We start from the raw sequence: 285,224 nt of genomic DNA on the forward strand, positions 1-285,224 counted from the left end.
TGGACTTTTAACCAATCACAGTAGAGTGGGCGTGCCCGTGGGTGGAATAAATTAAAACAGACCGATTTGGCAGGAAGCACAACTCAAAGTGCGGGTTAGTGTTTGTATAGGTCCCCTTTAAAGGTACATATTATGCTCATTTTTCGACCCTTTGTATTGAGTTGTGGTCTCTTAATATACATACACTGTGTGTGTTTGATTTTAGATACTTCGTTGGCCACTATATCATCGAATATTAGCATAATTAGCATATTTAGATGAGTCCTTGTATTATAGAAATAGTTGGTTGTTGTTATTGTTTACTGTGTATGTACCCTGCGATTGGCTGGCGACCAGTCCAGGGTGTACCCCACCTCCCACCCAAAGTCTGCTGGGATAGGCTCCATAGAGATGATCAGAGGCATAAAAAACAGATAAATATTTGTGGATGACTCCACACCAAAATGTACGCATCGCAGCTCCTCACATACTCATTCACATTTAATACAGAAAATAAAATCCAAAGAACAAAATATACCCACCAATTTGAACAGAAGCACGCGTTTTAACCTTCAACAGAATAATTTCAAGTTTATTTCATTTTTGTTTCACATGGAGCCCATACAGTAAGAATACAGCAGAATTCTGGAGTCTTGGATATTTTTCTTCTCTGTCTTATCATTATCATAAATACTAATATGTATACATCATACACAATAAACACAGCACTATCCAAAGGTGTAGAGTATCACAAGACGTCATTCACCACTAACAACAGAGTATATTTCATTTCAGCATATTTATAAGAGCTACAGAGAGAATAAAATTGTGTATGGGGATGGGAGAAAAAGGACGAACCGAAGAGTGAATCCAAGGCTGAGCGTTGTACCAAAAATACCGGAAATGGACAAGAGTTAATTCAGATGCTGTCTGTGGAAGCAAAACTACAAACGATAACACATCTCTGACCATTTTCCAACACAACTGTCAGGGGTGGGTGCATTATCCGGAGTATTTATTGCCTAAATTGTGCTTTAGATGGATCTTAACATGCTGTTGTTTTTCACCTATGGAGTTTTGTCACCATCCCGAAGCTTCTTAAATATGTTAAAGGGATACTTGAGGAAGAAGATGCATGCAGTAGAAAGCAAGAAAGAAGGATTTAAGATGCAGCTGGCATTTTTTTGTTCAGACTGCTTTCAAACGTTTACCAGGGACAAGGTCTTAAACGTAGTCATAGTTCAAGTTTATGTAAGGAGTGTGGGGGTGGGGGGGGGGACTACTGTATATGACTGTGTCTTACAACTTTCTGAACCACGGAAACAGGACAAGATTCACTGACAAAACCTGGCCGATACCCACAAATAAACACGCACTTCTAAAATGGACACTCACCGCCCTGATTAATAACGTTCAAAGCACACAACAGCAGTTTGTGTATAACAGCACAGGAAATATAATCAAGCTCACTAAAGTCATCTTCAACTGGAGGGTCAGGAATATTTTGCACATTTTCTTGACAATGATGGAAAAAAAAAAAAAAAAAACACCCACAAAGACAAATAAAGTTGAAACCACTTACTGCTATTGCTATATATATCACCTTTTATACACATCTTTCTCTTTCATATTCTTTTTAATATAATTAGCCTTTCCCCCTGGCTCTCACTCCTGTTGCTAATGCTGAGCACATCAAAAAATAACAATAAAATAGACTTGTTGCGATGAATAAATAAAAAAAAAAAAAGACATTGGTGTGATTGGGAGAGGAGTTCTAGGGCAAAGGCCAAACTATGTGCTCTGAGACAGAACCAAAGTAAATCCAATTGAATAACTCTGTGCTCAACATTTGTTGTATAACAACTCATATGGAGTGCACAATTATTCAACCGAGTACATAGAATCATACTGTATATATTAGCATGTCGATATTTACACAGCACAGACAATACATTCTCTCAAGTTAAATATTACTACAATGTTTTGTTCCACCCCCCCCCCCCCCCCCCCCGCCTCAATAAATGTAAGTCTTTTTCCATTACAAGATTTCTCTTAAATGTTCGTCAATGTATGTTTTGGTATTTGTATTCAAGTTTTTCTCGTATAACCAAACAGACAATCCTCTGTTGTCTTCTACAGTTAAATACATCACGAGAATAAACATCATATTACAGCAAAGATCCCACTCCCATTTAGCCCCCCCTCCACCCACCCAACCCCCAACGCCCGGTCCACCGTGTCCCCTACCTTCCCTCCCGCCACTTGCCAAACTCACAAGTACACAAACAGACTAACAGACGAGTGCAGAAATGCAGGCGGTGGTTGAGCGCCGGAATCACAAGGTCACCCTGGGAGGAAGAGGATGAAAGAACACGCATAAATCATCTGTGAAGTATACAGAAAGCAGATAAGGGGCAGACGGGAGCGCATTTATGATCACAGGCTATCAATCGCAAACAACCGTTAAATGTTTTATGATCTGTTATGAAACAGAATTATGTATTTTTTCATTTGTCAGGTCAACTGTGTAACTTTGATATTGTCGCACTAATATTGGAAATGAGGGAGGAGAAAAAAACAAGAAGTCAGAGGTAAGAAACTACTGCTCATGAATATGCAAATATGAATAGAAAAAATGTGACTTTTTCCCCTTTTTTTAATAGCTGGTAATTGACTGAAACGGATATTATGTGTTACGATGTTGATTCTAGCTTTTGAATGTCTGTGGTTTGTTTTGACTTCCCACATGTTATGAAGAGTAAGTGAATCACTGAGGTCACATTCAAGGTCAAACTCTTTTTACCGCAAGGAGGGGGAGGTGGTTGCATTTTATTGTACTGTTTTGGGTCAAAGAAATGATTGCAGAGGAATTAATTAACCTTATCAATGCAATATCGAATATAATATTGAATTGGATCCAATTAGAGCCGTTATTCTCAAGGGGTCCACGGGTCTTAATCTTACACTTTTATTCTGAAAGGTATTTTCACTGTATGGTCGCTGTTTATTGGTTGACTATGGCCAATTATTATTGGGACTATTATTAGTCCAAAACAAGACAAGTCATATGTAGTATTGTGGTCACTAGGCAACAGTAATGTTACATGGAAAAGACATTACACTACCTCAGATATAACAGTGCATTCAAAGCGTACTGTCTCTTTAAATAATCATTCATTAAATATAAAATAGAGTATTTCAGATATTTGAGAGGAGTGGAGTGTGGAGAGACTCTTCATCCGCTAATCGCTAGCGCCTCTATGGGATTTTCAATGTAAATTAGCAAAGAGCTAGTGCATTTTTTGAATGTGTTTCATTTATATTGAATGTCACTGACATTTTATTACTGTATGTTCAGTTTTATACTGTAAAGGCTCTGAAAAAATGGTACTAAAGTTAGTTGTGAACCTGTTATTTGTCAGCGGAGCTAGCAAGTGGAGAGAGTTTGGGGCTAAAAAAGTGTTATACATGAAATGTTGATTGTGCTAGCACACTGTGTTATTTTACACTACCTCAAATTCAAACTGTACTGTCTCTTTAAATAATCATTCATTAAATATAAGATGGAGTGGAGTGTGACTCTTCATCCGCTAATCGCTAGCGCCTCTATGGGATTTTCAATGTAAATTAGCATAGAGCTAGTGCATTTGTTGAATGTGTTTCATTTATATTGAATGTCATGGACATTTTATTTCTGTATATTAAGTTTTATGCTGTAAAGGCTCTGAAAAAATGGTACTAAACTTAGTTGTGAACCTGTTATTTGTCAGCGGAGCTAGCAAGTGGAGAGAGTTTGTGGCTAAAAAAAAGGTGTTATACTGTGTTATTTTACACTACCTCAAATTCATGTCTCTTTAAATAATCATTTATTAAATATAAGATGGAGTGGAGTGTGACGCTTAATCCGCTAATCGCTAGCGCCTCTATGGGATTCTCAATGTAAATTAGCATAGAGCTAGTGCATTTGTTGAATGTGTTTCATTTATATTGAATGTCACTGACATTTTATTTCTGTATATTCAGTTTTATACTGTAAAGGCTCTGAAAAATGGTACTAAAGTTAGTTGTGAACCTGTTATTTGTCAGCGGAGCTAGCAAGTGGAGAGTTTGTGGCTAAAAAAGTGTTATACATGAAATGTTGATTGTGCTAGCACTCTGTGTTATTTTACACTACCTCAAATTCAAACTGTACTGTCTCTTTAAATAATCATTCATTAAATATAAGATAGAGTATTTCAGATATTTGAGAGGAGTGGAGTGTGGAGAGACTCTTCATCCGCTAATCGCTAGCGCCTCTATGGGATTCTCAATGTAAATTAGCATAGAGCTAGTGCATTTGTTGAGTGTGTTTCATTTATATTGAATGTCACTGACATTTTATTTCTGTATATTCAGTTTTATACTGTAAAGGCTCTGAAAAAATGGTACTAAAGTTAGTTGTGAACCTGTTATTTGTCAACGGAGCTAGCAAGTGGAGAGAGTTTGGGGCTAAAAAAGTGTTATACATGAAATGTTCATTGTGCTAGCACTCTGTGTTATTTTACACTACCTCAAATTCAAAGCGTACTGTCTCTTTAAATAATCATTCATTAAATATAAGATGGAGTGGAGTGTGACTCTTCATCCGCTAATCGCTAGCGCCTCTATGGGATTTCCAATGTAAATTAGCATAGAGCGAATGCATTTGTTGAATGTGTTTCATTTATATTGAATGTCACTGACATTTTATTTCTGTATGTTCAGTTTTATACTGTAAAGGCTCTGAAAAAATGGTACTAAAGTTAGTTGTGAACCTGTTATTTGTCAGCGGAGCTAGCAAGTGGAGAGAGTTTGGGGCTAAAAAAGTGTTATACATGAAATGTTCATTGTGCTAGCACTCTGTGTTATTTTACACTACCTCAAATTCAAAGCGTACTGTCTCTTTAAATAATCATTCATTAAATATAAGATGGAGTGGAGTGTGACTCTTCATCCGCTAATCGCTAGCGCCTCTATGGGATTTCCAATGTAAATTAGCATAGAGCGAATGCATTTGTTGAATGTGTTTCATTTATATTGAATGTCACTGACATTTTATTTCTGTATATTCAGTTTTATACTGTAAAGGCTCTGAAAAAATGGTACTAAAGTTAGTTGTGAACCTGTTATTTGTCAGCGGAGCTAGCAAGTAGAGAGAGTTTGTGTGTTATACATGAAATGTTCATTGTGCTAGCACATTGTGTTATTTTACACTACCTCAAATTCAAAGCGTACTGTCTCTTTAAATAATCATTCATTAAATATAAGATAGAGTATTTCAGACATTTGAGTGGAGTGGAGTGTGGAGGGACTCTTCATCCGCTAATTGCTAGCGCCTCTATGGGATTTTCAATGTAAATTAGCATAGAGCTAGTGCATTTGTTGAATGTGTTTCATGTTCAAATGTTGATTGTGCTAGCACACTGTGTTATTTTACACTACCTCAAATTCAAAGCGTACTGTCTCTTTAAATAATCATTCATTAAATATAAGATTATAGATATATAAGATCTATAAGATAAATATAAGATTAAGAGTATATTTCAGTGGAGTGGAGTGTGGACAGACTCTCCATCCAATTCCATAAACTGCCGTTTTGAGCGATGTCCCACAGCACAATGACGTGATGATCCCTCTCTGTTGTCACTCACCCTCCTGCAGCTGTGTTGTCACCGCACAGGCTCACATTTGATTGGAGTAGGAAGTGGGCTGCTGTTCATAGCCCTGGCTGTAGCCTCCATCCTCATTGTAGCCTCCCTGCTGGCCGTATTCTGGCTGGTAGCCTCCCTGGGAGCCGGCATACGGGTCCTGCTGACCGTAGCCACCCTGCGCAAAGGAATCGGGAGCGGGCTGCTTTTCCTGCGATGGCATGTATGTACCGGCGAAGGCGGCCATCCAGCCTGTCTCCTTGAAGACGAACCACAGGTTTCCTATCCACAGGATCAGGTTGCAGAAGCCGAAAGCCTGCGGAGGAGTGGAAATGCAGCACAACCATGCTACTATATTTCTGTAGTGAATATAAAATGCATATTTGAAAGAAGATGGTCATCATAGGAATTACTTGCACAAGTGAAAACCAGAAGATGACCCACTGAACCTACCACAGAGGTGTTGAGGCCAGATACTTTGGGGTCGTAGACCTCACGGCAGCGATTCTCGCGTTCGTCACATGCCGTGATGAGCGTGATGACGCTCTCCGGATCAGTGGCCGTCTTGACGTCGGACAGACCTTTGGCCCACGCACACGATGACACCAGCCACATGAAGGCGAACACTGCGGTCACTACAAAGTCCTGCCAATCAATCGAGATCATGTTTAAGATGAGACTATGCCTTCTGAGACGTCGCTCGGCAGCAGGAAGACTCACAATCTGGGCGCCTTTGTTGTTTTCGCGGTACTTCTCCAAGATGAAACAGTACACAGAGAGGGCTGCCATGGAGTAGAGGAAGGAAAAGACACCGATGGTGACAAAGAACTCCGCCGAGGAGGAGTAGTCGCCGACCAGGAATAGACGCTCGGGGTTCCCTCCCTTACAGGTGGGGGCATCAAAGTAAACCTGATGGAGCCTGGGTGAAGACACAAATAGCAAGTTGCGTAAGATTATTTCTTATTACGGGGAAGCCCGTTATCCTCAAACGTCCCTCAGTATCTTTCTTTGCTAAGTTAATAAATTCAATAAAAAAAACATAGCACATTGTTTGAGGAGATTTATGCCACAAAATATGAATATTACCAGCAACGATACTGTGGTTAAAGTAAACAAAATAAGCCTGCAAGGTTGAGGGATTTTCTCCGGCAGTCAACAATCCATTGTTTTTTTCTCTAAGCTTCATGCTAAGCTGCACTCGGCAACAGACAAGCACATAAGAATGGAAGAAACTGAATATAAATACATTAGCCCCATGCAACTTTGCGGTTCAAATCACTTCATCAGTTTTTCAAAAATGTAATATATGTATAATAATATAATATATAACAAAAACATCAAATAACGGCAAATAAAATTTGTAAATAAAGTTGTAGCTTACACTTTTCCTGACACAGAGCAAATCTGTTTAGCATGTAAGGGCATTTAGATAAACAATACTATCTGCCCCAATGGCTGGACGGGACAAAAAAAAAAAGTAATATTCATGCTGTTTCATGGCTTATTATTATTACTTTGCATACTATAGATAAGGCATTCAGAACACACATTCAAATATATAAATAATATACAGTACTTTACATTGGTCACTAGGTATCAGTAAAGTTACTGAAATATTCGATGAGACACACACACCAGACTCGATTGCTGGAACAACAGCTTTTTATTGCAGGTTTTAGTACTTGGTTACCGGTACATAATTCACCCCGGAACCATTGATAGGGGAGTGGTTGCCACCCGGAGGGGTGGGCGCGAGGGACAGGGATTTTCATTCATTTTCTACCATTGATCCTCACAAGGGTCGTGGGGGGTGCTGGGGCCTATCCCAGCTGTCTTCAGGCGAGAGGCGGGGGACACCCTGGACTGGTCGCCAGCCAATCACAGGGCACATATAGACAAACAACCATTCACACTCACATTCATACCTATGGACAATTTGGAGTCGCTAATTAACCTAGCATGTTTTTGGAATGTGGGAGGAAACCGGAGTACCCGGAGAAAACCCACGCATGCACGGGGAGAACATGCAAACTCCACACAGAGATGGCCGAAGGTGGAATTGAACTCGGGTCTCCTAGCTGTGAGACCTGCGCGCTAACCACCCGTGCGCCTTGCAGCCTAAAGGGGACTTATTATGCTCATTTTTCGTTCCTTTGTATTGAGTTGTGGACTCCTATAGAGCAGCTACACACAATAACCAGAACAGAAAGCTTTCTAGATCTTCCAGAATTAGCACCTATTCCAGCAGTACTTTTTGGATTTCAAACACGCCCCACTACGCTGTGGTTGGTCACACTCCCAAGTGCTTCTGTGTTGTGTCACATTCATACCTATGGACAATTTGGAGTGGCCAATTAACCTAGCATGTTTTTGGAATGTGGGAGGAAACCGGAGTACCCGGAGAAAACCCACGCATGCACGGTGAGAACATGCAAACTCCACACAGAGATGGAATTGAACTCGGGTCTTATTTGCAAAATCACAAGAATAAAAAAAAAATACCATACCTGAATGGATATTCAAATTCTACTTCGATGCCGAGGTCACTCTCTGACCGGTTTTTACACTCCACGCTCATCTTGAACATGCCGGAGTAACTGCCGCATGTTGAGAAGGCAAAGATCGCAAAGATCTGCAAGAGAAAGCGGGAAAGGAAAACCACATTAATATTTTTTCTCACGGTTAGACTACTTTTTCGCCAGATCGTTCTCCATAGCATGGAGCAGACCCGAAGCGCCACCAAACTATGGCAACCTGCTAATAAATGCAGCGCGATTGCCACTTTGCATGACTGTTGTCATGGTTACCGCTATAGTCCACATATTTTGCTTTTGTGCTTTTTTTTTAATGACTTCAGTTACAGTGTATTTTACGTTTATACAGATTAGCATTATGTGTCAAAAAGGGACATGCATGAAGATGCACTCATACACAAACACACACACAAACACACACATAAGAGATTATGAGGCTGACTATTTTTACCACAGCCTCTCTACACCGCAAGCCAGATCCGATTGGATGGAAAATCCAGCTATTAATCTGACTGAGGTGCTCTACCATCTGTCACCAAATACTCAACAATAAAACCAGCCACAACACACACACAACACACACACACACACACAAAACACAACATAACAATATCCGGGGTCACTTTAAGCAGTTGTTTCCTCCCATTTCAAAGTGGGCTGTTGTTGGAGAGATAATGAATTTCTTAGGTATACTAGGAACTTGAAAACCATAAAAAATATAATGTCTGTTGTCCAAAATGATGTGGTGGATAAATGCATCATTTTTCAGCAACAACTTCAGACGTTCATTTATTTATTGCAAGACCGCAGAAAGCACATCTTTGATGCAGTGAATAAATAATAAATAATAAATAATAATGTGGAGAATAAATATATTACATCAAATATGAACGATGTACAGCGTAAACTGTCATTTGTACAAATAATTTAAATGTCGTTGCCTGGCGCCCGTGTAGTAATAAATAATAAATAATAAATAATAAATAATAAATAATAAATAATAAATAATAAATAATAAATAATAAATAATAAATAATAAATAATAAATAATAAATAATAAATAATAAATAATAAATAATAAATAATAAATAATAAATAATGTAGAGAATAAATAGATTACATCAAATATGAACAACAATGTACAGCGTGAACTGTAATTTGTACAAATAATTTAAATAATTTAGAATAATAAATAATAATGTAGAGAATAAATAGATTACATCAAATATGAACAATGTACAGCATAAACTGTAATTTGTACAAATAATTTAAATAATTTAGACTAAATAACAATAATTTAAAGTTTTGGTTATGCGTGTGGGCCGGTAGAGGGGCTTATTTGGCATTGAGCAGTCTGATGGCCAGGGGCAAGTAGCTGTCTCTAAACCTGGTTGTTCTTCTGAATCTGAAAGTAATTTAAAGGCTTTTTTATCAGAGCTTTATGAATTAGACCTTTTAAAAACAGCAGAAACCGACCTCTGAGATAATAAAAAAAAACCCTCACGGAACAACACAAAAAGATTATGACTGCAACATGTAATACTTTAAATCTATCGTGGCAGAGTAAGGTTATGTTATGCACGAGTGGATGGGATCGCCATGATGTGATATTACGTCGAGCAGTTCAACCTTGTTACAGTAATGGCGAGAGTCATAGCGGGTGAAGTTGAACGTAAAAAGGCAGCAATCCAAGAGCTTAACGTTTATGGTGATGAATGAGTGCAAGGAGGAGTGATGGAGGAGGGCGCCAGGATGAGAGAAGCGATGGTGTTTGGTGCCATGGTAACGCTACTGGCAGCACCACACACAGCGAGGAGGCTGGTTTCTATCCGTGCTGGCATGCTGGACGGGTGTCAGCTCTACTGTGGTGAGAAGACACGCAGTCGCCCTCCTACTCCCCAAGACTCAAACCCAAACCATCTGCCTGCTACTGCTTTTATCACACTTTAGCTTCCTTTTTGCAAAAATGGAAGTCAATCACAGACAAAAATCAATAAGGCTTGTGTTCTACTGAGCAGAATAATGCTCTCCATGGTGGACATCATGTCACAACGTAGCTGAGAATGAGCACACGGCCTCTGCTGGTTGTAGTCAATTAGTGCACAACATTAATGAGGCCTCGCTTGCCTCAATTAATAACTCCACCATAAGGAAGACACTGCTGAAGAAAAAGAACATTAAGGCTCATTTCAATTTTGCCAGAAATCATCTAGATGATCCCCAGGACCTGTGGTCCAATACCCTGTGGTCTCATCTGGTGTAAAAAGAACGCTTTTTCTTTTCAGACTATCACCAATAGTAAAATATGGTGGTGGTAGTGTGATAGTCTGGGGCTGATCGCCTGATTTGACATCGCTGGACACAAACAAAAGTGTATGTGACACCATCACATGACCTTGATGATATTGAACCGCGAATCAGAGCCGAAGTTGACATTCTGCGGCGGGACAGGGGAACGATTTGGCAAGCGCAACTGTGCATCCAGCAGTTACTCCTAAATTGACAAAAACTTACCACAGTGCAAATAGCGTGAAACAAAAAGTTAATCTAAGTATCACAGCGCAGAAGAACAAAAATTATAATTTTAAAAACTTTTCCTTCAATTTGAAACTTTCAGTTTTTGTTTTTACCTACCAGAAAACAGGTCTGTTTTCAGTCGTGCATGCAATTATTCAATTATCCATACATGCCGATTATCCTCATTAGGGTCGCAGGGGGTATGCTGGAGCCTATCCCAGCTGACTTCGGGCGAGAGGCAGGGTACACCCCGAACTGGTCACCAGCCAATCACAGGGCACATATAGACAAACAACCATTCACACTCACATTCATACCTATGGACAATTTGGAGTGGCCAATTAACCTAGCATGTTTTTGGAATGTGGGTGGAAACCGGAGTACCCGGAGAAAACCCACGCATGCACAGGGAGAACATGCAAACCTCACACAGAGATGCCCGTGCAGGGAATTGAACCCGGGTCTCCTAGCTTTGTGGCCTGTATGCTAACCGCTCGGTCACCGAGCAATTTCAAGTGTAAAATGTGATCACTACTTATGAATGATAATGTAAGATAATGGATGAACAGATGGAATCAGAGTCACAGGCTAGCCCAGGGGTCAGCAACCCATGGCTCCAGAGCCGCATGTGGCACTTCAGCCTCTTTGTTGTGGCTCCCTTTGCAATGCTCAAGTATTTAACACATGAACTTGTAGGGGCCAGAGTAAACATGTTTGTCAACAAATGTGAACAAAGTTCATGTTTAATTTACACACATATTTATGTACATTTATCTTTTATATTAGCAAGATCCGACACTAGCAAGAGTACTCCATCAATTCCGCTTTTTCTCCTCTGAACTTTGATATCCCTTCTTCAGGCATCAGGTATGAACTTTATACATCGGTATAAAGTTTATAAGATATTGTTTTTGAATTATGTTTTTCGGCTCCAGTCTATTTTCCTTTAGTGAGCAAGGAGGTAAAATGGCTCTTTTGATAGGAAAGGTTGCCGACCCCCTCGTCTAGCCTTTAGCCTGGTCGTCAGGTTAGCAAGTCAACCATGATTGCGTCTCTGTTTCTGTGCTCTGAAACAATATATTAACTTTGAGGCCCCTATTTTGTGTGTGTGTGTGTGTGTGTGTGTGTGTGTGTATCTTGATACACACACAGTAGGTGTAGAGGTGCAACAAAAAATTCACGGTTCGGTTGAGTACATTTTTGGTACAAAATATAAGTCGCAACCCTCGTGAGGATAACAATGGCAACTGAAACCAGACAGGGAGGGTTCTGGTGCTGAGTCAAATCTAATCACTTTTATTGAAATTGTTGATCCGAAATCAAAGCAGAAAGTCAAAGTTAAGCTAGCAGAAGGGTTTGGAGGGGGAGGAGAAAATTTGACACTTTTTTTTTTGCCATTTGCGGGTGGTCTTGTAGCATAACAATTTGCATCACACGTATACCATTCAAGATTAATTTAAAATTTAAGTAGGCTCAGGTGCAGCAAACGAAAATAACAACAAAGCAAAGGAATAACTAGAAAGCCACAGATAACCGCCCCTTTAAATGCTTGCTAGGTCAGTGTAAAATCAGTTTGAAACCCGCCATAAAACAAAGTGTGTCGTCGAGCTTCACATCAGCTTTATTTGGGAACTCAATGTCTTCTTACATCCGTCAAACCACTGCTTTGTCAGCACAATTCCCCCCTCCGGAGACAGGAAGAGGGTGGGTAGGTGGGCAACGCTACATGAGTCACACATACAGGATGCTGTTGCACAGAACTGCCTTGAGAAGCATGTGTGCAAAAGTAGCATTTTCACACTTAAATGGCGACAACCTCAGGCTACATTTTATCCAATACATTTTTACACTAATGTAAACTACTGCTTTGTATTTATTTTATATCAAAACATATAATATCTTGCGATAATAGAACTGTAAAATAAAAAGCCACCCAAGACGGGGGTCTGGTTTTTTTCCCTACCGTTCAAAAGACACTGTACAGTGCTGCTTATGCATGCCCATATTAATCCACAAAGAGCAGCAGCTCCTCCTCTGGTCTGACACATGATTCATGCACCCTGGCTCCTGTGTGAGGATTCTGATTGGTGCTTGGCTCCAAGTGACCCGGGGAGGCAGCGCTGAGCTGCTGGCACACTCGCACAGCTCCAGGGAAGGACTACGGAGTCATGCAGAGCACTCGTGCCTCAGACTGTGAAGCTGCAGAGCCTAATAAAGTGCGGGACTCTGTCAGCACCACAAGGGTTGTGTGCACATCTTCAATCATCAATTAGAAGATGCGTTTCTATTTCTAATTTGGGTAAATCTAACCTTTGTATATTTTTAGATTGTTTCGCTGCATTTTTAAGGATATTATTTTCATTTCTTGTACTTGTAGAGCGAAAATAATGACATTTTGTTCGATTGTAAACAGAAAATCTAATTGATGCCAATCTTAGCTTTGATATTCACTGTCTGTGTGATGCCCCACTTGCAAACAAACATCCACTTTCAACCCTGAAGGCTCTTCCGTGAGCGTGCTGCTGTTCAAGCCGATGCATCCGGAGAGGCGAAAACACAACCTTTGACATGTGGATTTCACTAACACCTTGTGAAGGACGCCGCACAACCACAGCTGTGCTTGTTAATTGTCCCCCTTAAGAATAAAAATGGCTTCCTTCACCTACGTGCAATATCCTCAGAGAAGTCAACGCTGTAGTTTACTACTTCATGTGGTGCACAAGCGACACAGGAAATGAAATGAAGTGCACTATAACACAGAGGTCGTGTCCTCTGAGAAGACACTATGCCAGTGATTTTCAACAACTGTGCCACGAGGAATTATTCAATGTCACTTTTTTTAATTAACATGTATTAATAATTTTCTGCAAATATTATTTCATTGTCGCGGGTCTCAAACATGCAGCCTGCGGGCCAAATGTGGTACGCAGGACACTATTTTGAGGCCCCCGCCTTGATATGAAAGTTTAATGTTAGTGCGGCCCCGCGCAAGTTTGATATGGATGCTGTATGGTATCATGTACCCAGAAAAAATTATTACGTTTGATTAATGTTCATGTTAAAGGTTAAATAACTGTTAATAGTTATCCTCCCTATCCGTGTGGAAGTGGTAAGTTTTTGGCTATTTAAATTTTAAGGAAATAACTTGAAGGCTACCGTTTAGGTCGCTAGCCCTCTAGTTTGCGAGTTAGCATGTGTCTCAAGACCCTGCAGTTGCGCAATATGTTGTAAATAAAAAGAGTATAAATGTGACTATAGTCGTGTTTTGTCATGTCTACAGGGCTCTAATAATGCTTTGTTCATTTTAATCTGAAAAAAATAATTTGTCTACCCACCAACTATATGTGGTTTCTTAAGTTTTTATTATTTGCCGTTTTATTATTATTATTATATTTATTTATTTATTACTGATTGATTTTCTTTATTCTTGATTTGTTTATTTATTTTTCATCTCATTTTGTGTAGAATAATAAAATCGAAAAAAAAAAAATCAAAGCAAAGTTTATTCATTTTTTTGTTTTTTTTTGGAAAACCTGATGCAGCCCAGTCTCGCCCAGACCCTAGCTCCAGTGGCCCCCAAGTAAATTGAGTTTGAGACCCCTGGTGTAAAGACTGGCAGAGCAATGTAATATTCGTCCGTGTGGCAACACGTAGCTGATTGCCTCGTTCCTCTAATAAACTTAGTGATGCACGTGAGAGGTAGTGGTGACATGTTGTAACATTGTTAGTTAAATTAGTATGCGGATCAAAAGGGTCTGCTGTGGCGAGTCCGTAATCGGGAAAAAACTGAAGGAAGCAAATAATGTTGGTTATTGGCGTGCCGCAAAATTTTTCCAACGTAAAAAAAAAACGTGCCGTGGCTCAAAGAAAGTTGAAAAACACTGCACTATGCTATGTTCCTCATTGGATGGCCTGCATGGTAGAAAGACACAAGTCTGCCTCAAAGGTACAGTGGTCACCTTTGCAACATTTCCTTATTATTTCCTTATTTTTAATGTGATGGGAAAATCTCAATGAATACTATGAAGTGCTGTTTTCAATGCCAGCCTTGTCTCAGAATCATTCATTCATTCATTCATTCATTCTCTAAATGCATGTTCAATAGACAAACCACTTAACAATGACTCAACAGCGCCACTGCTGGTTGTGCTGCAACCAAGTAGTGCAACCCATTTTCCATGAATGCTTCACATCTCAATTAAATGATATTAGACAGGACTTACCCATTGGAGGACTTTTATAAATCCCAATGGCTGCTTGATTATTGTGAACTGTCCTTGGGCCACCAACTGTTAAACACACACATATATAAAAAAATTAAAAAAAATCAGAAATTGTCACATTGAAAAATGATTCCACCTTCAATAATAAAAGAAGAACCCAATTACTTCAGGATCACATTATTATTATTATTGTATTGTATCTTCTATACTAATCATGTTCACTGTGGTCGCGGGGGTATGCTGGAGCCTATCCCAGCCGCCGTTTTGCAAGAGGCGGTGTACACCCCGGCACCGGTCCCCAGTCAATCATAGGGCACATAATGTACACTAAATTATCCATAGGTATGAATAGGAGTGGGAATGTTTATCTATAAGTGCCCTGTGATTGGCTGGCGACCGGTCCAAGGTCTACTCTGCTTCCCGCATGCTGGGATAGGCTCCAGCATGTATAGATGGATGGTAAAAAAAAAATGTTTGTGTGTGAGAGACACATACACAAAGCTGATTAACAGCAGCCATCTGTAGCATGTGTTTACAAACATGCTAAATATTCAGCACGCAATATATGTCATATTTATATAGGCGGATGGGGGGTGGGGGGGTAGTTGCATTTGTGCGCAGGTGAATGCGACACCGCAGAATAGGCGCAGCGTCAATAAATGGCCGCGCAGAGAAGAAGCAAGCAATCATGGCTATTTCTCCGTCCGTGGCTGAGGAGGGGGTCACACCATGGCGATCACATCCACGAAGCACGACACAGTGGGAATCGTGATGGATGACAGATATCACTTCGGAAAATTATCTGTATTAATAAAAACAGCCGTCAGTGGCTGTGGAAATGCTGCTTATTCAGAGGGGCCTGTACTGCGGGTATATATGCAGCACCACGCAAGGGGCCTCCACGGAAAATGAATCCTGCTTGTTGTCGTAGCAACAGCAGGCTAATTGAGTCGTGAGAAATCTGTGGTTCATCATTTCCATCCAATGTTAGCAAATGATATCCTATGAACGCCATGCTAATAGTCATGGCTGCGGTTAATCTCTGGGCATCCTTCACACATTCGCAAAGAGTCGTCGGGCCGCTCCTCCATCATGTCCTGTACTGCAGCATCACACGAGAAAATAATCTCATTTGCATCGCGCTGTCGTGTGATTTTTAATTTTTTTTACATAGTGGAATAAAACGCACCATTGCTAAAGCAAGCATCCCCGACGCTTGCTTGAACTGATATCTTTTCATTGAAACATTCGTGTGTCGATATGACTAAAAAAAATCTATAATAAAGAACGTCAAAATGGAGCATTAAATGAAATAAATCCGCTCATCTGTAAACGATACAAAATAATAAATTATATGATTTGCTGTGAAAGCCTTACCTGGTTTACGACATCCATCTTGGCCGCTTACTCGCTGATAAGAGGATCAGAGGGGCGGAGGGGGTGGAGACGTTTCATCTGAACAGCTCAGGGGGAGGAAGACGCCCAGGAGGAACAGCCGGGGACTGCGTCACAAGCGTAGTAACGTCACATGACGCTTCGGAATTATTGACCAATCACAAGGGAGCAGAGAGCTACCCTCTCCCCACCCCCCACCCCCCGGGGTTAAAATCAAGCTAGGATAGCATGGAGACGGTTAACGCTTTAGTAGACTCATCCTGCGATATAAAATGGTGAATGTGGTAAAAATAAGGACCTGGCAGACATTTCAATAACATTGTTTACTCTGAAAAGGAGAAATGGAAGCCAGATGTTCGTTCTCCATCTGTTGGCACAATAATAAAACATTACATCATTCAATCTTTTCTATTAAGCCGCCACTGTGGGATTAAATGTTCATAACGCACATTATCACATTAAAAAAAAATGAAAGAAAACTCATTTCTTTATTTGAGTATGCCAGACACAAACCCCCTCGAAATTGTTGCTATTAATTTGAATAAACAAATGCAATAATTTGCTAATGCTATGACTGAAAGTGGATTGAGTCGGGAGTCCACAGATCTAGTCCAAAGATTGCCAAAGATTAATAAACAGCATATTAACATAACAGTATGGAAAGTGGCTATTCAAGAGTACAAAATGAGAAGCCGACGCAAAAACTGCATAGTAATCATTATAAAACATGTATAAGTTATAGGGCGGCACGGCGGTCTAGTGGTTAGCGCGCAGACCTCACAGCTAGGGGACCAGGGTTCAATCTCTGTGTGGAGTTTGCATGTTCTCCCCGTGCATGCGTGGGTTTTCTCCGGGTACTCCGGTTTCCTCCCACATTCCAAAAAAACATGCTAGGTTAATTGGCGACTCCAAATTGTCCATAGGTATGAATGTGAGTGTGAATGGTTGTTTGTCTATATGTGCCCTGTGATTGGCTGGCCACCAGTCCAGGGTGTACCCCGCCTCTCGGGATAGGCTCCAGCACCCCCCTGCGACCCTCGTGAGGAAAGAGCGGTAGAAAAATGAATGAATGAATGTATAAGTTATAATGTCCATAAAGGTCTTTGTTGGGTCCACACACTCTAATCAATAACCGATAGAAACATTAAAAATGATTTTTTTATAATGACACAAAGTACCTCATATTCTCATGTGATATTTCTCATGTCAGTAAGAAATCACACAGTTCATTTCATCAGCCAGTTCATCCTCAAAGCGGGAAATTCGATGGCTGGCTCCCCGAGAGATCAGGTCAGCGGCAGCGCTCTCCATGTCATCCAGGCTCATGTGACAAGCTTCAGCGATCTCCCGCTTGGCAAAATTCACAAACTTTGGGTCCTTGGCGTAGATTCCCAGACCCTCGGAGATCAGGATCTGACATTAGGAAAGAAAAGACAGAGTAGAACAGCATGATTTTATACTTAGTCAAATTATTTTTCTGTCTAATATCTGTGATTATACACATGAAATAAATGCGTCATAGTCTTTGCAGTGCAGATTTGCATCTTTTAAAAGGCTAAAACTCCATTTTAGTTGTGAAGTTTCATGAGGAATCGCACAATTTCAATCCATCACAGAAGATACCGCACCAAAAAAACAGTAAATACCAGTAATACCAGTACTGTCGCCGATTGACACTCACCGACTCCACCAGACTGTCCGCGCTGCCTTTGTCCACAAAGCCCTGGTTGACCGGTGGCACCCTCAAGCTGCCGGCCCTGTTCTGACCCGAGTACCAGCTGGGATGTCTTCCTGCAGGAAGACTGGCTGAGCCATCGCTCCACAGTGGCTGGGTAGTCCCTGTGGCTCCATCCACCAGGATCATCGGCGTGTAGATCAGTTTTCCCCGGCGTCCTGAGGCGCTGATCAATCCGGGAGCAGGAGTGTTGCCGGCTGCCGTTGTGTTGGCCCAAGAGACGGATGACAAGGAGGACACGCTACTGCGCCGGGAGTCCAGGCTTGGCTGGGTCTGATACAGCAGACACAGACCAGTGAAACAAGGTAATACGCGACTCTGAGAGGGTGTGCGTTCCGTCTGTTTACCTGGAGGCGAGATCTGGATGGGGATGTGTTGCCTCTATAGTTTCCTGGGACGGGAATGTCGTCCCCACTGCTCTGTGGCCTCAGACACTGGAAGTTGAAGGCGGGCTTGCGTCCTAAAAGTGTAAGCAAATACTTACGATAGTAGCAATAAGAAATTTGTCCTATAAACAGTACATAGACAAAATGCTGCGTTCTCAGAGCAATTAACTAATAATAATCATCATCATCATCATAAAAATATTATATTAATAATATTATAATGAATATACAATATTAATAATAATATAGTATATATATTATTATTGATTTTAATAATAATAATAATGATTATTATTATTTATAATATTTATTTATTTATTTTTATTATCATTATCATTATATTATTATTATTATTATTAGTTAAGTGCTCAATAGTAATAATAATAATAATATTAGTATTATTAATTAGTATTATTATTATTAGTTAAGTGCTTAATAGTAATAATAATAATACATTACATAATATTACATATAATACATTATATTACATATAATAATATATTGTATTATATTATTATTATTATTGTTATTATTAGTTAAGTGATTAATAGTAATAATAATAATATACAATATATTAATAATATTAAAATTCTAATATTATTATTATTATTGTTATTAATAAAAAATAATGATCTTACATTATATTAATAACAATAACAATATTATTATTATCATTATTATTATTATTATTAAGTTAAGTGCTCTGAGAACACAGCATTTCGTCTATGTACAGTTTATAGAACAAAGATTATTAATATTATTATTATTATAAAGATTCAGGATTGAAATGAAAGCAGGGGGATAAAGGAAGCCCAAACTTCTAATCTAATTAATTCTCATACTTTTCATAACTGACATAAGACTGGCATGATGACCAGAGAGCTACGTTCCAATCATAAACTGTATACGTTTCCTAAAATATTGTGACAGGTCAATAACACTCAATAGGTTATTACTTAGGCCTATAAATATTTGTTTTTAATTGTGCAATAAATATTTTACAATAAAAATAATATTTGGAAAAAGGAATATTTTTAATGACCTCTCATGGCCCACCTGCAGTACCACCACAGCCCACCAGGGGGCCGCGGCCCACACTTTGGGAACCACTGGCCTATAGTATTACTATATGCGGTCCAACTACTTGAGGAGAAATGTAGATGATTCACCTTTTGGTATGGAAGGAAGGAGCCTTCTCCGAACAAACTGCGCACCACCGCTCTCATCCCCGTTGTAACCATTCCCGTTGTAACCATTCCCAGTGTAACCTCCGCTCCCAGTGCTGCTGTTGCCATTTGTGGAGAGGACGCTCCGGTTTTCGTTGTAAGCCGAGTATCTGTTGCCAGTGTATTCGTTTGTTGGGTAGGGGCTCACGGAAACGCTCTCCCCATTCATGGTGGCGCTTCCGTTGTAACCGTTACTGAAGCCGTTGGTATTGCGAGGGTCACATGGCATCTCGGCAACGCCGCTGGATTGATCGACGCTCTGGTTATTGTAAACTGGTTCAGGTGGTAAAGGAGAAGGGGCCTCGGGATAAGAATACCTAGAAGATAACGATATGTATTAATGCAAAAACAAGATGGCTACATTTTAGCGCTTCTTGTTCCTTACTGGTCGACAGATGCAAGACTTGCAGCATCTCCCTCATTGCTGTAAAACTGCTCAGCTACTGGAGCTGGAGTTGGAGTTGACTCAGGTGCTACAAACTCAGGTTCAACTGGAATATCTGGAGGAGGAGGGGGATGCAGGTCGCTGATGGATTCCGCCCTGTTCCAAAGCAAACACAGGAGTTATTTTAGAAGCTACAAACAAAACCCGGACATGAAACCGAACCAAACCTGATGGGCGGGGCCATGGACCGTACTGGCTGCTCTGTGACAACGCTCACGCCTGTCAGCTCTGATCCGGGTCTTTGGGCTTCCTGTAGGCCCACCACCTGCTCGGTGATCACGTCCACTTTGGGGTCTGGTTCAACAACGACAGCGGTTTGTTGCACCAGCACTTCCAGGGGCGGCATCGGTGTCGTGGCAGGTGTGGTGGGGGCCGAGGTTCCGTGCTCACTGTCGAATATCTCGTCGCCTGTCATCTCTCCATCTAGACCCTCTTCCTCTTCCAGGTCGCACGCCATAGCAAGGCGCATCTCCGGAGCCAGATCCTGAAGTGTCCGCAGTCCTTGCTAATAACAAAGTACATAAAGAATTGTTAACTTTCTGACAAAAAAAAAAAAAAACATCTTATCAGAGCGTAGAAACAAAACGATACATGCAGGGAACAAACTGTTTTGAAGGGAGTACAGTTCATATAGTCCATTTCAGCAAGCAGGTGGTAGAACAAACTACTGACATGCAAGCAAAATGGCCAAGAAATTTAGTACAGTTTAATAGTTGATGCGTTCCTGATAGTGTGGAGGAAAATGTATTCACACTTTCCATGAAGTTGAAGTGCAAAACCCTTTTTCTTGAGGTTTGCCTGGATCACAATGGACATTAGGGGATGATGAAAAATATGAATTCATGTAGAATGTTACAATTTTCTAATGTCATATGATGTATACAAATTGTATACAAATACAAATAATTACACTTGGTAATTACAGTTAGGCTGATTCGACAATTTCCTTAAAGGGGAGTTTTCATTCATTCATTCATTTTCTGCTACTTATCCTCACAAGGGTTGTGGGGGTGCTGGAGCCTATCCCAGCTGTCTTCAGGCGAGAGGCGGGGTACACCCTGGACTGGTCGCCAGCCAATCACAGGGCACATATAGACAAACAACCATTCACACTCACATTCATACCTATGGACAATTTGGAGTCGCCAATTAACCTAGCATGTTTTTGGAATGTGGGAGGAAACCGGAGTACCCGGAGAAAACCCACGCATGCACGGGGAGAACATGCAAACTCCACACAGAGATGCCCGAGGGTGGGATTGAACCCAGGTCTCCTAGCTGTGAGGTCTGCGCGCTAACCACCGTGCCGCACAATGGACATTAGGGGATGATGAAAAATATGAATTCATGTAGAATGTTACAATTTTGTGATGTAATATGATTTATACAAATTGTATACAAATAATTACACTTGGCAAAGTTAGGCTGATTCGACAATTTCCTTAAAGGGGAGTTTTCATTCATTCATTCATTCATTCATTCATTTTCTACTACTTATCCTCACAAGGGTTGTGGGGGTGCTGGAGCCTATCCCAGCTGTCTTCAGGCGAGAGGCGGGGTACACCCTGGACTGGTCGCCAGCCAATCACAGGGCACATATACACAAACAACCATTCACACTCACATTCATACCTATGGACAATTTGGAGTCGCCAATTAACCTAGCATGTTTTTTGGGAATGTGGGAGGAAACCGGAGTACCCAGAGAAAACCCACGCATGCAAACTCCACACAGAGATGGTCGAGGGTGGAATTGAACTCGGGTCTCCAAGCTGTGAGGCCTGCGCGCTAACCACTCGACGGCCGTGCAGCCTTAAGGGGACCTATTGTGCAAATTTTTCATCCCTTTGTATTGAGTTGTGGACTCCTATAGAGCAGCTACACACAATAACCAGGACAGAAAGCTTTCTAGATCTTCCAGAATCTGCACCTATTCCAGCAGTATTTCTTGGGATTTCAAACACGCCCCACTCTGCTGTGGTTGGTCACACGCCCAAGTGCTTCGGTGTCGTTTTCTACAGCATCGCTAACGTGTAATATGGTCTTTACATGATTTTTGCAGGACTACCAGTGTTTAAAAAAACTCGGGTAGACCCATTGATTGTTGTGGGAAATGGCGATTAGCAACCCAACTTGTATGCACACTCTATAATGCTACACAGACAAATGCTTTTTGTTCCATGACTTACACAAAATAAACACAGTTAGAACACTGATAAATTGTTACTTACTGCTTGCACTTCTGACTCTTTGACACAACAAAGTAACGTTGGAAAGGCGTAAGGCTTCAGTAAAAGTTTGTTGGCTAGTCCAGCTGCATAGTGGCCCATGTTGTTGACACATTAAAATACATTTCTTTTGCTGGTAGGGAATCAGGAACTCCAACCACTTGTGCCTGATGGTGGCGTCTTCAGGAATTGTAAACAAATGTGGCTTTCCCTTGCTAACAACGTCAACAGAGAAGCAGAGCTTGGGGGAGGGGCAGAGATTGTACTGTATCTCGCCTACAGCCACGCCCATAAAGAATCCCACTACTCTGTGACATCACAAAATAATAGTTTTACCGCGCCCTCTGAAACCCAGCGTTTTGAGCCATCCCAAACTTATTTCAGGGCTCACTTCCAAATGCAAAAACCTCATTATTGAAACTTTGGCATAGTTTAACATGGGAATACGACATTCTAATTACATTTATAGGTGGAAAAAGCATAATATGTTTAATATAGCTGTGCATTTTTTTGGACACACAATTATTCATAGTTCTACTGAAACAGTCTGGTTACCTGAAGAGAAGCAGCCTTGTCCTTCTTTTTAGACTTTCTTTCCCTCTCTTTTCTCTTGCGGTATTTCTTGAAATAGTCCTGAATCAAGAAGCTGGCATAAAACTTGCCACAAGTCACCTCATCCCCTAAGAAAGCAACGGAGAGTTTGAGGAAAAGAAACATACAGTAAATACTTTTGTAGTATTGTAAAGCTTGAACGCACCTCTAGGGGGAGGAATAATTTCATCTATGAGCTTAGGCTTGGTCCGCTTCCAGAGTTTCTTGATGATGAGCTTCAGTTCTTCATTCTGCTGATCGATCGGCCCTGAAAGGAACAAAAATGTTCAATTTCCATGCATGTTTATGTGTGAGAGATAGTGTTGAAAAAAAGGTATAACCTTCAGTCTTGATCTTAAGGGAAGTTCGCACCAGAGCAAACAAGGTCGCGTTGAAGGTGACCGTCCCATCAGGATGCAGTGGAACATTCATAGAAACCAACCTCTGGGAGGAGTAGTACACAGAGGCACATTTGTATTCATATCCGTGTACACTGTATTACATGCAAAAACTTACTTTGCAAGCAACACGGTGAGGACACATTTTTCCAAAACCTAAAGGTGGCTGTATTCTCCGCAGCAATGTGATGACATCGATGTGCTTAATGCGGCCGCTGGGAGAAAACAAAAAAAACATACAGTGAGGACAAAAAACTGCATTTTGACAGCATGTGACACAAGTGAAAAGAAAAAGAGTTATTACGTGGCTTCTGGATCATAATCCGACCAAACTCTCTTAAACTCGTCCAGGTGGTGGGTACCAAGTACCGTCCAGTCTCTTGTCAGGTACTCAAAGTTGTCCATGATGACAGCAATGAACAAATTGATAATCTGGACAGAGTGAAAAAGCATGGACAACATAAAACTGATGTTGTTTCATCTGCGATGTGAATTAATTTTCCAATGTCAGATCTAGTCCAACTGCATATTATCTAATATATATATAATATATTATATATTATATTAGAGATTCGGTTCTGCTTTGTGTATTAATTAACTCTACAAATGCAGGAAAGAGCTTGAAATAATGAAATGAATAATGAAATAATGAAATTAAGGCCTTAAAAACCTCCACTGGCTTCCCATTCCCCAACGCATTGACTTCAAAATTCTTCTCATCACCTACAAAGCCCTCCACGATCTGACCCCCACCCCCCATATCTCACAGACCTGCTCCATCCACACAATCCCCCGCGTCCCCTTCGCTCCTCAGACTCAAATCTCCTGGCACTCCCCTGTAAGACCAAGCTCCAAACCTGGGGTGACAGAGCCTTCTCTCCATCGCTGCCCCCACCCTCTGGAACTCTTTGCCCCATTCACTCCGTGCTTGCCCTGACCTTCCCACCTTCAAAAAACAACTAAAAACCCACCTCTTTAAATCTGTTTTTAAGGTCTAACTTTTTATATCTGACTGTTGTGCCCCCCCCCCCGCTTTTACTCATGTTTTAACTGTGTATTAACCAATGAATGTTGTATTTTGGTGTGTCTTCTATTCTGTTTACTTGCTTTTATTCAACTCCATTCTTCTGTAAAGTGTCTTTGAGTATTTTGAAAAGCGCTATACAAATAAAATTTATTATTATTATTATTATTATTATTAAGTGAACGCTACGGTATCCCGTTTGGCCTCACTCACCAAGTAAGCACAGAGCATGAAGAAGCTGATGAAGTAGATGTAGGACAAGTTGCTGCCGCAGGAGAACTCTTCACCGGGCTCCGTGTCTGACTCGGGGTCGCAGCGTCTGCCGGGCAGGGCGGCCAACATGATCTCCTGCCACTGCTCTCCGGTGGCACACCTACGAGGAGAACGTGGAGTTTTCTGTTATTTGCCAATTACAGGGGCGGAGTCCAATGAAAAGAAACGTTAGCACAATAAAATCACCTGAATAGCACCAAAACAGCCATGAAGAAAGTCTGAAAATTGCAGTTTCTGTTAATATGTGTGTTGTCATCAATGGCCACTTTCCCAAATGTCTACCAGGAAGTAAGCAGAGTGATAATCAACTGTTGTTCCGGCTGTTACTTCATCAAATTATGGAATAATTGTACAGACTTTACCTGCATGCCGATCACGGCGTAGATGAAAAAGATCATTGCGATGAGCAGACCAACGTAAGGTAAAGCCTGAATGTACAAGAAGTATTTTTATACCGCCAAAATGTCCCATTATATTTTCTACTCACCTGGAGGGACTTAACAAAAGTCCACAGGAGGGTTCGGATGCCTTCTCCTTTGCTGAGCAGTTTGACCAATCGCAGCACTCGAAACAAACGGAAGAAAGTGATGGAAACCTTTCCGCTTTCACCTTTTCCCTGCAGCAGCCCAAAGACAACAAAGACAGTGTGCAACAACGCTCGAACATCCGAACGTCAAAGACAAGTCTTAGAAAAAACGAAGAGTTTATCGACATCTCACCTCACTATGGCCTCCCCCTCCCTGGGGTGACATCCGCATTGATTGACATAAGAAAGGAAGCGACATAAAGACATGGATCAGTGAACAAAACATTGAACCGACAAACAACAACATTGAACTCATGCTTTGCTTGCTTGTTTTCAGCCCGTGGGCGCAGTTGCTTCACAAAACAAGGGCTTGAATGAAGTGAGACTTCTTGTCAATTATATAGTCTGTCTCGTGTTGCCTCGTGAGGAGCAATGCAAGGTAACATAGTAGACGTTAGGAGGTAAAAAGATGACCGCAAAGACAAATTCCACTGCCCCGATGTGGGAATATTTTGCCCCCCCACACCAAATGAGCAAGATGAGCCTACAGTCAACACTCACTGAGATGTTTGGTTGACAATGTATCTAGAAACATTGCAAAAGAAATGCTGTTCTTTAATACAGTTGGAAAAGCCAGAAGTATGAGAAATGCTGCAAACGTTTCACAGACAGTGTGAATTGCCTGTGAGACAAAATATGTCACAAACAGCAATTCCATATGCCAAATTCAATGCTCTGCTCCATTATTATTATTATTATTATTATTATTAATTTGTATATATGTATGTATATAGAAATATTGCAAAAGAAATGCTGTTCTTTAATACAGTTGGAAAAGCCAGCAGAATGAGAAATGCTGCAAATGTTTCACAGACAGTGTGAATTGCCTGTGAGACAAAATATGTCACAAACAGCAATTCCATATGCCAAATTCAATGCTCTGCTCCATTATTATTATTATTAGTTTGTATATATGTATGTATATAGAAACATTGCAAAAGAAATGCTGTTCTTTAATACAGTTGGAAAAGACAGCAGTATGAGAAATGCTGCAAACGTTTCACAGACAGTGTGAATTGCCTGTGAGACAAAAATATGTCACAAACAGCAATTCCACATGTCACATTCAATGCTCTGCTACATTATTATTATTATTATTATTATTATTATTATTATTATTATTATTATTATTATTATTATTATTATTATTATTATTATTATTATTATTATAAAGATTCGGGATTGAAATGAAAGCAGGGGGATAAAGGAAGCCCAAACTTCTAATCTAATTAATTCTCATACTTTTCATAACTGCATCCAAGACTGGCATGATGACTAGAGAGCTACGTTCCAATCATAAACTGTATTTCCTAAAATATTTCCTAAGTTTCCTAAAATATTGTGACAGGTCAATAACACTCAATAGGTTATTACTTAGGCCTATAAATATTTGTTTTTAATCGTGTAATAAATATTTTCCCAGATGTTATTCCAGTACTGCCCAGTCTCAGCCTTGAGTGGCTCTGTTACGGTCTTGCTACTGTGCCAGGGACAGTTGACCTTATCTGGGTTGTTTGAGAACATTATGTTTATTCTCTTGGTCGGAACTTATAGTGTATAAGCCATAAAACATTTAGCAATCAGAGGAGCTAAAAATGATAAATTATACACTTCTAGTCCAACTTGGGGGTTGTATGCCGAGCGACCACGTGAAAGAATAACACTCTCGGAAATGTGAGTGAACAGACTTACACTAAACTCAGAGACTGCGATGTCCAACACGCTCCCCACTACAATTAAGGCATCGAAGGAATTCCATGGATCAATAAAATAGTGCTGCAGATGAAGAAAAAAAAACAAAAAACAGTGAGTGTCAGGAAGTTTTCATCTTCATAGTCAACAACGGGTGAAACCTCACGTGAGCCCGAAGAGCCAGCAACTTGATGATCATCTCAATGGTGAACACCACAGTGAAGATCATGTTGAGGATGTCCATAACGGAGGTGAAAAGTTTGGACTGCTCGTAATGCTGAGTGACAATATAAAACCTCCAGTTAGGACAACGTTTCTGTATTTTATGAATATATGTGGACTGGACAAGAGTACCTGCACTGCCAGGGTGAGCGTGTTGCCCAGAATAAGCACAAACATGACATACTCAAACTGGCTGGAATTTATTATCCTCCAGAATTTGAGCTGGGATGGGTTTTTGGGAATGTAAATTTTTATAGGTTGAGCTTTCAAGGCGTAGTAGACGCACTGGCGCTGTCAACGAGAGCCAACAGGTTGACGTGTAAGCAAAAACAGAAAACATGACGATTGTTCAGGTTTGTGCCACAACTGACCTGGTTTTTGTTGAGTTCACAGTTTTTGAATTCAGCCTCTCCTTGTTCTCGGAAGGTGATGATGACAAAACCCACAAAAATGTTCATCATAAAAAAGGCAATAATGATAATATAGATGATGAAAAAGATGGAGATTTCCACTCGGTAGTTGTAAATGGGCCCGTGGTTTATGGCATTGGCATCCACCGCCCGGTAAAGGAGCCTTTATACAAAGCAGGAAATCAGAATGGAAAGAATGAACAAAACACTAGCTTGAAGTCGTTAGACTTACTGTGGCCATCCTTCGAATGTGGACACGGTGAACAAAGCCAGCATGCCCATCAGCACATTGTCAAAGTTGAAGTCGCTGTTTTCCCAGATCCTTTCTCTCACCATCGGATGGTTCATATCCCCGTCTTTATAGACCACAAATGAGCCCCTGAAATGACGCATTGTTGTGAATATTTTAACAACAGCTGGTGCTAAGACAAGGTGCCTTAGCATTTTACATCAGATATCCCCATAAAATGTATACATTTCTTGAATACTATTGAGTAGAACTAAGTCTTTCAACGCAATTGCCATTGAGTCGCTGATATTGACTGTTTTTGCTGAACCACCGTGGTTTTTATACAATGTCACACTTTTGGATGGACTTCTATTGGCTGACTGATTGACATAAAATTAGATATCGGTTCATATCAGTATCATTTTTTCTGCCAATAATGATACAGCATGCAAATTGTACGTAATATCACACCTCAGAAAGAATCATTGCCAGTACTATTGAGACTATTTTTCATTCATTTTCTACCCCTTATCCTCATGAGGGTAACAAGGGTGCTGGGGCCTATATCAGGTGGGGTACACGCCGGACTGGTCGCCAGCCAATCACAGGGCACATATAGACAAACAACCATTCACACTCACATTCATACCTATGGACAATTTGGAGTCGCCAATTAACCTAGCATGTTTTTGGAATGTGGGAGGAAACCGGAGTACCCGGAAGAAAACCCACGCATGCACGGGGAGAACATGCAAACTCCACACAGAGATGGCCGAGGGTGGAATTGAACCCTGGTCTCCTAGCTGTGAGGTCTGCGCGCTAACCACTCGACCGCCGTGCAGCCCAAAGGGGACCTATTATGCTCATTTTTCATCCCTTTGTATTGAGTTGTGGACTCCTATAGAGCAGCTACACACAATAACCAGAACAGAAAGCTTTCTAGTTCTTCCAGAAGCCGTGCCGCTCCCGTATTATAATAAATAATAATATTAATATGTGGAGAATAAATAGATGACATCAAATATGAACAACAATGTAGAGCGTAAACAGTAAATTGCACAAATAATTTTGGATAAATAATAATAATAATAATAATTTAAAGTTTTGCGTGTGGGCAGGTTTTACCCAGATGTTGAAAAATCTTTCCCTAGCTAGGTCGATGCTAATGCTAGCAGAGAACTCAACTTAACTCAACACGGTCATCACATCAATAACATATATCAATAACCTAGCATGTTTTTAGCATGTGGGAGGAAACCGAAGTACCCGGAGAAAACCCACGCATGCACGGGGAGAACATGCAAACTCCACACAAAGATGGCTGAGGGTGGAATTGAACTCGGGTCTCCTAGCTGTGAGGCCTGTGCGTTAACCACTCTAACCACTATTTTTCATGATTTTTTAAATCGCTTTTATTTGTAAAATGCAGTTAAATAAGCATGATATTTTAATACACAGTTCTCCCCGTGCATGTGTGGGTTTTCTCCGGGTACTTTGGTTTCCTCCCACATGCTAAAAAAACATGCAAAAACATGCTAGGTTAATTGGCGACTCCAAATTGTCCATAGGTATGAATGTGAGTGTGAATGGTTGTTTGTCTATATGTGCCCTGTGATTGGCATATAATAGGCCTACACTTGCCCTGCCCATAATGTACCAACATTAAACCTCTATACAAAGGATCGGTTCTGTCACTATGCGGGGACTAAACAAAAGAAAACTAACTTGCACTCATCAGGAGTGTGCTTGGCTTCATCTGTGCAGCTATAGAACCTGCCCTGAAACATCAAACACAAAACAACAAATAAGTTTTTTTTTTTACTTACAGCAAAAACAAACGTATTCAAATGAGAGAATAGACCTTAAAAAGCTGCACCCCGATGCAGGCGAACATGAACTGAAGTAGTGTTGTGACGATCAAGATGTTGCCGATGGTGCGTATGGCAACAAAGACACACTGCACCACATTCTTTGAAAAGACAAGGTACATTAGGTACATACTTTGGCACAATTGGAATCAACAACAGGAGACAACATTGAGTATTTATTTATATGTTGTGTTTTGCCATATAGAGGTATTCATAATTAATACACCCTTACAACAAAACAAGCTTTCTTACTTTCAGTCCTTTGGCTCTGTTGATGGCTCGTAGAGGTCTGAGCACACGAAGCACTCTGAGAATCTTAACCACAGAGATAGCGCTCGAGCTAAATAGGGTGAGATTAGAAACATTCAAGTAACAAGCGGGGTGAGTCTGGACATTTCGAGCTTTTCAATGAATGGCCGATTTACTTACTGAAGAAAGAAAGAAGTGAGCGACACACTGACCACGAGCAAGTCCAGAAGGTTGAAGGCATTTCTGCAGAAGGAACCAGTGTGCAGAAAAGCTCCATACACGGTCATCTTGGACATTATAGGACATGGAAAGAGGTGAGAAACTCTTCTTGCTGTTATCCATAAAATGCTTCAAAAGGCTGTGTTTAATGATTCTGTATTTCTAACCGATGGTGTCATACAGTAAACCTCGGATATATCGGACTCGGATATATCGGAAATTCGCTCACAACGGACAGATAAAAAAGAACCGATTTTTCTGTAATGCATTTCCAATAAAAATTCATTGCATATATCGGATTTTGGGCGGCACGGTGGTCTAGGGGTTAGCGCGCAGACCTCACAGCTAGGAGACCAGGGTTCAATCCCACCCTCGGGCATCTCTGTGTGGAGTTTGCATGTTCTCCCCGTGCATGCGTGGGTTTTCTCCGGGTACTCCGGTTTCCTCCCACATTCCAAAAAACATGCTAGGTTAATTGGCGACTCCAAATTGTCCATAGGTATGAATGTGAGTGTGAATGGTTGTTTGTCTATATGTGCCCTGTGATTGGCTGGCGACCAGTCCGGGGTGTACCCCGCCTTACGCCCGAAGACAGCTGGGATAGGCTCCAGCACCCCCCGCGACCCTCGTGAGGAAAAAGCGGTAGAAAATGAATGAATGAATATCGGATTTTTTTATAACGGATTTCGCCTATTTCGGACAAAATCTCCAGTCCCGTTCCAATGCATTTCCATGAAATTTCCCTGGCATATATCGGATGGCCGCATCGTTATGCTAATCTTGTTGATGTCACTGGCTATTGTCTTTCTCCTGGCTCCAGATTTAGGACAAATATAAAAGTGAGTGACGTCAATAATACTAGCACAGCAGTGAATGAGATCTTAACCTCACTATTGGAAATAACGTAGGCCTGACGGGCGTAACAGGGCCTAGCTTAATTATTATATTGGATTTTTTATAACGGATTTCGCCTATTTCGGACAAAATCTCCAGTCCCGTTCCAGTGCATTTCCATTAAATTTCCCTCGCATATATCGGATGGCCGCATCGTGGCGCTCCGATTCGCCGAATCGTGACAGGCCGCTATACGACGTCATTTGCAGCGTTTGCAGCGTTGCCTGCGCGTCCAGGTACATTGGAAACATAGTCAAGGAAGTGCCTTTTTTATAACGGATAAAATCCGATTTACGCATATACCGGATATAAATCCGATATATGCGTAAAACGGACATTTTCCGGTATACGCATATAACGGATTTCGCTTATATCGGACAAAACCAGTGGGAACAATTGAATCCGATATATCCGAGGTTTACTGTACTAACGCAATGGACGTCCAATTTAGCGACGAGAGCGAATGTGACGCAGCACTTACCTTGAGTACAATCTCCACGGTAAAAACTGAAGTGAAAACGTAGTCTGCATAACCCAGCACCTGAGAAAGACAAAGTCGGCATCAGCTGGGATGAGTGAGAGGATGAGAATGTAATGATGTTTGCTTACAATGTTTCTGAATGAGTGAGATTTGATAGGATCCTCAGCAGCCAGGGAGATGCTGCTCAGGATGATAAAGATGAGGATGAAATTGGTGAAGTAGGGGTGATGGATGAGGTTGTGACAGGCCACTCGCAAGCTAGGAAATGAAAGGAGATCAGAAGATCACATGAGAAAGGAGACGCGATGATTCTTGTGTTGTGTGTGATTTAGACTCACCAGTTTTTTTTGCCGAGAATAAAGAAGGAGCTTCCATCCGGGATGGGAACAATCTTTTCTTTGGGTCCAGAGAACTCGGGCTTTAATGGGGCAACTCCTACAATTACAATGCAGGATTTGTTAGGTCAATTAAGACCTAAAACAGGTCATAGGTCACAAACACTGTCCTCATTGTCACAGACAGGATGACAAATCTAACCTTAGAGCTCTGAAACCAAAAAAGGAGCCCTGATAAGAAACGGGGACTTATATGACCTTTGACCTAGCTTTGACCTAGCTTCTTTAAGTCAGATATTTTCATCAATTACACTCTTCTAGCAAAGAGAAATCATTCCTGGGGGTTTGAAAAAGACTGGTGATTGGCTGACTGGTAGCCAGCCAATCACAGGGCACATATAATAATAATAATAATAATAATAATAATAATAATAATAATAATAATAATAATAATAATAATAATAATAATAATAATAATAATAATAATAATAATAATAATAATAATAATAATAATAATAATAATAATAATAATAATAATAATAATACATTTTATTTATATAGCGCTTTTCAAAGTACTCAAAGTGACGAAAAAAGAAATAAAAAATAGAGTTGAGTAAAAAATGAGTAAAAGATGCATTAAAATACAATATCCATACATTCACCTCGTACTTTGGTACGCGACAAAAATAAAATTAAAAAAAAACAAAAAACTAAACTAAAACTATATTAGGAAAGCAGGAAGTGAACAAATGTAACAGTTACTGATTGTGTTTTATATATCACTGACAGTTACTATGGTACCCATTATGTCATTGTATGGTCATATCACCTTGTACTTCGTTACGAGGTACAAAATAAAAAAAAAACAAAAAAAAAAACCCTTACTTAATACTTAAACTGTATTATGGAAAGCAGGAAGTGAACAAATGTAACAGTGACTGATTGTAAAAGTACCAGATGGAGGGGTAGGATTTAATAAGCTTTGCTTCTTCCTACTCCTTTTGGACATGTGGAACTGGGAACTGATTATGGGATGCATTCAATTGTAATCTGATGCATGTTCAAATGAAATATAACCATTCCCATTACCATTCAGAGCTAAAAACAAAACTAAAAGCAGGGCGGGGGCACAGCAGTCAGGTATAAAAAGTTAAGACTGATTTAAACAGGTGGGTTTTTAGAAGGTGGGAAGGTCAACAAACCATTCACATTCACATTCATACATGAATATGAATGGACAACTAGCATGTTTTTGGAATGTAGGAGGAAACCAGAGTACCTGTAGAACATGCAAACTCCACGCAGAGATGCCCGATGGGGGAATCGAACCAGTGTCTCCTAGCTGTGAGGTCTGCACACCAACGACTCCAACACCGTGCAGCCCGCTTGATGTAACTATCATAGGGTAATTATACTGTGTGCTACGTATCTATCCACACTTCTGATAGAATACTGGTAACGGGTATGGATTTCATATACTTAATTTCTGAAGGTTTGGTCAGGAACAATATTACAACACAGCTCCATATCTGTTCACCTACCTTTGAATTCATGAACTGTGCCAGGAACCCACATAAACTTGCTTGAAATCGTAGCAACCACTTACCCTCCAGGCCCTCAATGGCCCTCAGCTCCTCATTCTCTTGCCAGTCGTCGTCCTCGTTCTGCATGGCATGACACAAGGAAACAGCGGTCATAGCCACTTAATTCCGCATTCATGTCCAAAGTGAAGTCATTTATGCTTTATGATTACCCCTGCGTCCTCGTCTTCTTTCTCTTCATCGTCATCCCACTCTTCTTCGTCATCTTTTTTCTCTCTGAAAAGTCCAAAACAAGCATCGATCGTCTGAATGTGTTTTAATACTTTCCTATGAATAGCGGATCGTGAACAATGAGGTTTCAAACCTACTCTACTTTTTTTTCTCCGCCACCTCCAGCCAAGTTGTCAACAGCGATAGCCAAGAAGACATTGAGCAGGATGTCTGATCGCACGGGAAATTAAGTCAATTTTGCGCCTTTTTGTACTTTGTACTACTACAGTATTTGTACGCTTTCTGTACGGTATAGCGGGAAAGGATACAGTTACCACAGACAAACAGGATGACAAAGTAAATGCACACCACCATATTGGGGAAGACGGGTCCTCCATAGGCCATGATGCCATCATACATCACAGCGTTCCAGTCCTCTCCAGTGAGAATCTAAAGAAACCGAGGAGGACAATTTAATCCCAATCAAACATAGAAGAGGAGTGCATCGTGTCGCTGCATGAATTCACCTGAAAGCAAGTGAGCAGAGCCTGAGGGAAGGAGTCAAAAGTGCTCCTCTTCATTTGTGTCTCATCAAAGTTGAATTTGCCTCCAAAGAGCTGCATGCCCAGCAGGGCGAAGATGATGAGGAAGAGGAACAGCAGCAGCAGAAGGGAGCAGATAGCTTTCATGGAGTTGAGCAGAGAGTTGACCAAGTCGGACAAAGCAGCCCAATGCCTGGGAAAGAACATGTGAAGATGATACATCCATTGGATTCCATGGAATCTTGTCGAGTTGCGTGTGAGCGTGAGGGATCACCGAGTCATCTTGAAGATTCTGAGCAGTCGGATGCAACGGAGCACGGAGATGCCGATAGGCGGGATGAAATCTGACTCCACGAGCAGTGTCTCCAGGATGCCTCCACACACCACAAAGCAATCAAAACGATTGAAGAGAGCCATGAAGTAGATCTGCAGCCCAAAGGCGTACATCTTCATCAGCATCTCCAGAGTGAAAAGTAACAGCAGGATCTTATTGGCTCGCTCTGAGGAAACAAGACAGTACGTTCACAAAAATGTTTCTGCAGTGCTTTACAGTTTGAAAAATCCAAGGGGCGGAGGATGGAGGATGGATTTCTACCTTGCATTTCTGTGAGCCACTTGGGCTGCCCGTAATGCTCCGAAGCACTCGCCACCGTGTTGAGAAACACCAGAAGAAGAACCAACCAGTAGAAGTTAGTGGTCTTGACAGCCACGCGGCAGTTCTTCCTGAACGTGTGGTTCAACTGGCACAACTGGTCACTGAAGAGAAGATGGAACATTAGGTTTTTTTACGTGGCATCTCCACCAGATTTAATATTATATATAGTTTTAATATTATTGTAACCTTTATACTGTAAAAGTAAAACAACAAAAATGGTTATGGTTATGAGCAAAATAAGTAGGTTGTGTCAAGATCTTACCAGAAGCTATTTGCCATCATCTTGGCCCTGGAAAACAAATAATATATGTGATTAGGGTAATGGTATTGGGTAATGGTATTTTGGAGATGCAGGTTACATTGGAATCCATCACAAGTTACAAGTGACAGTTCCACATGGACAAGGAGTCGGAAAAAGCAAAGCTTATTTCATTCTACCCACTTTCCATTTCACGTCAATAACTCATTTATTTGTGCACTTCCTGTGTTCAACATGTACCGTTTATTGTTTGTGTTCTTCGCTCAATCATTTGATTCCGTACACTGATATCCATCCGTTTTCTATACTGCTTATCATCAGGGTCACGGCCGTGCTGGAGCCTATCCTAGCTAGCTGTCTTCGGGCGAGAGGCGGGGTACACCCTGGACTGGTCGCCAGCCAATCACAGGGCACATATAGACAAACAACCATTCACACTCACATTCATACCTATGGACAATTTGGAGTCACCAATTAGCCTAGCATGTTTTTGGAATGTGGGAGGAACCCACAGTACCCGGAGAACATGCAAACTCCACACAGAGATGGCCGAGGGTGGAATTGAACTCGGGTCTCCTAGCTGTGAGGCTTGCGCGCTAACCACTCGACTGCCTTGTAGCCTAAATTATGCTCATTTTTCGTCCCTTTGTATTGAGTTGTGGACTCCTATAGAGCAGCTACACACAATAACCAGAACAGAAAGTTTTCTAGATCTTCCAGAATCTGCACCTATTCCAGCAGTACTGCTTGGATTTCAAACACGCCCCACTACGATGTGGTTGGTCACACTGCAATAATGCTAAAGGATAATGATGCATTTGCATTTGCATGAAAGCTGATGTTACTGTGCTGTACTGTACTGTAATTTGACTGCACATTAAAATAATGTATATTTCATTACATGAAACAAAGAATCAACATTTGATTTGATATCTTACATAAGAGATGCACAGCAGCCGTTGTCGTCATCAAGGTATGCGATATCATCATCCGAGTCGGACTCTATGAGAAGGTAGAGGCTGTTAGAGAAGAAGAAGAACACCAAAAGAATGCGGAGTGACATCGGACGTACGTACCTCCATCCTCACTGTGTTTGTACCAGCCAAACTTCTTCATCATCTTTTTCTTGGCAATAGCAGCTCCTTGGGGGGGGGGGGGGGGGGGATGAACAAACACAAGCACGTCACTTATACCCCTTTCATCAAGTCTGTAAACGTGCGCTTTAATAAACTTACGTTTGTTTCCTTCTTCATCCACATCCTCGGCTTCTATGAGCCAGTCCATGTAACCGATCATGTCCTCTTCCATCTGCTTACTCTCCTGCGCCTTCTGTAGTTCACCGCGAGCCACTGCCTTTTCTCTTTCCTTGGAGAACTCTCTGAGCACACCCGGATAAACAAAGAGTAAAGATTGAATTCTGACTTGCAGTGGGATAAATATTACCCCAATCGACCTACCCGCTCAGTACACCCAATACAAGATTGATGATGAAAAATGAACCAAAGATGACGAGAGAAACAAAATAGATCCAAGGAATCTCATATCCAATGGCGTCGTTCATCTTTCCGGACAGAAAGAGAGAATGTGAGAATTGTTGAAGAGAAAATACGGTGAAAGAGGTTGACTGAGGACGGTGTATTTGTTACCCAGTACAGCACATCGGTCCATCCCTCCATCGTAATGCACTGGAACACAGCCAACATGGCAAAGAAGATGTTGTCGAAATTTGTGATGCCACCGTTGGGACCCTCCCACTTGCCCCTGCACTCGGTGCCATTGCCATCGCAGAAGCGCCCGTTCCCTGCGAACGCACAAGGTGATGGGTCGTCTTCAATCATGAGACCTGAAAAAAAAAAAAAACATACAATGAGTCGACATGTCTGTATAATATTTTTACACGTGTTACAAAACACACCTGTGCTCGTAGCGTAACACGTCTTGTGCATCCGGCCGATGAAAAGTTCCAAACCGATGATGGCGTAGATGATGATGACGAACATGACCAGCATGCCGATGTGAAGGAGCGGGACCATGGCTTTCATGATGGAGTTCAACACAATTTGCAGACCTGATCGTTGAAAACAAAATTTTAGCTCGCTGCGTGATGAAACAAGTGAAAATGCAATATTCAAAGAAACAAACTTGGAACTCCGGATACAAGTCGGAGGGGTCGCAACACCCTGAACGCTCTGAGAGCTTTGACGTCCAGGCCTCCAGGTTTTCCTGCGGCATGATGGGCCTCTCCTGGCTTGTGGTCTGTCATGGCCTCTGCTATGACACTGAAAAGCCTGCACAGACAGATAGTATGTATATACTGTATACTTATATAACTGGATACTTCTTAACAGATTTATATTTATGGGTGAAAAGAGCACATGAAGACCCACCCGACGATGACGATAATAAAATCAAGCAAGTTCCATCCACTGCGTATGTAGGCGCTGGGGTGCATGACCAAGCCGTAGGCAAGAATTTTAGTGAACGTCTCGATGGTGAAAATAACGAGAAAGACATACTCCACTTGTTCCTGAGAGCAGAAGAAAACATGTAGAGATTGCCAGGAAATATGATATTACAGAAGAATACAGTACATGAAATATATTGTTAGGTACTGGCTATGGTGGCGTTCTAACCCCTTAACCTACTGCCTAACATATGCTTAAGCCCGTAACCCAATCCTTTTTGTGAAACCTTCAGCTTAAAGCGTCTTAGAAGTGCTACCACTTGGCTTAATGCTGCAGACTAACAGGCCAGGTGAAACGGGTTGATATACAGATAGAGGACTGGTGTTCACAATAAAGGAAAAACAAAAAAAAAAGCAGAAATTAAATTCAACTCAGTCATTTTATCCGATTTATTCATTTATCCTATTTAATCCTATTTTATTTACTTGGTATCAACGTGATACCAAGTAAATACAGGGCTAGTATCACTGATATCGATACTTTTTAAAATTTAACTTTGATGCATCATCAATCTGAATCTAAATCAGAATTAATTCTTATGACCTTTTTTGTGATTTGCCTTTTAGGTGATTAATCAGCTAAAATTCAGGAAATAATTTGCCCAGAGTTTAAGTAGGGGTGTCAATCGATTTAACTATTCGATCGAAATTAATCACATTTTAAAGTCCACAGTTAACTCACGATTAATCACATTTGTGTAAATAGTTAACTCACAATTAATCACATTTAATCGCAGATAGAAATATGTTTTTAGCTATATTAAGTAGGGGAAATCTCTTTGTGGTAAATGATTTGATGTGCAACTACAACAACATTTTCGGTAAAAGGACACCAATTTTGGAACCGTGGGTCATTATTTAAAACAATGCAGTCATTAAGTATATTTTTGCACTACTTTTGTCTTTATTATTAGCATATCAGCGCTTAAACTCGCCCACAAACATTCAGCAAATACAAAATGTGAGCGAGTGAGACCTCTCACACTGACACAAACACGTTTTTGTTTATTTGTGTCAGCTCAAAATAAGATTTGTTTATTTACGATGCTGGTTTTCCTATTTAGGAACATTCAGAAATTATTATTGTTAAGGATTTGCCAAAATGCAACTTTCCTTCATGAAATGTAGAAATGAAAATACCTAAAACACAGGACAAAAGTCATTAAAATATTTCATCAAAATTGCAAACTCAATGTAATTAGATTTCTCTTTTAAAACACATTAAAATACATAGAAATTCATCATTATATTACAGTAAATATTATTTCATTACAATACTACAATTACAATTAAATGTAAATTCCCAAGTTTTTGAATGTTGAATGTGAACTGCGATTTGTCCTACTTTTTGGCGGTCATTGAACGCACCATCAACATTCTCCGATGCACAGAATGCACTATGTGGGAATGCATAAAAGTAAGATTTGATGACTTTGAGTGCTAGTGTGCATAATTGCGGTAGTTTGATGCTAAATTGCTAAAGCTAGCACAACACAGGATTTCACATTGACGACCCGTCAATAGCAGCTGTAGCTCCAAAGTTTCCCTGAGGTCCAAACGCAACATTTCCCTTCTAATGCAATTACTCTTGATCACGTAGCATAATGGTTCTAACCATCACCACAGGTCCCACACTGAAAGACCCATTCATTTTCTATGCCACTTATCCTCACTGGGGTATGCAGGAGCCTATCCCAGATGTCTTTGGCTGAGAGGCGGCGTACACCCTGGACCCAACCGGAGGAGAACTCACCAGTTTGTGATTAGTAGCATTGGAGTCGTCATCAGGGTACGGCTTGGTCACACCCATGGCCACACAGTTTGCAAAGATGGCAAGAAGAATGAAGATATCAAATGGCGTAAAGGTGCTAGTTAAGGCCTCATATATAAATATATATACATTTAAGACATGTCACATGTGAAACTGTCCACAAGACCACACGCTGAAGGATATTTCCACTCCACTAGAGCCAGCGCTGCCATGCGTATGGGGTTGCTGAGGGTGAGGCAGCAGAGGGCACGAGGGGCTCTGAGGGCAGACTTGTTGGCCTGCATAGCCTTCTTGGCCCCCCCTCCTCTTTTTCTGGCCGAGCCGGTTGACCCCAGGGTGTCGGACTTGCCTCCATCCCCCCCTGGAGGGGCATCTGCCACGGACGGAAACAATGGAATCAAGAAGGTTAAAAGCATAAAAAGTGATTGCGGTGCAAGTAAGCATATACATAAACTATACATCCATCCATCTTATATATACTGCTTATTCAACTAAGGTAGCGGGGGTATGCTGGAGCCTATCCCAGCTGACTTCAGGCTGGATCCTTCACACTCACATTCATATCTATGCATGCATATTTACACAAAATCAAGTACTCTTCACTATAGTATTTGGGGAATAATGTGGCTGCAGGCCAGCATTCAGTCCTGGTGCCTTCCGATAAGACCAGATGTGACCTAGTTGGAGAACCAGGTACACCTACTCAGAAGGCCCTGGACTGTGTGCCAGAACAAATATATCAACCTATGTAAAAAAAAATATATATATATATATCAGTATATCTAAAGCTATTCAATTGATGCAGTATATTCACAAATGGAGTACTGTGTGCATAACTTTATTTAAGTCGTCTTACCTTTCTTCGCCCCTTCCATGTCTGCTGTTCAACACCACAAGATGTATCCGAGAAGAACCACCATTAATTCCTCTAGGTTTGTGTGATACCTAAATAGGTCACACGGAGACAGAAATCTAGAACTTTGGAGAGCTACAGAGGTCCAGTCCGCCTGCAGCGTCTCATCGCACGTCCACACAGAGTTCCGAGATGCATCCGCAACCCGTCTCGTCTCCTGCATGAAGGAATCCAATTCAAGATGGTTTCTTTTGATTTCAGATGAGTCTTATTGGAAGGTATAATTGCTTTCATCCGTACTGGGACTTAGGACCAGGTATGACCGTGTCTCCACACCCGCTGGCTGTGGCCAACCGTTGGGATTAAACCAGTTGAGCCGTTTAGAGGGATGACAGTGTGGAAATCTTCAAGGGGGAAGCAAAGCCGGTGAGGAGGAACCTATTAATTTGGATCAGTTTTTGTCTAAATTGTGGTCAAATATAGGATTAAAAAAAACTAATAAGCAGTCTCAAGTTGAGGGATGTTTTTCCAAGTTTGAAGCCAGATTTGTGACCATAGAAATAGTGGATGCAGTACTCTTACGAGAAGACAGGAGGTGCACTTTCACTAGTTATCCGTCGATTTGGCCAAGGACAACAAAAAAAAAAGTCTTTTAAAGAACATTTGATGTCTTTATTTTTTTTAACCACTCATACAAATATATCCAATCAATATAATAAACATGTCAATCACGTGATCATCTTGTTAAATTATCTTTTTGCGCCTTTTGAAGACCAAGATTTTTCTTAAAGTGCTTTGTGTTTGATAGCTATTGCATCGGCTACAGCAATATACATCGGCAATCAGGTCAAATTTGCAACATTTCCTCTGGTCTGTTGTAGCAAACAATGCAAAACTTTACAAATGAATATTATTTCTTTAAATGGTAAATCTTCATCTGAAAAAAAGTAGATAAGAATATATTTCATAATATGAAACTAGCTGATGGCCTGACTTTTCGGAATGATCTCATCTTGATCATGCCGACACTGCATATTCTAAAAACAAACAAACCGTAGTCACACAAAAATATTCACTTATTAGTGACTAACATTCACAGTCATTTTCCCCCTGAGGTAAATAAATACACAGTGCAACAATTCCACACCAAAGTAGAAGACCCCTTCTCCATCTCACCATGTTTGGTACCTGCTGCCAAGTTCAAGTGCTTCCTTGCTAGATTCGAGTCCTCGTGTCAACATCTATCCTTTGTTGGGTCTACTGAAACTGACCCTTGGCTGCTGACTGATGACCATCATGCTTTGGCGGCAACTGACTGGGATCTTCTGCAAAGGGAACGGCTGAAGGAAAAGGGGAAACAAGCAGGGTTTGATTGTGAATCTAATCTTTGAGAGGGTCTCTAAAAATACACAAAATGCAGTTTTTAAATGAAACTTTATGATTCAAGAAGAAAAAAAAATCCAAACCCACGTGACCCTTTGTGAAAAGTAACGCGGCATTTCATTAAAAGAACATCATACCAACAGTAAAACATAGACCCCCAGACCCCCAGACATAAACCCCCAGACATGTGAAGGTCTGGGGGTGTTTTGCTGCTTCAGGACCTGGAAGATTAAAAATAAAACCACAAATTCTGCTAGCTACGAAAAAAGGAGAAGGACAATGTCCGACCATCTGTTTGTGACCTCAAGCTGGAACCAACTTGGGTTCTGCAGCAGGATAACGATGTAAAACACACCAGGAAGTCCACCTCTGAATGGCTGAGAAAAATACTTTGGAGTGGCCTAGTTGAAGTCCTGACCTGAAACCTATTGAGAAGTTGTGGCATGACCCCTGGCTCAAGCTGGAAAACCATCCGATGAGGCTGAATTCCAACAATTCTGCAAAGATTCCTACACAGTGCTTGTAAGAGTGTGGCCCAACCCATCACTTTTTAACACAGGGCCATGTAGCTTCCATTTTTTTCTCCGTTAATAATAAATTGTTTAATTTAAAAACTGCATTTTGTGTTCAGTTGTGTTGTCATTGACTAATATTTAAATTTCTTTAATGATCTGAAACATTTAAGTGTGACAAATCTGCCAAAAAAATGAGACATCAGGAAAGGGGTGAATACATTTTCAAATCACTGTAAATCAGGGGTCTCAAACACGCGGCCCGCGGGCCAAATGTGGCCCGTAGGACACTAGTTTGAGGCCCCCGCCTTGATATGAAAGTTTAATGTTAGTGCGGCCCGCGCAAGTTTGATATGGATGCTGTATGGTATCATGTACCCAGAAAAAATTATTACGTTTGATTAATGTTCATGTTAAAGGTTAAATAACTGTTAATAGTTATCCTCCCTATCCGTGTGGAAGTGGTAAGTTTTTGGCTATTTAATTTTAAAGGAAATAACTTGAAGGCCACCGTTTAGGTCGCTAGCTCTCTAGTTTGCGAGTTAGCATGTGTCTCAAGACCCTGCAGTTGCGCAATATGTTGTAAATAAAAAGAGTATAAATGTGACTATAGTCGTGTTTTGTCTACCCACCAACTATATGTGGTTTCTTAAGTTTTTATTATTTGCCGTTTTATTATTATTATTATTATATTTATTTATTTATTTATTACTGATTGATTGATTTTCTTTATTCTTAATTTGTTTATTTATTTTTCATCTTATTTTGTGTTGAAAAATAAAAAGTAAGATATTTGAGAAAAGTGGAATATTTTATCAGAGCTTACAATAATCCAGTGGAAGTTGCAAGATATCATCTCTAAAATGAGCTATTTATGTTATCATCACTATATCTGTCCAAACAAATGTACATTTAATTGCATCGGGTGTTAAAGTTAACAAATAAAGTGTCTGACAGGGGAAGCTGGTTATGATCATCAGAATTGAAAGCATAACTTGACATACACTACTCTGTGTTGCAAACACTAATCAGACTGAATGGAGTACAATGTTGTTTCCTTTGCGAAACATGTAAACAACTCACGATTCTGAAACTGTTGCGCTGTGTATCTTGTTAGCAGGATTCCGAAACCTTCAATGAGGGCAAGCAAAACCCCTCCCATCATGGCAGAACCCATCATGGTTAAAGGTCCACCTGGACAAAAACAAATACAAACACAAAATCCATTCAATGGCAACAAATAACTGAATATGGTGACACAAACAGGGCCGGCAGTGTCAATGGTAAGGTCAACTTGGCTGTGACCTATTTGAGTTTTATCTCACTGCGTGCAGCCAGTATGGCCCCTGTCATAGCACCACTACTTATAGAGTTCCACGGATCCTCTTTTCCTCTGAGGCGAACTAAACCACAGTCAATTGTGGAGAACATGCCTCCCCATACCGCAAAGCTGCCTGCAAAATTAATCAGGGAGAAAAAAAACAAACAATCAGTACCATGGACAACTCAGTCTTGTGTGAGCTTATAAGACTTTCTCACCTCCGATCTGTGGAGCTCTTATCCTTACTGCTTTTCCACTACCCTTCAGCCTGTGTGCAACACCCTGAAATTTGACAGTATTGTCTTTCTTGACATAAAAAATACAAAGTGAAGGGGGAAAGCATTAGGAGATGTACTTACAGCCGGGGCATTTCGAAAGCCCTTGATAGCCTGGAACACCCCTCCTCCAATTGCACCCATGGTGAAGGCACCCCCGCAGTCATCCACTATCCTCCAGGGGCTAACATGAGCAACAATAAACAACAGGATAATTGCATTCGAATGGTATATAACCTTTATTATTGATGACTGACAATGGTATGCTCAGGATTTGCTTTATATACTGATATTATCAAATGCCCCACTGTGGGACAAATTGAGGATCTTGGAAAATAAGAGTCAACACATTCGTTATTAAAAGCGTGAACTTTAAATTGTGTCAAACAAAAGTCAAACTCAACAGCTATCAAATCCTGCCAGACAATGTCATGTATATTAGCTTTAACCTTTATTCAGATACGAATTAACCGGCACAATAAACGAATTGTATGTTAGCAAAGTTGCCAACCGGTAGCTTGCGTGAGCGCTCACCGACCACAGTTTGAGCTTTTAATTTGCCAATCTCTTAACTAACTGAGCTCACCAACCGACTGGCCGTCCTCGGTGTTAATTTATAGGACAGCTTCGATAAAAACACAGAACAGCAAAACGCGTAATAATTGACTGAATGGTTTAACATACAGATATCAAAGTACTCTCTTACCAAGGTTCACGAGCGTATTCCTCCATATTTGTTGTTGCCAAGAAATGTGTGACGTCACTGGCATTATCATCTCGTCCTCTGCCGCGCGATCTTCCTCATTATTTCGACTGCATTGAGGGGCGATTTGACATGCCGCTTTGAAGATGCCATCTAGTGGTCTGGAGTATATAGCAATCATTCAAACTAGGGTCTCAAATAATATTTTAATGTTATATATGGTAATTTATATTTAATTGGAAAAAAATAACTTTGTTTAATTTGTGTGTGTGTGCGTGTCTTTTAAAGTTTTTTTTTAAATAACTAGAAAGTCATACCTCATGGAGCCATTGAAAGGCTACTACGTCATCAATGTGCGCAGCCTGTGCCGCTGCATCGTATCCGAAATTTCTGCACCAAAGAGGCGATTATCTTAATAAGGTGAAACTTCTTTATTATTCATTCATATCATTTTTGGTATTACAAATATTCACGCATTATTTGATGGAACTTTCAGCTACCAGCTTGAGGAAAGCTTCGACGTGAGCCCTCTGCCATTGTTGAATTCGTGTTTACCTCTCTGTTGTAGTACTGTTAAACTGAATTTGCAGTTTAGTAGTTTGCCTAATTGTTACTGTTTTCTTATTTGTTAAATTTGACAAATTAATCTGCAGTCAAAATGTGAGAACACAAACAGCTGAGATGAAATTAGTTCCGTTCACACACTTGTTTTAAATACTTGGCCTTTGGCGCACAATGTTATGATTATTGTTAGTTTTTGGGGCTTTTGATCAAACTATAACACTACCGGATGTGTCAAATAACACTTTAGTGAAATAACGTAAACATCTAAATTGTTAACATGCATAAATGTTTGCTCCCTGTTGCAGAATGCCTCTTCCTCCGGCATTACTGGCCCGCTTGGCCAAGAGAGGGATTGTGAAACCGTCAGAGCAAGGTTGGGAGGGGGAAAAAAAAACCCAGAAACGTCCCAGCCTGAATTCAGTTTTTTTAATTCTTGTGCCATATGACATTTTTTTTCTCCAGGGGCAGATGAAGAGATTATTGCTGAAGATTATGATGACAACAATGTAGATTATGAAGCCACCAGGATAGAAAATCTGCCACCCAACTGGTATAAAGTCTTTGACCCTGCTTGGTATGTGTACTTGATTCCAGCAATACACTGACATTGTTGACGTTTGATCATTTTTCCCTTCACAAAAATGTTACTTTTAGGATTTAAAAGTGGATAAACAGGTTAGGCAGACATCTTTAACTGTCAGACAGCGGACTATAGTTCAACTGCATTTTACAATAACAAATTGCAGGTGTAAATACACATTCTCTCTGTTCTCTGTAGTGGTCTTCCTTATTACTGGAATGTGGAGACAGATTTGGTAGCCTGGCTATCCCCAAATGACCCATCTGCTCAGATAACAAAAGCTGCAAAGAAACAAAAAGGTCAGGAAAAAAAAAATATTTAAGATTTTGGGAGTTCTTTTTCTTACCAATGTCTTGAATGGATGTTCAGCAGAGGGAGATGACAGAGGCGAGCGTCAATTTGAGAAGTCCGATAGAGAGCGGGACAGAGACAGAGAGCGGTACAGAGACAGAGACCGGGAGAGGGACCGAGATCGCGAGAGGGACGATAGAAGGGACCGAGACAGAAGGAAGCAAAGGCGAGAAGACACAGCACCTTATAATAAGGGCAAAAGAGGTAAAGATTTTTCCAGGTTTTCTTTATTTTTTTTTTAAGTGCCTGCCCTCTTTGCTTGCCTCTTACTTGCTTGTCTTCTATGCAATTCCAGGCAGAAAAGACGATGAACTGGATCCAATGGATCCAAGTGCATATTCTGATGCTCCAAAGTACAGTATCCCATGAATTCTCGCTCCTGTTGTCTCCGAGTGAATGTAATCCCAGTTGACCATAAACATTTTCTCTTTTTTACAGGGGCTCATGGTCAAGTGGTCTTCCCAAACGCAACGAAGCCAAGACAGGAGCCGATACCACAGCGGCTGGGCCTCTGTTCCAGCAGCGACCGTACCCCAGTCCAGGAGCTGTACTGCGGGCTAATGCTGCTAATCAAATTCCTAAAGAGTAACATCAAGTCCCGGCTGTACTTGGATGTCATTTTACTTTACTGGTAACTCATAAGTTCATAAGAACATTTGTCTGAGGTTTGTAATAAGCTCCAATTGTATCTGACCTTGCAATACCACTTTGTTCCTAAGGAGAGGGGCTAGTTGGTGTGGAATATGATGTGCTTGGATTAGAAACTAGACAAAAATATGTAAATATGTTTTGATATGATGTAAAGGAGTGGATACCTTGTCACTAGGATCATCATAGACATGGTATGCTAATAAATTCAAAAAGAACTTTGTGACTGAGTGTTTTCAAACCAATTGGTTTAACAACTGATGACATTATTTTCATTCAGTGCAACCACAAAGGAGAATGAGCCTGTTCCAAACAATTATTTTCTTGTAATGTATGCATGATTTTATTACAAACATTACAAAACAATATATTTTGGCATTGAAATAAAACACTTCAAGTGGGATAAAAACTACTTAAATTCAGCAGTGGTCTGCCGCGCCCAAATAGTGACAAATGCAGTCATAATCCAAAGTAAACACTTTCTTTTCGTATCTTTCAAGCTGAACCATTGCTTTGCACTTGTTCTTGTCCCGCTGCAGAATACGACCCACCTGTACACACATTTAGATATGAAGTTGAGGCACTGCATCATTAAAACACATTCAAATGGGTGGAAAATGAAGATGAGTCCTTGCTCACCTGTCCTCGGTGTTCACCAAGTACAACCATTATGGCATCATAATCTCCTTTTGGGACAATAGTTTCCAGCTTGTTCTGCTCCACATCTGTCACGGGACAAAAACATGCATTTAAATACACTAAGTAAAAATTAACATTAACTGTCAGTAAACACCATTTTTTAACCATCCTGTCCAGCATCATTTTAATGTATATACATTAATGTATACTCTATTCCAAATGGTATGACTAGTTGAAAAATTACAATAATTTACATGTTGCATTGTTGGATATTAAAGCGGTTCCAAGTAGTGCTTCAAAATAAAAATCTTTTGAATTTAAAATTGATTGCAAACGGCCATTATAGGAATATAGGCTGTTCATCAGCTGATCAAAAGCCAAAATCTTAGCAAAAATTTCTGTCATGTATTCACACTTTACCCTGGGGGGGGGGGCTGATTGTGTCATACAAAATACAAAGAAATACTATACGTTGATATATGCGCTCACCGTCTAACAGTCTTCCGTCTTCGGTTCGACAAATGCACGTATACGGGGTCAAGACATCCTCCACGCGCATCTGGAAGAAAATGATTGTACATGTCGATGATCATAATGCTAATATGTTAATACTCGTAGTAGCGGTTACTGGTCAGTAATGTAGAATGACGAAGTCTGAACAAAAATATAAAACTTTTGGTTGAAGACAGCTGGGATAGGTTCCAGCGACCCTCGTGAGGATAAGCGGTAGAAAATGAATGAATGGTTATGATTCAAACATTCTAGAAGTGAAGTCATTCATTCATTCATTTTCTACCGCTTTTTCCTCACGAGGGTGCTGGAGCCTATCCCAGCTGTCTTCAGGCGAGAGGCGGGGTACACCCTGGACTGGTGGCCAGCCAATCACAGGGCACATATAGACAAACAACCATTCACACTCACATTCATACCTATGGACAATTTGGAGTCTCCAATTAACCTAGCATGTTTTTTGGAATGTGGGAGGAAACCGGAGTACCCGGAGAAAACCCACGCATGCACGGGGAGAACATGCAAACTCCACACAGAGATGGCCGAGGGTGGAATTGAACCCTGGTCTCCTGGTGTTAGTGAGCATTTCCCCTTTGCGGAGCTAATCCATACACCTCATCGGTGTGTTGCAGACGCTGATTCGACAGCAGGATTATTGAACGGGTGTCAATGCTATCTTGGAGGTAAAGGTCTGGTTCGGTTTGCACGTGGTCTGTGATTGTGAGGCCGGTTGGATGTACTACCAAATTCTCGAAAATGACTTAGACAGTAAACCTCGGATATATCGGACTCGGATATATCGGAAATTCGCTCACGACGGACAGATAAAAAAGAACCGATTTTTCTGTAATGCATTTCCAATAAAAATTCATTGCATATATCGGATTTTTTATAACGGATTTCGCCTATTTCGGACAAAATCTCCAGTCCCGTTCCAATGCATTTCCATGAAATTTCCCTGGCATATATCGGATGGCCGCATCGTTATGCTAATCTTGTTGATGTCACTGGCTATTGTCTTTCTCCTGGCTCCAGATTTAGGACAAATATAAAAGTGAGTGACGTCAATAATACTAGCACAGCAGTGAATGAGATCTTAACCTCACTATTGGAAATAACGTAGGCCTGACGGGCGTAACAGGGCCTAGCTTAATTAACAATTTGTTATGCTCAGAGTCCAATAAAGTTAAATTCTCATTACCTTACGTCTCTTTTCATTGCCCAGTCCAGGTACATTGGAAACATAGTCAAGGAAGTGCCTTTTTATAACGGATAAAATCCGATTTACGCATATACCGGATATATAATCCGATATATGCGTAAAATGGACATTTTCCGGTATACGCATATAACGGATTTCGCTTATATCAGACAAAACCAGTGGGAACAATTGAATCCGATATATCCGAGGTTTACTGTAGTAGTGAAATGAACATTCAGAGACCCAGCTATAATGCAAGGTGGATGGATTATATTGGCAAAAGAGAAGTGCTCAGCAACACAGATCAGACATATTTGTGAACAATGTTTGCAAGAAACAGGCCTTTTGTGTACATAAAAAAAATCCCATCTTTGAGTACAACTCATGAAAGATGGGAGCGTTTCATTTTAGTGTGAAACTGGAGCTGATCATTTCATATCCATACCTTTGAGTTGTAGTACCGGCCACCTTTGAAAGCTTTGTCTATAAAACGAACTTTCAAGTCTCGCTGTAGCCAAGAGGGCGGAGCCTTAGCCGGCTTTGCTTCTTTCTCTGGAGGCTTCTCACTGGACAAACATCAAATATGCTTCATTAAAAAGAGGAAGAGAAAACAATGTTGTGTATGCGTTCAAGGCCTCATACCGGTCTTTACTTGATTCTCTGTGTTTCCTTTTCCTGTTATCTTTGTCTCCGTCTCTCTCTGAAGACTTGTGTTTCACGTTGTCTATGTGTCGCCGTTCTTTTTCCTCCTGTTGGCGTCGCTCGTTGTCCTCTTTTACCTTCTGTTTATGTGCTCTACTCAGACGACCTGTTGGACAACCGTTACCATACCGTGTCAGTTGGATATTACAGGTCAGGGCTCTACGTTAAAAACAAAAATGACTTGCCCATGGGGAATTCTTAAGGTGAGAACTACTTGCCCGAACTTGCCCCATGTAAAATGAAAAGACCGCCATAATGATATCATCTAATTTTTGTGGCATCACGTGAGAATCTCAAATAAAGATGAAATGATTATCATTTCTTGTGGTTGTTTTCCTACATAGATCATGACGTTGCATGGAAATCTGCATTGTCAAGAGACTTCTAGGCACTTTTATAAGTTGTGCACCACAATGAAACATTACTGAATAGACACATTTGTGTACTAGTAAAGTGTTTTTAATCCTGAAAAAAAAATGCTCAACGGTCAAACAATAATTTGTGAAGCAAAGGTGAGAAAAATACACAGAGAAATGGAAGCGCTAGATTTTGTAGCTTGTGCAAAATCATCACTTGGTATTGGATCTAATCGGCGGTGTTTCATTGTGAACGCTTCAAATTGTCACAGCAATGTGATTCACTCACCTGTGCTATCATTTAATTTGCTGCCGCTAATAAAATACTTGTTTAGGAGGCACCGTTTCATCACTTTTTGCTGTTTTCCTTCACAAGTTGTTGAAGAATTAGACCATGTTGGCAGGGACGCCATGATAGATGTTTTCGTAGTCAAACGATCGCTGATTGGTTGATCGCGAACAAGAACGGGTGTGGGTAAAACGCGGACTGTGGACCGCGGTCTAAATAAACGATTCTGATTGGTCCATTTCAAGATTTGCAAGGATTGGTTTGCAAATTACCACCGGAATTACCGACGGGAATATCACTGATTGGATTTACTTGCCTGAATTTTGTTTTAAATTGCCCCGGGCCATCGGTACATCGTTATTGTCAAGCCCTGCAGATGTTGTATTTTTATACAATTGACGCTTGTTAATATAACTGCCCCACATATAGTAATAAAATTGTCATTAAATTTATTATTAGAAATACGCGATGATGTAGCTGGTAAATTGCACCATTATTTTACGTTATAAATAAAATAGCTAAACATTTTTATTGCTGCGCCATCTAACCAAAATCCTACATTGTCCCACTTACTTAGGTCTTTGCTGTATCTGTCATATTCCTTTTGTCTAACCAGTTTAACAGCATACTGGTGGACGGACACCACATCACCGCCGATGGCCATCTTCACCAAAACACGGGCGTTGTCTGTGTCCAAAGCTTCGATCTGCGGCAAAGTTAAACCAGAGGGCAGAAAAGGTAAAAATGGGTGGTTGTGTGGTTTCTTCCTTCGTTTTCAACTCTCATAATCAACATGGAAGCAAACACTCCTTTACCTTTCCATAACGCTCTTTATGCGCCCCTGACTCCACCAGCACGCAACCTCCACGACCTAACACGAGCGGCTCCTCTTCCTCCTTGTCACGCACCTCGCCCGGTTTGGGCGGACGCCGAGTTTTGCTGGGCTCCAGATCCCGTATTGCTGAGCGATCCGCGCCGAGACCCAAACCTATAACCCGGGGCTTGTATTCATATGGCTTCACATCTCTACGACAGGAAAAGTGTAAAAAGACACATTCATTACTGTTGGATACAACAGGATGGGACAGCATTTTTATCATAATTCAATTACCCGCCCCCGCCACAAACACATGGGTGGTGACATATGTCACCTGTAGTCATTCATTTTCAATGGAACCTGCGTGATAGGGCGATTATTGCATTGATTATTGAGTCTCTGTCCAGCCAATCATGTTTAATTTTATGCTTGTGTACGTCATTGTGCACACGCTGGCTTGTGAATTGCGATGCGACCCCAGAAAGATGAAATTGTTTTTTATATTTCAAGGCTGTTACCCAGATAACAACAAATCGGCGGGAGTTTTATTGACAGACCGATGAGCGGACAGGATGTTCGGTTCGCGCAGGTAAACATACTAGCTAAGTTTACATTAATTTACACAGATATTTATGTAAATTTACCTTCAATATTAGCAAGATCCACTATTAGTATTCAATCATTCATTTTCTACCACTTTTCCTCACGAGGGTCGCGGGGGGTGCTGGAGCCCATCCCAGCCGTCCTCGGGCGAGAGGCGGGGCACATCCCGGACCGGTCGCCAGCCAATCACAGGGCACACACAGACAAACAACCACTCACACTCACATTCATACCAACGGACAATTTGGAGTGGCCAATTAACCTAGCATGTTTTTGGAATGTGGGAGGAAACCGGAGTACCCGGAGAAAACCCACGCATGCACGGGGAGAACATGCAAACTCCACACAGAGATGGCCGAGGGTGGGGATTGAATCCCGGTCTCCTAGCTGTGAGGTCTGCACGCTAACCACGAGACCGCCGTGCCGCCAGTATTCTATCAACTCCATTTTTTCTCCTCTGAACTACATTGACACACCAAAATTCCGTCCATATCTGGTAAATTTATACACATATAGACGTATAAGGTAATGTAACCATATGGTGATTTCTTTACGACCGTAACAATAATTATCATCATTGCAGTACATTCAGAGAGTGAAGATTGCTTTTATCAATTTCTTAAATTTCAATAAATTCATTGCTGCAGCCCTACATTAAGAGTACTGCAGTATATGTGACATTCAGACTCCTGAATGGATGATCTTAAACACAGCACTCCTCCCACTCATTCTCCACGACTGCACTACCCCCTCACTTAACATTACGACCCCTTTTAAGCACCGGACGTTAATTTTTCTAGTAAATTTTACAGAAGACAGCATTAATTTAACTTCTAATCAAGGTACGTCAGAACCAGAGAGGTGATTACTTACTGTTTAAAGGTGCGCCCTATGCCTTCCCCTTTTTTCCAGCCCATCCCCTTCAGCATAGCGAGTCCGTAGCCTTCGACGGGAACTTTCTTGTAATCATCTTCTGTGGACTGTAATATATGCACAGACAAACAACTGTAAAAGTCAGCATTCAATGAAAGTTAAGTGCACTTCTTGTTCTATCAACTGATTGAATTATGCACCAACCAGCCACAAAATTAGGTACACCTGTACAATCCAATTAACCAGAGAGGTATTCACTTGACAATAATGTGTTGGGTAAAACTATTAGAAATGCCTCTTACTGCAGTGTGATACAGTGCAGTGCAAAGTATGACAATAAGAGCAATATTTTCTGTTTGCTGATATTTTTTATAACATATTTTACTTACAGGTTCAGGCCGTAGTTCCACATTTATATGGTCCCCATCCTCAAAGCCATCAGGCACCTTGTTCTGTGCCAACAACGGAATGGTGAGGTGAAGAGTAGCCTCCGACTGCATCTCTTCAAGCTTCCTCCTCGAATCTTCAAAATAGTAAACATAATGTAGGGACATGATCACCTCCAAATGTCATGTTAAAGTACACACACACCTTCAATGAGCTCTTTGACAGCCTGAGCCTCGACTGAGTTATTCGTTTCATTTGAGTCTTGGGTCTTGTCTCCGCTTCCATGGCCATTTAATTGAATCGGTCCGGTTTTGCTTCCACTTTCATCGTCCTGGTCTTCTTGGTGAGGTAGGCGCCAGCGGTTCTTCAGGATCAGAGGGATGATGCGTTCCTTTGGCGCTTCAGATGGTTTTGTGCTACATAACAGAAGAATTAGCAAGACATGCGTTACCGCTGTTTTTCAAGCAACACATTAGATTTTACACATACTGACTAGAAACAATACATTAATACTAAATCAGAACTGACGTAAAATCCACGTTGACTCGAGTAGTACTCAAACAAAAACATGGTTAGCATTAGCACACGAAGCCTACCTCTGTAATTCATTTCTGGATATCCCGGTTAAATAATCTTTCTCTTCGTCCTGAGTATCGACGTCGCCAGTCGAAGGTTTAAACTTGCTTAACGTTTTGGCAAAACCAAAAGAAACCGAGGTGGTCTTCTTCTCTCCTCGGACCTCAGAAGATGAGGGGGAACGCGTACCATCTCCGTACGACGCCATTGTTATCTGGTGACGTCAGAAAAGAGAACTGCATCATGGTAGTTGTAGTTTTTTGTAGTTTCTTAAACTAGCACAGTTCACTTCTCATGGTTAACCATTCATAACTATTTCCATTTATGAAATTCAAGTTGTAGGACTAATTTTGAACAATAAATAAGCCCACGTGTATTACAAATTAAAAGATCGGTTTATTTTAAGTAGTATGTGATGCTTTAATTTAATTTAATTTATTTTGTGAAATTTATTTATTAAGTTTTTATTTTTATTTATTATTTTATTTTAATTTATTAAGTGAAACAAAATGAATAAACATGTTACGTTGCCCCTGTGGCCATCAGTCTTTCGAGATAAACAGATAAACAAACAAAAATAAATACTGTCTATGCAATCAGAGAAAAAATTGAGGTTATGACATGGAAATAAAATAACATATTTTTAAAAAATAGTTATAATTTGTCCACACCATTACTGATGAACAATCAGCACACACTCGCACACACATATACTGCATATTAGTAACTTTAAAATAGTCTAAATATACCAATATTTATTGGCTACGTTCTTTAAGTAATTACAGTGAATAAATAAAAGTGTTTTTATGCTAATCATGTTCCTCGGTATTGTTCGTTGCTTTTCATGACTTACATAATTCAGTTGTTTTCGCCTTTAATTGTTTGTGTTAGGAGTGATGCTGCTGCAGGTGGGCTACTGCACGAGACAAAAGGGGCGGTGCTTTTAACTCCTTATTCCCTCCCTTCCGCCCCTCAACTTCCCTTTGACCTTCTTATTTGCCTTGTCTTTGTGTGTGTGTGTGTGTGTTTTTTTTTTGTCCACTAAATCTCCTCTAAGAAACACCATCCAGAGTGTCTACATCTACAGATTAGCTCCTCCACGTTATCTAACCTCTAACAATGGACGCTGCGTGTCCTGAACGCACCACGCCTGCAGTTCAATGACACCTCTACTACTCGGTTAAATCGATTGTGAAGACATTTACCTTTCAGTTTCTTTTTTTTTTCTTTTTTATTAAAACAACGACCGGTTTAAAATGTAGCCCTGTGGACCTGCCAGAGGAAACAATATAAAGGATAAAGCGAGCATGGAGGTAAGGATTTCTTCAAATGAAAGTGTACTACATGACGGCTCAGAAGTTAAAAAGAGCATGTCGGCCATTTATCCATAGATATTTATAAGCAGCTTGCCAGATTGTATGAGTGTGTGCGTGTGTGAGCATGTCAATGCGCACCCCTCCTCCTCCGTCCGTCTCTCTCTCTCTTTCTCTCTCTCTCTCTCTATCTCTCTCTCGCCAACATCTCTGAGAGATTCACTAGTGTCCAAATATCCCGTCAGCCTGTGCATCCTCTGACTTTCTCTGAGATACGGTGGCACTCATCCCTGCAGACTGCACGCTGCTTCCTGTCACTCAATAGACCGATTCTTTTAAAGGGGAACCACTATAAATAAATATTGATAAAACACAGGATTAAACGTCCACCGGGTCAATGTATATAGACGCGTTCAAACGGATCCTCTTTGAAAGGCTGAACTGCTTGAAAAGAATGTGTGTGTGTCAGCGCCAAGGCAGGTCAGTACACCCCTTCTGTTGTGTGTGGTGTGTGTAATCTAAACCATCTAAACCATGTGCATGCGTTGAATGGGTAAACATACCTGAAGTCGTGGGGTGGGTGTGAGTGGGCTTGTCATGGTGGATGGATTGCTGATGGCGGAGAAGAGTCACGTGGGGTGATGAGAAGTTGTGTCACGGCAGGTGATGCACATGTCAAAAGTTGGTTTGCTGGCTTTTTTTGTTGTTGTTGTTGAAGTAAATAAATCAATTGTTGCATTTCCTGTTTGGGGGGGGTGTACACAAATGCCTCAAGGTGTGTGTGTTTTTTTTGTTTGTTTTTTTTTTGCTTTTATTTAGGGTGTGTCCCTGTATTGATGGATGAGTATGCATGGCCCTGACTTTACAGCGCTCTTTTGCTCTTTCGTAGCAGTCAAGGTTGCTGTGATGAATTTGTCAAGAAGAGCAATATGTGAGTTTTTATACCAAAAACCTGCTTTTGTCTTCGATACACAAGTTTGTATCATCGCGCAGTGCATGTTTTTTTAATGCATGTAAACACGGAGCATGACTGTGCTCTCAATGCCAAAAAAAAGAGAGGAGGTTGAAAACGAGGTGTACTTATCCTACGTCGTAGTAATGCACCCGGGAGTTGTTGATTGTCTAATTATGTACCTCCTATGTCTTTCAGCCTTATGCATATTCATGCTGCTGTTTTTAAGGTGAGGCAAAAAACAGGGTGTTTGCACATATGTGTGTGTGTGTGTGTGTGCAAGGCAGTTTACCCTTGATAGGGCAGGGCTACGCAGGCACATTCTCCCATCTGTGATCTAAACCTTTGCTCCCAGCCACTGCATTTACATTCTACACTTGTAGTCTGCTCTATTCTTAGTCCCCCGAACACTTCATAAAACCACAACAGCAACATTCCTTTGCTCGTCTCCGAAAAAACACCCATAAGGTGAGATTCAATTTGGATTAGATTGTTAAATGGTTTGCATCTGACCGAGTGAATAAATACATCAATAAGAAATCGATGATACCGATGTGGAGTTAGAATTTACACACGGCCGTATTTGAACTGTCAAGACGGCCATGAATCCATGTATCCTTGATTCAGATGACAAGATGGAATCAATATCAGGTGGTGAGACAGGCAGCATGGAGGAGGCAAGGGGTCACCTTCAGCCATCCCTTCTGAATCAGCACTATCTGGTTTACACTTGTAAGAAGTCCATGTGTAGGTCACAAAAGTTTAACATCATGAAATGGTCATGATTTGTCAACTCAACTTGTGTTTTTTTTTTCCTTGTTAATAACTTCATATAATATACAGTAAACCTCGGATATATCGGACTCGGATATATCGGAAATTCGCTCACAACGGACAGATAAAAAAGAACCGATTTTTCTGTAATGCATTTCCAATAAAAATTCATTGCATATATCGGATTTTTTATAACGGATTTCGCCTATTTGGGACAAAATCTCCAGTCCCGTTCCAATGCATTTCCATTAAATTTCCCTCGCATATATCGGATGGCCGCATCGTGGCGCTCCGATTCGCCGAATCGTGACAATCACCGCTATACGACGTCATTTGCAGCGTTTGCAGCGTTGCCTGCGCGTCCAGGTACATTGGAAACATAGTCAAGGAAGTGCCTTTTTATAACGGATAAAATCCGATTTACGCATATACCGGATATAAATCCGATATATGCGTAAAACGGACATTTTCCGGTATCCGCATATAACGGATTTCGCTTATATCGGACAAAACCAGTGGGAACAATTGAATCCGATATATCCGAGGTTTACTGTATAAGCAATTATTTACAGAAGGTAACCACACCTTTTTTTTTTTAAATGTGTTGATTCCACAATGACTGACTCTCAGTTGCTTAATTAAACTGCCCGTGCTTCCCGATGAGAGCTCATTTCTGGTCACACTGTGTGGCATAATGCGTCATGGCAGACTGAGTGAGAGGACCTGTTGTCTCAGCGGTATTCCTCACAAGAGTGGGATGTACACAGCACAACAGCATTGACCTTGATCCTTAAATATCAAGTGTCCCCTAAGGGAGCATCACACTGACCCTGTTCTCATGTCACGTGCGTGACTTTGCTCAAGGAGTCACGTATACTGTACCTGCTCAAGGAGCAACCTGTCTTAGTCAAATTAATACCACCAGATAATACTTTTTCATGTGAGCTGCTACAATAACATTATTACTGTAGCTTGGTTAATATGCAAGTCAGTTTCGTAAATAAAACACTCCTGGCTTTAGCGTCAAAATAAGTGTTTCCTATTGATGTCTGTTGTTAGCTAGCTCATATTAAGTTGTTTTCTTGTACTAGAAAAAGTGCACTCACTAAATGTACTGAGAAAAAAGGTCAGTAAGGATAATTCATAATGCCGCCTACGGAGAACATACTAACTCCTTATTTCTAAAATCACAAATACTTCAACTTGCTGATATAGTTCATCTTCAAACAGCTAAAATAATGCATAAGGCTAAAAATAACCAATTAGCTAAAAATGTCATCCAATACTTCGCTACAAGAGAGGAGAAATATGATCTCAGGGAAGAAGTACATTTGAAACACTTCTATGCTAGGACTACGTTATGCTAGCCATAGCATTTCAGTATGTGGAATCAAACTATGGAATGGATTGAGTAAGGAAATCAAACAATGCACAACGATGAGCCAATTCAAGAAACAATACAAGCAGTTGATGTTTGCTAAATACAAGGATGAAGAGTCTTGAACCAGTCATGATGTGCTATATATATCACTATATTGACACGCACTATGGTACCCATTATGGCATTGGATGCTCATATCACCTCCTACTTCGGTACGGGGTACATTATTAAAATAAAATAAAAAAAAAACTTAAACTGTATTATGGAAAGCAGGAAGTGAACAAATGTAACAGTTACTGATTGTAAAAGTACCAGATGGAGGGGTAGGATTTAATAAGCTTTGCTTCTTCCTACTCCTTTTGGACATGTGGAACTGGGAACTGATTATGTGATGCATTCAATTGTAATCTGATGCATGTTCAAATGAAATAAAACCATTACCATTACCATAGAATGCATAGAAAACGGAAAGAAATACATGTTCATGTTTCACATAAAGATTGTGAATGATGGTTAAAATTGCCCAAAAGTGCAGTTCCCCTTTAAATTCTTAAAGGATCAAAAGTTTTTTTTTGTTGCCATCATTACATTTGTCCAAACATTTTGTTGTATCAGATATAAAAATCAACAACAAACTGTTTCCTGTGAGTTTACATGACAAATAATACTATTTACTAATAATACTTTAATAATTTCTTCCCATGGGCGGCACGGTGGTCTAGGGGTTAGCGCACAGACCTCACAGCTAGGAGACCAGGGTTCAATTACACCCTCGGGCATCTCTGTGTGGAGTTTGCATGTTCTCCCCGTGCATGCGTGGGTTTTCTCCGGGTACTCCGGTTTCCTCCCACATTCCAAAAACATGCTAGGTTAATTGGCGACTCCAAATTGTCCATAGGTATGAATGTGAGTGTGAATGGTTGTTTGTCTATATGTGCCCTGTGATTGGCTGGCGACCAGTCCAGGGTGTACCCCGCCTCACGCCCAAAGACAGCTGGGATAGGCTCCAGCACCCCCCGCGACCCTCGTGAGGAAAAAGCGGTAGAAAATGAATGAATGAATTTATTCCCATGAACAAAGGATATTTCAGCATTTTAGTCTAATAAAAACTGAACCAGGACATGTTTAGAGTTTTGGCCCTAAGTCTGGGAAATGTTCTCATTTTAGAAAAATTCTGAATACTTCAAGTGTCCATGTACAGTGTGCAAATAACTCACCGGCTTAGATTTTAGACTGGCGTGCAGAGGACGGCACTTTTTTTCATTCCATGTATTCTTATCAGCTTTTGCCTGTACTGAGATGGTATTGAGTGTGTAAGCACGCTCCCATGTTTCCCCATGTCGCTCTGTATGCGAGGAGATATGTTGTGTATGTTTTTTAAGCCACGGGCATTTAATCTTTTATTTTTAAATCGGTCACTGCTGTTCATTTTGTGCGTGGCACTCGTGTGCCCTAGATTTGGAAGTGAGTGAGCAGGACGGAGCTTTAGTTCACCCCGTGTGGCTTTCTCAGTTTGGTGGGAATATTGCAAAGGGAGAGGTCAGGTACGCAGATGCCCTAAACGATGGCCGAGTCAGGTGTGAGGATGTACTGTCCGTCGCTCTATTAGTAGTTCAGATGATCTTAAGGTCACTGCTTATTTAAGATGCTTTACTTGGATGACCTCCAATGTCAGCCATGGGAGGATGCCGTGGGAAGAAGCAGTGTGTTTCACTTCATGTCACAGTGAAAGAGACGTAAAAACTGGTTGAATGGTGTGGTACTTCCTGATTCCTACTTTCCATTCTGTTCTATCCTCATAAACACAATGGGCTCTAATTTCTTAAGTTCTGTCAACAACAACAGCAGCGACAATACTTACGATGTCCGCTCTTATTGGGATGGCTGTGTCTTCCAGCACAAGACGTGTGCTCCAGTCCTCAGGTAAAAAAATGCTGATGGCAAACGAGCCTCTTATTGAGCGAAATTGAGAGTTAGGTATCCACTTTTCTGTCTGTGAATGATGTTGTGGCGAGGTGTCTAGTTACTTAGTTAATATAGATGCTAATATTAATGTGTTATAATGCACAGAAAAAGGAAAAAAATATGTGTTCATGTATGGGCAAAATTCTCCAAAAAGTGCAGTTCTCCTTTTAAAGGGACCGTATTATGCTTTTTCACTTGTCTGACCTGTAAATGTACAGTAAACCTCGGATATATCGGACTCGGATATATCGGAAATTCGCTCACAACGGACAGATAAAAAAGAACCGATTTTTCTGTAATGCATTTCCAATAAAAATTCATTGCATATATCGGATTTTTTATAACGGATTTCGCCTATTTCGGACAAAATCTCCAGTCCCGTTCCAATGCATTTCCATTAAATTTCCCTGGCATATATCGGATGGCCGCATCGTGGCGCTCCGATTCGCCGAATCGTGACAGGCCGCTATACGACGTCATTTGCAGCGTTTGCAGCGTTGCCTGCGCGTCCAGGTACATTGGAAACATAGTCAAGGAAGTGCCTTTTTATAACGGATAAAATCTGATTTACGCATATACCGGATATAAATCCGAAACATATGCGTAAAACGGACATTTTCCGGTATACGCATATAACGGATTTCGCTTATATCGGACAAAACCAGTGGGAACAATTGAATCTGATATATCCGAGGTTTACTGTAGTTAAAATGTAGTATTCCTGTATTAAACAATGCCAAAGTTTCTCATAAAGAGGTTTGTGCATTTGGAAGTGAGCCCTGAAAAAAGTTTGGAATGGCTCAGATTCAGAGGGCGTGGTAAAACTGCCCCCTTTGTGATGTCACAGAGGAGTGGCCTTCCTTATATGGTCGTGGCTATAAGCCAGATAAGCTCTCTCCCCTCCCCCAAGTCATGGAGCAAAAAAAGCTCTTCTCTGTGTAGCATTATAGAGTGTGCATACAGGGAGCGGGGTTGCTATTTGACGTTTCCCACCACAATTAGTGGCTCGACCTGGGTTTTTTTTTAAACACTGCCAGTCCAGCAAAACACATTATACGTTACCAATGTTGTAGAAAACCTAACGCTAAAATGCTAAAGCTACTTACATTAAAAAAAGACAGTTTTCGCGGGAAATACAGGTGAATAGGTGCAGATTCTGGAAGAACTAGAAATCTTTCTGTACTTGTTATTGTGTGTAGCTGCTCTATAGGAGTTCACAACTCGAAAAAATGAGCATAATAGGTCCCCTTTAAAATCCAACCGTGCAAAAAATGTAATTCTCGCAATCGTTCAACTGGTCTTAAAGTTTTGAGCAGGTTCACCAATATTAGAAACGGCAATAGCCGGTAATCTAAGGTCGCCATAGCAACAACAGAGCTCCTGTTCTCCAGTCAGTTACCTCTTCTCCCTATAGATGCCAGATGTGCTAACGAGCGGTGCCTACACATACACAATAGTGATAAACAGACGGCTATTTTTACTGCTAAGTGTGCCTGCGTACTGTATACAGTAGATTAAAAAAATATTGCAACTAAGAAAAAAAAAATAAATCCCCATCCTTTAATTTTCTATACCGCTTATCCTCACTAGGGTCGCGGGGGTACGATGGAGCCTATCCCAGCTGTCTTTCACAATAGGCTGGGTACACCATAGACTGGTACAACAAAATATAAATAAATTACAAGCCAGTTATTGTGTTGAATCAGTTTGTGGTTTCAGCTCTGTTGTGTTACGCGAGCAGTGCACCGAATGACTTGCATTATTTTGGCTCGCTTTGTCTTCCGCCTATTAGATAATGTTTTATGTTTCTAACAATATGTTATTGTTTTATGTATTCATTTGCATGTAATTGCTTTCATGATGACTCAGTGAATATGTCAATTATCCAGATGCGTGTTCCCTTTCAATGAGGATGCACTTAAATGTGTACTGATGACGGTTTTTACTGTGTGTACCTTTTGAATGTGCAGTAACCGTGGTCCGGAATAATTATGTAAGCATTGCTCATACTGACTTTGGTCTGGCTTATTCAGACATGTTGGGTTGGTCGTTGGTCGTGAGTGCACCCATCCAGAGAGACAAAAAGGTCTGTTTTTTGTTTAACAAACATGTACTGTGTACATATATTTATACTGTTATTCTGTATATTTTGTATTTTTCATTCTTTTTTTAATAGATGTGTCTGCACCTACTATACCAAAACAAATTCCCAGTATGTGTTTGATCATACCTGTCATTCATTCATTCATTCATTCATTTTCTACCGCTTTTCCTCACGAGGGTCGCGGGGGTGCTGGAGCCTATCCCAGCTGTCTTCGGGCATAAGACGGGGTACACCCTGGACTGGTCGCCAGCCAATCACAGGGCACATATAGACAAACAACCATTCACACTCACATTCATACCTATGGACAATTTGGAGTCGCCAATTAACCTAGCATGTTTTTGGAATGTGGGAGGAAACCGGAGTACCCGGAGAAAACCCACACATGCACGGGGAGAACATGCAAACTCCACACAGAGATGGCCGAGGGTGGAATTGAACCCTGGTCTCCTAGCTGTGAGGTCTGCGTGAATATATAATGACATAATTTCTAAATATTCTATTATCATTATCATAACCATTCATTAATTTTCTACCGCTTAGCCTCATGAGGGTGGTTGGGGGTGCTGGAGCCTATCCCAGCTGTCTTCAGGCTGGTGGCCAGCCAATCACAGGGCACATATAGACAAACAACCATTCACACTCACATTCATACCTATGGACAATTTGGAATCTCCAATTAACCTAGCATGTTTTTGGAATGTGGGAGGAAACCGGAGTACCCGGAGAAAACCCACGCATGCACGGGGAGAACATGCAAACTCCACACAGAGATGCCCGAGGGTGGGATTGAACCCTGGTCTCCTAGCTGTGAGGTCTGCGCACTAACCCCTAGACCTCATACCTGTCAATAAACCCTTTTCTGATTCTGATTCTGGTTCTGATTCTGGTCACATTCGAGCTGTCAATATTTGCCAAAATTCCCATTTAAGAAAGATACGATTTTGCTATTGGTATTTGCCTTGAACTTCAAAAGAAAGGGCATAAAATATCAAATAAGCTTACATAAATTCATCGAGCATTCTAGCTTAGCTAACTGAACACTCATTTCATTATCGTAGAAAACATTTAGAGCGGAAGCACAATACCGACAACAGCGTGGCCCATCCCAGCCAAACAAACAACACAGGGAGCACATATTTATTCCATCAACATACGCTCCTCATATTAGGCTGAATCTAGACTTATATTGACCGCTGATGTCAAAAGCCGCTTGTGTTGCAAGTTTTATGGAAACAGTCGAACAGACACTGTTTTGCGGTCAAAGGCGATTGTGTCAGAGCGCTATCAACAAGAAGAGGCGGCTCTGATTGGGATGCTGGGCATGCTATGTGGATAGACAGGAGTGTGGGGGAAATCGCTGAAACTGACAGGCTTTGCTAGGCAACCTCACTCGTGTCATTGATGCAAGAGGAGCATCACAATATGTTGAGCTGATAAAAAATTTTGAGGATTGTCTTCCAAGTGCGGGAGATGTTTTCATGTCATGGATTCAATGTGATTCATTGTGACAAAGTATTTTGTACACTAGCGTAACAATCCAGCAATAGGTACATATTATTATGCTAATTCCCATCCCTCTGTATTGAATTGTGGACTCCTATAGAGCAGCTACACACAATAATCCTCATTCATTCATTTTCTACCGCTTTTTCCTCACGAGGGTCGCGGGGGTGCTGGAGCCTATCCCAGCTGTCTTTGGGCGAGAGGCAGGGTTCACCCTGGACTGGTCGCCAGCCAATCACAGGGCACATATGTATAGACAAACAACCATTCACACTCACATTCATACCTATGGACAATTTGGATTCGCTGATTAACCTAGCATGTTTTTGGAATGTGGGAAGAAACCGGAGTACCCGGAGAAAACCCACGCATGCAAGGGGAGAACATGCAAACTCCACACAGAGGGTGGAATCGAACCCCGGTCTCCCAGCTGTGAGGTCTGTGCACACACAATAATAATAATAATACATTTATTTACCTCAGAGAGGTAAGGGGGGGGCAAGGTTATGGATGGACTTGTAGGTGAACAGAAGACGATTAATGGAGCGCAGATGGAAGTAAGCTGATCTACAATAAATCACATAGAAAGCTTTCTAGATCTTCCAGAATCTGCACCTACTCCAGCAGTATTTCCATGGATTTCTAAAAAAACGGTCTGTTTATTTCTTAATTTATTCCTCCAGGCACACTTATCTTGTCCAGCTTGGACCCAGACGCACCCGTATAAGGAAGTCTGGCTCACTGTGACATCAAACGATCTGAAACCGAGCGTTCAGAGCCATCGTAAACTTCTTCCAGGGCTCACTTCCAAATGAGTAAAACCTCATTGTCTGAATTTTTGGCATCATTTAACACGAGAATACAACATTATAACTACATTTATATGTCAGAAAAGTGGAAAAAGCACAATAGGTGTAAACCTTTAAATCTAAGTGGACATGCTTTACTACTGAATGCTATTGATTGCACCTCTAAGCATATGCAAATTAGACATCAGTATTCTCCTGTATAAATCTATAAAGTCAATACTGTAAATTAAAAATGTATGATTAGGCCTTCAAGTGGCAGACATTTTTGAGCATTGGGGCTACAATTCATTCAGCTGTTGTTTTTCAGAATGGTGTTGGATTGTTGGATTGTTGGATGAGCAATAGGCCAGCGGGGGCAAAAAAAAAAAGAAGTCCTTTTTCAAACAATAATGTGTGACACAGCTGTTATCCTCTGTACTAGTATCGCCTTGAGCCGTCTCTTTGAATAGACAGAAAAAAATATATATATTTCCAAGAATAGATTCCACAGGATGTGCATTTTGGCACTGACTGATTGTTGTGGTCTGAAATTTCACTGTGGCGCGTTTGGAAGGGTCTCAAACCGCAGGGACCCCGGAGCAGGATACTGGCAGAGAGGAAGTCAGTGAAACGGGATATGTATTGGTCAGCTCTTTCTTAACCTGAAGGTTACATCTGTGCTACATTGTTTCTCTGTGCTTTCTCTTCCTCTTCAAAATGGGCTGACTCGTCTCGGGCTGTTTGTTTTTGAGGTGTCGTATCGGGTTTGTTTTGTTACATGCACCCTCTTCCTTCCCACCTCTTGAAATCCCAAGTTTGCATATTTCACACTTTGCAATGGCAAGGTTTTGATTTGGACTATAAATTAGTCGCGCATTCAGCTTCAAGCGCACCAATAGTGTGTCAAGCAAAGTGATGTCATGCCGTACACCTTGCTGTTTCTGCGCATTCAGCTTCAAACGCGCCAATAGTGTGTCAAGCAAAGTGATGTCACGCCGTACACCTTGCTGTTTCTGCGCATTCAGCTTCAAGCCCACCAATAGTGTGTCAAGCAAAGTGATGTCATGCCGTACACCTTGCTGTTTCTGCGCATTCAGCTTCAAACGCGCCAATAGTGTGTCAAGCAAAGTGATGTCATGCCGTACACCTTGCTGTTTCTGCGCATTCAGCTTCAAGCCCACCAATAGTGTGTCAAGCAAAGTGATGTCATGCCGTACACCTTGCTGTGTCTGCGCATTCAGCTTCAAGCGCACCAATAGTGTGTCAAGCAAAGTGATGTCATGCCGTACACCTTGCTGTTTCTGCGCATCCAGCTTCAAGCGCGCCAATAGTGTGTCAAGCAAAGTGATGTCATGCCTTACACCTTGCTGTGTCTGCGCATTCAGCTTCAAGCGCACCAATAGTGTGTCAAGCAAAGTGATGTCATGCCGTACACCTTGCTGTTTTTGCACATTCAGCTTCAAGCGCACCAATAGTGTGTCAAGCAAAGTGATGTCACGCCGTACACCTTGCTGTTTCTGCGCATCCAGCTTCAAGCGCGCCAATAGTGTGTCAAGCAAAGTGATGTCATGCCTTACACCTTGCTGTGTCTGCGCATTCAGCTTCAAGCGCACCAATAGTGTGTCAAGCAAAGTGATGTCATGCCGTACACCTTGCTGTTTCGGTGCGGTATGGAGTGAAGAGGTCTCACTCTGTACCACCTACTATAGATCTGATAAAAAGTAATGAGAATAAATCTACATTATTACCCCAAACTTTGGACTTACAGGAACATCGCTACTGTATTCATCTCATGGCATTGAAACAGGAGTTCAGAACATTTAGAGAGCTTACAGTAATGACACTTCCAGTATTTCAGATATCTTCCCACTACTGATGGCATCCTAGCCCTTTGTGTATTACCCCACTGTGGAGAGATGTTGCCAGGGTGTGTGTCAGCGTCGGGATGAGTGTGGACTGACAAGCTGTGGCTCGTTAAAGTCGCCATCACACACGAGGTCAAGACAACAGCAACTGTTCATGCAACCCTGTGTGGTGTGTGTATTTGGAAAATACCAAGTGCTAATTAGTTGTTTTATTTTTAGCATTTAATAATTACTAGCCATTGCGTGGATGTTTAGAGAAGTCTTTGGGATACATTTTGGAAAAACATCATGCCCATGGGAATGATTCATATGGGATTAATGCATGGAGTGCAATGTTTTGTGGGTGGGTGGATGGCTGGCTAGCTTTAGGGAAGCAGGTCGCCAATGTTGTTGCAGTAGCTCTCAGGCTCTGGATGAATTGATAAGCATAATTACAAGTTGAAATGCGCCACTGTAAACTGTGCAACTTGTTTCACGTTTGTCTATTCTAATTCTGCCATTACCTTTGAGCAAATTGACTGAAAAGTGACATGTGTAGTTTGCTTTTTTGGGGGGGTAACCTTCTCTATTTTCCAAGGTCTGACTCATGTTGCCCAAGCCAAAAACCCGCAAGGTCAAACAGTAACATCCAGTGCCAACCCCAGGCTGAGTGGCGCCTGTCGCTCTGACCTCTGCACTTCTTTTTCTCTCCTCTCGTGTTACGGTGACGAGAGAGAGACAAGACAGACGATGTATCTGTTTTTTTGGTTTAACTCAGCTTCCTGTCTTCAGTCTCCCCCAACCAACTGGGAACCTAAATATCTTAAATGGGGCAGAGAGAGAAATCTCTGTCACTTCTGCCCATCAAGTAGAAACGATAAGCCGTATCATGTCCTTCTGTTACTCCTCTATGGAGCCTTATTCAGCATTTAGCTCCAGAGGGCCCTGGGGTGCCACTGCTCAGGCTTATCTTGGCAAAAAAAAAAAAACAGCGGCCTTGGTTATTCTTCTTATTTCCGAGGGTCATCAGAGTCTCACATTTGCTTAAAAGGATTGGAATGTGGTCAAGTGATGTATAATAGCTAATCCCTTAGCTAAGACAGAAGTGGAATTATGTTAATAAGTGAAGCAACTTTTTTTACGCTATTTACCAAAACCAGGGGTCTCAAACTCAATTTACTTGGGGGGCCACTGGAGCTAGGGTCTGGGAGAGGCTGGGCCGCATCAGGTTTTCCAAAAAAAAAAAAAAAAAACACATTTATTAAAAACAGAAAAATTAATAAACTTTGCTTTTGTTACCATTTTCTACAAGAAAAGCTTTGATAAAACATTCCACTTAATTTTTTTTCTACATAAAATAAGATGAAAAATAAATAAACAAATCAAGAATAAAGAAAATCAATCAATCAGTAATAAATAAATAAATATTATAATAATAATAAAACAGCAAATAATAAAAACTTAAGAAAGCACATATAGTTGGTGGGTAGACAAATTATTTTTTTCAGATTAAAATGAACAAAGCATTATTAGAGCCCTGTAGACATGACAAAACACGACTATAGTCACATTTATACTCTTTTTATTTACAACATATTGCGCAACTGCAGGGTCTTGAGACACATGCTAACTCGCAAACTAGAGAGCTAGCGACCTAAACGGTAGCCTTCAAGTAATTTCCTCTAAACCTAAATAGCCAAAAACTTACCACTTCCACACGGATAGGGAGGATAACTAACAGTTATTTAACTTTTAACATGAACATTAATCAAACGTAATAATTTTTTCTGGGTACATGATACCATACAGCGTCCATATCAAACTTGCGCGGGCCGCACTAACATTAAACTTTCATATCAAGGCGGGGGCCTCAAACTAGTGTCCTGCGGGCCACATTTGGCCCGCGGGCCACGTGTTTGAGACCCCTGACCAAAACAGTCATTTGGAATGAATTGTGTGTGCACAGGTGAAGCTGATCTTGATCAATTTTAGCCCATCTAGAAAATCCTCTAGCTTCATATGCTAATTTTATCCTTTAAACACATTTTCCCACCAAGTCATTGGTTTCTATGCTTTATTGTGCACTGGGTGTCACCCTTTCTTGTGTGTCAAGGTGACACAGGGGTATCGTCTGCTGTCTCCAGACAACACCGGTGTCACATCATTGTCGGCTTAAAGAAATCCTGTTTACTCCTGATACTGTTTAGTATTTTATTTGCCTCTCACCTTCGTTGTAAGAAAAAGACGAAAAACATGTTTTGCAAGACTCCGAGCATTGCAGATTATCTTGATTATCAAAGTGACTAAAACATTTATGGTCAGCTTTTTTTTCCCCATGTGACCAGATATGTGTATGAATGTGCACTAACTGCTGTGTGTTTACATGTAAACACAACATCAGCCTGTACTACACACGAGGCAAAGAGTCCATGTGTGGTAAACAACCAGTCACTGTAATGGTGTTTGGGTTAAAAACACATTCATTGCCGTTAGAGATTCAACATCATCAACTAATCAACTTGCATCATCTTCGCCCTTTTTTTTTTCACACCTTCCGATCATCTTCAAGCTCGGTTTCCTGTTTCTTTGCAGCTCGTTTGCCATGTCTAAGGTGGCGGTAAAGAAGCAGCACTGGCGTTCCAAGATGCAGGACACCTTTGTACCGTTGACAGGCTCATCCGGCGAGCTTGGCGTCGCCATTGGTGGAGGAGCAGACTATGGAGAGTTTCCTTTTGTCACCGCCGCCCCCGGGGATGGACTCACGGTGGGTGATATCATCCTGGAGATTGGTGGAACACCTGTACTGGGCATGACTTTAGGAGATGTACGCGGTGTCCTCAACTCTTGCCCCCATCCTGTCCGCATCAAAACAGTATCACCAGGTATGACTCAGCAAACGGTCAAGTCAGGCTTTTGTTCGAGCCAAAAGTATACTGACAGTCAATAGAAACTTTGAGGTAGAAATTTATGTGTATTTTTACGTCTTGGAGGGTTGTAATTCTATCTTATGGATTTATGTTGACTTAGTGCTCGGGTAGTTGAGATCATGATGAGTTGCACATGGGTTGGTGGACCAAATACACAATATTCAGTGGGTATAATTTGGCATAATGGTTTTGGAGGCCTGTATAAAAGCCCCAAAAAGGCCAGCATTGTTAGTCCAGTGAACGGCATCACGAGACTTCTACTCCCAACCCATAATCAGAAACCTGTAAGAACGGCACAACACGACAATAGACCGCATCGCATCCAGGGCGAGAGATTGACAACTTTGATTGATATGATTGATATGAGGAAAATCTACTTAAAGTTTACATTGACTGTCAGTGTATAATACAGATTACTGCATTTCTCTGTTTTCTAGCAATGCATTTAGGCTGGATTTACACTACATGTGATCCAGATTGGTTTGTTGTTTCTCATGTATCCCTGTTTGGGATGAACATCATGCTAGTATGACCATAAATAATCAGATTATCAATAAAAAAATTGGAGAAAAATCAAAATTAGGCTTGGATGTGCATAGAGCATTAAATATGGGAACAGTTGAATACAGTAGGTCTAGGCCAGGGGTCTCAAACTCAATTTACCCGGGGGCCACCGGAGCTAAAAAAAACGCATTTATTAAAAACAGAAAAATGTACAAACTTTTTCAATGCTTTGGTTCCAATTTTCTACAATAAAAGCTCTGATAAAACATTCCACTGTTCTCAAATATCTTAATTTTTATTTTTCTGCACAAAATAAGACAAATCAAGAATAAAGAAAATCAATCAATTAGTAATAAATAAATATAATAATAATAATAAAACAGGAAATAATGAAAACTTAAGAAACCACATATAGTTGGTGGGTAGACAAATCATTTTTTTCAGATTAAAATGAACAAAGCATTATTACAGCCCTGTAGACATGACAAAACACGACTATAGTCACATTTATACTCTTTTTATTTACAACATATTGCGCAACTGCAGGGTCTTGAGACACATGCTAACTCGCAAACTAGAGAGCTAGCGACCTAAACAGTAGCCTTCAAGTTATTTCCTTTAAACTTAAATAGCCAACAACTTACCACTTCCACATCGATAGGGAGGATAACTATTAACACTTATTTAACCTTTAACATGAACATTAATCAAACGTAATAATTTTTTCTGGGTACATGATACCATACAGCATCCATATCAAACTTGCGCGGGCCGCACTGACATTAAACTTTCATATCAAGGCGGGGGTCTCAAACTAGTGTCCGGCGGGCCACATTTGGCCCGCGGGCTGCATGTTTGAGACCCATGGTCCAGGCCAAACTAAACGGTAAGATATTGTCACCTCTGTTTCTGTGATGTACGGTAGTTGTTTACCTGCATTCAAGGTGTGTGCATGCATGTTATTTTAGGTGTTGATAGAACGTCAGCACAGCGGTATTAGCAGTAGCGCCGCCAGGAATTCTGGGCCACATGAAAAACAATCACATTAGACGGCCACTCCCCATGCGGCTGTTACTACCACATCTATTTGACTAACCCCCCCACGTCACCCCCTGAATGTATCTCAATTTCCCATGGTAGATGTCATGTTGTGGCAGCAATTCCCCACAATTCCCCCCCGACTTCTCAATGAATTGATCGTTATCGCCATCGCTAGGATAGATAGTCCAACTTAATCAACTATGGATGATAAATCAGAATCGGGCATGAGAAGCCTGCAGTGTAAATCCAGCCTGAGTTTTTCAATGCCCTGTCCTGCTATTGAAGCTTTACTTACTTCCTGTTGTTTGTCTTTCGCTTCATTGCACTTGCTTCATAAGACTACACTCTGGTGTCCAATCTGTCATTCATAATAATGTTGCTCAAAACACCACAGATCCCCTTTTCAATCACCTCCACTTTGACTCTCACAAAAGCAAATTTGCTGCCCGTAGCATTCTTACGTTGATCTGCACTCGTCAATTCAGTACGTCAAGGCGATCTCGGCGGCGTGTGGGTAGGAGGTCAGAATTTAATGACACATGACAAGCGTGTCGCCATATAGTTGTCCGTCAATCTGCCGGGGACCTTGACGCTAAAAACACGGGGCACAGGTAACGGATGTCTTGGTTGGTTCAGTAGCAGAGTAATATGTGAGTCGTGTGTCACCTGACCACGAATCCCCATGGCCTTGCCTCCTTGATTGATAGCTGATTTGGCCAAGGGAGTGTAACTGGGGACCTTTGCTCCCCCGCCTGGTGAATCCATATCATTTCTGAAGCCTTCCTCTTCAGAATGACTGCATGTTGCCTTGACAGTGATAGATGAGCTGATGCACCAGGTCACTGTACAACGCCTCTTTTTCCTTACGTGTCAACGCTTTCTGTTCAAGCCTTGAAATACTCAACGTAGTATGACAACACACGACAACGCTTTCCACATCATGGAGCAAATAGCACTTATGTTAATACTAATTGACCTGAGCTTCCACAAGGGAATTCCGAATAACATTTCTTAACAACCCATAATTATTTGCCTGAGTCAATTTGTTGTATGGGCTGCACGGTGGTTGAGTGGTTAGCGCACAGACCTCACAGCTAGGAGACCAGGGTTCAATTCCACCCATGGCCATCTCTGTGTGGGTTTTCTCCGGGTACTCCGGTTTCCTCCCACATTCCAAAAACATGCTAGGTTAATTGGCGACTCCAAATTGTCCATAGGTATGAATGTGAGTGTGAATGGTTGTTTGTCTATATGTGCCCTGTGATTGGCTGGCGACCAGTCCAGGGTGTACCCCGCCTCTCGCCCCAAGACAGCTGGGATAGGCTCCAGGATAAGCGGTAAATGGTGAAATGGCTGCACGGTGACCGAGTGGTTAGCGCGCAGGCCTCACAGCTAGGAGACCTGAGTTCAATTCCACCTTCGGCCATGTCTGTGTGGGTTTTCTCCGGGTACTCCGCTTTCCTCCCACATTCCAAAAACATGCTAGGTTAATTGGCGACTCCAAATTGTCCATAGGTATGAATGTGAGTGTGAATGGTTGTTTGTCTATATGTGCCCTGTGATTGGCTGGCCACCAGTCCAGGGTGTACCCCTCCTCTTGCCCGAAGACAGCTGGGATAGGGTCCAGGATAAGCGGTAAATGGTGAAATGGCTGTACGGTGACCGAGTGGTTAACGCGCAGGCCTCACAGCTAGGAGACCTGAGTTCAATTCCACCCTCGGCCATCTCTGTGTGGGTTTTCTCCGGGTACTCCGGTTTCCTCCCACATTCCAAAAACATGCTAGGTTAATTGGCGACTCGAAAATGTCCATAGGTATGAATGTGAGTGTGAATGGTTGTTTGTCTATATGTGCCCTGTGATTGGCTGGCAACCAGTCCAGGGTGTCCCCCGCCTCTCGCCCAAAGACAGCTGGGATAGGCTCCAGCACCCCCGCGACCCTCGTGAGGATAAGCGGTAAATGGTGAAATGGCTGCACGGTGACCGAGTGGTTAACGCGCAGGCCTCACAGCTAGGAGACCTGAGTTCAATTCCACCCTCGGCCATCTCTGTGTGGGTTTTCTCCGGGTACTCCGGTTTCCTCCCACATTCCAAAAACATGCTAGGTTAATTGGCGACTCGAAAATGTCCATAGGTATGAATGTGAGTGTGAATGGTTGTTTGTCTATATGTGCCCTGTGATAGGCTGGCGACCATTCCAGGTTGTCCCTGCTGGGATAGGCTCCAGCACCCCCGCGACCCTCATGAGGATAAGCGGTAAATGGTGAAATGGCTGCACGGTGACCGAATGGTTAGTGCGCAGGCCTCACAGCTAGGAGACCTAAGTTCAATTCCAATTATTTGGCAGTGAATATGCTGCACAGGGGAAGGGTAGATGAGCATTTAACCCAGCTTCTTTACCCACAAATAATAACAATAACTTCAGCGGCTGTAATACATAATAGTTAGACATCTTTTATAGCGTTATTAGTATCATCCTTTTATGAGAAACTGATAATATATGCACAATGTTTTTAATGACTGTATATAGATAATGGAACCCATTATTGTTGAACTGAAATTCCTGCAAAATGAAGAAATATATGGACATTATATGTTATGACAGGGGCTCGTAAAGAGTGGTATAACACAGAGAATTTATGGCCCGGGAGCCAAATGTGAGTCTCAGACATTTTTTTTTAACGCACTTGTTTTTGCTGATATTTTCAAGTAAAACATGACAGAAATACAACATTATCATTCATTTTAATCCATCCATCCATTTTCAACCGCAGTGCGGGTGGCCAGAGCCGATGCCAGCTGTCCTTCCAATATTTTCCAGGTCAGACACCAAAACTTGATTATTACCAGATAATGCGGTGGCCTACCTGGGTTATTGAGAGGTCAAGAAGTAATCAAATAGTCGGCTACCTATAGTTATGCAGAGCCGACCCTTACGATGATGAAGATGGTATTAATAGTAAGAAGTATTTTATTTATTACAGGTTGGCTTCAGTTATTAAAAATAATACATCCGAGACTTATTCCATCCATCCATTTTCTGTACTGCTTATCCTCACAAGGGGGTGCTGGACCCTATCCCAGCTGTCTTCGGGCGAGAGGCGGGGTACACCCTGGACTGGTGGCCAGCCAATCACAGGGCACATATAGACAAACAACCATTCACACTCACATTCATACCTATGGACAATTTGGAGTGCTAGCATGTTTTTAGAAAGTGAGAGGAACCCCACGGACGCACGGGGAGAACATGCAAACTCCAGAGTCAAACCAGAGTCTCCTAGCTGTGTGGCCTGCACACTAACCACTCTTCCACCGTGCAGCCCCGGAGACATATTATATTATAAATGCAATGACAATAAAGAAAGTCTATCTATCTATCTATCTATCTATCTATCTATCTATCTATCTATCTATCTATCTATCTATCTATCTATCTATCTATCTATCTATCTATCTATCTATCTATCTATCTATCTATCTATCTATCTATCTATCTATCTATCTATCTATCTATCTATCTATCTATCTATCCATCTATCCATCTATCCATCAATCCATCAATCCATCAATCCATCAATCCATCAATCCATCAATCCATCAATCCATCAATCCATCAATCCATCCATCCATCCATCCATCCATCCATCTCTCCATCCATCCATCCATCCATCCATCCATCCATCCATCCATCTCTCCATCCATCTCTCCATCCATCCATCCATCCATCCATCCATCCATCATCTCTCCATCCATCCATCCATCCATCTATCCATCCATCCATCCAATCTAAATTGTTGAACTTGCATAAAAATACACATTTAGTTGTATTTAATGTTCAAAAAAATACATAGCTCTCACGGAAATACATTTAAAAATATGTGGCTCTCATGGCTCCCTTAGCAAAACAGATTCCCGACCTCTAGGAATAAGACACTAAATGCTTTAGATAAACAACAAACAAGCATATTTTGCTCCTTAATTTCTGCCATATCCAGCTGCAGTATGCAGATGACTTTCTACACGACTAAACTTCTTACCACTCTGACATTTCTTTTAATAGCCCAATGAATTCAGTCTGCCTCCTATGAGAGCAGACGGCTGGGTGGCAGCCTGCAGGGAAGCGTTGTCAGAGGTGGTCGTCTGTCAAGAGTGACAGGCCGGAGATGCGCTCAGTCCATCAATAACAGCAAGCAGCCTGTCAACAGAGCCTATAAAGCACTTGAGATGATATTAAGAGATCAGAGAGATGAAAGCGAGCCCAGGTGATTGCCGCTACTTCCCCTGGAGAAATCCTCGATTTTTAGTCCGATGCCGTTAACTTCAGGAGATTGTTTTTATGTACCAGGGAGTACGTGAAATGTAGTATGTGATCCTCGGGTGCAATGCAAGTTGATATAAATAAGCGGCATTAAAAGATTTCAATGAATTTCCATCTCATCTGTCTTCAGACTCGATGAGACGCAAACAAATCCTATCTTAAACACGCATGTCATCACTCTCGTTGTGCCTCCCGAGCTTATTCTTTACGTGTGTCCGTCTTGTCCTGCCTCCTCTCCATTCCATGCTTGTTTTCTTTGCCCTTCCCTCAGGTGCCACATTGTGCAAGGATCTTAGGTTGTATCTGAGTAAGTGCTTCACGCCCGGCTCAGTGGACAGCCAACTTCAGCAGGTCATCCGAGAGAACCTTTACCTCCGTGCTGTACCTTGTAAGTCCGCTTTTATGCTGCTAATCTTGCATTTGCATCTCTTAATGCACATTCGCTTTTGTTTTGTGTTTCTTTGTCAAGAGATTGAAATGTCTCAAAACAACTATGCTTCTTTTTTTTCCACCTGTGTGTTCCATAATGTGCCGTCTCTACTTGCTACCCTCTAAAATTTCCACCGGCAATGTGGTAATCATTGTGGTAATATTACCTTATTGTGGTAATATTTACTGTACACAAAAACAAGACACTGAAATATTTGTTTCTATTAAATAGACTGTATGAAACTGGATTATATTAAAAAAATATAAAAACACCAAACATATTTTACCAATGGTGGTTTTAAGGAACATGTAATTTGATTGTGGGGCAGTCCCACAACTAAATACAGTAAACCTCGGATATATCGGACTCGGATATATCGGAAATTCGCTCACAACGGACAGATAAAAAAGAACCGATTTTTCTGTAACGCATTTCCAATAAAAATTCATTGCATATATCGGATATTTTATAACGGATTTCACCTATTTCGGACAAAATCTCCAGTCCCGTTCCAATGCATTTCCATTACATTTCCCTGGCATATATCGGATGGCCGCATCGTGGCGCTCCGATTCGCCGAATCGTGACAGGCCGCTATACGACGTCATTTGCAGCGTTTGCAGCGTTGCCTGCGCGTCCAGGTACATTGGAAACATAGTCAAGGAAGTGCCTTTTTATAACGGATAAAATCCGATTTACGCATATACCGGATATAAATCCGATATATGCGTAAAACGGACATTTTCCGGTATACGCATATAACGGATTTCGCTTATATCGGACAAAACCAGTGGGAACAATTTAATCCGATATATCCGAGGTTTACTGTAAAAGCCACCATGACTTCAAAACGAGTTTTTTTTTCAAACTTGAAAACAATATTAAGTAATATATTGTATATGACATATATAGATTATTATTTACGCACATATTGACCACAATTAGTAAGTACATTTTGTGTGTGATTGCTAAGTTTTCAATATCATTTGACATTACGGCATCTTTGTTTACACACTTGCTAGCTTGCTAGCTTGCTAGCTTGTTTTTGTCCCACGATCGGGCTACAAGTGATTCACATTCAGTGGTCTGGTGCCACTTAACAATCTTGCTTTCTTGTTATTGTAATACTATTGGCTTGCCTTTAAAACACTATTTAAAAAAAAAACACTAGTCTTAAGCTGTTGTGAAGCTATCACAGGGTTCTCCAAAAGGTAGCTTGTATGCTAGCAGTAGCTCATGTACCTGATGTTGAGTAGTTCACCAAAGAATATATGTTTCTCCTTTTTGTATTTTTAAAATTTGTAATTTACAATTTAATGTTTACACTTTAAAAAAAAAACTTTGCCCATCATTCACAATCATTTTCTGTGCATTGTAGCACTAGAAAACTAGTTAATATGAGCTAGCTAACAATGGACTTCATGGGAAATACGTATTTTGACGCTATAACCCTAACAAAAAAAAACTCCAAGTCTTCGATTTACATACCTGACTTGTAATGACTAACATGAAAAACAATTTTTATCTGGCTGACTAACATGACGCCTAGCTTAGCGCTCCTCTTGCAAAGACTCACACGTCTTGTGCTGGAAGACACAGCCATCCCAATGAGAGCGGTCATCATAAGTGTTGTCGCTGTTGTTGTTGTTGTTGTTGTTGACAGAACTAGCATAAGTATGTGTATCAGTGCACCTAGAAAACAAGTTTTGGTAATGATAGATATTGCAACTATTGTTTTTTTAGAGGGCTTCATAGTCAAAATAGGTGTATCCCAATGACGTGCATTGTTAGCTAGATCACATTAACTCATTTTCTTGTGTTATAATGCACAGAAAAGGGAAAGAAATGTGCAGTTCGCCTTTTAACGGCTTTTGCGATCAGCAACTTTTAGATTTATTAAATTATTAAATTTATAAAATTTGTAGATTTATTAAGCACATCCATACATACAAAAGCAGTTTCAAATACATTTTCAGTCATATTGTTATGAATGGCTATACATATAGTACATACATACAGTAAACCTCGGATATATCGGATTCAATTGTTCCCACTGGTTTTGTCCGATATAAGCGAAATCCGTTATATGCGTTTACCGGAAAATGTCTGTTTTATGCATATAGCGGATTTATATCCGGTATATGCATAAATCGTATTTTATCCGTTATAAAAAGGCACTTCCTTGACTATGTTTCCAATGTACCTGGACGCGTAGGCAACGCTGCAAATGACGTCATATAGCGGCCTGTCACGATTCGGCGAATCGGAGCGCCACGATGCGGCCATCCGATATATGCGAGGGAAATTTAATGGAAATGCATTGGAACGGGACTGGAGATTTTGTCCGAAATAGGCGAAATCCGTTATAAAAAATCCGATATATGCAATGAATTTTTATTGGAAATGCATTACAGAAAAATCGGTTCTTTTTTTATCTGTCCGTTGTGAGCGAATTTCCGATATATCCGAGTCCGATATATCCGAGGTTTACTGTATATACAAAAGGGCGGGATATAATGCTTAGTCAGGTTCAGGAGCAACCAGTTTTTCTCAGTTTTCAATTAGAAATAGTCCTCTAAAAACAAAGCCTCAATATCCTATCTAGTAATTGTACATACTGACTGGTAAATATGTCATTTTTTGTGTCAACAAAAACCAAAACTAAATTCAAATAATGCCAAAACAGTCTTGTTTTTTCGTTACACTTGGTTTATTCCCATTTCTGGACAGGGCCCCCCGAGACAGAGGTTATGCATGCAGTTTAATTTTCATGCTCATAAATGAAATCATGTACAATGGCAGCCAAAGGCAGCTAGTTGTAGTACATCTGTTGCTATCTTAATCCCCTCTAATGTATGACATCACTGAGGACGGCCAGGGGATATAGCAGACTGGTTGGGTTTTATCTGTTTGTTTGTTTTTTCTCATTTAGCTTGCCAAACTGCACCTGTTTTTTTTTCTCTCCTGTTTAGGTGGACAAGAAAGATCAGCTAGTGCCTTAGTTGTCTTAACCTTTCTGTGACAGTACGGAGTATTTGCTAATCCTCCGCGCTACGACAGGAACTAGGTCATGTGTAGCAAGTCAGCCACACAATGCATCATCTTCTTCGTCATGCACTATGTACACACAGCTATTTTACAACACATTAGAAAAGACGGCATAAAGGCGCCCCAGCTGGGCCCACCTCCCCATGCTGACCCTTCACCTCAGAATGCTTTCCTTTAGTGACGAGGCAGGCTCAGCCCCCGAGTGTGTAATCCTCTGATCTGTTGAGATGACACTGTAAGATTCTGTTGTTGTCATGCTGATAACACGCACACATGCTCATCTGATCCCGGGACAGCTTGGGAACTATCAGAGTGCTCATAAGGAAGTAGAATTTGCTTTGTTTTTTTTTTTCTTGACGACGCTGCTGGGCGTGATGCACTGACGAGGATTCATCACTGAATAAATGTGGCCCCCTTCAGGACCTTATGTATGTTCCTCCAGTTTTGTTTTTAATATACTCACTAGTGTTTTAAAACAGAAGCGTCTTCAAAGGATCTGTTTTTTTTTTTAAACTGGTTTTGTACCTTTTGTGCTATTTAGAGAGCATCTCATTTTCCTGAAAGCTTGTCATGAGACAATGTTTTGTGATGTCAAAGCTGCCATCGTTACAAAGCCTCTGTGGACCGGAGACGGCTGTGCGTAAAAATGGAAATGAATGAAGCAAAGGCATGGTACACGATCAATAATCCAGAAGCGGAATGAAATTAAAAGCAAATGTCTAAGGATGGAGCCGTGTGTGCTCATATTGATGGCTGCTCGGTGACAGGGTACAACAAAAAGCTTTCTTTTTATTTGAACCTTATTGGTTTATTTCCTTCACATGACTTTGTCTTGTGCTTCTCAGACCTTGTATAACCCTCACAGTAGCGTTTTTTTTTTTTTTTTTTACATGTGCCCTCGGCTGATTCAGAAGCAAAGTCATCGTTTCAAGGCCTTCAGCGTCTCCCTCTTCCCATAAAAGACTTCTCTAATTGCAGCCAGAGATAAGAATCATCATCATTTAGTTATTTTGGTATGCTGGCTGTGTCGTGAGAGAGAGAGAGAGCGAGCGAGAGAACGAGCGAGTGTCTGTGGCCTTTTCAACATCATTAGCAGTTTGTGTGCCGTGATCTTGACAGACAGCTTTGTCTGGATGTTGATACGGATGTTTGTTTAATTACCTCCTCAATCTCTATCCGACTCCGGTCCCGGGGGGTGGGGGGGTTCTGTGGGTTGAGATGAGACCCCCCTACAGGGTCAGTGAAGGGACGAGGAAGATGTCAATAATCCATTCTGCGAAACCCTTGCCACACACCTTGGGCACTGACATGTCATCTATATCTCTTAGGAGGCCGCGTAGATAATGATTACCAACATGGCGCCGTATCAGCTGGCGACATTCTGTTTGGCCGGAGGGGAGGAGCAGAATTACTCACATGTCAAATGTCATCATGGGAGCTGATGTCGGGTCTTAAAGCAGAAGGACAGAAACCTCAGATTTCCTAAATTATTTAAACGACGACGGCACACGTGGATGTTATTTTTCACGGGCAGAAAACAACCTTGCTGCACTGTGCGGATAACAAGCTAAAAGATAAGTTAGAACGTCAACATTATAATTACTGTAGCTACATTATCAGCAGGTGGATCAGACGGTGTTAATAAGCCTGAAGGAGAGAGACAGATTGAGATTGCTTTGTGTTGCGTCTCTTTTCCTTCCCCCAATAACTCCCTTCCTGATTTCTGACTTCTCCTTGAGCGGGACCTCTGTTCCACATCCTGAATGAAATGCGGCATGAAAATGTCTCTTTTTCTCTCTGTAGCAAAGGTGTCAAACCCGTTTTCATTTTTCATAGATACAGTATGGGCTGCACGGTGGAAAAGTGGTTAGTGTGCAGGCCACACAGCTTGAAAACCCGGGTTCGATTCCCTGCTCTGGCATCTCTGTGTGGAGTTTGCACATTCCAAAAACATGCTAGGTTAATTGGCGACTCCAAATTGTCCATAGGTATGAATGTGAGTGTGAATGGTTGTTTGTCTATATGTGCCCTGTGATTGGCTGTACCCCGCCTCTCACCCAAAGACAGCTGGGATAGGCTCCAGCGTACCCGTGACCCTAGTGAGGATAAGTGGTATAGAAAATGGATGGATGGATGGATACAGTATGAACAGTATTAGAGCTGTCTAGCCATGAAAATATTTAATTGTGATCAATCATATTTTTTGTCCATAGTTAACTCGTAATTAATCACAGATAGAAGTTTTTATCTTTAATAATATTTCATATGAAGAGTGGTAATATTACTTATTTAATAAGTAAGGATGTAAATCTCTTTGTGCTACATGTTTTGATATGCAACTCCCGATAACAACATAAAATATATGTTATATAAGTATATATATATATGTGTGTGTGTGTGTGTGTGTGTGTGTGTGTATGTATATGTATATTATATATATGTATATATACATACATACATACACACATATATATATTTTATATATATATAGACATATATATGTATACATGTATGTATATATGTAATGTATATTATATATGTGTATGTGTATATATGTATATATATGTATGTGTATGTGTATATATGTATATATATGTATGTGTATGTGTGTATATATATATATATATATATATATATATATATATATATATATATATATATATATATATATATATATATATATATATATACATACATACATACATTAAAAAACAGTTTTTGCATGTTTAATGCAAGCGCCGTTTTGACCCACACGGTCCTTGAATGCATCTTCGGTGTCCCACGCTGTACAGATATGTATATATTAGCCTGATGCTGTGTTTAATGTAACTGTCAGATGGAGATGGAGGCGTGGGTGCGCCAGACTGCGCTGCTCACGAAAATTAAAACGTGCACTGGCCACACCCCATTGGTGCAGGGCAGGTGCGCTAATGGAAATTAGAGCCCATTATTCCCAAGTTTTCGCTGGCCACATAAAAACATTTGGTGGGCCACATCTGGCCCCAGGCCTTGAGTTTGATACATGTGCTCTATAGGGATATTCTATCAATGTACCAATGTACTCATAGTGATTAAAACATGGTTGGAAATGACCAGAATTTTTTACCATATAATTATGGTCCATAAAAATCCTGAAAAATACAGTCTGGAGACAGATTAGGGACTTTATGTGCAACAGTTCTTGCTAGCATATAAAAATAGCATACTTAGTACAGTAAGTGAAGGTCAGATTGATGATGATCACTAATGTCCGTGTGTCTTTTTGTGTTCACCGAGCAATTTGTGTGTATGTGTTGCTAAGTTCATTTCCTGCATGTGTCATTGCCATCCATGCTCCAGGGACTCGGGTACATTCATCATTTTTATAGGCTACCTGGGTGTGACTGGGGGCGCCGGCAGCCCAGTTCTAACATCATGTGGTACCCACTAGGAGAACAAGGCAGGGTGATTTTGTCTTTGGAGACTTTTTTTTTTTTTTTTTTAGCAGATTTGTGATTATATTGTCAAGAAATGTGGTGAAATTGTTATTCATTTTTTTTGGGGGGGGGTCCCAGTGAACCTGTAATGATGTGGTGCCGCCGTTGTTTCCTTGCTCTTTTGCAGGCCAAGGTCAATGTGAATCAATTATAATGACAGATCATTGTTCATCCCAGTACTCCATCTTTGCAATGGCAATAGAAAGACTTTCATAGTATGCCTCATTAATATTTCATTTAATTCGTATTGATCTGCCCATAATAAAACAGCCTTGGTAAAACGCTTGCTTCATCGTGCTACCTTGCTTTTCACTCGGTAGTGCAATAAATTAGGTCCCCTATGATTACTTTTCTGATCAAAGATCAGTCAGTTCATGCAGACTGGACTAACTGTAGCAACAAAAGCAATTTGTTTCTATATTTAATTTAGTGGATTCACGTATGTAACCTATACACTCCATTTGCCGGCTGTGAGCGTTAGCCTTCGTGGGTAACAAATATTGTCATCCTGACTATTTATAGCTTGCTGAATTGCTTTTTTTTGTTTAAACACAGAGCTCTGAAACTAATGGTGATTTATGACCCCCCGATAAAAGCAAACAGCCTTGATTAATTGACATATCATCCACTTAAGAGCTTACAGCGTCTCTAGCCTTGTTGCTTTGATGTACGACTCCATATTACCAAGTGGTTTTTCCTTTTCCCAGGTACAACCAGACAGCCCAGAGTCGGAGAAATATCTGGAACAGATTATAACTTTGTCTCCATTGAGGAGTTTTTTTCTCTGGAGGAGTCAGGAGCACTGTTGGAGAGTGGGAAGTTTAAAGGTACTTAACTTATTTTTAATTAATCGCTGTGAAACACAGCATGTTTTTAATAGGTAGTCTAATCTTATGTACAGTTGCACACAAAATGATTCTGATTTCTCAAAATGAAAATTCTCTCGTGCTCTAAACTTGCAGCAGTAAGTTGAACTAAACATGGAAATGGAAGGGATTGTATAGTTTATTTTTATTTATAGAGTCAGGTTTATATCCCAGCTGGAACATTCCTGTGTGGCGTTTGCATGCAGGTTTTCTCCGAGAAATCCAGCTTCTTCTCACATTCCAAAAATATGAATATTAGGTTAATCGGAAACTCTAAATTGTGCATAGGTGTGAATGTCAGCATACATGGTAGTTTGTTTATTTTGCTCTGTGATTGACCTGGTGACCTGGTTGTTCCCCGCCTGTCGCCCCAAAGTCAAAGTCCAGCTTACCTGTGACCCTAGTGAGGACAAGCGGTACAGAAAATGAATGAATTAATAATTTTCAGTGCCACAAATCATTCTACAGCAACGTGAAATTGCCATGACAGAATGTAGTATTTTATTAATTGTTTTACATTCGTATATATTTTTAAATACAAATAATCAAATAAAAGGGTATACATATATAAAATGGTGAAATGGTATAACCTGTGTTACTGAACAATTACTGACACATAGTGGCCAATGTAGAATACAGTGCTACATTCACAATTAAGAGTGCTTTTTGTGCCTTATATTTGTATTTTAGTTAATTTAGTGACTTATTTTAGCCATTTTTATGCTTGAAAATAAATGCTATATTTAAAAACTGACCAAAATACTGACCAAAAGACTCTTTAATGCCAGAAAATATAGATAATTATATTGTATATGTACAGTAGTCTCTTGTTTTTGTGTGGTTAATGTGACCTACTTTCTTAGGTAGTTTATACAAAATCTGTTCACGGCTTTCTAAATGCAATTTTTAACATTATTAGAACCTTCTAGACATGAATTAACCCCCTATAGTCACTTTTACACTCATATTACTCAATATAGTAGACATAATAAGCGTAACTAAGTCATAAATAACACTTGTGATTACGTGTGTTGCTATAAATGTGTTCCCCTTGGGAGCAGAGTGAGTGGCGGACAGGAAATGTGACGTTAAGACTTCAGTTTTAACAATAGTCCGTGTTTATATTAGTCTTTATTTGGAATTATTTTGCCTTCAATTTGTATTTTTGTTCATTTAGCCATTTTTATGCTCGAAAATGCTTAATTTAGCAAATGTTACATTAGCTTAATTATGCATGTTTTGACTAATAACAGGCCCTATTTCTCACAAAACAGCACAACTTATTAATTCAGCTATTTTTGAACAACCGTAATAGCGTGAAGCTGTGAAATTTGAACCGCAAAATAGCGAGGAACAACTATATATAAGAATATATGATCGACTTTAACAAAATAATGCTAAGCTAGGCTAATCTGCACTAGCTTTACACAGTATTTAGCATATACTGCACCATGAGAAAGCAAAAAAATGCTACATTATTATTATTTTTTCCAGTTACAACCGAGATTACACTAGATATTACATATAAGAGAAACATTTAGCTTAAAAGGAATCTACTATCAATACACAGGTCCCATTTCTAGTTAGCGTCAGAATGCTATGTCTGATTAAAATGGCTGCACGCATTAGCATCCATAATTTATGAGAGTTTAATGGGAGTCCTCCTTACCTGCCTCACATGTTGCATTACCAGACTTATTACTACAAGGAGTTTTTCTTTCTGAGCCGAAACACTGTATAAGCTTTGCTAGTGAATATCTGCTAATTCAGTTTCCTGTCCTTGGAGAACATTATTTTCAATGCACGCACATGACGCCCAATCACATCTCATCTTTCTCCGTCTCAGGGAATTACTACGGCACGCCTCGGCCCGTTCACATCAGCCCGGAGAGCCCCCCCATCACCTACCAGGAACACCGCAACCTGCTCAGAAACTTCCGCACGCGTAGCAAGTCCCTCAACAACCTGGAGAAGTCTGCGGTGGAAGTGGAGAATGGCGAGGACGACCTGGGATTCTCAGGTGAGTAGCATCCTGTCTGCTCTCAATGATATGGTAATGGTAATGGTAATGGTAATGGTTTTATTTCATTTGAACATGCATCAGATTACAATTGAATGCATCACATAATCAGTTCCCAGTTCCACATGTCCAAAAGGAGTAAAAAGAAGCAAAGCTTATTAAATCCTACCCCTCCATCTGGTACTTTTACAATCAGTAACTGTTACATTTGTTCACTTCCTGCTTTCCATAATACAGTTTAAGTTGTTTTTTTCTTTCAATAATGCACCTCGTACCGAAGTACTCTTCATCCTTGTATTTTGCAAACATTATATTTATATATATTTTATATATATTTTATATATATATATATATATATATATATATATATATATATATATATATATATATATATATATATATATATATATATATATATATATATATATATATATATATATATATATATATATATATATATATATATATATATATATATATATATATATATATATATATATATATATATATATATATATATATATATATATATATATATAGGTCGAGTGGTTAGCGCGCAGACCTCACAGCTAGGAGACCAGGGTTCAATTCCACCCTCGGCCATCTCTGTGTGGAGTTTGCATGTTCTCCCCGTGCATGCGTGGGTTTTCTCCGGGTACTCCGGTTTCCTCCCACATTCCAAAAACATGCTAGGTTAATTGGCGACTCCAAATTGTCCATAGGTATGAATGTGAGTGTGAATGGTTGTTTGTCTATATGTGCCCTGTGATTGGCTGGCGACCAGTCCAGGGTGTACCCCGCCTCACGCCCAAAGACAGCTGGGATAGGCTCCAGCATCCCCCGCGACCCTCGTGAGGAAAAGCGGTAGAAAATGAATGAATGAATGAATATATATATATATATATATATATTATTTATATTTTAGAAATAAGGAGTTAGTATGTTCTCTGTAGGCGGCATTATGAATTATCCTTACTGACCTTTTTTTGCAGTACATTTAGCGAGTGAAGATTGCTTTTATAGTTATTAGCCCATATTTCCACACAATAAGTAAGATATGGTAGAACCAGAGAACAATAAAGAGTGTGGAATGAATTAATCATTAGTATGCTCTTCTAAACTAGAGCTGCAACAATTTATCAAATTATCAATGGTTAATCAATTAACCCAATTAATCGACAACTATTTTGGTAATCTATTCTTTTTTTTATGCCGCTTATCCTCACTTGGGGTCGCGGGTATGCCGGAGCCTCAATGTCCCAAAAGCTGTCTTCATGTGTGATAGAGTTCTAAAAAGTCACCCCCTCGGCTTCTGCTGAGTCATCATCTTGAATTATACTGTGTAAGATGGTGGGTGGGTTAGTGTTGACCTGCATCCAACATCTCTCCCATCCACCTTGGAGCTCACGATTAAAGGACATCTTCAAGGATAATTAGGCCAAAAAAAAAAAAAAAAAATCCATGCTATTCAGTGTGTGCTACACATGCACAGTCACACACCCTTTCTCCTGAGAGGGTGGGGTGGGGGGGGGACAAAAGCAACAGAAATGCTGACCTCAGCTCTACCGCAGACATGCTAGCATCAGGTTATTACTGTCCTTTTCAGTACGGGCTGCATCTGTTTAAACGACATGTCACCTTTTTTTTCTCCTCATTTTCAACACATCTTCCTTACAGGAGGACATCGCTCGCCCAGTTGGCGGCGGGCGTCGAGCGTCCTGGAAAATGGAATCATCTGCAATATGGGCGGAGCCAGAGGGAGAGGGGTGTTGCCGGATCACTGGGAGCAGGCGTTCAGCGATCCTGGAGAGTGTCACTACAAAGAGTGAGTACTTGGATTTGACTTGGAAATGTAGCACTGCTTATCCTGATGAGGGGGTGCTGGAGCCTATCCCAGCTGTCTTCGGGGCGAGAGGCGGGGTACACCCTGGACTGGTCGCCAGCCAATCACAGGGCACATATAGACAATGTGGAGTGGCCAATTAACCTAACATGCGTACCAGAGGAAAACCCACGCAGAGGGAGAACATCCACACAGAGGTGCCCGAGGGTGGAATCGAACTCAGGTCTACATGCAAATCGCATGCATCCGGAAATGCTGCATTCATTCATTCATTTTCTACTGCTTATCCTCACAAGGGTCGCGGGGCGTGCTGGAGCCTATCTCAGCTGTCTTCGGGCGAGAGGCGGGGTACACCCTGGACTGGTGGCCAGCCAATCACAGGACACATATAGACAAACAACCATTCACACTCATACCTATGGACAATTTGGAGTCGCTAATTAACCTAGCATGTTTTTGGAATGTGGGAAGAAACCGGAGTACCCGGAGAGAACTCCACACAAACTCCACACAGACATGCCCAAGGGTGGAATTGAACTCGGGTCTCCTAGCTGTGAGGCATGTGCGCTAACCGCTCATCCACCGTGCAGCCCATTTTTTGACATTTATTCATTCATTCTCTACCGCATTTCCTCACGAGGGTCGCGGAGGGTGCTGGAGCCTATCCCAGCTGTCTTGCATGTATTAGCTGCATTCAAGTATTAACACGATGTATATTTATATGTGTTGGGTGCTGGAGCCTATCCCAGCTGGCGATAGGCGGGGTACACCCTGGACTGGACACGAGCCAATCACAGGGCACATATAGACAAACAACCATTCACACTCACATTCATACCTATGGACAATTAGGAGTCGCCAATTAACCCAGCATGTTTTTGGAATGTGGGAGGAAACCGGAGTACCCGGAGAAAACCCATGCATGCAAGGGGAGATGGCTGAGGGTGGAATTGAACAAGGGTCTCCTAGCTGTGAGGCCTGTTTGCTAACCACTCATCCACCGTGCAGCCCAAATTAATAACAATTAAAAAAAAGCAATGGATTACCATATGAGTCAATCATGCAACATTTGAAATAGTCTGTTCCAGTGTCAAACTGTATAATAATAATACTTCATTCACTGTACTTTGCAATGCTCACAAGTCACAATCTTACACTTCTTTTTTCAACTTCTTTTTTGTCTCCAAAAGCCACAAGAGGACCAGCTGGCAGGGTCCTCGGGCTCCAAGCAGGGAGTCCATCTACAAAAACGAATGTGAGCCTCTTTGTTTCTTTCTTTTTTTAATTTCCTCATCTTCCTCCTATATGTTATTATCGGGACATTGGTGGCACGTGTAACGGCTGAACAAGCCCCCAAATGATGTTACATATTTGTCAAGTACGGAAATAACAGCCACAGCCAGCTGGTTGAAGTCAAATGAGATGGAATGAGCTTTTGGCTGAAACGAGACAAGTAAGTGATTAAGGCCTTAAAGCTAGGCACGGCTGGCACAATGCCAAGCTTGTGAGCCCAGGCTGGCGGGGGCGGTTGGGGGGGGGGGGGGGTCGACACATGCGTGTCATGTGACTGTCAATGTTTTTTCATGAGCTGATCACATGATTTGCTGCAAAAAAGAACAAGCGCATGCTCTGGTTTGTTGTAAAGTGACTGGCATCATTCCTGACTGTGAGGCAGTTGCGTTACCTTCTTGCAGCCAGCAGGCGGTGCTAAAGTTCTCTTCATTTGAAAACTACTGTACAATACTGAATGTGTACTAAGTTTGATATTCATTTATTTAGCTTTTAATGTCGTGGTTCAGTTTGTGTGCATGTTAACTTAATATAGTGGTAAAGTAATTTTTTGGGAAGGACCATCTGCCATGTTTGGACTTTCTCTCCTCTCTCACTCCTAAAACCTGTCAGCCCACCATTAAGTTGTCCAAACACACACAACTGAAACCGTTTCCCTGCTCTTTAACTCCAATGCTAGCCCGGCAGTAATCCTTTCAATCCTACCACTTTTACTGGACACTTTTATGACTTCCCACGGAGGGACACAACCACACTATCTCATGCTCCTTTTTTTTTTTTTTCCTGTTGTTGGATATTTTTCCAGGGTTCACAGAGCACCCAGAGGATCTTCGAGGTTTTCTTGTGCACACGCATTTGATCAAGGGCTCCAGAGGCTTTGGCTTCAATATTGTTGGAGGCAGCAAGCCGAGAGAGTTCCTGCAGGTCTACAGCGTGACGTCAAGTGGACCTTCGGCACTCAAGACAGGTGACAGTAAACACAGCAGTCATTTTATTTGGTGCAATTGTGTAATTTACTGCACTGCATCACAGGTGATGCTTTAAAATTCTGAACTTCTCTGTGTGGAGTTTGCATGTTCTCCTCGTGCATGCGTGGGTTTTCTCCGGGTAATAATAATAATAATAATAATACATTTTATTTGTACAGCGCTTTTCAAAATACTCTAAGACACTTTACAGAAGAATGAAGTTGAATAAAGCAAGTAAACAGAATAGAAGACACACCAAAATACAACATTCATTGGTTAATACACAGTTAAAACATGAGTAAAAGCGCGCGGGGGGGGGCACAGCAGTCAGATATAAAAAATTAGACATTAAAAACAGATTTAAAGAGGTGGGTTTTCAGTTGTTTTTTGAAGGTGGGAAGGTCAGGGCAAGCACGGAGTGAATGGGGCAAAGAGTTCCAGAGGGTGGGGGCAGCGATGGAGAAGGCTCTGTCTCCCCAGGTTCGGAGCTTGGTGTTACAGGGGAGTGCCAGGAGGTTTGAGCCTGAGGAGCGAAGGGGGCGCGGGGGATTGTGTGGATGTCCGGTTTCCTCCCACATTCCAAAAAAAAAGCTAGGTTAATTGGCGACTCCAAATTGTCCATAGGTATGAATGTGAGTGTGAATGGTTGTTTGTCTATATGTGCCCTGTGATTGGCTGGCCACCAGTCCAGGGTGTACCCCGCCTCTCGCCCAAAGACAGCTGGGATAGGCTCCAGCACCCCCGCGACCCTCGTGAGGAAAAAGCGGTAGAAAATGAATGAATGAATGAGAGTATCTGTACCATTGGGCTGCACGGGGATCTAGTGGTTAGCGTGCAGACCTCGCAGCTAGGAAACCCGAGTTCAATTCCACCCTCGGCCATCTCTGTGTGGAGTTTGCCCTGTGATTGGCTGGCCACCAGTCCAGACAGCTGGGATAGGCTCCAGCACCACCCTCGCGAGGAAAAGCGGTAAAAAATGAATGAATGAATAAAATCAACAATAATAAACATATTGTTATATTATACTTATCTGACAGTATAAATATATTGTACAGTCAATAAGACCAACATACAGTTTGTGACATAACAGCGTTCCTTCTCAGTCTAAACTCGCCGGGATTATACTGAAAATTCCCGATTCCCTCCATCAACCGTATATCATAATCAGTCGTTAATCCCTCGGTCTTGCACACTGTAATCTCCCTATCATATTACACGCGTATACAGCAGCTACACGTGCAGCTCATGGATGTAAACACACAAGCAGGCTACTATCACCGCTATCACCGTACTTCATATCTGTTAACAGGTTGGTTTTCAGGGATTAGTTATTAGAATTAATCCACACCTACATAGAATACAAAAGGCGTTGAGTATGAAAGAAATTAAACTGACTCCAAATTATCCATAGGTATGAATGTGAGTGTGAATGGTTGTTTGTCTATATGTGCCCTGTGATTGGCTGGCGACAGTGAATGAAGATGTATTATTATTATTATACAGTTTTACACTGGAACAGACTATTTCAAATGTTGTATGATTGACACATATGGTAATCCATTGCTTTTTTTAAAAATTGTTATTAATTTGGGCTGCACGGTGGACGAGTGTTTAGCAAACAGGCCTCACAGCTAGGAGACCCTAGTTCAATTCCACCCTCGGCCATCTCCCCTTGCATGTGTGGGTTTTCTCCGGGTACTCCGGTTTCCTCCCACATTCCAAAAACATGCTAGGTTAATTGGCCACTCCAAATTGTCCATAGGTATGAATGTGAGTGTGAATGGTTGTTTGTCTATATGTGCCCTGTGATTGGCTGGCCACCAGTCCAGGGTGCACCCCGCCTCTCGCCTGAAAACAGCTGGGATAGGCTCCAGCACCCTTGTGAGGATAAGCGGTAGAAAATGAATGAATGAATATTGCCAAAATCAACACAGTACTAATAATGTACTTCTGTACTTTAAACAGCGGACATCCTGGTGTACATCAATGACATTTGTGTGTTGGGAGTGTCCCACAAGGAGGTAGTGGAGATGCTCAAATCGGTACCAGTGGGCCACAGTGTACACATCGCAATCAGAAGAGGGTACCCCTTGCTATACAACCACGACGGGTGTCTCAAGCAGCCCCCACAGACACAGTTACCGGACAGTGAGGACCCCACGCTATTACCTACCACCTTCCAGCCCCAGTCCCTTCACCAGATACCTCGCCGCTCAACACCCCAGAGCCATCACTTTAACGGATTCCACGGTGATTACATGGAGCCCGGCGTGATCCTTGACGCTAATGGAAACGCCACTTCATTAGCCAGCAGGCGGTCCTCATTCAGACGCTCCAGTTTCAGTCATACTGCCTCTCCGCCCCTTACACGCCCACCTCGTTCCATGAGAAGTTTTGCCCGACTCCAGTCACTTGACCCAACACTGGCAAGCCAGAGTGACAGTGAAGTGGTCTCTGCGATTGGTTCACACAGGTAAAATTCAAAAAGCACTTATATCAATATTTTATATGTTTATTCATCTCATGTAGTGTTTTATGGGGAAAAACATCGAAATTTATGTTATAGATGGCTCATACTGAGATGATTAAAACCATGTGAACATATGACCAAAGAAAAAGTATTACATACAGTAAGAGAACGTAAGATTTATAATGCTATTTTTAAGTAAACAATGTATTAAAACAATACAACTAAACTATGTATCTAACAATATATTAAATATTTATTAAAGGGGACCTATTATGCTAATTTTACGACCCTTTGTATTGAGTTGTGGACTCCTATAGAGCAGCTACACACAATAACCCGCACTTCTAGATCTTCCAGAATCTGTACTTATTTCAAGTGTATTTCTTTGGATTTGTGCTTCCCGCCAAAACGGTCTGTTTTAATTCATTCCAACAATGGCCCGCCTATGGGCATGCCCACCTTGCTGTGATTGGTCGCACTCCTAAACTACTTCCTGACTTCTGCGCTCAACACGTTCTAATTTAGCGGGTATAGGAGTTGATAATAAATGAATAAAGTCTTTGGAGAGCTAATTGAAAGTTGTTAGGAGCTAGTGGCCGGAGACCCCTGACTTACCTTGAGGAGGAGCACTCATTGTCGCACACACTTTGTCAGAAGCACCACTGGTACCGTGGAGCTCAGGAGAACCGGAACGTGAGGGTGCTGCTCCACCTCGCGTGCCTGAGGAGGAACATTTGTTACATTTGTTCACTTCCTGCTTTCCATAATACAGTTTAAGGTTTTTTTTTGTTTTTTTTCTGTTTTTTTAAATAATGCACCTCGTACCGAAGTACAAATGTATTATATTTACATTTATTTATGTTCAAATTTAATATATAACACATTTATTTATGAAATACCTACATGTTGTCTCTCAAATAATCCAAAATGTTTACAGTAATATATTTTCCTGTGAATTTCTAACGGAATACATGTTTCATTGACAAAGTAGCATAGAGACAAGGATTTTCAGAAGGTAACTCAAATAATTCTGAAGAATAGCTCAAAGTAAAAACTTCTGACCTGTTGCTTTTTCTGTCTTTGTCATCAGGGCATCTGTGATCCGCAATCACAACAATAACTCCCTGTCAACGCCGCCCCATCCTTTACGTTACGGTACATCCAAGTCATCCGAGAGCGACCTATCTACCTGTACCCTACCTGTATCCCGCCTGCCCCTGCCTCAGTCACCCAAGCGGCCCTCGTCCTCCCCGGGTGGTCCCCGCAGTGCTCACGCCCACCTCTTCAGGCCGCAGTCCTCCCACCTCCGACCTCCACCGACACCCGACACCCCCCGCCATCGCAGCTTTAATGGTTTCCATAGCAACACCAGCCCTACCGCAAGTCCCAGTAAGATGTCCTCTCCTGGTGCAATGAGTGTTGGTAGTGGACCGGGAGGATTCCGCGGAGGGGAGTTGGTGCCGGTGGCTTTGGCGCAGAGCGAAAGAGACAGGGGCTTGGGCTTCAGCATGATGGCCGGTGGTCCGGGGGGCAGGATGACCATCGTGAGAAGAATCTGGGATAGGAAGCAGTGCAATACTTTACAGCCAGGGGATGCTATTGTCAAGATCAATGGAGCTGATGTTCAGAGTCTTAGCCTTGCTCAGGTAACACAAATCACTCTTTCATGTAAATACCTCAAAATAAACTAATAATAATATAATATAATTACTACACAATCCTTAGCTCCTCATTAAATGTCATGTGACTGTCTTATTGTCCCGTTTTCACAGGTACAAACAGTTCTTCAGGAGCATACCAAACAGGGAGAAGTCATCCTATTGGTCTACAGGGGAGGTAAAAACTTAACTTAAACTTAAAATCAGGGGTTTTAAATGACTTATTTCTGACATCTTTCTCATTGTTATGATTAGGCATCTATTCAACTATTTCCCCAGGCTCCGTGCGGAGACTTTGCTCTCCTCTGCTCCACCCTCCTCCTCCTCCACCACCCGGTAGCTTGGACAACCACGTCATCCACACCGATGCCTTACCTATACCCCAGACATGTTCCTCGCTGATCCAGAGCACCAGTTTCTTGGAGTCAATTCCAGTCACTCTGACCATGGAGCCCAAAGACTGGATCGAAACAGGTTTGGAGGACGTAGCCGGAAGAGGCACAGAACCGGATTCAGGTCTGGAAATGCGAGAAGATGAGGGTGTCCGACCACTGAGAGGGTTTGATGTGGAGTTGAGGAGGAAGCCAGGGGAGGGTTTTGGATTTGTCATCGCCTCTCAAGATCTGGAGAACACAAAAGGTTAGAAATATTTTGATATTTTTATAAATTTTTATATATTTGTATATATTTTTTATATATTTTTTAGATATTTTTTGATATTTATTTTTAGATATTTTTTGATATTTTTATCAATTAGTATGATTTGGACCGAGTGGTTAGCGCACAGGCAACACAGCTACGAGACCCGAGTTCGATTCCACCCTCGGCCATCTCTGTGTGGAGTTTGAATGTTCTCCCCGTGCATGCGTGGGTTTTCTCCGTGTACTCCGGTTTCTTCCCACATTCCAAAAACATGCTAGGTTAATTGGCGACTCCAAATTGTCCATAGGTATGAAAGTGAGTGTGAATGGTTGTTTGTCTATATGTGCCCTGTGATTGGCTGGCCACCAGTCCAGGGTGTACCCCGCCTCACGCCCGAAGACAGCTGGGATAGGCTCCAGCAACCCCCGCGACCCTTGTGAGGAGAAGCGGTAGAAAATTAATGAATGAAATAACAAAGTGGGCTGCACGATGCACAAGTGGTTAGTATGCAGGCCACACAGCTAGGAGACCCGAGTTCAATTCCACTCTTGGGCATCTCTGTGTGGAGTTTGCATGTTCTCCGGTTTCATCCCACATTCCAAAAACATGCTAGGTTAATTAGCGACTCCAAATTGTCCATAGGTATGAATGTGAGTGTGAATGGTTGTTTGTCTATATGTGCCCTGTGATTGGCTGGCCACCAGTCCAGGGTGTACCCCGCCTCTCGCCCATGTGTCCTATCTCTTGTTTATGTTTTGCCCCCATTTAAGTACACCAAACATTGTTTTTTCCAGCTATAGATTATCCTGCATAATGTTGCATTTAAGTGTGCATGGTACAGTTTATCAATATTTGGAATCTAACATGTAAAGCGTGACGTTTTCAGATTTATGCATCCATGTGCCTATTAACGACCTCATATAAAATGACCTTCTTATGGTTGTCCAACACCAACGTTAACAGGCGTGCCCATATGATAGGACGGTTTATGTCCTGTCCGCAAATGGACACATGCTGCCTTGAGTAGTTTAGTGCAAAGCTCATCCCTGTGATGAACGGCTCCGTGTCGGCATCCTTTGTCTTGAATTGGCTGCCCTTTGTTCCTCTTTGATGCAGTTCAATTTGCTTTATGGCCCGAGCAAACACACATTTATAAAAATGTTTTCATGGCCAGATTGATGCCGCAGCTGCACTCTGTCTCCTGAACTTCCATCTTCATTGTGTTGTCACTCTCATTTGTCACCTGACAAAGTCCTGTCTATCACTTCAGATCCCCGTCTCTCCTGTATCATCACCCCCCCCCCCACCCCCCCGCCTCGGCCCCTTCCCATCTCTTTTTATCTCCTCTGCTGTTCCATCATTCCCCCTCACTGGCCCTACCTCTCTCTCCCTCTATCTCTCCCTCGCCACCCCTTTACGCTGCAGTAAAAATGTCCGGTGTGTTTTTTCCAAAGATTAAAACTCTGCATCCCTCCGCCTCCCACCCACCCACCCACCTCCCGCTCTCTCCATTGCTGGCTGAAATGCTACTCTCATACAGAGGGGGAAAGCACACAGTTGGGACAGCCTGCGTTTTAGCTCCTGTTAACCATTACATGTGAACATCAGCACCTTGGAGAGCGACTTGACTTGGAATCCAGGAGGTCATTTTTACTTTTTATTTTTTTTATTTTTTTTTTACCTATGCTATTAAGAGAGCCATGCTGGAGAGACTGCAATCTGCTCTGAGAACTGTGAAGGAGTCTAAACGTAATTATTTGCTTCATTTCCTTCTCCATTTATGTTTTCACGCCGACGGGTGAGCTCGCCGGTTTGCTGCAGCGTTTTGTCTTTTTCTGTTTTTCGTTTTTTATGCATTAAGCTGGAAGCTTTTAATTCTTACTCAGAAGTTTGCTCGGTCGGTCGTGTTGACCGTGGCCGATGCGGAAGTTGGACATGCTTACAGGTTTCTGAATAACTATCTAAATGATGATGTTTATTCTAAAGATGATTTTAAAATATGTTTCACATGTTTCTTACCACATCCCAAAAGAACATGCTAGGTTAATTGGCGACTCCAAATTGTCCATAGGTATAAATGTGAATGTGAATGGTTGTTTGTCTATTGCTAAGGGAGCCATGAAAGCCACATATTTTAAAATGTATTTCTGTGAGAGCTATGTATTTTTTTTAACATTAAATACAAGTAAATGTGTATTTTTATGCAATTCCAACAATTTAGATTGGATGGATGGATGGATGGATGGATGGATGGATGGATGGATGGATGGATGGATGGATGGATGGATGGATGGATGGATGGATGGATGGATGGATGGATGGATGGATGGATGGATGGATGGATGGATGGATGGATGGATAGATAGATAGATAGATAGATAGATAGATAGATAGATAGATAGATAGATAGATAGATAGATAGATAGATATACTTTCTTTATTCTCATTGCATTTATAATATAATAAGTCTCCGGGGCTGCACGGTGGTTAGTGTGCAGGCCACACAGCTAGGAGACTCTGGTTCGATTCCCCCATCGGGTATCTCTGTGCGGAGTTTGCATGTTCTCCCCGTGCGTTCGTGGGGTTCCTCTCACTTTCCAAAAACATGCTAGGACTCCAAATTGTCCATAGGTATGAATGTGAGTGTGAATGGTTGTTTGTCTATATGTGCACCGTGATTGGCTCGCCACCAGTCCAGGGTGTACCTCGCCTTTATGGGATAGGCTCCAGCATACCTGGTGAGGATAAGCTGCATAGAAAATGAATGGATGGATATTCAATTCCATGTTACTAGCATTGAACCCATTAAAAGGAAGAGCTTTAACAGATATGACAGATGCTGTTTACTAAAGATTAACGGCACTCTCTTATCTTAGATGCGCGGTTAGCTGCAAGATGCATCTAGGTTGGAGAGTAGGTTTTTTTCATGATGGCCCGAAGTGGTTCTACAGTTAGTTCTACCAGTGATCATGCGGCACAACACTGTTACTGGCGCTGGCTGCTGGGCATAATGCAGTGGGATTACTCTGGAACGGGACAACATGGATGGACCGCCAGTGGGAAAGACAATTTGATATGAAGCAACCTATTTGGATCGCGTCTACGTAGTGTGTCTGCGTACGTGCACGAGTGCGAGTGCGTCCGGCTGAGCACATCTGTCTCAGTATGTTGTGTGAGTCACGATGTGTGTGCGCGTGAGCCGGGCTTTTGCATATGCGCTTGTGTATTTGGCAGAGGTTGATGTTCCACTGTTGTATTATACATGATAAGAAGACTATTTGCAAAGCTGTCTTGGCTCCGATTTAACCTGATTGACATTTCTGCCCGCGCCACTCACATGAAGATGTGACTCTGAAATCATATTGAATATTTATTTCTTGATATTACAACTTAATTAATGCTGAAAATATCACTTTCTGAAAAGATTCATATGTCTAGACTTTAGACACACCGATTAGATCTGCAAAGAAGCATTAAAAGTGGCTATTTTTATCCCGGAAGCACAGTGGGTGACGGCACGATTTGTGTCTCATGGAAATAAATACTTGATGCTGCTGTATAGGTTAAACGGGGACAACGGAAAGACTTGAGAGTGGCCAGCTGTTCCCAGCAGGAGATCGTATTATAGAGAATGGGGCACATTTTATACTCAACAGTCTTTTCACTGAACATGTTAGTGATTTCATCGATGAACCAAGCATGCAAGTTACACAGTACTACATCACATATTAGAATTCACAATTTCACATGTCCAAAAAAGGAGTAAAAATATTATGGATTAAATTTGATAAATGGATGGTTTAGGAAAAAAAGGTAGCTCAGGTCGTTTGTAAGAGGATGACACTTAAGTGATCCTAAAAGCTATGTTATCTTGCCCCTGGTCCTGGGTGACGGACAGGCCAGAACAAGAGTGATTCAGAAGACAAGAGCAGAGACCGCACTTCACCCTGACGTGGAGCCAGGCCCAGGATGCATCTTCACCCGTCGGGATCGGCCGAGCCCAGCCCAAAAAAAAGCCACAATAGATCTCCCCATGTAGACGCAAAACCTGATGGGTCCGGTGCATGGACGACCTGGTCTTTGGTAGTCTAATCTGGTTCCTGGGACATGGAAGTCACTTCTCTGTTGGGGAAGAAGCACAAACTTGTGCAAGAGGTTGAGGCATTCTGACTATATGTAGTAAGACTCACTTTGACCCACAGTTTGGGTTCTGGAACCAAACTACCCGAGAGGACCTTGTTCTACTTCAGGGGTCTCAAACTCAATTTACTTGGGGGCCACTGGAGCTCGGATCTGGGTGAGACTGGGCCGCATCAGGTTTTCCAAAAAAAAAAACAAAATAAAAACGCATTTATTAAAAACAAAAAAATTTTAAAAACTTTGCTTTGGTTCCAATTTTCTATAATAAAAGCTCTGATAAAACATTCCACTGTTCTCAAATATCTTACAATTTATTTTTCTACACAAAATGAGATGAAAAATAAATAAACCAATCAAGAATAAAGAAAATCAATCAGTAATAAATAAATATAATAATAATAATAAAACGGCAAATAATAAAAACTTAAGAAACCACATATAGTTGGTGGGTAGACAAATTATTTTTTTCAGATTAAAATGAACAAAGCATTATTACAGCCCTGTAGACATGACAAAACACGACTATAGTCACATTTATACTCTTTTTATTTACAACATATTGCGCAACTGCAGCGTCTTGAGACACATGCTAACTCGCAAACTAGAGAGGCTAGCGACCTAAACGGTAGCCTTCAAGTTATTTCCTTTCAACTTAAATAGCCAAAAACTTACCACTTCCACACGGATAGGGAGGATAACTATTAACAGTTATTTAACCTTTAACATGAACATTAATCAAACGTAATAATTTTTTCTGGGTACATGATACCATACAGCATCCATATCAAACTTGCGCCGGCCGCACTAACATTAAACTTTTATATCAAGGCGGGGGCCTCAAACATTTGGGCCGCGTGTTTGAGACCCCTGTCATAAGGTATTTCCCGTTTTGTACCCATGCACACGCTTTGTGTTGCCAACACATACTGCAGTAGCTCACTAATGTGGGGGCGGTGGGGGCGTCTCACAAGAGCTGAGAACTAAAATAACCAATGTGGTGAAAGAGAAAAGTCAAGCCCTGACAGATTTGGGCTACCAAAACATATCAGGGGGAAAGTTTGCATCCTGTGCCAGATTGTACCTGAGCAGCAAGGCAGTGCAAATGACTGCATGGCGGCTGGCTGTGTCAGCGGATGGAGAGATTAGTTGACAGATGGGCTGAAAGAGAGGATGTGAGTGTTTTCAAGGAGACAGTGGGGGAGGTGTGAAGAAAGTAGGAGTCATTTATAATGTAAACCTACCTACAACAAATCCACAGCTCGACTGCGCTCCACATAAATCTCCATCGCCTTTAAAAGTCGACTCCAATTACGAGACTACTGGCGAACGAGACTTTAAAACGAAAACTGATGTTTTTCAGCTGCATCCCTTCTCCCCCATCGCTTTGTGACGGTGCGCCGAGGTAGCCCGGCATCAAAGAGCGGTCAGATTCGACCCGGAGATCGATTGGAGGCCGTGGAAGGACGCTCGGTGGTGACGCTTCCTCATCGCGAGCTTGCTCAGATCCTACGCCGTGCAGGAAACACTCTACGCCTCACCATTGTACCCCGACCTAGCACCTGTAAGCTCCCACTTTGCACACTCTCACAGTCTTCTCATTCCAGATCTAACTTCTAACCGATAAAACTACAGATTCATCAGGACTCGCGGAACCCACAGAGTATGAATTTGGTCACAGAAACAAAAAGAGTCAGAAGTCACGTGCGAAAGTGAGTACAGCACCGGAAGCGGATTCCATGATTTCAGTCCACACTCACAATTCGACTCTGCAGCGTGACTCCAGGTATTACAGCATCGACTTGGATCGGGGTCCGTCTGGTTTTGGGTTCAGCCTCAGAGGGGGAAGCGAATACAACATGGGGCTCTACGTTCTGGGACTAATGGAAGGCGGGCCGGCTTCACGTAGCCAGAAGATGCAGGTGAGTGAACCAGAAATGGTTGAATAAAGTCTGGATAACAGACTTTTTTTCGTTTTTCTTTCTTCTGCAGGTGAGTGACCAACTTGTGGAGATAAATGGTGACAGCACAGCAGGGATGACCCACAGTCAGGCGGTGGAGCAGATCCGCAGAGGAGGTCACCGCATTCATCTGGTCCTCAAGAGAGGAAATGGATATGTGCCTGACTACGGTGAGAAGAACATGAAGGATTTCATAATATGCTTATTAGTACTAGCATAATATTCTTGGGAAATTCCTGCATGAGATTTCAAATCTTCTTCTATTATACTATTTAACTCTTTCGTTCCTGTTCATACTAAATTTCCCCCATCTTGATTTGACTTTGTTTTCTTCTCCAAACATGGCTGTTTTTCCTGTCTTTCCTTTCTTTTTCTCCGGTTTCTCTTTCTCTCAGTGGAGCTGTCCAGTTTGTCTCTTTGTATGACCAACTCCAAACTAGGCGAGCCTTGCTTCTATGTCATTGGACGGACAGAGAATATGCGGTTGGTAATGGTTCCTGTTAGTTCTCCCATTTTCTGTCTCTCTACATCCCCACGCTCACTCGCCACTTTTTTGTTTTCACGTACAGTATAACACTGACTGACAGTAGGGTGCATCAAAAAACACAATTATTGAATTTTTGATATGGCTGGGTACTAAAAGTGTTCCAATATATGCCGAAAATATTTTTCCAATACATGATTATTTAGGGGTGCCGCCATACATCTGTTTTTGTGGAATAAAGTGGTAAACAGTTCAATGGTCGCCATGGAGATCTGAGGTGATCTTTATGTTTTTGTTGTTATTTATACTCCTATTACACATTACTAGTAAATTTGCAGGTTTGTCTTTGTAATTTGAATGATTTGTTGTCATATTTATAGGTATTTAGTGCTCATTGCCTCTACTGTAGCTAACACTACAGTTTGCTAATGGCAGTTAGCTAATAGCTGAGCAAGCATAACATCAACAACAGTAATATAGAGTAGACAGTATTACTGATACCTCATATTTATTTAGAGTGGTACTGTAGTCCTACATAATCTTATATACACTTGTCCATTTATTATTTTAGTCACTGTTTAGTGCTCATTGCCTCTACTGTAGCTAACATTAGCTAGCTACAGTTTGCTAATGACAGTTAGCTAATAGCTGAGCAAGCATAACATCAACAACATTAATAATATAGAGTAGACAGTATTACTGATACCTCATATTTATTGAGAGTAGTACTGTAGTCCTACATAATCTTATATACACTTGTCCATTTATTATTTTAGTCACTGTTTAGTGCTCATTGCCTCTACTGTAGCTAACATTAGCTAGCTACAGTTTGCTAATGACAGTTAGCTAATAGCTGAGCAAGCATAACATCAACAACATTAATAATATAGAGTAGACAGTATTACTGATACCTCATATTTATTGAGAGTAGTACTGTAGTCCTACATAATCTTATATACACTTGTCCATGTATTATTGTAGTCACTGTTTAGTGCTCATTGCCTCTACTGTAGCTAACATTAGCTAGCTACAGTTTGCTAATGACAGTTAGCTAATAGCTGAGCAAGCATAACATCAACAACAGTAATAATTTAGAGTAGACAGTATTACTGATACCTCATATTTATTGAGAGTAGTACTGTAGTCCTACATAATCTTATATACAATTGTCCATTTATTATTTTAGTCACTGTTTAGTGCTCATTGCCTCTACTGTAGCTAACATTAGCTAGCTACGGTTTGCTAATGACAGTTAGCTAATAGCCGAGCAAGCATAACATCAACAACAGTAATATAGAGTAGACGGTATTGATGATGATGATTATGATTATGAATTTAAAATTTCCCATTCAAATTTGATGCACCCTAACTGACAGTTTTCACAATTGTGCGTCCATATTACCTCACAACTGAATTAATGAGGCGATACAATTTGTATGAGTGAGTACACCTGTTACATTTCTGTAACAATGTTATTATATCTATGTTCTTTATGGCGTGGCTGTAGGCGCAATAAGCTCTTTACTCTGTTTACGAAACAAGCTCAGGCAGAAGTTGTTGTATTTGGTGATTCCCAGCAAGAGAAAAATATTTATATCTGTCAACTGTATTTCACACGGGACTCTCTTTTTTGTAAATGAATGTGAAATGGTTGCACGGTGACCGAGTGGTTAGCGCGCAGGCCTCACAGCTAGGAGACCTGAGTTCAATTCCACCCTCGGCTATCTCTGTGTGGGTTTTCTCCGGTTTCCTCCCACATTCCAAAAACATGCTAGGTTAATTGGCGACTCCAAATTGTCCATAGGTATGAATGTGAGTGTGAATGGTTGTTTGTCTATATGTGCCCTGTGATTGGCTGGCCACCAGTCCAGGGTGCACCCGCCTCTCGCCCAAAGACAGCTGGGATAGGCTCCAGCAACCCCCGCTACCCCGCTATCAGGAATATTGAACGTGCTGTACGTCCCTGTACATCGGTGCCTCTGACAAAATGTGTCCGACAATGAGTGCTCCCTATCGCGCAGACAAGGTTGCCAAACGTCCGGCTTCTCCTGAGCTACGTTACCACTCTGACTTCATACAGTCAGTGGTCGTAGTAGATCACAGTAGATCAGTCTGCCAGTAGATCCTAAACACTTTGCAATTAGCTCTCCAATGACTTAATTCATTTATTATCAATCCTATACCCACTATATTAGAAAGTGGGGTCCGTTCATAGTTAGGAAACACTTTGGGCATGTGACCAATCACAGCAAAGTGGGCGTGCCCGGAGGCGGACTATGTGTGGAATAAATTAAAACAGACCATTTTGACGGAAAAGGAAATACAGCTGGAAGAGGTGCAGATTCCGGAAGATCTAGAAAGTTTTCACTGCTGGTTATTGTGTGTAACTGCTCTATAGGAGTCCACAATGATGAAGATACAAAGATTAGCTGAAATGTGGCGGTGGACTCACTCACTTATGACTTATGTAAGATAATGTTAATAATAGAGTTGTATGCATGGGCACTTAAACTCCAGCATATCACCAACAAAGCATGGAAACACACATTGCAACACTTTTACATCAAATTGCATAACACACTTTCAAACATGAGTTTGTTCCTCCGTGATATGTTTCTATTTAAAATGTTTTTTTATTTTTTTCCACCCCCCACCCCCACCCCTACACAATGTTTGTCCAGGCCATAAGCACAGAATCACCTCCTCCTCCCGCCTGCGTCACCTCCAGGAGCAGAGTATGGCTGCAGTAGACTCTACCAGGCGCAGGGGGCGCCGCTCCAAGCAGAGGAGGAGAAGCAAATCTTTGGACGCACGTGAGAAGCGAAGGAGGAGAAGGCATTCAAAAGGTCGCTCAGGGTTACGTAGCCCCAACTCGGAGCCTATGGACGACGGGGGGGGGCAGCGGGAGAACGATCAGAAAGCGATAAGGAGGAAGAAAAAATCTCAGAGTTTGCCCAAAGACACCTTGTTGTTTTCTGATAGTGATGATGAGAAAGTGACAGCAAGGGGGAGGAAAGGTGAGAGAGGGAGGAGCAGAGAGAGGAGAGGTGGGAGTGAGGATGGGAAGCAGGAAGTAGCTTCTGTTGAGGAGAGGGTGGAGGAAAAGACCAAGGAGGTAAAGGAGGATGTAAATCTAGATCGAGGATGCAGCTCGGAGTACTTTGTACTGCCAATTCCAAGTCGTGAAAAAAAGCTTCCTCGGCTAAAAGAGGAGAGTGAGGAGGAGAACGATGAGAACTGGGAAGTGGCGGCAGGCTACCATAAGATGAAGCAACTGCATGCCTCGCTAGATGATGACGAGGATGAAGATAGCCTTTTCGGCATCGAGGAAGATCACGGAGGAGATGATGCACGCAAGAGACCTTTCTCAAGTGATGCCGTGACGTATTCACAAAGGGAACCGTTCTCCTTCCTCGCTTCCTCGCTTTCTTTAGATCAGCCGAGGGATGATGAGTCAGAGTCCGGAGGCAGCCAATCAGACGGCAGCGTGTCTGCGGCCAGCATCTCTGGCCTCTCTCTGGCCACTGCAGAAGCGGGCAGGCGCAGGGCCATCGTGCTGCCTGGTCCTTGGCTCACACCCAGCCAGCCACCAGTGGGCGGCTCGGGACGTAGATGAGAACGGGCTCTCTTTTTACGGCGGACGGGGCAGGGCGGCCGAATGCTGGATCCCATTTAACTTTATTTCTTTATTTTATAGAAAATAAATTGTGTTTGTTATTGACACCAATGCAGTTATCGACTCCGCATGCTAACCCAGCTGAGTATTTATGGATTCATTAAGTCAGTTTGGCTTTTTTTGTCTATAGAGTATATACTGTATGAGCAAAATATTTAATTTGTATAATTTTAATTTTAATTTTTATATTATAATAAATTATATAATAAATTATTATAATTAATTTTAATTTTTATATTATAATAAATTATATAATAAATTATTATAATTAATTTTTATTTATATAATTTTTAATTTCAAAGGATGAGGCTCCACACAATTTCCCTTGGTGTGTAGCATTAATGTTAGTTCACGACAGCGGGAAAGTGGTTAGCGCGTAGGCCACACAGCTAGCGACTCGAGTTCGATTCCATTCTCTGCCATCTCTGTGTGGAGTTTGCATGTTCTTCCTGTGCATGCGTCGGTTTTCTCCAGGTATTCCGGTTTCCTCCCACATTCCAAAAACATGCTAGGTTAATTGGTGACTCCAAATTGTCCATAGGTATGAATGTGAGTGTGAATGGTTGTTTGTCTATATGTGTCCTGTGATTGGCTGGCCACCAGTCCAGGGTGTACCCCGCCTCTTGCCCGAAGACAGCTGGGATAGGCTCCAGCACCCTCACGACCTTTGTGAGGATAAGTGGTATAGAAAATGAATGAATGAATATATGACAGGCATACTTCTCAGTTATGTTACAAAATGTACACTATTTATCATTCTTCAGGAAGAATTTTAATCTGTAAAATGAAATTATGCTTTTTTTTTTTTTTTTTTTTTACTAAAACCACTTATCAATCCCTATCCCTAAATTAGAAGTTATATTCTTTGTGCCTTTTTACTTCGCTGATGTGACAAGTTGTAAAGACCCATTTCTTTTCTTTCTGCATCACTATTGCCCTCTTTATGTCATATCACGTTTCCACGGTAACAAATATACAGTGCGGTGGATTAGACGTATGTATTTACTGCGTCGATCCCAAGAATCTTAATATTGTTATTTGCTAACCTCCATAACCTGGGAGACACTTCTCTCCAAGTCACTGCATGTTGTTTTTGTGAGCGTCAGGAAGAAAAGCTCTGACTCAAGTCACCTTGGAAGTAAAAACAAACAAAATGAATTCACCAAAGGATTAAAGTTAGAGCCAAACACGAATCAAATCAAGATGGTGGTTATGAAAAGAAAGATCACTTTCATAATGTGACAAATTAGGAGCGCAAATGCAAGGAAATGCAGGCAGACATCGCCAAGTGGAGATATGGAGATATGGAGATATGGAGATATGGAGATATGGAGATATACCCTGGACTTATCTGTGTCTATGGTAACAGGTGCTTCAACTATGTATTTATAGATGAACACCATTCTACCGTGACGTTATTTACATTTTTGTACTTTGGGATTTCAGTTCATTTGTCAGCCTTTATTACATTCCATATATATCTCACATCCCTTAATGTAATCTGTCTCACCTCTGTACTTTCTCCGAGTATCTCCTACTAGGCCTACTGTACAAAGCCTGCATAAATGTCCATGTATACCTCATGAAGATGCCGAGCAATAATAATGTAGCTGTCAGCCATCTGTTTCTGCAGTCAGTCTGGTCTGTGGTGTGCAGACTGTTGACTTAATGTAGATGTATATTTATAATAACGCAAATCCCCTTTCACTGCAGCTATGTATATTCTGTAAATATTTCTAAAGAAGTTTATGTGTACATATAATACATTCTATACTTCACGCGACAGCTAACCACTCATATATTTATTGTGTGAGCTATATATATATATATATACAGAATATATACTGTATATTTAAACCCAAGTAGATTTGATGATACCAGCCCCCTATTTGTTAACGAATGTTCTCGAATGTGTTTAATGTGAATTAGGATGATGAAGTCAGCGTGAAATGCCAAAAGTAAGCGGTCAGTGTGCACATTTCGACCACTATCTGGAGTCTTGACAGTGCTGTGCTCATTGTGCCACGTACAGTTGCCTTGATAAAAAAAAAAAAAAAACCATTCCTTTATTCTGACCTGATCTCTCTAACTGTGAAATCATTTCAAAAAGGCTCAAATCACTGGCAAATCATTCACAAGCCTCATTGTTCGGGTATCCGGGGATGGATTTATTTGTTTTGTAATTATGTTATGGCAATACAAAAAAATGGAGTGAAGAGATACTGTGAGATGTTATTTTTCTATGGAATTATCTTTTTTGAATTACTCAGGTTTTCTGATACTTTAGATACGCCATTCGGGGAGGGAAAGTAACACATTTTCATGACAGATCCGTACATTATTTATGATTGAGGAAACATCCGGTGACAAAGACTGTTATTTTATTCTAATAACAATCCCATTCATACATTCTTGGATTAGTTCCCAACATGGTTCAACCCTAAAGAGTGTGTAGCTAATGCTAATGCTAATGGTGTCACATAACTTTTATAACCAATGTTCATTTCCCAAAGGAGATTATATGTCTGAAATGTCAACATCATTCTAATAAAAGTGCAAATAAGCTGCTGAACCAACATCATCAATGTGTTCTTATTCGCATTGTTATTATAGTAACGAACAGCAGGTGGCAGCAAAATCACACCCTATGGAATGAATGAAGGGGACATTTAAAAGTGGTCCAAAAATATCCACAAACGGCTATGCAGATGTTTGAGAACAAGTCATACAAATGTAATATGCCCTTGGATGACATCTATCAAAGCATAAAACCTTGATCATGTTCCAGAGATCAATTATTAAGCCTGCTTTTTGACCATGACAGGGATTTTACATTTCTCTCTCACCTCCCCAACGCACGCTATTATATCACCTGTGTAAAAAAAGGATGGCTCTATGGTGTCTCAGTCTAAATATGAGCACTTAAGTCCTGCCACTAAAAATAAGATTGCTGCGGGGCCTGCGTGTTTTCTTTTTGTCTTGTCCAAAGCTGCTGCCTTCTGTTCAAGTGGGCGCATCACAGCAGCAAACTCAGCTCAGGGGGTGTCCAAACTTGCGGATGTTAAAACATGCTAACATGCTAATACCCAATCCAGTGTAAGTCAATACATGCTAAGCTAGCTGAACAAAACACATCTTAGCTTTAGCACTCGGGGCTAGTTAGTAAAAAGTAGCTTGAATCAACACCAGTTTTCGTTTTTTTTCAGTGTTTTGACACAAAATGGCTTTATTTGTACTGAAATGTGTCATTTATACTACATGAAAAATGATATATGATCTTTGATACATGTGCTCCTTAAGGCTCCTGACGGTGTAAAGCTACTCGATGAGGAAATAAGGGAGCTGTGGATACACCTTCAGAATAAAATCACCTCCAACTGCCGTGTATTTATTTTGTAAAAATAAGTTACGCATCTCACATTTCTTAATAAAAATTAAAATAATAAGTGACACATGTTGGTAATTTTTTTGTTATTTAGATTTAAAGGCACACAATGACATTCGGTCTGTTCGTTTCCGGTCGCTGTGCAGTACATTCCCCTTGAATGAAAACAATGTTCGATACATTGTAAATGGCACAGATGGCATTAAACGAACAATATAACAATTGAGTAAATCTTAACATTTAAAATGTCTGGTGTCGTCATTTGGGTTTTCAGTTAGGAAATCAGTCAGCTTCCGTAGTGCTTTATTTTGAAAGACCCGACCAGAAGTTCATCATTACCGTGCACGTGACATTGAAGCGCTCCAGAGGCAAAAACCGCACGTAATTCTGCAGTCCGGGCGCGCGGGAGGCGTCTTTGCGCGCCATTTATAATGGATTAGCGACAAAACACCTGTTAAAGTCGTTTTAGACAAGTACCAAAAATACGCCTTTTTATTTGTGTCTTAGCTGTAAAATAGAGGCGCACTTTCAAGACTCGCTTGCGTCCACTTCAGACTTTTTTGGGGCAGTCGCAGAATCTTTTATTAAGCCCTCCTGAGGAGTTTCTCCCCCCCCCTTGGCGAGTCTCCAAACGCGCGTGACGTGTAAGTACGTGCTGCGTTATTGCTGCTGGATGTATAATCCCACACCGTGTCACTTTGGGGGACCGAGTGAAAAACCCAAAGGATGTGGTTTCGGAAGAGAGCACCGGAGGGGAGCCGCTGGATCTGAAGAATAAACTTCGTAAGGCAACTTTGCTTACTTTCCAAGCCGTGAAGACGCATCGAGCCATGGGTTGAAAGAGACTCGCACGGTGGGGATCTTCAGTGTGGGAGGGAGAATAATCTTCTGAGTTATGTAATGACTGACACTGCCTGATTATTACTGATAGATCATAAATAGAAAGGCCACTGTGTGTGTGTGTTTGGAAGACTGCTGATTGACTCATTAGAAACATTTTAGTCATCCTACCAAGTACATTTAGATAACCTTACACTTTCCATTTGATTATTTTCATTAATGTAAAAATAATGATGGCTGACACTGTTAAACTATTCCATACTGATTTGCCATGCTCCTGGGGGCACGAAATGAGAAAATCTACAGCTCGCTTTTCAACGTTGAACCTTCTTCTCTGCATGGCAACACCTCAAAAGGCTCCTAAGATGCTCTAATGCTCATGTCTGCCCTCCCGTTTGATGATATGTAGTCATCCTGACATCCTTCTTCTCTATGACCTCCTGTTTCTGACTACTTGACACTAATAGTTCATTTTAAGCAGAGCCTTCATTGGTGCCTCCCTCCCCCCAACTCATCAGGGCTGGTGGGGGGGGTGGATCGCGGCCCTTTTTGGGGTCGAAGCAGCGGTGGCTTTCACCGCCAAAGGCAGGGCCTCTGCCATGGAGGCCAGCCCGGAGAGCCCCAACCGGGCCGTGGAGTACCTCCTGGAACTCAATAACATCATCGAGAGCCAGGCCAAGCTCCTGGAGACCCAACGGCGGCGCATCGAGGAGCTGGAAGGCCAGCTAGACCGCGTCAGCCAGGAGAACCAGGGCCTGAGGCAGGATCGCAGCCCTCGGACCGCTGGCTTGGAGCAGAACCACAATCACAGCCAGCCTCTGTCGCTTCCCATCCATCATGATGATGGAGACGGCGGCGCCTCTTCAGCTCAGACCAAAGCCGGGTCCGCCACCACGCCGGGATCCAGGGAGAGGAGGACGCACACCAGGCTGACCCGTGGTCTCTCCTGTGGCTCGTCTACCACTGAACGAGACCACCTTGAACGCACCGACAGCACAGACACCAACACCAGCGCCACCATTCGCAGAAAGTAAGTCTCTTATGTCACACGTTATGAACTAACACCCCTATAGTCACCTTTACATTTATATTACCCAATTTTGTACACATAATAACAGTAAATAAGCCGTTTAAGACATAAATAAGACTTGTGTGTGTTGCTATAAATGTGTTCCCTGGGGGAGCTGAGTGACAGGCGGACAGGAAGTTATTTTTTTGGGGTGGGTTACTGCAGTTGCCTGTTTTTATTACGGATCATTGTGCCTCTTGTGACATCACTAGTGTTATTGATGTAGTCCAAATCATAAATCAAATCAAATGCTTCAGATTAATATCGGCACAAACATAACCTCCGCTCTGCTTGTGCTTGGCAGAGGTAATAATGTAATAATGCTCAGTTGTGTTTTTACAGTATGTTTATTATTGTGTGTGTGTAGTTCAGTGGTTCGTAAACTTGAACGTGCCAAGGGACATATTTTACATTGGAAGCGTGCCATGACTTATTCTGTTGTATGAATGGCAACACGTGGCTAGACTGCTGATATATTAACTTCTGCCATCTAGTGGAAGAGAATGTTATTGTTTTGAGTGTCAGTACTGTGTAAGTTGCTGACATAGATAGAGGAACAAAGGTGAATTGCAAGGGTTGAGTTATAGTAAGACACCATGGTGTCTATTTGGGTTGGAAGTAGAGCTACAGGAATTAATCAATAATTAATCAATATGGCACTGTTGGTGTTTGGTTCATATTGATTTGGTCCGTCATGGGCGTAACTGATTACATCATTTAAAGGGGACCTTTCATTCATTCATTCATTCATTCATTCATTCATTTTCTACCGCTTATCCATATCCGAGGGTCGCAGCCAATCACAGGGCACATATAGTCAAACAACCATTCACACTCACATTCATACCTATGGACAATTTGGAGTCGCCAATTAACCTAGCATGTTTTTGGAATGTGGGAGGAAACCGGAGTACCCGGAGAAAACCCACGCATGCACGGGGAAAACATACAAACTCCACACAGAGATGGCCGAGGGTGGAGTTGAACTCGGGTCTCCTAGCTGTGAGGCCTGTGTGCTAACCAAAGTCAAGTCAAATAATGAATGCCAAGAATAGAAATTATGTTGCTGGAGCCTATCCCAGCTGTCTTCGGGCGAGAGGCGGGGTACACCCTGGACTGGTCGCCAGCCAATCACAGGGCACATATAGACAAACAACCATTCACACTCACATTCATACCTATGGACAATTTGTCGCCAATTAACTTAGCATGTTTTAGGAATCTATTAAGCTCATTTTCCGACCCTTTTGTATTGAGTTGTGGACTCCTATAGAGCAGCTACACACAATAACCCGCGCAGAAAACTTTCTCCATCTTCCATAATCTGCACCTATTCCAGCTGTATTTGATTTGTGCTTCCCGCCAAAACGATCTGTTGTAATTTTTTCCACCCACGCTTTGCCTCTTAGCACACCCACTCTGGTGTGATGTGGTCACACGTTCGACACACTTTGCCGTGGGAGCTCAGAAGCCGGACATGAGGGTGTCGCGTTTACTAACTGCAGACAGTTTTGGCACAATATTGGTAGTGGAAGTTTGATCATTACGCTTTTTTGCTAAAGTACCAGACATCGTTGACCACTGTGGTTCCTTTCCCGGCTTCAGCAACAGTTTGGTGGATATTTCACGTTCATGCGCACAAACAGTTCCATTGACGGATGAAAATATTTTCCTCTTGTTGGGAATCACCAAATACAATAACTTCTGCCCTAATATACAAAGAAAAAGAGCTTGGGGAAGCCACGCCCATAAGGAAGCCCGCTCCTCTGTGACATCACAAAAGAATAGTTTTACCACGCCCTCTGAAACTGAGCGTTTTGAACCATCCTAAACTTCTTTCAGGGCTCACTTCCGAATGCACAAACCTTATTATCTGAAACTTTGGCGTCGTTTAACATGAGACTACAACATCCTAACTACATTTATAGATCGGAAAAGTGGGAAAAGAATAATAGGTCAAACAAGCTTCATATTCATAGACTGCGGTACTTTGACGTGCATTTTATCAGCGTAGCAATATCTCTCCAAAAGGCCACTTTGCTTTAATGAGGTGACCATGTCATATCTGTCATATTTGCCCTTAATGTGTTCGATGTGACGTTTTTATTTTTTCAAATCCGCCTAAAACCGAGCCCCTAGAAGCATATGATGTGTCTCCAACTCATGACTGACCTTAAGTTAGAGTGCTGTAAGCTTCGGAATACGGCAAGTGCATCCGTCCTTGTTTATGATATTATAATACGCACAGTCACACACATATACACTAGTCAACTCTGCATTATGTTTCTTTAGCAGGCAGCAATTTTTTTGTCGAAGAAAATAGTGAAATGGAATGTGTCAGTCTTACGTGGCGCAATCATTTTTATTTTGACACTATCTGTTTTCACTAAGTCCCAATCCTCTTATCAGTCTCTGATTCAGACTCCGCTAAATCCCTCGTCGACTCAAACTGCCTCCTCTCATCCCTTAGGGGCGTCTTAGTCATTAGACGGAAGCACATATTAGTTATTAAACACGATTAAATACTGTTATGGATTGTCCCTTGTTATTTACAGTCTCAGGGAAGAAGTACATTTGAAACACTTCTATGCTAGGACTACGTTATGCTAGCCATAGCATTTCAGTATGTGGAATCAAACTATGGAATGGATTGAGTAAGGAAGTCAAACAATGCACAACGATGAGCCAATTCAAGAAACAATACAAGCAGTTGATGTTTGCTAAATACAAGGATGAAGAGTCTTGAACCAGTCATGATGTGCTATATATATCACTATATTGACACGCACTATGGTACCCATTATGGCATTGGATGCTCATATCACCTAGTACTTCGGTAGGTGACAAAAAATAAAAAAATTAAAAACACAAAATTAATAAAATAAAGTAAAAAAAATACATAAATTATATTAGGAAAGCAGGAAGTGAACAAATGTAACAGTTACTGATTGTAAAAGTAACAGATGGAGTAGTAGAATTTAATAAGCTTTGCTTCTTCCTACTCTGGGATAGTGCTGGGATAGGCTCCAGCACCCCCCACAACTCTTGTGAGGAAAAGCGGTAGAAAATGAATGAATAAATGTGCCCTGTGATTGGCTGGCGACCAGTCCAGGGTGTACCCCGCCTCTTGCCCGAAGACAGCTGGGATAGGCTCCAGCATTCCCGCAACCCTCGTGAGGAAAAAGCGGTAGAAAATGAATGAATGAAAAACTTAAACTATATTAGGAAAGCAGGAAGTGAACAAATGTAACCGTTACTGATTGTAAAAGTACCGGATGGAGGGGTAGGATTTAATAAGCTTTGCTTCTTCCTACTCTGGGATAGTGCTGGGATAGGCTCCAGCAACCCTTGTGAGGAAAAGTGATAGAAAATGAATGAATAAATTTGCCCTGTGATTGGCTGGCGACCAGTCCAGAGTGTACCCCACCTCTTGCCCGAAGACAGCTGGGATAGGCTCCAGCACCCCCGCGACCCTCATGGGGACAAGTGGTAGAAAATGAATGAATGAATGAATGAATGAATATTAGGAAAGCAGGAAGTGAACAAATGTAACAGTGACTGATTGTAAAAGTACCAGATGGAGGGGTAGGATTTAATAAGCTTTGCTTCTTCCTACTCCTTTTGGACATGTGGAACTGTGAACTGATTATGTGATGCATTCAATTGTAATCTGATGCACGTTCAAATGAAATAAGCCATTCCAGTACCTATGGCTGCATGTCTATGGAGGGAGGGTCAGAACAACTAGTAGCATCCTGTTGCTGTCTGGCCACCACATATTAAACCCCCCGTGTAAATTTTATAAAAATTAGGCAGCGGAAACAGGAAGAGGATATGAACTTACTCAGTAGGTCTAAAAGAAAAAAGGTGGAACACACATGGATTCGCCATCTGTTGTCAGGGTGCGTAGACGCCGAGGGGATGGCGAGCCTGAGCAAGAGCAGCGCTAAGAGAGTTGCCTTTTGTTTTTATTATCTAATTGCTTTTTTAGTCCTTCAGCCAGCGTGCTCGTGTCTGCCCTTTGGCTCGCCGCTCCTCACATCACCCATAATTCATCATCGGCTTTTTTTTTGTTTTTTGTTTCCATGCGTGCGGCAGCTGCTGCATCCGTACCAAGAGTCTCCTCCCCGCGGTTGTCTTGTAAACAGCTGTCCTGAGCCTGCCTTGTTCCCCTCCTCCCACTAATAGCACTGTGAACAATGCGAGGCCTCCGGGTGATGTGATGTTATATAGAAGCACATTTTTGTTACTTTTATGGTTAATTTTAGGTGAGGTCACGTGTGTGTCTCTTTATATAACGTTGAGCCTAAAAATGTGTGCAAAGGAGAAGGATGGCTCATACTGAGAGCATGAGATTAATTAGTGTAATCACAGTATAATTACTACAGGCCCGAGGGTGGTCGTATATAATTTCTGTGCATGCGAGCGCACTGTTCTTATACCTGGGTTGTCCATTATTAGACACCCCGTAGTCCTCGTCCCGGTCTCGCCACAATGTGACGCTTCCTCTTGTTGCAGTGGCAGCATGAGGACGAGCATCAGGGTCAGCTGGAGGCCTCGGTGGCGCTGATATGGAGAGCAACACCGTTATATAACACCAAAAAAGGACTTCACGGTGCCTTCTTCGTGTCTCTTTAGCTGTCACGGTGGAACGCTTTAAAGCTCATACGGGCCGAGCGAAGGTGCTCCACTGCTCCCATTTATGTGCCTCTTCACACACGCAGCCTCGCGGTTATGTGCTCGTCGCGTTCGGAAATTGGTGTTAATTGTGGCAATGTGGATATCGCTAATGGGCTTTTGTTTCAGAAGGAGCTTAATTTACTAATTTTATAACTCCCCCTCTGGCTCTCTCATACGCATACGCATACGTACATACCCACATACAGTCGCTATCTTCCCCTCACTGTTTCCTACTGCTGGAGCTGTGACTCAGACTAACTGAGCGTTGTTCACTTTTCTATCCCCTTCCCGTGCACACTTGGTAATGGTAATGGTAATGGTAATGGTTTTATTTCATTTCAACATGCATCAGATTACAATTGAATGCATCCCATAATCAGTTCCCAGTTCCACATGTCCAAAAGGAGTAGGAAGAAGCAAAGCTTATTAAATCCTACCCCTCCATCTGGTACTTTTACAATCAGTAACTGTTACATTTGTTCACTTCCTGTTTTCCTAATATAGTTTAAGTTTTTCATTCATTCATTTTCTACCGCTTTTTCCTCACAAGGGTCGTGGGGGGTGCTGGAGCCTATCCCAGCTGTCTTCGGGCAAGAGGCGGGGTACACCCTGGACTGGTCGCCAGCCAATCACAGGGCACATTTATTCATTCATTCATTCATTTTCTACCGCTTTTCCTCACAAGGGTTGCGGCGGTGCTGGAGCCTATCCCAGCTGTCTTCGGGCGAGAGGGGGGGTACACCCTGGACTGGTCGCCAGCCAATCACAGGGCACATTTATTCATTCATTCATTCATTTTGTATTGCTTTTCCTCAAAAGGGTCGTGGCAGTGCTGGAGCCTATCCCAGCTGTCTTCGGGCGAGAGGGGGGGTACACCCTGGACTGGTCGCCATCCAATCACAGGGCACATTTATTCATTCATTCATTCATTTTCTACCGCTTTTCCTCACAAGGGTCGTGGGGGGTGCTGGAGCCTATCCCAGCTGTCGCCAATTAACCTAGCATGTTTTTGGAATGTGGGAGGAAACCGGAGTACTCGGAGAAAACCCACGCATGCACGGGGAGAACATGCAAACTCCACACAGAGATGGCCGAGGGTGAGATTGAACTCTGGTTCTCTAGCTGTGAGGTCTGAGCGCTAACCACTCGACCCCTTCCTAATATAATTTATTTTTTTTTTTTTTTATTAAAAAATTTAATAAAAAAAATATTTCTATTTTTTATATATATTTTTTTTACATTTTTAATATTTTTTTTAATTTAAATATTTTTTAATTTTTTGTCACATACCAAAGTACAAGGTGATATGAGCATCCAATGCCATAATGTGTACCATAGTAAGTGTCAATATAGTGATATATATAGCACATCATGACTGGTTCAAGACATTCTTACTTACAGGCTGATTGATGGACATGATTATAATATATGGGCAGTACCTTTACATCCTATGTAGTGTCAGCCATAGTGCAGTGGGACAGTCAAACAGCAGCTGTCATTCTCCTTCTCCTTTTCCATTTCAGGGCATAGATTGACAAGGATGGTTTAGGACTTGAATCAAAATATGTTGCAACAGTGCTAATGACTGCTGAAGATGTCTTCAATTGAAATCATGTGTGTGTGTGTGTGTGTGTGTGGGAAGCAACCCGAATGTGGGTGGTGTTTATACCTTCTACTCTTCATTTTTGAGCATGCAGAGTCTTTGTGGTGTTTTTTTTTTTTTTCACTCGGCACATTCATAGAACAAACAGGTTTAAGTGGTTTATGGTTTCATATCATAATTAATGATTATAAGACGATAAGAAGACCGGCGTGTCCGTCATTGGTAAGCAAGTGAACGTCTCCCATGTTTTTCACAGGAAGTGAAATGTCCTTGGGTCACCACAGCTCTGAGAGAAATAGTTGCTGTGGAAACCGTGAAGACCAAAGTTACGATATTACATTTCAAATTGCAACAATCCAAATACATTCATTTACCCCCCACCCCCCCACCCCCCTCCTCACGTTTTTTTAAAATGGCGTCTTTGTCTGAGCATCAGCTGTGGCACTTCACAGAGCAGAAATTAGTGGTTTTTGCTCACTTCCTGTAAAGAGGAGGCTGGTATCGGCATGTCAATCACAACCGAGTGGATCTAGTCGTGAAACCTTCCCAGCTAGCCAAGCACGGCATTTAGCACCGGAGTGGACTCCTTCAGTAATCTTCAGTAATCATTTTCCAAAGATGCAGGATGTTTGTCAAACAGTCACGCGCATGTTCTGTGGAGCAAAATAGCAAGACTGGTTACCGTGGGAACGCCGTGAGCTCTTCTGTGAAGAACTCAGTGGGCGAGAGAGACACAGAATAGAGAGAGGAGAGGGTGGGAGTGGGAGCAGGAGCGTAGTCAAAGACAACCAAGCGGGATTGAATGATGACTTGAGGAGACGTAACGTTGAGAGATTATATTCCTCGCGGGTTAAGTTTCATCAAATAACTAAATACATTTCTTTCGGTTTTTCCACATTTAATGTCACAGCGACCTCCACGATCCACGGTTTTCTTTCCACTTGCACATGTGCAGAACCTCCCAGGTGCCTGTTATATTATATTATTCAATTGCAACTGTAAGTGTTCCCCTCCTTCCTCGAGCTTTTGCCTAGCACTCGTTGCCATACGCCCACACAGGCAGTCCACACTGTTGCCAAGCAGCAGGAGACTCGAGCGTACAGAGGAAAGTGTGTTTGTGTGTGTGTTGGGGGGGTGGGTTGAAACTGATGGAAGGGGAGGGGCGGTGTGTACAAAAAAACACCCCTAACTTTAGGCTACAACGCGGCATGTGTGGTGATCAAACGTCTTTGTTTGTCAGTAGGAGTCAGGCGGGGTCACGCGATGGAGGTGGGATGATGCAGAGCGCTCCCACTCTCTCTTTCATAGACATCGGTCAACAAACGGTGAAAGTTTAATTTGAAGAGGCTGGGACCAAGTCAGGATTGGATGGATCGGGGATGTTGGGATCAGGGTTTTAGGCTGCCGATACCGATATTCGATGAGTGAAATCGGCCGATACCGTTACCGATCACGTAAACAAAATGCTGGTATCTACAACTCATTGGACTGCCAGTCAATCACAGGGCCCATATAGACAAACAACCATTCACACTCACATTCATACCTATGGACAATTTGGAGTCGCCAATTAACCTAGCATGTTTTTGGAATGTGGGAGGAAACCGGAGTACCCGGAGAAAACCCACGCATGCACGGGGAGAACACGCAAACTCCACACAGAGATGGTCGAGGGTGGAATTGAACCCTGGTCTCCTAGCTGTGAGGTCTGTGTGACTATATAATGACATAATTTCTAAATATTCTATTATCATTATTATAACCATTCATTCATTTTCTACCGCTTAGCCTCATGAGGGTGGTTGGGGGTGCTGGAGCCTATCCCAGCTGTCTTCAGGCTGGTGGCCAGCCAATCACAGGGCACATATAGACAAACAACCATTCACACTCACATTCATACCTATGGACAATTTGGAGTCGCCAATTAACCTAGCATGTTTTTGGAATGTGGGAGGAAACCGGAGTACCCGGAGAAAACCCACGCATGCACGGGGAGAACATGCAAACTCCACACAGAGATGGCCGAGGGTGGGATTGAACTCTGGTCTCCTAGCTGTGAGGTCTGCGCGCTAACCACTCGACCGCCGTGCAGCCTATCCACAACTCATCTTTTGTATTTCTAGTCCTGTCACATTATTAACTGAATGAAAAGCAGGTTTGCCCACCTCTGCTGGGTCCCTCCGCTGCCTTCTGAACCGCATACCAACTGTTACTCGTCCGCAAGCTTGGCACCGCTGCCAAAATCACTGATATGGACCGATACCGCTCCGCGTCTATACATAGCCTTACCTACACACAGACACCCCCGCACTATTCATACACAGCTGACACCAGCAACCATCCGCATCCTGTTCCCATTTCACGCTCCGTCGTTCACGCCGCTCCTGATTGGGTTCACCCTTGCCCTCCTCCATGTTCGACCTCTCCCACTCTCATGTAGCTTGTCGTCCTCCCACGCTTGCTCCTGCCAGCAGCCTCTGTCGACTCTTGAAGTACACACCACCTCAAACCTGCATGTGGTGCGTTACTTCCTGTAACCTCTCTGCGTTTCACTTTCACTTTTAACCTTTATATTGACTTTTTTCCTTAGCTGTATATGAGAGTTATTTTTTAAAAAACCAAGAAATGGTCTTGTACAGCGGCACTGTACAGGGACTGTACAGTTCAAGCCTACCCTTTTTTTTCATAGTGGGGATGATCTGACGGGAGATAGTTGCTGGTGAAACAAATATGTGCGCAAGCGCAACTTACATAACAGTTCCTCCACTACCAATATTGAACATGTCTGCAGGTTCATTGTTTTTTTATTTTTTTTTTCCTACACAGATAAAATCTTACAATCTTGCCATTTTCCAAGCTTGTCATTTCTGTGTTTTCTTACTTGTTCTGCACTCTTAAAATAACTTCCTACTGTGTAGTGACGTTTTTAATCTCGGCAAAGAACTACACTGGAACAAGTTTTGGCTTTAATACTCTCACTGTTGATCAGCATTGACTGTTAAGTCTGCGGACTCCTATAGAGCAGCTACACACAATAACCAGCACACAAAGCTTTATAGATCTTCCAGAATCTGCGCCTATTCAGCTGTATTTCTTTGGATTTTGCGGTTCACGTGAAAAAAACGGCCCGCCTCCAGGCACGCCCAGTCTGCCCACTCTGTTGTGGTTGGTCGATACCAATCAAAGAATAAGTAGTATCTCCTATCCTCCTATCCTCACAAGGGTCGCGGGGGTGCTGGAGCCTATCCCAGCTGTCTTTGGGCGAGAGGCGGGATACACCCTGGACTGGTGGCTAGCCAATCACAGGGCACATATAGACAAACAACCATTCACACTCACATTCATACCTATGGACAATTTGGAGTCGCCAATTAACCTAGCATGTTTTTGGAATGCGGGAGGAAACCGGAGTACCCGGAGAAAACCCACGCATGCACAGGGAGAACATGCAAACTCCATGCAGAGATGGCCGAGGGTGGAATTGAACTCGGGTTTCCTAGCTGTGAGGTCTGCGCACTAACCACTTGCCCGCCGTGCAGCCCAATGGTACAGATACTCATTCATTCATTCATTCATTTTCTATCGCTTTTTCCTCACAAGAGTTCGGGGGTTGCTGGAGCCTATCCCAGCTGTCTTTGGGCGAGAGGCGGGATACACCCTGGACTGGTGGCCAGCCAATCACAGGGCACATATAGACAAACAACCATTCACACTCACATTCATACCTATGGACAATTTGGAGTCGTTAATTAACCTAGCATGTTTTCAGAATGTGGGAGGGAACCGGAGTACCCGGAGAAAACCCACGCATGCACGGGGAGGGTGGAATTGAACTCGGGTTTCCTAGCTGTGAGGTCTGCGCGCTAACCACTTGTCCGCCGTGCAGCCCAATGGTACAGATACTATTTGTAAAATTGAATTAAGTGTGTTTATTGTTGTTGTAAGCTTTTAAGTGTGTATTGGCCTCATATTTGGCAACAAATAATCAAAAAATCCTACAAAATATGAAATCATGGAAAGTTGGTGAATGGAATTATGAATTATGGGATGCATTATTTGTACACATTTGTTACAGATGATTTTCTTAACCATCAATTACCCAACTTTTCCTGAAATAGGATTTAATTTCCACCTCCTGTGGCCAGCCTGAGGCAAAAGAGTCCGTTTTGTTCGGTCAACACAGCTGCCCGTTCCACAAGCTAAGTTAGCGCACCGCCTTCTCTGCGCTTCTTTACTCAAATGACGGGGACTGCGTGTCCTTGACAGCAGCTGGCTGCAGCCAGAGCCCAGTCATTTACATACATGTTCATCTCCTGCCACCGCTCTCTGCAATCTGCAGATGGAACATTCCTGCCAGGGGTGGAGGAGCGGACAGAGATGCTTTTGTGTTTGAGGTGCGCTTTTTCAAGAGCGGATCCAGATTTATGTAATCCATTATGGAGTTTCTCAAAGAAAACTTTTTCATTCATTAACTCCGCTCCGGCAGACTCATTCTGAGAATGACCTCCTTCTTGTATTGTTCTAATAACGACATTCCCACATTCGTATATTCCCACGCTGGCTTTTAAAAGTGGCGTCCATTTTGAAGTCATTCTGCTGTATGTTGCGTCACGCTTAATGTGCGGCTTCTCTCGCTTCACTCGCTTTGTCGCTGATCCTCTCCGTGTCTCTGCTTTCTCTGTCTTTGTGTTTATGTGCTCGTGTGTTTGTGTGTGTGTGTGTTTGTGTGTGTCTTCCATCTCTGCTCCTTGTTGTCAGCGTGCGGCCGCCGTCCATCTCAGGGCAGCCCACCTCAGCCCCCAGCACTCCCACAACGGCGGGCGGCACCGCCCTCGCCACTCTCTTCTCCAGCAGTCTAACCGTTCACAGCTTCGTCAGCCTCCATCAGTACTGCTGCCCTTCCACTGAGCAAAGCTTAAAGCAGCAGGGCAGGTAAGGAGGTTCCTCCACCCCTCAACTAAGCCTGTCCGCAACCTCCAAAATCCAATGGTTTCACCTTCACTTCATTTATACAGTGGAACCTCTACGTTTGAACCGATTACAATTCCTAATTGGAAAATCATCAAAAAAAGTTTCTAAAGAGTTTGAACCATTTATTCATTTGCTGTATTACTTCAGTGGCGGCACGGCGGTCTAGTGGTTAGCACGCAGACCTCACAGCTAGGAGACCAGGGTTCAATTCCACCCTCGGCCATCTCTGTGTGGAGTTTGCATGTTCTCCCCGTGCATGCGTGGGTTTTCTCCGGGTACTCCGGTTTCCTCCCACATTCCAAAAAAACATGCTAGGTTAATTAGCGACTCCAAATTGTCCATAGGTATGAATGTGAGTGTGAATGGTTGTTTGTCTATATGTGCCCTGTGATTGGCTGGCCACCAGTCCAGGGTGTACCTGTCGCCCGAAGACAGCTGGGATAGGCTCCAGCACCCCCTGCGACCCTCGTAAGGATAAGCGGTAGAAAATGAATGAATGAATGAATGTATTACTTCATTTAAAGAAGGACTTAACTGAACTGCAGCTGCAACATTTAATTAATGGTGAGTCAATTACCCAATTACTCAACAACTATTTTGGTCATCAATCTTTTTTTTATTTAAATATGCTAATGGATCGCGGGAGGTATGCTAGAGCCTATCCCAGCTGTCTTGGGGCGAGAGGCGGGGTACACCCTGGACTGGTGGCCAGCCAATCACAGGGCACATATAGACAAACAACCATTCACACTCACATTCATACCTATGGACAATTTGGAGTCGCCAATTAACCTAGCATGTTTTTGGAATGTGGGAGGAAACCGGAATACCCGGAAAAACCCCACGCATGCATGGTTTGAACCCAGGTCTTCCCAGTCTCCTGACTGTGTGGCCAGCACGCTAACCACTTAACCATCATGCGGCTGAAATTAGACATGTTTTTGATTAATCAGGGGGAAAAAAAGATTAATCGGTTATTAAAATAATTGTTCTTTACAGCCCTACCTTGAACATTACATTCATTAATTTTGTCCCGCTTATCCTCACAAGGGTCATGTGGGGTGCTGGAGCCTATCCCAGCTGTCTTGGGGCGAGAGGCGGGGTACACCCTGGACTGGTGGCCAGCCAATCACAGGGCACATATAGACAAACAACCATTCACACTCACATTCATACCTATGGACAATTTGGAGTCGCCGATTAATTTTCTGGGAGGAAACCGTAGTACCCACGCACACATGGGGAGAACATGCAAACTTCACACACAACGGGTGGAATTGAACTCGGGTCTCCTAACTGTGAGGCCTGCGCGCTAACCACTCGACCGCCGTGCAGCCGAGAACAAGCTATAATTAACATTACATTTGACTTATCTTGTGTAAATAATGGAACAAAAGCTGCCTGAATATTCCATATTAAGAGAAAATGAACATGAGCAGACAAGAAGAAGAATTCCAATGGGAGGTTATGTTAAGTAGGAGGACTCACACTTCCAATCCAAGGCAAGACATGAATGTTTTGTTGGTGGTTATCTTATTATTACACTTGCCTCGCCTTTAAAGGCTTTTGAGAGTGTGGTGGAATTTATCTTTTCCATTATTGCATAGGAAAAACCAGTTTTGAAATCCTGATTATATTCAACTGTAGGGGTTCCACAGTGTAGTGCGTAGTATGTGCCTGATTACCCTGCACTTATGTAGTCGCCCGCCACTCCCAAGCAACAAACTGACTGACCTCTGACCCTGTATTCATCCTCCATGGCACAGACACATGACCGCATGATGCTCCAACACTGCCACCTAAAGGCTGTAGAAGGCATTGACATGTCCATTCTATACTATATACCAGAGGTAGGGAACCTATGGCTCGGGAGCCAGGTAGGGCTCTTTTGATGACTGTATCTGACTCTCAAGCATTTCTTACCACAATAAAAATGCATTTTTGCTAACATTTTAAAGTAAACCATCACATAAATGACTGTTAAAAATCCATCTATATTCTGCTGCAATACGGCCAACCATATCTATCTTTCCTGATGATATTTTCCAGGTCAAACACCAAAACTTGATTATTACTGGGTAATGGTGTAGTCTACCTCGGTCATTGAGATGTCAAAAAATGTAAATGTAAACTTTCCTCCTTTAGTCAAATAGCTAAAGCTGCAGAACCAAGCCTTCTGGCAAAGATGGCCAAAAGAATGAAATACGTGTACTGAATACGGTTCAAAACTATGCAGCAGCAGAAGTTGCATTAATGGCAGCAAGTATTTGATTTCTTATTAGACACTGCGCTGCTCACGAAAGTATGCTGGCCACACCCCATTGGCGTGGGGTAGTGTGCCTGGTCTACATAATTAGAGCCCATTATATCTAAAACTGTTGGTCTTACACAAAAATGCACACATTTTATTGCATTCAAAATGTATATGGCTCTCACAGATACACATTTTAAAATATCTGGCCTTCATGGCTCTCTTAGCCAAAAAGGTTCCCGACCCCTGCTATATACCGTTCCCGCAATTTCTATTGTCCCATCATAAATATGATTTGTTTGTCTCTCACGCTTGTCTTCAATCTCTTCTTTTCTGTCTGCTTCTGTCTGTCCTATTTTCACTCCCCTCCAAGAGCGGAGGGGGAGGATGAGGGTGCCCACCAGTTCTGCTGCTCAGCTTCAGGCTGCAGTAGCCCCTCGTCTCGTTAAGCCAAGCTGACGCGCCACTTTACCATGCAACCTCTCGTCGATTAACCTCCGAAAAAGTCTAGCACTGTGTCTGGAGAAAATAGAAGCAATACGATGGACTAATAGAATGCATGCGAACATTCACTGACTGTGTATTCTGTATATCACTAACTATTTTTACCTTTAATATATCTTTAAAATCATATATTTTTTTCTATTCCTGCTGTGGTATCAAGTTGTCAGAACGTATCATCGTCATCTGCTGTTGCACTCGTCGTTTTTACTTGATCTAATAGTCTAGTCATGCCATTTCGGATGTGCACCGTTGTCACAATTTGTTAGCAAACCACTAACCATGAATGAAGTAGCGTGCAAAAAAAAAAAAAAAAAACCTTGTTAAATGTATCTGCAATTTGTTCAACATGGTATTCATTCCAACTTTATTTTTGTCTGTGGGATGTGTGTTTAAAATCTGGTGGATTTCATTCTGAACACAATAAAGATCTGAACTTTACCGACGGTGTTTACTTTCTTTTTCCTACATAAATTGTCTGAACATCAGCTGGCGTTACGTTAACGAGAATTCATTCAGAATTCATCTGTACAAAACAATTAATCATCTGATTGATTTATTTTCAGACATGATGTTTGACCTTGAATGATGCTGACTTCTGTGAAGTCAAATTCTTTCATTCATTTTCTACCTTATGAGGGTGGTGGGGGTGCTGGAGCCTATCCCAGCTGTCTTTGGGCAAGAGGCGGGGTACACCCTGGAGTGGTGGCCAGCCAATCACAGGGCACATATAGACAAACAACCATTCACACTCACATTCATACCTATGGACAATTTGGAGTCGCCAATTAACCTAGCATGTTTTTGGAATGTGGGAGGAAACCGGAATACCCGGAGAAAACCCACGCATGCACGGGGAGAACATGCAAACTCCACACAGAGATGGCCGAGGGTGGAATTGAACCCTGGTCTCCTAGCTGTGAGGTCTGCGCGCTAACCACTTTGACCGTCGTGCCGCCCTGAAGTCAAATTCATTCATTCATTTTCTACCGCTTTTCCTCACGAGGGTCGCGGGGGGTGCTGGAGCCTATCCCAGCTGTCTTTGGGCAAGAGGCGGGGTACACCCTGGAGTGGTGGCCAGCCAATCACAGGGCACATATAGACAAACAACCATTCACACTCACATTCATACCTATGGACAATTTGGAGTCGCCAATTAACCTAGCATGTTTTTGGAATGTGGGAGGAAACCGGAATACCCGGAGAAAACCCACGCATGCACGGGGAGAACATACAAACTCCACACAGAGATGCCCGAAGGTGGAATTGAACCCTGGTCTCCTAGCTGTGAGGTCTGCGCGCTAACCACTCGCCCGCGGTGCCGCCCTAAAGTCAAATTCTGAGGTCAAAATCTTCCACATACACTACCCACGCCATATGCAATTAGCGTCATACATGTAGTTTACATCCCTGCATCTTTCTTATATTCCACTCATGTTGTGCGACCTGCTTTTGTGCGGTGTTGTGTAACGAAAAGTGCATGATTGTGTCAGTGAGTCACTGCAGGGAGGGCAGGGCGCAGCCGGGCAGGGTTAGGACACTTTGCGGCTGTGAAGAAAACCTGAAGAATGCGGCTTGTGCAGCTTTGCTAGGTGTGTAAACGTGAAGATACATAGGTTGGCGTGGGCGTGTTTGCTACCATGCTAGTTGGTGTAAGAACCGTGACTGTCCGTCCCGGCATGGTAAGAACTCTTTTATCGTTTGCTCAGAGCACAGAGCCTTGTTGTGTTTTTGCGTGATGGGGAGTTGGTAGGTAGACGCCTCAGTGTAAGAAGTGTTGGCGGATGAAGAATGTTCTGACCCATGAATGATTTCATTGTGGACATTCAAAAGAATGGCATTCTTACTTTTTTTTTCCCATGCTGAACTTTCTGTTCCTGTCAATCAATCTAACGTCATTATGTGGGTTTATGAGAGCCACTTGTGTCTCTTGCAAACAGACAAAGTGTAAATCTGAAGACATTGCAAAGAAACTGGTTGTAATCCCCAAAGAGGTTAATCCCCTCACAGCTATATGTGGTGCGTTTAAGGCAGTTGGACCCACTATTGCTCCGTCACGCACCCATGCACAGCAAGAACGCCTGAGAGATGTTCCTCTTCTGTGTATCGACGGACGTAAACAACAGAATTAGAGTTGAATTAGTGTGTGTTGTACTGCAATCCTATTGATGTTTCTAATATTGTTTAACTCTAACCTAAATAAAACTAAAATCATGCAAATCCAAATAGACGGTGTGGACATTGAAAGAGTGAACGAAAAGAAATTTCTGGGGATCACAATAGATGAAAATATGAGCTGGAAACCTCATATTACAAATATACAACATAAGGTGGCCAGAAATACAGTAAACCTCGGATATATCGGATTCAATTGTTCCCACTGGTTTTGTCCGATATAAGCGAAATCCGTTATATGCGTATACCGGAAAATGTCCGTTTTACGCATATATCGGATTTATATCCGGTATATGCGTAAATCGGATTGTATCCGTTATAAAAAGGCACTTCCTTGACTATGTTTCCAATGTACCTGGATGCGCAGGCAACGCTGCAAACGCTGCAAATGACGTCGTATAGCGGCCTGTCACGATTCGGCGAATCGGAGCGCCACGATGCGGCCATCCGATATATGCGAGGGAAATTTAATGGAAATGCATTGGAACGGGACTGGAGATTTTGTCCGAAATAGGCGAAATCCGTTATAAAAAATCCGATATATGCAATGAATTTTTATTGGAAATGCATTACAGAAAAATCGGTTCTTTTTTATCTGTCCGTTGTGAGCGAATTTCCGATATATCCGAGTCCGATATATCCGAGGTTTACTGTATTTCAGTATTGAACAAAGCAAAATTTGTTCTCAATCAGAAATCACTCCACACTCTTTATTGCTCTCTGGTTCTACCATATCTTACTTATTGTGTGGAAAATATTGTGCTAATAACTATAAAAGCAATCTTCACTCGTTAAATGTACTGCAAAAAAGGCCAGTAAGGATAATTCATAATGCCGCCTACAGAGAACATACTAACTCCTTATTTCTAAAATCACAAATACTTCAACTTGCTGATATAGTTCATCTTCAAACAGCTAAAATAATGCATAAGGCTAAAAATAACCATTCATTCATTCATAGGCGGGGTACACCCTGGACTGGTCGTTAGCCAATAACAGGGCACATATAGACAAACAACCATTCACACTCACATTCATACCTATGGACAATTTGGTGTCGCCAATTAACCTAGCATGTTTTTGGAATGTGGGAGGAAACCAGAGTACATGCAAACTCCACACAGAGATGCCCAAGCAGGGAATCGAACCCGGGTCTCTTAGCTGTGTGGCCAAACCACTTTTCTACCATGCCGACAATATATTGTCATTCATTCATTCATTTTCTACCGCTTTTTCCTCACGAGGGTCGCGGGGGTGCTGGAGCCTATCCCAGCTGTCTTCGGGCGTAAGGCGGGGTACACCCTGGACTGGTGGCCAGCCAATCACAGGGCACATATAGACAAACAACCATTCACACTCACATTCATACCTATGGACAATTTGGAGTCACCAATTAACCTAGCATGTTTTTGCAATGTGGGAGGAAACCAAATTAGAACATAGGGAGAACATGCAAATTCCACACAGAGATGCCCAAACGGGGAATCGAACCCGGGTGTCTTAGCTGTGTGTGCGCAAACCACTTTTCTACCATGCCGACAATATATTGTCATATGTTTGTATTTTTGTTCATTATACTTTTCTTTGGTTGTTGTCAGTCTAATGGCGTCCGTCCTGGTTGGTATCCTGGTAGATTCCACACATCTGTTGCCGCACCAATTAAATGCTTGGCTGTGATGAGACTCTGGGCTAGTGTTCGTTAAAGATCCTCTGGAGAGAACCTCCCTCCAGAATGCTTCACAGGACCACTCGGTGTCCATTAATAATGAAGTGCAGATGCCTGCTGCAATGCGGCCGCCTTCGTGGTATTTTTTTTTTTTATTTTTTTTTTTTTTTACAGCTAAGTTTCCCTTCCGATAATGGGTCACGTCACACGCTCACATTTGAAAGTCCTTTTTAATGCCAGCACTCTTGAAGGTGGGTTGAATTAAGTGGCTTCATTTAAAATGCTTCAAGTGTTCAGTCATGGTGTCTCTCAACTTCCATTTTCACATTTCTCAGCTCAGACGAATCAAAGATGAATAATTCTTTCTTGTTTTAAAGTACACGACATGAATCATCCTTGGTTAAAAAGCTTTCTACAACCTTATTTTTATTTATTTTTTTTTTTTTTGTGACTCAGCTGAATGAAAATGCCATCTGCTCCTGTTGACGTCCACGGTAGAACATCACAGCTATTGTCTACCTGCTTGTTACACATTTCGACGCGGGTCATTCTGCGCTAATGTGAAGTGTTTTCACAAAAACACAAGCGTTCTTGAAATGATCATTCACAACCTGTGGAGCGTCTTCGCCACCCACTTTAATAGTGATAACGGTCAATACATCACCATGGTAACTATGCTTCTCCTCTGAAGAACTGCATCACCACCCACAAAAGGTCCAACAGTAACCGTCACCAGGCAATCCCCTCCCTCTTCTCGGTTTCTTCTATTTAAGGAGCCAAGGAGGTGGAATTATAAATAACCTAAGAAACAAGAGATGAGAAGTTGATGAGATTTTATTGCCCATAAAAGACGGTTTAAACAGAATGTTGTAGTTTTACCCTAAGGAAAGTGCTTTCCATTGTTAATATTCTCATTCAGGCTGTGCGGTGACTGAGTGGTTAGCGCACACACAGCTAGGAGACACGGGTTCGATTCCCCGCTCGGGCATCTCTGTGTGGAGTTTGCATGTTCTCCCCATGTTCTAATTTGGTTTCCTCCCACATTCCAAACACATGCTAGGTTAATTAGCGACTCCAAATTGTCCATAGGTATGAATGTGAGTGTGAATGGTTGTTTGTCTATATGTGCCCTGTGATTGGCTGGCAACCAGTCCAGGATGTACCCCGCCTCTCGCCCAAAGACAGCTGGGATAGGCTCCAGCACCCCCCGCGACCCTTGTGAGGAAAAAGCGGTAGAAAATGAATGAATGAATGAATATTCTCATTCAGGCTGTGCGGTGACTGAGTGGTTAGCACACACACAGCTAGGAGACCCGGTTCGATTCCCCGCTCGGGCATCTCTGTGTGGAGTTTGCATGTTCTCCCCATGTTCTAATTTGGTTTTCCGCCCACATTCCAAAAACATGCTAGGTTAATTAGCGACTCCAAATTGTCCATAGGTATGAATGTGAGTGTGAATGGTTGTTTGTCTATATGTGCCCTGTGATTGGCTGGCCACCAGTCCAGGGTGTACCCCGCCTCTCGCCCGAAGACAGCTGGGATAGGCTCCAGCACGCCCGCGACCCTCGTGAGGATTGTCATTGTATTCTCAGGGCATTCGATTAATCGCAACTGGAATATTCAATCCGAAATGTTTCGCCTGTCATGTATGTCAACATCGCCGCCATATTGGATGTGGCAAGGTTTCACTGTAAGTGGATACAAGCGCCATCTGAAAATATCAAATTAGAGTCTGTCAATCAATTTAAAAAATTAATTGCGATTAATTGCGATTAATCACATTACTCACTGATGGGAAAAGTTAATCTATAATAAGTAGGGATGTAAATCTATTTGTGGTAAATGATTTTGATACGCAACTACAGCGATAACTAAATACAATTTTCCATAAAGTAATGCCAATTTGGACATTCGGGAATTATTTTATTATTATTCCAAAAATAATACACAATTAGAAATACCACAGATTTTGCACATTTAATTGTTAGTTGCAACCCTACACGTAATAGTTGTATGTATCTACACCGCTTATCCTTACAAGGGTCGCGGGGGCATGCTGGAGCCTATCCCAGCTGTCTTCAGGTGAGAGGCGGGCTACACCCTGGACTGGTCGGCAGCCAATCACAGGGCACATATAGACAAACAACCATTCACACTCACATTCATACCTATGGACAATTTGGAGTCGCCAATTAACCTAGCATGTTTTTGGAATGTGGGAGGAAACTGGAGAAAACCCACGCACCAGAGATGTTCGAATCCAGCTCTACCTGATCTCCTGACTCCGTGGCCCACATGCTAACCACTCCCCACCGTGTGGCCTGGCATGTTAGATGTAGTTGTATAATAACTCACCTTATTTACTTAATACAATTGAGATGGATGGCAGAAAATTCTGGCACTTTATTAAAACAGGAGACAATGCAGGAGATGCTAAGGTTCAATATGGGTTCCATTAGGACAAGGTCAGTTCCTCTCTGCTCAAAACTGTTCAATTGTATTATCTGTACATGTAACAATGACTGTATTATGAATAGCTTTTAATATTGTTCCTCTTCTATAGTGTGGAAGTGGAGTCCCAATGTCCGGCGGGGGAGTCCGGCACCCACAAAGACACCTCTTTCAGCCAGGCATCTTACCTGCGAAGCTCCGAGCACTACAGTGACAGCAGCAGTGGTTTAATCTCCTCGGGCTCCAGGGGCCCTTCATGTGTGTCTGCCTCCAGTTCAGCCAGCCTGGCCTGGGCGCTACGAACGCGGCACCAACCTGCCAGCTTAGCTCTTCGCAAGCAAGAGGAGGAAGAGAACAAGAGATGCAAGGCTCTCTCAGACAGTTACGAACTCTCAACAGATCTGCAGGATAAGAAGGTATCAACGCACACATGATTTAGAACAAGGGTTTCAAACTCAAAATTTACTTGGGGGCTACTGGAGCTCGGGTCTGGGTGAGACTGGGCCACATCAGCTTTTCCAAAAAAAAATGTATTAAAAACAAAAAAATTTTATAAACTTTGCTTTGGTCCCAATTTTCTACAAGAAAAGCTCTGATAAAACATTCCACTGTTCTCAAATATCTTACTTTTTATTTTTCTACACAAAATAAGATGAAAAATAAATAAACAAATCAAGAATAAAGAAAATCAATCAATAATAAATAAATATAATAATAATAATAATAAAACGTCAAATAATAAAAACTTAAGAAACTACATATAGTTGGTGGGTAGACAAATTATTTTGTTTCAGATTAAAATGAACAAAGCATTATTAGAGCCCTGTAGACATGACAAAACACGACTATAGTCACATTTATACTCTTTTTATTTACAACATATTGCGCAACTGCAGGGTTTTGAGACACATGCTAACTCGCAAACTAGAGAGCTAGCGACCTTAAACGGTAGCCTTCAAGTTATTTCCTTTAAACTTAAATAGCCAAAAACGTACCACTTCCACACGGATAGGGAGGATAACTATTAACAGTTATTTAACCTTTAACATGAACATTAATCAAACGTAATAATTTTTTCTGGGTACATGATACCATACAGCATCCATATCAAACTTGCGCGGGCCGCACTAACATTAAACTTTTATATCAAGGCGGGGGCCTCAAACTAGTGTCCTGCGGGCCATATCTGGCCCGCGGGCCGCATGTTTGAGACCCCTGATTTAGAATGTTCTATGTATGTAAATTATTATTACATCATAATTTATTCATAATTTCCCCAGGTGGAAATGCTGGAAAGAAAATACGGGGGCTCCTTTGTGAGTCGCCGGGCAGCCAGGACCATTCAGATGGCTTTCCGCCAGTATCGCATGAACAAGAACTTCCAGCGCCTTCGAAGCTCGGCTTCTGAGAGTCGAATGACACGTCGCATCATCTTGTCCAACATGAGGCTTCAGTATTCCTTCGACGAGCGCCAGCCTCAGCAGCAGGCCCAGACGCAGACTAACTTTACCCACAGTGTCGCTATAGGACCTCCTCACTCCCCGGACCCCGACCGCCCGGGAGACTACACACATTTAGAGGACTCCTTCTCCAAACAGGTATGATGTCATCCACGTCTCATTTACAGTACTCGTGTTTGTAAACCTGCGGTACGGCGGTCGAGTGGTTAGCGCGCAGCTAGGAGACCAGGGTTCAATTCCACCCTCGGCCATCTCTGTGTGGAGTTTGCATGTTCTCCCCGTGCATGCGTGGGTTTTCTCCGGGTACTCCGGTTTCCTCCCACATTCCAAAAACATGCTAGGTTAATTGGCGACTCCAAATTGTCCATAGGTATGAATGTGAGTGTGAATGGTTGTTTGTCTATATGTGCCCTGTGATTGGCTGGCGACCAGTCTAGGGTGTACCCCGCCTCTCGCCCAAAGACAGCTGGGATAGGCTCCAGCACCCGGTAGAAAATGAATGAATGAATGTTTGTAAACCTAGCATGCGATGCTAGTGTTTTATTGTCAGAGAAACAACCTCATTGGCGCTTTGTTTTTGTTTTTGTTTTATTAGCCTGGTATTAGCCTGGTAGTTAATGTTGCATAACTGTTTGTGTTCCATCCAGGTTAAGTCCTTAGCCGACTCCATAGACGATGCCCTGACCTGCCGTGCGGGTCGCAATGACTCCCAAGAGGGCGCCAAGGAGGGTGGTGGTCTCAGTGAGGATTTTGGGGAGTGCGTGTGGAGCAGCAGCAGCAACCCCTCCTCTCAAAGAGGCCTCGGTGAAAGATCCAGAGGAGTCGTAGGAGGACTCAGCATGCACGGAGACAGTACGGCGACCTCGTACAGCGATGTCACGCTTTACATGGATGACGGCATGCCGTGCTCACCGCTCTCTCCAGACCGGGCGCCCAGTAGCACAGACACAGAGTACTGGGGTCCTGGTGGTGGTGTCGGAGTCCGTGAGGATAGCAGGGACACCGAAGGAGGGGGCAGCAGTAACAGCCGACGCAGTACGCCGTGCACAGAGTGTAGGGACTACCGTCTGAGGGGCGCACACTTGCCTCTTCTTACGATTGAACCACCAAGTGATAGCTCAGTGGACATGAGCGACCGTTCAGACCGGGGGTCTCTAACCAGACAACTGGTCTATGAACAGGACCCCGGAGTGGGGGCTGGCTCTCCTCAGGGAACCCTTAAACACTCCCCCAACACGGGTGCGCGCTCGCCCTCCACAGCGGCCGCTCAGGGTCAGATCAGAGCGCCCGGTAGAGCCATCCCCACGCATATACCTCACCAGGTGGCCGCCCACCACCACCACCACCACCACCATCACCACCATCCCATCCATCACCACCAGTACCCTGACACACCCTCGTCCTCTTCATCACCCCAGCAGCCCCCCACCACCCCTCTGTCGTCATCGTCCTCCACAGCTCTGCCTTCTGGAGGGCTGGACCAGCCGTGTTGCTCGGATGGAGACAACGACTCGCTCAACTCCACCACAAACTCCAATGAGACGGTCAACTGCAGCTCGGGTTCCTCGTCTCAGGACAGTCTACGGGAACCTCTACCCCCTCTGGGCAAGCAGACCTACCAGAGGGAAAGCCGCCATAGTTGGGATTCTCCGCCCTTTAACAGCGACGTAGTGCAGAGACGCCAGTACCGAATCGGTCTTAACCTTTTCAACAAGTACGTGGTGTGTAGTAAAAAAATACACATGTTGGGAATGAATACTCCTAATACTTTTTTTTTCCAAACAGGAAGCCAGAGAAAGGGATCCAGTACCTGATTGAGAGAGGCTTTGTGTCCGACACGCCTGTTGGGATTGCTCGATTCATCCTGGAGAGGAAAGGTCTGAGCAGGCAGATGATTGGAGAATTCCTGGGAAACCGGCAGAAGCAATTCAACAAAGATGTTTTAGAGTGAGTAAACAAAGTCATAAGCAGTTCAGTTCTGGATGGATCTGAACTGATCCGAATATCTCTGTGGTCCGTTTCAGCTGCGTGGTTGACGAGATGGACTTTTTGGGAATGGACCTGGATGACGCTCTGAGGAAGTTTCAGGCTCAAATCAAAGTTCAAGGAGAAGCGCAAAAAGTGGAACGACTCATTGAAGCTTTCAGGTTTGTGTGTCATAAACCACAAATAAGAGTTCAATGCCATTCTCGAACAACCAAACTACAGGGACTTGTTGTGTTTCTGTTTCCATGCAGTCAGAGATACTGTGTGTGTAATCCTGTCCTGGTTCGCCAGTTCCAGAACCCTGATACTATCTTCATCTTGGCCTTTGCTATAATCCTCCTCAACACAGACATGTACAGTCCCAACGTCAAAGCAGAGAGGAAGATGAAACTCGAGGATTTCATCAAGAATTTAAGAGGTACAATGTGTGTACTATAATGCTGATGATGGGTATTGTACTTGTAGAACTACATTGTCGTACAAAACCACAATGTGTCCCAATGGACCTTGTTGTAGTTGCTCTACCCTAGTGATGCAATCACAGCCTTATCGAGCCTTACAATTGTCATATTGTTCCTCAAATATGTAATGGTAATGGTAATGGTTTTATTTCATTTGAACGTGCATCAGATTACAATTGAATGCATCACATAATCAGTTCCCAGTTCCACATGTCCAAAAGGAGTAGGAAGAAGCAAAGCTTATTAAATCCTACCCCTGCATTTGGTACTTTTACAATCAGTAACTGTTACATTTGTTCACTTCCTGCTTTCCATAATACAGTTTAAGTTTTTTTTTTTTTTTTTTTTAATAATGTACCTCGTACCGAAGTACTAGGTGATATGAGCATCCAATGCCATAATGGGTACCATAGTAAGTGTCAATATAGTGATATATATAGCACATCATGACTGGTTCAAGACTCTTCATCCTTGTATTTAGCAAACATCAACTGCTTGTATTGTTTCTTGAATTGGCTCATCGTTGTGCATTGTTTGATTCCCTTACTCAATCCATTCCATAGTTTGATTCCACATACTGAAATGCTATGGCTAGCATAACGTAGTCCTAGCATAGAAGTGTTTCAAATGTAGTTCTTCCCTGAGATCATATTTCTCCTCTCTTGTAGAGAAGTATTGGATGACATTTTTAGCTAGTTAGTTATTTTTAGCCTCATCCATTATTTTAGCTGTTTGAAGATGAACTATATCAGCAAGTTGAAGTATTTGTGATTTTACAAATAAGGAGTTAGTATGTTCTCTGTAGGCGGCATTATGAATTATCTTTACTGGCCTTTTTTTTGCAGTACATTTAGCGAGTGAAGATTGCTTTTATAGTTATTAGTCCAAGTGTTTCAAATGTAGTTCTTCCCCTAGATTATATTTCTCCACTCTAGGATAGAACTAGGATCTGTGTTGTATAAAAACAAATCTGTCCGCAAATATTGAAATAATTGTCTAAAGTTTTCTATTTCCTTCACCCAAGGTGTAGATAATGGTCAGGATATTCCCAGGGACCTGCTTGTAGGAATCTACCAACGAATACAAAAATGGGAGCTGCGCACCAATGACGACCATGTGTCCCAAGTGCAGGCAGTGGAGAGAGTCATTGTTGGGAAGAAGCCTGTGAGGGTTCAAACGTTCATTTATTATCATCACGGAAACATGAGAAATCATATGTTGCAACTTAATGATGGTGCTTTCAAATAATTTTCCACTAAATGTAGTTATTTTTTTATTTATTATTTATTAATATGTATTTATTTATTTATTTTTATTTTTTTATTTTAATTATTATTTTGTCTATGAAGGTGCTGTCCCTTCCACATCGTAGGCTGGTGTGTTGCTGCCAGCTTTACGAGGTGCCTGATGCCAACAGACCCCAGAGAACAGGAGTGCATCAGCGGGAGGTCTTTCTCTTTAATGACCTTCTCGTGGTAAGAATAGCCCTTTTCTGTATTAGCCGCTTTTCCCATTCAAGGTCATACACGGCAATTATGAACAATTGATAAAAGACCCTTCACTGGTTGTGGTTAAACATCACGAGATTAGTTCATGTTGCTTCATTAATTCAAGTGTTTAGTGGTTAATATGCAACATACGCCTCATAAAAAAATGTGTTTATGTTCCGTATCAGGTAACCAAAATTTTTCAGAAGAAGAAAACCTCAGTGACTTACAGTTTTCGACAATCTTTCCCTCTGGTTGAGATGCAAGTTCATATGTTCCAGAACTCATGTAAGACAAGTTTTCTTTGCACGTTGGAATAGTTCTCAATTTGAAAGATGTTTAATGACCTTTATTTTTTTTGTTTTTTTCAAGACTATCCTCACGGTATCCGCCTGACCTCAGCTGTCCTTGGCGGAGAAAGAAAAGTTCTAATCATTTTTATGGCCCCCAGTCAGCAAGACCGCACACGCTTTGTTAGTGACCTCAGGGAGAGCGTTGCTGAAGTGCAGGAGATGGAAAAATATAGAGTTGAATGTAAGTCCACCATCTGCTGGCCATTGTCGTGAAGGACTCATTGGCGTGGATGTTACTGTGAATGGTTGTTTGTCGATATGTGCCCTGTGATTGGCTGGCCACCAGTCTGGGGTGTACCCCGCCTCTCGTCCAAAGACAGCTCCAGCACCCCCGCGACCCTAGTGAGGAAAAAGCGGTAGAAAATGAATGAATGAATGTAAGTCCACCATCTACTGGCCATTGTCGTGAAGGACTCATTGGCGTGGATGTTAGTGTGAATGGTTGTTTGTCGATATGTGCCCTGTGATTGGCTGGCCACCAGTCTGGGGTGTACCCCGCCTCTTGTCCAAAGACAGCTGGGATAGGCTCCAGCACCCCCCGCGACCCTAGTGAGGAAAAAGCGGTAGAAAATGAATGAATGACTGTAGTAAGTCCACCATCTACTGGCCATTGTTGTGAAGGACTCATTGGCGTGGATGTTAGTGTGAATGGTTGTTTGTCTATATGTGGCCTGTGATTGGCTGGCCACCAGTCCGGGGTGTACCCCGCCTCTTGTCCAAAGACAGCTGGGATAGGCTCCAGCACACCCCCCCCCCGACCCTTGTGAGGATAAGCGGTAGAAAATTAATGAATGAATGTAAGTCCACCATCTACTGGCCGTTGTTGTGAAGGACTCATTGGCGTGGATGTTACTTTGTCCATATGTTCCCCGTGAGTGGATGTCCAGAGTGGAAAACCTTAGCTCAAATTGTTCCTCTTCGCTTTTATTTACAGCGGAGTTGGAGAAGCAAAAAGGTGTGATGCGTCCCAGTTTGCTGACCGGAGGTGTGGTCGGTGGAGCTGGTGTGAAGAGTGATGTTGTGAATGGCACCATGGGAAGGACAAGTTTTGACGACAACTGCGAAGGTCTCAAACGCACCGCTCTCAGCTCATCTCTCAGGGACTTATCGGACGCAGGTCAGTGAAACATGCCGTCAGAGAGTTACTGTATTTCTTATTGGGTGGCGGAGCTTCAAAGTGGGAACGTTCTTATTCTTAATAAGCAATTCTTCCTCTCTTTGCTGACTTTCCTCTTCCTGGTGGGGTGCAGGGAAGCGTGGTCGCAGGAACAGTGTTGGTTCTCTGGACAGTACGATGGAAGTAAGTCTCCAAGACTACGTAGTAGTACAGAGTGTTACGATACGAGTGTATGTACAACATAACCCAACAACCACGTGTACTTTATGTGTTTACACCTTTTGGCTTCATGTTGAATGTCAAAGCACGTCCTGGTAATACCTTTTAGGTAGGGGACTCAAACTCAATTTACTTGGGGGCCACTGGAGCTCGGGTCTGGGTGACTCTGGGCCGCATCAGGTTTTCCCAAAAAAAAGAAATGCATTTTTAAAAACAAAAAATTTTTAAAAACTTCACTTTGGTTCCAATTTTCTACAATAAAAGCTCTGATAAAACATTCCACTGTTCTCAAATATCTTAATTTTTATTTTTCTACACAAAATAAGATGAAAAATAAATAAACAAATCAAGAATAAAGGAAAGCAATCAATCAGTAATAAATAAATAAATATAATAATAATAATAATAATAATAATAATAATAATAATAATAATAATAATAATAATAATAATAATAATAATAATAATAATAATAATAATAATAATAATAATAAAACGTAAGAAACCACATATAGTTGGTGGGTAGACAAATTATTTTTAAAATGAACAAAGCAGAGCCCTGTAGACATGACAAAACACGACTATAGTCACATTTATACTCTTTTTATTTACAACATATTGCGCAACTGCGGGGTCTTGAGACACATGCTAACTCGCAAACTAGAGAGCTAGCGACCTAAACGGTAGCCTTCAAGTTATTTCCTTTAAACTTAAATAGCCAAAAACTTACCACTTCCACACGGATAGGGAGGATAACTATTAACAGTTATTTAACCTTTAACATGAACATTAGTCAAACGTAATAATTTTTTCTGGGTACATGGGGGCCTCAAACTAGTGTCCTGCGGGCCACAGTTGGCCCGCGGGCCGCGTGTTTGAGACCCCTGCTTTTAAGGTATATTCATGTAAGGTAGGATAGACCTTCGCAGATTTTTATAAAGCATTTTTTTCCTTCCAGGGATCCATCATTAGCAGCCCACAGCCTCACCAGCGCTACCCGGTACCGGGTGTGGTCGCTGGCTGCTACGGAACAGAAGACTTCCGGCCTCATCGCCCCATCCTGAGCCCCGGAACGGGGATGGGGGGTGGGCCGGGGCAGCAACATACCACTGCTGGGACCGGAGTTGGGGGCGTCCCCAGCAGTGTAGAGAGACCAGGAGCGGGGAGCGGCCCTGGGGGGAGCAGCAACAACAGCGGTTCCTTCCTGGGTTCACTATTCGGCAGCAAGCGCGCCAAACCACCAGGGCCCCTTATTCCACCGGGGCCACCCTTCCCCGCACCTGTGCCCCCACCAACGACGGGAGGGCCCCCTCCTCACTCCCCTTCATCCCTGTGCCAGCAATTGGAGGGGGGGCCTTCCAAGATCCAGGCGCTGCACGCACAGTACTGTCACGCAGCTACCGTACAGCCCCCACCGCCGTATTATCACCACCATCGCTACCACGTCCAAAATGTCCCTCCTCCCTTGCAAGGGGTGCCCACTCATACTATACAGAGAGGCCCGCAACCCTGTCGGCCAGCCCTTGGCCCCCCACACGTCACGCACCCGCAGCTGGCCCATCTCTCCCAGCTCTCACAGCATGGGCTTCCGGGTCGCTACACCACTATGGTGGTGGGATGCCCCCCCCTTTCTCCTCTCTCCCAGCATTCCCCGAACCCGCAGTTTGCCCTGTACCACGTGCAGCCCACACACTCCATCAGAGGGAGCAGCGGTCCTGTTACCAAACCACCCCTAACCTTGTCTCACTCCCATCCGCACCCCCACGCCCACTCCCAAACCCACCCCGGGCACGCGCACACACCACACCCAGCCAGCCATTCCACCCATCAAACACACTTCATATTCGGCACCCTGCCCCACAATCTACCGTCCGCTACCGTCAACGCGCATCACACAGCCTCCGCCGGCCCGTATCTGCCCCAGTACCCTCCTCTTTCTTCGATCCCCCCTCCCCCACCACACTCCCCTTTACCCCCCCCTTCGTCCCCCCTTACCCCTCTTACACCTCTCTCCCCTCACCCCCCCCAGCACCCCGGGCAGCCTCAGCCGGGGCCGCCGGCGACGGGGGCTGGAGCGACAGGTACAGGGGGCAGCTCCAAATCCAAACCTATCAACCGGATAAGCACCGTAGTGTGAGCAGGATGTGGGCCGCCCGGGGTCACAGGTCAGACGATAGGGCGCAGGAGGTCAGCAGAGCCAGGGCCAGGGCGAGGTCGGCCAGGACGGAAAGTAACAGCAGCGGCGCCGTCGACAAGAGGAAACGCAGTTTGCTCCGCCTCTGTTACTTTCACCTCCGTTTCCCGCATATGTAAAAACCGGGACACGTGAACGCTGCACACACAATCAGAATAATCTATAGCCATATTATTGAAAATAAATTATATTTCTTAGTATTGCCTCAGTTTTAAGTCTTTGAAGTCTACGAGTATTTATACAGTAGGTATGAAAATGTCAACAATAAACAATCCCAGCAAAGACGATTCCGCCAAATACAAGTTTAACATTATAAACAACGACATTGCAAAAACTTGTCACTTGCCTCTGCAATAATTTACTTAGCTCCGTGATGTCCTCATTCACTGCAGGGTCTACTTTGCAAACAGTAATGTTTTATTTCTAAAAAAAAAAAAAAAAAATGACCTCAGATTTGTTGCCGTGTGCTACTTTTATTTATTTTTTTTCGTCAACAGAAAGCCATCTGGATTCATAACGCATTCCCGTCACAGTTTGGGAAACTGATCATCATACATCAACAATCTATCGTGAATGTTTTTGAAGCTTCTCGCCGTTTTATCAATATGATATTAATATCTGCTATGAGTATGATGAATAGTGTCTGTCTAATTGTTTGATTAGTATGTAAATGTATCAGCATATGTTTGTACAGGGTTATAAAGAGTCGAAGAACATACACATTCCGACTGGAGAGTACTTTTTGAGTTGAAGTGCAATTGACATCCTTTTGTTAATTTCATCTAACTTTATTGTTTTATTTAATAACATGAAATATCAGTGATGTTTTTGTTCAAATTGACAGTATTTCTGCATTTTTTTTGTTATAACGAAGGAAAACATGCAATTATCCCATTGTTGAAAAAAAGGAATATGTTTTTCCTTTATCAATATACAAATCAAAAGTCAACTCACTTTTTCCTGCTCATCACATTCGTCATTCGGTGTTTAGATACGTTTTGAAGAAAGCACGCTTTTTACAGGAGGCTTTGTGGTTTTTGCACGTGATGTCTTAAGTCAGAAATGACCTTCATCTTACCCTCACCCCCTCCAGCCACTTTTTTAAAGAACTCTCACTTCATTTACCGATGCTTTTGTCATCCGGCTGAGGGCTTCTTATGTAAAAACATAACAATATAATTAAGAATGTATAACAGCCCACAGATACGTACTGTATTCCTTGTCATTCTGTGGGCCTCGTGTACCTTTTGCAACTGCAATATTTTGGAATTGTGAGTACTGACATAGGTAGGTCCCTATAGTACCAGCTAATATAAAAAGGAATAATTACATATTCTGATTAATGAGCAGAGAAGTGAGGACAAGTTTTTTTTTCAAGAAAACTTATTCAAGTCGGAATAAACAAAAAAAGGATACAAAGGAGGTTTGGAGAAAGTCAAGAATGTGAGATGAAGGTTTTGTATTTGTTGCCTAGCCTTTTTCTTCTTATGGTGTCATTTTTGACTCTTCTTGCATGAATACTGTATATCTGCACTTATTGAATGGATTGTACTGTATAAACCTGAATGTAAATAATACCCTATAGGCTTCTTATCAGCCATGGGACCAAGTGCTCCCAGTCCGTATTCAGGTGTGTGCATGTGAGTGCCATGACATACGCAAATGTACATAATGAGCAACAGAAAATATTGTCCAAAAAGAATATTTACTTGTTTTGCTTTCCTTATTCTTTATGACTGAAGGTGAGAGAATGAATTACAGTGATATACATGACATCTTATTGTATATGCTTATATGTTATATGCACTTATGGATATTATTTTTAACAATTTAGTTCAATTTTCTGTTGTGACTCTTACTATGTGTGCCAGAGGAATAGATTTGATATGTGAATATTTATTGCTTCTGATCAATTAAAGTGTCCTTGCAGTGACATGGCTAGCATATGTTGTTTTTATTACATTGAAGTGTTTTAAGTGTGATCAAATCTCTTTTTTTCTTTCTTTTTTGGCTTTTCCTTTCAGGGCTCACCACAGCAAATTAATCTCCTCCATCCAATCCTGTCTTCTGCATTCCGGCCTCTCCGACTTTATCTCCAAGGCCTCTAACATGTAATGTCTCTCTGATATTCTCATTCCTGATCCTATCCATCCTGGTCACTACCAATGAGAACCTCAAACATGATAAAATACATTAACAAAAATGAAATTTATGTTAGTGTCACACACACACAATAATTAGATTTAATACGTTTTATAATGTCATATGGTAATTTCATCACTTAATCATTTAATTACTATCATTTTATAGTATTCTATAGTGTAAGAGGAATGGTGCCTGATGGGAAATTACAGTCTTCAGTACGTCAAGTAAAAAACAATAGGGATGTCTTTTTTTGCCTTATTTGAGAGAAGTAATTATCTCTTTTTGTCTGTTTTTTAAGTTGATGATTTCGATTTTATTAATAGAATAATTCCTCCCTTTTAAATATAATATTAGTTATTTTATACTTAATTTGCTCCAAACTTATAGTCAATTTTCTATACATGAAGTACATATATATACACAATACTGTACCAACAATATTATTCAACTAAAATATTAAAAAAAAATAACATGAAGAAAAATTCAGTCAAAATTAATGTTATTAAAGGGGACCTATTGTGCTTTTTCCACTTTTCTGACCTATTAATGTAGTTAGAATGTTGTATTCTTGTATTAAAAGATGCCAAAGTTTCAAATATGAGTTTGTTTAGTACCAAAAACATGCTAGGTTAATTGGCAAGTCCAAATTGTCCATAGGTATGAATGTGAGTGTGGTGTGAATGGTTGTTTGTCTATATGTGCCTTGTGATTGGCTGGCGACCAGTCCAGATCCCGCCTTTCGCCGGAAGACAGCTGGGATAGGCTCCAGCGACCCTCGTGAGAATAAGCGGTACAGAAAATGGATGGATGGCAAAGGGGACCATATATTAGCAATGTGAAGAGGTCGCTTTTCCTTTCATGAGAAACGCATAAGGTGGTGAAATTTTTTCAATGCTCTCTAATGTATATTAGTGAGACACGGTAGCCTGTTAGCTTCAACTGAGCCACCGTGCTACTGCTACGCTCCTCCTCCCAGGCACGAGGGAGATACAGCTCCCGTCTATATCGATATCAAATATATAGTTGATTTTTATACGATAATTTAATTTAATGTATCGTAATGTCTATATTATTCAATGTAACGGATTTATTTTACAGCTTATTCATTTTCAGATGCTTAGTATTTTGGACATAGATTACATGAAACTGTCTGGCTGAGACATAAATGTCCTCCAATTCTGGAAGGACCCATTACACTAAACGGACGAACAGTTTACTTAAAGGGTTTTAATTGAGTAACTGTTACTGTTAATAATAACTGTTAATTTGTTTCTTTACTATACGCTGTTGTTAATTTGCGTACGTGGGCACTACTTTCAGAGAATAAACGCCGCGGACTTAAGTATGAGGGATTTTTGTTGTGCTTCGGTCGTGAGAAAAAAAAACTAAGATGGCGGCTCGTCAAGAAAGATAGGATGGCTTGAAGGGGGAGATAATGTATATCGGGAAATGATTGATAACGACACAACGGTTGCGGTTTGAGACGCTCATCAAGATTAAACGGATGCCCCGCGTCCACGTTTTTGAACAGAGTGGAAGTACATGGAGAATTGAGGCAGCAAAGCGGGTAACTTTGCTAGCAGCAGTAGCTCGCCAGCGGCACCAAGCACAGCTGGCCCTCGTTAGCTAACCACCACCAGTCATCACAACAACAGAGGAAGGGGAGCAGCCAGCAGCCCTATCATAGCCCGGGACATCGAGGTGTCTACGGGTCAGTCACTGGCACACGCCGAGACAATGTAACATGTATGACTCTCGAAATATTTTATAGAGACTTGCTCTTGGTATGTGACGATAAACCCATTCAGTTAACTCGCTATTACTTGCTTCTGGCGTTGACGCAAGTTAGCTCATCTGTGCCTATGTTTGCTTAATTCCCACTGCCGTGATGTTACCTTGTAGCTAACTAACGCTAACCAAGACCGTGGGAAGAGATGGGACTGGGCTAAGGAAAATTGGAGGCCTTGATGCTAACGTTAGCTCTCTTTGACACGGGTGCCTGGACAGTAGAAAAAAAGACTTTGAATTGATTGAAGTGGATCAAAACAAGACTTGACAGTCATCTGACAACGTAAAATGTCGTCATTTTTTATTGCGCGTTTTGACTGGAACGAATAGTTTTATTTTGGTTTCTAAGTATAGGGAGCTAGCAGTTGTCATCTAAGTACCATTGACATTGATTTAAACTTCGTCGGTAATAACTTGTAAGTGGTTTTATTTCATGTATCGATTAATTGTCGAATTGCTGCTATTATGTTACTTCAAAGCCTTTTTAAATGCACTTATCCAGACACTTGCAAGTGATGCCTTTATGGCCTTCTCTACCTTTTGAGTTCATGGCATCCACGCCATTGTTTGGCTACAAGCTTACGCAGCATCAGTTTGTTTCAATTAAAGCCCCATTTGGGAAATAATGCTTGAGGAAAGTAATTTTCGTGAAGTAGTATCGCGTTTCTCGACGGTACACATGTGTTATCATTGAGTTAAGCGGGGATATTATGTGGGTGCATGGCAACAGATGAAGGATCTATCTGAACCACCTCCTCCATTTTTAACCATGTTGATTGCCAGAGTTGTGCATTTGTTTTGTTGTGTCTGGAACTAGGGTGGGGAGCTGGCCATGTTAAGGGTAATACCACTTCCTCTGTGGTATTGACATATTTACTGTTGGAAATTGAGGTCACTCCTGTTTCAAAATTGTACAAGCATGCCTCCATTTTATGCTATCGTTACAGTGACACATTTGCATTCTAATACTGTAATATTTTGTGTATTATGCTGCTAGCAACTGATGCAATGTACTGATTGATGCTTTGAGGCAAAGTAACACCAAATGTAGCTTGTAGTTGAAAGGTAACCATTAAACAATGTTTTTGTCAACATGTGTTTTGTCAGGGCAATGGAAGGGGAAGAGTTTATACCTCCTCCGGAGTGTCCAGTTTTTGAGCCATCATGGGAGGAGTTCCAGGACCCTCTGGGTTACATTGCCAAGATACGTCCCATTGCAGAGAAGTCTGGAATCTGCAAGATTCGACCTCCGCAAGTAAGTACATACTGGCTTTTGCATCACGTTGAAGAAAATACTTGGTTCTCTGTTATGTTTGACATTTGTTTGATAATTATCATAAAGTACATTTCATTAGCAACACAAATTCTGACCTTTAGTCGAGCTTATCAGCCCAATACATCACTATTGAATAGGGCTGCAACAATTATTAGAATAATTGGAGTACCTCGATCACAAAAAATATTCGTTTTTTTTTATTTACTTCGAGGAATCGCTTTCGTCACCAACACAGAGGACGAAGAAGGAAGCAAGTCATTGAATTGTTTGCAATCGGATGCAAGGGGCTTAGGAGCCCACAAGCATTAGTAGATTGCATTTTCATTTGGTAAAAGTAGCTTTTGCAAGAAAAAAGGTTGGCTAGTTTACAGCTGAACTTTGTCAGATCCTACCATTATATACTATCATTGCTGACAAAACAAATCTACCGTAATTTTTTTTATGGATAATTGCTCACCAGTTTTCGCAGTTTGTGGGTGGTCTCAGAATCATCACACCTGTCGTGAATGGCTATTGTAAAAGTGTAGGAAAAAAGGGCACAGTTTAGTTGTTAGTGTAAATTACTGCCAACAGAAACCTTTTTCTGGTTTCCAAATGTACTAACATTGAAGATGATTGGAATTGTAGTGAAAATTTTATTATAGAAAGTAAAATTGAAGAAGCATTGAGTTTTTTCTGACAAGAGCTTCATTAAATGTATTTTGGCAGATTGCAGATTTTTGTAACTTGCATTACTAGTCATGTGTAGGTTGTAGAGCGGACGCGGTATTGTGTTTGGCATATTCAGAGCTGGATGTATGAAAATTGACCTGTGCAGGACTCAACCTTAGTAAGTTACTAAGTGTTACTTAAACAGAGTTAAGTTAGCGACGGTGTTTAAATTACTGCGATTGTCTTTCCTTTTGCCAAATGGCCTAACGTTAATAATCTTGATGATCTGGTGTAACCAGTCTAGCAAAGCTTACAATTTAAGGTTTTGTCATTTTGGCCTCATCCATGTGAAGATGAACAACACGTTTCTTTTGTTGCTTATGTAGCCTAATTAAAAACATTGTTAAATAAGGTTTTCTACAGTTCTACACATTTCACTCCTACCTTGTGGAATCCCGCTGACAGAGGCAGCTGCAGCTGAAGGGCCTCTTGTGTAGTTGAGCAGTGGTTGACACGATCGTGTAACGTAATATAGACAATTGCAATGAGTCGAATTGCCTGACCCTTCACATTTCTGGAAACACTGTGCTCATGACAGTAATGTTGAAATAGGGATAGGTCGATAAAGCAGTAGTGATCAGGGGGACAAAAAACATATATGAGCACATTATTGGGACAGCGCTCCAGCATCCAACATAGCCGGTTCGCTGTACATCAGCGAATGCAACTGCGCTCTTTCAGCTGCATCAGTGCGAGAACTGCTAGAGTTATAAGAGACAGATGCTCAAAAAAATTTCTTCACTTTTGTGTGGACATATTTCAGTAGCAAAATGCAAATGAAAGGGTTGAAACACGTACTTGCATGAGTGTTCCACTTTTATTTTTTCCACTCAGTGTAATTTGTAGGCGCATATGCGTGTGAATTACTCTCACTGTAGACCTAATCTCATGTATTGTCTCGTTTTGTGACACCCTGAGCAACCCACATATAAAATCTGATAATATGCCTAATTGAAGTGTTTTTAGGATTGATATGTGAGGATCCTTCAAAGTTAAGATGTGGGCAGCGAAGCAGGAATTAGTCTCTGTTGTGTTAATGCAGACATCCATGCTGAATATGATTTTTTTTTTCTTAATAGGACTGGCAACCACCATTTTCAGTGGAGCTGGATACCTTCCGCTTTACACCACGCATCCAGAGGCTTAATGAACTGGAGGTAAGCTATTTTTGCTTAGTTAGGTGATTTAAGTGATTGGCATTGTCGTTCATCGTCTTCTTCATACTTCTTTCTTCAGGCGCAGACAAGAGTGAAGCTTAATTATTTGGACCGCATCGCCAGATTTTGGGAGATTCAGGCTTCCTCCCTGAAAATCCCTCATATTGAAAGACGTATTCTTGATCTTTTTGGTTTGTCAAAGGTGACCACTAATTTCATGAAGTAAAACCTATTTCAGAGGCTGTATTGCTTTTTCGTCACCTTTTTGTTTTGCTGAAATGATTTTGGTATTCCAGGTTGTGACCGATGAAGGTGGTTTTGAGATGGTTTGTAAAGAGCGGCGTTGGGCTCGTGTAGCTCAGAGGCTTGGCTACCCTCCAGGCAAGAACATTGGTTCTCTTCTGCGCTCACACTACGAGAGGATCGTCCACCCCTTTGAAATGTTCCAGTCTGGTGCCAGCTTGCCGGTATTACTAAGCATTCTCAAATATTTTTGATTTGCATTACCATTGGTTGTCACTACATAGATAGTTTCAAGTAGGCATGTCCCGATCCACCGTATTTGTGAAGATCGGATAATATCTGCTTCCGCCATGAGATCGCGCAGATGCGGTTGCCTTAGGTGCGAGGATGCGCTTCAAAGCTGGTTGCCTCTCAACTTCTGCTACTTCGACTTCTGTCACACCACAAATTCATCTATAACCATGTTAAAGGATTAGTCCTACCCTAAAAGTATTTTGCAAGGTTTTTCTGCCAGTGGTTTGTTAAAAAAAATTGTCATTGGTCATGTTGTGTAATTAAAAAGTAATTTCAGCAATAAGCAAAAAGATTGTATCGGAAGCCAAAAAATGTGGATCTGGACATCCCTAGTTTCAAGCTATGTGACCACAGTTAGATGTTGCATACATTTAAATTTTTGTCTTGATTGGAATCCCTAGCATTGCAAGCCAAAGCACTACGATGGTGAAGATGTGGATAAGGAGTACAAGCCCCACTCCATCCCACTGCGTCAATCAGTCCAGCCATCCAAAATGAGCAGTTACGGGCGGCGAGCAAACCGCTGTCAGCCAGAAGTAAGTGAAAGCATTTGTATTTGTTCTGATTTAAATTTGAACACTATCGTCGCAGCTGTGCACTGAAACCTTTACAGTGAGTTTCTTGAATTCCCCCCCCTTTTTTTTTTAGATGACATTTACATTGCTTCCTCGTGCCTCTAAACTGGTGATGTACTGTGTACCTGTCAGAAGTACTTTTATAAACTGATACTATACTAATGTGTGAAACCTTCTGTCATTGTCATTAGCTACATTTTCAGGGATATTATCCTGTCATTATGAGCATTGGTGGTCTTTTTATCCCCCAACCGAAGCTCACATTGGATATTGGTTGAATGTGAAATTGATTGGATGGCAGTGGGCCAGGTTTGTTCAACTATGGGCTTCCGTAAACATCAAAGTAATGATGCAATAAAATAAAAAAGGTCATATATTGGGCCCTATGAAATCAATTTGAAATTGTTTTTTAAATTATTTTTTTTTAGTTTTCATTTTTAAAATTCTGTTAATGATGCCAGTTAAATAAATACAAAAACCCTTACATTTATTGATACAATACATGATTGGACAATTTTGCGTGCTCTGCTAAACTAAGCGAAGCCAGCTGGTTTTCACTGACTATTGCTGTTCACGAGCTCGCGCTCTGAGACATGGATTTGAAAGTTTTTTCCGCCAACTTAGCTGATGTTTCTGGTTCCTGCCTCGACATGTTTAGTCCAGGAGGTAGCTGGTTAGTGTTTGTGAGGACATGCTGCGATGAATGAGCAGTCTGCTGGGGAAATATTTCCCTATACTCATGTTCCTTCTCACGGTTACTGCTCAGTCTGTCACAATATCGTCCGATATTCGATAATGTTAATCTTTTTGGGGTGAAAAAATATGAACTAATTCACTTTCAAGACCCACTTAGTTGTAGGACTACATAAACATTGAAACTATGTAAACAAACAAACCTTTAGACTTTTCTTTCATCATGACCAAAAACACTGAAAATTTGCTTTTTCTGCACAGAAGCAAATTGCCTACAAGTCAGAAATTCACACACAAGATGCATAAGACTTTGGTCTGTAGCTCTCCCTAAAAAAAGCAAAAGATGTCGAGGGACGTCTTTGGCAGAGAAATTAAAATGATCAAAGTTCATTTGCTTTTGATCCACTAGATGGTACTCAAGTGTAGCGTACCTGTGTGAGGCATACAATATTAGCTACGAATGGTAGGGGGTCACCAGCATGTACACTATGAGGAGGAGTTTGTATTGAATGCATTGTTGAACTGGAAGCCAATGGAGGTAATGTGGTCAAAATATCTAGTGTTGGTAATAATTCTGGCAGTGCAGTTTTGAATCAGCTGAGGTTGATGGATGAGTTTGTGAGAGAGAGAGGGTCTGAGTCGAGAGATGTTGCGGAGATGAAAGAAAGCTGAGCGTGATATATTGTTTATGTGGGATTTAAAGGAGAAAAAGGAAGAACCAAAAGTGTGCACCACATACAATACAGTGTGTAAGGTTTACTTTAGGTCACTTGTGAAATTGCTGCCTATTATATATTATTTCTGATGGATTTATCCTATGGATTTCATAACGTACAGTGGCACCTTTTATGGCCACCTTTGTCATCATAGTGCCTGGATTCACCTGGCTCCAGGTACGTGTGCGACTTTGTTGCATTTCCTTGTCGTTGTAATGAATCATAACAGACCTTGTAATCTTGGCACTACATTTACGGTGTTTATTGAATAATTTCAAGTCCAGCAATGTTTTACATTAGTTTATGGTATAAACGGTCATTGATGTTGTTTGTAACGATAGTGACGTAGTTGGCAAACCCTGAGAATGGTGGCGTCACGCCGTGTCGTAGTTGTCTACTGTGCTTTTTTGTGTCCTTATGGCGGTAATAGCATTTTCCGATTTACATATTTAAACAATGAGTAGTATTACTGAAGTACAGGAGATGTCAGGCAATTGAACATGACCACACAAAGCATCGTGGGAAATGCCGCACGTTTGTATAAGCTGCAGGTTTCAAAGGTTGAGGAAAAAAGTAGCGGCCTATACACTGGAAATTACAGTATTTTATGACTTACGGCATGAGAGTCCATAATTTCTCATCCTTCTTTTGGGTTGATGTGTGGATTGCAGATTTAAAAAGTCGCCATGTTTGCATCCTCAAACTATCCTGTGGGTTGCTCCCCTCACACCCATACAAATTCTATTCGGCTGTTTCACGTTTTGTCACCCGTCTGAAGATGTATGCTGCAACAGTTAGATGGTCGTCTCTTATTAATTGCTGATGTTTCTGTTGACAACTAAGCAAGTTTCTGTGTTGATTACAGCGTGTCTGCAATTAGCAATTGTGCACTTTGTTTATGCCAGCTTGTTTCTTTTCCATCCTGCAGTGCTCTGTCTTAACATGCTAGTATTGCTCTTTGCTTCATTCTTCATTCTTTATTCTTTTCCCCCATGACCATTTACATGTATTATTTACATTCCATTTACATGTGCATGTTTGTGTGCTGATGGCCAAATTGTAATGAATGTTGTTTTTAACTTACTTACAGTTGTGCAGAAAGTACAACTGGAAGAATAAACTAGGGGCAGAGCATTTTGTGCAAGGGTGCCATAAAGGATGCGCTTAGGTGCAATTTCACACATATGCCGCGTCAAGTCCAAGGCTCTGTCACCCATTAGACAGTAAAATTGAAAATTCACCCACCCGCTGTCAGTCTTTGTTGGCATTGCTTCTCAAATAAGTGGGGTGGGCGTGTGAGAGGAAAGACTTTCAATGTTAGTGCAGACCTGCCAACATGTATGATTTCTGTCATACTCTGCATGCAGTTTGACTCTTGAATACGCTTATGCTTTGCTGCTCTCCATTTTGTTGCATTTCTCTGGTTTCAGTTTCAACTTGAGTCTGTACTAGGGATGAGCGAGTTCTACTCACAATGAGTTAATCCAACTGACAAATTGAGAAGGGTTTACAGCGCCAAATTTGTATATATATTTGTTCTGGATTAACTCATTTTGAGTAGTTGTATAATTTAGTGGACTATAGCAAATAATAGGTCTAACTCGAATGGTGACAATATAATAATGCAATTTCCCCCATGACTACTGGTTTCATTTTTTTTTCTTTTTCCCTCTTCTCCCTGAATGTACTTTCTTCCCGGCTTAGTTTATTGTTGCTGTTATTGTGTTCCCCTGCAGGGTCCAGAGGATCCGAATCCCCATCCTCTCACCACTGGCTCTCAACTCATCTCAGCGGTACTGCCTCTTGAGCATATTAGCTCATCCTCAGCCCATGCGCTCTTTTGACTTCTTTCCCCTCACTGCTGCACCCTTTTGGCATCTACATGTGTTTTTTTTGTAGTGAAACTAACCACTTCAAAATGTTCATTAACATGCAACGATGTTTGCACTTCTACGGTTTGGCTACCACACTTCACATGGCTGGCTGTGATAAGTTGGCATACATACAAGCCACAATGACAAAATAGTTTTTTTTTTGTTTTTTTTTTAGAAAATTTTGACGTAATTTACAGACGGATGCAGAGGTAGTGGAATTTCAGGACTATAATCAGATATTATTTTATTAGTGATGATATCATTGACGACTGCCTGGTGGTGTTTCATGAAGTGTCACTTTACATCCACGCCCATCCTTCGTAATCAAATGAACTATGAATAGCATGCAAGTTTCATTTTATGCCTAGGTTGGGTTTCTGGTTTTCTCCCGCCTTCCTACATGTTCTTTTAGGATTTTGCTTGGCTTGATATGCTTTGTCATTGGTCAGTGCTGCTCTGAACCTCGTTGAGTTGTATCGCTGTGTTGTCGCTGAAGTGCTAAACAGTTAAGTTGCATGTGTTCTGGTGAAGCAAAATTGTTTCATTTCATTGACTTTCATGAGTAGGCCATTGGTAAAAATTTGCCGGATCATGCCAGACTAATATTCACCAATACTCTCCAGAACTGTGATGACAGTTCTGCTTATTACAATGGGTGTAAGGTGTCATGCAGCATTATTTTCCCCGCCGCAATGTATCCTCGAGCCACACAATTGTCCATAACTTAAACAAAACTTAACTGGTTCTTCTTTTTTGTTGTGTAGTTTTTGCAAAATCCTACTCACCTAAATAACCAACAAACTATTGGGAGTTAAAATGTACACAGCGCTTTTTTTTGACAAGCAATTAACGAGCGCAAGTCCTGTTTGACTCTACCCACACCGTAGTTTTGAAGAAAGTGAGTGGTGGATATGGAGAACAAATCATGAGCAGAAATGGACAAAGAAAAGGTTATCTTGAATGCTAAGTTTAGCTTCAAAGCCCTGGCAGATGGCGCTCTCGGCAAGATCAAATTTATTTGTATCTACTGTCGTTGTGAATTATGGTATATGGTGACTGCCAGAGAGAAGTGAAGATACTGGAGCATTGCAAGTATTTTATTATTGGCATTTTTATAGTGGTACCTTGGCACCGTGTGGTTTTTTTGTTTGCTTTGTTTTTAGACGGCTTGCCTTTTTATTTTTTTGTCTTTGAACTGCAAGCTTAAACTTGGGTTTAATCTTATAACAGATTGAGGTTTTGGTATTGGGAAGTGAACCCTGAAAGAAGTTTTGGATGGCTCTTCACTAACACTCTATTGATGTCAATGCCATGTGGACTTCCTTATATATGGCTGCAGATTGCCTGCACTCACTAAACGTGGAGCTTATGTATCCGGAAGTCCTCGGGTGCGCTTGGGAGTGTGATCAATCACAGCGGCGTGAGCGTACCTAGAGGAGAGCCGGAGTAAATTAAACAGACCATTTGGGTTTGAAGCAGGAAGTCCATGTAAACACTGAAGAAAGAGGTGCAGAATCTGGAAGATTTAGAAAGCTTTCCGTGTGGGTTAACGTGTGAAGCTGCTGTATACGAGTCCACAACTTGATACAAAGTGCCAAAAATAGCATAACTGCCGTCATTATTAAAACCAATAATTTTTAGGTATTGTTGTTTCAGTTTGCTTAAAGCATAATGCTTGGGTCATGATGCATGCGATACCTTCATTGTTTTGTGTCTCAGTTTAAATAATTCTCTTTGTCCAGTCTTAAAATTTGCCATTGTAGCTTTCTTAAAAGTGAGGTTCAAATATAGTTTGATCTCATTCTCCTGAAACCCTTACTTGTGTATCATGACACCACTGCTATGAGAACGTCAGTGGTGGTTTCATGAAAAGTGGTCTGTGTTCTAGTCTCGATGTATGGTTGTAGATTCGAATGTTTCTTTTGGTGATGGGTCATAACCTTGGAGCTTTCCTTTCTAACCTAGTTATAATAACCCCTTCTAGTGATACTTTGGTTGTAAACTTTATATTTCTAAAGTTTGTTCTGCATCTGGTACATGGCTTGTGTACTTTGGAAAGCAGCGTCCCTGTGTCTATTATTTCATGACGATCATGTGCTTTTATTCACAGCCTGAACCTACCGAGGAAGACATAGAGAAGAACCCAGAACTGAAAAAGCTTCAGATCTACGGTGCAGGGCCCAAGATGATGGGACTTGGACTCGTGGCACGTGACAGAGGCATTAGGAAGAAGGGTAAGCAGTATAAGGTCTGGTTGTCTTCTGATGCAAGTCCTGTAATGACTCACCTTAACTATGTTCTAGTAGATGAACTGCCTCAAACTGTGACGATCAAGGACAATACAGCATCTCCTCCCGCTGACACTTCTGTCAAAGAGCCTCTTGAGACACAACAAAGCGAGCACGAGAGCTCGTCTACTCCCCATCTGCCTCCCTCCAGTATCACAGTCAAGGCAGAGATCAAAACAGAAGTTAAGGTAGAGGTTATGGCTGAAGTGAAGAAAGAAGAATCGGAGGAACGTCAGAAAGAAATAAATCAACATATTACAGATGGTCCATGCACCAAAATGACCATGAGGCTACGGCGCAATCTCAACAACATGCAGTGTGTAAGTAAACAGATCCATTCGTATGCAAGTCAGACTTGGAATGCTGGGAATTTTTGTTAGACAGTGCAACTTCCCAAGTGAAACACAAACCATTTGTGCCCATTAAAGTTTTCTGCAATATATTTTTCTGCCGGTATTTTTACGAACATTTGCAAACCTTTGATTACTGAAATTAATACTGCCACAGGTGGATTCCTTTGTGTGTCGGATGTGTGGTCGTGGAGATGATGATGAGAAACTCATGCTATGCGATGGTTGTGATGATAACTACCACACATTCTGCCTACTGCCTCCACTCACCGATCCGCCAAAAGGCAACTGGCGATGCCCAAAGTGTGTTGCAGAAGTAAGTTTCAGCTTTCAAAAGAACATTTTACTGTCTGTAAAAATATCTTGTGTAAGGTTTTGTCGTGCATACAAAACTCATTGCTGTCGGGTTTCCTTATTTGCAGGAGTGCAAAAAGCCTTCAGAAGCATTTGGATTTGAGCAAGCAACTCGAGAGTACAGTTTGCAGAGTTTTGGAGAGATGGCTGATGCATTTAAAGCAGATTACTTCAACATGCCTGTCCATGTAAGCAAACTCCAAATCCATTATGACGCACAGCTCTGCTTTATAAGGCATGAAGATGGAGACATCTGTTGCTCTGTCCTCTGCAGATGGTTCCCACAGAACTTGTGGAGAGGGAGTTCTGGAGGTTAGTCAGCAGCATAGAGGAGGACGTGACTGTTGAGTACGGAGCAGACATCCACTCGAAAGAGTTTGGCAGCGGCTTCCCAATGAACACGGGCAAGAGGAGTCTGACAAAGGAGGAAGAGGTGTGCCTACTCGCGTTTGTGACATGTTCGCTACAGAGCACCCATACGGTCCCACACGGACACATTCAAAAAGCACATTATTAATGGTATTGTGGTCTTAGGCCGTACTCAAAGTAGGGCAATCATATTGTGCCTCACTCCACTTTACACCTAAAGCACAGTACTAGTGACAGCCTACTCGATCATGGCCGTAGTAATACAGCATAATGGAACATATCATTTAATTTGCATGTAATTAATGATGGCGTCAACCTTGTACAAAATAAACCAGGACAACACCAAATAAGTCTGCAAATGTAACAAAGTTAGAGAAATTGTAGTAAAACAGCAGAACTTGAAGTCATGTGACAAGGAAACAGGTGTCATTTTCAGGCACAGGAACAGATAATCATTGATGTTGAAGAATTACGCGAGGCCAGTGTACTTACAGTGGTATGAAATAGTTTGGGCACCCCTGATCATTTTCTAGATTTTCCTCTATAAATCACTGGTTCTTAACCACAAGGTTTTCAGCTAATAAGAAATAAAGAGTAAAAACTGGAGAGAAGTATGTGCATTGTAAACATATTAAGTCAAGGCAAACAGCAAATCCATTGTGTATGTGATTAAATAACACTCTACTTGTGTACCCCTCAGGACTACGCCTGCTGTGGTTGGAACTTGAACGTGATGCCTGTGCTGGAACAGTCTCTCCTGTGCCACATTAATGGCGATATCTCCGGCATGAAGGTGCCCTGGCTTTACGTCGGCATGGTCTTCTCAGCTTTCTGCTGGCATATTGAGGATCATTGGAGCTACTCAATCAACTACTTGCACTGGTACGGGAGCCACTTTGTTTCTGAATAGTTCTGGATGTTGTATATTAACTTGGGCACAGCTTTTAAAAGTGTTCTTATCATCAGGGGTGAGCCCAAGACCTGGTATGGGGTTCCTTCTGTGGCCGCTGAGCGACTGGAGGAGGTGATGAAGAAACTGACCCCAGAGTTGTTTGAGTTCCAGCCTGACCTCTTGCACCAGTTGGTCACCATCATGAACCCAAACATTCTCATGGCTCATGGTGTACCGGTATGTCTCATCAATGCGTATGCTAGCAGCACAAATAATGTTGGCTCAAAGTAACTTTATGTTTGTTTGTTTTTTCAGGTTGTACGCACCAACCAGTGTGCTGGTGAGTTTGTCATCACCTTCCCTCGAGCCTACCACAGCGGCTTCAATCAGGGATATAACTTTGCAGAAGCAGTAAACTTCTGTACTGCAGATTGGGTACGTGTCCGAATTGTGTCATATGCTCTTGACACAATGAGATGAACCATTGTTTTGTTTTTTTTTTTTGTCTTGCTGCAGTTGCCTGCTGGGCGTTCCTGCATTGAGCATTATCGACGTTTGCGAAGGTATTGTGTGTTTTCCCACGAAGAACTCACCTGTAAAATGGCAGCCAGTCCAGAGAAACTGGACCTTAATCTAGCTGCGGCAACACACCGGGAAATGTTTATTATTGTCCAAGAGGAGAGAAAGCTCCGAAAAGCTCTCATGGAAAGGGTGAGGGACATTTTCTTGGCTCTGTTCCTTTTGTGTGTCTGGTTGTGTATCGGATAGTTCAACTCTAATATGTGCTTTGCATGCAGGGCATCACCGAAGCTGAGCGCGAGGCTTTTGAGCTGTTACCGGATGATGAGCGACAGTGTGACAAATGCAAGACAACATGTTTCCTGTCAGCACTGGCCTGCTCAAATTGCCCCGAGTGTTTAGTGTGTCTGTATCACACTCAGGACTTGTGCAACTGCCCCACTGACAAACTTTACCTCAGGTCAGTGGTTCCCAAACTTTTTTTTGGGAGATGGAGAGTTATACCATGCCTTTTAACTATTACCATTTTTAAGCTACAATCTTTTCAAATAGTCATATATAAATTGAACATTTTCTTGAAAAAAATAAATAATAATGAAACGTGGTAATGGTAGCCCCACACCCCTCCGTCATAACGCCGCCCCCCAGTTTGAAAACCACGGCATGTATATACTGTGCTCAACATTTGTCCCTTGACACCTGGGACATTTACTTTTTTGAGATATGAAACCCCCTTTTGTTATTTTAATGTACACTGGCAACATTATCATTTTGTTATCTCTTCACAGGTACAGATATACCTTGGATGAGTTGTTGGCCATGTTGCACCGATTAAAGGTTCGCTCAGAGTCCTTTGATTCATGGGCCAACAGGGTAAAAGAGGCTCTTGAACAAGAGGAAGGAAACAAGATAGGTAAACACATTTAGTTCACGTTTTTAATGTATGGAGTAGAATTTCATTTCAACTCATTTGGTATTGAAAATCCCAGGAATTGATTACTTGGAGATGCTGAAAACCGAAGCAGCAGAAAGGAAGTTTCCTGATAATGAACTTCTAAGAAAACTCAACACTGTTCTCAAAGACATCGAGCAATGCCAACAGAAGAGCACGGAACTCCTCACTAACTCAAATACCAGGTGGGATGGAGGAGGTGGAACGTGTTTTGCTAATTGGTCATATCAGAACATTCACACGTTGCTGTCTTTTTAGTGAAGCTAAAATGACTTTGGCGGAGCTGAAATCATTGATAGACACCATGCAAAACCTGCCGTGTGTGATGGGTCAGCTGGAGGAAGTGCAGGTAAGGACCGGATCTTGTGACACTCTGTGTTGACAATTTGGCGACATATTTTCTCAAAAGCAACTAGTCGAAAATGTAGCTACTTTTTCCCGCCGTCGTTGGTGAGTTTTGTGGTATTTGGGGACTTGCGGTTTGGGTTCTCACTGAGCAGCAGTGGGGCTCCTGAGAGTTGCGTCTCCGAGCGGCCATATTATGTCACTTTTGCAGCCACGCCCCTTCGTACAGCATCTGTGTGGACAAATTTTCCACACCACCCACGTAGGAAATTTTTTAACTATGCGGAAAAACATGGCTGACGAGCAGGAGATCCTCACAGCTGAAGTACAGAAATACCAGAAACCACAGAGCAAGCCGAGCCATGTGACTTTATTTTTTACGTTCCTATTCTTTTGTCGCACATATATACGATTATTATGTTAATTGGTGACTCCAAATTGTCCATAGGTATGAATGTGAGTGTGAATGGTTGTTTGTCTATATGTGCCCTGTGATTGGCTGGCGACCAGTCCAGGGTGTACCCTGCCTCTCGCCCTAAGTGTCAGCTGGGATAAGCTCCAGCATATTCATACCTAATGGACAATTTGGAGTCACCAATTATGCATGTTTTTGGAATGTGGGAGGAAACCGGCGTACCAGGAGAAAATCCACGCACACACGGGGAGAACATGCAAACGCCACACAGAGATGCCCAAGTAGAGAATCAAACCTAGGTCTCCCGACTGTGTGGCTGACGTGCTAACCAGCCAGTACCTACTTTTCTAACTGACGATTTGGCAACAGCTGTGACATTACTAGAAAAATCAAATATTTTGCTTCTGCAATCAGCACCATTTTTTCTATCTTTTAAGGCGGTTTTGCAGACGGTGAGTGATTACCAGAACCGAGCTCAGGAGCTGGTCAACGAGCGTGACTGGAGAAAGGCTTCTCCACCCACAGAGCAGTTACAGATGTTACTGGAGCAGGGGAATGAAATGCCCGTGGTGGTGCCGGAGTGTAGTTTACTCCAGGGCCTCCAGGAGCAGGGACACTGGCTGGCAGAGGTCAGGCGCACCTTAGGCTCGGAGGGAGGCGAGAGACAGGAGGTAACATTGGCGGTGTTGAGGAACCTGCTGGAAGCGGGCTGCAGCGTGCCTCAGAGCGCATCTGTGGAGACGGCCATGGCAGAGCTGCAGGAGCTGCTGACAATTGCAGAACGTTGGGAGGAGAAAGCGCAGATCTGTCTGGAACAAAGGTACAACACACAACGGACAGCCGCTGTCACGTCGTGTTACAACCTGTCTGCCTTGTTCTGAAGTTATTTATTTGTCCAGACAAAAACACCCTCTCTCAACCCTGGAGGCAATTGTAAACGAAGCCCAGCTCATTCCAGTCAAGCTGCCCAACATCGAAACTTTACAGGGATGTCTGAGCCGTGCACGCGCTTGGGTAACAGACCTGGAAGAAATCCAGGTAAAACATACCTTTTGTTGTCTCTTAAAGTGATGGGATTCACTGCTGCTGTGCTTTTGGTTCTGGAGGGAGTACAGACGAAATCATTAGAAAGGTCAGAGAAGAAATGGTCACACTAAAAAGATGGTTTGATGATAATAGATTGTCCTTGAACCTAAATAAAACTAAAATCATGCTGTTTGCTAACAGCAGAAAGGACACGCACCAGCAAATACAAATAGACGGTTTGGACATCAAAAGGGTGAACGAAAATAAATATCTGGGGATCACAATAGATGAAAATATGAGCTGGAAACCTCATAATACAAATATACAACATAAGGTGGCCAGAAATATTTATATATAACAAAGCAAAATTTGTTCTCCAAACTCTTTATTGCTCTCTGGTTCTACCATATCTTACTTATTGTGTGGAAATATGGGCTAATAACTATAAAAGCAATCTTCACTCCCTAAATGTACTGCAAAAAAGGTCAGTAAGGATAATTCATAATGCCGCCTACAGAGAACTCCTTATTTCTAAAATCACAAATACTTCAACTTGCTGATATAGTTCATCTTCAAACAGCTAAAATAATGCATAAGGCTAAAAATAAAATATGATCTCAGGGAAGAACTACATTTGAAACACTTCTATGCTAGGACTTCGTTAAAAAGCCATAGCATTTAAGTATGTGGAATCAAACTATGGAATGGATTGATTAAGGAAATCAAACAATGCACAACGATGAGCCAATTCAAGAAACAATACAAGCAGTTGATGTTTGCTAAATACAAGGATGAAGAGTCTTGAACCAGTCATGATGTGCTATATATATCACTATATTGACACGCACTATGGTACACATTATGGCATTGGATGCTCATATCACATTATTTTAAAAATAATAATAATAAAATTAAAAAGTTTATACCATACTTTCAAGCCAAATGCTTCTTGTATAAGTGTTCATTCAAGGCAGTCATCAGTGAAATGAAAACTGCAAAAAAAAAAAAATCAATTTCTCTTTAAAAAACCTTAAACTGTATTATGGAAAGCAGGAAGTGAACAAATGTAACAGCTACTGATTGTAAAAGTACCAGATGGAGGGGTAGGATTTAATAAGCTTTGCTTCTTCCTACTCCTTTTGGACATGTGGAACTGGGAACTGATTATGTGATGCATTCAATTGTAATCTGATGCATGTTCAAATGAAATATTCATAATGTCAAAATGACAAAAATGATGTTTTCCTTTTTATAGAATGGGGAGCATTACCCGTGTCTGGATGACCTGGAGGGCTTGGTGGCCATTGGAAGGGACCTGCCTGTCTTCATGGAGGAGCTGCGACAACTGGAGCTGCAGGTGGCCACCGCTCACTCGTGGCGGGACAAGGCCACCAAGACCTTCCTGAAGAAGAGCAGTCAGCACAGTCTTCTTGAGGTGCACGAACGCGTCGACCATCGTAATCCGCATGTATTGTGTAACGTTTATGATGTTAACGCGTGGTTTTGCCTCGCAGGTGTTGTGTCCGTGTGCTAAAAGGAGACACGACGAGGCGGAGCCGTTGGACGACCCGTTAGACGACTGCGATACCAACACCCTGGGCCTCTCTGCTCAGGACCTCCGGGACCCTGCGGCCATTGTGAGTTTGCCAAGCGTGTCGCAATCTTAAGACTGACTTCTACTGATGAGGTTTTTCTTGGGTGTGATGCAACGTGTGCCTCTTGTCTCCAGGCGATGGCGTTCAAAGAAGGGGAGCACCGTGAGAAAGAGGTGCTACTGAGGTTGCAGAAAGTCAACATGGGAAAGACCGGACTTGATGCAGAGAGTCACAAGGACGGGAACGGGACCACGGAAACGGATCCATCCACCCAATCTGAAAACTCTGTCAAAGAGAACGGCAACCACACTGGTAACGCCCCCGCACCGTCCATTTGCGTGTGCGGCACTCCATCGCGCACCCCTCAGTTGCGCTGCCATCTTTGTAAGGACTGGTTCCACTGCGGCTGCGTCCCCTTCCCTTCTCTGCTGCCCGCGTCCGGACCGCCAAGTAACCTGCACTGCTGGTGGGAGTGGGACTCGCGATTCTTGTGTCCGCGTTGTCAGCGGTCACGGCGCCCTCGCCTGGAGACCATACTGGCTTTACTCGTAGCCTTGCAGAGACTGCCCGTGCGTCTGCCCGAAGGGGAGGCGCTGCAGTGTCTCACGGAGAGAGCCATCACCTGGCAGGGCCGTGCCAAAGAGGCGCTGGAGATCCCCGAGCTGCGCCAAGCCCTTCAGACGCTGCAAGAACTCAAAGAGACTCCTCGTTGTGAGGAGGATATGCAAAAGGAGGCGGAGGCCAGCTCCGTCATTGTTTTGTCGGACTCGGAAGGAGGAGAAGGTGAGGACGGTATCATTGATCTCACCGAAGATTCGCCTAAAAAGAAAACCAAGGAGACCAACGGCACGCAGGTAATGGAGGTCAACGTGTTTTAGGAATTAGACAGAAAGTCTTGCTTTTTTTTTTTTTTTTTTGGATGAAAAATGACTTCTTTTCCTGACGTGATTCTTCTTCAGGCTGCTTGCGAGAACGGCATCAGCAAAGACCGCAGTGCCGCTGGTAGGTCGCCGTGTCTCACATGTTCAACCACGTAACGCACGCCACTGTTGCTAACCAGTTTGCTCCGCACGCTCAGGTGTGGGCGCTCTCCTACCCCTGCTGTCTCAGCTCAAAGGTCAGGTGGTGCAGCTCTCCTCGGCCACAAAGGAGCGACTGGAGCAGCTGCAGCTGGAAGGCGACCTTCTCGAAGTCTCCCTGGACCAGATGCACATCATCGGCAGAGTCCTGCAAGCTGCCTCCGATCCACCTATTGAAACACTGCACACGCTCATCCAGGTATGCGTATTTCAGGATGCGTTATTGACTCCTTTTTAGATGTTCAACATGAGCTGCATGTCTTCTAACCCCGTCGTCCTCCATGCCGCCCGAAGATTGAACTTGAAGAACAGAGGCGAAGCAGCCGAGGACGTGCTAAAGACTCCAAGAGGAAAAGAAAGAGCCACCGAGGAGGAAGCGGGGAGGGGACCGGGGTGGGGCCACTGGACGAATCCGACCCCAAGAAATCCTGCCCCCTAAGCCTCGGCCCCTCACCTCACCTACCTGCCCAGGTACATACAGAGGTATGGTTATCCTTTTATTCCTTTCATACATGACTCTGCAAAGATTGATTTAAACTTTACCCCCCCCTCAAGAGTCTGTGATGGTGGATGCTGGATCTGAGAGGGCAGAGATTCACTGCCAGGAAAAAAAAAAAAAACCCTTCACAGGACATCCCGGTCCTGTCCTCAGTGCCCACCTAATCCCTCATTAAATCAGACGTCTTAGAGCCAAGACTCTTCTACACTCCAGTTTCACTCAAACGCATCACATCAAAGCCCTGATTTCTTTGTCAACCCTGACAAAATTCCACTCCACTTTTTCCCCCCGGGGCCCCCACTCACCTGTCATCTAATTAAGGCTGTTGGATCATGTGGGACTTCTGTGATAGCCGTGTATTTGGTCTAGAATTGTCCCCGAGGTAAGTCGGTATGCTTTGTGACCCCCCCCCCCCCCCCCCCCCCCCCCCCCCGCCACCGTATTAAGTACTTTGAGTGGAAGCCCCACGAGCGCCAGCTGCTGTAGGTTCTTTTTCTTCAGCTCACAGTGTTGAAGTTGGTGGATAAGCTATCGGGTTCTGTTGGGTTCTGTTGGGCCGTAAATAGGATCCTGGCGTGCAGCGGAACCATGACTATTTTTATTTTTTAGGTGTACTGAATCTTGTTAAGTTTCGTTCCGAGAGAGAGAGAACACAAGATTATGAATATACTGACATTTTGGAAAGTGTTTAAAACAGGCATTAATGTTTTTGGTGCTACTTTCCCAAAATGGATCCCCCTCTGCCCCGCCCTCCCAACCCCGCCATTAAATAGCACTGTCAAACTTCCAAGTTCAAGTGCTGATGTCTGTTATCCTCAGTTCCACTTTTCTCTCCCTCATCTGCAAAATAAGATAACTTTATGGTAACTCACTTTGTCGGTTTATTTTATTTCTCTGTTTCAAACAATATTATTATTATTATTATTGCAGAGACACACTGTTGTCATGTTTGTGTATAAACGTTTTATTTTAATGTTGCCTTTTTGTTTCTTTTCACTCTTGGTAGAAAAATAAAGGTTTAGAATTGTTTAGAAAACACTTGACTCTTTCCTTGAGACGCTTCAGGTTCAGCAGTGACATAAAACATAACACCAAACACTTCATGAACAGCGTTTATTTCATAAAAAGTATTTTGCTGTAAAATGGAACACGTACTACACGACACAACATTGAACAAACAATCACATCACCGTCGTCTATACTAGTATATTCACACAGGATGTCAAAGCAGTGGTCTGAAAGTACATGGAAAAGTCAATATGAAACATGCATGTAAAAAAAAGTCTTCACATGGAAGGCCAAGAGGTCTATTTTTATTTTTTTTTACACGTGCAGCTCCTAATATTGATATTATAAATAGCATTTTTTAAATAAATGCTAGAGCTGAATGACTATTTAGTCAGTAAACAGAAGATGACAAAATGTGCTTTGTAAATTCACTATCAAGTGTTGAACTGTTAATAATTGTGCTTCGTTTAGGTTTTGAAACTACCATCATGAATCTACCATTTCCTAAAAGCACCATCGGATGATCTAAAACGGGAAAATCAGGATCAAATTCACCCGAAATCAAACAGCATACCTCCGCTACCCAAACCAGCCACCAGATGGCGCTGTTCTCTTTATTTTCAAAGCTCGAAGCAAGTGGCAATGATTTTTTTTTCTGCCTTGCCACACCCAATCTTTTATTTATTTTTTAATACCCATCAAATTTTGACCTGTTAACATTAGTTAACCATGATATTCACATTTAATTTCTATGAAGTTGGTGCAAAAAATCTAAATACAAAAATGTGTGCTTTGTAGCTTGTAAAATGTTAGACATTCAAGATGTGCTGTCTTCCGGGTGCGAGCAGAGCAGAAACCGGGCTGCCACACATCGTCGTTCGTAGTGAATAAGTGAAGGCGTTTTTCACTATCGATACGGTTCATCAGTTTCCGTAGTGTAGTGGTTATCACGTTCGCCTAACACGCGAAAGGTCCCCGGTTCGAAACCGGGCGGAAACATGTTTTATGTAAATTTACCCCCCAGAGGGACGAATAACAGTATATCTAATCTAAATTTGACATTTTTGTCATAACCTTCAGGTTGTTTTCATAAATTTAAAATAATTATCTTAGGTGTCCAACATTAGCATTTGTTAAGCTAATGAACAGAATGTTAGTTTTTCAATGTTTTTTGACAATTTTTGTCCTCTTGTTTCTTCTTTTCCATCTGGTTCCAATCAACCGAGATCTTCTTCTCTTCATCTCAGACCGTGGTGACAGACAGCAGTGGGTTGTAAACTTTGCTCCCGTCAGCAGACCTGCTCCCGTGCGTCAGCAGTTCCTGAATCGTGATCCAGTTGTCCAAAATCCTCCGACTTCGCTTCTTTGTGCTCCTGCGCTGGCACAGCTCCAGGATTGAGTTGGCGTCTTGTTGCTGCGTGGCCCCCTGCTGTCCCCCGGCGCCCCCCTGTTCCCGCTCCCTGAGGAAGTCCAGGCGGCTCTGCATCATCATCTCCCGACGCCGCCGCTGTTCCCTGGCTTTTTGCAACTGCTGCTTGCGCTCCTCTTTGCTCCAGTAGCGGCCCATCTTCATTTCGCTCACCGCGTCGTCGTCCGTCGTCATGCCGCTACGCTCCTCTCGAATCTTAATGGCCCGCGCCTTCAGGAGGCGGTCCCTCACGGGTCTTTTTGCCACGTAGCGTGATCCGTCACTGCGGATCTTCACCTTCCACTCCATGCGAGGGCCCAACGGTATTGGGGCGACATCCTTACAGGTGCTACCCAGGCTCATCGGGCTGACGTCTCCACCTTGGTGGTCGTCGGCGCCGTCTCTGGTTCCATGTCTGAGTCCCCCGAGCTTTTCACAGGTGACCTCACAGGGGGACCTCAGGTGCATGCAGCTCAGGTAGCGCTGAGGCAGCTTGGTTTCGTTCTGACGCCGAGACATGTACGGACTGTTCTCCGCACTGCGTCCTCCGGGCCTCGCGATCCCCTCATTGGCTTTAGAACCACGTCTGGCTCCTCCGTCCGAACCCCTGCGAGCGCCTCCATCGCGGGACAAGGAGCCGAGTTTAGCTCCAGGATTGGATGCTCTCCTGTGAGAGTGGGACGCTTGGTTGAGGTTGGCATGGACGCCGTCCGCTCGCTCACAGCAGCGGTTCGCTCGTTCTCTTTGTCTTGAGGAGCTCGACAGGAGCAGAGGTTCTCCTTCCAGGCTTGGTGTGGAAGGAGAAGGGTGCTGTTCGTTGACAAGCGGGGTGCTCCTGCAGCTTTCCCCTCCGGTGTTGTAGGCACTTGTGCTGTCCTTGTCGGAGCGTTCCCGCTCTGGAAGTTCGTTGATGTCCGACAGCGTGTGGTGGCACGACTCCTCCGAGCGTGCGCTTTTGTCCTCCAGAGGCCAAGCCTTGAGGCAACGCTCCCTCAGCTGCTGCATCTTCTGCGCCCTCAGGATGTTCCGGCACTTGAACTCCAAGTGGCGCAGCTCCTCCTCCAGGAGCGCCATCTCCTGCTGCGTCAGGCTCTCGTTCCTGTTCTCGTCTAGCGAGACGCTGCTGTTCTTCTCGTAGTAACACTTGACCTCCAGGAGCTCTTTGTACCGCTCGCACTCTTCTTCCGTCAACCCAGGCATCGTCATTCTGTCGCCGGGCTCCAACTGATCCGACCCCCCACCGCTGACACAGTCCAACCCTAAAAGGGAGTCGGTGCTGAATTGGAGATCCTGGGAGTACGCGAACGGCACCGCGTCGCTTCTGTTGAATGAAAACTTGCGCAGGCTCCCGGGTGTGTTGGTGGCGTTGGTGTTGGACGCGCTGGTTTGGTCGTCTCCGAGGAGGTCGTGTTCCGAAGACTCCTCGTAGCGCGTGCTTTCGTCCGTGCGACCCACTCCGCTGTCCAGCTCCTGGCTGACGCTCAGCAAATGAGGCGAGTCTCGGTTCAGTAAGCAGCCGTGGCCCCCGCAGGCCATGGTACCGTCGAGAGGGGAGGGCGGCACGGAGGTGCCATGCAGATGGACGCCGTTGTCCAGTGGCTCCAGTTCTGCTTCATCTGGGTCCATCTGGTTGTCGTTCTAATGGAGGAGAACATTATTTACAAGCTTTTGGAATAAATAAACACATTAAAAAAAAAATGACCCTCGACAAACCTTATGTAAAAAAATAAAAATTACATTACCATGGAATACTGCATATTATAATACTAACCTATGCTTTGTCATTTGATCCATACTGCATGCTTAGTAGTACTTCTTTACATATAATTATATTAGAACTTGGCTTAAATATGCATAACCACAAATCAGTACCCTTAGGGCCTCCCAGTACCGGTTTACGGACAATTTTTTTTTTTTGGAGTCAAAAAATGTACAAAATAGGTCCCCTTAACTAAAATAAACACAATAGGTCCCCTTAACTAAAATAAACACAATAGGGCCCCTTAACTAAAATAAACACAATGGGGCCCCTTAACTAAAATAAACACAATAGGTCCCCTTAACTAAAATAAACACAATAGGTCCCCTTAACTAAAATAAACACAATGGGGCCCCTTAACTAAAATAAACACAATGGGGCCCCTTAACTAAAATAAACACAATAGGTCCCCTTAACTAAAATAAACACAATAGGTCCCCTTAACTAAAATAAACACAATGGGGCCCCTTAACTAAAATAAACACAATGGGGCCCCTTAACTAAAATAAACACAATAGGGCCCCTTAACTAAAATAAACACAATAGGTCCCCTTAACTAAAATAAACACAATAGGTCCCCTTAACTAAAATAAACACAATAGGTCCCCTTAACTAAAATAAACATAATAGGTCCCCTTAAATAAAACATAAATAATAGGTCCCCTTAACTAAAATAAACATAATAGGTCCCCTTAACTAAAATGACCATAATAGGTCCCCTTAAATAAAACATAAATAATAGGTCCCCTTAACTAAAATAAACATAATAGGTCCCCTTAAATAAAACATAAATAATAGGTCCCCTTAACTAAAACGAACATAATAGGTCCCCTTAACTAAAATAAACATAATAGGTCCCCTTAACTAAAATAAACATAATAGGTCCCCTTAACTAAAATGAACATAATAGGTCCCCTTAACTAAAATGAGCCACTGCACGCCACTAGGCACCTTATTGGTGACACTAGGCGCCACAGCAAATTGCATTGGCGCCAACTGGCACCAACTGGCGCCGGCCCAACAGACTCTTAGCATTAGTCCAATCCAATCCAACCCAATGGGGTCTAAGTTTGGCACCACAGGTAACACAGTGGAGGTGAACGTTTAGCCCAATTCCCCTCATTTTAGCGAGTAGCTAACAACAGTTTAAGTGTAGCAATATGGACGTTTTCATGATTGACAAAGTTACATAGGAGACTAAGACTAAAATGCACTCAAGCCTAATGCACCGTCGCTCTCCACGATGCTCTCTCCTCTCCTGATTGAATATCATGCAAATGCTCTTAAACGAGCGGTGACCGACCCCTGGGAGCACAGTTGATCTTTTGCCTAATTGGTTCCATGTGAATTCAGACTGCAAAAGGTATTGATCCTGTTCATCTTTTGTTCTTTTTCCTGGACTACGTCTTCACAACCCTCTCCACTTTCCCACAGGGCGGCAGATAAAACTTTAATCTCGGCTTGTGCGATTCCCTCTGATGAGCCCGTACCTTGGTTGGCTCCACGGAATCTGAATGAGGAGACCTCGTGGCAGCTTTTCTCAGGTATTCAAGGTGGTATATTTTATCTCTCCGAGTATAAGGGTGTTATGAGTTTTGGGTTTTTTTCCCCCTAAACAAGAACCTTGTTCGTTAGGAGCAAGTGGAAGCACCTGTGGTGTCCACCCACAGCTGAAGGTCTGAGTATTTAGTGGGAATAAACTCATTTCCACTCTTTTCTTTAATTATATCATTCTATTATTTTAATAGAATGGCATTTTAATGGCAGGGATAATTAATGTTGCCATACTGCCACCTTTAAGAACCCAAGACCCAGTTTTTATTTAGTTTCCCCCTTAGCAACCTTTATTTCACCAGTTTGTGATCTACTCGGAAGGGGAAACCTAGCATAACAAGGGCGTGTATGAAGTGCTGTGTGTGCATGCTCGGAGGCTCATTAGACTGAAACGACAGACTTTTAAATCTGCCCTCCAGCACTCAGTCCATTAAATGTGGCCTGCATACAGATGTTGGTGATCTTACATGGAGCGTGGGAGTCTGGATTTTGAGCAGTGATGCAGAATAAGAGGGGGGAATCAATATGCTTGCCAATACGAAAAGTATACGTTTATTTAGGTGGTGGTAACATCACGATCAAGGGCATGACTACTGGTAGTATCAGGGAGCTGTGGTTCAAACATGAATTCCAACATGTACTGTAACGTTTGGAAGCAGACCATGCTCCCTTCTCTTGGGAAACGGTTCATTCATTCATTTTTTAACGCTTATCCTCACGAGGGTCGATCCCAGCTGTCTTTGGGTAAGAGGCGGGGTACACCCTGGACTGGTCGCCAGCCAATCACAGGGCACATATAGACAAACAACCATTCACACTCACATTCATACCTATGGACAATTTGGAGTTGCTAATTAACCTAGCTGACCTCACTGCTCGGCGACCCGAGTTCAAGTCCACCCTCGGCCAGCTCGGTGTGGAGTTAGCATGTTCTCCCAGTGCATGCGTGGGTTTTCTCCGGGTACTCCGGTTTCCTCCCACATTCTAAAAACATGCTAGGTTAATTGGCGACTCCAAATTGTCCATAGGTATGAATGTGAGTGTGAATGGTTGTTTGTCTATATGTGCCCTGTGATTGGCTGGTCACCAGTCCAGGGTGTATCCGTGAGGATAAATGAATGAATGAATGACCAACAACAAAGCTAACCGACATGACGCAAGCCAGAATAAAACCACCATCTAAAGGACAAGAATATATTTTTAGCTCAGCATGCCCAGACTGGAGCCCTGTAGCGCTCCATCCCTGTGGACCCCCCCTGATCCAATTTCCTCACCTCTATCTCGGGTCGTGCGAGGAGCAAGGAGACATTAGTGCTGTCCTCTCTGGTAAGGATAGCAACCGCCTCTTCTCTGTCCTGGATGTCCACTCCATTGATCTGATAGGAGTGGAAGAGGTCTTTAGTTCATGTAAACATTATTAAGAAGAATCCATCACTGTGTTAATAATGTTTACGGCAGTGCAGTTCTATCAAATACTGTATATTTATACCCCCCCCCCCCGCCCATCATGTGGTCCAACTGCATCATCTTAATAGGAGTGAATTTTGTATTAAGATCATCAGTTTTGATGAATTGTGGTATCATATGCAGCATGTACAGTATAATGCAATGCAAACCACCGTGGTGACCTCAGTTTACTGCTTTTCATGTTCATCTGTAGCGTGTGTGTGTTTTTGTACCTGAAGTATTCTGTCCCCCTTGCGGATGCGGCCATCCATAGCAGCAATACTGTTTGGGTTCACCTGGATAAAAGCAGTAGAGACGTTGTTAGACGAGTGGTTAGCGAGCCCCAACCTCACAGCTAGGAGACCAGGGTTCAATTCCACCCTCGGCCATCTCTGTGTGGAGTTTGCATGTTCTCCCCGTGCATGCGTGGGTTTTCTCCGGGTACTCCGGTTTCCTCCCACATTCCAAAAACATGCTAGGTTAATTAGCGACTCCAAATTGTCCATAGGTATGAATGTGAGTGTGAATGGTTGTTTGTCTATATGTGCCCTGTGATTGGCTGGCCACCAGTCCAGGGTGCACCCCGCCTCTCGCCCGAAGACAGCTGGGATAGGCTCCAGCACCCCCGCGACCCTCGTGAGGAAAAGCGGTAGAAAATGATGATGAAAATAAAATTAATAAAAAATAAACCAAATTTTAAAAAAAAGACAAAAACATTGTTTTAATTTAAAATATTTTAAAAATGTAAAAAATTAAAACATTAAAAATTATAAAATAAAATTTATTTATTTTGTTTAATTATATTAGAAAGCTCCTGCCTTTCTAATATAATTTTAAAAATATACATTTTATTTTATAATTTGGTTTAAAAAATAAACCTTTTTAAAAAAAAAAAAAGACAAAAACTTGTTTTAATTTCAAATATTTTAAAAATGTAAAAAAATTTAAAAATTAAAAATTATAAAATAAAATTTACATTTTTTAAAATTATATTAGAAAGGCAGGAAGTGAACAAATGTAACAGTTACTGATTGTAAAAGTACCAGATGGAGGGGTAGGATTTAATAAGCTTTGCTTCTTCCTACTCCTTTCGGACATGTGGAACTGTGAACTGATTATGTGATTAATTATGTGATTAAACTGATAATGTGATGAATTAATCGATTGTAATCTGATGCATGTTCAAATGAAATAAAACCATTAGCATTAGCATAAAGTTGGCATCCTCACCTCGCCGACATATATCCCGAGATCCTCCTCATCGTCTGTTCTGTAGCACACCGTCAGTCCGAGTTTATCCTGCTGACGAGACTTGTACAGCTCCACTTCCTGCAATTGTTAGAGACACGGACAAAATGTTGGTTTCATAGTTGGAGGGGGGGCTTAAATAAATGAAAGATGAGGGACCTCATATTCCAGCTCGTCCTGCCTGTCGACGTCATGCTGACTGATATCAAAGTAGTCTGCAGGGTCACAGTACACAGGCTCCAGGAAACTGAAGAATAAAATAAATAAAAAAAAATGTAATCTCCAGTGTGAGATCACAGAAAATGTTATGTATGTATGTCACTGACAGTTCATTGAGTAGATACGGCTCCAGGAGTGGGGGTAGTGGGGGCGACGGTGGAGGGTCAGGTGGAGATGGAGCTCCACAGGGATGCTGTCTGCTCTTGCCGAGAGTCAACATGTGTTGGAAGCTGATGTCCGTTTGGGTACAGCTGTCCACGCAGTCGGCCATCCCCATGGTCACCGGTACAATCACAGCAGGGGGCACTGAGGGAGCTGCACGTCTGCGTGTTCCACGCCTCAGTATGCTGGAGAGTAGAGGGTCCCGTATGTCCAGGGTGGGATCCCCAGATAGGTGGGTGAGCTCCTTTCTGTTCACCTGAAGAACACAGACGATCATGCAAGTGGCGTTTAGAAGTGTGGAGGAGGGCTGCAAAATATGAATCAGTTAGGATGAAGTGGACATGGAATGATGACAGGATGATGAAGAAACTACCGTTGTTGACAGGATGACAAGCTACAGCAAATGAAACCTGTGACGATACGTATATCCATGGATAATAGTGAAAAGGTCACAGACGGGGGGGAGGACAAAAGGATCTTTCATCTTTAATATCTAAATGCACATCACAATGAGCAGTAGAGCAGAAAGCTTGAGACCTTCAAGACACCGTCAGCATGGAAAGAGCATGGCACGCTTATGTGACCCTTCTGTGAAGACACGAAAGGACAGCAACAATGGTGCGGTTAAAGGTCTGGAAGTAACCCACACAGAGATGAGCTCTTGGGCTATTAAATAATAGAGCGTATTTATACATAAAATACATCCATAAACCTCCTCTTTGGTCTTCCTCTACGCCTCCTACCTGGCAGCTCTAAACGCAGCATCCGTCTACGAATATATTCACTATCTCTCCTCTGGACATGTCCCAACCATCTCAGTCTGGCCTCAGTCTGACTTTAACTCCAAGGCCTCTGATGTACTCGTTCCTGATCCTATCCATCCTGGTCACTCCCAATGAGAACCTCAGCATCCTCATCTCTGCTACCTCCAGTTCTGCTTCCTGTCTTTTCATCAGTGGCACTGTCTCTAGACCAGGGGTCTCAAACTCTATTTACTTGGGGGCCACTGGAGCTCGGGTCTGGGTGAGACTGGGCCGCATCAGGTTTTCCAAAAAAAAAACAAAAAAAAAACGCATTTATTAAAAACAAAAAAGCTCTGATAAAACATTCCACTGTTCTCAAATATCTTAATTTTTATTTTTCTACCCAAAATAAGATGAACAATAAATAAACAAATCAAGAATAAAGAAAATCAATCAATCAGTAATAAATAAATAAATATAATAATAATAATAAAACAGCAAATAATAAAAACTTAAGAAACCACATATAGTTGGTGGGTAGACAAATTATTTTTTTCAGATTAAAATGAACAAAGCATTATTAGAGCCCTGTAGACATGACAAAACACGACTATAGTCACATTTATACTCTTTTTATTTACAACATATTGCGCAACTGCAGGGTCTTGAGACACATGCTAACTCGCAAACTAGAGCGCTAGCGACCTAAACGGTAGCCTCCAAGTTATTTCCTTTAAACTGAAATAGCCAAAAACTTACCACTTCCACACGCATAGGGAGGATAACTATTAACAGTTATTTAACCTTTAACATGAACATTAATCAAACGTAATAATTTTTTCTGGGTACATGATACCATACAGCATCCATATCAAACTTGCGCGGGCCGCACTAACATTAAACTTTCATATCAAGGCGGGGGCCTCAACCCATTGTCCTTTTTAGTCACTCTGCTAAGTCTAATATCTGAAATAGTCTTCTGGTTTTCATTTGCATAGATTCATTCTACACTTGTAATGATCCTGAACAGCTACATGTGTTTTTTTTCCCACTCTTGTTTCCATCCCATATGCCAAGGTCATAATGAGCATAATGAGAGGCATGTGGCTGCTAATGTAAGGTTTAACGTAGCTTGTCAGCTGGCCTGTCTCTTTCCTGGTCTGTTTTCATATTTCTTCCTTTGTGCAACCAAACCTACTCTCACCCACTCTAACCTCCTTTGCACCCCCACTCCATTTTCCTTCCCTGCCATTGCGCCCCCCCCCCCCCCCCCCCCCATGCTCCCATTCATCTTGCTTCCTCTTCGCTCTATAGAACTTACCCCGCCGTGCTGCATCAGCACTTCTGTCTGCTCTGTCCCTCCCTTGGAGATGTCGACCCACGCTACTCTATTTTTATTTCAGCCGCTTTTTCACCTTGTGTGTGTTTGTCCTTCCTCACACTAACGTCCCTTCATAAATCTCACTGCCTCTTAATGTGCATCACGGCAACAAATAAGACATTTGATCTCTTTCAGGTGCTTGTGTAATTACTGCTTGTTCGGAAAGATACCATAGCATCAAAAAGGCCTGCAAGGAGCACCGCTGTGTCTATGAGTGACAGGTATGAATACTGAGTGACACCATCGTGGTGGAGGGAGGAGGGTTTTTTTCCATTCATTATCAATGAGGGTGCTCATATTGCTTTGAAGAGGGCTTCATGCTGGTTAATAGCACTTGTCTACCCGGACCTGATGGACCATCCATTACACACATCCCGGGGTTAGTAGGCCATCACATATACACTCACTGGGTTTCAATATTAGGCACTTCTGTGCTGATAAGACACAACACAAAATTGAACATGTTTGTCTGTGACTCCCTTTAACTAGAACACTAACATTAACATTATTCTATATTAAGTTCACAAGCTTGACTTACTCCTGGTAATGTGAACCGGAAGGGGGGGCGGGTGGGTTATCCTGTGTGGCTTCTTCGGGGATCTATTATGCCTTTTTTTTTTTGCTTTTTTCCCACTTTTCTGACCTATAAATGTAGTTAGAATGTAGTATTCTCGTGTTAAACGATGCCAAAGTTTCACATAATGAAGTTTACGCATTTGGAAGTGAGACCTGAAAGAAGTTTGGGATGGCTCAAAACGCTCGGTTTGAAAAGGCGTGGTAAAACTGTCCCTTTGTGATGTCACAGAGGGACATACTTCCTTATATGGGCGCTTTCTCTCCTCCCTCTTTGCCACATGCGGCAGACAGCACTTTTCATGAAAATTGTGCAGTGGCCACACCCAGTCTAGAAAATTAGCGCCCGATGTGTTGTTTCTGTGCAGGTGTACCTAATAATGTGGACTCAGCCATCCCCATATTCCCATTGTGTTTGGAGCTTTGTATTTAACATGCAACTAAAATTCAGAGAGACTGCTGCGGCAAGAAAAAAAAAAGCGAGTGTTCACAGCAGGAGGTGGGTGGTGGCTGTATGGGCTGCGGAGCTAAGGGGTAGAGGCTGGATGGAGATGAAAGAGATGAAAACGCAGACCGCTAAAGGAGAGAGAGAGAGAGAGAAGGTTGGGAGGAGGCTAATGATGGAGGGAATTTGCGGGAAAACAAAACAAGCTCTCAAGGAATAGTTTGGGTGAATGTAAACATTGAACCAGACAGGTTGAGGGTTCTTGTATAGAAACACAATGGGAGCTCCTGGGAAATAACTAAGTGGTTGATGCATAATTAGTTTTTTTATCTGAAAGCCCTTTAAAGAGTTGCTGTACAACGGGGGGGAGGGACAGGACTATGGAGAATTATGTTGCATATCAATGTGTACATAAATGCATACATTGTTTTGCAGCAACACAGCGTCAAAGCAGACTAAAACTGGTCTATTGCCCAGTTTGATTCCACAACAATGGATTTTTTTCTCTCTCTCTTTCTCGCCATGCTTTGCAGACATGAACAGTCACCTCTGAGAAAATCAATCCAATCGGGAACAGTTGACCTAGCGCTAGCGCTAAGCCCTCCTCTCTGACATCACTGAGCCCGGCAAACCACACTGATGAGGCCCACAGAGGTTAGGAAGCCTTTGTTAGAACATTCAAAGATAAAAAAAAAATATATCCAATGTAATATATAACGAGTTGTCAGTTTCCACAAGTTAATTACATCTATGTTTGCTCCCGGTGAAATTAAATTACAGGCCAGTCGGCTGAACTTAATTTGAGAAATGAATACCAAATGCTGTGAGGCGTTGAAAGGTCTTAACTGCCTGTGGAAATGTATTATATATTAGAATAGTGTAAGGCATACAATTTTGTCTAACAAAAACATGTAATGTATTTTAAAATACTGAAAAAGTGTAAGCTAGAAAAAGAAAAATGTTACTGGTACTCGTGTATAATTGGAAAATCACTATGCTTTTTATCCTGCAAACATTTAATTGTTTGCAATTATCAGTTTATTCATGCTATTTTGAATTAAGCGTACACACACACACACACACACACACATACACAGGGATTTTTTAATGACACCGGTTGCCATAGTAGCCGCTTCCCTTGAAACCAGCATCACTGTGTCAGAAAAAAAAAACGGTTTACTCAACATGTTAAGTCTTGTCCAATTCATAATCACACCATTTAACAACGCACTATAAATTTTACATTTGGCTTGCAGCATGCGTTTTGTAGTCGAGGAGGGTTTTGGGTGGCAATCGATTCCCACCACCGGGGTACAACATTGCCGAGGCTGGATGTATTATGTATGAGTTTTAGTCCTTTGGCAAGAGAGCCAACGGATTTTACATGTTTTGATTTGCACCTTTTTGCGCTGCCGATGTTGGGTTAATGCTCCCTTTGTATGGTTATTATTGAAGCAAAATAATGTTTGGATTAATAATGCTTTGGCTGTGTTGACTGGAGCATCTGTGGTTGCAGTGTGCATTATTCACCTCGCAGCTCATGCTTGTTTTCTTTTTTTTTTTTTTTTTTTTTTTTACAAATCATAGCATAACACTGAACATGTCACCTACTGAAAACAAATGCTAAACCCTGTGAAGACAACACACGCATTTCCTGTCATGACAAATCCTTCAGGCTCAACAGAACTCACTTAGAAAAAACCTGCATTCATTTCCACATCACACTTGTTTTCATGAACACATCATAGACAGGCTTTCACTGCACCCTGTTGATTTTTGAAGGGGCCTAAAGCCTGTCTATACACTTCTTCTCCATCAAATCAATTGCTTCTGACACATAAGGCCAAAAAGCGGAAAAAAAAGAAGAATTCTTTTCCCTGGATGTTTCATTAGCATGCCCGTACAGGGGCTCAGTCTTCCCCTCTCTTGCTTCTGGCACCAGATGCAGCCTTATTAAGTAGTCCGGGCCCCTAAGAAGATGCACCAGTGTCCCAAATGGCACATCAGGCCTCACAGATAACAACATTTTGCACCGCACACCGATGTGTGGTGAGGATTGTTCATGCCTCGTGATCACAAAGCTTATGTTAGGTCACCACGTGTGTTACCTATAGTCCCCATCAGGCGCTTCCTTGGGCACTGCACCACCAGATGAGCATAGATAAGCTCTGAGGTGGTGCTGAGGCTGTAACCCTGGCAACCTCTCTCTCACTCACTTTTATTTGAGTCCATCTTTAACAACCTATCCATCCTGATTCCTCGATGACTCCACTCTATTTACTCCCTCTGCTTGTTCTCATCTTAATCCATACAATAGCAATTAACAATTAACAAAAGTCCAATTATACCCGGAGAAAACCCAGGCAAAGGGTGGGAATCGAACCCAGGTCTCCTAGCTGTGTGGCCTGCACACTAACCACTGTGCAGCCAGTGTTGAGTTCATTACAAAAACAATGGGCTTGCACTCACCAAAATGTATATCAGTGATAACGGTTGTGATGATTTGGACACCACATGATTTGATGATATCATTACATAATTATAACAAAAATAATGGCCTTGCACTCGCCAAAACGTATATCAGTGATAACAGTTGTGATGATTTGGACACCACATTATTTTTACATATCATTACATGATCATAACAAAAACAATGGGCTTGCACTCACCGAAATGTATATCAGTGATAACGGTTGCGATGATTTGGACACCACATGATTTGTAGATATCCTTAGATAATTATAACAAAAATAATGGCCTTGCACTCACCGAAATGTATATCAGTGATAACGGTTGCGATGATTTGGACACCACATTATTTTTACATATCATTACATGATCATAACAAAAACAATGGGCTTGCACTCACCGAAATGTATATCAGTGATAACAGTTGTGATGATTTGGACACCACATGATTTGTAGATATCATTACATAATTATAACAATAATAATGGGCTTGCACTCACTGAAATGTATATCAGTGATAACGTTTGTGATGATTTGGACACCGCATGATTTGTAGATATCATTACATAATTATAACAATAATAATGGGCTTGCACTCACTGAAATGTATATCAGTGATAACGTTTGTGATGATTTGGACACCGCATGATTTGTAGATATCTACATAATTATAACAAAAATAAAGTTTTATTCAAGTGGAGTCATTTGGCCCCATAACTATACCCTAGGTTCTTACTTTGGAGCTGCGCTGTGTTAGAAGCAAAACAGAAGGCATCGAAGACGCTAATTAATGAAAATGGCAGTGTCGGACGGGAAATGTTGACTTTCTTTCCCCAGGACTAAATCATCCATTATCCTCAATTCATTTTGTCATCACTATACCTCAATAACATAACAAAATCTACATAGAATAGAAAAGCCTTAGTCTGCAGGTTCGGAGACTGTGTAACATATGGAAATCAGTCTCGGATATGTGGGACTGAGAGCTAAAATGGGACTTTTAAGGAGCCTCCCAAAAAGGATGTTTAATGACCTGTCCTAGAGAAAGAAAGGAATATATGTCAGACAGTCATTGGGAATGATACAAGGGCGAGGGCTCACCTGGAACATGACCCTGTATTGTTCTTCTGGCTTTTGGACCACGCACATGTTGCACCCCATTGTGACGTTTCACACACTGCAGGACCACAGAGGTCCAAAGGAGTGATCGGACTGGATCTTATGCCAGCCGGTTCAGGTCTTTGTCTGTGTCAGTGGGATGCCCCACCCTCTTCTGCCGTGTTGTAACACTCCTCTTCCTCAGCTTCACATACAACTCATCCCTGCCGAAATCGCAGTGTGCTGGGTACCATTTGCTTGTGCTTTGTTCAGAAGTCAGACCATTTGTGTTCTGGGCAAAACACGTCACTCGTATTCGTCCATTGTGGGTGTAGTCTTCTGTTTGAAAAAGTTTGTGCTCCTTTCAGACACATCCCTTTCTAATCCTGTGTCTTGACAAAGGTGATTTGACAGCACGCTTGCTGTGCTCTGCCTTCAGGTTTTACTACCATCCCGTCACTCCTTCGTGCTTCTGGAAGTGGATGGTTAGATAAATGTACTTTTTTCCCTTTTCTTTGGCCTTTCAATGAAATATTGAAATATCATGCTCGCTTCAAATGGCTTCATCTCTTGCGAGCACTCACCGTTGTGAATAAAATCATCAGATTGATCATATCTGTTGTCAGATATCATGAAAACTACCAAGCTACTGCTTGGATGAGCTGAGCTTCCTGCTGCAGGGCACGGCTGAATGACACTTTAAAATGAAGTTAGTGACCTCTTGAGATGACAAATGAGTCAATAAAGTATTCTATCTCACCAGAGAAATCAATATCTGGTCTGATTGGATTTTGTGCTTGACTATTAGAGAGGTCAAGATTTCCACAAGTTTCATGAATGTTTCATTCTTTGCTTTCTGCTCTGTTATGTTTAACTGTCCTCACTGATATTACCCTCAGCTTGGATTCCACAAGGAGGATCTGAATTAAAAGAAAGCTCAACATAACTTTCCCTGCCGTCTTTCTGCCCTCTGAGTCTAATCATGTTGGTTTAACCTTTTATCTATAATCCTCCAGCAGCAAGTGTCAATGCAGTCACAGCTTGAGCCGTATGTGAAGCGTCCGCGGCACCGCGGGCTTCCAGTGACAAGCTATTACAGAAGCTAATCCTTGATCAAGGCTTCACTACACCTGTATCCTTTCCGGAGGCGCTGTAATCCCGAAGCCTAACACATGCGCACCGTCGGTGACATGCATGCAAGAGCACGGGAAAAACTGTCAGCGCTCAATGAAGCTCCAAGAGGAGCATGACAACCTGAGTCAAAGTGAAGACAGAACATGCAACAATGTCAGAACTACCTCCGCTTTTGCAGCTTAATTCCCATAGATAGAATTACTGCAGTCCGGCATCTGCCCTTGTTTGCTTTAGGAAGTGCACAAAAGAAATAAAGAGTAAAATAACCACGTGTGCACCTGGTAAAGTTAATCTCCCTTCAGATTCCAAAAGGAAAAATTAAGTCCATTTTTGTCCTCCTGTCTTCTGCCACTGAGTCAATTTGAGAAATCCACAAATGTTGGAGCAAAGAAGTCCAAACCATGGCCAGCATCCCAGGATGTCAGAGACAGGTCTGCATCAGCAGCAGCAACCTCACAAGAAGATGTAAATGATCCTCAGCTAATTGGTGGATACTTCTCAGCTTCTCCCCTTCGGGCGTGATGGTGAATGCCGCCCCCCCCCCCTCCCACTGCAGCGTGGGGGACACAATAGGCGGCTGTTTCCCACTGACGAGTGTCTGATCGTCAGTATACTCTGCGCTGAGCTGTTACTACTGAAGCTGCTTTTTTTTTTTTTACACTACAAGTGTTCCCTCTTCTTCCCCCCCCCCCCCACCCTCTTTCTCTGCGTTTCTAGGGCTGGGCTCTCTTTGCTATGCCCCCCCCCCCATCATTTTGCCCACACCTCATTTGCTGTCCTCTCCCTCCTCCTTGCTCCCGCCTGCCTCTCTGTGCCTTGCTTGTCTGCAGGCAAGAGAGCAAGTACAGGGAAGCCTGTCTGCATTGTGTTAGAGCAGGACTGCGTATGAACCCGCATATAAGTGAATGAAATAAGAAGTGTCGAGGAACGAATAGGGGAGAACTTCATTGGCCTCATTAGAGCGTGTAAGCAATTTACCTTGACTTGGTGGAGGGCGACAAATACAAGGACGAGGCCTCTTGTTCATGCCCAAAGCAGGTAGCAAGCTCAGCACTGGCTGTGCATTTAGATGAGGGCGTGCACCGCCTTAAAGAAGCAGAGATGGGAAACATTGGGGGTGGGGGGGGGTCCGGGGGTTGAATAACAGGTGTGACAGAATGAATAAAAAAGAGGGAACAAAACCAAGTGACAAAATGCAAATGACTGTGTGGGAGAGCAGGCAAAGATAGGGTATAAAAAATGTTCACGCGTTAATTCCAATGACTTGTTTAGGGTGAAGCATGTTGTGTCATTAAGTATCTGTGATTATAGATTATTTATGGGTGAAATCACTTAATTTCATCGTCAGGAGGAGAGACACAAGAGATGTGATAAAACATACATACTCTGAAAAATAGCCACACTAAGCATCTATTTATTCTCCACATTACTATTATTATTATTATTTATTATTACTTCTTTTGTGTCTGTTATTATATGGGAGCCAGGCAACGACATTTCGTTGGCAATTTCACTACTGTGTTTTTGTGCAATGACAATAAAGGGAGTCTATCTATCTATCTATCTATCTATCTATCTATCTATCTATCTATCTATCTATCTATCTATCTATCTATCTATCTATCTATCTATCTATCTATCTATCTATCTATCTATCTATCTATCTATCTATCTATCTATCTATCTATCTATCTATCTATCTATCTATCTATCTATCTATCTATCTATCTATCTATCTATCTATCTATCTATCTATCTATCTATCTATCTATCTATCTATCTATCTATCTATCTATCTATCTATCTATCTATCTATCTATCTATCTATCTATCTATCTATCTATCTATCTATCTATCTATCTATCTATCTATCTATCTATCTATCTATCTATCTATCTATCTATCTATCTATCTATCTATCTATCTATCTATCTATCTATCTATCTATCTATCTATCTATCTATCTATCTATCTATCTATCTATCTATCTATCTATCTATCTATCTATCTATCTATCTATCTATCTATCTATCTATCTATCTATCTATCTATCTATCTATCTATCTATCTATCTATCTATCTATCTATCTATCTATCTATCTATCTATCTATCTATCTATCTATCTATCTATCTCTGACCTTTCTGAGGTGATAATATCATTTTCTACCTGACAGCTTCCTATTCCATCAGTTTCGACTTCCTCTGCTGAATCAGTCGTATATATATCAGCGGTCAACGCGAAAACGTCACACGACCTGACAGGATTTAAGAGCGGCTGCTTCAGTGTCTGACATCTACAGAAAGAATAGAATATGAGAGCAGTCAGGATAATGAGGTTTTGCGCATTTGGAGGTGAGCCCTGAAAAAAAAATTTGAGATGGCTCTAAATGCTCAGTTTCAGAGGGCGTTGTAAAACTGGACATTTGTGATGTCACACATGGGCGGGCTTCCTTATATGGCCATGCGCTGTAGGCGAGATACGCTCTGTGCCCTCCCCGAAGTTCTGCTTTTGTGTTTACGTTGTTAACAATGGCTCGTAGGGAGTGTTTACTATGGCTGTAAGGGAAAGCTACATTTGTTTACAATTCCTAACGACGCCACCATCAGGCACAAGTGATTGGAATTCCTGATTCCCTCCCATCAAAAGAAAAATATTTTAATCTGTCAACAGGATTGTTTGTGAACATTGGCCAGTATGCAGCTGGACGAGCTGACTACCTTAGGTTTAACACGGATGCCTAAAAAGTAATTGCCTGGAGTTCAGAGTTCACGCATATGGCTGTATTGTTTGTTTATTTCCGTCTTGCCGTAAGGCCGACGCAGGCGGAGCAGTACGGTGTGGTCCCAGGGTTACTTTTAATGGATAATACGAGTGTAAAGGTGACTATAGGGGTGTTGTTTCATGTGTGGAGGGCTCTAGTCATGTTAAAACCATATCTAGAAGATTGTAAAGAGGTTTTCTATGTTCTAACTACCAAAATATTGGATTTATCAAATACAGACTTGTACTTCCTTTTCACTTATAAATGAGGGCTTACTGTATTTACAGTTGAAAAATAAGTCAAAGACCAAGAATTAAAGACCATGCCCTCATCCAACAACACTCTTACTCTGCTCATTAATGGCATGGTGGAGGATGTTGTTAAAAGCTACTACAGCACTACAACCGGATGAGTCGACAGATATACGTAGCCAACCTGGCACGTGTCCCGGTAGTATGTGTGGACATTCATGAAGGGACAATTAAATATGATATATCTTCTTTCACTGTCAGTGTAAATATAGTTGAGAGCTAATATTTGACGTGAAATACAGAGTAAAACTACAACCAAACATCTTGTGCCATCCAGTAGGCAAAGATTTGAATTAAAAAATATAATACATACATAAGTACAGGAACGGAAAGTTTAGTATTAAGTTTAGCCCATGTGGGCACAGTGGAAGTTAATGAAAAACACTGTGAACAGTCAGTGTCTTCCCAGTGAAGCTTCCTTTGCTTTCGAGAGGCAGATGGCAGGAATACTGGGAGAATCTTACCATCGGTCTCATCATTTATTAAACCACTCAGAGGAACAAGCTGCAAAGTATGCAAAACACCGCAGCAAGATGCATGTTTTGTTTTTAATTTAGTGTACTATATGAGAACGTAAACATAAATAGGGGGCCTTTTTGAGAGAGTTGCAGTGAAAGAGCCATAACAGTGGCTTCATTCACATTCTGGGAGAGTTGCTGCGCTACTACTGAAAGCCATTTCACAGTAGAAACGATGTTTGCCTCAAAGCAGAACTGAGCTGCTGTGAGAAGGAGAGTGTGGATAAATGAAAGACTCAAAGAAAGCAAAGGAAAGCCGAGAAGTGGACAGAAAGAAAATGAGGCGTGACAATAGAGTGAAACGGGCAGGTAAACAGATAAACACCTTGTGGTGCTCAAGCCCTTTCCCTTTCTGTTGTAGCCCATTTTTAATATATAATAAAATTAATGAATTGTAATGAATAAATAATGTTCATTATAAGCAATTTTGTATTCCTCCTTAATTTGACTTGCATGCTCTCCACATTAAAGAGAAATGCTAAAATCCTGAGTGATTCTCGGTGTGTGTGTATTATGTTGAACATAATAAAGAATTAAATGATTTCTCTGCAACAGGAGGCAGAGTGGCATTTGGGTGGGTGGGTCTTTAGTCCCTGTTGCCAGCGCATCTTTTTTCTTGATTCAACTGCTTTTTTGTGTGTAAATGGTCTTTCACTTGTATAGCGCATGTCCACCTTCAAGGCACTCAAAACGTGTAAACAAAAGAGCTTTAAAATGAAGGCATTGGGTTAAAGAGGGGATGAGAGAAATATGAGGTATTTAAAGGCGGGCTTTCCAAGTGAAAAAGACAGCAAAGGGGACCTAATAAGTTTAATGCAATGGTGGCGCACCCCACACAGTGGTAATTTCATCCAGCGCACCTCTGTGCGCAGGTAATTTGGTAGACTGGGTTGTGCCGAGGTGGCCGTGGTAGCGCACCAGGGGAGGTGTCCACATTTTCAACTTTTGTGACAAAGCAATGCGCCAAAAGTGCGCTTAAAGCTCGCTAGTTCTGACCTGATCTTTTCCTGGCGCAGGCGAAGCGCACCCTTTGCAGTTCTTAATTGGCTGACGGGTGCACAATGTATACATGTAAAAAAAAAAAAAAACTCACAGTCAGGGTTTTTAGAGTGTCATAATGAATAATAGCATAGCAAAAGGGTCTAATAAATGTTAGACTAATGCAACGGTCACGCTTGGCTGCAACGTCTCTCCTACATGTCCCATCCTAATTTCAGTATCACAGCATCAATCAACCACAGCTGCCCTGAGGTATCATATTCAGCAGAACTGTGAAGTCACTTAAATATTTGATTGAATTATTTGCATCACTGTCCATACATGCAATTAATTACAAACTTTGTCGCTCATCGTATGTTATTTAAGTGTGTAATATAACATGGACATAATATGCTGCATTGGACTCGGGTAAAATACAAATTTCACACATTTTCATGTACACAGCTTGTCGTAATTTGGGTCACAGGCAGGGGCGTAGCACCCCACCGCCCCCATAGACAACAATACAGTCCATCCTTAAGTTGTTTTACAATGGTTTGTGGATTCAGTTAGAAGTTTGACTTAGTGTCAACTGTGGTCAACCGTAGCACAGGCAAAGGTTAGCTGCCCCACACATCCATACTCACACCAAATGTTCATTAAACATGAGAGGTCTGATTAAAACCATGACATTTCATCGGTGTGCGTTTAACATTTGGCTGAACTGACCTTTAGCTGCCTACTTGTTGCTTTCTTTTCCTCTCCTGTCCCTCCCTTCTCTTCTAGCAGCCTGATTTTTTTTTTACGAATGAGTCGCTTAGCAATAGGCTGTAATAGCAACTAGAAACATGAAACAGAAACATGAAATACAGTAAAGCTCGGATATATCGGACTCGGATATATCGGAAATTCGCTCACAACGGACAGATAAAAAAGAACCGATTTTTCTGTAATGCATTTCCAATAAAAAATCATTGCATATATCGAATTTTTTATAACGGATTTCGCCTATTTCGGACAAAATCTCCAGTCCCGTTCCAATGCATTTCCATTAAATTTCCCTCGCATATATCGGATGGCCGCATCGTGGCGCTCCGATTCGCCGAATCGTGACAGGCCGCTATACAACGTCATTTGTAGCGTTGCCTGCGCGTCCAGGTACATTGGACACATAGTCAAGGAAGTGCCTTTTTATAACGGATAAAATCCGATTTACGCATATACCGGATATAAATCCGATATATGCTTAAAACGGACATTTTCCGGTATACACATATAACGGATTTCGCTTATATCGGACAAAACCAGTGGGAACAATTGAATCCGATATATCCGAGGTTTACTGTAGAAACATGAACACATATTTCTTTCCCTTTCCTGTGCATTTTAGCGCGAGAAAACGAGTTAGAGCTAGCTAACAACAGTCATGGGAAATACCCATTTTGACGCTAAAGCCCTCAAAAAAAAAACTAAAAAAAAAGCCAACCGTGTTCAATTTACATAACTGACTTGTATATCAGCTGTGAGATCAGAGGCTCAATAATTGTATCCGTGCTGACTTGCCGAATACATTGTTTCATTAAAAGAGCATTGTTTATTAATCAGTACAGTTGACTTACTTGCCCACTGGGACTGAAGTGCACACCTTCAAGCACTATGAGGAGCGAAATCTCATTATTCTACTCCATTCTCCCACTCGAGCAATTGTGATTTCATCCAACGTGATCCCCAGAGACCCCATTTTTTAAAATGGCTGCTTTAGCAGCTAGAAGCTTTGCTATTAGTCTAATTTAGCTCAGAGCCGTGTGTGACGGAGAGCGAGTGGGGGGTTTGGTGCTGGTGAAGTAAGTGGTATGAAAGACGGAAGAGACCCAAACAGGTAAGACCCACTGGTCTGTGTGTCCTATTACAAGTTAACAGGTAAGTAGACTAATTTCTAAATTAGACCTGGCTTAAGTGTGTTGGTGCTGTGCAAAGTTGCATTGGAGTCAATAGATCATACTGAGACAGAGCGCATACTAAACTAGATGATGCAATGTCATTGCGTTTGAATGCTGAAAAGCTGAAGCGAAACTGAAACACTTTGAACAGTTACAAAAATCTAAATTTTTGTATCAACACGGGAGTCATTCGGAAGCTGAAGCCTGACTGAAATGCTGTGGAAATATGCTAAAACGTATAATGAAAGACTAAATTGGTATTTTGAGCTCAAATCGTTAATTGAACCAGACATCTCTCTGGGTGTGGATCCAAGCGCTCTATCAGCTGCGCTATGCAACTTTTATTAATTTGCCACAATTGGGGTAGGTTATGCCAAATAAGTCTAGTCCCATCATGTTTTGCGGTACTGGTGTTTAAATAGTTGTTAATATTATAATAGGCTTTCATTTCGTGGTGCAGCGCAAACTGTGGCGCACCCCACACAGAGGTAATTTCGCAGATAATTTGGTGGACTGGGCTACGGCAAGATGGCCATGGCGGCGCCCCAGGTTAGGTGTCCACATATTCAGCTTGGCGCAGTGACAATTTTGTGACAAAACAATGTGCCAGAGGTGCACTGAAAGCTCTGACCTGGTCTATTCTTGGCGCAGGCGAAGCGCACCCTGCGCAGTGGTGAATTTTCTGATGGGCGCAGAGTGTACACACGTAAAAAAAAAACTCACAGGCAGGGTTTTCAGAGTGTCGGGCAGATTTCAGTGGAATTAATAATCACAGCATTAACACTATTTAATGTAACCGTGTGAACCAGAATGTAGGCTGTCGCAAAATGTGATGTATCTGTGGAATTCAATGACAAATAATTCAGTTTTTACAAATATAATCATACTTAAATATCAATGGGAGATAGTTAAATTTAAACATGTTTTATTGTGCTTGTAGTTTACAGTGGATTAGAACTACATTGCATCAAGTATCGCCTCAGTATGGATTTGGGAGTATGCAGACACTATGTAGCACTCTTGGAGCAGGATTGGTATTTGTATCGGTATTGGACGATTTCACTCATGGATTATGCCGATCGGTTGATCAGAACACCGCTATATATACAGTATATACATTTCTTGTGTTAGATATCTTTATTTTGTGGTAGTGATGTTCCTCATGATGTTCCCTGTGGTTCTTAATTACGGATGTAAGTCGTGTTTTTATGCAACTCTGGGATTACCGCACGATGACTAACGAGTGTTAGTGTACTGTAAACCAAACTTATCCCAGCCAGGTGTTTTAGACCATTTGCTAGCTGTGACGCTTCTCCTCCCACGCACGCCTACTTATTTGCCCCGGGCTCAACCAAATCAATATATCATTAACCAGGCTCTACTCAACCCCCGCATGGTTTACCTCCCTCACATTTCATGCTGTACATCTCCCTTTACCTCGTCTCTCATCTTCACTCCTTTGGCCTCGCCGCTCTTGCTGCAGGTCTGTCCTTTGAGTATTTCTCTGAGCCCGGTGCTGATGTGCTGCAAAGTATGAAAGCAGGGTAAAAATGGGAGGGTTAAAGGTGTGTGTGTATGTGTGTATTGGATGGGGTGTGTGTCATATCATGTGTGTAGCATGCGGGCAGGCATTGCAAAGATGTGAGGAAATAGCAGAGAAAAAAAAAAAGGCGAAAGGGGGATGGGGAGCCTGTCTGGCTAAAATGAATGTGTAATTGCTTGTGGTAGCTAAATCCTCACCAGGCAAGTGAGTGATAGCAGAGGCCGTCGTGCCAGAAACAACACTCCGTCTGGATGGAGCTCATGGACCTCCTTGACCTCATGGAAGGCTGTCAGCATCACTGCACATTATCAGCAGGTAGCACCACACCCGCCCAAAGCAAAAGCAAAGCAAAGTATGTTAGCAAATATCTTTTCAGCATTTTTTTAATTACAAATTTGAACTTATGGACCCCTAGTTATACAACCCCCCATTGCCGATCATTGTTTATATACTCCATCATCCTCTTTTTCCTGTCACTATTTCACTCCACTCAGAAAGACATGTGGAGGGGTGAAGAAGAGGGTAATTAAAATGGGGGTGCTGTGCAGTCAGATGTAACCAGCGAGCAGCCTCACCTTGCCTCCAAGAGTAAAAAAGAAGAGCTGAACAAGTGTGTACTACAATATATTGTTTCATTTTCTTTCGTTTCCTGCGTTGAATCAGCCAACCCAGGGGTCAGCAACCCGCGGCTCCAGAGCCGCATGTGGCTCTCCAGCCTCTTTGTTGCGGCTCCCTTTGCAATGCTTGAATATTTTTTAGCACCCGTGTGGTGAAAATGCACGTCTTTGTTATGAGTTTACAAAAATCCAACTTTGTGTGAGACCATGAATGCATCCTGACTGAGTTCTGACTGGTGACTGAATGAGCAGACAGGATGCTATCCAGTTCTCTCTGACAGGTTAACATGAAGGGAAATGAGTAATACTTTGAGTTATTTGAGTTATTAATTATTATTAATGAGTTATTTGACGATTCTAAAAAATAAATTAGAGCTCATTTAAAAACAAAAGTTTATCTCCAGTACTAGCAAGAGTACTCCAACTCGTCTTTTTTTTTCCCTCCAATGTTGTTTTAAACATACAACGTTTTGCGGCTCCAGGCTATTTTTCTTTAGTGGGCAAGTGGGTGAAATGGCTCTTTTCATAGTAAAGGTTGCCGACCCCTGAGCCAACCTTTGTGACCCACTAGTCCCTCCCTGGATTGCAGGAGGCCCAACGCCGTAGTATGGAGTTGGGGGATACATGTGGGATAGAATCAGAAGAGCACTAGATCCCACCTGCTATAGTGTGGTTACTGCAGAAAAAGGGGGATTGGCAACACCAGGGAGGGTGCAGATGGAGGAGTCACCTTGAGGGAGAAGCGGGGGAGGAAGGAGGGAAGGAACACAGTAGTAATTCCGTTGTAAAGTATATGTTTTTATATGTTTGATATAACTGTGCTGAACAGTTTGGAATAAATCTAATATTAATAGCTGATATTCTGGTAATATCCACAACTTTAGTTGCAAAGTCGATGAAGTATTAAAAATATAACTACATACCCCAGTAATGGCTTTGCCACTTTGATTGATGTTTGAGTTCCATTTGTTTTGATTCCATTTGTTTGTGTTCATATCAAGCAAAGTGATCAAAAAGGAAAGCCTTTTAATTAAAAAGTCAATGTTGGGTAATTTAACTGTCTATAAAATATTACTATGTGTTAAATTATATGCATTATTAAAATGGTTTGAAAGGATTAACGAGAGAACCTTCCCACATTAAACAACAACAGAGCCATCTAGTGGCGAAATGTATACCGGAAATGAAGCTAACCCAGTGTTTATTGTAGCATGTTTACGGAAACAAGAAATGTGACTTTGGATACATTTGCTCTCATTGTACAAAATATATACAGGCACTTAAGATTTATGTAGTCCTTAATAGTCTCTTCCTGTCCTGTTTGGTTGCAGATTCAAACCAGACTAAAACTGCTACACACTTGATATTGACGTGTCATTGCAACAACATCCAAAATCCTTTTTCGTGTACAATGATTTGAATGAATGATGCCAAATGCCAAATAATGTCAGTAGGTATACTTGGATGTGATAACAATGTGTAGTGGGTAGTGGATTAATTATTGGTTTCCATTTATGATGACTACTGACTGAAATAAGGGCCTGGATAAGAAATCCCGCCTTAATCCCTTATCCTAGCTTCGGGCCCGGATGTAATTATTACGCTGTCTAGATTTTGAGAGGCACTGGCCGAGATAAAATCTTAAAATTATTTAGTTATTGTATTTGTACGTTTACTTGTAGTTCTGAAAATAATTAACTCACTAACTCACTTTTTTGTCTCTCCTGCGAGGTTCTGCGTTTTTCTTCCTGTATCTGTTAAAACATCATATGCAAATTCATTTATTTACCGACCTCTGGCGCCTTCTGGGACAGCCAATGGCTACTTTTCTTACTGAGGAGTTGCGACGGTGCTTCTAAGCACAGGCCAATGGCTCCCTTTCTTACTGAGCCGTTAGCAACAGTGAACCGAAGTCGAGCTTCACAACAGCTAGGACATTCCTTCTTCAACTGAAGCTAACGACTTGGACACTAAAATGTCTGCCTGTTGTGTGGTCGGGTGCAAAAATCGGCATTCACCCGGCAACAAACTAAAATTTTACAGAATACCAACAGCATACAGACCGTTTCAAGCTAACCGTCGGCGTTTATGGCTAAAAGTGATCAAGCAAGTGAATGGCGGCACAGAGGAGCTCAAAGAAAATGCTCGGGTTTGTGGCGCCCATTTTATATCAGGTAAACCAATAACTTGTTTATTTTAGTGCATTGCTTAGTCAACATCGCTATAACAGTAACGGAGGATGACACAATGTGTGTGCTTGCAGGAGAAGCATCCATGGACCACAACAGTCCGGACTTTGTGCCGTCTGTGTTTACTTGTGTGAAGCAGAGCAGGCGCCGCGGGAACCAAAGCAGAAGGCACGAAAAATAGTTATTTCACCATATCTAAGTTTATTGAGTCGTTTTAAATACTTACTGAATGTAGGTATCTCCATAGGTTGGTAATAACATAAAGGTAAAAAGTGTTAAGCTTTTACATTTTGTTTGGCAGTCCTTGAATGCACCATATTTCGTAAACCATTCAAAAATATAGCATCTGCTTTGACTACTGTGCTGTGTTAACCAGTATTAGAATCCTCAATGAACTCCCAGGTTCTTTTATTTTTTTTTTGGTCTGATGACAGGACATGTAAGCATCACACTCGTTTTATGAGGGAATGCTTTCAGTGTTACACATTCTTCCTGATTCATTTTGTGAACGTGACAGCCGAACTGTGTATTTACTGAAGATGTTTTCTAATTTTTTTAAAGGATTTTTGGACGTAGAAAAAGGCGTTTGCATCGCCGAGCTGCCAAAGCGGATGAGCCTGAGATACAGGAGTCCTCTTCTGACCCTGTTCCAATGGAAGAAAATGGAAGTGAACCTTCACAAGATATGCAGACACCATCAAGGACAATATGTTCAGAGGTAGATCTTTTTTTATTAATTGTGATTTAAATGGGGGCTGCATGGCGGACTAGTGGTTAGCATGCAGGTCTCGCAGTTAGGACACCCGAGTTCAATTCCATCCTCGGCCATCTCTGTGTGGAGTTTGCATGTTCTCACCATACATGCGTGGGTTTTCTCCGGGTACTCCGGCTTCCTCCTACATTCCAAAAACATGCTAGGTTAATTGGCGACTCCAAATTGTATGGTATAGGTGAATGTGAGTGTGAATGGTTGTTTGTCTATATGTGCCCTGTGATTAGCTGGCGACCAGTCCAGGGTGTACCGCGCCTCTCGCCCAAAGACAGCTGGGATAGACTCCAGCACCCCTCTCGACTCTTGTGAGGATAAGCAGCAGAAAATGAACGAATGAATGTTTTCAGTGCTTAAAAAAGATGTTTTCCTTCCTGCCGTCCGGCTTTGTTACAAAGCCAACTACATGCACACCTAAGCAAGCAAAGGTCGGAGTCCATGCTGAACATGTTTATGACAGACATGAGACATGGTGGACAACAAAAGGAGTAGTTGGCTATCAAAATAATAGTTTGTGTCAGGCCTAATAGTCAATGAGAACAGTGGGAGGTATGTCACTTCCTCCTTTTTCTCCTGTCTTCTTGCAAAGACCAATATCAGTATAAATTCAGTATAATAAACAGTAAATATTTCAATATTGAAGCACACATTTAACATAGGAAATATGCTTTTCAATGTTAATATTTTTGGACTGCAAAAATAACAAGATTAACGTGTTTTGGTGTCATGAGCACTTTAACTTGCACTCGAAGTATAGCATACTGTAAAGACTTATTTCTGTGTTTGTGCAGGCTGAAGAAACACTGACCAACACTGACACTGATAGGAAAGACATCACCTCAACGCCTTCCATGAAACTTCCACCGGGTCTTTTGAAAGTCGGAAAAATCAGTCCTCTGGTGCTCCTGAAGCGCATACTTGCTCCATCGGGTAGTTATTTATGTGAGCTATGCGATGAAAACTTCCCCAATGTCCCACAGCTTGTCCAACACAAATGTCAGCATGAAGAAGAAAAACATGACAAATCCCCTCCCAGTGATGTTCAGGAGAATTGGCCCACTAGTGTTTTGGCACAGCAAGATGAGCCTTTCTTTTCGTGTAACATGTGTGATCGAATTTTTACGGACAAGCATCATCTGAAGCGGCATAAACTGCTTCATGTCAGAGATGGGAGGAAGTGCCCAACATGCCGCGTACTTTTCTGTCAACTTCACAGACACACGTTGTTTGTGCCTCACCCACATGTGTGCACAAGCGAGTCTGACGAAGATAGTTCTGTCGGTGAGTCGCAGGATGTACCTGAACCAACTGAGGTCGTAGATGAGGTTGAAGACTTTAAAAGTTCCTGGGATTTCATCCCGCTGTTAAAAAACAATCTTTCCATCAGCGAAGCCCACGCACCAACCTCAGAAACAGAAATCTTAACTGAAATCCCGCTGGAAGACCTCTGCTTTCCAGGTCTGGGTTTGCCAAAAGCCAAAGACTTTAAGTGTACGACCAAACGACGAGGACCTGATGCCTTCACAGAAAATCGCTTACCTCCACATCGGGAACTCCCTCCTTCACTACAGTTTTTTTCACATCAATTCCTCACTTCAACATTTTTCCAAGTTAAAAGAAACTATAAATATATTTTTAGCAAGGGAATGGACGTCACTCCTGTGGTTTCTGTAGAAGACAATCCCCGTGAGACAGAGCCGGACCTTTCAGATGCACTAAATAGTGAGAAGGATGAAAAGAAGACGACTGCTTTCGACCTGCAGATTGTGGTCTAACAAAAACGTTGAGTGACATAATTGAGCTCTCTTTACTGGAATGTCGTTGAGAAATGTCACCAATATTCCAGACTGCTGCATCTTTAAAAATGAAATGACATTTTTTTTAAATTTTCATTTGATGTTTTGTAATAAAAAAATATTTTCTCACACAGTCATAATCATAAATGCTCATCTGGGTTTTAATTTGTCTGAAATCAAGTGCATTATATCTTGAAGTGTTTTTGAAATTGTATATCATTGATATTTCAATCAAGCAGCATGGTGAGGTGGTTAGCATGTGGTTAGCATGTGGTTAGCATGTCAGTACTCCTCCTCTCACCCACAAAGCCAGCCGGGATAGTCTCAACATTGTTGCAACCCTGAGCAGAATAAGAGAATAAGCAGTATTGGAAATTATTGTATTTTTTGTATGTTTGTCAAACATATTTCAGATCAAAGAAATTTAATTAGTGACAACACAAAATGCAATTTTTGAAATTAAACATTTTATTGTGTATTAAAGGAGAAAACAATACATTGTGTGGAAAAAGTGATTCCCCCCGCCCCACCTGAAAGAAAGTATAACGTGAGATCTATCAGTCTGGAAAGCTCTCCACTGGCACTCCAGGGAACCACAGTGAACCTTCCCAGGTGTGGTTGGCCAAGCAAAATTACTCCCAAGAGTTCTTCACGACTCATCTAAGAGGTCACAAAAGACCCCACAACAGCATTCAAAGAACTGAAGACATCACTTGCCTCTGTTAAGGTCAGTGTTCATAAGAAAGAGAAATAGTTTGCTTGGTTTAAACGAGGTTGCTAACCAAAGTTCTTTGACTAAATGTCTCAATGCTCCAAATGCTCCTTCTCATGTCTTTGGGTGAAAGACAGCGCTTTGATGTGATTACCAAGTTGCTTTAAAATAATTAAAAGAAATATGTTATAATGTAGAATAAAACTGGTAAAAATGAAAAAAAAAATCAAAGTGAGATATCTTTTACAAAAAATAGTCGTTTCTTTGACAGGAAGAGTGAGTACTCTTCTGGTGATTAGACAATCTTTGACGTGTTTTTCTCTCTCGGTGAAGCACAAGCTAGCAAAGGCAGAAATTAACGTTGAAAAGCTTAAAAACAAGCTGTGTTTGTTCTAACATGTTTGAGGATTGGGAAGCCTTTGTCTTTGTGAGTACCTGTGTAAAAACTGCTAAAATAGCGATCTCAAATGGCCCTGAATTGTTATTTTGAATGTGTTTGTAAACTAAGTGTCATGTAGCTGTTAGCTGTCTTGTGTTTTGGCTAGCTAGTCAGAATATGAGTTACTGGAACCTAAATACATGCAAGTAAATTATTGATTTAAGTTCAATTGCATCTTGTTCCTCTTTGTTTAATTATCACAGTCTTAATGTATTTGTTATGTGTATTTATTAAATGTTAGCTAACCCATTGTAATTAAAACTTGATTTTCTTCATTCTAGTAGTTAGTATCTTACATGATACAAGGAAACATTGTAATATTTTAATGTGCTTTGGCTTTTATTTTCATACCAGCATACTGGTCATACTGGTAGCTGGTCATATTGCTCTTGTGAGACTAAATAAAGCATAAGTGGAATGTATTTTTGTGCATTCCTACAGATGCCACATTCAGATGAGAGTCTTGACAGCCGATCTTGCACGCTGTACATATTCGATTGGTGGGAAAGAAGCCAGGAACGCCATGCCTGAGCTGTGATTGGTCAGAAACGCTGTCACTCGAAGCTAAACTCAGCACTGATTGACTGGTACATCTGAGAATGTTAGCTGATTGGCTGCTAGTCGTGCGCGTGGCTGAGACGACGGCTGGTGCTGATGCTGTGTGACAATGGGAGTCTTCGAGTTAAGCATCATCTGTACCCGTTGAATACCAAAAGCACACTCGCCGAAGTCAACGGCAGCTTTTGGGAGTGACAGGAAAGAGTCGACAGCCGCCGTTCCACGAAGGGTAAGCGTCCTTTCCGGTAAACAAACTGACAAACGCGACCGGTTCGGTACTCCTGTCGTAGCGGACTCGGGGTCGACGCTCAAGTGTACAAGAAGCTAGAGCGTTAATTCCGAGCAGCAATGTTAGCTTCGTCGTCGCCGGCTTCCTTCAACAAATCTGCCGTGTTGTGCTTGCTGGGATTGGATATCCTGTGTTGTGTTTGCAGAGGTCGAAGAGCAACTGTGTCAGCTTGCCCCCCTGCTTACACTGCATTGCGGAGCCACAGCATGCCCTGCACAGCGATGCCTTGAGTGTCTCATTTCAGCATGTCATATCTGGTTCATGCAAGCCTGACATATGAACTCATGCATTTAGACACAGTTACTGTTTGTATGCTGAACATAGAATATTCATTTGATTGATTATGAAGATAAGATATGCTCTCTGCAAAGTTAGTGCATACTGAGTGGTGCTTCTTTGCTATGGACCAAAAAGTAATTGTAATCTCATGGTATTGCCATCAGATTTGCTTATTTAATTTAAAAAAAAAATGAGCACATCCTCATATTGCTAAGGAAATACTCCAGTTTGAGAGAACAATGCAAGTACTGTTATATATGAAACAAATTATAATTTGGCCTACACGCCCCATACAACAACACTTGCATATTAACAAGTGTCCGTGAATATTCATTCATTCATTCATTTTCTACCGCTTTTTCCTCACGAGGGTCTCAGCTGTCTTTGGGCGAGAGGCGGGGTACACCCTGGACTGGTCGCCAGCCAATCACAGGGCACATATAGACAAACAACCATTCACACTCACATTCATACCTATGGACAATTTGGAGTGGCCAATTAACCTAGCATGTTTTTGGAATGTGGGAGAAAACCGGAGTACCCGGAGAAAACCCACGCATGCACGGGGAGAACATGCAAACTCCACACAGAGATGGCCGAGGAATTGGAATTGAACCCCGGTCTCCTAGCTGTGAGGTCTGCGCGTTAAACGCTCGACCACCGTTGCCGCCCGTCAGTGAATATATATTACACAAATGTTGACACTGTCCCTGTGCTTTTCCAGATTGGCAGTGATGGGAGCGTTCAGCCGCCAGAAGTTTTTCCAGGAGCTGGCTCATGGCTGCCTGTTGCCAACGGCCCAGCAGGGCCTGGAGCAGGTGTGGCAGCTGCTGCTCATCTGCCTGCTGTGTCGCCTTCTCTGGATGTTAGGTGAGCATCTGCTTATTTTTGTGCCCTGTCAATTTTCATCTACCCGGGATTGTCATCATCCTGTCACCTCTCTGTGGCAGGCCTTCCGTTTATTGTGAAACACCTAGCCACGATGGTGGGAGGTTTCTACGTCCTTTACCTGTTTTTTGAGCTGCACATGATCTGGGTGGTCCTCCTCAGCCTCCTCTGCTACCTCTTCCTCTTCCTGTGTCGCCACTCGACTATGCGAGGCACATTTCTTTCTATCACTGTGCTAATTTACTTGCTGCTGGGGTAAGACTGTCTTCTTGTAGCATATAGAGCAGTGCCAGGGAAGATGGTGTTCCTTGATGAAACTGAACCTCTTTTTCTTTTTTTTAATCAGAGAACTGCACATGATGGACACCACAAACTGGCACAAGATGAGAGGTAAACTGTGCACCCGCTCTTTTATGCAGGAAGGTTTGATTATTCAAGGTGGGTTCCAAGTGTTGCGCTGTTGCCCAGGTTCACAGATGGTGGTGGCCATGAAAGCCATCTCTCTGGCCTTCGATCTGGACAGAGGTGTTGTGGCCAATGTACCCTCACCTATTGAATTCATGGGTTACATTTACTTTGTCGGAACAGTCATCTTCGGCCCGTGGATCAGCTTCAATAGCTACAAAGAGGCTTTGGATGGGCATAGGATTGTAAGTGTGATACACAAAACTGGTGTGTGTGTATATATATGTAGATATACATATATATATATACATATATACTAGCCTTAACTCTTCAAATCTCTTCTGCTCCTCAGAGCTTTTCGTGGTTATTCAAGGTGTCTTTTAGCTGGGTCAAAAGCCAGATCTGCCTGGTTCTTTCCAATTGTGTGGCGCCCTACCTCTTCCCCTATTTTATTCCTGTCTACGGAGAAAAGCTATTGAGAAGGTCAGTGGAATATGAAAGATGCCGGTTTATTCTGGTTCGTATTTTATGTCATCTTTCATTTTGTCTCTTTACAGCAAGAAGAGGAGGAAAATCAGGTAACGGACGTGGACTTTGACAACGTTAACTGCATATTTTGAGTTGAGCTCTTGTATCCCACATGCACGACAATATAATGTTGAAAGATCATAACATAATGTGGACATAAGAAGAATTTCCAGCGAATTTTAGGCATCTTTGGAGGGAAAGCCAAGACTTTGTGTCACGGGAGTGTGTAGTAAGGACAAAGACTCACAGTGTTTGTCTTTTTAATTGGCCGAAATACAAAAAAATTGAGAAGAGCCGGAGAGACGAAACGCCATCGAAGTGGGTGGTTGTCATGCTCAGTGTATTTCAATGATGATTACTTTGAGGAAGTGTGCAGTGTTGCCAGAGAGCCGGGATATACAAGACAGGACTCAAACCTTTAGCTGTGCCTAGCATAGAATATCCCTCTATGACTTGTATACTGACAGTCAATAGAAACTTAGCAATTTTTTGGGCATCATATTTATTTTGGAACCCTTAATTTCCTCATATGAATCATTTGTTTTGGATATTGGGTACCAGAAACAACAACGCACAGTGCAGCTGCTGATCAGCCAGCACAACGGAACCTTTGACATTAACATCTATGGCTAAACCAAGTCGAGGCGCTGTTAGAAAACCCATTCACGACTCTCTAAATACATTTTTTAAACCATTATTAGAGCCTTGTAGACATGAAATAACACCCCTATAGTCATCTTTACACTCTTATTATTCTTTCTTTACAACGCACTGCTGAACGGTAATGCGCATGCTACAGGACCACTGCAAACAGCCACTGCTTTAAACATAGTAAGCTACTGAGCTAACTAGTTAGCCTCAAATGTATTTATACCAAACGTAAGAAAGGGTTTCAAATGGAGCGGGGAGGAAGGACAAAGTAAGGAGCCAATAACTTACCACTTCCACACAAAACGGGAGGTGACATGGCTGACTGCATGCAATGTGAAGGTAATCTGACGTCATGTCTCATCAACTTAACATTACTGCTGCCTCGTGACCAGAATACTTCATATAACTTGTCTGAAATAATTTTTTGAGTAATAGTACATAGTCAACCACAGAGCAGCAGTATGTGTTAAAGAAAAAATATCCTGTTTAATACACCTTCTCTTTTTGTTCTTTCTGCTCAGGGATACTCTGGCAAAGTAAGTATATTGTTGACTTGCACATGAAAACAATAATAATTACTGCATTTATTATCTTGCATACAGTACTGTCATTCGTAATACACACTATATACACACGATATACTGACCCGCACGGGTGTTGTAGTCAACATGTGACACATAACATAATGTTGTGTTCGTCGAGACTAAAATATAACCTTTATGTTTTTGCATCAGGTGGTTACTGGCTTATGAAAACACAGTGTCTTTCCACTTCAGCAACTATTTTGTTGCGTACTTGAGCGAGACCACAGCCACACTGGCTGGGGCGGGTTTCACTGAAGAGAAAGAAAACCTCAAATGGTCAGTAAATAAAAGCAATTAATTAATTAAGTAATTGTTTCTTTTTGTATATTTTATAAAAGGTTGTCTTTTTCAGGGATCTCACAGTGTCAAAGCCGCTGAATATTGCGTTTCCACGCTCGGTGGTAGAGGTGGCCACATCATGGAATCTACCAATGTCACGCTTTCTGCACACCTGTAAGTTTGGCTGCTTATTTGTCGTTGCAAAGAAGTGAAGAGTGAAAACATGTAATGATTTTGTTTCATAGATGTATTTCAGAGTGCTTTCAAATTTGGGACTTTCTCTGCTATCATGGTGACATATGCAGCCAGCGCCCTTCTGCATGTGAGTACCAAAGCAATTCCGCCGCATTTCTTCTTCCATGGCTGTGTAACAAGTTGATTTCTTATTGTGTCCGGAAGGGTCTGAGCTTTCATCTCGGGGCTGTGCTGATGTCTCTGGGCTTTATCACCTACATTGAGCACGGTGAGATTCTGGCTAATGTCTCTTTTCCACACAAGAATCTTTCCATTTAGAGAAGGTACTTAGCTTTGTAGTAATGGCTAATTGCACCCACCATTAAGCTCCGTTTCTGTTCACTGCAGTGCAATAATTTATCTCTTATCGCTGGGAGGAAACTCTTTATGTTAATGTCTCAGCCCTGTTTTCTGTGTCAGTGCTGCGGAAGAGACTAGCAGCCATTTTTAACGCCTGTATCCTGTCCAAGAAATGTCAGCCCCACTGCAGCCACCAGAACAAAAAGGTAGCGCTACTCTATTTCTTCTACTGATGGTGCTTTATTACTGTTGATTCTTGCGTACCCGTCTCTGTTTGGTATGTGTGACAATTATTTTTGTATTTTTTTTCATAACCTTTGTCTATTAGCATGTTCACGCTGCTGGCATCAGACAACATCTCACCAAAGATCATTTGTGAAGTTATTAGATCTCATTTTACTTTCCAGACTTTCCTGAAATTTCTTTATGGCATTTACACTGATGATGTCATCTGTCATGTCATTCGACCCTGAAGATTGTTGAATTTGTCACATGTAATTAATTGTAGATTACATCCAAAAAAGACACAGTACCCTCAGAAAGTGAGTACATCCCATACATCACATTTCTGCAAATATTTTATTATACTACATCTTTTTATTGGGCAACACTGAAGACATGATACTTTAATTAGCAATGTTGTGTTAACAAAGAATAATAGGGTCAAATTCTCACTAGGGTATGCTGGAGCCTATCCCAGCTGATTGAATTGGCAGCTGATTGGTACAAATAGACCTAACATGGAACCTAACATGTTTTTGGAATGTGGGAGGAAACCGGAGTACCCGGAGAAAATCCACGCATGCACGGGGAGAACATACAAACTCGAGATGCCCGAGGGTGGAATTGAACTCTGGTCTCCTAGCTGACCACTCAACCACCGTGCAGCCGCCCTATCTCCATATTTTAACCCAAAAAAAACTGCGACAAAGCATCAAAATATAATCATATACTTGAATATATTTCTGCAGCAACACAGAGTCACAGTCAAACAAACATGAAAAATAACCTGATTTAATACTGACTCACACTGGGCCACATACACACACACTGGGCCACATACACATCTTCTCTTAGAACTGTCCACTTGACAGATTAGACTCGGTCCTGCCAGGAGAACACAATCATATTCTAGCAGTTAAAAAGATATAAGGAATGCACTGTGAAACTAGCAGCAAGTATGGTGTTTTAATTCTGGAGAAAATTACATCTGCAGTGGTCAAAATACGGGAGCCTCAACGGACTGCCAGGCCTTGTCAAGTGATATAATTTACGGTTAGTGTGTCTGGCAGGATGCCTAGCGAAAACCTGTTATGTTAGATTGGTTAGACAAATCCTGAGTAGCAGGAAGGGAAAATGGGCTTCCTACATGGACTGCACCGTAAAGGCATTATCATACTTATACTGTATATACTAAAGGTTGAACAATGTGGATATATTGTCTCTTCCTCTATACAGACACTATGGGTGTACATGATCAACATAGTATTCAGTGCTCTGGCAATACTCCATCTGACATACCTGGGTTCGGTGTTCAATTCCAGTGTGGACTACATGGAAGAGGATGAGGTGAGATAATAATATTTTATTTGAAGAATTGTTTGGACTTGATTTTTATAGATATAGCACTCTATACAGGACGACGTGACTCACCATACCATTCAGAAGTGGTCAGATCTGAGCTGGACGAGCCATTGGGTCACATTTGGATGCTGGATATTGTACCGTCTCATTCTTTAAAAATGAGAAAGCGCAAAAGAAGCAATAATGTGAATTCTCGCCTCTGTGACTATAAATGCATCAGACTGAGGGAAAAGTCAATATGCAGGTTAGTGTCATCCTGACCTGCAAGGGACTCCTTTTGATATCAACGCCACTCCCCCCCACTTTTTCAGTGTGAGCCACTCACTGCAGTCGTCAAGCTCTGGTGTTGTGACAGCAGTTTCAGATGTCTCACTGCGAGTCACAATCAATACCTATCAGCATGGTGGAAATCAGCTCCTCTTTCTTGGGATTGAGCCTTTATCTTGTCATGTCCCCTTTCCTACGTGCATTCCCTTCACCTCATATGTTTAGTCATATTCTATTTGTAATGTTTACAGTAAGTAAGGATTCTATTGAAATTGCACAGTGTTCTTAGGTTCAATGCTCGGGTGTTTTCAGCACCACTCTCTCCAAATTGACAGTTTGGTCAAGTATTAAATTCATTCATTCATTTTCTAACGCTTATCCTCACAATGGAGCCTATCCCAGCTGTCTTCGGGCATTTGGCAAACACCCTGGACTGGTCGCCAGCCAATCACAGGCCACATATAGACAAACAACCATTCACACTCACATTCATACCTATGGACAATTTTGAGTGGCCAATTAACATAGCATGTTTTTGGAATGTGGGAGGAAACCGGAGTACCCGGAGAAAACCCACGCATGCACGGGGAGAACATGCAAACTCGGCACAGAGATGCCCGAGGGTGGAATTGAACTCCGGTCTCCTATCTATGTGACCTGCGTGCTAACCACTAGTCCACCTATTGAATGATAAATTATTTTCATACTATATTAGTTAAGCTAACATGAATTATGAGTATTAAACCAGTTAGCAGTTCATTTGATGGTTGGTATTAAATTCACTGATTCATCTGCTGGAGTTAGAAGTTTTTAATCTTTTTTTTTTTTTTCAGATTTTTCGCTTTAGAAAGTCAATCAGGAAATGCATTTATTGTTGTGAAATGTAATGTTACATTTTTCTATGAATTACAAATACTCTTTAGTATTGAAAAAAAAAGTTTTGAATCAGGGTATTGTGCATTGTAGTGTAGACGATAATGTTTAAACCTTCTTGATTCATAGGTAGCTCATTCCATGCGTTCTTTACAACCTGTCATGTTGTGAATTTATCCTGGCCACACACTGTATGCATAATTACTCCGAAATGACGATACCTCTTTTGTTGGACTGGGTTTAACATACTCTCGTGAAAAGATTTTTATCCTGACGAACGTACAAAGTGTTAGATTAGAGCCTGAATGTTCAGTCTCTGCACAACCAAAACCTATTCAAGTATTTTCAATATGAATATTTTTTCTGTAAATGTGAATTCACTGGCACACCTGTGGTCATTGTTTTTATAAAGTTTTACATAAAACCTGATTTGCGGTGTTGTTTTAAATGCATTCATATGATCATATGAAACAGTGTAGTCTCAAACACACGCAGGAATGATGTAAGAAATAGTTGTTTATTAGAATAATTATTTACAAGAAAAATGGAAGGACTGTTAAATAGTCAATTGAATTGGGAAAGGGTGACAAACTGCGGTCTTGCTCTAAGCAGTGATCCATTTTTTTTTTTACTGGAGTCAAAGGATCCAGTCAGTTGGGTGGACCGGTCGGGGAACAGATACATCCAGAGGGACAGGTGGCGGTGAACAGAGATCGGGTTAATTTTCCATCTCTGTGAGAGTTTAGCGGATGTGTTGGAAGACCACCCAACAACCCAGTGTGTAGATGTGTAGACTCAGCCCTGTCTGCCTCGAGGACCCCCGTGTTTGCGACGGCAAGAACCCAGCAGCGTCTCCAAAGCCATCTTTACAAACGCTTGGAAGTTACTGCTTCTCTCCCTTCGGCTGTCCTGCGACGTGATGGAACAGACAGATAGCTTCACTGGGGACACAGCAGGCTTAGCACCTCATTTCTGCACGTCGCATAGCTCAAAACTCATGTGGAGATCCTTGGAATAACTTCTAAAATGCTTACCTCCTTGCTTCTTGTTGTCATCTCCTTTCTGATCACCTTTCTTCGGCTGTTCTTTAGGACTCTGAGGTTGCTGTGCGATGGACACAAATGAAAAGAAATAGAATTAGCAGCAGGAAGGAAAAAGAAGCGATTAGAATTGTAGAATAAAAATTTTTCTACCTTGGTAGTTGACTTCTTGTCCGACTTATTACCTGTAAGTGGTTAAAACAGTTCAAGTTAGTCGTTCAGATCAAAATAATGCAGCGGCATTTAGTAGAAATTAATATTTGCTCACCTTTTGTTCCTGGCATTTTGGCAGCGCTCCAGAGCAATGTGCTGTTTTTTGTCAGAATGCGGTGTTCCACACGGTCATTTATGGCCGGCGTTGCTGAATGGCTCTGTCACCGGGGCCCCTTCGAGAAAGAGCACGGTGAACAAACAAAGAACCCCGTCAGCTGAGCAGCACGGCCTGCGGCTCTTTGCTGAGCCAGACAAAAACCTCTGAGCTGACCTTGTCATACTACCATTGTGAAGCTACTGGAAACGCGTGTGCACCTTTTGTTTATGCCGATTCATAGTACAGTATTTACAGTATTTAGCATAAAGTCCTAGATGTAGAACTGGTTGCATCATAAAGTCATGAAATTGATTTTCATCAAGGCAACACAAAATTAGGAAAAATCATTAATCATAACGTATTTGCTTGTGTTTTTTAAATGTATCTTCTCAATCCCAATATAAACATTTGTTTCTATTTGTCTTATGATTCATACACTGTAACATCCATTCAATCAAATGTCGCCATCATGTATGTTGACGTCCACTGGAGGGTTCCTATGGCTACTTCACTCACACCACGTGACTAACCCGGAAGACCAACGATGGAGAAAATCTAAAAGAAGGTGCGTCGTTTTCGAGTATGTTTTTTCGGCGTTTTTCTTCCGTGTCATGCCAGTGACTCTTCATTTGTGTGTACAGTACCCACAAGCAATGAGTCACTTAGTTAAAGTAGAGAGTAAATATTAAACTCTTGTGTATGCGATACCATTGTAACCGACGTTAAGGCTAGCCTGCTAAATGCTAGTTTAGCCGCGTTAGCATTGAAGAAGCTTCGCTTACATTTACGAATTAAACAAACTCATACATTGCTTTAGGTAGCTCCTTCAAGTGATGGCACTTATATATTTGACTGTGACATGCTGACACGGAGAAAGATAAAGGGGCCAGGCTGTGTGGTGGTGTATTAGTGATTCTGCACCATCTTCATTAGTGTTGTGAAGGGATGTGAATATAACCGCCATTTTGCCGAATGTTATGTTTTCAGTTGAATGCTATTTTGAAGTGAGCACTGCATTATGAATTTTATCATTCTTTGCAGCCACAAGTAAGAGTGAATTTTATTTTTTCTACTTCCTGCCTTTGCAGTGGCTTCCCTTCTCCTAGTGTGATTGTCTAATGGCAGCTGTTTGGCAGCAGGTTTTGGCAGTGGACGCAAGGTGAGACAAACTTGAATAACTTTCACAGATTGTCATTTCTCACCGATACCTTCTGAGTGGTTGTGTGTGTGTTTTCTTTTTCTGATTCCACAGGTACAATGCTTACCGCACGCCCACCTTCCCACAGTTCCGAACTCAATACATTCGCCGACGCAGCCAACTGCTCAGAGAGAACGCCAAGTGTGGCTTTGAGCCGGGGCTGCGCAGGCAGTATCTGAGGCTGCGAAGTCAGCTGCTGGCCCTACGCTACGGGCCCCTCTCAGAGCAGAGCAGTTTCAGGGCCAGCAGTGTGCGCAGCTCCCGCACCACACTGGACCGCATGGAGGTCAGACCCAGAAGAACCTAGAGGGCGGAAAGAGTGACAGAGAGGGAATGCTGTTCTAATTCGGAAGAAAATGGATGTCATGTTGATTTGACTCAAGTTCCAATCAGCCCTTAATCATAATGTCCATGCATCCTGAACTGAGCAGCTTGGCTGGCACTATATGTTATCATATACTATGTAGTACACGATTGGCAAAAGTATTAACACATGAGGCCATTATGCGTAAAATGCAACAATTGTAGTTTTGCAGCTGCAATCGGTTTCGCCCTAGTCAAGTGACACACACAAAATTCAAAAGTCATTGAAATATTAATTTTTAAGCAGCAACAAAAAGGTATATCCCTTCCTGCAATATAATGGTTAATCAATTCATAGCTCGAAAATATTTTTTTAATACTTTTGTCAATAAAAAAGTTAATAGTGCCCCTTAAATTATTATTTGCACTTTCTCCTTTCTCCCCTTACCGTTCTTCTCATCATGAGCAGGACTTCGAGGAGGACCCTCGTGCCCAAGGGGCTCGTGGCCACCGCCGGTCCGTCAGTCGAGGCTCATACCAGCTGCAGGCTCAGATGAACAGAGCCGTCTATGATGAAAGGTAAAGCACTCGGCTAATCAAGGATTGATTCTCCTATTAAGTCTGCCGATTGTGTTGCATCAATCAAGTGTCTGCTTTAGATGGGTATTAGGTTGAAGTACTCACAATGCTGGCTGGTTTTCATCTGCAGGCCTCCGGGCAGTTTGGTGCCGACCTCCGTGGCTGAGGCGAGTCGAGCCATGGCCGGGGACACAACTTTGAGTGAAAACTATGCTTTTGCTGGAATGCATCACATTTTTGACCAACATGTTGATTCTGCAGGTAGGAAATGTCTAAGTCATGGGTGCATCGTATTAATAATTCCTCTCACTTCATCTTTCTGCCCATGTTGCAGTTCCGCGGTTGCAGTTTGCCAATGATGACAAGCACCTCCTTGCTTGCTGCTCGCTCGATGGCACCTTGTCCATCATGACGGTTTCCCCGCCTCCTGCCAGCGTAAAGGTGACCCTGAAAGGGCACGGAGGTCCCATCACAGACTTTGCTTGGTCCCTCAGCAATGATGTCATCGTGTCAACATCGCTAGACGGGACCCTGCGGATCTGGAACACAGAGGACGGACGGTGTATTCGAGAGGTTCGAGACCCAGAATCTAGTGAGCTGCTCTGCTGCACATTCCAGCCGATGAATAACAACCTCACTGTGGTGAGTCCCATCTTTTAAAGTTATTTGTTTTTCCTTCAGTTTGTGGGATCATGAATAAAATTAATTATAGTGATTTATTTATTTATTTATTTAATTGGTCAGAAAAATACAGAGAAGGAACCCAACCAACAATCCCAGCTATAGCCCCATCCAGACATCCAGCCCCACAATACCCACAGAGACAAACACAAAAAACAACTAGCAAGAGAAGACACACAAATACATCATTAAAAAAAGCAAATAGAGTATTTAACAGTTAAAATAAATTAGTACAATGAATTCCATATTTCTGAATATTCAGACTTACTATCATCTAGTGTAAATGTAATTATCTCTAATGATATCATATATTTTATTATACATACAGTAAACCTCGGATATATCGGATTCAATTGTTCCCACTGGTTTTGTCCGATATAAGTGAAATCCGTTATATGCGTATACCGGAAAATGTCCGTTTTACGCATATATGGGATTTATATCCGGTATATGCGTAAATTGGATTTTATCCGTTATAAAAAGGCACTTCCTTGACTATGTTTCCAATGTACCTGGACGCGCAGGCAACGCTGCAAACGCTGCAAATGACGTCGTATAGCGGCCCTGTCACGATTCGGCGAATCGGAGCGCCACGATGCGGCCATCCGATATATGCGAGGGAAATTTAATGGAAATGCATTGGAACGGGACTGGAGATTTTGTCCGAAATAGGCGAAATCCATTATAAAAAATCCGATATATGCAATGAATTTTTATTGGAAATGCATTACAGAAAAATTGGTTCTTTTTTATCTGTCCGTTGTGAGCGAATTTCTGATATATCCGAGTCCGATATATCCGAGGTTTACTGTATTAACAAAAATTAGAGTGTTTTCAGAATGCAACTGTTCTTCCCTTAAAGGGACCTATTATTTATTACGCTTTTTTAAGTTTCTGACTTATAAATTCTGTTAAAATGTTGTACCATTGTATTGAAGATGCACTTCCTCATATGGGCATGCCTAGAAGCATAGAACAATAGCTTCCAGAAAATATTTGTTACGGTTTTAGTGAAAGTTAACTTTCCTGAAGAGGCAAACATCAGGCAGAAGTGGTTGGAGTTTCAGATTCCCGACCAGCAGGAAAATAATATGCGATTGTTTTGTGAGCACGGGTGAAGCTGAACAATCAACCAAATTGTCACTGAAGTTCGATGCCTTTTGCACGTGACTTTGTCTTGTTGAAGAGTCAGAAGCGCAAGCTTTAAGTAAAAAGTTTGTTAGCGTCCGAACTGTGTTTATTTTGTGTAAATAAACATCTGTCTGTGAAGCATTATAGAGTGTGCATACCTGCATGAAGCCAACTGGACCGTCGAGGTTACATTTTTTTCCTCACCAGAGAATAAAACTTATTTCCACCTTTCAATGTCCCATGTTTAATGCTTTAATTAAACTCTGGCCTTCTTCGGCCTTCATAGGCGTGCTATGTAAACACAGCCATCGCTAGTTGTGTATTTTAACTTCGCAGAGGAACAAACTCAGACTGTGCATGTGTGACTGTTTCCAGTGAGAATAGTATGTCTACAGTCTCTGTCGGAAAAAAAATATTAAGGCTTTGCAATCTGACGTCTGTCCTTCAGGTGGGGAACAGTAAGCACCACCTGCAGGTGGTAAACATCTCCACTGGGAAGAAAGTGAAGGGCGGCTCCAGCAAACTAACAGGCCGGGTACTGTCACTGTCCTTCGATGCTCCGGGGAGGATTCTCTGGGCGGGGGACGACAGGGGCAGTATCTTCTCCTTCCTTTTTGACATGGCCACAGGTATGTTCACAAATAGATCTTTATGATATAATCAGTATTATAATCAGTCTTTTCTGTCTGCTCCGCCCCCATCACCCAACAGGTAAGCTGACGAAAGCCAAGCGTCTGGTGGTGAGTGAAGGCAGCTCCATCTGCAGCATTTCTGCTCGCTCTTGGATTAGCCGAGAGGCCAGAGACCCCTCCCTGCTGGTCAATGCCTGTGTCAATAAGCTGCTGCTCTACAGGTCTGCACGGATGGGCGCTTGGCTTTACAGACGCACGTCTGATATTGTTTCATTGGATTTGATGCCTTTTTTTTGTCACCTTTTGTAGGGTTGTGGATAACGAAGGTGGGCTACAGTTGAAGAGAAGCTTCCCCATCCAGCATGGCTCGCAGCTTGTTCACAGCATCTTCTGTCCCCTCATGTCCTTCAGACAGGGTGCCTGTGTTGGTAAGGTTTCTTGCTACTGGATAACAAAACTCCGCTGTTGATTTTATGCTTTATACTTGAAATCCTCCTTTCACAGTGACTGGCAGCGAGGACGCCTGCGTTTACTTCTTTGACGTTGAACGCAACGCAAAGGCAATAGTGAACAAGTTGCAGGGTCACGGTGGACCGGTGCTGGATGTCAGTTTCAACTGTGATGAGAGTCTACTGGCCTCTGCTGATTCCACCGGCATGGTCATCATCTGGAGACGGGAGCAAAAGTAACCTGTGCGCATGGAGACCATTCAGAAAGGCTGTATATTTTTCTTTTCTTTTATTAACAGGCTGCTTTTAGACCTTTTTAATGCCATTCTAGTCAAGTGCAATCAGAACACGGTGCTGTATAGATGGAGGGGATGTTTTGGAAAATTGTGAGGAGGTGGCGGTTACTCTTTGTGTATATATGTGTGTATAGAGTGTGCGTGTTTGTTAGTACCGTGCACCTGATTTTGTGTTTCTAGAAAGAAAGTAAGTAGCCTGTGCATGTTGCTTGACTGAATGAATGTGGGGGTGTGACAATGACCACTTCCAGAGAAAACATTTCCAACACTGTCGGTCCCTCGGGTCTCCTTTGTTCACTCTTTATGTAACTGTTATTGAAGCAATGTATGTGTAGTATAAAGGCCTTATTTGTTTTACGGGAGTGCACTGTCCTATTTGCATTTGAGACCGTCATCATTGTGCTAAGATAAAACACATTTTAAGTTTGTTTGTGCTCATCGGCGTATGTGTGTATTTATTGCAGATGCTTACAGTTCAAATTAATGCACATAAAATAAACTGCTGTAAATGACCACGCTTCGTTTATGTGCAGACTTATACCAATGTAAAGCGCCGACGTCTCCAAATTATCTAGTGATTCGTAGTGATATTAACATCAATGAGATGGCAGAATAACTGATTCAGTCATTTATCATTCCAGACTGTGAAATTCCCAAATAAAATGAAAACAGCTAAAATAGTTCCAATTTAATTTTTTTTTACAAACTACCGACCAGTTTCCTTATGACCACAATTTTCTTTTTTTTTTTGACAAATTTATTAATGAATAAATTACTTCCGGATAACCAATACGGATACAGAGCTAATATTTCGAGGCCACAGAACATGTGCACCTGCAGTATTTATGGAATTAAGTATGAAATCAGAGGGTTAGTTGTGAATTGGGTCAAAAGCTACCCAGCAAACAGGAAGCAATATGTGTAGCTAGGATAATATACAACCCTAAGTTTAAATAGTACATGCGGAGTACCCCAGGGCTCAATACTAGGACCAAAACTGTTCAACTTGTGTATTAATTACTGTAAAGCAACAAAAAATTTCCAATTCTGATATCAACCAATACTGATTGTGTAAACTTCACATATGTTTTTCTTGAGTAAAATTCTTCTAAAGTAACAATGAGTACAGTTGTTTTGTTGGCTATATCCACCCATCTCTGAGTAGATAATTCATGTATTTTGTATTTTATGGGCGACCAGTTCAGAGTGTAACAGGGTGGTAGTGGCTCACCAAAAAGTTGGTCCTCCTTTCACCCAATCACTGTTGTTGCTGTAAAACCATGTGATTTCTCTGATCCAAAGGAAGAGGAAGCCAGATGACCCGGATGAAACATAGAAACTCCACGCAAAAAAAGACAAAAACAGGTACCTTCTTGCCGTGTGTCAGCACCACAACCACTCTTCACATAGGTAAAAGTCCTGCTTTGTTCTCCAATAAATGTCACACCGAGGAATGTTGTACTATGAGTGACCTCTAAAGGTCAAATGTATTTTCTTTATTTGGTGAAACTTTCGGCTGCATGGCGGACGAGTGGTTAGTGAGAAGGCCGAGTTCAATTCCACCCTTGGGCATCTCTGTGTGGAGTTTGCATGTTTGCATCTCCGGTTTCCTCCCACATTCCAAAAACATGCTAGGTTAATTAGCGACTCCAAATTGTCCATAGGTATGAATGTGAGTGTGAATGGTTGTTTGTCTATATGTGCCCTGTGATTGGCTGGCCACCAGTCCAGGGTGTACCCCGCCTCTCGCCCGAAGACAGCTGGGATAGGCTCCAGCACCCCTTCGTGAGGATAAGCGGTAGAAAATGAATGGTGAAATTTTGACAAGGAACATTTATGTTGTTAGCGTTATGGGCTGGGGGGAACATCTTTTTTGATTTTTCTGGAAAGTATGCTTATGTAAGACGCACGGAGGGTGAGTGGTTTGCATGTTGGGCGTCACCTGGGCGTCTCTGTGTGCAGTTTTCTCCGGGTTTCCTCCCACATTCCAAAAACATGCATGTTAGGTTAATTGCCCATAGGTATGAATGCAATTGGCTGGCGATCAGTCCAGGATGTACCCTGCCTCTTGCCTAAAGACAGCTGGGATAGGCTCCAGCATACCCGCAACCCTAATGAGCATAAGCGGCATAGAAAATAATGGATTTTGTAGTTTATGACCCCAGTTGTCAATGCTGAGGACAATCATTCCTTGTTTCCTGATTAACATCATCAAAATCTGTAATGTTACGTCCCTCAGAATGGCGAAGATACAAACTCACCTCATAGCATTTTTTTTTTTTTGATGTGTCTATTTCGAGTGAAATATCCCCTGCAGTGGCACAGCCGTCTCGCCTCCCAGGCACCACATAACTCGGAATGCATCAAAAGTAGAGTCTTTATTGATGAGTGGGCAAAAGAGCCACTTCAGCTGAACTGTACAGTTACAGAATATCATCTCGCAAAAGCAATGCCAGATGTCAAAATCACAGACCTCAGTTCACTTTTCAATTGGACTTCCATATCAACATCTGTACAAGTTGGCTCCAACACCCAAACCCCCCTTCCCCGTCCCTTTCCCCCTCCCCAACCACCCTTGAAATGCAGTGGCATACATGCTATTGCAGTGCAACTGTCCACATTCAAGATTGACTGCACATTATTTATCTATGCCTAATGTACTGCATTGCACAAATCTTAATTTGGAGAGATGACTCAATGCAGCTGGTGTTCCAGCTTGGAGGAAAAAAAAAAAAAATAGTGTGATCCATCCAGACACTCAAATGGTTGACGTTGGAGGGGAACACATGAGTGGACATTCAAAATTCCTCCTCAATGGGAATCGCTTATTTTTTAAACTCTTGAGAGCACATTACTTTAAAAACATTCCCCGTCATCGTCATCGTCATCATCATCATCATCATCGATCTGCAAATAAGTGTCTATTTGATTATTTGTTAGAAATACAATATACATAACCATTAACTACTTCAATATGGTGTGTTTGTAGCGTTTTCTAATCCCTCTATTTGTATTATCCATTTATATTTAGCGTTTTCTTTTATACTTAGGAATCAATCAAGTCCATTTGATGGCTTGTGTAATATGAGATAATGCAAGGCTATTTTATTTCGCATCATTTTAGCCCTCCTTTATTCACGCTCGCTCCCATGACTGGTATGATGACCGCATCGGCGTTGTTGTCATACAAACATGGTCAAGGTGTAGTGATGACATCGCAGCAGCACCGACATAGCAACTTCAGTGCAGGCTTCCCCTTGCACACCTACTCACAAATGCGATATAAAAAAAAAAACCACATAAACAGGAATATAAGTTCCCGTACAGTCCATACAATATGAAATCAAGTCATATTTCAAAATAGTGTCATCTGCTTACCATGAATCGTTTACAAATAAAGGAAAAACAGGCATTTTTTTTTTATGATACAAAGAACTCAAACACAGCCTAAATGAAGTCCAAAAAAAACAAAAAAAAACGTAATTATTAATATTAGGGGCTTTTGTGGGTTCATCACTGCTATTGAAATGTATCCAAAGAAATCAGTGCCCATTCAATATTCGGTGGTCTCGTCTGAACGACATGAAAAGGAGTCCGAGGCGCTCGCTCCGTCCTTTCAGACTCTTTGAGTTCCTTATGATGTGTTTCAAGTCTGTAACGTCCTGATCGGAATATTTGATTTAGCATCTGCAGCCATTTTTTAATGCTCAGTTTTTTTTGTTGTTTTTTTTGTGCCTGGAGTGACACAAGAGACTGAATTGTGTCCCTCGAAAAATAAGGCAACATGATATTAAAAATGGCATCCGTGTCACTTTTCAGGGGTGAGGTGACCTCTGAATCCATCATCATAAATACAAAGCATTCTAGAGTTGGGGGGGGGGGTGATGTGGTGCCCCGTCCAAACCTCTGACAGACAAATATCGACATTCTTTTTTTTTTTTTTTTAATGGCACCGTGCCTGCGCTTGTTGGCAAAAAAATTTTGGATTTTGTTGTGCAAAACAACAAAAGACACAAACTATATTCTTCTTCTCATTTCTGAATGACATTCTCCCGGTGAAGATTCTCACATGATGCAGTAGGCCTCATCCTGGGGCAGATGTTGTTTAGTCCTCCAGTAGGTGGGCAGGTGAGCTCGCAGTACTTTTCTCAGATCCTCGTTGAGCAGGAGACAAAAAATGGGGTTGACTCCCGCCTGAGCGAAGCTCATCCATACCGTGATGGAGAGGTACTTGTGAGGGATGCTGCACGACTTAACAAATACCCTCCAGAAGCACGCCATGATGTAGGGAGCCCACAGGACCAGGAAGAGCAGCGTGATGGTGTAGAACATGCGGCCCAACCTCCTCTCAGATCTCACCTCATCCATGCCCAGGAGCCGCCGGTGTTGATTGTGTAGGTTCTGTCTGATTCCCAGCAGAGTCGGCGGCATCGGGCCTCGGCCGAAGCCTGCGATCCAGTTAGCCGCGGCTTGGCCCGTGGCGCCCGGACCGTGGAAGGTCCAGTTCTGGCTGATAGCCGGCACGAGCTGGACTGGTTTCATTTTGCGGTGCCTGTACTCGAAGAGCAGCAATTTGGCGTAGAAGCCGTGCGTGGCCAGGACCACCACGGCCAACATGAGCATGAAGCCCAGGGTGTCGTTGGTCTTCAGGTAGCGGTGTTCAAAAATGCACTGATCCTCATCGCGGATGAACTTGTACGTCCCCACGTCGAAGACGGGCGGGAACGCCATTGCGACCGCCAAAGTCCACACCATGCAAATGATAGCGGCGCAGGTCCAGATGGTCATGCGCTTGGCGTAGAACCTGTGGTGGGCGATGGCAAGGTAGCGCGTGACAGCCACGCAAAAGAGCATGAAGGCAGCATGAAAACAAAAGAGCACGGCCATGAACGCCACAACTTTGCAGCTCAAGGCGCTGTAGGTCCACGCCGAGCTGTTGTGCACCGACACCAGCACGAAGGGGAAGCAAGCGGCCGAGCGCACCGCATCGGCCAGGCACAGATCCAGCAGGAAGAAATACGGGGCCTTGTGAAGTGTCCGGTCTCGTAGCACCAGCATGGAGACCAAGAGGTTTCCCACCAAGCTGACACAGATGATCAACCCCAAGAAGACTAACTTAAAATACGCCGACACGTCTGTGGCTGAGATTCCTCCGCCGGCGCCGCTATCGCTGCTGCTGCTGCTGCTGCTGCTGCCTCCTCGGGCCAGGCCGCTCTGCGAGGCTAGCACGGCCAGTAAACTACCCGGGCCGTCGATGGCAAAGCTCTGGTTGGCCATTCTCTCAGCCTCACACGGGCGTGCCTGCTCGGGGGTGTGGGGTGTGGGTGGGGGGGGGCGGCCGTCTATAAGCTCTACTGATCCTCTTACAGCCGTCGTCTGCTCGCCTCGCCTCGCCTCGGCTCGCTTTTTTTTACAAGAGGAGGCCTTTTCTACACATCAGACTCATCTTTCCTCTTTGTCCACGACCTCCGCCACCTGTGAACACAGACACAGATTTCATGAAGGGGCGGATGTGCCTGCTTGATGCGCAGCTACGGCGACGCTACACTTGAACCGCCGTTAACGTCGGGGCAAACGGCGTTACAAAAATCTGCGCCTTCCTGTTTTCTCTATAAGGCTGGGATCAGATCAGCAGCTCGAGAGCATGCCAGCTCCTTGGCTCTCTCAGTAATTACCTATCCCGTTGCTAAGATACAACAGCTCGCATACTTTGTGCAAGTGTGGGTGTTTGAGTGAATGCATGGGGGTGTACAAGAAGAGGGGGGGGGGGGGTGGAGCAGAAGCAGAAGCAGAAGCAGAAGCGGAGACTGGGCATGTCCAACAAACTGAGATGTTGCAAATGAAAAATGGTGCGTTTTGTATGTCGGGGGGGAAAAAGGACGCTGGATGTATCAAAATGCAAACGTGCTAAATTTATTGTAATTAATATGGCAGGGGGGGTCTGCAAAAGATGATGATTTTTCATGAATGCATTACGGCTGGTGTGAAACACTCTGGTGCTGTGCTAGTCTGGGTGGGCCTTGTCAATGTAGGCCATGCAGAAAGCAATAAGCTCATATTCATATCACATATATATATATCATACAAGCCATTTGCCACCTTGACTAATATTTTATATAGAGGAGGCTGCCATGTCAGTTGGGCCGGGATGGGCTTTTAAAAAAAAAAACAAAAAAAAAAAAACACAAACAGGTGTCATAATCTATGCGTGTTTATGTGTGTGTGTGTTTGTGCATAGAGATACACATACCTTGCATCCTCATTTGTGCAAGAAAAAAAAAAAACATAAAAAAAAAAAATAGGAGTCGCTTTGTCTCACCGTTGCTCGCACGGAGACAAGAGCACATAATAAAGCCTCATGTTGTGCGCTCGGCATTCAACAACACCTGTTATGCATTAATCCATCCAAAAGGGTATCGGAACATATGATCAACACAACACCTCCAGACGATACAACAGCTGATCACACAATCCGGGATGAAGATAGTGAGCCACATTTAAAAAGGTGAATGGCGACGAAAAGATTTAAATTAAAAAAAAAAAAAAGAGAGAGATATATATCCAGTTTCATTTGAGCATCGGTCGTGCAAAGAGTCTTCTGTGCTGCATCACGTCGAAGGTGGCTTCTCCAGAAAGGACAAATGAAAACTATCTTCTTCTGTTCATTTATCCAAATGATGTCAGATTTTCAATGCTTATAAAAACCCACCCACAGACGGCGGAGAGAGGGGGGTAAAAACGACCGTGCGGCCCCTAAATGAATGGTCTTGACGTGTATTTGGGATACTGGCACCGGAACAATCAGTCCACACAGACAAGCGCCTCCATACGTCTTTTTCTCCATCTTTCTGGTGGGGGGGAAAAAAAGGCCCATGCATTTCCTCGCAACGATTCAAATGCAGCCTTTGTTTTCCTTTCCGGCGATGCTTTTACAGTCCAGCGTACATAAAAAAAGACGCCTCGTCCATGACACCATCAAAACAGGCAAAGGAATAGATTCACATCGTCAGTAACGACGTCGAAATCACGAACACCGAGGGAGGAGAGGGAAAAAGAACACCAAGGCAAGTCAACTCGATTGAGCGAATTATTCCTGAATAATCCCAATTATGGCTGCTTGCTCGGACGCAGCTCGTATATTTGCGGAATCGCTCGGTTCTGTTCGGAGAGGGGAGGGACAGGAGAGAGGAGGAGGACGAGTGTCGTGTGTTTGTGTGTGTGTGTGTGTGTGTGTGTGTGGGAGGGGGGGTGTCTCTAAACTGAAACTGTATTTTTTTTTTCAGTGAAAAAACCGTATTCACAGTCTGAACACACTTACCAGTCAACATTGCGGTTAATCTAAAAAGGCCATTTCATAAAATAATGTATAATAAGGAGATAACTATAACGAAAGCAGGACTGCACTCTGGCGTCCTCTATCGGTCAGTCTAAGAATGTCGGTTTAAAATGGGTGGCGCGGTAGGAACTTGCTAATTCATTTTCTTTGATCACTTTTCTTTACTGGAAGTATGACAGGTGACAAAAGCAACAATCCCCGACAAAATTTCCCCCCTTTTTTTTGTGTTTTTGTGTGTGTAGGAGGGGGGTCTCTGAACTGAAACTGTATTTTTTTCAGTGAAACACACTAAAGCAGGACTGCACTCTGGCGCCCTCTATCGGTCAGTCTAAGAATGTCAGTTGATAATGGGTGTCGCGCTAGGAACTTGCTAATTCATTTTCTTTGATCACTTTTCTTTACCGGAGGTATGACAGGTGACAAAAAACGTTTTTTTCGTGTGTTTGTGCGTGTGTGTGGAGGGGGGTGTCTCTAAACTGAAACAGTATTTTTTTCAATGAAACACAGTCTGAACACACTTACCAGTCAACATTGCGGTTAATCTAAAAAGGCCATTTCATTAGACCACACGGTCTGTATAAGAAGGCGATAACTATAACTAAAGCAGGACTGCACTCTGGCGCCCTCTATCGGTCAGTCTAAGAATGTCAGTTGATAATGGGTGTCGCGGTAGGAACTAATAGGAGCTAATTCATTTTCTTTGATCACCTTTCTTTATTGGAAGTATGACAGGTGGCAACCCCCCACCCCCCCATTATATGTATATTGACAATCATCCACAACAAATTTGTCCATATATACCCTATATATACCCGATAAATCACATAAACACAACAAGCAAATCTGTGAAAACAACAACATTCTAGCATGTATGAAGTTATACAATTTGATATTCCAACATTTGTTTTATTCCCATTTAATGCACATACAAGTGATGAACATTTTCCAGACACAGTCCCGTTTTCTTCCGCTCTCCGTGGAGAAACAGCGTAGAGCAGCAGTGAGTCTGGCGCCATTAAAGTTACATCGGTGCTTTTAGCGACTGGCCTCCAGAGAGCATCCAGCTTTGCTTGATGTGGTGAAACAGACTGCAAATATGCATGCGGGGCTCATGTGTATCTCTGTAGTCATGGTGTCATGCCAACAGAAGATGCTGATTCATCATGTAAACTAAAGAACGCAAACCCCAGGGAAAGCTCGCCAGAGTACACAGTATTGTATAAAAGTGGATATATACTTTAGTATAGTCAGTGTACATCTTGTACAGCAGTATAGCTTTAGTAGCCACTGGAACTTCTATTGTTAGCTATATCGTAAGCTAAGCTACGTATACCGTTTGCGTGGTGGACTGAGGCCCCGCCTTTTTCAGAACTGATTCACATTTTCAGCGAGTGTCATGGTTCCCGTGTTGAGTTACCGACTCCGATAGAGCAACTAGACACAATAACCCGCACAGAAAACTTTCTAGATCTTCCAGAATCTGCACCTATTCCAGCTGTATTTCCTTAGATTTGTGCTTCCCGCCTAAATGGTCTGTTTTAATTTATTCAGCCCACGGCCTTCTTCTGGGCATGCCCACGGTGCTCCACACTGTTGCCGTTTTTTGTTAGGGCTTCTAAGTAGCGTCTAAGTAGCTGTGTCCCAATGACGTGCATTGTTAGCTATCTCGTATTAACTAATTCTCTCATGTTATTATAATACACAGAAAAGGGAAAAAAAATATGTGTTCATGTTTGTGTGTAATAAACCACACCTGATTGCTGTTTATGCCCCGCCCACTCTGAGAACGGATACATAGCTAATGTAGCCAATCATTAGTTGGGACTTGATGAGCAGCCTTTCAGTGGTGAACTCCCCCAATTTATGACTAATAATATGCCATAGTCAATCACTGTAACTGTAACCCTGCATTTTCAGTATTATGTACTCAGGGGGGCTGTACGGTGGTCGAGTGGTTAGCGCGGAGACCTCACAGCTCGGAGAATCAAGTTCAATTCCACCCTCGGCCATCTCTGTGTGGAGTTTGCATGTTCTCCCCGTGCATGCGTGGGTTTTCTCCGGGTACGCCGGTTTCCTCCCACATTCCAAAAACATGCTAGGTTAATTAGCGACTCCAAATTGTCCATAGGTATGAATGTGAGTGTGAATGGTTGTTTGTCTATATGTGCCCTGTGATTGGCTGGCCACCAGTCCAGGGTGTACCCCGCCTCTCGCCTCTGGGATAGGCTCCTGCTTTATGTCGGCATTGTCCGTGCTAGCGACTGCAACTTAGTGATAATAGTTGGACATATTCAGTCAATACAAAGGCTAAATTAGTTTAGCAGTTTCAGGAGACAGCATCACAGCATCCATCCACCTATGCTGCAGCGTGAGTGGACAATGTGCCATCAACAGATGGATTCTCTCGGTCACAGGGACCAGATGGATGAGGTGCAATCTGTTAACATGTTAACAGTGGAAGCACAGTGACGGCTCACAGAGGAAACAAATAACAAAAAGCAGTGATTTTCTTTCTATTTCACGTTAGCTGGAAAAGACATTCCAGCGCTATAACAGTCGGTCCTCGCTCACCACCAGCGAATGATGAAAAACTGCAAGTCATTTAGACGTTTTTTACATTGAAAGTTACTGTAATTATTAGATTAGATTTAGCTACAGAACCCTCCTTTTCTCTCTTTAATTGCTATTGTTCACTCACAACAGAATCCAGGTCTAAAAGAGTCTCACACATTTATTAAATGCATTCATTCATTCACTTTCTAGCGCTTATCCTCATGAGGGTCGCGGGGAGCCTATCCCTGCTGTCTTTGGGCGAGAGGGCGGGGTACACCCTGGACTGGTCTTCAGCCAATCACAGGGCACATATAGACAAACAACCATTCACACTCACATTCATACCTATATGGACAATTTGGAGTCGCCAATTAACCTAGCATGTTTTTGGAATGTGGGAGGAAACCGGAGTACCCGGAGAAAACCCACGCATGCACGGGGAGAACATGCAAACTCCACACAGAACCCGGGTCTCATAGCTGTGAGGTCTGCGTGCTAACCACTCGAGCGCCGTGCAGCCTGTATCCATCACCCTTCATCCATAGGTATGAATGTGAGTGTGCATGGTTGTTTGACTACATGTGCCCTGTGATTGGCTGGCGACCAGTCCAGGGTGTACGAATGAATGAATGAATGAATGAATGAATGTTGGGTCAATTTCCTGATTTTTTTTTAGCAGCCTTTTATTTAACAAATTATGCTATGTCGTTAAGTAGCCACTAGATGGCAGCAAGTGTTTGGTGACAGTAGGCACGGAAAACTAAAAACTACTACCTGTTTGACAGCATAAATATTATTAAAAATATGGAATGGACAATTTTATTTCATGTATATTTCATGCATTGCTAAATCAGCTTCTGTTAAATAAACTGCAATATTTGCCAGCATAATTTACCTTGCTTTCTATTCTGGAAATCTTAAAAAAAAAAAGAAATGTGAATTAGAGTGATAAATGCCAAGATAATCTCTCTGTGGGAGCAGGCAGCCCCCTTTGTCACATCTAATTGACATTATTGATTTCATGTGATGACCATCTATTTTTGTTGCAGCTATTATTGGAAGTGCTCAGACAGACCGTGGGCTGCTGTGTCACGATGAGATACGACCCCTCGGAAGAGACCACGTGCAATACCGTCGTTGCCTTCTCTTCTGCAAGTGAAACTGAACCTCCTTGTTGGCTTTGTTTTCTTTCCGTACACACAGGAAGAATCGTGGCTGTATGTCATGGCAACACATCACAACTATATAACACAGCAATACACTTTTTTCATTTAAATCAAAATTGAGTGATGCTGTACATAAATAGGGCATCATATACAGTAAAATGGTGTCTGTCACAACAAAATCTTCCTGAAATGTTTGCAAAACCACCGATATTTCCCCGTCTAATGCCAAATATATAATTCCAACCCTGCCCACCAGATGTACTTATGAACTGAGTGGTCATTTTTATGCATCCACTCCCATACCGAGTAGTCAGTTACTTGGTATACCCGTCTGTGTTGCGTCACAGTGGCGTCTCAAAATGTTATTCATTTGTCACATTGTAAGACTCGCCAAGCTGTGACCTTGATGAAAGTCATCATGCTCTCACAGACTCCTCGGTGCTCCGCAAACAAGTTTCAGGCATGTGTTGGGTATACATCATAAATGTGACATTCTCTTCCATTTACAGATAGAGAAATACTTTAGACTCAATGTTATCCATTTGATCGTCTTGCATAAGTCGAACATTTGCAAGGTTATCAAGTTCTTGGACTTATTTTGTTACCATACAACACCGGCATATGAAACTCAAGACAGGGACGAGATCAGCTCCTGCTGCTTGGGATAATTCAAATTTAAAAGCACTTTGAGATGTAATAATATGTCTACCGAGTGTCTGAAATGACCTTGGAACAGAACAGAATCATGACAAGCCAAGTGTAAGGAAGCTAGAAGAATTTTTAGCACTGTAACTGATAACCTGCTACACAATCATGCATGTTACAATACAGCTGAAGCTCAAGGCGGGTGTGAACAGAACACATGACTTGTGCTTGAGAACAGGATAAATGGCACCAAAAAAAAAAAAATGGATGGATGCCCTGCAGAGCCCTGCACAGGAGCATGTACTCGGAAGCCTCTGTTAAGATGATTGGAATTCTAATACAGGAATTCCTTGTATGAGCTGCACGGAATGAAGATACGTGGCTCTTAAAGCTCTGATTTGCAGCGGAACTTTCATCTTGTCATGCACGCGCCCCGGCATGACAGCGGGGAACTGCGAAGAGGATGATGTCAAGGCATGGTGGGTCACTTGATACCGAGTGACTCCAGTTGAGTCAGGTTTTAACAGCCCGCTTTAAATCACACCACAGATTTTTCCAATAATATTTAGGTCTGGGGAATGAGTTGGCCATTCCAGAACGATGTACTTGTTCCTCTGCATGAATGCCTTAGTAGAATTTGAGCAGTGTTTAAGGTGGATGTCGGCTCTTTAGCGCCGCCCTAGTGGCGACCTGAAGCTTTTTGAAAAATGTTTGAAAATGGAAAAAAGAGAAATATATATTTTTTTTAATATGGTTTCTGTAGGAGGACAAACATGACACAAACATCCATAAAGTTTTCCAATGCTGTAAAAATATGTAGAGTAAATATTAAATGTCAACATTTCTGTCAAAGAAGATTTACGTCATAGCCTGCGACACACGTTTCTATTAGCATGGCGGGATGCCGGGCAGGTTTGTAAATAAAACGGCGGCTGTGTGATGGGCCGTGGATCCCAACGGGAAAAAGAGAAAAATAACTGAGGAGAACAGAGGATTAAACGTTTCTTGGACCGAATGATTTGCATTCATTGCATTCATCTTCCATGTCCGATGTTGAGAAGCTGACCAGTCGTGTCCGAAAACAGAAGTCACATTAAACAGGTAAGAACACAATCCTGTCATAGTCACATATTTAGTAAAAAAGTGGCTGTTTTTATAAAGTGATTTCTGATTTTCGTCAGTATATATTTGGAATTATTGGATTTTATTGTGTTTTGTTGCTTGGGTCCGAGTGTTACAGGCATTTATATCGGACAGCTATTATGTAGCGCGGACTTGCATGACCTTTGAACCAGGAAGTTCGTCCGGTGTTAAATTACTCGGGACTGGAATGTTTAAATAAAGTTGGTTGAAAGCAACAAGTTACATTTTCCTTTTCTGTTGAAGTCAGGTCGCCCTTACTGCGGTTGGGAGCTGAAAAAGTATAAATATAAATAAATAATATAAATAATAAGTTAACACAAGGATAACTATGTTGGTTGCGTGTCAAAAGAGGGCAGCTGCTTAGTCATTTTGATAGTATGCTAATATTGCTAATATAGATACATACAGCATGTGTTGCCTTCATTGTGAGGCGTATAAGTCTCCAGACACATTTGTTTTTTTGGTCCAATATGGCTCTATCAACATTTTGGGTTGCTGACCCCTGCCCTAAACTGTGATGTTGAACAATATTTGCTCTCCGGTTATTTGACAGTTGTTTTGAGGCCACCATGGTGCTACTCTTCATTATTGCACACTTCCTGTAAATCCTATAAACTTCATTTCACTTCTTATCTATCACTGTGCTTGTCTGCTATATGATATATTTAACAGACATTTATGATTTATAAAGGAAAATCCTGAAAATTACCAGGGGTGCCCAAACGTTATAGTTGCAATTCTCAGTATACAGTGCACATCTACTCCACTGTATATTATACATCCACACATTTTCTATGCTCAATCGATTATTTGGCCCACAACAATGCTTGTATTGCTACTTGCAGAAGTTGGAAATAACTTTCAATATGTCAAATAAAAGCAACAGATACATGGTTATGAAACATAATATTTTATTCCAAGCTCAAGTGCAGAGAAAACAGCGTAAGTAAAAATACAATTCTGCGGTAACACAAACTTAACAAGCCAGTGTATAAGACACACAGTATGGTAGCTGCTCCAAAGCTATTCATGATACATGAACGGTACTGATTATTTTGGTGGAGACCACACACCCATTTAAAATACCCATGATTTAAGGAAAGGAAACGACATCAAACAACAGCCAGTGGTTCTATGACATTATTATTAAGTAAAGGCACAATAATGATTGGGCATGTTTATGTGTAATTGTCCCAAAACAACTATAGTAAACTGTGAAAAGACAGCACATTTTAGTTTGTGAGAGTTTGAACAATGCGTCCATCTTCCCTCCATCACAGCTGATACCATTCATGGCACCTCGTATGTAAACAGTCACGACTTTGGTCCGTTCGTTGCTTTATTCTCCCACATGTACAGTACTGGACTGGATGAAGAAATAGCCCTCTTTGACCCCGGATCCATGTGCTGTCTCACACCATGGCACTCAAAACGGAAGTGAGTCCATGAATATTTTCTCCACAATTGGAGGCGGTGGGACCAGATCTTCTAATTTAAGGTAGAAGATGCGTTGGAGGCCTTGAGTGCACAGTGTCCTTAACTCGGGCAGCTTCCCAAGCAATCTGGACAAATAGTTCGGACGGGAGAAGGGGCAGCCCGACACGTGGTCTTTCAGGCTGGTGATGAGCTGATTCTGCAAGTCTTCCACTCGCTTTGGCTCCTGGAGACCATGTCGGTCTAAGAAGAAGATAATTGTATATTAATTTCATATGTAAACAACGCCCTGTGATTGATTCCAGGATGTCTTTCAGTCAACTGGAATTGGCTCCAGACCACCCATGATCCCAACGTATCAACTTCTAGGTCGATTCTGATCAATGGTTGCTTAGCAAAAAAACAAAACAAAACAATACAACCCTTTTGGTGTGTGGTAACAATCCACAAAGGTTTTAAAAAGTAAACCACTAATGTTTCTTTTGTTGTGCTTGAGGTTGTGTTACAGTTTGTCCAACACCTGTTCTGTCAGTCCTTGAGTTGCATAACCATCTTGCACTGTACCCAGCAGTGGAACCAGAGACCTCGTAAAAACTGTCTCCACCCCCCCCCCCCCCCCCTTCAACCCTCTGATTTTAGCGGTGGGTGTCAGTGGATTAGAGGTTCTTACCCGTAATAATGACCAACGCTGTGAGGCAGGAGAAGGAGGAGACATCCAGCTTCATGCGATGGAGATTTTGAGAAAACTCCATGATTGAATCAATCCAGTCCCCAAATCCTTTGACACACTGGGTCTTGTGAAGGACTTTACCGTTACAGAAGACTAGCTTGTTCGTTTCAGGGTTTGACCTGGGGAAACGACAACACTCACTTTAAATTATGTCCATGCAACTAAATGTCTCCAAACTTTGCATTGTTTGGAGATGCAGATTTCAAAGGAAGTCCAACTCACCGATAAGCGAGACGCAGGATGAAGAGTTCAACAAACGCAGACTCCAAAAGCAGTTCTTGATCTTTTGAGGAGAACTCACAGAAACCCGGGATACACTTCGCCCACTTTCTGATGACCTCCAAAGAGGCCATGAGCAAGTCGTAGACCTGTTTGACATCACTGGCGTCCTCTTTCTGATTGGCGCAGACGTCTATTTCATCATACTAGAATCACAAGACAAGACAGTGTTCAAATGGATGCCCCTTTGAGTAGAATCACTCCTAAAGGAAGTAATACTGTTTTTACCTCGGAATAATCCACTTGTCCGTCATTGGGATTTGAGTCGATGTGAGCTCTAACAAGAGATGCGATCATGCTCACTGGCGACACTGTGTGGGCAACAACAACTTTAGGCTTGGAGGGCAGACGACCTCTTCGACCTTTGAGGCTGTCTTTCCTCACAACTGTAAATACACGTGGGGGGGGGTAAGATCAGTGTTGATCAGCTCTCTGTATGAAGTATAGATGTACACTTATACAAACTACAAAAACAGTACATACAGTAAACCTCGGATATATCGGACTCGGATATATCGGAAATTCGCTCACAACGGACAGATAAAAAAGAACCGATTTTTCTGTAACGCATTTCCAATAAAAATTCATTGCATATATCGGATTTTTTATAACGGATTTCGCCTATTTCGGACAAAATCTCCAGTCCCGTTCCAATGCATTTCCATTAAATTTCCCTCGCATATATCGGATGGCCGCATCGTGGCGCTCCGATTCGCCGAATCGTGACAGGCCGCTATACGACGTCATTTGCAGCGTTTGCAGCGTTGCCTGCGCGTCCAGGTACATTGGAAACATAGTCAAGGAAGTGCCTTTTTATAACGGATAAAATCCGATTTACGCATATACCGGATGTAAATCCGATATATGCGTAAAACGGACATTTTCCGGTATACGCATATAATGGATTTCGCTTATATCGGACAAAACCAGTGGGAACAATTGAATCCGATATATCCGAGGTTTACTGTAGTATGTAATGTACACAGATTGTTACATTATTACTGGAAATGAACAGCTCTTGTATCGGATCATCGGATCATTTTTAACATTGAGATTTTTGTTTCAATTTTTTTGAACTCACCTTCCTTCACCATCCCTACAGCGAGACATTTCTGGAAGCGACAAAACTGGCAGCGATTCCTCCTCCTCTTGTCCACAGGACAGTTCTTATTGGCCAGGCAAACATACTTGGAATTCTTCTGTACTGTCCGCTATAGTCAATGAAAATAATAATGAGTATGATTGTGACAAATGCCTTGTGCAGATACTTAGAGTAAAAAAAAGTGTGATTACCTTAAAAAAGCCTTTGCATCCCTCACAGGTTCGAACCCCATAGTGCTGGCACGAGGCACTGTCCCCGCAAACGGCGCAACAGCCCTCATTCCCTCGTAGGCTTTTTAATTTCAGTGGCAAACTCCCGTCCAGGTGATCGGCGGCATCATGGCCGCATGCGTCTGTGGCGAGGTTGGGAAAGGTGAGCGATGCTGCGTCAGTGAAAGCATCATGCTCTCGCAGGTGGGGTTGCCCCAAAGGAGACAACTCCTCCACAGTCCCCGAACCAAATGTGATGAAAGATGGCACATGTGGTACTGCTGCGATATCCTCAGCTGCCCAGTACCCTGCACCGGGTGAATACGCCCCACAGGATAGGTTCCAGGTGGGCGCGGGATGACTTTGCAAATTGGGGGTAGAAGGAGTCGAAACTGACGCTGAGCTGCCAAAATAATCAGACCCACAAGGGGAGAGGGCCTCGTCTGGGTAAGTGAACTTGAACGCACCGGGGTAACAACCGTAAACCTGGAGGTCATCCAGCTTGAATGGGCTCTCCTGGCCTGGAGTGAGATGGGCCGGCGTTGCGGTGAACTGGCACGAGTAGCTGTCAAAGGTGCTTGATTGAGCGGCCGCCATGGAGCTGATGCTGGGCAGGGACGGGGCAGAGAGGTGGTCCAGCCTTGAGATCAAGTCTGGGCTTTGAGGCTCCGAGCTGACCAGGTTGTTATTGTAGGGCCGAGATTCGTGCTGGGGGTGTATGCAGGTCATGGCTACAAAACTGAAAGGAAAATCACAGCAAAAGAAAAATAATAATAATAATAAAGCAACAATGAATCAACACTTAAAATGATAAAACTTCATTGTAAATTCGAAATAGAATTTTTAGTTTTCAACTGATCACATTTAATTGCCCATTTTGAGTGCAACTGTACAACATGTTGATGCCACACCCAGCATATGATAAAAAACCGGGTCCTGTTTGTGGCATGCGTATTAAAAAAAAGTAGTATTTTTAGTGATGGCACCATGAATCAGTCGTCACATTGTAAATCAAAGGCTACCGGAGAGATGTGAGCATATTGAGGTCTCAGGGTTAAGGGGCGACTTTGCCCTTCTGATAATCCATCCAGCAGCCTTAAATTCATTATTATACTATTTTAGGTGTCACTTTCTTTAACATCAGTTATTTAATTGATTATAAAATAGACATTTAGTTCGTTTAAATTAAAATAAATCATAATGACACAAACTAACATTACATGTAGAAATGTAATATCTAGATCTAGCCATGTTTACTGTATATTCTACTGACCAGACTGTAGGTGAAGCACTTCCTGTAAGTGTACTTAATAAAATGTCTATGGAAAAGGAACAAACAAAAGCGTCTCTTACCTGTGTAGAAAGGCTAGAAACAGGTCGCTCTTCAGCAGCGCTCTCTCATCATCTGTATCTCCCAGCTAAAGGGTAGTCCCTTTGGTGGCTCTTACACTTCTTTATAGCAGGCTCGGGCGTATCCATGACGTCAGAGACAGCTTTCCATACAAGGCAGGGCGGTGGGCGGGAGACGTCGTAGCTGTGACCAATCACAGCGAGTCTTCCGGAGAATGGGTTTACAACGACGCACTCCGGGATTCCGTTGACGCACATAGTGAACAACCACAGCATTGTTTTAAATATACGCACACACACACACGCACTCGCACACGCACTCGGAAGACACGCATGATGATGAAAACGTGATAAAGTTTAACATCCTTTTTATTTAGAGCAGGAAGACGCTGTCTGCCCTACACGTGACACCACTGATGTAGATAAAAAACAGGAAGTATATGTATGTTTTTGTAGGGCTATCTATTTATTTGTCTTTTATTATTTACTATCTGAAAAGAAGAGCAGTTCTAAAAGATTTAGCCACTTTAAAAAATTATGTATGTATTTAGAAATGTTTTGTAGTCATGATTGACTTGCAAACGTTTTCTTTTTTAATACTATTATATCCATAGAGCAGTATTTTTATTTTTATTTTCATTTTCATTTTCATTTTTATTTTTATTTTTATTTTTATTTTTATTTTTATTTTTATTTTTATTTTTATTTTTATTTTTATTTTTATTTTTATTTTTATTTTTATTTTTATTTTTATTTTTATTTTTATTTTTATTTGAGAAGATAAGGTGGTGTCAGTGGCATCCCAAAATAAACAATACAGCCTTTGGAATCTGTACTGTTCATGTGTTCTTGCAAACGTTTTTTTCTTTTTTAAATACTATTACACCCATAGAGCAGTTTTTTTATTTTATTTTTATTTTTATTTTTATTTTTATTTTTATTTTTATTTTTATTTTTATTTTTATTTTTATTTTTATTTTTATTTTTATTTTTATTTTTATTTTTATTTTTATTTTTATTTTTATTTTTATTTTTATTTTTATTTTTATTTTTATTTTTATTTGAGAAGATAAGGTGGTGTCAGTGGCATCCCAAAATAAACAATACAGCCTTTGGAATCTGTACTGTTCATGTGTTCTTGCAAACGTTTTTTTCTTTTTTAAATACTATTACACCCATAGAGCAGTTTTTTTATTTAATTTTTATTTTTATTTTTATTTTTATTTTTATTTTTATTTTTATTTTTATTTTTATTTTTATTTTTATTTTTATTTTTATTTTTATTTTTATTTTTATTTTTATTTTTATTTTTATTTTTATTTTTATTTTTATTTTTATTTTTATTTTTATTTACATGTATATTTGAGAAGATGAGGTGGTGTCAGTGGCATCCAAAAATAAACAATACAGCCATTGGAATCTGTACTGTTGATGTTTAAGGTTGCAGCATCTCACGGAGAGTAAAAGTGGACTGAAAAAATGATTATATTAAAAGCGGGCATGAGAAAACTTAAACCCATCAAGTGGAATTTTCTTCACACGATCAACAAAAATGATAACAGGCCAACATGGCTGGATGGCCCTCATACTGTACATAAACTCTTTGATTATCTGACCCGAATGATCAGATCAAGTCCCTAACAATCAATTTGCCACAAGTTTTTGCTGCAGTGTGTTGGTCGTATATAATCAGTGTGCATAAAGGCTGTTTCCACAGTATGTGATTTGCTATCATGGCGGCCACACACACTCACCCACACACCCACACACACATGTACTTGTTATTTATTATCACATGTACATGGCCAAAGCCCTGCCCACCACCTGTTGCTCTGTCACAGTGCTATTTTGGTGTTGAGAAGATGCCTGTCATTGTGGAGAAGGCCTGCGCTCCTTCAGTCCAAACTTGTAACGTCCTGAGATGATTTGTGTGTGCGTTTCTGTGACATTTGGATAGTGAAAGCCTTGTATTGAGATGAACCCGAGTGGAGGTCCCTGACAGTTTATAAGTAGTAAATGTTTTCTTTTCCTTTAACTTTATTCATTCATTCATTCATTTTCTACCGCTTTTTCCTCACGAGGGTCGCTGGGGGTGCTGGAGCCGATCCCAGCTGTCTTTGGGCGAGAGGCGGGGTACACCCTGGACTGGTCGCCAGCCAATCACAGTGCACATATAGACAAACAACCATTCACACTCACATTCATACCTATGGACAATTTGGAGTCGCTAATTAACCTAGCATGTTTTTGGAATGTGGGAGGAAACCGGAGTACCCGGAGAAAACCCACGCATGCACGGGGAGAACATGCAAACTCCACACAGAGATGGCCGAGGGTGGAATTGAACCCTGGTCTCCTAGCTGTGAGGTCTGCGCGCTAACCACTCGACCGCCGTGCCGCCCCCCTTTATCTTTAAACTTTATTTAAAAAATACCATCACGTTTTCTATGCCGCTTATCTTCACTAGGGTTGCTGGTATCCTGGAGCCTATTCCAGACAACCATTCACACTCAATTTGGAGTCCCCAATTAACCCAACATGCATGTTTTTGGACCTACGGCGAAAACCCACACAGAGATGCCCAAGCGGAGAATCAAACCCAGGTCTTCCCAATCTCCTGACTGTGTGGCCAAAATGCTAACCACTCGGCCATTATAATACTTTATAAGTATACTGTAAGTACACATTTGTGAACTACAGTGACTTATGACTGAAAATGTAGAATAACATCACGGGTCATTTTGTACTCGAATATTACGCTCACTCTATTCATGGTTTACTTTGCGCTGATTAAATGTTTTGCAGATTTTTATACAGCGTCCCTTTAAGAAGAATTTCGTTGTGGGAAGTTGATTCTCTCCCCACTCTTCTCTGCATCCTGACTGGCAGTAGATCATTGTCAATGAATGTGAATGTGTCATTGCTAGCTTGCTTGCTAGTGTAACGAGGGGCGATGGGGTGGTGACATGTGAGGTGTAACAAACCCGAAAAGCAACGTGGCAGCAAAGGCGGGGTGTAAGGCCCACTGGTCTGTATGCCCAACACAGGGTGTCCTGTTACATATTAACACAGAGAAGTCATGGCAAATGAATACATAGGACCGTGTGGGACTTATTATGCTTTTTCCACTTTTCTGACCTATAAATGTAGTTAGAATGTTGTATTCTTGTGTTAAATAAAGCCAAAGTTTCAGATAATGAGGTTTTTACATTTGGAAGTGAGCCCTGAAAGAAGTTTGGGATGGCTCAAAACGCTCGGTTTCAGAAGGCGTGGTAAAACCGTCCCTTTGTGATGTCACAGAGGAGCATACTTCCTTATATATGTGTGGTTGTAAGTCAGATAAGCTTTCGGCCCTCCTCCAAGCTCTTCTTCTCTGTTTACATTGCTAGCAATGCCTCATACGGGAAAGCCACGTTTTGTTTACAATTCCCAAAGACACCGCCATCAGGCACAAGTGGTTGGAATTCCTGATTCCCTACCAGCAAAAGAAATCGTTTTTAATTGATTGGCTAAAGCTAGCGTTAACAGCACCTGATTGGTTAGAAGAAGTCCGGTCGGTGTAGGTCGTCAGAAATTGGGTGAAAGGTCCGGCGTCGCGCATCATAAACGGGGTACTCTCTGTAAACTATCAATCAGGAAAAAACCCACTGAAGGCAACATACCAGGTTACGAATAGGGTTGGGCATTGTTACAGTTTGAGCGATTATGGTTCAGATTCCTCGGTTCGATTCCGGTTCCTTACGATTCTCGATTCTGATTCATTTCAGAAGTTGGGTCATAAAAGTGGTTTCAATGAATGTGAGTGTGAATAATTGTTTGTCTATATGTGCCCTGTGATTGGCTGGCCACCAGTCCAGGAAGTACTACTGACACTGATCATATTGGGATGGATTTTTAGCTGCAAATGATATCGGTGTGCGAGAGATGACATGCCCGGCGCGGCAACCAACTCGGCTCTGATTGAAAATATGCAATATTATGCAACGACTGCGTGACGTTGCTGCATGAGCTGCATGCCACCACAAAGCAACTGTACATCACCGCAAACAGGAAACCAAAATAAGAGCATAAAACAGGAAACGACATGACAACTAAGGAAAACCAAAATTAAAAGTCCAAGTTAATAACGCGCTGGTTAAGATGTCTTCCTTAAATAGATTACAATGTTTTGTAACATGCTAGCTGGTGGTAATGATTGACATTTTCTGGTTGAACGCCGAAGAGTGACAGCACCCTTAAGTGGTGAACATTGGCATGACCCTTTTAACCATGTTGACCTCATGACGATACCGACTGTAGCCACATGGGGGCAGTGTCGCCTAGACTTTTGGAAAAGCCACAAGCAGTGTATTGATTCTTGATTCATGCTTGGCAAATGCAAAAGAGAGAAGATTTAAAGGGGAAGTGCACTTTAAAAAAACATTTTTGCTCATCATTCACAGTCCTTCCTATGCTTTTCTATACATTTTAACAAGAGAAAATGTCTTTGTATGAGCGAGCTAACAAAGCATGTCATTGGACGTACCTATTTTGACTAAAAAAGCTGTTTAAAAAGATTGTTTTATATGCATGCTGTGATTATCCATTAACAAATACACTTATGATAACATGAAATACTTATAGTATCTTGCTGTAGTTGGATGATTCCACATCACGCATTAATTTCACATCGCCAATATAGCTAACGTCCGTCAACAACTGCAGCATAGATTATTAAAAAAAAACCACACAAAAAAACTAATACTGTATTATGGAAAGCAGGAAGTGAACAAATATAACAGTTACTGGTTGTAAAAGTACCAGATGGAGGGGTAGGAATTAATAAGCTTTGCTTCTTCCTACTCCTTTTGGACATGTGGAACTGGGAACTGATTATGTGATGCATTCAATTGTAATCTGATGCATGTTCAAATGAAATTTACCATTACCATTACCATAGATACAGCCACAACACTTACAATGTCCGCTCTCCTTGGGATGGCTGTGTCTTCCAGCACAAGTCTTTGTAGTGTAATTGAGAGCTCGGTATCCACTCTTCCGTTTGCCATGAGCGGCTAGTAAGGCGTCGTGTTAATCCGTCAGATAAATATAGTTTTTAGTCTTATCGCTGTAGCTTGGTTAATATAGAAGTCCGTTATGTAAATAGAACACTGTTTTGCGTTTTTCTTTTTTTTGTGAGGGGATCAAAATAAGTATTTCCTGTGATGTCCATTCTTAGCTAGCTCATATTGACTTGTTTACATAAGGATTGTGAATGATGGGTAAAAAGTGCAGTTCCCCTTTAAGTGATCCAGTTAAAACTGTTCCATGGTATTCAGCGGCCTTAGGGACCTTCTGGAGGCTGCCTGGGACAAACAGGTGGTGTTTAAAAATACTTCTGTCATCACTAGATTGACTTTCTTTTGGGTAAATTGTGAAGTTAAAGTTGTTCTTCAATGATAAATATGCGATAACGCACAAAAAAATAACAGTCAATAATGTAATTTTTATTGCATTGGAGTTTTTTTGTTGTCAGATTTGATTACACAAATCAACATGGCTTCTACATTGGATACATGAATGGTGTCATCTGCCATGATGTACTATACAGCAGGGGTTCTTAACCTTTTTTTTTCAGTGCAGAGAGGCCCAGGGCCCATTAAATATTTACACTGTGTTGATTTAATTTAATCTCATTAACTTGTTTTCAATAATAAATCAAATCCACTCACAGTTTAACAAGCTAAAACCAGAAAGTCAGGATTGTAATTTTGGTAAAAATGTAGTCTTTTGAGGGGGACTGGCGCCATTTTTGTCTTCATTTATTCGTTTTAAAAAGGTATCCATTGCTAGTTGTAGTTGTAGATGTCTTCTTCTGATGTTCGGTGAGCCTGTTAAACAACTGAGTGACACATTACCGCCACCATCTGGTCGAAAGCTGCACTGTAACTGAGTATCTCATGGATAACATACAGTAGCATAGCGGCTAGCCTATCTCTCGTGTCTTCAGTTGATAACCTACTACAGTAAACCTCGGATATATCGGATTCAATTGTTCCCACTGGTTTTGTCCGATATAAGCGAAATCCGTTATATGCGTATACCGGAAAATGTCCGTTTTACGCATATATCGGATTTATATCCGGTATATGCGTAAATCGGATTTTATCCGTTATAAAAAGGCACTTCCTTGACTATGTTTCCAATGTACCTGGACGCGCAGGCAACGCTGCAAACGCTGCAAATGACGTCGTATAGCGGCCTGTCACGATTCGGCGAATCGGAGCGCCACGATGCGGCCATCCGATATATGCGAGGGAAATTTAATGGAAATGCATTGCAACGGGACTGGAGATTTTGTCCGAAATAGGCGAAATCCGTTATAAAAAATCCGATATATGCAATGAATTTTTATTGGAAATGCATTACAGAAAAATCGGTTCTTTTTTATCTGTCCGTTGTGAGCGAATTTCCGATATATCCGAGTCCGATATATCCGAGGTTTACTGTGCGTAGTCCCATGGCGCTCGTGGCCCACTGATGCAAAACTCAACGTTTTTTGCGGCCCTATAGGTGGCGCTTGAGGCCCAAGTTTGGGCCCTATGGTTAAGAATCACTGCTATACAGTCTATGCTAAATATAGCTTGGTAGGCTACAAAATAAAATTCAACTGAAAGATGAAGGGACAGTTTTGTTTGAACCTGATAGACTGACTTGCAATGAAATGTACAGTCCAAAAAATAATTCTAAATGATTCATTACATAGCTGGCCAGTGCTCTTAATGTAAGACATGGAGTTGAGAAAACTATTCTCCAACCCACGAAAATGAGGTAATCTGAGTTCTTTGGGAAATAAATAAATGTAGTCTTATGTGCAAATCTATTCCAAATGCTGATGCGGTCGGTGTTTGTTTAAATCTGGTACATGAATACGGTATCCTCATGCTTACAAAAAAAAATGAACTCATTTGGCTTCAATACACATCAGGCGCTGGATTTAGTCCATCGGTGAATACGAAACGCTTACAGGCAAACACGTATCCATTTTCTGCCATTTTCTGGTCTCCCACTAAACACACACAACTTAATTCAAACCTCCTAAAACATGACACCACAGGCACATACAGAACATAATCAGTACAAACACTGATAAGCTTCCTATTGGCCTTCCCTGATCAGTTTATCAACTTTGATGCGGCAGAATGACAACGTTTATTGTGCAGGTTTTCCACGATGCTCAAGCTGCAATTTAACTTGAAATTAAATATTGCATCACATTAAGCACAAACTTATTCCCAAATATGAAATACAGCAGAACAACCTGCTAAACAACCCGCCATACTTTTACTAATTTTTAACTGTGTATTAACGAATGAATGTTGTATTTTAATCTTTTACTCTGTTTACTTGCTTTTATTCAACTCCATTCTTATGTAAAGTGTGTTTGAGTATTTTGAAAAGCGCTATACAAATACAAATGTATTATTATTATTATTATTATTATTATTATTAAACTCTCCCATGATTGGGCCAATTCTTCCATTCATCCTTTTGTTAATGAGTATTAAATCGAGACTCTTAGGGATTAATGCCGTGTATGTTCGCGGTATGCTGGAGCCTATCACAGCTGTCTTTGAGGTACACCCCGGACTGATCGCCAGCCAATCACAGGGCACATCTGTGGAACAGAATCTAAACCCTAAAATGGAGGCGAAACTGGACTGCTGCGGAAAGTTTGTTTTTGATCCAAATAATAAATTTCAAGACTGGACGAACGGAAAAGTACGGAGTTATTCCAACACGTTCCAACAAAAACTCTGGGAAGTCGGTATCACATGATGTTGATGTTTACGCTTTACTGCGTATGCCCCATTGACTATTCTGTTTGATTATAGCGGCGCATGTAGACAACAGATTGGAATATTCCTTTCCATGGATACCATTGTTTTCGGAAAAGTCATTCGGAAAGAGGAAAAACTCCTCATTTAAACGTGGCTATTGATTCAGGGAGAACCCAGATCCAAACTAAAAATGGTACAGATTCATTCATTCATTCATTTTCTACCGCTTATCCTCACAAGGGTCGCGGGGGTGCTGAAGCCTATCCCAGCTGTCTTTGGACACCCTGGACTGGTGGCCAGCCAATCACAGGTCACATATAGTCAAACAACCATTCACACTCACATTCATACCTATGGACAATTTGGAGTCGCCAATTAACCTAGCATGTTTTTGGAATGTGGGAGGAAACCGGAGTACCCGGAGAAAACCCACGCACGCACGGGGAGAACATGCAAACTCCGCACAGAGATAGCCGAGGGTGGAAACGAACTTGGGTTTCCTAGCTGTGTGGCCTGCGTGCTAACCACTCATCCAACTATTGATGCAATTTTTTTTAAAAAGTATCTTTTTGAATGTTAAGACTTTTTTGTGCGTGTGTGTTGGCGATTTCCATGAAGCGAAACTGGTGTCATAGTCGACATCTCAATTTCTATATCGGGAAGCAGGTTGAGCTGTTGTATTGGAAAATTTGGGAATGAGAAAATGTTGGTGGCTAGGCACAGTGACAGGAAAATATAGTATAGTAAATCATTTAAACCAATATACTAGTATGCTACAGCAGATTGAGTGACAGCAAGCTTGGGTGATTATTAAGATTTTTTTTTTCAAAATGTTGACAAACTGTGACGTTCCACTTTGAACATGGACTTTGTGCGTTTAGTGCTTCTTACACTTGAAGCACCAAGACACTCATCCGTCCTGTCCCCCCAGCAACTTCATACTGAGTCGTTTCAGTTATTCCGTTTCCTTCAGCTTCTCGCTCGTCTGCAGCCTGCAGAGCCTCAAACTGTCACACCAGCAGAGACATCGAGAAGAGCTGCTGCTGCTGCTGTCCTGCACAAGACTTCTGATCTCCCTCGGTCTTCCAAAATGGCGGCGGAGGCAGGCCGTCTCTGTCCAGCTCTGATGGTGACCTGCAGCTAGAAAACTCATTTTTTGTCCCTTCTAAATATATGCTGGACGCTAAACAAACATGTGGTACTTGCCATACCTGAGGTGGTGACACGCATCTCATGACAAAATGTGCACAAAGAGAATGGCCAAGCCGATGTTGAGCAGGATGACCATGCAGATCATGATGGTGTTGGGGCTCTTGAGAAGGAAAAATGACAGGATATGCAAGTCAAGAAGGTTTATGACATTCCGAGAACCTAAAGGAAGTGAATTCCTAGTCAACCGGAAGCCCTGATTGGCCCTTTCTTTGATGAAACTTTGAAAGAGGCCATCCAAGGAGGACTACGGACCAAACTGACACAGTTATTTCTTAAAGGGCCCACTAGGACTCAATGGCCCGGTCCTCCTCGTGTGTCTAGAACAGGGGTGGGCAAACTTTTTGACTTGCAATCTGCTATTATTATTTATTACTTTATATTTATATTTAAATATTTTAAAAATAATAAAATATTATAATTACAATAAAATTAAAATAATAATTATTATATTATTATTATGTAAAATATGCAAATATAACAATAATATTATATATAATTAATATAATAATTAGCATTAGTATAATAATTATAATAATTATAATAATCATAATAGTTCTAATAATAATTATAATAATCTAATAATCTAATAATAACAATAATAATAATAATAATAATAATAATAATAATAATAATAATAATAATAATAATAATAATAATAATAATAATTATTATTATTATTATTATTATTATTATTATTATTATTATTATTATTATTATTATTATTATTATTATTATTATTATTATTATTATTATTATTATAACAAACAACCATTCACACTCACATTCATACCTATGGACAATTTGGAGTCGCTAATTAACCTAGCATGTTTTTGGAACGTGGGAGGAAACCGGAGTACCCGTAGAAAACCCACGCATGCACGGGGAGAACATGCAAACTCCACACAGAGATGGCCGATGGTGGAATTGAACCTTGGACTCCTAGCTGTGAGGTTTGCGCGCTAACCACTAGACCGCCGTGCCGCCTCACCAAAGACCAGGTCCTGGTAATTAAGTTTTTTTGCTATATCATTTGGATTCCAATTTTTAGACTAAACCGGAAGTAAACAAAATGAGGAATTGTGGGATATATTGGTGCTGACGGTGCCGTTAACCAACAATTTGACTGACCATGTATTGAAGAATGCATATTAAACGATCTGTTAGCTAACATCGGAGTACGGACCAACCGGGCGTGGCTTCTTTGCAATGATTCCTATGAATGAAAACAATACAAATCTTAATATTTTCTGTCTTACCTCCTGCTCCAAAGATTCTGCTTCGTGATTTGAACTCAACACTGATGCCTTCAGTCGGGCATCGACTTTGGGATCCGCTTTCATTGCAGGTTTAACACTGTTGCTTTTGGCTTCCACGGGCTTGAGTACTGTCTTAAGTTCAGGTTTGGGTGCAGGTATTGGGGACGGAGCTGGGCTGGGTTGTCGTCTCGGTGACAGCTTTGGATCTGCTTTGCTGGAAGGTCTACTCCTTTCCAAGAACTGCTCTTGATCATTGATTAATGGAGCTCTTTCAGGTTTAAGATCATTGGCTTTGGAGTCGGGGGAGGCAATGCTGGGGGGTACTTTAGGGCTGGGTCGTGGCATTTCCTCTTCATCCGAGGAGATAAAGCTGTTCCTCGCGGATTGCGACGCAACCTCTGGAGTTTTTACATCTGCATCAAACTTCTGCAGGGGTTTGATCTCCAGATCAGAGCCCTGCTCGTTTTTGCTGCTGTGGTGACTTGGGGTCCGGGAGAGACTACGTTGACTAAAGCCCTCTGGTGCGGTGGACGCAGGAACAGAGCCTGAAGGTGTAGTGGGGCGACTACTGGGTCTGCTGTTGGGTTTACTGCTACCTTTACTGGCTTTGTCGTCATTCCAGCTGCCAGGACTTAGAAGGTTGGAATCGTCCTTGATGACAATGCCCGGACTGGGGGAGGGTGTGCGTCCTGGTGAAGACCCAGGCATTAGGCGGTCTAGTTCATTTGTAAAAGGGCTTTCAGGTGGGGTGGGCACAGGCTCTTCTTCAGCCAGCAATGGCTCATGCATGATGGTGTCTGTGTTCTCGCTTCCCTCTGCGACCTCCTGCATCACTCTCTTCTTCAGGTACTCTGGACCTGTCAATCAGCATAATACGTAATGGTAATGGTTTTATTTCATTTGAACGTGCATCAGATTACAATTGAATGCATCACATAATCAGTTCCCAGTTCCACATGTCCAAAAGGAGTAGGAAGAAGCAAAGCTTATTAAATCCTACCCCTCCATCTGGTACTTTTACAATCAGTAACTGTTACATTTGTTCACTTCCTGCTTTCCATAATACAGTTTAAGTTTTTTTTTTTTTTTTTTTAAATAATGTACCTCGTACTGAAGTACAAGGTGATATGAGCATCCAATGCCATAATGTGTACCATAGTGCGTGTCAATATAGTGATATATATAGCACATCATGACTGGTTCAAGACTCTTCATCCTTGTATTTAGCAAACATCAACTGCTTGTATTGTTTCTTGAATTGGCTCATCGTTGTGCATTGTTTGATTTCCTTACTCAATCCATTCCATAGTTTGATTCCACATACTGAAATGCTATGGCTAGCATAACGTAGTCCTAGCATAGAAGTGTTTCAAATGTACTTCTTCCCTGAGATCATATTTCTCCTCTCTTGTAGAGAAGTATTGGATGACATTTTTAGCTAATTGGTTATTTTTAGCCTTATGCATTATTTTAGCTGTTTGAAGATGAACTATATCAGCAAGTTGAAGTATTTGTGATTTTAGAAATAAGGAGTTAGTATGTTCTCTGTAGGCGGCATTATGAATTATCCTTACTGGCCTTTTTTGCAATACATTTAGCGAGTGAAGATTGCTTTTATAGTTACAGTAAACCTCGGATATATCGGACTCGGATATATCGGAAATTCGCTCACAACGGACAGATAAAAAAGAACCGATTTTTCTGTAATGCATTTCCAATAAAAATTCATTGCATATATCGGATTTTTTATAACGGATTTCGCCTATTTCGGACAAAATCTCCAGTCCCGTTCCAATGCATTTCCATTAAATTTCCCTCGCATATATCGGATGGCCGCATCGTGGCGCTCCGATTCGCCGAATCGTGACAGGCCGCTATACGACGTCGTTTGCAGCGTTTGCAGCGTTGCCTGCGCGTCCAGGTACATTGGAAACATAGTCAAGGAAGTGCCTTTTTATCACGGATAAAATCCGATTTACGCATATACCAGATATAAATCTGATATATGCGTAAAACGGACATTTTCCGGTATACGCATATAACGGATTTCGCTTATATCGGACAAAACCAGTGGGAACAATTGAATCCGATATATCTGAGGTTTACTGTATTAGCCCACATTTCCACACAATAAGTAAGATATGGTAGAACCAGAGAGCAATAAAACACCTCACTAGTGTAACATTTTTAACAAAAACCTTGATTGTATTTTACAGTAATGTCTTCCATCATCTGGTTTAAGAAATAATATATTTAGACTTTAATTAAAAAAAAAAAGACACATAAAGCTTTTGTACGGCCGACTAGCAATGAAAGTGATCTGATCCCTGAGACCAAATACGATGTTCCTTTTTTTAGACATTCAAATGTGATGACCTCGGCAGCGAGCCCCAGCCCAGTCGCCAACGGGTCAAACTGCAGTACAGAGAAACACTGTGAAACCATTTCAAGGTTTGATTTGTCAGCCGCAAAAGACACATGAACTGTTATGTCTAATATCATATTCAAAATAAACATGATATTGTTGTCCGCTGACCTGGCTGATAGAAGGAAGGTGAGAGCTCTTTGGCCACCAGTCTGGCGATGCTGGATTCACTGTTGGAGGCCTGAGCGGCTTGGTCGGCTCCATCTGACTTGGCCTTGGCATGGGTGGACCTGAGGGTGACATATGTAGCACACTTTAACAATGAAACTTAGGATGATAATTAATGTTCCCCCATAATGCAAGACAGTAATTCCTCCTTTATGGCAGTTCATTGGTTCAGGACCCAACCCTGATAAGTACATTTCCGCAAAGTAGGATTCCTTATTTATGAATAGAATATATAGAATATTTCTATAGGCTGCACCGCGAGTGGTTACCATGCATGCCTCACAGCTAGGAGGCCCAAGTTCAATTCCACCCTCGGCCATCTCTGTGTGGAGTTTGCATGTTCTGTCTGGGTTCTGTTCCTGAGGGGGGGGTACTGTCACGATGCGGGAGTTTAATTAGTTTTCTTTTAAAGCCTTGGTTCCTGTCCTTTGACTCTTTTTGTTTATTTCCTGCCTTGCTTTGTTTTTATGTTCTTTATGTTGTATGTTAGGGCTGCATGGCGGACAAGTGGTTAGTACGCAGGCCCCACAGCTAGGAGACCCGAGTTCCATTCCACCGGCCATCTCTGTGTGGAGTTTGCATGTTCTCCCCGTGCATGTGTGGGTTTTCTCCGGGTACTCCGGTTTCCTCCCACATTCCAAAAACATGCTAGGTTAATTGGCGACTCCAAAAAATATTAAAAAGTCATAATATAAAAAGTTGTGAAAAAAAGAAAAAACTTTTTTTTATATAAAATATATATACACACATGTAACTGGCGTGCTCCGATTGATTGATTGGCCACAGATTGGTATCGGCTGATATCATTCATTCATTCATTCATTCATTTTCTACCGCTTTTTCCTCATGAGGGTCGCGGGGGTGCTGGAGCCTATCCCACCTGTCATGGGGCGAGAGGCGGGGTACACCCTGGACTGGTGGCCAGCCAATCACAGGGCACATATAGACAAACAACCATTCACACTCACATTCATACTTATGGACAATTTGGAGTCGCCAATTAACCTAGCAGGTTTTTGGAATGTGGGAAGAAACCGGAGTACCTGGAGAACATGCAAACTCCACACAAAGATGGCCGAGGGTGGAATTGAACCCTAGCTGTGAGGTCTGCGCGCTAACCACTAGACCGCCGTGCCGCCCTCGGCTGATATCATTGAAAAAAAAAAAGTATTGATATCGGCCGATACTTGCTTTAAAACGCCGACCCCCTTCCCTTACACACGGCGGAATGCTGAAATTCAAGACTTGTGCTGATTTGTTATGATTGACTGTGATTAATCTGCGACACTTGACAAAGTGTAACCTCACACTGAACTGAAAATAGCCTCCGGGGCTGTGGGTGACTTGATGGGTCCCACTGGAACAATTAGACACTCTTTGAGGTTTCCGGTTATATGACAAGAGTTCCACCTGTCCATATGCACTGATGTTACATCACTGCAAAATATGACCATTATTGTTCATTTTCTAGGCCGGTGTGACATTACGTTTGCTTTCAAACGCTAACATTAGCCATGAGTTCCAAGCTTGCGGATCGACTACATCTAGTCCGTGATTTCCTCCCAACTGAAGATTGTGTTTAATAGCTGACAAAATGGCATCCGGTGGGTTACGCTGTTGCGTTGCCAATAAATGACAGTTGAGAAAGGGTGGCGACAGATGGCCTCCTTCCTCTGTTGCCTTCACTTCCAATGCGGATACTGTAATATCGTGGCAAATAAGTGGCATTAGTATTCTTACTATTACTTTAATGCTTCATTTGTTAATGAACCTGGGGTGACAGAGCCTTCTCCATCCCTGCCCCCCCACCGTCTGGAACTCTTTGCCCCCGTTGACTCCGTGCTTGCCCCGACCTTCCCACCTTCAAAAAACAACTCAAAACCCACCTGTTTAAATCCGTTTTTAATGTCTTGGAGTACTCTGAAAAGCGCTATACAAATAAACTAAACTAAAATAAAATAAACAAAAATAAATTTAATTTAATTTAATTTAATTTAATTTAATTTAATTTAATTTAATTTAATTTAATTTAATTTAATTTAATTTAATTTAATTTAATTTAATTTAATTTAATTTAATTTAATTTAATTTATATTTAAATCTTATTTAAGCGCTTCAATAATGAAGCAAACCCATTATTCATGAACTACATAAATATTCCACAAGGTGGTGCTATAACACTCTGCTTTGACAGTGACTGTTTTGTATTACCCATTGTAGCAATTGTACAATTTCCCAGCGGGTGCGGTTCCCAGCTGCGACTCGTTTATGGTAATGAGCCGTTCAAAAGAACCGATTCATTCCAGCATCGTAAGAACTAGCATAAGTAAGTGCGCAGAGAAAATAGAGTGTCGGTCGTGTTTTAAATCATCAAAATACGGTAAGATACTGCAACTATTACATGTTACCGTCAGTATACGTGTTAATGCATGATCACATTCATAGTACGTGTATCCCAACGACAGCATTGTAAGCTACACTACAATACTTTGCACTAATACTTTCTGTTATATAATTTAGTATACGGCATAGCAATCCACCACATGCATGACACTACTAAATACTCGTATACTGGTATATATATTTTATGAACATAAAAAGGGCTTCCTTGTGGCTCATCTGTTTCCCCCCCCCCTGCTGCAGTTGTCCTGGAGTCTGCTGATGGTGAGCTATTCTGTCATTCTGGCATGTGCCACTGGATCTGTGTGAAGGGTCCTATTTAACTGTGTGTCTCATGGAGATGGTGAGCAAGACACAGCAAGTGTGAAAGAGTGACTTAGCTTCTATAAAAAGACAACTACATGCTCCAGAACATAACTAAATGTGTTTGCCAAGTTGAATTTTTCTATATATTCATTCTTGATTCCACTCGTCTTATTGAAGATCAACACTTTCAATGATAACTTCCCAAAGCGGACACATTCCAGAGGTTAATTTTACATAAAAAAAAAAAAATTAAAATGGCACAGTGGACGAGTGGTTAGCGCGCAGACCTCACAGCTAGGAGACCAGGGTTCAATTCCACCCTCGGTCATCTCTGTGTGGAGTTTTGCATGTTCTCCCCGTGCATGCGTGGGTTTTCTCTGGGTACTCCGGTTTCCTCCCACATTCCAAAAAAACATGCTAGGTTAATTAGCGACTCCAAATTGTCCATAGGTATGAATGTGAGTGTGAATGGTTGTTTGTCTATATGTGCCCTGTGATTGGCCGGCCACCAGTCTAGGGTGTACCCCGCCTCGAATGCGGCTGGGATAGGCTCTAGCACACCCCTAAAAACAAACAAAAAAACAAACCCAAAAAAAACCTTAAACCATATTCAGAAAGCAGGAAGTGAACAAATGTAACAGTTACTGGAGACCTACTTTGTGTAATTGTCATATACTATGATATATACTACATTTTTTTTACATTATTATCACAGTATCGCTATAATTTACAGTGTTTGAAGGAGAGTTATTTGTGTATATAAGAACTGTTGTACCTCACTTTAGTCCCTCTGGTGGTGAAATTGTAAAACTACAACTATCACATTGCTTTCAGTAAAAATGTGCAGTAGATCAAACATCATTTTTTAAAAGGGGGTTATGATAAATTACATCATGTGCTATGTATATCACTATATTGACAGTTACTATGGTACTCATTATGTTATTGTATCGTCATATCATCTCGTACTTTGGTACGTGAATAAAATAAAAATACAAAAACAAAAAAAATTAAAATAAAAAACAAACTTAAATTATATTAGGAAAGCAGGAAGTGAACAAATGTAACAGTTACTGATTGTAAAAGTACCAGATGGAGTAGGATTTAATAAGCTTTGCTTCTTCCTACTCCTTTTGGACATGTGGAACTGTGAACTGATTATGGGATGCATTCAATTGTAATCTGATGCATGTTCAAATGAAATAAAACCATTACCATTACCATCCTCACACATATAGTTGAGTTTATTTCCAAACGTTCCAACCTGCTAATTGTTCACCAAAATAAATCACCGAGATCAGCAGTACTAGCATAATCACGGCCGCACAACTTAAGCTGGGTGTCATACATTTATACACTCCTTATCGCTTGAATACTCGCTTATGAGGTGCATCATATTTATATCCACGGCACCATTTGACACCACAAGTGACGCAAGATGGGCCTAATTCTGTGACCTGCAATTGTTAGCAACAGGCATAAAGAATACAGCGGGTGATCAAATGAACTTGAAAGTTGCGTGGCTATTTCCAAACAACTTTTGTTCCCGATTTCCTCACCTAGTGCAGGACAGGAAAATCAGCTTTATGTTGAGTGAGCTGACCGAATTTGAGCTAAAGAAAACAGTTTGGGTGTGTATCTGTGACGAGGCAGGGAAACAGGGGGGGAGGGTGGAGGGATAATCAGCTGTTGCATTCCCCTGTGATTGTGATACAGCAAGAGTGCACCTGTCCATATTTAGTCAGGGCTCCTCCGTGACAACAGGGCCCCCCGAGTGTGCGTCATTTACACCCTGTCCGGACACACAAGACCCCCACCAGACGTTCGTGTGCCATCGCATACAACAGAACAATGTCCACACAGCGTGTTTGTCTGCTACATGCATAACTAACCGGTCTGCAGAGGCAGAGTCCAAGCTCGCCATGCGGCAAGCATGTTGGCCGTGTATTTTTAAACCGTGCCTCTGGATCAGATAATGAGGAAACCTGGAACACGTACTACGTCATGTCTACCCTTTTATAGAACAACATGCCAGTGAAATGGTTAAAAGGTTGTGGTTTCATAAGAAATTAAATTAAATTAAATTTAAATTAAATTAAATTAAATTAAATTAAATTAAATTAAATTAAATTAAATTAAATTAAATTAAATTAAATTAAATTAAATTAAATTAAATTTATCATAAGTTTGTCATAAGTGAACATTTGTTCACTTATGACATTAATATGCAGATATGTGCACTCTGACTGAAGTCAGTATTATTAAATTAAATTAAATTAAATTAAATTAAATTAAATTAAATTAAATTAAATTAAATTAAATTAAATTAAATTAAATTAAATTAAATTAAATTAAATTAAATTAAATTAAATTAAATTTAATTTAATTATTGTACATAATTGATGTGAAAAAAGATGGAGTAGAATAGAATTAAATGGAGCAGACTCCTGCCTTGTTCTCCTGGTCTGCACACCTGTTGCCCATCAGCCATTAGGCCTTCATATACCGCCTCCACTTCCACGCTTCATTTTTGCTCCTGAGCTTTTGTGTCTCTGCCTTGTACTTGTATTTTTGCTGCTACTTTGTAAATCCATTATTTGCTACTTTGTACTCTTTTGTTTGTACTTTTAGCTTCCTTTTAGCTTCTTTTGGAAGGTTTTACACACTTGAAAATACTGTCAGAGTGACACTTTTATAGAATTGACTCCAATATTTTATTAAGATTAATTAAGATTTTATTAAGATTAATTGAGATTTTATTAAAATTAAGATTTTAATAAGATTAAGATTTTAATAAGATTAAGATTTTATTAAGATTAATTAAGATTTTATTAAGATTAATTCAGATTTTAATAAGATTATTTAAGATTTTATTAAGATTAATTAAGATTTTTATTAAGATTAATTAAGATTTAATTCAGATTTTATTAAGATTAATTAATGTCAACATCAACAAATTCAAAAACGTTGAATCATATTGTTTGTACACTATATCGAGACGTATGAAATCACTTTGTTTCTAAAATATACCGTTTTTGAAAATGTAATTAATCACAATTACATATTTAATTGATCGACGGCCCTTATGCTAATGTAACTTGTATGCATGTTCCAAATAAATGAAACCATTGCCATTTTCACAGCCATACAAATCCATCAGTCCATTGGTAACAGTTAATAATAGAACAGATGTGGTGTTTTGTATCCAGTCTGGAATCAAGCCCCCTTTATTTCCTTCAAAAGGGATAATGGTACACCCCACATTCACAGTCAGGTGTCCTTGGGAAAGGGACGTGACTACCGTTGTTGGTCTTTGAGTGCTGGAAAGTTGCCCCGTTGCATATTTGCTGTCATCACAGCTGTGATGGCTTCAAGATAAAAGATGGTCATCGTGATGAAACTTCTTAATGTTACTTTGAATGTAGATAATCATCAAGTGCAGTAAAAGCTCATTCATCACCGGACAAACTAAAGATCACCAAGTGTAACTCAGCAGTGTCCAACATCGTTAGTGAGTTTAAAAGCAATGATGCAATCGTCACCGTCTCATAAATCTTTTATAGTACTTGTCGGGAAATATTTGGATTTCTATGTGCTGGGTCGGTGGTCTGCAGTTCATCAGTGGAAGCCATGCTGCTGTAAACAACAGGACTTTTTCAGGTTCACAATGAAAACACCTTGTAAGGTCACAGACGGATGGTTGACAATAATACAATGGAATCCTGTGCAGCGTCTGCCCCGGTTTGCGTATTTTTCGGTTAACGTGAAAAAATGACATCACAATTTAGCCTCGGTTTGCGTAGGATTTACGCAAGGGAAATGTTTGTCTGGTTGTGGATTTGTTGCGATGGCGTAGGATAGGTGTGGCGTTGGTTATGCCGTTTGTAAATAGTTCAAACATCTGTGTAGATTATTTTGTGTTATGTTCTAAACCTGTGAATAAATGTAGTTATTTTGTCATCAATTTTTTTTTCATGTGTTGTTTTTGTTCTTTCAAGTAAACAACTCTTCAGATGTTTGAGGTGTCACTAAAACTACAAATCTGGATGTCAGTCACCGTTCTGCTTGAATTTGCTTCGCTGTGACACTTTTATAGAATTGACTCCAATATTTTATTAAGATTAATTAAGATTTTAATAAGATTAAGATTTTATTAAGATTAATTAAGATTTTATTAAGATTAATTAAGATTTTATTAAGATTAATTAAGATTTTATTACAATTAAGATTTTAATAAGATTAATTAAGATTTTATTAAGATTAATTAAGATTTAATTCAGATTTTATTAAGATTAATTAATGTCAACATCAACAAATTCAAAAACGTTGAATCATATTGTTTGTACACTATATCGAGACGTATGAAATCACTTTGTTTCTAAAATATACCGTTTTTGAAAATGTCATTAATCACAATTACATATTTAATTGATCGACAATTAAAATTAAAATTAAAATTAAAATTAAAATTAAAATTAAAATTAAAATTAAAATTAAAATTAAAATTAAAATTAAAATTAAAATTAAAATTAAAATTAAAATTAAAATTAAAATTAAAATTATTTTTTTATTTTAATTTATTTATCAGAAAGAATAGTTGTGTTCCTACCTGGAACCAGCAATCTCTGCTTTCTGCTTGCCGATGGCGGCGGCCCGCTGAGCCCCCTCCACAGCCCGCTCCACCTTCTGCTTGATCTTAGTTCCCTTCAGCTGGATGACCCTCTTCTTCACCGCCTTCACCAGCATGTTGTTCATGTACTTGCCCTCTTCTTTGCCTCCCTCAGCAAAGGTGGTGCAGCCGTAGCCGTGTCTCTGGTTGTTCAACCACTCGCCTTCATACTTCAGGCCGCTAGATCTTTCGCTTATTCCATATCCCGAACGTTTGTCGTTCTTCCATTCGCCCATGTAGACTTCTGTAGTTGTGGCATCGATGTCTGCCTCCACCGGAGGGAAGTCTTCTGCTCCGGCCAGACTCTCATCCCCCATGCTGATGGTCGAGTTGGTGTCGCTGGCGTTGGAGCTCATAGCCGATTCCGTCCTCAGGAAGCTGATCTTGCTTTTCTGACTGGATAGCGAAGTACTCGAGTCGGATTTCTTCAGCTTTCCCAACAGAGAACTCCTGCGAAAGAGACCTTTCTTTTTGGGTTTCACTGCATCGGGGTCCACTTGGAGAGTCAGGGCAAAGCCTCCTCGGGACGGTCCCAGGTGGGAAGGGTTGGAGACGGGTGTCTCCTCACCTGAAGCACTGGTGGTGGTGATTATGGGGATGTCTTGCTGTAGGACCGTGCCGTTGCTGTGCTCGCTGCGTAGAGAGGTTAAGGAAGTACGGAGAGGGGAGCGGACCACTGCTGCCATGCCGTAGGGGACGCTCTGTCGGACACCATAACCATGACGCATCCCGCCGGTGAACTGACCCTGGAAAGTACCTGAAACATAGCATTAGAATAGCTCAGTATGAATGGATGTAGTGATATTTATTATTACATGTATGGTCTTTTGCTCATTCACGCCAACCCATGAGAAGTCATCTGGGGGGGGGGGGGGGGGGGTCTGGTCTCTGGTCTGGTCTCATGCTAAAATTGACATACGTGTGGATTATAGTGACAGCTAAGCAGCCCAGAGGCCAGCAAGACAGAGGACCTGTGGGCTATTATTACTTCTGCACATTTGGAGCCATCACACCCCCATCCGCCCCCACCCCCTCCGCCACCGCTGAAACTTCTACATCAGAGCTGATGAGTCAGCTGGGGAGGGAGGGAACTCACTGTTGATTCATAGTTGAATTTCAGTGATATACTTTAAACTAAATACCCAAACTCAGCTCAAACTTAAACAAAATTCCCAATAATACTTTCATGTTCTGTTTTTGTCTCTCTCTCGACTGTCTACCACCCCCCTACCACCCCCACCCCAGTTTCTCTTCTTCTTTTCTGTGTTTCTCCAATCCGGTCGCTCCAATTGCGCATAACAAAAACATCAAATAACGGCAAATAAAATTTAATGGTACAGGGAAGTTATAACTTACACCTTTCCTGACGCAGAGTAAATCTGTTAGAGCAATACTATCTGCCCCAATGGCTGGACGGGACAAAAAATATATATAATAATAATAATAATAATAATTTCATGTTGTATAATGATATTACTATCATGCACTGCTGGTGATATTTTAATCCATGAAAAATAAAAAATAAAAAAAATAATTTCATGTTGTATAATGATATTACTATCATGCACTGCTGGTGATATTTTAATGCATGAAAAAAAATAAAAAAAATAATAATTTCATGTTGTATAGTGATATTACTATCATGCACTGCTGGTGACATTTTAATGCATGAAAATAATAATAATAATAATAATTTCATGTTGTATAATAATAATTGTATAATAATTTCATATTACTATCATGCACTGCTGGTGACATTTTAATGCATGAAAAAAAAATAATTTTATGTTGTATAATGATATTACTATCATGCACTGCTGGTGATATTTTAATGCATAAAAAAAATAATAATTTCATGTTGTATAATAATAATGGTATAATAATTTCATATTACTACCATGCACTGCTGGTGACATTTTAATGCATGAAAAAAAATGCAAAAAATAATAATTTCATGTTGTATAATGATATTACTATCATGCACTGCTGGTGACATTTTAATGCATGAAAAAAATAATTTCATGTTGTATAATAATAATTGTATAATAATTTCATATTACTATCATGCACTGCTGGTGACATTTTAATGCATGAAAAAAAATTCATGTTGTATATTGATATTACTATCGTGCACTGCATGACATTTTAATGCATGAAAATAATAATAATAATAATAATAATTTCATGTTGTATAATGATATTACTATAAGCACTGCTGGTGACATTTTAATGCATGGAAAAAAATAATTTCATGTTGTATAATAATAATTGTATAATAATTTCATATTACTATCATGCACTGCTGGTGACATTTTAATGCATGAAAAAAATATATAATAATTTCATGTTGTATAATGATATTACTATCATGCACTGCTGGTGACATTTTAATACATGCACATTTTTGGCATCAGAATCCATCATTACGATAAATCATCAAATCTTACCTCCATCTGCATAGGTTTCCGTTCCATAGCCGTCCTGGAGGCCGTTGTTCCACGTCCCCTCATATTTCGCCCCGCTGCCGACACTGATCCGGATGCCATATCTGCCCTTAAAGCCGTGTGTCCATTCCCCTCTGTAAATCCAATGCCCTTTGGTTTCCACCCCAAGGCCGTGACGCTTACCCTGAGACCAGTAACCCTCGTAGGTGTTCCCGCTAGGCCAGGTGTAGACGCCCACCACCTCAAAGCCGTAGTTCCAGGATCCGGAGAACTCACCCTGACCCTTGGGCCCGGTGCAGATGCCGTGGCCGTGCGCTTTGCCGCCCTCCCATCCTCCACAGTAGGCGCCACCGTCATCAAATTCAAAGCGACCCCCGCTCATCTCGGCTCAGACACACACCCAAAGCTTTGGAGTCTGTAGCCCGGCTAAAGATCAAAACCCGCGTCACACCCACTTCACCTTCAGATGACATCAAAACATGCTTGGCGATATCCTGAGTGCTCAACTTGAGTGGATCTCTTCTGATTTGTAGATTTCTCAGCGTGTCCATGAAAATCCGGTGCCAGTTTTAAGAATTTAAGATGGCTCCTCTCCACTTTAAGTTTCACAGTCGCAAATAAATGAATGGACAAATAAATAAAATTATACTTGAGTGGTTGGGAATTTCTTACATGGCTTTTCAGGTGGCCACGGAGAAAAGCCCCTCTCCGCCCTGTCCCTGCCACCCAGCAGTCTGTCTCCTGACTGGCCCTGCTGGGGGAAAATTTGAGCGGACCTAACAAGGCGACCGATGCACACACACACACACACACACACACACACCCTTCCAAAAATATAACCCAATCCTTACTCTGCTGCCTGCAAGGAGCCATGCCAGAGTCTTCTACTTCGGGACGGAGGCACATACCTTTGTGGACGCCAACTTTGACAGCAATTATTCCGTCCCTGACTATTGAACATACTGAAAAATACCCCATAAAGTCATAAATCACTAATATAATTCATAATGTTTCCTCTACCGACTCCATGGATATACATTCTGCTTTTGTGTCAGTAATTCTACACTCATGTATATAGTCAACTGGAGGCCTACTTTGTGTAATTGTCATATACTGTGATTTATACTACATTTCTTTTACATTATTATCACAGTATCGCTATAATTTACAGTGTTTGAAGGAGAGTTATTTGTGTATATAAGAACTGTTGTACCCCACTTTAGTCCCTCTGGTGGTGAAATTGTGAAACTACAACTATCACATTGCTTTCAGTAAAAATATGCAGTAGATCAAACATCATTTTTTTTTAAAGGGGGGTTTGATAAATTACATAATGTGCTATGTATATCACTATATTGACAGTTACTATTATGTTATTGTATAGTCATATCATCTCGTATATCGGTACGTGACAAAAATAAAATAAAAATACAAAAACAAAAAATAAATAAAAAACAAACTTAAATTATATTAGGAAAGCAGGAAGTGAACAAATGTAACAGTTACTGATTGTAAAAGTACCAGATGAGAGGGGTAGGATTTAATAAGCTTTGCTTCTTCCTACTCCTTTTGGACATGTGGAACTGGGAACTGATTATGTAATTCAATTTGTATTCACACACCCAAAGCTGATTTGTATTCAATTGTATTCAATTGTAATCTGATGCATGTTCAAATGAAATAAACCATTACCATTACCATTACCATTACCATTACCAAAAGCCGTAGCTTGAGGGATTAACTTTTCCCTAATATAATGTGCACATCCCCCCTCAAATATATACATAGTAAATATTTTATTTTGTTTATTTAAAAAAAAAAGACACACTAAGTAGCCTCACAATAATTGTAGGAAGATATTCGAAAGTGGGGGCTGCACGGCGGTCGAGTGGTTAGCGCGCAGACCTCTAAGAGACCTGAGTTCAATTCCACACTCGGGCATGTCTGTGTGGAGTTCGCATGTTCTCTCCGGGTACTCCGGTTAATTAGCGACTCCAAATTGTCCATAGGTATGAATGTGAGTGTGAATGGTTGTTTGTCTATATGTGCCCTGTGATTGGCTGGCCACCAGTCCAGGGTGTACCCCGCCTGTCGCCCGAAGACAGCTGGGATAGGCTCCAGCACCCCCCGCAACCCTCGTGAGGATAAGCAGTAGAAAATGAATGAATGAATGAATAATATATGAAAGTAAACTTCATGAAAAATGGTGGTTGGAAAAGCTGTATTAAACACACTTACCTACTTACCACCCTCTGCTGGACAAAACTAAGAACTACAACAAACTGCCTGTTTCTTGAAACGCCAATTTTGCTTTAAGTAAAAACATAAAAAAGTACATTTGTAACGTTACAAATAAGTATCCAGGATCTTTGTCCTTCCTTCGTGACACTTCTGTACCGATTAAAAGCCGATTTCAGCACCGGAGCTGTCCGGATGCTGCATGCACGGTGATGCTCCAGCCTGTGACCCCTCCTCTCTCCCTCCCTCCATCCTCACTCCCTCCCACCGCTCCCTCCTCGCCCTCCTCGCTCCTCTCCTCCACACGCACAAAACGCTCTATCATGGCGTCTTCCAACCATGTTACCCCCACCAACTGTGGCTGGTGGCCCATCTCCGCCATGGACGAGGACGGCAAAGTCCCGGACGGGGACGAGTGTGAAGAGCCCACGACGGAGACCAAACCTTTCAACAAAGACAGGCTCGTTTTGTACCACTGGACTCAGTCTTTTACCTCCCAAAAGGTAACACGGAGTCTCTAAAAATGGAGGCATCTCATGCGTGGTGCGATGTCGCTGTGTCGCGTGTGTTTGCTTCTCGTCCACGCGTGGCTTTAATTGATTATTTACATGTTTGGCGGTGGTGCTTCCTGTGGACAAGAATGTGTCCGCAGCTGCGCACAGCATCCATTCGACAGGTTTTTTAGAGAGACGCTGCAGCAAGGGGCTCATTTCCTCGACGTGTGGTCAATATCGATCATAGCAGTGCGTGTCATCATCTTCCATTTATTTATTGACCGATTATGTATTGACCGATTCATCTCCTCGGAATCAATAGTCAATATACGCTTGTAACCTTTGAGCTCTGACACATGACATCCTGAATATTTCATTCACATGACGTGCAAAACAAACCCCCCCCACACACACACTACCCCACCCCCTCTGCAGCTGTATCATCACACTGTGGAATCTATCCATAGCACTTTATGGTGTGGGCCGCACCACTTTTTACACAACTCGCATTTTGGTCCTGGGCCTACAAATATGGGTTGTCATGATGATGTTTGGGCTGCATGGCGGTTGTGTGGTTAGCGCACAGACCTCACAGCTAGGAGACCAGGGTTCAATTCCATCCTCGGCCATCTCTGTGTGGAGTTTGCATGTTCTCCCCGTGCGTGTGTGGGTTTTCTCCGGGTATTCCGGTTTCCTCCCACATTCCAAAAACATGCTAGGTTAATTGGCGACTTCAAATTGTCCATAGGTATGAATGTGAGTGTGAATGGTTGTTTGTCTATATGTGCCCTGTGATTGGCTGGCCACCAGTCCAGGGTGTACCCCGCCTCTTGCCCGAAGACAGCTGGGATAGGCTCCAGCACCCCCGTGACCCTCGGGAGGATAAGCGGCAGAAAATGAATGAATGAATGAATGAATGATGATGTTAGCATGGGGGGCGTGAGATGGGGGGGCTCTATCATCCACATATACTGTGAGTGGGTGTTTGATTTAATGTTCATGCATGTGGAAAAAGTTTGGATATCAAATGACATTTGGACCATGTTGATACTTACAGGTTATCACATGGTTTGTCTGGTATCAGGCCAGGTATCATGCCCCCAAGTGTCATCTGTATCAGATGATACTGGCACTTTACATGAAAAGTTGTCAAAAACGAAACTTCATTTTAAGTAGATAGTAAATCTTTACTGCTATACCAGCTCATTAACTTATACCGTATCATCAAACACGCGGCCCGTGGGCCAAATGTGGCTCGCAGGACACTAGTTTGAGGCCCCCGCCTTGATATGAAAGTTTAAGATATGGATGCTGTATGGTATCATGTACCCAGAAAAAAATTATTACGTTTGATTAATGTTCATGTTAAAGGTTAAATAATTGTTAATAGTTATCCTCCCTATCCGTGTGGAAGTGGTAAGTTTTTGGCTATTTAAGTTTAAAGGAAATAACTTGAAGGCTACCGTTTAGGTCGCTAGCTCTCTAGTTTGCGAGTTAGCATGTGTCTCAAGACCCTGCAGTTGCGCAATATGTTGTAAATAAAAAAAAGAGTATAAATGTGACTATAGTCGTGTTTTGTCATGTCTACAGGGCTCTAATAATGCTTTGTTCATTTTAATCTGAAAAAAATAATTTGTCTACCCACCAACTATATGTGCTTTCTTAAGTTTTTATTATTTGCTGTTTTATTATTATTATTATTATATTTATTTATTTATTACTGATTGATTGATTTTCTTTATTCTTGATTTGTTTATTTATTTTTCATCTTATTTTGTGTAGAAAAATAAAAAGTAAGATATTTGAGAACAGTGAAATGTTTTATCAGAACTTTTCTTTGAGAAAATTGGAACCAAAGCGAATTTTTTTCAATTTTTTTGTTTTTAATAAATGCGTTTTTTTGGAAAACCCGAGCTCCAGTGGCCCCCAAGTAAATTGAGTTTGAGACCCCTGATCTACGGTAATAAAATAATAAATATGTGAGGGCTGTACTGGTTTAAAATACAATAATCATAAGTTGACCAAAGCTCGTTAGACTTTTAAACAAATAAATGTTTATTATGTGCCTCCTGAGCAGCTGAACCACTTGGCATGATGACGAGTGACTAACATGATTACGTAACAAACTGTTGTGTGACAAGTGCACTGTAACAGCCTTCACTACAGGGAGGGGGGATGGGGGGGTGCAGAAGCATCTCACAGTTCCAACATGGAGGCTTTTCTCTTGTCAACAACTAAAGCTGATTCAACATTTCTCATCATGGTGGTCCATGTTCTTGATGTTGCAGGTCCGTCTTGTCATCCATGAAAAGGGTCTGGTGTGTGAGGAGAGAGATGTGAGCTTGCCACTGCAAGAGCACAAGGAGCCGTGGTTCATGAGGCTGAACCTCGGGGAGGAGGTACCCGTCTTTCTCCACGGCGACAACATCATCAGTGACTACAACCAGATTATCGACTACCTGGAGACCAACTTTGTGGGAGGTAAAGTCACGCTGACGGCCTTTTGTTGCTTTTGTCGTTCTCGGAGGTTACTTGTTTGGGGAAAAGATTCTGGCTTCAAAACTTGATCCTGTTCTACAAGCATGTGAGAACATGTCTAATCCACATTCTAGTCAGAAGTAACGCTAACCATGTGGTACTGGGATGGCCCAGTTCAAGCCAATTATTCATTCATTTTCTACCGCTTACACCCTGGACTGGTGGCCAGCCAATCACAGGGCACATATAGACAAACAACCATTCACACTCACATTCATACCTATGGACAATTTGGAGTCGCTAATTAACCTAGCATGTTTTTGGAATGTGGGAGGAAACCGGAGTACCCGGAGAAAACCCACACATGCACGGGGAGAACACGCAAACTCCACACAAAGATTACCAAGGAATTGAACTCGGGTCTCCTAGCTGTGAGGCTAAACACTCGTCCACCGTGCAGCTTCAAGCCAATTATTGTACATGATTTCACGCTAAGTTGTAACAAGAACATCCATCCATCACGACATTTAATGTTTAATGTATTAACGACAGTTAATAGTCTGGTTAACATCAATAGTCTGGTTTCTGAAACATTCGGAATAACCCGTTTACACGCATGAGCAAACAGGTTTATTCCTGTATACATGGTAATTGTAAACAATCCAGATATCCCGATCAAAACAACGATGCACGGAGAGCGGCATGACACAATCCGAGCTTCATTTTATTAGGATACTATATTATGAAAGCAGGAAGTGAACAAATGTAACAGTTACTGATTGTAAAAGTACCAGATGGAGGCGTAGGATTTAATAAGCTTTGCTTCTTCCTACTCCTTTTGGACATGTGGAACTGGGAACTGATTATGGGATGTACTCAATTGTAATCTGATGCATGTTCAAATGAAATAAAACCATTACTATTACCATTACCATTACCATTACCATTGTTTCCAAAAAAGTGGTCCATAGGTAGGGTGTGATATAACACCGCATGGCTCACCTGCCTCGGGACTGCTTACTCATCTTCTGGAGCTCTGCCAGGAGCGCCGTCTGCCTCCTTCCACGAACCTTCACAAGCTCCTCCAACAGTCACAAACTGTCCTCGTGTTCAACAATACGTGCTGCTGCTTTCTTTTGGGTTGACTGTCACGCAGCTTAGATAAACGTTCAGTCTGTTACTGTTACTGTCTGGCCAGCATAGGGTCCTCAGCAGAGAGCAGGGGCGCTATATCGAACACTCCTGAGCCTCCTGCCGTTACTAAACACTGGAACATCGATTTTTGTTATTAATCTGTTTCAAAAGGTGAGATAAAAAACTAAATGTCTGAAGACCAAATCCATTTTACTATATAAAATATATAGTTTTACAATACAAACTAGAGAGCTAGCGACCTAAACGGTAGCCTTCAAGTTATTTCCTTTAAACTTAAATAGCCAAGTACATACCACTTCCACACGGATAGGGAGGATAACTACAGTAAACCTGGGATATATCGGATTCAATTGTTCCCACTGGTTTTGTCCGATATAAGCGAAATCCGTTATATGCGTATACCGGAAAATGTCCGTTTTATGCATATATCGGATTTATATCCGGTATATGCGTAAATCGGATTTTATCCGTTATAAAAAGGCACTTCCTTGACTATGTTTCCAATGTACCTGGACGCGCAGGCAACGCTGCAAACGCTGCAAATGACGTCGTATAGCGGCCTGTCACGATTCGGCGAATCGGAGCGCCACGATGCGGCCATCCGATATATGCGAGGGAAATTTAATGGAAATGCATTGGAACGGGACTGGAGATTTTGTCCGAAATAGGCGAAATCCGTTATAAAAAATCCGATATATGCAATGGATTTTTAATGGAAATGCATTACAGAAAAATCGGTTCTTTTTTATCTGTCCGTTGTGAGCGAATTTCCGATATATCCGAGTCCGATATATCCGAGGTTTACTGTATTAACAGTTATTTAACCTTTAACATGAACATTAATCAAACGTAATAATTTTTTCTGGGTACATGATACCATACAGCATCCATATCAAACTTGCGCGGGCCCGCACTAACATTAAACTTTCATATCAAGGCGGGGGCCTCAAACTAGTGTCCTGCGGGCCACATTTGGCCCGCGGGCCACGTGTTTGGTTCAATGTTTTTATCTTGTCGTCCCACAGACACGGTAGCACAGCTGATCCCAGCTGCAGACTCGCCCGTCCACGAGCGTGTCCAGCAGTATCGACAGCTATTGGACGGCCTTCCCATGGACGCTTACACACACGGATGCATCCTCCATCCGGAGCTCACCCTGGACTCTATGATCCCAAAGTACGCCACCGCTGAAATACGTAGTAAGTGAAGCCAGCTCGCCCGCATGACGCGTAGGTGATAATGAATTCATGTGATTAGGACTATTATTTTGTTCAATGTCAGGAAACAGATAATAGTAATAAATAATAATAATACATTTTATTTATATAGCGCTTTTCAAAATACTCAAAGACACTTTACAGAAGAATGGAGTTGAATAAAGCAAGTAAACAGAATAGAAGACACACCAAAATACAACATTCATTGGTTAATACACAGTTAAAACATGAGGGGGGGGGGGGGGGGGCACAACAGTCAGATATAAAAAGTTAGACATTCAAAATGGGTTTTTAGTTGTTTTATATAAAATAATATATATAAAATATATATATATATAATAATATATAAATGCAGTTATAATGTTGTATTCTCTTATTAAACTATGCCAAAGTTTCCGACAATGAGGTTTTTGCATTCGGAAGTGAGCCCTAAAAGAAGTTTGGGATGGCTTAAAATGCTTGGTTTGAAAAGGCGTGGTAAAACTACCCCTTTGTGATGTCACAGAGGGGCGGATTTCCTTATATGGTTCATAGTTAGGAAGCACTTTGAGTGTGTGACCAATCACAGCATAGTGGGCATGCCCGGAAACGGGTCGTGGGTGGAATAAATTCAAAGCTGGAATACAGGTGCAGATTCTGGAAAATCTGTTTTTTGAAGGTGGGAAGGTCAGGGCAAGCACGGAGTGAATGGAGCAAAGAGTTCCAGAGGGTGGGGGGCAGCGATGGAGAAGGCTCTGTCTCCCCAGGTTCGGAGCTTGGTCTTACAGGGGAGTGCCTGGAGGTTTGAGTCTGAGGAGCGAAGGGGGGATTGTTCCCACTGGTTTTGTCCGATATAAGCGAAATCCGTTATATGCGTATACCGGAAAATGTCCGTTTTACGCATATATCGGATTTATATCCGGTATATGCGTAAATCGGATTTTATCCGTTATAAAAAGGCACTTCCTTGACTATGTTTCCAATGTACCTGGACGCGCAGGCAACGCTGCAAACGCTGCAAATGACGTCGTATAGCGGCCTGTCACGATTCGGCGAATCGGAGCGCCACGATGCGATCCGATATATGCCAGGGAAATTTAATGGAAATGCACTGGAACGGAACTGGAGATTTTGTCCGAAATAGGCGAAATCCGTTATAAAAAAATCCGATATATGCAATGAATTTTTATTGGAAATGCATTACAGAAAAATTGGTTCTTTTTTTATCTGTCCGTTGTGAGCGAATTTCCGATATATCCGAGTCCGATATATCCGAGGTTTACTGTATTGTAGTTTGTTGAGGGTTTTGGACGGTGTACCGTAGAGCAGTGATTTTCAACCACTGTGTTGCGGCACACTAGTGTACCTTGAGAAACCGTCAGGTGTGCCGTGAGGAATTATCCAATATCACTTTTTATAATTAACATTTATTAATCATCATTTGCAAATATTATATCAATAGCCATTATGTCAATAGCATACGTGGACCCAAATATTCCAATTGCATTTGGTTTATTTGCTCAAACGGAAAGAATTGAACAGGGATGGAATATTCCTTTAACGCAGGGGTCTCAAACTCGCGGCCCGCGGGCCAAATGCGGCCCACGGGGCGCGAGACATTTTGTAACATTTTTGGTCAGTGGTGTGCCACAAGATTTTCCCACTGTAAAAAAACGTGTTGTGGCTCAAAAAAGGTTGAAAAACACTGCCGTAGAGAATACTGTTGCAGTAGTCCATTCTGGTTGTGACGAATGCATGGATCAGGGATTCAGCGGCAGAGAATGTAAGTGATCACCCTCGGCATTTGTGTGCAACGTTTGTGACTGCAGGACATTTGGCCAACGCAGCAACAGAGCTGATGAAGTTGGACCACGAGGAGCCCCAGCTCACGGAACCATACTTGTCGAAGCAAAAGAAGCTTATGGTCAGTTCATCTAATTAGTCCATTTGACATGAACAATACCTGGAATTTAACCAGTAGCGATTGAATTTTTGAATTGAACTATTATGGTTGGCAGGCCAAAATCTTGGACCATGATAATGTGAACTACCTGAAGAAAATTCTGGGAGAGTTAGCGATGGTTTTAGATCAAGTGGAGGCCGAGCTGGAGAAAAGGAAACTGGAGTATCAAGGTACGTTCCGGTGATGACTCTGCATCACGATATACGTATTAACAACACGGCTTGTCACGGCGTCATGATGTTTCCACCCTTTTGCAGGACAAAAGTGTGAGTTGTGGCTATGCGGACCTGACTTTACACTAGCTGATATCTGCCTTGGAGCCTTGCTGCACAGGCTCAAGTTCTTGGGACTTTCTAAAAAATACTGGGAGGACGGCAGTCGATCTAACCTGCAGTCTTTTTTTATGCGTGTGCAAAAACGCTACGCTTTCCGCAAGGTCCTGGGGGACATCCACACAACGCTTCTGTCTGCAGTGCTGCCCAACGCCTTCCGGATGGTAAAAAAGAAGCCCCCGTCCTTCTTCGGGGCGTCCTTTCTAATGGGATCCCTTGGAGGCATGGGCTACTTTGCCTACTGGTTTTTAAAAAAGAAATACATGTAGTGAATGCCCTCACGGTGTGTTCAGTGTCTATGTATTTGTGTGACGTTTGAACTTTTCTGTAACATTTGATGACTGCAGGAAAAGCATACTGAATATAGATAACACTAATATTTAACTTGCCGACTAAAGATATATTAAAACATTCCATTATAAAACATTCTTGACAGCACATTTTCTGGTAGTCAAGGCCTTCATAATTTTTTTATTTTTTTTTATTTTTATTTTTTGGCATGCAACACTTATACTAAATACTTTAGTCTGCTCCAAACTAATGCAGTCACACAAACAAGGGTTAAGTGACCTTGGAATGCCACTACTCATACTTACAACAAACAGTACATGGTGTATCGCCGCCGGTACTATCCTGCTGTACGTAGTAAACAGGTTAACTCTATCGTACATCTCAAGAAAGCACCATTTGCCCACATAGAAACCCTACATGCACAAACACATACAATTTATTTAGAGCACATTGCCCACTGTCACCAAACAGGAGTTCATAATATCATGCAGTTAAGAGTTATGTATGTGTTTCCTTTCTTGTCAGATTTCACGGGGGGGGGGCATTGAGCATTTTTGCAAAGAATCCTCTTCCAGATACTTCTAAATATATAAAGGCCCAGCAATAATGAGCATGAAAATCAGTGGATCCCACTGCTGCTTCGTTGTCTTCATCTTCATTTTTAACATATTTACCGTTGACTCCTGAAATGTTGGAAAGTTGAAATTGGAAAAGTTGGAAAGGCTTTTTGCGGCTGTGCTTATGTTTGTAGATCGCCATCGTTAACTTCTGAGGTACTGTGTTTCTCCATGACAAGGATCTCTCACTGCACAGCTTCTAAATGATTTACTGATAGCATCTCCACTGGGTGTAGGTGATAAGCAGCATGCTTTCAGAATTCATTAAAGGGGACCTTTTGTGTTTTTTTCACTTTTCTGACCTATAAATGCAGTTAGAATGTTGTATTCTCTTATTAAACTATGCCAAAGTTTCAGATAATTAGGTTTTCGCATTTGGAAGTGAGCCCTAAAAGACGTCTGGGATGGCTTAAAATGCTTGGTTTGAAGAGGCGTGGTAAAACTACCCCTTTGTGATGTCACAGAGGGGCGGATTTCCTTATATGGTTCATAGTTAGGAAGCACTTTGGATGTGTGACCACCCAGAAACAGGCCGTGGGTGGAATAAATTAAAACACCAATAGGTGTATAGGTGACTAGGTGCAGATTCTGGAAAATCCAAAAAGTTTTCTATGCGGGATATTGTGTGTAGCTGCTCTACAGGACACCACAACTCAATACAAATGGTTGAAAATGAGCATAATAGATCCCCTTTAAGGAAAGCCTCTGCATCCGATTTCATGTTCCCATTGATTCTCTTGGCTTCATATCTTTTAATGATGGAAGATGTAAGACTTCTTTATGGATGTGGAACACACATCCAACTGTTCATGCACAAATAAGGTGATTTAAATGTATAACGGATGCGGAACATTTCAGTGTGATCATGCCATCTCGTTATTGAATTTGCAACTTCAAATTCAAAGAGAAACGAGGACACAGCAAGCGGCTCTGATTCATTTTAATTACTGGATTATTTGCAAATCCACTTCTTCGGGGACTGATTGGGACCCCCTACTTCACACAGTCAAGAAGTTGTATTTGTGATGGTGGCTGTTATATCTCACTATAGTATTTATTTATTTTCTACTTGATTTTTTTTATATTTCTAAATAGATGCATTTATTTATGGTGCTTTTTATGATGTTTGTTCATAAGCCTTAATTTATTCAGTTGCCATCAATGACAAATAAATCTAAAAATGCACAAAAAAGTTTGCTTTTCATTGTGGTAAATACATACTATAGTCACAAAAGACGTGAAATGATATGATCATTGTTATTACACAAGGGGCCTCCTACTTTTTAGTATGTAAAAATACTTTTTATTTTGATGATTTAGTCCTATTTCACCTTGAGTGAAAGATAATACTGTATATTAATTTTATATGGGGTGTGAAAACCAATGTCGGACACTTCAAAATGGCATAAAAACATTTTATTACATGTTATCCTCACATGCAAGGCAGCAAACAAGCAACCATGTCAGTCTGTTCAAGCTTTGAATGTGTCAAACGGACACAAATAAATAGTGTCATATTGATGCTGATGAAAATCCTTTTAAAAAGGATGTCATTTATATTAAAAAAAAGGAGCTAGTGTACATTGGTCTGGAAACAACACTTTTGTCAGTGATGTCCAAGTGGACTTGTAAACCTCTGCTCTCAAACCACATCAGTCGTTTTGGGAACAGCAGCTGAAAAAGTCGTGTGTTGAGTGATCCTCCCTACTCGAGGATAATACCTTAAAAGAGTGTGCCCGCTGTAAATGTAGGCGACATGAAGCATAGCAGGAATGCAGCCTAGGTACGTTGGGTCTGTTCTTTCATATAACGCTGAGGAGGGAGTCCTGGAGACAAAGGATGGAGATACCAAAGCCGATATGTCAGATACCATGCCAACAACCCACAAACGGTACCCAGCACCTTGTGAGACAAGTCATGGAAGTAAACAGACGTGCAGATAAACATCCACAGCCATATAATTACTATAAGGTTTAGTGACACATACAGAAGGTTCAGAACTATCCTTGGAAGCGTTGAGAGACTCCCCGTCCTCAGGGAGGCCATCGGTGCGGTTTCCTCCACGATAAAGAGAGCAGAATAAGTCAGGATGAAGGAGTGGCCGGAGATGTCGTAGCCATGCCAGTGGAAGCCAGCACGCCTGCACGTGGCTTTGGTGGTGAACTCTTGGCTGACAATGTCCATGGAGTCCGTTTTAAAACACGAGCCGGTCACGTCCTCGATGTAAAAGAAGGTCTCGGTGCAAACGTACCACACTGTCGTCGCCACCGCCAGAGACAGGAGCCTTCGAGCGAGGAAGACCGCATTCCTGCTGAAGGCGGTGTTGGAGAGGAGGAGGAAGGGAGTCAGAAGCAGTAGAGTCCAACCCCACGACACTTTGACGAAATACCTGCACGACAAATAAGGAGATCACACAGAGCAATCAATAAACTGGAAAGGGAAACAACTTACACGTGAACAACGCTAAAACCTTTAGCATTGCGTATTATTATTATGTGTAGTATTATGCCCCTATGTCAGCAGGAAATGGTCTACACTCAATCAAGCAGAGCGCTCACCCAAGTAGAACAACATCATTTTTACAGATTTTGGAACACACATAAGGAACACCGCATTAAAAGGTACATTGTCGATTTTTGAGAAAATTTAAGTGTGCCTATAGTGCGGAAAATACGGTATTTAAATAAATGAGTATGGCCATGGTGCTGCTGTATGTGTTCCTTCAACAAAAATGCCTTGTGTCTGTCACTGGCACATCATGTGGACTGGTGCAAATAATACATATTATTAAACCGTATGTGTTGTTCCTGTTCAGATGAATTAAGTAGCCAAAAAGTAATAAAAGGAGCTATTAATATTACTGTTTAATATATCATGTTTAGTTGTGAGCTACAGCTAAATCTGCAGATGAAGAACCTTTCTTCTCTCTACTGTAAAACCTAATAAAAACGTTACTTTTATAATGTTAATTTTGTTTATTCGCCTTCACTTTATGTAACTACGACTTTCTTACTGTACTATGGAAGGTCGCTATGTTATGACGTCAGAGTAAACATGAGAACACGTGACACAACCAGGAAGTGCTAGACTGTCTGAATCCAATGTGTCGCGAGAGGGCCAAGACACTGACGGTTTTCTTTCCAACGAGTTTCTCCAGCAGGTGGTTTTAATTGATGAGCTCCTTCCCGCAAACTGAAGGAGGTGTTGATTATTAAAAGTCACCTGCTTTAGTGACAGACCGGAAAGAGAACCTGCAATGAGTTTTGACACCCCTGGTCTGGATTCCCAAAGCTGGTTCGCGGCTGAAGGAGGAGCCTCCGAACGTCTGGCCTCCGTAGACCCGGTAGGTTGACACGCCACTATTTTTGAAGCAATGTAATTCAGGAAGTCTGATACAAGCTTCGAGGCTTCGGATTGTATTCATTAAAAACGATCCGAGTCTAGCCAGGCGACACTTTTCATAAAGGCATCATATAAACGTAAACGTGAAACATGATGTCATTCCTCGATCGATGCTCGGAGTTGACCTCGGCAAGCTAACAAACTTTAGCTGTACTCACACATTCAGGACATTTCTGCTGCTGCTGAAATACGTCTGCGGGATGACTTGGAGCTCTTTGAGAATCGAACCCACGACTGAAATAAGCAAAAACATCCAAGGGAATTTCTGTCGGACGGCTGGTATCCTCCAAAGAGTCACCAAGTTGCCCACAACGACGTCCACCGCCGCCATGTTGACACCTTTCTCAAGTCTGGACTCCACTTCTTCTGCGTTGAGGTTGACTGGTTTTGTTAACAATGCGATTTACCGCCCCCGTCTGGTAAGGAATGTATTGCATCCACAAACATAGAGACGAGCATGACTCTATTACTGTTGTCAGTGTCGTGTGAGAAAATTGCTGGGCGGGACAGTGGAATAGTGGTTAGCACATCTCATTCATAGTCAGGTGTTCCAGGTTCAAATCTTGATCCTAGATGTATTTCAGTGTATAGTTTATAGTAGTTTTTTTAATAATTCATAATTGTGTATTCATCTTTAGTAAACCACATTAAACAATACTTCCCATTGTACTACATAGGACTCCAAACCTTTGGAATTTAACCAATATTTTCCGAAAAATTTAAGTTAAAAATTAAGAACTTTGCATTATTGCATATATATTGCTTTTTCTTTGGATTTTTGCCGCTTGGTAGCGACACTGATTCAAAAAGTATCACGTCACATGCAGTACCCTAATCCTGCTCAATTTAATGGCCCAATGAAAAACAATGAAAGCCAGGATATTCCAGGATATTTTCTGGCTTTCACTTTCCACAAAAAAAATAAAAATAAAAATAGGACACAGACACACAAATGTTTATATTTTGGTGTGCAAAAAGGTTTTACTCACTTTGGCATTGTCGCTCAGGTCTAACAAGCATCAGGCAGAAGTGGTTGTTCTATGCTGACAAAATTAAAAAGTGGAATTCGGCAGCCGTGTGGAAGTCCTCAGGAGCCCTTGGGAGTGTGACCAATCACAGCAGAGTGGGCGTGCCTGGCGGCAGGAGCATATTAAAACAAAGGGAACACACTTTCAATAGGTGCAGATTCTGGTTGATCTAGAGCAGGGGTGCTCACACTTTTTCAGCATGCGAGCTACTTTTAAAATGACCGAGTCAAAATGATCTACCCACTACAAAAATGCAAAACATCTATTTATTTTCAAATGTATTGAGGATTATTTGTACGTACAATGTATGTTGATGTACCTTACATAACCAAATGAGCCAATATTGCAAAACACACATAATTAACTATTAACATTTTTTGTAATTACCTGAGTTTACTTTGATGACTTGCACTGAATTGAACCAGCCAGGGATGCATAGTCCGGACAGTAGCTGCTGATAGCCAGCCTCAAGCACACTTCCAAATGTTTATCAGTCATGGATAATATCCGTATCATAATTTCCGTATAATATTCCATATCCGTATGGAAGTGATATGTTTTTTGCCTTTTTACTTGGTCCAGTTTTTTGGTATTTTTTAAAATTAAAATTAAAATTAAAATTAAAATTAAAATTAAAATTAAAATTAAAATTAAAATTAAAATTAAAATTAAAATTAAAATTAAAATTAAAATTAAAATTAAAATTAAAATTAATTAGGAAAGCAGGAAGTGAACAAATGTAACAGTTACTGATTGTAAAAGTACCAGATGGAGGGATAGGATTTAATAAGCTTTGCTTCTTCCTACTCCTTTTGGACATGTGGAACTGGGAACTGATTATGGGATGCATTCAATTGTAATCTGATGCATGTTCAAATGAATTTTTACCATTACCATTACTCAACTTGTGTGCATTAAGTCAATCTAAAAATGTGTCAACATGAGTCGAATTTGGAATTTGCTTGTAAAAACTCAGACAAGGCATCAGATAAAGGTTTAAAAATAATATCACGCTTATTAAAAACACACACACACACACAAAATATCCGTGTTATTGCCAAAAAAAAATCAACAGTTAGCATTTGTTATGTTCATTGGAGCTGAGATATGTTCACATCTGTCCGCTGTCATAAGACGGCAGTCCACTTCAAAATTCAAAGCAGCCTCCAGTATAGCTTCTCAGACGCTGTTGTTTCACATATTGTGTGATAATGTTGTGTAGCACCACTAAATAACACTTACAATAACAATAGTTACAATCCAAAGCAGGGTTCTCTTGTACATGTGCGTGCGTCTTACTTTTCAACATCTGCATTTGAAAAGAAGGGAAAATTCCCAGGAAAAATAAAGAAAAGTGAGGGAAAATAAGGGAATTTGTGGTCTTTTGTCCTTCCGCCAGACCATTTTCGGTTACGATAGGGTAAAAATATGAGAAATCGAAATGAAAATGGAGTTCCTCAGGGTACGGTGTATGTGTGTTTATCTCCTGGTCTGGCCAATGTAGCTGTTCTCCACGCACAGCACGGCGTAGGAGCTGGAGCAGCTGCTGGAGCTCTGCTGCAGCAGATTGCCGCTCTGCAGCGAGGACGCCGTGCCGGTGAGCGCATGGCTGCTCACGCGCCACGTCTCACAGTAGCTGTCGACGTGCCGCTGCCCGTTGCTGCTGGAGCCGTGCCATATCATCTTCTCAGGCCTGGAAAAATGACAATTAACAAGGAAAATTTTAAATAACCCAAGTAAAACTAAAATCATGCTGTTTGGTAACAGCAGAAAGGATACCAGCAAATACAAATAGACGGTGTGGACATTGAAAGAATGAACGAAAATAAATTTCTGGGGATCACAATAGATGAAAATATGATCTGGAAACCTCATATTACAAATATACAACATAAGGTGGCCAGAAATATTTCAATATTTGTTCTCAATCAGAAATCACTCCACACTCTTTATTGCTCTCTGGTTCTACCATATCTTACTTATTGTGTGGAAATATGGGCTAATAACTATAAAAGCAATCTTCACTCGCTAAATGTACTGCAAAAAAGGTCAGTAAGGATAATTCATAATGCCGCCTACAGAGAACATACTAACTCCTTATTTCTAAAACCACAAATACTTCAACTTGCTGATATAGTTCATCTTCAAACAGCTAAAATAATGCATAAGGCTAAAAATAACCAATTAGCTAAAAATGTCATCCAATACTTCTCTACAAGAGAGGAGAAATATGATCTCAGGGAAAACTAAACCAAAACCAAACCTAACTCAACTCAACTCAACTCAACTCAACTCAACTCAACTCAACTCAACTCAACTCAACTCAACTCAACTCAACCTAACCTAACCTAACCAAAACCCAAAACAAAACCCAAACCTAAACTAAACTAAACTAAACTAAACTAAACTAAACTAAACTAAACTAAACTAAACTAAACTAAACTAAACTAAACTAAACTAAACTAAACTAAACTAAACTAAACTAAACCAAAACAAAACCCAAAACCAAAACAAACTAAACTAAACTAAACTAAACTAAACTAAACTAAACTAAACTAAACTAAACTAAACTAAACTAAACTAAACTAAACTAAACTAAACTAAACCAAACCAAACCAAACCAAACCAAACCAAACCAAACCAAACCAAACCAAACCAAACCAAACCAAACCAAACCAAACCAAACCAAACCAAACCAAACCAAACCAAACCAAACCTAACCTAACCTAACCTAACCTAACCTAACCTAACCTAACCTAACCTAACCTAACCTAACCTAACCTAACCTAACCTAAACTAAACTAAACTAAACTAAACTAAACTAAACTAAAACCAAACTCAAACCAAACCAAACCAAACCAAACCAAACCAAACCAAACATTAAATTAAATTAAATTAAATTAAATTAAATTAAATTAAATTAAATTAAATTAAATTAAATTAAATTAAATTAAATTAAATTAAATTAAATTAAATTAAATTAAATTAAATTAAGGAATTAGGAAAGCAGGAAGTGAACAAATGTAACAGTTACTGATTGTAAAAGTACCAGGATTTAATAAGCTTTGGACATGTGGAACTGGGAACTGATTATGGGATGCACTCAATTGGAATCTGATGCATGTTCAAATGAAATTAAACCATTACCATTACCATTACCATTACCATTACCATTACCATTACCATTACCATTACCAAAATAAAAAGTACCTGCGTGTACACTTTCAATCAGGGTCACCTACCATGTGTTGTCACGTAGAACATCTTTACCATTGAAGGAGTAGATTGAGACGTTCTCTTTGATTGTGTCTCCTCTAAACATGGCGTCCCAGTTGTCAAACAGAATCTCATCCTGACAAGTGAGCAAAAAAACATTATTTTATTAATATCTGCGGCATTAAAATATATTTTGCATCGGTTTACCTTCAGGTTGACGATGGGCACACGGTCTCTGTCTGCTTTGCGGACAATGCTGTGGAGATCCTGGAGTTTTGAGGACAAGAAGGCCCGGAATGTTCCCTTCATCCCGATGGCTTGAGCCTGGGTGAAGCACAGGAAGTCGGCACCCCGGATGCCCCGCATGGCTCCAGTCTGGGGCAGGTTCAAGGCCATGATGTGGAGCTGGAAGCAGCGGAACATGAGATCGAGTCCTCAACAACCACAGCGGGTAAACTGACAGAAGTCCGCCCCTTACCCCTGGACCCGATGTGTGACGGTGGGCCGGAGTCTGGGCCACAGGTGGAGGGGGCCTTCGCTGAGGGGTGACGGCGTAGTACGGTGGGCGGTCATGAGATGAATGGTGTGGATTCCGACCGTCTGGGTGGTTCACCCGTTCTGTGTAACTGGGGTATCTGGGGTCAGTTGGGGCTGGGTATCGTGGATCCGGCTGATATGGGTACCGGGTGTCGGGATGGTATCCGTGATGATGAAGATTTGGATCTCGGATGTCGGGGTTTGTTTGGTACGGAGGGCGCAGCGGGTTGGAGTGATGTGGGTCAGGCTGGGAAGACCGGTCCGGGTGAACCGGTACCGGACTCTCCGCATGCCTGTGGGAGTCGTTGGAATGGTGGTGGGGGGAATACGGAACAACCGGTGGGGGCTCCACCGCTGCAACCTCATTGCCCTGCAGATAGTGGTCATTGAACACAACACAAAGAATAAAAATTTGGGAATGAAGAGTTTGGAAAAACACTCACGTCGTCACGTGGAAGTGGAATGTAGCCCCCGAGCTGAAAAAGGGACAAGATCATGAAAACGCCATCTGGGTCCGTTTGCTGGAGGACTAGATCTGATTCTTACGTGGACTTGCCGAACCCCATCTCGGACTCGTAGGTAAAGATCTGTCTGTTCGATGACATAAACCAGCGACCCCTCGGGTTGTCTTCTTGCCGTGGCGGTCATGATGTCATATGACTGCAACACGGTCACCTGCGTGCACAAGGATGCTTATGATGGTGATGAATTATGAGTTATTATATTCTCTGATTGGTGTGCACGGTGGTCGAGTGGTTCGTGGGAGGAAACCGGAGTACCCGGAGAAAACCCACGCATGCACGGGGAGAACATGAAAACTCCACGCAGAGATGGCCGAGTGTGGAATTGAACCCTGGTCTCTTAACTGTGAGGTTGGCGCGCTAACCACTCGACCGCCGTGCATGCGTGGGTTTGTACCCGGAGAAAACCCACGCATGCACGGGGAGAACATGAAAACTCCACGCAGAGATGGCCGAGGGTGGAATTGAACCCTGGTCTCCTAGCTGTGAGATCTGCGCACTAACCACTCGACCGCCGTGCATGCGTGGGTTTTCTCCGGGTACAAACCCAAGCATGCACAGGGAGAACATGCAAACTCCACACAGAGATGGCCGAGGGTGGAATTGAACCCTGGTCTCTTAACTGTGAGGTCTGCGCACTAACCACTCGATCACCGTGCACACCGCCGTGCATGTGTGGGTTTTCTCCAGGTACTCCAGTTTCCTCCCACATTCCAAAAACATTCACAAACCCACGCATGCACGGGGAGAACATGTAAACTCCACACAGAGATGGCCGAGGGGGGAATTGAACCCTGGTCTCTTAACTGTGAGGTCTGCGCACTAACCACTCGACCGCCCTGCACACCGCCGCGCATGCGTGGGTTTTCTCTGGGTACTCCAGTTTCCTCCCACAAACCCACGCATGCACGGGGAGAACATGCAAACTCCACACGGGGATGGCCGAGGGTGGAATTGAACCCTGGTCTCCTGGCTGTGAGGTCTGCGCAATAACCACTCGACCGCCGTGCATGTGTGGGTTTTCTCCGGGTACTCCGGATTCCTCCCACAAACCCACACATGCATAGGGAGAACATGCAAACTCCACACAGAGATGGCCGAGGGTGGAATTGAACCCTGGTCTCTTAACTGTGAGGTCTGCGCACTAACCACTGGACAACCGTGCATGCGTGGGTTTTCGCCGGGTACTCCGGTTTCCTCCCACAAACCCACACATGCACGGGGAGAACATGTAAACTCCACACAGAGATGGCCGAGGGTGGAATTGAACCCTGGTCTCTTAACTGTGAGGTCTGTGCACCAACCACTCAATCACAGTGCAACCCATTCCAAAAACATGCTAGGTTAATTAGCTACTCCAAATTGTCCATAGGTATGAATGTGAGTGTGAATGGTTGTTTGTCTATATGTGCCCTGTGATTGGCTGGCCACCAGTCCAGGGTGTACCCCGCCTCTCGCCCGAAGACAGCTGGGATAGGCTCCAGCACCCCCACGACCCTCGTGAGGAAAATTGGTAGAAAATGAATGAATGAATATTCTCTGATTTCCTCACCCCTGAAGAGTGTCCGGGTAATCCAGGTATTCCAGGTGGTCCGGGTGGCCCAGGAATACTAATGGCTGTCATTCAAAATGGAAGGAAAGAAACCCAATTAGTTATTTAACTTGTTAGCTATTTAAATTGTGCTATTTAACTTACTTTGTGTGCCCCTGTGAGGCCCATTGAAGGAAGGTCCCGGAGGTCCGGGTGGCCCCGGTGGTCCAGGTTGACCATCATAGCCTCTTCCTGGAGAACCAGGTGGTCCCTGTGGACCTGGAGGCCCGACAATGGAGTCCCCTTGCGGGCCCTAGTGGGACGATATATACTCTGATGTGAAGAAGTGACATGGAAGTTAAACTGGCACACCTTTGCGAGGATCATCTCGAGCTTGAGACGCAGGGGTCTCAAACACGCGGCCCACGGGGCCAAATGTGGCCCGCAGGACACTAGTTTGAGGCCCCCGCCTTGATATGAAAGTTTAATGTTAGTTTGATATGGATGCTGTATGGTATCATGTACCCAGAAAAAAATATTACGTTTGATTAATATTCATGTTAAAGGTTAAATAACTGTTAATAGTTATCCTCCCTATCCGTGTGGAAGTGGTAAGTTTTTGGCTATTTAAGTTGAAAGGAAATAACTCGAAGGCTACCGTTTAGGTCGCTAGCTCTCTAGTTTGCGAGTTAGCATGTGTCTCAAGACCCTACAGTTGCGCAATATGTTGTAAATAAAAAAAGTATAAATGTGACTATAGTCGTGTTTTGTCATGTCTACAGGGCTCTAATAATGCTTTGTTCATTTTAATATGAAAAAAAAATTGTCTACCCACCAACTATATGTGGTTTATTAAGTTTTTATTATTTGCTGTTTTATTATTATTATTATATTTATTTATTATTATTATATTTATTTATTTATTACTGATTGATTGATTTTCTTTATTCTTGATTTGTTTATTTTTTGTCTTATTTTGTGTAGAAAAATAAAAAGTAAGATATTTGAGAACAATAGAGAAAATTGGAAGTTTTTTTTTAATTTTTTTGTTTTTAATAAATTACTTTTTTTTTTTTTTTTTTTGAAAACCTGATGCGGCCCAGTCTCACCCAGACCCGAGCTCCAGTGGCCCCCCAAGTAAATTGAGTTTGAGACCCCTGCTTTTGTGGCTTCTCAGGTCTACATTAATGAATTCAAGTCCTTGTAGTCGACCAGTCCAGGGTACCCCAAGTCAGCCGGGATAGGCTCCAGCATTCCCATGGACTATCATTTTTTTTTGGAAAACCTGATGCAGCCCAGTCTCACCCAGACCAGAGCTCCAGTGGCCCCCAAGTATAAATTGAGTTTGAGACCCCTGGTTTTGGGGTTTAGTCTAGGTTGGAGGATCTTCCAGAACCCCAACTGAGGAGTTAGTCTTGGAGAAAACATCGAAAACGTCTTCTAAAACAAGCTGAACAGTCCAATTGCGACGCATTCAATGCCCTGGGAATAAGTCACAATGACGAATTCTCCCAGGTTACTTCATCTAGCTCTTCCAAGCGGATCCAGAGCCAGCTGAGAAACATCATGTCTCCAATGTGTCCTGGATCTCCTCCAAAACCCGAGCCAACTATTCTAGCTCCTAAGCGAATTTACTTAACTCACTTAAAGTCCTCTGGAATCACAAAAATATTATAAAAACATTTTTACGCACATGTTCATAATTGAAACCACAATATTATTATGATCTCACCGGCGGTCCAGGGATTCCTGGTGTTCCACTTCCTCCGTATCGTTGATCGTAATATCCTCCGCCTGGTTCTCCTTTCTCTCCTTTCAAGCCCGGATCTCCTGTTTCGCCTTTCAACTCGTGCTGGATAAAGAAACATTATAAAACATCCAACGTTCATGTAAACCTTGTCATGTATTTTACTAATAAGACGCTACTTTTTCCCACACGCTTTGAACCCTCCTGCTTAAACGATGATGTATTAATTGTTTGAAGTATTATGTAGATCGGATATTGAGCTAATGAGTGATGCTGGGAACACCAAGTGCAAGTAGGATTGCAAGGTTTATATTATATTCTTTCAATGTAAACATCCCATGTTGCAACATGGAGTATGGCAGGGGTGGGCAAACTTTTTGACTCGCGGGCCGCATTAATTTAACAAAATTGACGGGGGGGGATTATGTAGTATTTTACACGTAACAGTCCATTTTTACACCTATATTTTTACACATATTTTACATGTAAAAGTGTCATGCAATCTGCTATATGTGCACTTTGAAATCATTTATTTGATGTAAAGTGTGTTTCTCAATGTATTATTATTATTATTATTATTGTTATTTTATTAGAATTATTATTATTATTAGTTATAGTAATGTTATTATATTATTATTATTATTATTATTATTATTATTATGTTGTTATAATAATAATATTACTACCATTATTATATTAATATTATTAACAACAATATTAATATAATAGTAGTATTATTATCATTATTTGTATTACTATTATTGTGCTCCTTTTTCCAGGAGTATTTTGTAATATTACTACCATTATTATATTAATATTATTAACAACAATATTAATATAATAGTAGTATTATTATCATTATTGACATTATTATTATTATTATTATTATTATTATTGTTATTTTCATTAGAATTATTATTATTAGTTATAGTAATGTTATTATATTATTATTTTGTTATAATAATAATATTACTACCATTATTATATTAATATTATTAACAACAATATTAATATAATAGTCATATTATTATCATTATTTGTATTACTATTATTCTGCTTGTGCTCCTTTTTCCAGGAGTATTTTGTAATATTACTACCAATATTATATTAATATTATTAACAACAATATTAATATAATAGTAGTATTATTATCATTATTGACAACATTATTATTATTATTATTATTATTATTATTATTATTATTATTATTATTATTATTATTATTATTATTATCATTATTATTATTATTATTATTATTATTATTATTATTATTATTATTATTATTATTATTATTATTATTATTATTATTATTATTATTATGTGCTTGTGTCCCTTTTTACAGGAGCATTTTGTAACAGACCACATCAAATAACGAAATTGATAAAGCAGCTACCTCAACCATCAAAACATTGGCCCAAGCCACGATGCCACGTTTTATGTTGAGTTCAAATGAAATATTTGGAAAAAACAGGCGGGCCATATTGAAACACTTGGCGGGCCGGATGTGGCCCCCGGGCCGTAGTTTGCCCACCCCTGGACTATGGCGTCAAATGAATGCCATACTTGTGTGTAAAAATAACCACTCGGTTATTGACCACTGCCACTAGGGCGGGTCGGCATGGCAACACCTAGACATGAAGTAATACACTTGTAGTACCCAGTACTGGACAATACAGGACATTACAGGTAAGGGTTTGTGATAGTTTGAATGGAAAAAATGGTAAAATTGCAAAAATAACATCATGAGAATAGTAATAAAGCCAAAATGTTGTGTTGCTGCTGGATGTTCACAACATCCAAGCACTACTCTAAGTTTGTTTTCTTTTCCAAAAGAGGAATGTTTAATAGAGGAAGGATGAAGCAAGTGCAGAGAACGAGAGACAGATTGATTGCTGCGCTTTTTGCAGTGTTCAATTCCATGATAGCGACAAGGCTGTGAAGCATTATATATGTTTATAACATGTTTATATAAACATGTTTTTTAGTGATATGTTTACTGTGGGTTTGCACAGTGGTTGAGTGGTTAGCGCGCAGACCTCACAACTAGGAGACCAGGGTTCAATTCCACCCTGTGGAGTACTCCGGTCTCCTCCCACATTCCAAAAACATGCTAGGTTAAATTGGCGACTCCAAATGGTTGTTTGTTTGCACGGTGGATGAGTGGTTGGCGTCCACACAGCTAGCAGATCCAAGTTCGATTCCACCCTCTGGGATCTCTGTGTGGAGTTTGCAAGTTCTCCGGGTACTCCGGTTTCCTCCCACATTCCAAAAACATGCTAGGTTAAATTGGCGACTCCAAATGGTTGTTTGTTTGCACGGTGGGCGAGTGGTTAGCGTCCACACAGCTAGGAGATCCAAGTTCGATTCCAGCCTCTGGGATCTCTGTGTGGAGTTTTCAAGTTCTCCGGGTACTCCGGTTTCTTCCCACATTCCAAAAACATGCTAGGTTAATTAGCGACTCCAAATTGTCCATAGGTATGAATGTGAGTGTGAATGGTTGTTTGTCTATATGTGCCCTGTGATTGGCTGGCCACCAGTCCAGGGTGTACCCCGCCTCTCGCTGGGATAGCTGGGACAGCTGGGATAGGCTCCAGCACCCCTGTGACCCCCGTGAGATAAAGCGGTCGAAAATGAATGAATGAATGTTTACTGTGTGTGTGGGGGGGGGGGGGGCATCCACCACAGCCTTTATGCTAATTGAGAAACCGATTTAAAATAATGATTTATTAATTTATTACCATTTAACATTCTGTGTTTTGAAGGCAACCAATCACCATCTCCATGTCTAAATGTGACTATAGGGGTGTTATTTCATGTCTAGAGAGCTCTAATAATATTAAAAACCAGGTTGTAAACAGATGTTTTATGCTCTACAACAAAAATGCTCCGTGTATAAATAAGGGATCTTATTTAAAGAGCGATAAATGTCTGATTACGCTACCGTTATGCTGACTCAGGAAGCTTACCTTCAAAGCGTGAATGTCAAAGTTTGACCCGATACCTGAATCACAAACAAGGTGTTTAGACGAGGACAAGAAATGGAGCGGAAGCTGTTTTACATGATTGGCTGCATACCTGGCGTTCCACGGTCACCTTTCTCTCCTTTGGCGGCTACAAGATGAAGAACGGTACGTTGAAATGAAACGTTGTTTCAGACAACTTAACATGACGTGTACTCACCTGGATAATACCTGGAATAGTCTTCAAATCCCTAAAAGAAGAAAGCAAGAGTTTTTCTCATTTTTTCCCATTTCTATTAAAACAACTGCAGATGATTTTGCATGCATCTCCACTCACTCTGGATGGTGGTCCAGGGGGTCCAGGTGGGCCAGGTGGACCTGGGGGACCCTGCACCAAAACAAATGTGATTTCAGTATGTGGAATCAAACTATGGAATGGATTGAGTAAGGAAGTCAAACAATGCACAACGATGAGCCAGTTCAAGAAACAATACAAGCAGTTGCTGTTTGCTAAATACAAGGATGAAGAGTATAAAATAAAATAAAATAAAATAAAATAAAATAAAATAAAATAAAATAAAATAAAATAAAATAAAATAAAATAAAATAAAATAAAATAAAATAAAATAAAATAAAATAAAATAAAATAAAATAAAATAAAATAAAATAAAATAAAATAAAGTCTTGAACCAGTCATGACGTGCTATATATATCACTATATTGACACTTACTATGGTACCCATTATGCTCATATCACCTCCTACTTCGGTATGTGACTAAACTAAACTAAACTAAACTAAACTAAACTAAACTAAACTAAACTAAACTAAACTACACTAAACTACACTAAACTACACTAAACTACACTAAACTAAAATAAAATAAAATAATCTAAAATAAAATAAAATAAAATAAAATAAAATATTAGGAAAGCAGGAAGTGAACAAATGTAACAGTTACTGATTGTAAAAGTACCAGATGGAGGGGTAGGATTTAATAAGCTTTGCTTCTTCCTACTCCTTTTGAACAACTATATTAGGAAAGCAGGAAGTGAACAAATGTAACAGTTACTGATTGTAAAAGTACCAGATGGAGGGGTAGGATTTAATAAGCTTTGCTTCTTCCTACTCCTTTTGGACAATTATATTAGGAAAGCAGGAAGTGAACAAATGTAAAATATACAAAAAAAATAAAAATACAAAAAATTAATAAAATATAGTACAAAAAATACTTACATTATATTAGGAAAGCAGGAAGTGAACAAATGTAACAGTTACTGATTGTAAAAGTACCAGATGGAGGGGTAGGATTTAATAAGCTTTGCTTCTTCCTACTCCTTTTGGACATGTGGAACTGGGAACTGATTATGGGATGCATTCAATTGTAATCTGATGCATGTTCAAATGAAATAAAACCATTACCATTACCATTACTAGGAAGTGGTAAATGTTCTGGTTCTACGTATATTAGAACATATACTTACATAGTACCCAGACCCGCTCCCGGATTCTCCCTTTTGACCTTTGATGCCGTTCAATCCAGGTCGACCCTACAGCATCAAACACATTTCTCATATACGGTACTTATGTCTATTAGTAGTCATTTAAATAAAATACAAACACTCACTGGTCGACCTGGAAAGCCAATTTCTCCTTTTTGACCAGTAGGACCATAAGCGCCCTGCAGAAAAAAACAACTGTCATCCATTAGGTCAGTGATTCCGAACTGGTGTGTTGTGGCATTAATGTGCCGAGAGAGCTCATCAGGTGTGATTATTATGAATTATTTATTTACAAATAAATACAGGTGCTCAACACATTATGGTTCTTTTGGTGCAGGAACTGTTTGACCCAAATCAGATACCAAATCAGATAAGTAGGATTCCTACTTTATACATGGAACATTTTCGTGTAGTCTGAATATAAGAAACCTGTTTACGATATTCAACATTTTTTTTATGTTATTTTGTTTTGTTTGTTTCTCACAATTTTATGATAATAAAAATAAAAATTCTCTCATAATATAAGTTTTGACTCCAAATTGTCCATAGGTATGAATGTGAGTGTGAATGGTTGTTTGTCTATATGTGCCCTGTGATTGGCTGGCCACCAGTCCAGGGTGTACCCCGCCTCTCGCCCAAAGACAGCTGGGATAAGCTCCAGCACCCCCGCGACCCTCGTGAGGAAAAAGCGGTAGAAAATGAATGAATGAATAAATGAATTTTATTTTATTTTATTTTATTTTATTTTATTTTATTTTATTTTATTTTATTTTATTTTATTTTATTTTATTTTATTTTATTTTATTTTATTTTATTTTATTTTATTTTATTTTATTTTATTTTTCTACATGCACCATGGAGTTGCACTCAAATTGAATGAATGAATATAACTTTTTTGTAAACAGCCACAGGCCGCAAAGAGCCCCTGGGCTGCAATTTGGACACCTGGCAATCACTATGAAGCAAACACAAGCAGCTAGTGGTTTGGTCCGCAAAATTATTAAAAAATTTAAAAATAAAAAAAAACCTGAAAACTATATTAGGAAAGCAGGAAGTGGACAAATGTAACAGTTACTGATTGTAAAAGTACCAGATGGAGGGGTAGGATTTAATAAGCTTTGCTTCTTCCTACTCCTTTTGGACATGTAGAACTGGGAACTGATTAAAATTAAAATTAAAATATATTAGGAAAGCAGGAAGTGAACAAATGTAACAGTTACTGATTGTAAAAGTACCAGATGGAGGGGTAGGATTTAATAAGCTTTGCTTCTTCCTACTCCTTTTGGACATGTGGAACTGATAATTAAAATTAAAATTAAAATTAATTAGGAAAGCAGGAAGTGAACAAATGTAACAGTTACTGATTGTAAATAAAACCATTAGCATTCTTATTTGGGTGGGCCATACCACAAAGTTATTAAAATTAAAATTAAAATTAAAATTAAAATTAAAATTAAAATTAAAATTAAAATTAAAATTAAAATTAAAATTAAAATTAAAATTAAAATTAAAATTAAAATTAAAATTAAAATTAAAATTAAAATTAAAATTAAAATTAAAATTAAAATTAAAATTAATTAATCTTCCTACTCCTTTTGGACATGTGGAACTGTGAACTGATTATGGGATGCACTCAATTGTAATCTGATGCATGTTCAAATGAAATAAAACCATTACTATATTAGGAATTTGGTGACCGTATATTGTATATTATGTTGTACTGTATATTGTATTGTATATACGTGTCTACGTATATATGTGTATATAGTATATCTATACAGAAAGCATACTGGAGGTCCAACTGGGCCAGGAGGTCCAACATCGCCCTGTGAACAGACCAACAATGCTATTACCTTCATGCTACGAATGTAAAAACAAAGGGAACATGAAAACATGTAATGTCACACATACTGGTTTTCCTGCCAAGCCCCCCAGGTACAATGGCCGCCCATCGGGACCCATGATGAGACCAGGTTCTCCTTTCTCTCCCTGAATAAAACAACATGCATCATTGCTGTATCATGGCTGACTTTGTGTAACGTTGACGTTCAAGGTCAGAGTGCTGACCTTGTGGCCAAAACCTGGAAGGCCAATGTCGCCCGGTTCCCCTTTCGGTCCCATAGGTCCCTAAAATAAAAAGATCAGTCATGTGACTTGTGATCAATCTAGTGATGCAATTTACTTGAATTGTAAGTGAACTCACCGGGAATCCGGCTCGGCCCGGAATTCCTGCCCCGGTCTGCCAAAAACACGTTAAAGAAATAGACGGTGAATATACCGTCCATGCGGCGACCGCGTGGACACCTGACTCACATCGCTTTCTGTCGGGTATATGATCCGGCCTGGAGGTCCCGGCGGCCCTGGAGGTCCGGGTGCTCCACCATCGCGCCCTGGAAGGCCCTTTGAAAAGAAGCAACATCCATGATGACATTCTTTAAGTGCTTCACAGGAGAAAGTCAGGACTTTGGAATTCTCGACTAAACACCTTTGAGGACTTACTTGTTCTCCCTTTTCTCCTCTGTCCCCCTTCTGCCCCTGAAACCAAACCCGGATACAAAATACTCTCACTTTTTGGAGTATTTTTACTCCTTTATACTAAAATAAGCATCTGCTATCTTACCGTCTGTCCTGGAAACCCATCCAGACCTGGGATTCCCGATGGTCCTCTTGGTCCTTCTGCTCCTTTGTCGCCGTTGCTTCCGGGTAAACCTGGTCTTCCCTACAAATCCAGATGATAACCCAGCTTATAATCGAAGAACTCCATCCATCCTTCTATCCATGTTCTTCCAGATCCTGAAGGCGTTCCCAGACCGGTTGAGAAACATGGTCCGAGGTCTCTACTGGTCCGAACCAGATCCCAGAGTCATCTTATCTGACCCCTGTGAATGCTTAGGAGCAGGAGTTCTCCTCCAGGTTTTTCCTAAGATGACGTTCTTCTCACCTTATCTCTAAGGAGAGCCCAGATACTACAGTCAGTACTACACTGAAGAACTCGCTAAACCTCTAAAACCCTTTAGTGCATTGGTCTCAAACATGCAGCCCGCGGGCCAAATGTGGCCCGCAGGACACTAGTTTGAGGCCCCCGCCTTGATATGAAAGTTTAATGTTTGATATGGATGCTGTATGGTATCATGTACCCAGAAAAAAATATTTTTAGTTTGATTCATGTTCATGTTAAAGGTTAAATAACTGTTAATAGTTATCCTCCCTATCCGTGTGGAAGTGGTAAGTTTTTTAAGTTATTTAAGTTGAAAGGAAATAACTTGAAGGCTACCGTTTAGGTCGCTAGCTCTCTAGATTGCGAGCTCCATTGGCCCCCCAAGTAAATTGAGTTTGAGACCCCTGCTTTAGTGCTTTAGTCGACCAGTCCAGGGTGCCCCAAGTCAGCCGGGATAGGCTCCAGCATTCCCATGGACTATAATGATGATGATAAGCGGCTCATCTAATGTTGTTCCGGTTACCTGGATGTGTAACAGTTACCATAGCAACTTACCGGTAGACCTGGAATACCCGGAGGACCCTGGAAAACACAGATAACAGACGCTGTGATGACATGTCGGAATATGACGACTGTAAATGGGGAATTTTCAGTACCTGAGGTCCTGGTGGGCCACTAGAGCCCGGAAAACTGCTGATTCCGTCAAAGCCATCCCGGTCATCCTGCAAATCCGAATACGGATTCAATGACCCTGTGGTGCACCTAATGCATTTCGATCATGTCAACTCACAAAGCCAAAGGGGTATGGTGGTCCAGGTGGTCCAGGGGGTCCTGGAGGCCCACTTGGTCCCACGGGACCCGGAAGCCCAGCCAGCCCGGTTTGTCCTGGCGCTCCTGGCAGTCCGGTGTCACCACGAGAACCCTGGTATAAAAACAAAGTGGCATCGAGATCTCGGATGCTGCAGGTTTATGGAACCTACCTTCTCTCCAGTTCCTCCTCCAAAGCTGGACTCGGCAGAGTCACCCTTTGGAGATATTTTGGTTAGATTACCAAATACTTGATGACATCACCTGACTCACCTTTGCTCCTCTGAGTCCAGGTTGACCCGGTAGACCAGGAAGTCCAGGAGGCCCCTAGCAGCACACAGGATCAAAGAAGCAGATCTCAACACCACCACCGAGTTGTGTCCTCCTGAATGATCTCCTAGCTAAAGCACTCTTAGATACACACTGGTAGACCTGAGACTCCATCCTTTCCAGGCGGTCCAGGAGGTCCAAAGGCCACCGCGCCATTTGAACCCAGTGCAACTGAAGTACCGGGAACCCCAGGTGGACCAGGAGGGCCTGGGGGTCCTGGAGGACCACGAAGTTCCTGAATAACACACCAGAACATGGTCAAGCCCAAAAACCTTCCAGATCGTGTTATTGAGGTTGGACTCACACTGGGCCACTTCTTTTGGTACTGTACTTCATTTGAAATGGTAATCCTGTTACTGGAAAACTACCGTTAACTCCCAACACTGGTAACCAGTACTAACTGGTGGGAGGACCAGTTAAGTCGACCCCTTTTATGTCGACAACTCATCTAATTTGAGCATGTTCTACTACTAACAAAGATGGCGGCTTTCCATCCAACCATCTTCTTCCATCTTTACCCTGGTTACTTCGCTAAATCTCCAGTTGAGAGACACGGTCATGGTCCTGGTCTTCCCTGAGGCCTCAGAATGCCCGAGCTTACTCATTTGGTTCCTCTCAATGAGGTGTGGCCAGCGGACTTTGCAATTTTCATGAGCAGCGCAGTGTGGCGCACCCGCGCCTCTGTCCCTCCCATTGGCGCAAGGGGCAAAAAGGGAGGAGAGCATTTTGCGTGACGTCTTTATACAAAATGTAAAATGTTCATGCTGGTTCATTAAATAGTGTTTATTGGTTGCATTGAAATGTGCCTGACACGGGGTGCGCTTCGCCTGCGCCAAAAACAGACATTGTTAGAGCTGGCGAGCTTTTAGGACACATTTGGTGTGCTGTTTTGTCACAAAATTGTCAATGCGCCAAGCTGAAAATGTGGACACCTCCATTGGTGCGCCGCCACGCCCATCTCGGCGTAGTTTAGTCTACCAAATCGGCTGAGTAGGCCCGAGCCTACTCATCTGGTTCCTCTCAACAAGGTGTGGCCAGCGGACTTTGCAATTTTCATGAGCAGCGCAGTGCGGCGCACCCGCGCCTCTGTCCCTCCCATTGGCGCAAGGGGCAAAAAGGGAGGAGAGCACTTTCTGTGACGTCTTTGATCCGACATCAGATGTGATGGGACAATGAATACAAAAATGTACATTAAATAGTGCTTGCTGGTTGCATTGAAATGTGCCTGACACGGGGTGCGCTTCGCCTGCGCCAAAAATAGACATTGTTGGAGCTGGCAAGCTTTTAGCACACCTTTGGTGTGCTGTTTTGTCAAAAAATTGTCAATGCGCCTAGCTGAAAATGTGGACACCTCCATTGGTGCGCCGCCACGCCAATTCCGGCGTAGTTTAGTCTACCAAATCGGCTGCGCACAATGGTGCGCTGGACCAAATTACCACTCATTTTTATGTCTTGGGTTTGTTCATATCAAACAAAGTGAGTGTGAGTGCCCCCCTTAGAGAGTCAGGGATTGAACCTACCCGAATCTTGTCCCAGTCCGGGAATCCTGAGCCCTCCATGTCAACAAATGTCTGTGGTAGCGTCATACATCAATCACACATGATTGACAGGACATCAAAACATTGTCACAGTTTGGGAACGAGTGCAGACATACCGGGCGACTTCCAGCTCCTGGTCCAGGAGGTCCTGGGGGACCTCTGGGTCCAGGTTGTCCTTCGCCTCGCTCCCCCTGAGGTTCAGGTCAGAAAATGAATAAAATAACATATGAATAACGGACTTGGGTTCGAACATTAGTCAACCTTTTGGCCTTTAGATCCAGGACTTCCTGGAGTTCCTGGGAAACCTGGAGGTCCTTCAGGACCCTGAAAAGATAAACATGGAAAATTATTGACTTAAATCTTGGATACTTTCAAGGTAAAACCTCGTTTCTTACGCTTTTTCCATCTTCTCCCGGATTTCCCTGAAAAATCATAAACCACAAGTAAGATTTATGAAGAAAAAATACATGAATTCATATTTTTTTTAATTCTCTCACAGGGTCTCCATCATCTCCTTTTGGACCTGGCAACCCGTCTCTCCCTGGAGGTCCAGGGGGTCCGGGGACCTGCTGCACAAAAGAACCATCCCCAATGTGGACTACCTCAGCAGCACGTCCTGGAGGCCCGGGAGGCCCTGGGGGGCCCTGATCCCCACGTTCTCCTTTACTTCCAAAATCAGTACTACCCTGATGACCAGGAAGGGAAAGTAAAAAATAGTAAAAAAAAATATTTAAAAAAATGAAGTGAATATGAGGAAATGGCAACGTCCCCTTACCTTATCTCCTTTTTCTCCCTAAAAAAAAAAAAAATTGTTAAAAACCTGCTTGTGAGATGACGCCAAAATAAGTTCACAAATAAGTTCCACCTTCTGCCCTCCACCCCCGCCTTCGAATCTGGAACCAGGGTCTCCCTTTGGCCCCGTGGGGCCTCTGTCCCCTCGGGTGCCTTTCTGTCCTCTGTCACCTTTATGTCCTTTAGGGCCAATTAATCCTGAAAGACAAGACAGGGGGGAAAAAAATCGGAAAATATATATTCTACTGGCTGTAAAATGTAAACAATGCAGCTATACGGCCAGTAGAGGGAGCTGTTTCTACACTAAACCATTAATGCTTTCATTTGCATTATCCATGTTGCTGGTGGCTGGAATAAAAGTAACAAACAGGCAACAGTAGTTTCTTTTTTTTTTTTTTACCTTATTTAGCTCTCAATGTAATAATTGTACTTTGTTATTTAATCATTTTTATTATTTGTATTATTATTATTTTATATTTATTATTTTATTCTTGTAAAATTAGGATGTTTTTCATATTAGTTTACAGGGTTTTTCTCAAAATATTTTCACTTTATTCTTGTAAAATTATTGCAGATTTTTCTCCACTTTTGATTTTTTTTTTTTTTTCTTGTTAAATTATTTTTCTAAAAATACCTGCAGGCTACAAATGGCCCCAGAGAAGTACGCTGAACACCCCTGGCCTTTTTTATATTTATTATTTTATTCTTGTAAAATTAGGACATTTTCATATTAGTTTACAGGGTTTTTCTCAAAATATTTTCACTTTATTCTTGTAAAATTATTGCAGATTTTTTCCACTTTTTATTTTTTTTTCCTATGTTTCTTGTAAAATTATTTTTCTAAAAACACCTGCAGGCTACAAATGGCTCCAGAGAAGTACGCTGAACACCCCTGGCCTTCAATCTTTGACATATTTTTTATTATTTATAATAATTTTTTTATATTATTTATAATAAAATATTTTTGCATTTTTGTATTTTTTTAAATTGTTTATTGTTTTTATTGTTTTATTGTTTTATTTTTTATTTTTTATTTTTTATTTTTTATTTTTTATTTTTTATTTTTTATTTTTTATTTTTTATTTTTTATTTTTATATTTTTATTTTTTTATATTTTTTATATTTTTTATGTTTTTATGTTTTTATGTTTTTATTTTTTATTTTTTATTTTTTATTTTTTATTTTTTATTTTTTATTTTTTATTTTTTCATATTTTTCATATTTATTTATGATATTTGGATATGTATCTGGATCCGACCTACCAGTACCAAAATGTGCGGTATCCCCCATCGACTGTATTTTTTTATGAATTTGTGGGAGAAGCAACCTGTTTGTGCTCTTTTTCATCCAAAATATGCTGTTTTTTGCATGAAAACTTATCTTATTCAACAAAACACATTTTTATCATTTTAAAATTCCAGTTTTTGACTGAAAAAAAAATAAAAATAAAATAAAAATCTTTATGAAAATATCAATTTTTTTTACAATAATAATCATGCTGTTACCCGTTTCCTTCAGTCTGCCCCCTTTGGAAGCTATCAGTGGCGGCTCCGGCACCGGCCTGAACGATGCAGGTGTGGTCTGGTGACAGAACACCACGCATCACAAAGGTGCTTCAACTGTCTGTCATCTGCGTCAACAACAAAAAAGTCTGCGTTTGATGACCTTCACTGAGACGTCTGGTTGCCTCCTGCCGTCTTCACCGCTGCCAAAGTCACCCGAGGCCTGCGAGACACGACAAGATGATGATGGAACTTCAGGGGGATCACCGAGGTCACGCAAATACTCACGGCGTCCGAGTCGTCGTCCGAGTCGTCGCACAGCCGCTCGGCTGCGTGAGAGTTCCCCACCAACTTCAGCTCGGCAATCTCACCCTGGCGACACACAAAACACACAAAGTCTTCCTTTACTGTATGAAGGTTTTACACGCTGAATTTACAGTATGAAACTCAATATTTTGTTTTTTTTTTGTTTAATTTTTTAAATAAAAATATCTTTAAAAACTCAGTTTGTAAAACAATCAATTCATAAAAATCCCCTTTATAAATATTTTCTGTATAAAAGGTCAGTGTCGAAAACGTTCTATTAAAAAAACACAATAAGTTCATACAAAAATCCACGTTTTCCAAATTCAGTGTGAAAAAATATTCAGTGTAAAAAAAACACTCTAGAAAAATTATGTGTATAACAAGTCAGTGTAAAAATCAGTGTTAAAAAAAACTCATAAAAATCCACGTTTTCCAAATTCAGTGTGAAAAAATATTCAGTGTGAAAAAAACACTCTAGAAAAATTATATGTATAAGTCAGTGTAAAAATCATTGTTTAAAAAAAATTAAATTCCTAAAAATCCACGTTTTCCAAATTCAGTGTGAAAAAATATTCAGTGCAAAAAATACACTCTAAAAAAATTATGTGTATAACATGTCAGTGTAAAAATCATTGTTTAAAAAAATATAAAATTCCTAAAAATCCAAATTTCCAAATTCAGTGTGAAAAAATATTCAGTGTAAAAAAACACTCTAGAAAAATTATGTGTATAACAAGTCAGTGTAAAAATCATTGTTTGAAAATATAAAATTCATAAAAATCTACTATTTCCAAATTCAGTGTGAAAAAATATTCAGTTTAAAAAAAACATTCTTAAAAAAAGTATATGTATGACAAGTCAGTGTAAATATCATTGTTTAGCAAAATAAAATTCATAAAAGTCTACTATTTCCAAATTCAGTGTGAAAAAATATTCAGTGTAAAAAAAACGTATTTAAAAAAGTATATGTATAACAAGTCAGTGTAAATATCATTGTTTAAAAAATAAAATTAATAAAAATCCAAGTTTTCCAAATTCAGTGTGAAAAATATTCAGTGTAAAAAAACACTCCAGAAAAATTATATGTATATCTAGTCAGTGTAAAAATCATTGTTTATAAAAAATAAAATTCATAAAAATCCAAGTTTTGCAAATTCAGTGTGAAAAAATATTCAGTGCAAAAAAAACTTCTTAAAAAAAGTATATGTATAACAAGTCAGTGTAAATATCATTGTTTAAAAAAATAAAATTAATAAAAATCCAAGTTTTCCAAATTCAGTGTGAAAAAATATTCAGTGTAAAAAAAACACTCCAGAAAAATTATATGTATATCTAGTCAGTGTAAAAATCATTAAAAAAAAAATAAAATTCATAAAAAAACAAGTTTTCCAAATTCAGTGTGAAAAAATATTCAGTGTAAAAAAACACTCCAGAAAAAATATGCGCATAACAAGTCAGTGTAAAAATCATTTTTTTAAAAAGATAAAATTCATAAAAATCCATGTTAGCAAAATTCAGTGTGAAAAAAAATATGTTAATAAAAATGTCATTTATAAAATTTCAGTGTAAAAAAAAAATCAGTTCACAAAAAAAAATCACTGCAAATTTATAAAATTCACTTCATACAAAAAAACCAGTGCAAACCTGGAACTTGTCAGGGTCAGCTCCTCCGGCCTGAGCGACAAAGATCCCGGCCGCCGAGTCAAGGTCCATGGGGTCCGGCGAGCGCTCAAACTTGACCACCCTCGGTGCCGACTCGCACCCCTGGTAGAAGGTCACCTGCTCCTCAAAGAGCGAGAGAGAGAAACGAGTCCATTTGTCCACCAGGCTCGGCACCTCGAAGCTCGCCGCCTCGTACGACGCCTCCGAATCGGGCTCGGTGTAGAAGAACAGAACCCTCTGCCGGCCCGACCGCACGGCGCTGAGCTTGACGGCGACGTGCATGAGCTTCTGCGGCCCGTCGGTGATGGCGAAGAGGACGGAGGCGGCCGGAGAGGTCGGCTTGATGTGGAAGAGAAGGGAGAAGTGGCGGTAGAAGGGGTTGGGCACGTGGGCCAGAGCCGGCTGGCCCGCCGCGGCCGTGGCGGTGAAGACGTAGGCCGGGGTCCCGCCGGGCCCGCTGACGCGACGGATCTCATTGGGCGGCGGCTCTCCGATTAGCTGAGGCAGAGACAAACTGCTTTGCTCTGCGGGGGAGGAAGAGACAAATAAGATATATAATAATAAATAACAACTCAGGCTGTTCTCTGCTTCTGTAAAGCAAGCCGACAGAAAGTTACCCAGCATGCTTTGCAGGTTATTTTATTTTATTTTATTTTATTTTATTTTATTTTATTTTATTTTATTTTATTTTATTTTATTTTATTTTATTTTATTTTATTTTATTTTATTTTATTTTATTTTTACTCTTAATCCTTGTATTTAGCAAACATCAACTGCTTGTATTGTTTCTTGAATTGGCTTATTGTTGTTTGGCTTATTTAAATTAAATAATAAATAATAAATAATAAATAATAAATAATAAATAATAAATAATAAATAATAAATAATAAATAATAAATAATAAATAATAAATAATAAAATTAAATTTTATTTTCTACAAAATGCATACAATTTCGTTGTATGCAATACAATGAATAATAAAGCAAGCCAACAGAAAGTTACCCAGCATGCTTTGCGGGTAACACATTTGTGTAAAAGGGGTATTATTGTATATGTATTAGTTACTTTTTATGTTAAATTTAGAATGAGTACATATATTCAGGTACAATATGTGCAATACTACATTTTGTTTACT

At 41.6% G+C, this 285,224-nt stretch overlaps 18 protein-coding genes, 2 long non-coding RNA genes and 1 other non-coding gene across 49 annotated transcripts in view; 10 read left to right on the forward strand and 11 right to left on the reverse strand.

The window, feature by feature from the left end:
• Positions 1-1,970: 1,970 nt before the first annotated feature.
• On the reverse strand, positions 1,971-16,399 carry sypb (synaptophysin b). Its single transcript, XM_058051009.1, has 7 exons — positions 16,297-16,399; positions 14,920-14,985; positions 8,153-8,277; positions 6,366-6,564; positions 6,099-6,290; positions 5,649-5,961; positions 1,971-2,327 (listed from the first exon to the last, which is right to left on the reverse strand). The coding sequence occupies exons 1-6, from the start codon at positions 16,312-16,314 to the stop codon at positions 5,680-5,682; spliced, it is 882 nt and encodes a 293-aa protein (XP_057906992.1). The 5' UTR covers positions 16,315-16,399; the 3' UTR covers positions 1,971-2,327; positions 5,649-5,679.
• Positions 16,400-16,621: 222 nt separating this feature from the next.
• On the reverse strand, positions 16,622-41,380 carry cacna1fa (calcium channel, voltage-dependent, L type, alpha 1F subunit a). 2 transcript variants are annotated; one of them, XM_058050977.1, is made up of 48 exons: positions 41,277-41,379; positions 40,104-40,192; positions 39,431-39,620; positions 39,230-39,335; positions 37,400-37,539; positions 37,155-37,300; positions 36,928-37,080; positions 36,659-36,855; positions 36,470-36,573; positions 36,248-36,390; positions 36,089-36,154; positions 35,951-36,014; positions 35,016-35,042; positions 34,694-34,854; positions 34,373-34,598; positions 34,084-34,291; positions 33,886-34,006; positions 33,715-33,787; positions 33,559-33,622; positions 33,412-33,469; positions 31,809-31,905; positions 31,599-31,728; positions 31,471-31,530; positions 30,057-30,163; positions 29,880-29,967; positions 29,621-29,728; positions 29,485-29,537; positions 27,763-27,909; positions 27,492-27,693; positions 27,253-27,411; positions 27,065-27,175; positions 26,899-26,982; positions 25,340-25,360; positions 25,108-25,236; positions 24,983-25,048; positions 24,807-24,898; positions 24,561-24,720; positions 23,628-23,755; positions 23,442-23,538; positions 23,267-23,369; positions 23,092-23,193; positions 22,890-23,014; positions 20,274-20,611; positions 20,047-20,202; positions 19,605-19,978; positions 18,397-18,509; positions 17,996-18,322; positions 16,622-17,727 (listed from the first exon to the last, which is right to left on the reverse strand). In XM_058050977.1, exons 2-48 carry the CDS (start codon positions 40,120-40,122, stop codon positions 17,521-17,523), a joined length of 6,150 nt encoding a protein of 2,049 aa, XP_057906960.1. In that variant the 5' UTR covers positions 40,123-40,192; positions 41,277-41,379; the 3' UTR covers positions 16,622-17,520. The 2 variants fall into 2 exon arrangements, with proteins under 2 accessions (XP_057906960.1, XP_057906959.1); XM_058050976.1 differs by having other exon boundaries at positions 36,659-37,080; positions 41,277-41,380.
• On the reverse strand, positions 40,759-44,370 carry timm17b (translocase of inner mitochondrial membrane 17 homolog B (yeast)). Its single transcript, XM_058051018.1, has 6 exons — positions 44,298-44,370; positions 43,676-43,775; positions 43,535-43,598; positions 43,321-43,449; positions 43,079-43,189; positions 40,759-41,440 (listed from the first exon to the last, which is right to left on the reverse strand). The coding sequence occupies exons 1-6, from the start codon at positions 44,321-44,323 to the stop codon at positions 41,358-41,360; spliced, it is 513 nt and encodes a 170-aa protein (XP_057907001.1). The 5' UTR covers positions 44,324-44,370; the 3' UTR covers positions 40,759-41,357.
• A 245-nt stretch (positions 44,371-44,615) lies between these two features.
• pqbp1 (polyglutamine binding protein 1) lies at positions 44,616-46,658 on the forward strand. Its single transcript, XM_058051010.1, has 7 exons — positions 44,616-44,714; positions 45,164-45,231; positions 45,321-45,432; positions 45,637-45,737; positions 45,808-45,993; positions 46,085-46,142; positions 46,228-46,658. Exons 2-7 carry the CDS (start codon positions 45,165-45,167, stop codon positions 46,376-46,378), a joined length of 675 nt encoding a protein of 224 aa, XP_057906993.1. The 5' UTR covers positions 44,616-44,714; position 45,164; the 3' UTR covers positions 46,379-46,658.
• A 127-nt stretch (positions 46,659-46,785) lies between these two features.
• gpkow (G patch domain and KOW motifs) lies at positions 46,786-53,635 on the reverse strand. The gene is made up of 11 exons (XM_058051001.1): positions 53,411-53,635; positions 53,019-53,230; positions 52,817-52,950; positions 52,428-52,534; positions 50,950-51,160; positions 50,708-50,840; positions 49,430-49,595; positions 49,233-49,353; positions 47,566-47,635; positions 47,077-47,162; positions 46,786-46,988 (listed from the first exon to the last, which is right to left on the reverse strand). Exons 1-11 carry the CDS (start codon positions 53,596-53,598, stop codon positions 46,857-46,859), a joined length of 1,560 nt encoding a protein of 519 aa, XP_057906984.1. The 5' UTR covers positions 53,599-53,635; the 3' UTR covers positions 46,786-46,856.
• A 790-nt stretch (positions 53,636-54,425) lies between these two features.
• On the forward strand, positions 54,426-106,668 carry LOC131104448 (membrane-associated guanylate kinase, WW and PDZ domain-containing protein 1). Of its 6 annotated transcripts, none has more exons than XM_058051632.1 (18): positions 54,920-55,183; positions 68,610-68,899; positions 75,080-75,196; positions 82,470-82,589; positions 84,475-84,648; positions 86,326-86,473; positions 87,682-87,746; positions 88,587-88,748; positions 90,715-91,222; positions 92,310-92,865; positions 92,992-93,055; positions 93,133-93,516; positions 99,020-99,220; positions 99,292-99,368; positions 99,432-99,578; positions 99,649-99,787; positions 100,013-100,116; positions 102,783-102,991. In XM_058051632.1, exons 1-18 carry the CDS (start codon positions 55,101-55,103, stop codon positions 102,849-102,851), a joined length of 3,408 nt encoding a protein of 1,135 aa, XP_057907615.1. In that variant the 5' UTR covers positions 54,920-55,100; the 3' UTR covers positions 102,852-102,991. The 6 variants fall into 6 exon arrangements, with proteins under 6 accessions (XP_057907613.1, XP_057907615.1, XP_057907616.1 ...); XM_058051633.1 differs by having other exon boundaries at positions 100,013-100,100; positions 102,783-102,931; XM_058051630.1 differs by lacking the exons at positions 54,920-55,183; positions 100,013-100,116 and adding an exon at positions 54,426-54,703 and having other exon boundaries at positions 102,783-106,667.
• Positions 106,669-107,497: 829 nt separating this feature from the next.
• Positions 107,498-140,578, forward strand: iqsec2b (IQ motif and Sec7 domain ArfGEF 2b). The gene is made up of 14 exons (XM_058050603.1): positions 107,498-109,032; positions 129,482-129,785; positions 130,650-130,967; positions 131,477-132,543; positions 132,615-132,776; positions 132,854-132,976; positions 133,067-133,233; positions 134,301-134,440; positions 134,626-134,751; positions 134,952-135,051; positions 135,136-135,297; positions 136,051-136,233; positions 136,367-136,416; positions 137,410-140,578. Exons 1-14 carry the CDS (start codon positions 108,602-108,604, stop codon positions 138,586-138,588), a joined length of 4,512 nt encoding a protein of 1,503 aa, XP_057906586.1. The 5' UTR covers positions 107,498-108,601; the 3' UTR covers positions 138,589-140,578.
• Positions 140,579-141,643: 1,065 nt separating this feature from the next.
• On the forward strand, positions 141,644-161,218 carry kdm5c (lysine demethylase 5C). Of its 8 annotated transcripts, none has more exons than XM_058050598.1 (29): positions 141,644-141,664; positions 143,686-143,833; positions 145,645-145,722; positions 145,802-145,924; positions 146,019-146,189; positions 146,661-146,795; positions 149,980-150,036; positions 152,228-152,351; positions 152,421-152,725; positions 152,913-153,071; positions 153,178-153,297; positions 153,384-153,542; positions 154,179-154,360; positions 154,445-154,607; positions 154,686-154,805; positions 154,887-155,081; positions 155,168-155,349; positions 155,678-155,802; positions 155,879-156,026; positions 156,100-156,190; positions 157,039-157,421; positions 157,501-157,639; positions 158,883-159,062; positions 159,142-159,264; positions 159,357-160,076; positions 160,182-160,224; positions 160,301-160,500; positions 160,596-160,784; positions 160,857-161,218. In XM_058050598.1, the coding sequence occupies exons 2-29, from the start codon at positions 143,690-143,692 to the stop codon at positions 160,863-160,865; spliced, it is 4,767 nt and encodes a 1,588-aa protein (XP_057906581.1). In that variant the 5' UTR covers positions 141,644-141,664; positions 143,686-143,689; the 3' UTR covers positions 160,866-161,218. The 8 variants fall into 8 exon arrangements, with proteins under 8 accessions (XP_057906581.1, XP_057906582.1, XP_057906576.1 ...); XM_058050599.1 differs by lacking the exon at positions 141,644-141,664 and adding an exon at positions 141,959-142,536 and having other exon boundaries at positions 160,596-160,772; XM_058050593.1 differs by lacking the exon at positions 141,644-141,664 and adding an exon at positions 141,961-142,536.
• Positions 161,219-161,905: 687 nt separating this feature from the next.
• Positions 161,906-188,041, reverse strand: LOC131103979 (PDZ domain-containing protein 4). 7 transcript variants are annotated; one of them, XM_058050604.1, is made up of 11 exons: positions 187,952-188,041; positions 187,829-187,871; positions 185,698-185,798; positions 185,395-185,481; positions 170,142-170,192; positions 169,550-169,860; positions 169,383-169,470; positions 169,206-169,304; positions 168,209-168,271; positions 167,804-167,905; positions 161,906-164,854 (listed from the first exon to the last, which is right to left on the reverse strand). In XM_058050604.1, coding segments are annotated over exons 2-11 (2,706 nt in total). In that variant the 5' UTR covers positions 187,830-187,871; positions 187,952-188,041; the 3' UTR covers positions 161,906-163,051. The 7 variants fall into 7 exon arrangements, with proteins under 7 accessions (XP_057906587.1, XP_057906588.1, XP_057906589.1 ...); XM_058050605.1 differs by lacking the exon at positions 187,952-188,041 and adding an exon at positions 186,777-186,847 and having other exon boundaries at positions 187,829-187,854; XM_058050606.1 differs by lacking the exon at positions 170,142-170,192.
• Positions 162,735-162,807, forward strand: trnav-aac (transfer RNA valine (anticodon AAC)). Its single transcript has one exon. It is a non-coding gene; the product is annotated as a tRNA-Val (tRNA).
• On the forward strand, positions 187,969-191,367 carry LOC131103981 (zinc finger protein 845-like). The gene is made up of 4 exons (XM_058050612.1): positions 187,969-188,291; positions 188,381-188,474; positions 188,868-189,024; positions 189,867-191,367. Exons 1-4 carry the CDS (start codon positions 188,093-188,095, stop codon positions 190,848-190,850), a joined length of 1,434 nt encoding a protein of 477 aa, XP_057906595.1. The 5' UTR covers positions 187,969-188,092; the 3' UTR covers positions 190,851-191,367.
• A 530-nt stretch (positions 191,368-191,897) lies between these two features.
• On the forward strand, positions 191,898-200,186 carry LOC131104520 (protein-serine O-palmitoleoyltransferase porcupine-like). The gene is made up of 16 exons (XM_058051811.1): positions 191,898-192,010; positions 192,464-192,809; positions 193,873-194,018; positions 194,099-194,291; positions 194,383-194,426; positions 194,505-194,686; positions 194,794-194,924; positions 194,999-195,019; positions 196,142-196,156; positions 196,355-196,480; positions 196,557-196,657; positions 196,729-196,805; positions 196,883-196,946; positions 197,138-197,223; positions 198,476-198,586; positions 198,656-200,186. Exons 3-16 carry the CDS (start codon positions 193,883-193,885, stop codon positions 198,755-198,757), a joined length of 1,389 nt encoding a protein of 462 aa, XP_057907794.1. The 5' UTR covers positions 191,898-192,010; positions 192,464-192,809; positions 193,873-193,882; the 3' UTR covers positions 198,758-200,186.
• A 53-nt stretch (positions 200,187-200,239) lies between these two features.
• LOC131104522 (uncharacterized) lies at positions 200,240-201,913 on the reverse strand. 2 transcript variants are annotated; one of them, XR_009119797.1, is made up of 5 exons: positions 201,899-201,913; positions 201,050-201,167; positions 200,935-200,966; positions 200,776-200,845; positions 200,240-200,650 (listed from the first exon to the last, which is right to left on the reverse strand). It is a non-coding gene; the product is annotated as an uncharacterized LOC131104522 (long non-coding RNA). The 2 variants fall into 2 exon arrangements; XR_009119796.1 differs by lacking the exon at positions 201,899-201,913 and adding an exon at positions 201,266-201,280.
• On the forward strand, positions 201,568-206,872 carry wdr13 (WD repeat domain 13). 3 transcript variants are annotated; one of them, XM_058051807.1, is made up of 10 exons: positions 201,568-201,656; positions 202,180-202,250; positions 202,344-202,575; positions 203,062-203,171; positions 203,302-203,432; positions 203,506-203,813; positions 205,432-205,612; positions 205,695-205,836; positions 205,925-206,043; positions 206,120-206,872. In XM_058051807.1, the coding sequence occupies exons 2-10, from the start codon at positions 202,210-202,212 to the stop codon at positions 206,302-206,304; spliced, it is 1,449 nt and encodes a 482-aa protein (XP_057907790.1). In that variant the 5' UTR covers positions 201,568-201,656; positions 202,180-202,209; the 3' UTR covers positions 206,305-206,872. The 3 variants fall into 3 exon arrangements, with proteins under 3 accessions (XP_057907790.1, XP_057907792.1, XP_057907791.1); XM_058051809.1 differs by having other exon boundaries at positions 201,641-201,671; XM_058051808.1 differs by lacking the exon at positions 201,568-201,656 and adding an exon at positions 201,693-202,095.
• Positions 206,873-208,895: 2,023 nt separating this feature from the next.
• On the reverse strand, positions 208,896-213,509 carry gpr173 (G protein-coupled receptor 173). Its single transcript, XM_058051812.1, has 2 exons — positions 212,611-213,509; positions 208,896-211,835 (listed from the first exon to the last, which is right to left on the reverse strand). The coding sequence occupies exon 2, from the start codon at positions 211,635-211,637 to the stop codon at positions 210,426-210,428; it is 1,212 nt and encodes a 403-aa protein (XP_057907795.1). The 5' UTR covers positions 211,638-211,835; positions 212,611-213,509; the 3' UTR covers positions 208,896-210,425.
• A 6,620-nt stretch (positions 213,510-220,129) lies between these two features.
• LOC131104348 (probable nuclear hormone receptor HR38) lies at positions 220,130-224,708 on the reverse strand. Of its 3 annotated transcripts, none has more exons than XM_058051419.1 (7): positions 224,311-224,708; positions 222,940-223,696; positions 222,728-222,857; positions 221,875-221,957; positions 221,590-221,792; positions 221,308-221,486; positions 220,130-220,880 (listed from the first exon to the last, which is right to left on the reverse strand). In XM_058051419.1, the coding sequence occupies exons 2-7, from the start codon at positions 223,684-223,686 to the stop codon at positions 220,630-220,632; spliced, it is 1,593 nt and encodes a 530-aa protein (XP_057907402.1). In that variant the 5' UTR covers positions 223,687-223,696; positions 224,311-224,708; the 3' UTR covers positions 220,130-220,629. The 3 variants fall into 3 exon arrangements, with proteins under 3 accessions (XP_057907402.1, XP_057907400.1, XP_057907401.1); XM_058051417.1 differs by having other exon boundaries at positions 221,875-222,032; XM_058051418.1 differs by lacking the exon at positions 224,311-224,708 and having other exon boundaries at positions 221,875-222,032; positions 222,940-223,962.
• Positions 224,709-229,804: 5,096 nt separating this feature from the next.
• On the reverse strand, positions 229,805-247,747 carry jph2 (junctophilin 2). Of its 3 annotated transcripts, none has more exons than XM_058052380.1 (6): positions 247,011-247,747; positions 244,504-245,320; positions 237,132-237,250; positions 234,596-235,452; positions 233,339-233,439; positions 229,805-233,261 (listed from the first exon to the last, which is right to left on the reverse strand). In XM_058052380.1, exons 1-5 carry the CDS (start codon positions 247,387-247,389, stop codon positions 233,359-233,361), a joined length of 2,253 nt encoding a protein of 750 aa, XP_057908363.1. In that variant the 5' UTR covers positions 247,390-247,747; the 3' UTR covers positions 229,805-233,261; positions 233,339-233,358. The 3 variants fall into 3 exon arrangements, with proteins under 3 accessions (XP_057908363.1, XP_057908362.1, XP_057908364.1); XM_058052379.1 differs by having other exon boundaries at positions 229,805-233,267; XM_058052381.1 differs by having other exon boundaries at positions 229,805-233,275.
• Positions 247,748-249,520: 1,773 nt separating this feature from the next.
• Positions 249,521-258,949, forward strand: gdap1l1 (ganglioside induced differentiation associated protein 1-like 1). The gene is made up of 6 exons (XM_058051282.1): positions 249,521-249,748; positions 252,028-252,220; positions 254,398-254,571; positions 256,398-256,492; positions 256,587-256,701; positions 256,789-258,949. Exons 1-6 carry the CDS (start codon positions 249,569-249,571, stop codon positions 257,130-257,132), a joined length of 1,101 nt encoding a protein of 366 aa, XP_057907265.1. The 5' UTR covers positions 249,521-249,568; the 3' UTR covers positions 257,133-258,949.
• A 223-nt stretch (positions 258,950-259,172) lies between these two features.
• On the reverse strand, positions 259,173-261,552 carry fitm2 (fat storage inducing transmembrane protein 2). Its single transcript, XM_058051718.1, has 2 exons — positions 261,332-261,552; positions 259,173-260,160 (listed from the first exon to the last, which is right to left on the reverse strand). The coding sequence occupies exons 1-2, from the start codon at positions 261,502-261,504 to the stop codon at positions 259,551-259,553; spliced, it is 783 nt and encodes a 260-aa protein (XP_057907701.1). The 5' UTR covers positions 261,505-261,552; the 3' UTR covers positions 259,173-259,550.
• Positions 260,846-261,842, forward strand: LOC131104487 (uncharacterized). Its single transcript, XR_009119781.1, has 2 exons — positions 260,846-261,114; positions 261,340-261,842. It is a non-coding gene; the product is annotated as an uncharacterized LOC131104487 (long non-coding RNA).
• A 517-nt stretch (positions 261,843-262,359) lies between these two features.
• Positions 262,360-285,224, reverse strand: part of LOC131104485 (collagen alpha-1(XVIII) chain-like) — a 36,658-nt gene continuing 13,793 nt past the window's right edge. For all 3 annotated transcript variants that reach the window (XM_058051715.1, XM_058051716.1, XM_058051714.1), the window contains 39 exons: positions 284,072-284,613; positions 282,410-282,493; positions 282,285-282,344; positions 282,125-282,200; positions 280,693-280,817; positions 280,603-280,620; positions 280,325-280,513; positions 280,223-280,249; positions 280,089-280,151; positions 279,944-280,018; positions 279,810-279,860; positions 278,384-278,524; positions 278,233-278,286; positions 278,133-278,177; positions 277,943-278,074; positions 277,809-277,874; positions 277,708-277,734; positions 276,835-276,933; positions 276,714-276,749; positions 276,528-276,614; positions 276,418-276,453; positions 276,282-276,341; positions 276,126-276,203; positions 276,005-276,040; positions 274,340-274,393; positions 274,197-274,262; positions 273,051-273,101; positions 272,934-272,964; positions 272,829-272,864; positions 272,720-272,754; positions 269,739-269,858; positions 268,172-268,319; positions 268,028-268,092; positions 266,501-266,629; positions 266,398-266,430; positions 265,896-266,324; positions 265,625-265,822; positions 265,444-265,553; positions 262,360-263,894 (listed from right to left, as the gene is read on the reverse strand). In XM_058051715.1, coding sequence (XP_057907698.1) covers positions 263,681-263,894; positions 265,444-265,553; positions 265,625-265,822; positions 265,896-266,324; positions 266,398-266,430; positions 266,501-266,629; positions 268,028-268,092; positions 268,172-268,319; positions 269,739-269,858; positions 272,720-272,754; positions 272,829-272,864; positions 272,934-272,964; positions 273,051-273,101; positions 274,197-274,262; positions 274,340-274,393; positions 276,005-276,040; positions 276,126-276,203; positions 276,282-276,341; positions 276,418-276,453; positions 276,528-276,614; positions 276,714-276,749; positions 276,835-276,933; positions 277,708-277,734; positions 277,809-277,874; positions 277,943-278,074; positions 278,133-278,177; positions 278,233-278,286; positions 278,384-278,524; positions 279,810-279,860; positions 279,944-280,018; positions 280,089-280,151; positions 280,223-280,249; positions 280,325-280,513; positions 280,603-280,620; positions 280,693-280,817; positions 282,125-282,200; positions 282,285-282,344; positions 282,410-282,493; positions 284,072-284,613 — 3,926 coding nt within the window. In that variant the 3' untranslated portion in view covers positions 262,360-263,680. The remainder of the gene's footprint in view (positions 263,895-265,443; positions 265,554-265,624; positions 265,823-265,895; positions 266,325-266,397; positions 266,431-266,500; positions 266,630-268,027; positions 268,093-268,171; positions 268,320-269,738; positions 269,859-272,719; positions 272,755-272,828; positions 272,865-272,933; positions 272,965-273,050; positions 273,102-274,196; positions 274,263-274,339; positions 274,394-276,004; positions 276,041-276,125; positions 276,204-276,281; positions 276,342-276,417; positions 276,454-276,527; positions 276,615-276,713; positions 276,750-276,834; positions 276,934-277,707; positions 277,735-277,808; positions 277,875-277,942; positions 278,075-278,132; positions 278,178-278,232; positions 278,287-278,383; positions 278,525-279,809; positions 279,861-279,943; positions 280,019-280,088; positions 280,152-280,222; positions 280,250-280,324; positions 280,514-280,602; positions 280,621-280,692; positions 280,818-282,124; positions 282,201-282,284; positions 282,345-282,409; positions 282,494-284,071; positions 284,614-285,224) is intronic.

Source organism: Doryrhamphus excisus, chromosome 16, assembly GCF_030265055.1.
Source record: "Doryrhamphus excisus isolate RoL2022-K1 chromosome 16, RoL_Dexc_1.0, whole genome shotgun sequence".
Taxonomy (NCBI): domain Eukaryota; kingdom Metazoa; phylum Chordata; class Actinopteri; order Syngnathiformes; family Syngnathidae; genus Doryrhamphus; species Doryrhamphus excisus.

Excerpts from the sequence above, each read along its gene's own strand:
- sypb (XM_058051009.1), bottom strand. Across the intron at positions 8,278-14,919 it reads TTATAAAAGTCCTCCAATGG|ATCTTTGCGATCTTTGCCTT; the intron begins GTAAGTCCTGTC and ends TTTCTCTTGCAG. Across the intron at positions 6,291-6,365 it reads ACAACAAAGGCGCCCAGATT|GACTTTGTAGTGACCGCAGT; the intron begins GTGAGTCTTCCT and ends ATTGATTGGCAG.
- cacna1fa (XM_058050976.1), bottom strand. Across the intron at positions 34,007-34,083 it reads CTCTGCTCACTTGCTTTCAG|ATTCTCACTGGAGAGGACTG; the intron begins GTGAATTCATGC and ends CGGTTTCTTTAG. Across the intron at positions 31,906-33,411 it reads GGCCATTGAGGGCCTGGAGG|GAGTTGCCCCATTAAAGCCC; the intron begins GTAAGTGGTTGC and ends TTGTAATTGTAG.
- timm17b (XM_058051018.1), bottom strand. The coding sequence starts at position 44,323 with ATGGAGGAATACGCTCGTGAACCTTG. Across the intron at positions 43,599-43,675 it reads GCTTTCGAAATGCCCCGGCT|GGTGTTGCACACAGGCTGAA; the intron begins GTAAGTACATCT and ends GTCAAATTTCAG. Across the intron at positions 43,450-43,534 it reads AAGAGCTCCACAGATCGGAG|GCAGCTTTGCGGTATGGGGA; the intron begins GTGAGAAAGTCT and ends TTAATTTTGCAG.
- pqbp1 (XM_058051010.1), top strand. The coding sequence starts at position 45,165 with ATGCCTCTTCCTCCGGCATTACTGGCCCGCTTGGCCAAGAGAGGGATT. Across the intron at positions 45,433-45,636 it reads AAAGTCTTTGACCCTGCTTG|TGGTCTTCCTTATTACTGGA; the intron begins GTATGTGTACTT and ends TGTTCTCTGTAG. Across the intron at positions 46,143-46,227 it reads GCATATTCTGATGCTCCAAA|GGGCTCATGGTCAAGTGGTC; the intron begins GTACAGTATCCC and ends TCTTTTTTACAG.
- gpkow (XM_058051001.1), bottom strand. The coding sequence starts at position 53,598 with ATGGCGTCGTACGGAGATGGTACGCGTTCCCCCTCATCTTCTGAGGTC. Across the intron at positions 49,596-50,707 it reads CAGATACAGCAAAGACCTAA|GTCGTCTGAGTAGAGCACAT; the intron begins GTAAGTGGGACA and ends GTTGTCCAACAG. Across the intron at positions 47,636-49,232 it reads GCCGGTACTACAACTCAAAG|ATGCGCGTGGAGGATGTCTT; the intron begins GTATGGATATGA and ends ATTTTCTTCCAG.
- LOC131104448 (XM_058051628.1), top strand. The coding sequence starts at position 55,101 with ATGTATATAGACGCGTTCAAACGGATCCTCTTTGAAAGGCTGAACTGC. Across the intron at positions 88,749-90,714 it reads ACCTTCGGCACTCAAGACAG|CGGACATCCTGGTGTACATC; the intron begins GTGACAGTAAAC and ends TACTTTAAACAG. Across the intron at positions 99,579-99,648 it reads CACGTAGCCAGAAGATGCAG|GTGAGTGACCAACTTGTGGA; the intron begins GTGAGTGAACCA and ends TTTCTTCTGCAG.
- iqsec2b (XM_058050603.1), top strand. The coding sequence starts at position 108,602 with ATGGAGGCCAGCCCGGAGAGCCCCAACCGGGCCGTGGAGTACCTCCTG. Across the intron at positions 134,441-134,625 it reads TCATTGTTGGGAAGAAGCCT|GTGCTGTCCCTTCCACATCG; the intron begins GTGAGGGTTCAA and ends TTGTCTATGAAG. Across the intron at positions 134,752-134,951 it reads TCTTTAATGACCTTCTCGTG|GTAACCAAAATTTTTCAGAA; the intron begins GTAAGAATAGCC and ends GTTCCGTATCAG.
- kdm5c (XM_058050593.1), top strand. Across the intron at positions 157,422-157,500 it reads CAGATCTGTCTGGAACAAAG|ACAAAAACACCCTCTCTCAA; the intron begins GTACAACACACA and ends TTATTTGTCCAG. Across the intron at positions 160,501-160,595 it reads CACTGCACACGCTCATCCAG|ATTGAACTTGAAGAACAGAG; the intron begins GTATGCGTATTT and ends TGCCGCCCGAAG.
- LOC131103979 (XM_058050604.1), bottom strand. Across the intron at positions 170,193-185,394 it reads GAGTGAAGATGAGAGACGAG|AAGGGTCACATAAGCGTGCC; the intron begins GTAAAGGGAGAT and ends GTGTCTTCACAG. Across the intron at positions 169,305-169,382 it reads AGGACGAGCTGGAATATGAG|GAAGTGGAGCTGTACAAGTC; the intron begins GTCCCTCATCTT and ends TAACAATTGCAG.
- LOC131103981 (XM_058050612.1), top strand. The coding sequence starts at position 188,093 with ATGTCTGCCTGTTGTGTGGTCGGGTGCAAAAATCGGCATTCACCCGGC. Across the intron at positions 188,292-188,380 it reads TGGCGCCCATTTTATATCAG|GAGAAGCATCCATGGACCAC; the intron begins GTAAACCAATAA and ends GTGTGCTTGCAG. Across the intron at positions 189,025-189,866 it reads CAAGGACAATATGTTCAGAG|GCTGAAGAAACACTGACCAA; the intron begins GTAGATCTTTTT and ends GTGTTTGTGCAG.
- LOC131104520 (XM_058051811.1), top strand. The coding sequence starts at position 193,883 with ATGGGAGCGTTCAGCCGCCAGAAGTTTTTCCAGGAGCTGGCTCATGGC. Across the intron at positions 196,806-196,882 it reads CAGCCAGCGCCCTTCTGCAT|GGTCTGAGCTTTCATCTCGG; the intron begins GTGAGTACCAAA and ends TGTGTCCGGAAG. Across the intron at positions 196,947-197,137 it reads TATCACCTACATTGAGCACG|TGCTGCGGAAGAGACTAGCA; the intron begins GTGAGATTCTGG and ends TTTCTGTGTCAG.
- wdr13 (XM_058051807.1), top strand. The coding sequence starts at position 202,210 with ATGGCAGCTGTTTGGCAGCAGGTTTTGGCAGTGGACGCAAG. Across the intron at positions 205,837-205,924 it reads AATAAGCTGCTGCTCTACAG|GGTTGTGGATAACGAAGGTG; the intron begins GTCTGCACGGAT and ends CACCTTTTGTAG. Across the intron at positions 206,044-206,119 it reads CAGACAGGGTGCCTGTGTTG|TGACTGGCAGCGAGGACGCC; the intron begins GTAAGGTTTCTT and ends CTCCTTTCACAG.
- gpr173 (XM_058051812.1), bottom strand. The coding sequence starts at position 211,637 with ATGGCCAACCAGAGCTTTGCCATCGACGGCCCGGGTAGTTTACTGGCC.
- LOC131104348 (XM_058051417.1), bottom strand. The coding sequence starts at position 223,686 with ATGACCTGCATACACCCCCAGCACGAATCTCGGCCCTACAATAACAAC. Across the intron at positions 222,858-222,939 it reads GATGCAAAGGCTTTTTTAAG|CGGACAGTACAGAAGAATTC; the intron begins GTAATCACACTT and ends CATTGACTATAG. Across the intron at positions 220,881-221,307 it reads AGCGTTGGTCATTATTACGG|ACCGACATGGTCTCCAGGAG; the intron begins GTAAGAACCTCT and ends TCTTCTTCTTAG.
- jph2 (XM_058052380.1), bottom strand. The coding sequence starts at position 247,389 with ATGAGCGGGGGTCGCTTTGAATTTGATGACGGTGGCGCCTACTGTGGA. Across the intron at positions 245,321-247,010 it reads GGAAACCTATGCAGATGGAG|GTACTTTCCAGGGTCAGTTC; the intron begins GTAAGATTTGAT and ends GCTATGTTTCAG. Across the intron at positions 233,440-234,595 it reads CAGAATCTTTGGAGCAGGAG|AGCCCCAACACCATCATGAT; the intron begins GTAAGACAGAAA and ends TTCCTTCTCAAG.
- gdap1l1 (XM_058051282.1), top strand. The coding sequence starts at position 249,569 with ATGGCGTCTTCCAACCATGTTACCCCCACCAACTGTGGCTGGTGGCCC. Across the intron at positions 252,221-254,397 it reads GGAGACCAACTTTGTGGGAG|ACACGGTAGCACAGCTGATC; the intron begins GTAAAGTCACGC and ends GTCGTCCCACAG. Across the intron at positions 254,572-256,397 it reads CGCCACCGCTGAAATACGTA|GACATTTGGCCAACGCAGCA; the intron begins GTAAGTGAAGCC and ends TTGTGACTGCAG.
- fitm2 (XM_058051718.1), bottom strand. The coding sequence starts at position 261,504 with ATGGCGGCGGTGGACGTCGTTGTGGGCAACTTGGTGACTCTTTGGAGG. Across the intron at positions 260,161-261,331 it reads AGCAGAAATGTCCTGAATGT|GTATTTCGTCAAAGTGTCGT; the intron begins GTGAGTACAGCT and ends TTTGTCGTGCAG.